Source organism: Camarhynchus parvulus, chromosome 23 (assembly GCF_901933205.1).
Source record: "Camarhynchus parvulus chromosome 23, STF_HiC, whole genome shotgun sequence".
Lineage (NCBI taxonomy): Eukaryota > Metazoa > Chordata > Aves > Passeriformes > Thraupidae > Camarhynchus > Camarhynchus parvulus.
In genome coordinates, this window is record NC_044593.1 from 1,398,683 (window position 1) to 1,675,128 (window position 276,446).

Here is a 276,446-nt window from a genome sequence, read left to right on the forward strand (position 1 = left end):
CCTGTGAAATTACGGAAGGGGTGTTTGGTTCTGAGCTTGTGCAGGTATTGGAAGGAGGGATGAGGCTGCTAAGGTGGAGAGGAAGAGCTGATGTTTGGATTTTGGGGACGTTTGGAAGTGCTTGTGCCATTGGGGATTTTGGGTTTGCCCAGTCCAGCCCCTCACAAGTAATGGTGTTGTTTTTCCTTAAAAAAAACAACTTTTCACTGCCTGGTTTGCTAGGGTGGTTGGGAGTTGTGCATTGTCCTAAAACTCAGACAAGGTGAGATGCAAGAGTGTGATTCCTGACAGACAAAGCAGCCCAGCTTTCCCCTTCCTTGCTCCCTTCTTTTTGTTTAAATCCCACATTTTACAGTCAGCCCTTGCAGGCACCTTCAGCAAGACCTGAGAGGGAGAATCCAGAGTCAGTGCAAGGCCTGGGTGTTCTCCCTGCAGGAGGCACCAAATCCCACAGAGCCAGGAGTGCATCCTGAGCTGGATTTGGTGTGGAATTAATATTAGGGGCACAAACCCACTAATTCTTAATTAATTAATTAATTAATTAAATACCCAGTCAAGCAAAACCTTTCCTTGGGAAGCTGGGCGCTGACAGGGAGCAAATCTTCCTTATTTTGGTGGGCTTTTTATTGGGATTTTTCCCTGACTGTGCCGGGTTCTTTCCTAGTTTATTGATGTAAGGTTCCCCAGGTATCCGAGCTGAGAACCAGGACAGGCCTTTTCCTTTTAAAATCAGAGCAAATAAATAATTTAATTGTGCAAATAACCTGGGGAAGCTGCCTGGGACTGGTCACAGCCCAGCTGGGAGCCCACGGGATGGGCACAGCCTGACCTAAAACTCACATCAGGGCTCATTTTCAAGCAAATAGGTACAATTTTAGCCAATTCTGAGTCTTTTTTTCATTGCAAAAGGCCCTCTGAACAGAGCCCTGTTGTGCTGTGACATTAAAAAACAAAGAGCAAGAGAAACTCCGTGTTTACTTTCCAAACTTTGCGTTTATTTTATAACAGTCCTGTAGCTCAATATGGATATTTTATTTTTTTTCCAACTGGCTGAGTTTGGTGAACTTTGGGTAAACAGGAGGGGGTTAGTCAGCCAGCTGCTTAATTGGCTGATGATATTTTCATTAAGGGAATTAAAAGCACTTGGGTAGAGGTGGGTTAGTGGAGAAATACACAGCTAGAAACAGCTGAGCCCCAGAGCAGCCTGGATGCTGCCTCCCCCCCAAAACTGCCTCCAGCACAGGGAAAACTCATCAGTCACAGACAAAACAAAATCTGCCAAAAATCCTCTCTTTCCTATATATATATATGTTTGTATATAACTGTGTCTCATCAAGCAGGATAAGAAAAAGGAAGTTTTATATTATTTACATCCGCTTCTAGAAAGGGGTGGGAGGGGTTTATTTTTGGCTTTTATTATTAATTATTATTATTGTTATTATTATTAATAATGGGTTTTGCTCTGATGCAGCCCACAAAGCTCCTCTTCCATGCATGCAGCAGAAACCCAGGGTGACATTGCTGTGGTGGGAATGGGAGGGGACACTCAGGAATGGGGAGGGGACACTCAGGGATGGGGATGGGACATCCAGGAGTGGGGATGGGACACTTGGACAGGAATGGGACACTCAGGAATGGGAATGGGACACTCAGGAGTGGGGATGGGACATCCAGGAGTGGGGATGGGACACTTGGACAGGAATGGGATATCCAGGGGTAGGAAAGGGACACTCAGGAGTGGGAATGGGACACTCAGGAGTGGGAATGGGACATCCAGGGACGGGAATGGGACACTCAGGGATGGAGATGAGACACTCAGGAGTGGGAATGGGACACTCAGGGATTGGAAAGGGACACTCGGGGTGGGAATGGGACATCCAGGGCTGGGAATGGGACATCCAGGGGTGGGAATGGGACACTCAGAGGTGGGGATGGGGCATCCAGGAGTGGGGATGGGACACTTGGACAGGAATGGGACACTCAGGAATGGGAATGGGACACTTAGGACTGGGAATGGAACACTCAGGGGTGGGGATGGGACACTCAGGAGTGGGAATGGGACACTCAGGAGTGGGAATGGAACACTCAGGGGTGGGGATGGGACACTCAGGGGTGGGAATGGGACACTCAGGGGTGGGGATGGGACATCGAGGGCTGGGAATGGGATATCCAGGGGTGGGAAAGGGACCTGTCCATCAGTGGCAGCCGCAGGATTTCACCACCATGTTCCGGTGCTTTTTGAGGATGACGTTGTTGTTGCTGTCGTAGTAGAGGACAGAGGTGGCGCTGAGCTTGGTGGGGGCGCAGCACGCCTTGGGCACGGCCTCAGGCTTCATCAGGTGGACCTGGGGGATGGATGGAGCCCGTCAGTGCCAGCAAACGTGGCTCCAGGCAGCAAACCAACCAAAAAGCCCTGGGTGAATGGGGGGATTCTTTCCATCTTTTTGCAAAAATATTTATTCGAAACTCCAGGCAGTCCCTGCCGTGGTTTATATTGGATCAGGGCTCATGGCACTGCGTGGGCCAGGCAGCCCCTTCATTAATTTGGGATTTCAGGGTCCTTTTTCTCACAAAAATAGACAAATGACTAAAAAAACCCCCCATAAATCAGCACAGCACGGGTCAGGCCCTGGTGTGGGCGTGGGGTGCTGGGTGCTGTTCCAACAGAGATTCCCCACCCCAAACTTAAACCCTCAAGTCCACAACAGCTCTGTGACCAGGACTCCACTCTGGGATGGCTTTTCCCTGCTGGGGACAGGCGTTATCCCGGGGTTTTCCTGCTGGGCAGGGCTGGAGGAGGCTGGCAGGACACAGGAGCCCTGGTGGCTGCCCCGACATGTGCGATTCATTTAGAGCAGGGGCAGCCGAGCTCTCCCAGCTCGGAAGTCCGGTGTTTTTGCTGTCCAACCCTGCTATTTGCAGCTCAGGCTGGGGCTGGCACGGCTCCACAGCCGCCTTTGCCCTGGCTCTTCCCAGAAGGGCCGGATCCAGGTGATTCACATCCTGCCCCAACAGCTCCGTTTTGGGAACAGCGCTGGGTTTGGGGGTGATGGGTGGGTGTAGGGGGAAAAAAAGAGCCCCTCCCTGGATGGTTCCCAGCCCCTGGAAGTTTTGTTAATGTCAAAATTAACCCCAGCCAGGCGACACCTTCAAAGGCTGGGCCGAGGGCTCGGCGCTCCCTGTAATTAACCGCGAGCACCGGAGCCGGGGTGGCTCTGCCATTGGGAAACCAAACACTCACAGGGCAGGAAATTCCAGAAATTAAAGCTCTGGCTGGGATGTGGGGTGGGTTTGGGAAAAAAAACAAACCCAAGGCATTAAAGCTTTTCTTGCTGGGAATATGCTGAGCCCAACGTTTGGGTGCTGGGGCTGTGGGTAAACCCTCAGGAACAGCTGGAGAGGAGGATGCAGGGATGGCAATGAGACTTTTTTGGGGGGGCTCTGGTGTGCCCTGGGCTTGTGTCTGCTCCTCAGCTCATTGCCAGGGCAGAGGGATCATTAATCTGCCAGAAATCATCAGTTTTGCCCCAACTGCTGTGAAACTGGAGCAGTCAGGAAATGAAGAGGTGAGGGAGCTCTGGGATGACAAAATCCTGCTTCTGGATGAGGATGAGGGACAGAGCTTTGTGCCCTCGCTCTGGGTCTCTCCATGAATGCCTTGAAATTCCGTATTGGAACCTCCTGTGAGCCTGTGGTGGGGACCAGCCTGTGAGCAGCCATCCAGATGTGTGAGGGCCCACCTGGATGGGCATGAACCCACCCAGATGTGCATGAACCCACCCAGATGGGCGTGCACCCACCCAGATGTGCATGAACCCACCCAGATGGGCATTCACCCACTAATTCCTTATTTCCATCAGGAGCCCACCTGCACCTTCCCACCTGAACACCCCGAACCCAGCCGTGCTCATCCCAAAAATCCCAGCTCTTCCTCAGGACCTGAGTGCTCCCCAGGGCCCTGGGTGTCCCCCCAGGGCTGCCCTGGTGGGCTGCACTGACCAGGGACTGCAGGATGGCGTGGTTGGTGGCGTTCATGCACGAGTCCAGTGGGAATGCACACTCCCCCTCGCAGTAGTAGGCTGAGTATCCCTGTGGAGCAATCACCCAGTCCTGCAAAAATTTAAAAAAAATGGGATTACATCAAGGGTTTCACCCTTCTGTGCCCCCTCATCCATTCCCCGCCTGCATAAACAGCTCAGCAAGGGTTTATTTTGGTTTTTTGGATCGGGCATGAGTTTGTTCGGGGTCACCGCTGGGGTTTGGGGTTGTGGCAGTTCCTGTTTGCCTTCCCAGCTCCTGGGGTGGTTCCATGGGCAGGAGAATCCAGCCTGGGAGGGAGCCCAGGGTGGGGGAATGGAATGATAGGGGTTTTTTGGGTTTTTTTTTTTTTTTGGTCATTTACTTCTCCCAGCAGACAAGTACCAGCCAGCCAAGGTCCTGGAAGCTGACGTAGAGCTCGTGGCGCCGGCAGACCTGCCGCCCATCCGCGGGGTGCACGTCATCTGTGGGAAAAGGGGACCGGGGTTTCAGCCCTGGAGTTCCCCCTCAGAGGTGGGATTCAGCCCCTGGGATTGGGATTGGCCCAGGAGAGCCAAAGGAGAGGAGCCTTTGTCTCTGCACAAAGGGAAAAGCAGCTCCAGACTGGCCTATGAATTGGTATTCCAATATAGGGATGAAGGAATTCAGCCTTGGAAGGGCTAAACCCCAGCTTTGCTCACTTTGGGGGTTTCCCAAACTCAGGCCTTCCTGCTCCCCTCCTGCCTGAGCTTTCTGGAGCTGTGACACCTTCCCAGGGCTCCAAAGCCAAGGGCAATGAGGCAAAAATTCCAATATTCAGTAATCCTGACACGCTCACAAAGCACCATTTCCTTGAGGGCATCCAACCCAAACCCTCTCTGCACCTCCCAAACTGCAAAAACCTCCACCCCTAAAACCTCAGAACTTTTTTTGCTCTGTTTCCCTCGGGCCAAAAAAATTGGGATTTCGAGGTGCTGACAAGCAGAGCCTCGTGCTTTCCATAGGGACATCCCTCCTCCTCCTGCAGGAAACACCTTACCAAAAATTCCTGGGAGCTTGTTTGGGTGGGGGAGGTCGTTGGATTTCTTGTGCTGTCGCCTCCTCTGGGGTTTGGCTGCTCGTGTGACACGGGAGGGGCTGGGGCTGGCCCGGAAAAATGTCACCATGAAGGGCTGCTTGGAGCGGGGTCCCCTGCGCCCCAGGAGCCCGGCTGAGCCCGGATCCACGCTGTGCCCTGCAGGGACAGGACCATCTTTGGGGTCTGGCCTCAAATAGAACTCGTTTGGTTAAAGCAGAGATGAAAAACACAGGAAATTTGCAGCAGGAGATGTGGTTTGGGCACGCCAAGGGGTTGGAGCCTCCTGTTCCGGCGTGAAATGGTCGCAGGGGGTTATTCAGGGATGAAAAGTGATTTTGTCCTTCACCCCAAGGAATGGATGGGGCTGTGGTTCCTCCTCCCATGGAAGAGGAGCTGCTCTCTGTGTGCCTTCCCACCTGGAAAAGGCACTGCTGGAGCAGATTTAATCCCATGGGGAAAAGAGGGTTAATCCTCTGCCCCACACACAGAGGATCCCTCCAGGTAAGGAGTTCATTAACTATTAATGAGGTTAATTACAGTCCACGCCATCAGAACCTGCAAACCCAGACTGCTGGCACCCATCAGAGCTGGAGATTTAAAATTGCACTGAGATCAACCCCCCAGCACATCCACAGGACTCCAATTCCTGGGAGTTTGTCCCCAAACGCTGCAGGGAGGTCGGGCAGGCTCACCATCATCTGTCTCCACGTAGAGCCGCAGCCCCAGGGTGTATTTCTGCTCCACTGACCAGTGGTTGCTGGCAGCTGTGACATCAAACACCAGCCAGCCCTCTGTCCCAGCACGCAGGTCCTGCACATCCAGCAGGAACAGGTCGGATTCCCTGCGGGAACAGGGGGAAAGGAGCAGGTGAGTAACAGCGCCCAAAGGGCCGCAGCAGGAGGGATGATGAATGGGAATGACTCCTGGGAGCTGTGCCTGGGCAGATCCCGGCTCTTGGGCGCTGGACACCACGGGGGTGTCCTGGGAAAAGCTCCCTCCCTGCCCAGGCGCAGATCCAGGGTGTGGCACCGCCCTGGGGAAGGTGTGGGAGCAGCCGGACACGGCGGTGCCGCTGTGGGTGGGGTGGGGAGGGAAAGCCTGGAGCTGGTCCCCATTCCTGCCTCCATCTTCATCCCAGTTCCCATCCCCTTCATTTCCATACCCATCACCCCATTCCCCTCTTCTTCAGCACCATTCCCATTGCCTTCATTTGCATTCCCATTCCCATCTTCATTCCTGTACCCACACCCATTCCCATCATCTTCATCCCCCCCATCCCCATCATCTTCATTTCCATCCCCATCACCCCATTCCCTTCTCCTTGAGTTCCATTCCCATTCCCATCTTCTTCATTCCCTTACCCATTCACATTTTCATTCCCACACCCTTTCCCACCCCCATCACCTTCATCCTCACCCCCATCCCCATCATCTTCATTCCCTTCCCATCTCCTTCATTCCCACCTTCATCCTCATCCCCATTCCCATCATCTTCATTCCTATCCGCCTCTCTTCCTTCTCTTCTCATTCCCAACCCTCACCCTCACCTTCCCCTTCCCTATTCTCACTATATTTTACCCCCCCCCCTTCACTCCCTCCCTCTTTCCTCTCCTCACCCCCATCCCATCACTTCATTCCTACCCCACCCCCCCTCTCCCTTCATTCCCAAACCCTTTTCCACCCCATCACCTTCATCGTCACCCCCATTCCCATATTCTTCATTCCTATACCCGTTCCCTTACCATCTCCTTCATTCCCACCCCCATCACCTTCATCCTCACCCCCATTCCCATCATCTTCATTTCCATCCCCATTCCCTTCCCATCTCCTTCATTCCCACCTTCATCCTCATCCCCATTCCTATCATCTTCATTCCTATACCCGCTCCCTTCCCATCTCCTTCATTCCCAAACCCTTTTCCACCCCATCACCTTCATCGTCACCCCCATTCCCATCATCTTCATTTCCATCCCCATTCCCTTCCCATCTCCTTCATTCCCACCCCCATCACCTTCATCCTCACCCCCATTCCCCTCCCCATCACCCCACACCATTTTCTCCACACCGTCCCCACTCCCCCTGCCTCCATCCCCACTCCCACCCTCCTCATCCTCATTCCCAGCCCTTTTCCTGCCCCCCCCCCGGCCTTTCCCAGCCCCTGACCTGTTGGAATGCTGGGCAGCCACCTCGTAGATGCTGACGTGGAGGCTGCTGTTGCCGTGCCTGGGGACGCCCCGGGATTTGTAGATGCGGAACTCGGCGGCCGTCACGGCCTCTCCCGCCGGCACCTGGGTCAGGTCGAACCTGAACTCCTTCCAGTAGGGCTTGGGGGACAAAAGATCCCTGTCCTGCTCCACTGAGGAGAAAAAAAGGGCTCAGGGATGGCTGAGACAAGCCTAGAACCTCCCCACTGAACCCCACCAAGTGGATGTTGGGGATAAACCCGCTGGTTTTGAGTTGCTCGCCCTTGGTTGGAAGTTCCCATCTCCTGAGGGTTTGGATCTGGATCAGCCTCCCCTATTTCTGCGATTTATTTTGGTGTAAACCCACCAGCTTTCCCTCCCAGCCCTCTTCCTTTATTATTAATTAAAATAAAAATAAAATTAAAAGCGCAAATGCTGGCTATGGGAGGAGCACAGAGAACGTGCTGGGCTTTAGGGGCTGCAGCCTTCTGTGGTTCATCAAAAAGTGAAAAACACACACACAAAAAATGAGGTTTTGGGGCTCAGCAGGACCATCTCGAGCAGGAATTGAGGTTTTCCAAACTTTTCTTGCAGCAGACAAGCCCAGGGCTCATCAGGGCCATCACTGGATATTACAAGTCCACAAGTAAAGATTTGTCCTTAATTAAAAATTTATCCACAAATAAAAATTGTTAACCTGTGTGTTTTTGGGGAGCTGGGGGGGGAATTATCAGGTCACTGCTCTGTAAAAAAATCCCTCCCTTTTTCCTGAAAACCCCTTATTTCTCCATCACGCTGGGACAGGAAAAATCTGATTTTATTTTGTTCATCCATAACGAATAAACCTTCCTTTCTCTATGGTAATGCAGCCCCCACAGTTTTGCTAATGTGCAATTATTTGCTTCAAATTGTTCTTTAAAAATACCCCAATCTTCCTGGTCTGAGTATAATTAAAGTTTATGATTAAATATGATTCAATGTGACTAAAGCTTCTCCTGCTTCGGGCACAAAAGCAACGTAACCTTGCGCTTACTTTTAAAACTAAACCAAATAATTAACTAAATAAAACATAAATATTTAAAACGCATTTTTTAACCAATTCCAGGGGGGAAATATTCCAAATTTAATCCACCATAAGCTTGCCATTCCCATATATATAATTTTATATAAAGTTTATGATTAAATATGATTCAATGTGACTAAAGCTTCTCCTGCTTCAGGCACAAAAACAATGCAACCCAGCGCTTACTTTTAAATCTTAAACAAATAATTAAATAAATTAAAAAATTAGTTTTTTTAACCAGTTCCAGGGAGGAAATATTCCAAATTTAATCCACCATAAGCTTGCCATTCCCATATATATTTTTATATATATATAAAGTTTATGATTGAATCATATTTCATGTGACTAAAGCTTCTCCTGCTTTGGGTGCAAACGTAAACCTGGCACTTACTTTTAAAACTAAAACTAAATCAAAAATAAACATTTAAAATGCATTTTTTAACCAGTTCTAGGGAGGAAATATTCCAAATTTAATCCACCATAAGCTTGCCATTCTCATATATATAAAAAAAAAATATATATTTTTATATAAATATATTAAAAATATATAAATATATAAAGTATATTATAATATATAAAATTAAGATATATTTTAATATAATATTAAGTATAAATATATGAAATTATAGATATAAATATAGAAATAAATTAAAATATATAAATACATATTTATATATGATATAGTATAATATATTTATTTATGTATTTATATATAATTTTATATATCTAAATTAGATTATATAAATATATATTATTTTTATATATTATATGTATATTTTTATTTATATATATATTTATATATATATATTTATATATTTATATATATTATATATATTTTTATATATATATTATATATATATAATATATATATTTTATATATATATATAATATATATATTATATATATATTTTTTATATATATATATTTATATATATATATATACACACATATATTTGGAGAGAGTAATGCATCTCCAAACCTCCAAACCCAACCTCAAGATTTTACTTACATACACACAAGTTTTTTTTTTTTTCTTTTTTTTTTTTTTTTTTTGCCCCCTTTTTTCTTTTTTTTTTAATTTCGTTTTGTTTTTCAAATCCCACATTCCCTGCAGCTCCTGGCCTCACCACAAGCTGTGTTATAAAAAGAGCCCGGGGCCGGGCGGGCAGGGCGGATGCGGAGAGCGCTTCCTGCCCTGGCAGGGTGGTTGCCAGCTGGGCAGGAGGATGAGGAGGATGCTGCGGGCACCTGACCCAACCCCTGCCCCCCTCGGGGGGCACACAGAGCCCCCCAAACCCTCTGCAGTCCCTCGGGCTCTTCTCTCTTTTCCATTTCTTCCACCATCCCATCCTGGGGGGGTTTTATTCTCCTGGATTTTTGGTGCTGCCAAAGCTGCTGTGGCTCATAAAAATCTTTCAATTCCCCCCAAAATACGAGCAGAGTGATCACCTCTGGGTTTTAGCACTGATAATCCCCCTGTGAGTGTCCCACACCAGTCCAGGGGACACTCAGACACAGAGTGGGGTCCCCTTGTGTGTTTTTGGTCACTTTGCTCCAAAATCTTCGGCTGTAGCTGCACCCTCACCCAGGGATGGGCAGAAGGATTTTTTTGTCAGAGCCACAGAGGTCACAGAGACCTCACACCAGATAAAAAAGCCCAAAAGGTGATTTTTGTCCCTAGAGAAGAGTGAAAGCCTCTGCTAATTTTTTTTTTTTAATGAAAACTTCCTTTTGGTATGGAGGTGATGGGGGGGTCCAGGGGTGAAGGCAGAGGAGGGGATTTGGTGGGAGGGGAGCCCAGGGACACCTTGACAGCAGGAGAAATGCAAAAATTAGCTGAGCTGCAATTAGCTGAGCTCCTTGATGAACCAAATAAGCTGGATCTGTTTGGGATGCAATCCTGGGAGGAATCCCTGAATTCTCTGCTGCTCAGGGAGGAAAAAGGGAACCCCTTTGGAGGGGGAGGACTGAGCCTGTGCCACCACTGGTGCACAAACAGCAGCTTGGAGCCCCCCAAACAGGAATTTTGGAGCAGTTTGGAGTTTTTGGAGAGGGCTCAACACCCCCGTGTTCGCTGCTAAAATCCAAATTGCTGTGAAATGAGAGCCCTGCAGTCCCCCCCGAGCACCCAGCAGAGCTGTGGGTGCTCAGATGCTGCTGGGGGTGTGCTGGAGGTGCCCCCCCTGTGGTTTGGGGAGCCCAGGGTGCCTGGGAACCTGCCCCTGCTCCGGCTTGACTCAGCCACACCGCCAACCCTCAATTATCTGTGGGTGGATGATCCGGATTGCAGAGGAGAGGCACTAAAAAGCCCAACCCAAGCGCTTTGCTCTCCTTTCCCCCTCCTTTGGCATCATCCCCAGGAGCTGCTGCACCTTCCCCCCAAAGCTGAGCGCCCCCTCTGTGCTCCCATCACCCCCAAAAAATAATCTAAAAATTATTAAAAAGCGATATAAACAGCCTTGGGGCCGTTCCACTGGCAGGGGATGCCCAGCTCCATCTCAGCTGAGCCTCCTCCCAATCCCTGAGCATTCCCAGATCTCTTCCCAGATCCCACCCTTCCCTTCCTCCTGCTCCCCAGGTTATTCTTAGCTGCACGTTTTTCCTTCTATAAACTTCTACCAACTGTGCATCAGTCGTAATTACCGGGCCTGGCTGCTCCCCGTGGGTCCCCACGATCATTTCAGACACCAAATTAAAAGGAAATGCCAGGATATTCAACCACATCAAGTGCTCTGCATCCTAAAATAGGTTTAAAGGAGATGCAGGAAAGATGCTGTCCTTTGCTAGCAAGCAGGGAAAAAAAAAAAAAAGCTCTGGAGGCTTTCTGAAGTAGGGAGGGATTTAGGAGTTATCCCAACACGTCCTGAGTCCCAGTTTGCTTCCTCCATCCTCCTGGGGTGAGCACTGGGAGCTCAGCCAGGGGCACCCTGTCCCAGGTGGATCCCAGGATTTATTTGGGAAGCTTTTCCCATTCAATCACACACAGAGGGTCCATAGAGAGCACTGACACCTTGGCACAGGCTGCCCCCAGGAGAGGAGGCTCAAGCGGCTGCAAAATGAAGCCAGGGCTGGGAAAATCCTGACAGCAGCAGGATTTCAGTGGTAAATGTGTGGGGTGAGGGCAGTGGGTGATGAAGTTCCAGTCTGGAGTGGAGCAGCACTTCCCAACTCCTAAAATTCAATTAAAGAGGCCGCCCTGAGCTCCCACCCCACACTTGGGGTGCCTGGGGGGCTGTGGCTGGATTTGCCAAGGTGTCCTGGGTTCCTCTGCAGAGCTCCCTGGATTTTCCAGGAAGATGTTTTGGCTGTGGGCACATCTGAAACAGCCACGGGGGAATCACAGGCTGCTTTGGGTTGGGGGGAACCTTAAAGATCATCTAATTCCACCCCCTTGCCATGGGACACCCATAAACCAGGAGCCAACATGGAAAGGGGATGTGTGTGCTGTGGTGCCCTGGGGGGCTCGGGAACGCTGTGAGCCCTCACCCCCTTCCCATTCCACATCTCCCTGCTCCACAATTACACCCTGCCCGTATCCGTGGCTCGCAGCTGAGGAGAAATCCCAAAGCCCATGCTCACCCCGGGCTTACAAACCCAACACCCCGCCGGGTGCTGCGGGCAGGGCGCAGAAACAGCACGGAGCGGGAGGAGCAGCAGGGGTGGGGTGGGATGGGCAGATCCAACATCCCCGAACGCAGCCGGGGCTGCCCCTGTCCCCGAACCGGGCCCTGTTTGTGCTCCAGGGATTTTTGTCACTCGCCCTTCCCAGGAGCAAGGAGCGCCTCGGGACCGGCTCACACAGCTCCAAAGAGGTCCGAGTGCCCAATGGGGCACAGACTTTACCCCATTTGCATGTCCCATCAGGATAATTGTGCAGCTAATTATGTATGCAAATGAGAGCTGGCCTTCTCCCACCAAAAAAAAAAAAAACCAACAAAAAACCAACTCCTTATTTAATTAACATGAAGGGGCTGAGGAAGCCGCAGAAATCAAAGCCATTCAAATGGAAGGCTGGAGCTGGGCTCCACAGCTCTCCTGGCTACTCCAGGAGCACTGGGAAGGGCAGCAGTGCCCCTCCCAAACTGAGCATCCCACCGTGGCTGCCATCAGACCTGACCAGTTTAAAGCCCTTTTTTGGTGCTTGGGTGTTGTCCCAAGTGCTGAGGGGATTTGGTGTTTCAGTTTTTGCCTCCATCACGCTCAGCTTTCCCAGGACGCTGAACTCCACCAGTTCCCTCAGGGCTCTGGGTGCGGGGTGCCTGCGCCTGTGGGCACCCCAAGCGCCTGGGTCCGTGCCAGGGAGACTCCTCACACCCACACGTGGTACAGGGGGTGTAGGAAGGAGTGGGAGACACCTCCACAGCCCCTGCCTCGCCTAAACCTCCTCCCAAGGGTGCAGATCCCCCTCCCTGCCTCCCATCTCCAGGGAGGGATTCTTCCCATCCTCAAAGGTTGTGTGGGGTTTTGTGCTTGGGGCACCCAAACACCCCTTAAAGCAACGAGCAGGGGCAGGGAAAAGCTCCATATCCGAACTCCTGGTCTGCAAATCCCGCTGAGTTCAGCCCTGGGAGAGGATTTATCCCATCCCGAGTGTTTGTGGCTGGGATTAGCTGTGCTGCTTGGAAATACGAGGGATGCTGGAGCCTGGTGAGCAGCCGGACGGGATCCCAGCACTAATTAGCAGCCTGGAGGATTTTATCTGGAGCCGTGATTCAGTGTCCCACCGAGGGTCACCCTGCTGCTGGCACCAGAGCCGATGTCCCGCCTGCCCCCAGCCCCGTTCGTTGCCCACCTTGCGCCCGCTGAAACGGGGACAGCGGGGTGGAGGAGCCTCCCTCGGCTCCTTCTTGCTGCAGGACATTCCCCGTCTCCATTTCCCCTTTTTAAGCGGAGCTGGGATTCATCCCGGCCACTTTCACCCCGCCACCGTGTCCCTCACGGCCACCGTGTCCCTCACCGCCTCTCCCCCGTTACTGAGCTCAACTTTGGGCAAAAAAGTTCCTTATTTGAACAAGGACTGAGAAACCACCCCGAAGGATGCTCGGAGCTGCCGGTACCACGGTCACGGACCAGGAGTTGGGCTTGGGCTCAGCTCAGCCCCGTGCCCGTCCCGCCGGGGCTGTCCCCGGTGTCCCCTCGGTGCTTTCCCGGCTCCGCCGCCGCCTCCTCGCCGGTCCTGCCCGTCCCCTCCTGCCTGCTTTGATCCCCCCGGTCCCTCCGTGAGCCCCGGTCCTCTCCGGTCCCGCCTAAACCACCCGGATCATCCCCGTGCGCTCCGATCCTCCCGGTCCTGTCAAAACCGCGGAGATCTTGCCCGCACATCCCGGTACCCTCGGTGAGCCCCGGTGTGCTCCGATCGCCCCGGTGTCTCCGGTCCTGCCAAAACCTCCGGGATCCTGCCCGCACATCCCGGTACCACCGGTATCCCCCGGTGCGCTCAGGTCCTCCCGGTACCCCCCGCTCCTCCCGGTGCCCCGCACATTTCGGTACCACCGGTGCTCCCCGGTCCTCCCGGTGCCCCGCGCCGGTTCTCACCCATATTCACGAGGCTGACCACGGTGTCTGCGCGGCTCACGACGCTGCCGGGCGGGGGGCTCTGCGTGCTGAGCCCGGTGAGCACCGGCCGCGACACCGCCGCTTCCTCGCCCTCCTCCTCCTCCTCGCCGGCCACGGCGTGGTACAGATCGAGCATGAAGAGCGGCGCGGCGGCGGCGGGGACGCGGGCGGGGGCGCGGGGCCGGGGCCGGCCGGGCAGTCCCAGCACGGCCAGGATCTCCCGCTGCACGTCCCGCCGCTCGCCGCCGCTCAGCCGCCGCTGCGGGACCCCGGCGGCGTGGAGCCGGCGGCGGAGGACGCTGCCGGTGCCCAGCTGGCACAGCACGGCCGCCACCCAGAGCAGCGCCACGGCCCCACGCCGCCCCCCGCCCGCCCCGCGCCCCATGGCACCGCCGGGACCCCCGCCCGCCCCGTGCGGAGCGGCCCCGGGCACCGGCACGGCCCCGGCGCCGGCCCCGGCCCGCCCCGGCGGGGAGAGGGAAAGGGACGGTCCCTGCAGCGGCACCGCCCCGGCCCTCCCCGCCCGGTGGCTGCGGGGCACGGGGAGCATCGCTGGGCATGAGAAGCGGCAGGAAACCAAAGCCGCGGAGACACAAATTCATGGGAACCCATCCCTGGGGATGCTTGTCCTCCTGGGTAGCCAAAGCCGTGGAGACCCAAATTCATGGGAACCCATCCCTGGGGATGGTTATCCTGGTGGGCACCCAAAGCCCTGGGTTCCCACCTCACCCACACCCAAAACCATCCCTAGGGATGCTCCTGCTCGTGGGTGCACAAATGCATGGAGATCCATTCCCAGGGATGCTCACCCCATGGGCACCCACCTCTGAGGAGGCTCCCCCTTGTAGGCAACCAAACCCAGGAGGACCCACCCTCATTGGCACCCAAATCCATAAATACTCACACCTGGGGATACTGACCCTTGTGGGAAACCTAACCCAGGGGTACCCACCCACACTGGCACCCAAATCCATGAATATTCACACCTGGGGACACTCATCCATCTGGGCATCCACTCCCAAGGGCAGCCAAACCCTTGGACACCCCCTTGCATCCCTTCCCCACCCCAGCCTCACCCACCCACCTGGACCGTTTAATTTTGGGGCTGGGTGGTTCCCTGCTCCATCCCACAAGAAAACCTGGGTGCAAACACCCCCTGACTCCCACAGCCACTGCCTTCCCCCCACATGGGATAAGCAGCTCCAGCTCATCCTGACAAAGCTAACACTGGGGAATAAAGCAGGAGGCAAGATTGTTTATTACCGCAAGCAATTTTAATACAAAAATGTGTCTGGTTCTTTTAAACAATTCATTGGTAGAGCTTCGGTTTTGCCTCAATTTGAAACCAATTGAGAGAATCACACAGCAACACGGTCAGAGCCGGAGAGGAACAATATTTAATAAATACAGGAGCTGTGCAGAGCCCTCGTCTCCTGGTCACTTGGTCAGTTGGATTTTATTACAAAGAAAAAGGAGCGTACAAAAGCGAGACAGGACTTGCAGCGAGTGTGCTGGTGAGACTCATTTCAAGGACAAGCAACTGTGCGTGTAAGTCCAGATTTCTCCTAGGAGCAGAGTTCACATCAATCTCAGCCTGGCTGGAAGTGGAATGACCAGTTAAATAATAAATAGGAAAACAAAGAGATGCAGATAAAACAGTGATTGTGTAAGGAACACCTCGGGGCGGGCTGGTTAAGCCATCAATGCAGAAGATTCCTTGATTTTGGAGGGCCCACCACCTCTAAGGGATGCATCCCAGTGATCCAGACCTGCAATCCCACCCCGAATCCTCTGGTGTGAAGCTCCGCCTCAAACCCCTCCCCAAACCCTTCACCCTCGGTTTGTTCTTTAAAAACAAAGTTGTCAGGACAGTATTTTCAAGACAGCAAAATTGTCACGGCCTTTGCTGTAGTGTGTGCAAATTTTATTAAAGTCAAACTCCGCTTTCTTCAGATAAAACCACATAGCTTTAAAAAAAATGGAAACATAAGCCCCAAGTCCCCTCACCTCATGTTTCTCTGGTTGAGGTATCTGTGATTTACAAAAAGAGAGTTCCTTGAACACTGCAGGATTCAGGTCTTTGCTTTTAAATATAATTTACCTTGCTGAGACAGCAAGTTAAGTTTATAAAGATGCATTTAGGAAACAATCCTAAAAGATAAAGCAGGTTCACACCCTGCACCGCGCAGAAATCCTATTTATATTTTAGTTTTTCTTTACACTTTCACATCTTGACCTTTTTTTTTTTTGCTTCCTTTTTTTTTTTTAATCTTTTTCTTGATTTTTTTTTTCTTTCTCTCCCACATTTCAGTTTTCCAGGCCCCTCTCTAAACAGGGGTCACCGAGAGGCAATTTTTTTTTTATCTACATAAATATTCACATGAAAATAGTAACTTACAAAAAGAAAAAAACAAAAAAAACAAAACCATAAACCAAAAAAAAAACCAAAAAGAAATAATCCAAATAAGGCAGCTTCATAACACAACTTTTCTTTTACACTTTTAACAATATAGTTTCTCCCATTTAGAATAAATATACATCCAATGTAGGGTTAAAAACTGGACACAGGTTGGGTGCTTTGTTTGTTTTTTGTTTGTTTGTTTGCTTTTCCCTTCCTCTCCCTCAGGAGGGCGGCGGGTACAGTATTATCTCTTAGGGCCGGGAGTTTTTGGGGTGGCAGTGGGCGTTTTCTTGGACATGGTGGGGATTTTGGAGGGTTTGGCGGCGGTGCCGCCGCGGCGGGAGCCCTGCCCGCCGGCCGCGCTGCTCTCCGAGGTGTCCGAGCAGGCCGACTGCGTCTCCAGCAGGTCGAAGTCGGAGGCGTCGCTGCCCCGCCGGCTGCTGGCCCTGCTCCCCGTGCGGCTCCCGGCGCGGCTCGTGGGACGGCTGGCTGCCTTCTTGGGGTCTGCAGGGAGAGCCCGCACAGCCCTCAGGAGGGAGGCTTGCTCCTCCCGGTGCCCTGAGTTTCGTTCCTCCAATTGCCCTAAGTTCTGCTCCTCCTCATGCCTTTTGTTCCCACAACGCTCTAAGTTTTGTTACTCCCAATGCCCTAAGTTTTGTTCCTCCTGATAGATTAAGTTTTGCTCCTCTCGATGCCCTTTGCTCCTCCTGATGCCTTCAGTTTTGCTCCCCCTGACGCCCTAAGTTTCGTTCCACCTCCTGCCTTTTGTTCCCCCCGATGCCCTAAGTTTTCTTCCCCCTGATGCCTTAAGTTTTGTTCTTCCTGATGCCCTTTGTTCCTTCTGATGTCCTAAGGTTTTTTCCCCCTGATGCCTTAAGGTTCGTTCCTCCTGATGCCCTCCCTGAGTTTTTCTCCTCCTGATGCCCTAAGGTTTGTTTCTCTCAATGCCTCTTGTTCCTAATGATGCCCCTTGTTCCTAATGATGCCCTTTGTTCCTAATGATGCCCTTTGCTCCTAATGATGCCCTAAGGTTTCTTCCTCCTGATGCCCCAAGTTTTGCTCCCCTCGATGCCCTTTGTTCCCTGATGCCTGAAATTTTGTTCCTCCTCATGCCTTTTGTTCCCCAATGCCCTACAGTTTTTTCTCCCTGATGCCTTAAGTTTTGCTCTTCCCAATGCCCTTTGCTCCTCCCGATGGTTTAAGTTTTGATCCTCCTAAAGCCTTAAGTTATGTTCCCTCTGATGCCCTAAGGTTTGTTCCGCTGATGCCCTAAGTTTTGTTCTCCTGATGCCCTTTGTTCATCCCAATACCCTAAGTTTTGTTCTCCTGATGCCCTTTTGTTCCTCCTGGTGCCCTAAGTTTTGTTCTCCTGATGCATTAACTTGCAGAGCTGTGCCAGCCTCTCCTCCCCCACCGCCCATCCCTCAAATATTCTGTATTTTCCCCAGTGTGCCAGGGGGGAATTTTCCCATCTTTTGCCCCCACTCACCTGCCCGAGTGGTTTTGGCACCTGTTGAGACTGGCGAGGAGCTGTTACTGGTGTCCCCAGCCAGGGAGGTCCGGCTGGAGTGGAAGGTGGGGCGCTTCAGCTTGCTGCCTGCCGAGGGGGTCACCTTGGGAGGAAGCACACACAGGACATCCTTCAGCTGCCACCTGCACCCTGACAGGCCCAGGTGACAGCCCAGATCAGATCCTCAGCAAAAATCTGGGCATTTAAGGAACCCCCATCTCAATGGTCAGGGAAGGCACAAGCTGCTGTTTCAGTGGTTTATAAAATAAGGGAAAAGCCCAAATGTTGAAGATTTGGAGGGGAATGGCAGCTTGTGAGCTGCAGGCTGAAAAAGAAAAGTCTGAGCAAAGCTGTTAAGAGGCAGCATCAGCTGGGCTGGAAACCTCCACAAAGGGAATGTGGAATATGGGAAAAATAGGGATTTTAGCATCCAAGCAGCTCAGGAGCATTTTAGAAGGTCAAGTCCAACTCAGGATCTCAAGCAGCACAACCCATTGTGGGCAGAGGTGCAGGGACACCCTGGTGCTGATGTCCACACCACTCCCAGTGCCCAGAGGCAGCCAAATTGGAAAAGTGATGGACAGGGACACAAACCACAGCAGCTCAGCTCTTTTCACGGTGCCTTTTCCCGACCTTTGAGATGTTGGAAGTGCAGCTGGTGTGGGGTGAAGCAGCACAACAGGCAACTCAGCTCCCACTGCTGCTGCAGGAAGCCAAGGGGAAGGTGCCAGCAGGGCGAGGGCACCTGGATCCAGCTGGAAAAGGCAGCTCCAGTTCCAGTTCACCCTCCAAAGCTCTGGGTTTGGGGCAGAGCTGCAGGAAAGCGCCTGCCTGTGGTGTCCCCAGCCCTGGGGTTTTAGGGGTGCTGCATCCCTGGAGAGATACACAGATCCCAGAGGGCATTTCCCACAGCTGGAGGGGTTTTCCTCCATCCCCTGCGATTTTGTGATTTTTGGGAACCTCAGAAATGTTGGAATGTGATGAAACTGGAGCTGCAGGGAGAGAGGGGCAGCTGAGGGAATCAAAATCCATTAATACACGATTTTCGAGGTACCACTGTCATCATCAGAGATTTCGATTCTCATCCTTGATCCTATTTTAAAATAGGCAGCAAGCATCAATTTGGGGCAATTGGGGAAGTGCTCCTGACCTCCTGGTGAACCAAATTAATCCATTTTGCACATGGAAGCACCGCTGAGCAAGACACAGGGAACCACCGGGATCTACCCAGTGCTTCTCATCACCCACTCGCAAGGGCAGGAAAAGTCCACGAGGAGGCTGAAAACTGGAGGGAAACCAAAGCCTCAGCCCAAATTCATCCTCCTGGGAGCATCAAGGCGGTGGCTGGACACACCAGACGTGCTTGAACACAGTGATAAACACAAGCTCTCCATAAAACTGAGGCGGTGTGCTTACGGTGCATGCGCTGTAGCTGATTTTCAAGTCTCAACTCGGCTGCTGGATTTCAATTTTTGGGAAGCCAAACGCGGCCCCTTTCCAATAAAGCTCGGAAAATTAACACATTTTTCAAAGCACGAGAGGATTAACACGGTTTGGAAGCAGGTGAGGGTGAACTGAAAGCGTTGTGCTTCACTTTGAAGCCGATTATTTAAGTTTTAATCCGAGTTGGAGACTCATGAAAAACCAACAGTCGGAGCGTTAGCGGTGCTACAAGCGCTGCTCTACCAGGAGGAAAGCGTTAGGAGCAGGCAGGGCAGTGGGATGGCTCCGTGCCAGGGGCACTCCAGCCTGCCAGCAGCTCCTGGGGGCTGGCAGACCATACTCTACCTCAGCGCTGGGGAGCTGGAAGTCGGAATAATCGATTCCCCTCATGGGGGTGCCCGCTTTACTGTTTATCAACCAGGGTTTGTCATAACATCGGGAGAAGTGGTGTGGAGTCTGTGAAATGGAAAAGCCAAGGAGAGGGGGGGAGAGGTGGGATGAGTGGTAAAAAAAAAAAAAAAAAAAGAGAAATGGGAGAATATCTGGAAAATGGGGGGGAAACGGCACTAAAATGGAGCGAGAACCGAACGGGAATTACATAAATTAAAATAAAGGGAAAAAACCCAAAAGGTGATGAAATAATGACATGGTGGGGAAGGAGAGATGAGGGGTGATGGTTTCCTCCTGACACCACAGCCCTGCCAAGGGCACCAGGAGCCTTCAGCTGCACGGCCAGCGCTGGGGACCCTCCTGTGGAGCCACAGCAGGGCTGGAAACCTGGAAATCTGTCCTGCAGCATCCCACCCCCATCCCACCTGGACACCAAGGAGCACCTTCCAGAGCCCTCCTCAAACCCCCAAGCCCCAACCTTCCTCCTCCCTGCACCTGCAGCTCCCCATCTGGGTTCTGGAGTCCCTAAAGGGAAGGGAAAGCTTCCCCCCTGTCCCCACCTTGGCTCCACTGGCTGGGGTGGCTGGAGAGGAGGGCATGGAGGCGCAGCTGTGGTTGCTCTGGCTGGCACTGGAGCTGGATCTGGTCGGGGAGGCTGCTCGGGAGGAGGGTTTGGATCGGCGGCCCCGCGACCGGAACGGGGTCATCCCCTGCGAGGCTCCCTCGGGCAGGATGAACTTCTCCCGCAGCTCCAGGTTGGTCCTTCCTCGTGCTGCAAGGGAGAGAGGAAGGAGAACTCAGCTTTGGAGGGATTCATCATCCTCATCAGGGCTCAGGAGGCTCCAGGGCTGGGAGCAGCTTCCTTGGGCATCTCCCCACGCCCAGCTCTGAGAGCAGCAAGGTTCTCCTGCTCTGCCCTAAAGCCATGGATCAGCTCTTTGAGAAACTGGCTGATTAAAAGCTGCCCCAGGGCCAGGAGTTCACACGGGATGCTCAGAAGCATCCTGATGGCCTTAAACTCACCATGTCACAACAGCGGCCAGTGTGATCTTTAACGTGGCTTAAAATCAGCAAAAGCAGCTTTGGAGAGTTGAGATTCTTGCGAATCTGAGATTCTGCCCTCTCACAGCTCTCCACTCATTTTTTGGGGAGAGAGGAGAGAAAACCCCCTTCCCAACTTTTCCAACCAGCCATTGAAAACCGACTTTTCAAAAAACTTTCATCCAAACGCCTCAAAGAGCTGGAGGGTCTCCTTTTGACAAGCAAGGGGCAACCAAGCAAGGAGAAGGTCTGTGGGCTTCAGCTGACCTGTGCCAGGGTGCTTCATGCTCAGGGGTGTTCAAACAGAGAGCGAGGGCATGCACCGAGCCTTACGGGACACCAGAGCAATTCCGGGGCCAGAGAGCCAAGAAAGCAACGGCAGGAGGGAAGCACCACGCTGAGATAAGCAAGGGATAGAAACAACCTCGATGTCAGCGCTGCAAAACATCTGCTGCAAAGCGTGAAGGGCGGAGGAGGAGCAGGAAAAGCCTGAGGGCTCTCCCAGGAGCTCAGCTCGCTGTAAATCATGCTGCTTTCAGCAACAGCCGTCGGGCAGCCGGAGCACGGAATGCAGCAGCTTGAACAAGACACAGCCGAAGCAATTAACATCCCAGAGACCCCAGGGAAACACGGAGCACTCTCCAAAACACGCTCCAGTCCTGGCCAGCCCCTGGCTAATCCTGCTCTGCCCCCTGGGCATGGCTCTGGTCCAGCCCAGTGGCTCTGACCACTGCCAAACCTCAAAGTTCTGGGGAGAAGCTGACCCCAGCTCCACTTGCTGAGGCCTTAAAACCAAGGGAAACACAACCCTTCCCTCTTCCCCTGGATAAACACTGCCAGGTTAGCTGCAGCATCACCAAATCTGGTGATTCCAAATTCTCGGTTTGCTTTGGATCTGTTTTCTCCAGCTCCTGCCCATCTGGACAATGACCCATCATGCTGGTCACCCAGCCACAGCATCCAAACTCCCCTCCGTGAGTGGGAAGACTCAGATTGCATCAAGCCTCACCTCTGCACGGGTCATTCTTCACTAGAAACTCGTCCAGGGCCATCCATCCTCCTCCCACACGGACCATGACCGTGCTCCGCAGGATCCGGACCAGCCGCAGCTGCTGGGAATCGCCGAACTGTGGGGCAAGGAAAGGGTCAGGGCAAGGGGAACAACCAGGGGAACACGGCTCCTTCCCTCCCTAGGCTGCACCAAAGGCTCTCAGCCACCCATTCCACAGTTTAAAGGCTTCTCCAGACAGGTTCTTCTGGAATAAGTGAGAGGTAACCCCAGCTGATGGGGAGTTTTCCTGCTTGGTTTGACAATGATGCAACCAACCCAAATGCTTTAATTTTAAAGCTGTTAAAGGAGATATCAGAATTTGGGGTTGGATGGGTTTTCTCAACCAGAATTCTAGTTTTTTTCTCTTTTTTTTCTGTGAAGGAAAGAGAGGCTGGCAATGCCCTGGCCCTCCTGGTGCAGCCCATGTGGGAAGGAGCCGGCTGATTCAGCAGGACAAGCTGAGCCAGACACCTCTGATCACCACCAAGTCTGAAATCCAGGGATTCCCCTGAGCCTCAGACTTGACCCCACAAAGCCCCTGCTGCAGCAATTGCCCAGTGAGGATGTTTGGATGAGTGCAGAGTGATGGGAATCCAGGCAGGAGTCCCCAGCAATGCTGATTAGTGATTGCGATGTTCATTAGTGGTTTGAAATGCCTGTGATATCAAAAAAGTGCACCTCAGATCAAAAGCATGTGTTTGTAAAGCTCCCCTAAACCTCCTGGACACCCAAGCCCAGGCTCCTGGGTGTCTGCCAGACCTGGAGGGACATGGAGAGCCTGGGGATGTGGCAGCTCTGTATCCAGGTGTGCAAGCACCTGCTGGGATGAGAAGACAGGAGAACCAGGTTTTGGAGGCAAGACCCTCTCCAGAATGACTAAAAAAAGGGGAAAAAAACCCCAAACAGGAATATTTTCTGTGGGCGGAGACGCAAAAAATAAGAGATTCAATGAAAACAGGGAATGCAAAGTGTCTGGGATGGGTCAGGGCAGGAGGTGACATCTCTGACCCACAGGGATATGGGAGCTGGACCATTGGTGGATCTTCCTGCTCAAGGGTCCTACCAAGATGTCCTTGTCTCAGTTAAAGAGCTGCCACTGTGCTCACAGGCAGGGAAGGGAGCAGGAAAACTTTTTCCTTCTCTCCAGGCTCTCCATGAGGTGTCCTTCAAGAGCCAAGCCCAGGGACAAATAAATTCTCATTATTTTCAGTTTTTGTTGAAGACATTTCTATAATCACTGCCTAAATGAAAGCCAGAGCTCTCAGGAGTCATCCACTTCCAACATCCAAGTTTGTTTCATTTTGGGCATCTTTTGGGGCATCTTTTTGGGTGGGCACCATCACTGCATGTGAAAAAGCAGCTTTTTTTTTTTTATCTGGGCAGGGGCAGTGGGGACATCAGAGGGACACAGGGTGCTCCAGCCCTGTTCAAAAGGAGGCTGGGCTCATTTCAGGCCACAACACTCTCAGGGTACATGCAGGTCCTGGGAGGGGAGCCTTGCCCCAGTGAGGAGTAGCAGGGATGAGGGTTTAGTTGTCCTACAGGATTACTCAGCGCTCTCATTCCATGGTGACTGCAGTCCAAACCCACCCCGAGCCTGGTGCAGGTTGTACCCCCTGGGCCGGCTGTGCCCCTCAGGAGAACACATCCAGTGACCGTAATTCACCACCATGAACATCCCCAATAAATCCAGGGGAGGATCTCAGAGAGAAAAATCTCTGCACTTTTACCAAATCCTGCTTTTTCCACCTGATTTTTGCTTTTTTCTGCCCAATTTTTTTTTTTTGGGGTGGCACTCCTCTGTACCAGGCTCTGCTGAGCAGAGCTCCCAGATCACATCCTCCCACAGCACCACAGGACAGAGCAGCATCACAACACACAGAGGTTAAAAAAATTCCAGAGGTGAGAGACAGCACCACGAGGTAAACTGTACCTGATTGCCGAGGAAGAACTATGGAGGGAGAGGGCAGGGGGAGAGGGGAGGAAAGTCCAGAGGAAGAGGAGGGGAAAGAAAAACAAGAAAAACATTTATGGGATTAACAGTGCAACAATCATGAAATCTGTTAACTGCAGGAGTGAGAAATCTGGGGGGGTTTTGGGCTATCTGGGGGGAAGGAGAAGCTCTGGGAGCTTGGGGCCGGTGCTGCTGGAGGGGGATCAGCTCCTCCCAGCTGGAACATCAACCCCAAACCCAGCTGGGGCGGGAAGGTGGGAATTCTGCCGCCACTTCACCTCGGTGAAGGGTTTGAAACACAACCAGCAGCTGGTTACAAAGAGATTCTGTCAGGAAATTCTTCTCCCTTCTTCGGGAGCGAGCTAAGAAAAACACAGGCACAAGGCACACTCATCCAGGAGGGAAACTTCAAGGGCGGCTCCAGCCCAGTGAATGCAGCATTTCACGGGGCCCCTGGGCTGCCTGGCCCAGAACAGGGACACTTTTATGTTCTCCCAGTTCAGGGAACGCCCTGGGGCCAAGGATGGAGCTGGGAAAACACATCCCAGCCACCTCTGCCGGTGCCAGGGGACGAGGTCTCCGCCTCACCCTGGGTTCCCTCCCTGTGCCAAGCTGGGCACCCCCTGGGTGATGCCCCCTCCCTCGGTGGGAAGGGGAGGAGGATTTGGGGGGGTTTCCATCCCCCTCTGCCTTACCCGGTATTTGTTCTCGCCGATCTGCTCCACTTGGAATCTCTTGGCACACTTGCACTGGGCCACTTGCCTGGTGACCTGCCACCACCAACACGAGAGGTGAGCAACCAGGATTTTGGGAGTCTCCCCCGTGCAAATCACTGCTCTGATAAAACAGCCCCAAGCAGCCTTTCCTTCTAAAACACGCTCAGTTCCAACCAATTAACTTGGCTCAGCACCACCAAAATCTTCTTTAAATCGAATTTTTCTCTTCCCCACTGCCAACCCGCAGCCTGAACCGCCCCCAACCCTGCTGAGCACCCCCTTTTTTTGGTGCTTCACCTCATCCTCGATCTTGTCAGCATCAGTGGTGGGTCTGTAGGCGTCCTTGTTGGGGTGGAGGGCAGCCACAAACTCGTAGTAGTCAATGTAGCCGTCACCATCACGGTCAAAGATATCGGCCACCGCCGTCATCTCCAGCTTGGTGGTGGGGAATTCTGGAAGGAAACAAGGAAAGGATGAGCTCCTCAATCAGAGACAGGCACGCAGGAGCAGCAAGGCTGGGTCCCAGGGACTCACTGGAAGCCAGGATGCCGTCGATGAATTCCTGCCGCGTGATCTTCCCGTCCTGGTCCTTGTCGATGCGCCGGAAGAAATCCATCACCCGGGACTTCTTGTGGTTCATCCAGCGCATGTACTTCTTCCTCCAGACGTCGAAGTCGAAGTTTGCAAACTCCTTCAACTGGAAGGAAAACCCAGGGAGAGTCACTGGGGGAAATCCCAAAGGAGCAGCACTCACAGACCCACCCCAAAACGCCCTTGGGTGAGCTCCCGGCGCCACCACTCCCTGCCCGCCCTCCTGGGAAGGTTTGTCTGGGTTTTTCCGGACAATTCCCAGCGAGGGCTTTGCCCAAAGTGAATTCCCAGCACAGGACACACAGCGGAGCCAACAGCCAGCAGGTGGATTGTGCATCCCAGGGGCTGGGGATGCAGCGCTGCCCACGCTGCTGTGGGGACACACAGGCAGGGAGGATCAGCTACAGGCACACAGACACACACACACACACAGCCCGTCTGCTCGGCCTTCTGGGGAGGCTTCCTCACCCCAGGGACTTGCCAGGGAGGAATTCCCACTGCCAGCATCAATCTGGGCACAGATCTCCCCTCTCCCTTTCCCTCTGAGCAGCCAAGAAGGGATTTCTTGCTCATCTTCCAACTTTACAAGTCCCAGCCTAACACCCTCCAATTTAAACTCCCCACCCCATAAGGACCCCACCAGCTCAAGCAGCTCACACCAAGGTAAGACAACAATTTAAGGGTTTTTGGTTTTTTTTCCTTTTGTCTCTCTCTAAACATTCTTGGGGTGAGAAGCAACAAAGAAAAAACATGGATACGAAGGAACTGAACTGACCTACAGCAAAAGCAACAGAAAACAAAAAAACCACTCACTTCTGGGCATAGCTGCTTTGTTAAGCATAAATAAAAACAAAAATGGCATTAGATGGTTGGATAAAATAGAGACAGTAATTGTTAAACTAATTATTAGGAGGAAAGCAGGGCCTGGCTGTCATTAACTCTACAGATACCAAATACAGGGGCATAAAGCTGGTTAATGTGCAGGTAATTACTTAATCACCAAAGGGTTTTTTAGCCTTAATATTTCAGGAATATTTGATTTCTGAAAAGGCAGCAGGAACTGTCTGTAAGAGCTGGGGCAGCACAGATTTAAAATGCTTCTTGCACCTCTCTGGGGACGAACTCCCAGCTCCCACCCTGCCCAGAGCAGCCAGGGGCTGTTACCTCCTCCAGCCTGTCCAGGGCATCGTTGAGCTTCCTCTGCCTCTCCAGGGCCAGCAGCCAGACCTGCTGCCAGCGTGCTGAGAGCTGGTTTATCCTGGGATTCTTCGTTTCTGACTGGGACATAATGGGCATGCTGGGGGGAGCAGCCTGCCCCAAGCATTTTCCTGGAAAAAAAAGGGAGAGGAGTTGTTGGAGGTGCTGTTCATGGAGTCTGAAGAGCAGCAGTGAAATGTGTTTTGGTTTTTTGGAAGGGAAAACCTCCCACGGCCTTGCTGGCTGCTGTCCCCAGGTAGGAGGACAGGGTGACAGACAGCTCTACACCCACACCCCCCAGCACTCAGGAACTCACACTGGACTCTGGCTTCAAGAAACCACATTGAAAGACTCCAAAACTTCATCCCAGAGAGAGAGAGAGGGAGAGGGGAGCAGTGCTGGCCCAAGCACCCCAGGAACAGCACCCCCAGCCTGGCTGTTTTGGGAAATGTCACCTGGATTCTCCCCTGCTGACGAGGCTCAGCGCCTTCCTGGTGGCTGTTAGCGCAGGATGCCTCGTTAATTGATAATCAAAGCTAATTATCTTCCTAGGAATTTCATTTCCTGCCATCCTAGGACCCAGAGCAGACTCACTGTTGCCGCGGGATTTGTCGATGAAGGGCCCGTGGGGAGGCTCAGTCGCTTTTCTTTTGTAGGTTTTTGTCACCCGGTCCACGTCCGGCTGCTTCCGTGTCATCTCCTCCATAAAGGACTGTCAAAACACAGAAAGGATAAATAAAAACCCTTCGTAATTTCAGCTTTTTTTGCTTTCCAGCCCTCACTGGGACATGCCAGGCCTGTAGAGGGAGGTGAGCATCAAGCACCAGCGACTGGGGATTGTGGCTGAGCTGCTGCTCAGGGCTGGCTTGGGTTTGCCAGGGCTGGAGATCATCCCTGGGCTGGTTTTGTTCCAGTTGGGAATAGGGAATTCCAGGAGAGGGCAGTGCCTCCTCCACCCAGGGAGCCAGGGGAAGCCTCCCTCCCCTGCCCCTGTCCCGAGCTCAGCTCGGGGCTCACCTGGTGCTCGGAGATGAGCGCTTTGACCTGATCAATATTCTGGGGGATGGGGTCCTGGTCCCGCTGGATCAGGGTGGTCTCAGCCCACTGGATCCAAGCCAGGAGCTCCTCCAGAAGCTCTGCATTGGCCACCAGCTCGGAAAGCGCCGACTCCAGCCTCTGCTGGTGCTGCTTTGCCCACGTGAGAACCTGTTGGAAACACGGGGTGACCACTCAGCGTGAGAAACCTGGAGCAGGACCCAGCACTCCCTGGAACCACCAGCAGCCTGGAACTAGCCCTGCAGGACTCACCTCCTCGAACCTGGCTCGGATGATGGTGATCCAGTGCTTGATGGTGGTGATGCAGTCGGGGTGGCAGGCGCCCAGGATGACCTCGCCCATCCCCACCGCCGCGTTCACGTCCACCCTCTTCTCCTCCACCTTCTTCATGAACTCCTGCAAGCCCCAAAGAATTATTTACTGATATTCCCCTCTCTAAACTTGCCCCAGGTGGTGTTTTGGAGCTGCCCCTTACCTTGTGGGCATCGATGAGGGCCTGCAGGGCCTCGGCGTCGTCGGGCAGCGCGCCCCGGAAGCGCAGGGACTGCTCTGCCTCCGAGAGCCACTCCAGCAGCATGTGCACGGCTGTCCTGAACTCCTCAGCCTGCAGCAACAACAGCACAGGCTTTGGTCAGCCCTCCTCCTCCCCAAACAGGCTGCTGCATTCACTCCTGACAGCTGCAGGGCTGAAAAGGGCTTTAAAAATACTCAAAAAGGGGAAAAAGCCCCGTTTGGGGCTGGGGTTTGGGCTGCCGGGCACTCTGGCACCTCCCTCCCCTCAGCATCAGCTGCTCTGAAGAAGGAAACGCTTTTAAAAGCAGCACAAGTGCTGTATGCTGAGCAATTTGGCACCTGGCTAGTTTATTCTGTAAATTGCCTACTCGACGTAAAAGCTGCTTAAGAGCCTTTGACCTTTTTGGTTGTTTTTTTTTAAAATTTTTTTAGCTCCAATCGAGTCTCTCTGGACACCGGCAAACACCGGCCTGGCCTGTCGGATCACTGCACATCAGCGGGATCTTTCCATCCTCCCTTTTTCAAACCAGCCTTTATCTGCTCCTTTTTTATTAAAAACAACCAGCAACAGCCTGACACCACCCCACTTCTTCACAGGAACCACTGCAGGGCTTCACAGGAACCCCTGTGTCCCACCTGGAGAAGGCAAAACCTCTTCCCCTGGAGCCCGGCCAAGCACCCCAAAAGTTTCCAGGCATGGATTTTCTCCTCACCTGCTTGAGGGCCTGCTCCAGGCGGGTTTGTTTGGACACGGACAGCTTGCACACCGTGTCCCAGCGGTTGCTCAGCTCCTGCAGCTGCACCTTCACCCAGGTGGTGTCGTCCCGGCTGTTGTCGATGAGCTCCCGGCCCGAGCGCTTCAGCACCTGCACCGTCCCCGTGCGCTTCCCCAGCTCCTTCTGGAACACCTGCGTGGACACAGCAGAAGCTGAGCAAGGTCAGGCAGCTCCACTGTTACCACCTTTCCAGTAATGTGAAAGTTCTCCCCGTTTTTTTGCTGTTTTTTCCCCTTTTTATCCACTGCAGGAAAGCAGGACAAGCAGCAAAGCACCAACTCTGTGTCTGCTCTCTGGCTTTTGGTGAGGATGAATCAATTCTCATTATTTTTTAGTTTTTGTTGAAGACATTTCTATAATCACTGCCTAAATGAAAGCCAGAGCTCTCAGGAGTCATCCACTTCCAACATCCATTTTGGGCATCTTTTGGGGCATCTTTTTGCCCCACTCAGGACTTGGAGAAGAGCTGGGGAAAGCTGCTCTCACCTTGTGAGCATCCATCAGGTTCATGACGAGATCCAGGTCCCCGTGGACAGGCTGGTCCTCAGCTAACTGGGGTTCCACCTTGTAGAGCCAGTCCACCAGAGCCTGCAGAGCATCCATGAACTGCCCAGAGAACAGAAGGGCCTCCTCCAGCTTGTGCTGCCTGGAAAACAAACACCCCAGTGAACATCCATGAGCAAACCCACCTCCTTTTGTCACACCCCAGAGACCCCACACCCTCCTGTGGCACTGCTGGTGCAGCCCTGGGGCTGGGCTCACCTTTCCACGGATTTCCCACACACTGTGTCCCACTTATCCCGGACTTCTCCCAGCAAATTGTCCAGCTTTTGAGTGTCATCTGGAAGCAAGGCTTTTTCTTTGAGGGCTCTGCCTGTCCTGATGGTGGTGTCATACACAGGCTGCTTCCCACCCAGGGTCTTCTGGAACTCCTGGGAAATGGAGAGAAAACAAAACTGCTTCAAAAAGCCTGGAAATCCTGTGAGGATTCCCAGATTTCTGTGGCAATGGGAGGCATGGGCAGGCTTTTCTCCTGTCCTGCCAGAGGAGATATTGCCCTGCTCACCCTCCCTTCCACCCCATCCAGCACCAGCGCTCTGGCAGAGCCTCACCTTGTGTTTGGAGAGCTGCAGCTTGATTTTGTCAGGATCATTGGAGATCTCCAGCTCTGAGTCCAGGTGATTCTCTGCATCCTCCAGCCAATCAATCAGCTTCTTCCAGGCTTCGTGGAACTGCAAGGCAACGCAAGCAAGCCTGAAACTTCCCACTGGTGGTGTCCCCAGGCCCTCTGTGGTCCTGCTGGCCCTTCCTTGGGGTCTGCCACTCCCTCCCCACGCCCCTCACCTGCTTGGCTCTCTTCCTGGCATCATCCAGAGCCCGTCCCCGCTCCACCGAGAGCTGCACCACCTTCTCCCAGCGGGACTGGACGCTGACCAGCAGGTTCTTGATCAGCACCACGTCCTGCTTCTGGCTGAGGAACTTCAGCTGGTTCCCAGTCTGGTCCAGCTCGATGATGCGGTCCCGGTGCGCGTTCACCTCGTTGGCGAACACCTGCCAACAGCAAAGGGCGTCCCACGTGTCACAGGGGATGGATGTGACCTCCAGGGGCCACAGCAGAGGTGAGGAGCCCCCCTGGCTCCCTCCATGCCAGAGATGGAGCCCTGGCGGTACCTTGTGCTCGTCGATCTGGGCCAGCACCGCGGCCAGGATGAGGCTGGGGGGCGGTGCAATGTTCAGGCTCTGCTCAGCCAGGGTCAGCCAGTTGATGAAATCCTGGAGGGAGTTCTGGAAGTCCGTGGCCAGGGCCAATGCCTCCTCCAGCTTCGCCTGTGGCAGCGGGGAAGGGAGAGAAAAGAGAGGAAAAAACACAACACGGAGGGGTGAGAGCTCTGATGTGCAGACAGAGGCAGCCTTTGTGTGCCCGCAGCAGGAACCTCAGCACCCCAGCCCAGAAATGCCAGCGCCGTGCCAAGGGGAGGGGGCTGCACTGAAAGGCAAGGCTTTCTCTCCAAACAAGAATGGTCCCTGAAAGAGGAGCCCTTCCTCAGCACACGAGCAGCTGCGTCACCCTCAGCTTCCTGGGGAAGGGATCTCCGTGGGGACAGGGCTGGCTGCATGGGGCATGAGGTTCTGATGGCAGCAGCTGCGGATTTATTCTGGGCCCAGGCCACCACGGCCCTTGTTTTATCTCATCCCCAGCCAAAAGCTGAGGATGGAGTCAGCTCGGAGGAGGGTTTGGCTGGACCAACAAAGCCTGCCTTTGAGAGCTGCAGGAGGCTTCTCCCCACCTCCCTGAATTAACCCAAAACGCCATTTCACCCTCGTTTTCTGTGTGATTGAACTAATTCTGATGACTACAAAAAAAACCCCATGCCGACAGCTTGACACTCAGCACCACCTGAGAAACAGAATCAACCTTTACAACCAAGGGAGATGGATAAAAAATCCCAAATCCCAACTTTGGGTGGGAAAACAGGGAGCAGCTGCTGCCAGACCGTCACAGGCATCTTTTATGGAAAATCCTTTCCTTTGGATTTTTTCCTCCTGAGAAGCTGAGAGGCCTCAGGAACAAAATGTAAACAATGGTTATCTGCTGCTGTGGAATGCAACAGGTGCATCTGTGATTGGTCTCATGTGGTTGTTTCTAATTGATGGCCAATCACAGCCCAGCTGGCTCGGACAGAGAGCCGAGCCACAAACCTTTGTTATCATTCATTCTTTTTCTATCCTTAGCCAGCCTTCTGATGAAATCCTTTCTTCTATTCTTTTAGTATAGTTTTAATATATTATATATATGATAAAATAATACATCAGCCTTCTGAAACATGGAGTCAGATCCTCATCTCTTCCCTCATCCTGAGACCCCAGTGAACACAGTCACAGTCAGACCATGGGGCAAGGCTGGGTGCATTTTTCCCTCAATTTTACCTTTCTCTCCTCCATCTTGGTGCTGACCAGGCACCATTTCTGCTCCAGCAGGGCCACGCTCTGCTCTGTCTTCGAGCTGGAGCCGGAATCATCACGGTTGAGCAGCATCAGCCTCCCCTTGGCCAGCAGCTGGCTGTAGACATCCTCCTTGGCTTTGAGCTGGCTGTACAGCTCCTGCAAAGAGCCACCAGCCAAGGGTTAGGCAGGGAAAAGCTCAGAGAGGGAACAGGTCGTGCTGCAAGGCTGCAGGGGATGGGAACATGAGGCTGGGAAGTGGCAGCAGCGCGACGCTTTGAGCCGAGGGAAGGTGGTTAAAGCATCCTGATGGTTGTTCCAGGCATCAAATGCAAAATGATCTCTAAGAGGAGACCAGAGCAGCCTGTTCTCCCCATCACACACAGAAAGGAGAAGTTTTGGTGCTGATATTTGATAGGAACTTGCTGAATTAAAAGCATTTTAAAGAAAAAAAAATTAAAAAAAAAATCTCTCCTGAGAAATTACCATGTGGGCATTGAGCTGTTCCCGGGCAGTTTCTGGCAGACCTCCTGTGGGTTTTGAGGCCGACAATTGGCTCTCCATCCTCGTTAGCCACAGGAGGAAGTCTTCAATCTCACCATGGAAACCCTGAGCCTGTTGGGGAACAGAGAATCGGCCCCGGATCAGATGACATCAGCCACCATTGATCAAGTGCCAGGGGTAACGCTGTGTTTGCTTTGAAAGCAGATAAAGAGGCAGAGCTGGACGTGCCAGCGTGTTCAGGAGGGTGAGACTGGTGTGTCCACAACCCACAGGTGTGCCTGGTCCCCAGTGCACTGCTGGGCAGGTACTGAACCACAGCAGGTACAGAAAAACTTCCATTAAAAAATCCCAGTGTCGCCCCAACCCTTTCCCCCTTTTATTTCTCCCTAAAACAAAAGGAAAAGTGGCACCCACAGCACAGGGGGGTTTTCCCACTGCCTCCTGCTGACCTGCTGGAGGGTGGACTGCAGCTGCTGCTCCCTCTCCTCTGTTTTCTGCAGCACTGATTCCCAGCAGGAGTTCAGCTTCTCCAGGCGGTTCCGCAGGCTGCTGGCATCGTCCCCTGCACTCGACTCCAGCAGCTCATTCCCTGCTTTGTTCACTGTCTCCACGGTTGCTTGGTGGGCCAGGACGTCGTTCTTCAGCACCTGCACAACGTGGGCAAAGGTTGGGCACCTCTCCTAAACACCCTGCCTGCTCCCAGGGATCAAAACAGCTCAAATCCTTCATGAGAAATTGAGTGCTGCCATGGGAATGGGCTAAAAATGTATCTGGGGTGGGAAAATACTCACGTGGTGCTTTGCAAGCTCCACCTCGATGACTTTTGGGTCCCCATTGATGGGTTTTTGGGCATCCAGCAGCTCCTCGGTGTGGGTGAGCCAGGCCATCAGCTCTGCCAGGGCGTGCTGGAACTGGCCCAGGGCCAGCAGGGCGGCTTCCAGCTTGTGCTGGGCAAGGACAGGGATGGAAAAGGGGAGTTTTAAAGGGCTGGGGAGCACCAGAGCCAGTTTCATCCTGTGACAGCCTCAGGTGCTCACTCTACCTGTCTGTGAGCAATTTTCTCGCCCAAGTTCTCCCAGAGATGTTTGAGCTCTGTCAGTGGCTCCTTGATGATGTCTCTGTCTGTCTCATCCGTAGCCTTTTTTAGCATCAGTTCACCTTGGTGATTAAGCTTTTCCATCTCAATCTGCTGCTGGTAAACCTCCATTTTAAACTCCTGCCAAGACAAGCGGGACAAAAACCAGAGGCAGAGTGAATCACTGGAGCTCTGTGAGGCAAAGCAGCGGCACAGGAACCTCTGCCTCCCCTCCCAGGTACCTTCATCTCGTTCATCTGCTCCTTGACCGTGCTCAGGTCGGTGCCCACAGGGGACATGTTGCACAGTTTGATCACAGCGTTGTCCAGCCAGTCAAACATGGCCTGGAAAGAGCAAGGACAACGTGAGGGAATGGCAAAGTGTCCCCCTGCAGCTGGCCAGGGGATGAAGATGGTCCCTCCACCACCCCACAGCCATGAAACTCCTCTGTCAGGGCAGCTCTGTCCAGCTCCCTCTTCCTTCCCTCATCCTGAATCAAGCTTTGGCAAGAGCAATGCAGTCAAAAATCTGCTCATCCTCAGAGCTGCTGGCTGAGCTCAGGCTCCCTCAGAGCCTGCAGACACTCACCCAGGAGATGCTTCCTGCTTTAAGCAAGTGCAAATCCCAGCACAGCTCCATGGACAGGGCTCACAGCGCTGCTCCCAAGGCCCACCCACTCCACAGCAGCAGCCCTGGCTCTTACTTGGAGCGTGTCCTGGTACTGCACAGCTGACTGCATGGCTTCCTCCAGCTTCTCCAGCCTCTCCTTCCACGTCTTGTTTAGGTTTTCCCACGCGTTGTTCATCTGAGCAGCACAGAACTCGTTAGGCTCCACAACCAGAGCTCCCACCTGCTCCCACCTGATTTTATCTGGAGGGGAAGCTCTCCCTACCTCATCAATGCTCTTTTTCACTTCAGGCTTCTCAGTCTCACCACAGGCAAAGATGAGATCAGTCCCCAGGAGGCGGATGAACTCCAGCTCCTCGTGCAACCCGTCTGTCTCCTCCTTGATAGTCTGCAGAGGCACAGCCACAGAAGGAAAAGCTTTGTGATCAAACCCTCTTCCAAAACTGCTCCATGAGCAGGAGGGTCCTTCCTGCTCCAGTGCCCTGCACCTTGGCCAAGAGCCCAACTCCAAACCCCGAGAGCTGCTGAGATGGTCACACAGAACAATTCTGGAAATAATAAATCCTGAAACTGATGCAGTTTCAGAAGGCTTCTCTCGTCTCTCTTTGTTTCAAGATTCCCACATCTCGATTGTAACAGCATGCTGTCTTTTATACCTTCCCACTTTACTCATTGGTCACAATAGATCAACACAGGGTTCACTGGTACCAAGCAGTCTCCACCACTGTTTTCAGCTAACATCCAACTGCAGGTTTCTTTCATTTATCTTTTTCTCCTCAGTTTCCATGTCAACAACCTTGGTAGAATTCCTTTCAGGGGTAAATGTGAACTTTATCAGCTTCTCGTTCTGCTAACTCTTGCTGGCTCACAGAGCAGCTGTCAGCCCCTTCCACAACAGAGAGCAGGTGGCCACTTTTGTCACCACCACCACCCTGCTCTGCTCCCACCTCTGGGACTAAAATAACAACATCTGTATTTAGCTGTGAGCCTGAACTGTCCTGGCTGAAGATGTTGTTTACAGGAGCGTTCTGTCAACACGGGAGCGAAGGTTTTGAGGTTCAAAAGGTGCAAAGCAGAGTTAGAATGGTTATGAAAAGGGAGCAGCAAGGCTAAACTTAGCAAAGCATAAAGAACCAGCCCTGCTCCTCAAGGCCTGAGTCAACTCAGATCCACCTGAAGTGGATTTTGCCACTTGAAGCAACCAGCAACAGACAAATCCAAGCACTTATCTCTGCTCTGACCAAAATCTAAATATAAACTTCCCAAGCCAGCCAGCCTCTGGCTTGGGCTGGGGGCAGAGCCCTGCAAGCTTCCACATCACTCCAAGCAAGTGGGCACAGAGCTCTGACCACACAGAGCTCCGTGTGCTTCCCAGAACAGCAGCAGATAATGTGATTTAAGGTGAAGGATATGTGAAACCCACTTTTGTTTTTTTCCTTGCAGCTCCAAACTGCAATGGAAATAACTCTTCATAATCTGACTGGCTGCCTACAAAACTGATTTACCTCTGGCCACAGTCATGATCTAAGATCTTCCCAATTTAGCAGATAAGCTGAGGGCAGACTGAGGAACAGCCCCATGGGCCTCACCTCTGCTGCTTCCACCTGCTGCTTGATGATGGAGGGGTCAATGCCTGGGCTCTCCAGGTCGTGCACAATGTCCTGGGTGTCCTTGATGGTTGTCAGGAGCGCTGCCATGTCGTACCAGAACTTCTCTGCAAGCTCCAGGACATCGAGGAACTTCATCTCACGCTCCTCGGTCCGAGCTTTGATGTCTTCCCAGAAGAAAACCATCTGATCCAACTTGTCCTGGATGACTGTGGAAGGAAATTGAAGTGTTCAGCGAAGAAGGAAAACTTCTGAAAATGCAAGAGCATTTTGAAAACACTCAGAAACAGCCAACAGAATATCCAGAGGGGAATAAAGATGGCCAGGGCTATCAGAGCATTAACTCTGAGGGACGTGAGAAATTCCAGCTTGCAGAAAAGCCTTTATTTATGTGCAAGCTCGGGGCAAATTTGCCCACACACTCTCCCTCCAACAAACCTCTGTTCTGGCCACCTCTAGCATGAAGTCCCTGCTCACTCAGTGCATGAGCTGCCTGTTGATCTGCCAAGGAAGGTGCCAATTAGTGCCAATCGTCCTGACGGGCTTTTTGTGCTGGGGGATGTCCCTCCCCTCCATTAGATGCTGAAGGGACATCAACAAATCCTGTCGCAGGGGCCACCAACAAGAGGCCAGCTGGGCTGAGAAGCCACAAATGCTTCTTTTCTCTTCTGATTGATGCCAGCCTGTCTGCTCCAGATGGAAGCAGGCCTGCCCATCCATCCATCCATCCATCCATCCATCCATCCATCCATCCATCCATCCATCCATCCATCCATCCATCCATCCACCCCACTCATCCTTGGTCCTAAAGCCAGGAGAACCACCCAAATCCATCCAGAGGACTCAACCTTGCTCCTAAGCCTAGGAGAACCTCCCAAATCCATCCAGAAGACTCATCCTTCCTCCTAAAGCCAGGAGAACCTCCAGAACACACCCCTGGGACATCAAAGCCTCGCCAGCAGTGATGGAGCCATGGTTCGGGGAGAAACTGGGACGCTTAAATCCACCCAGAGCTACCTTTGGCTGCCAGGTCCTTGTCTGCTCCCTGGGAGCGGGCGATGAGCTCTTCCCCACGGCGTTTGAGGGCCTCAAAGGAGGGCTGCAGCTTCTCCAGCTCCACCGTGGAGTTTTTGTTCTCGCTGATGCACTCGCGGATCTTGTCGACCTCGGCGGGGATCAGGGGCGGCAGCCGCAGGCGGGAGGAGAGGCTCTCCAGGGTCTCCAGCATGGGCTCGATCTTGTCGTGGAACTGGAGAGGAGCAAAGCCATTAGGGCAGGAGGGAGGGGACAAAGTGACACCGCAAAGCCACCAGCACGAGCCACGGCCCCCCGAGGGCCGCGCCGCCTCGGAGAGGGGACGGACAAACGCCTGCGACAGCAGCAACGACACCTCTGCAGCAGCAATGCCACCCCTGCAGCAGCAATGCCACCCCTGCAGCCTCCTGCTCACACCTGCCCGGCTCCAGCAGAGCCCACAGAGCGACACTCACAGAGCACCTGTGACCCAAACACGGCAGCGCCCGAAAAAAATTTGCTTTTTTTGCTGCTGTCTCTATTTTGGTGGCTGGGCACAAAACCTCAGTGGTGGTTGAGGCAATAGCCAGGCAAAAAATGGTGCTGGAAAAGCGCCCGTGTTTGGTGCTGATGGGAATCTCCAGTGGAAACCCATCCCAGTTTTTAGGATCAGCAGGAGCTGCATGCGGGTGGGGAGGAGCTGCGGCCTCAAAAGCAGAACCAGAAAGCCAGGAGTGAGGGAGGGAGGGGGTCTAGCAGGGTTTATTGTTGTTTTTTTCAAGAGAGAAGTCAACTTTGGCCTTAAAGATCCCAAACTGTCTCTGCTGGTGGGAAGGACAGCTCAGCACTGAGGCTGCTCCTGTCCCTCTCCCAGTTCCTGCTGGGAACACACCAGTGCAGGTGCTCACCAAATCCCAGCAGAGAGGGGCTGGGGCTCTTGGTGCAAAGTTGATCAGGACAGGCTGGCTCAGCCAACAAGCAGGAGCAAGCCAGCACATCCAGCTGGAGCAGTGTGAACCCTTCCAGAAGCAAAACCTCTGCCCTGCAGGAAGCATTCCCAGCAGAAGCTGAGACCAGGCAGCAACGCAACCAAAGCCATCCCAAAAAATGTGATTCCAGCCCCATCCCCAGCATTAAATTTGAAGCAAGTTCTGCTGAGCTGTGCATGGACCAGAAATGAAAGTCTGGGTGTCAAATAGAATCAGGCCAGGGAGGGTAAATGAACATCTGTGGAGGGGGGACTCGCTTACCTCCGAAATCTGCAATGGTGGGGCGCAGTCAACACAAGAATGAAATGGGACCATGTGGGGAGGACGGGCACAGGCAGCAACACACACAGACAACACATTCCACAGTGGGAGTGAGAGATGAGAGGGGAGGGGAATGTGGGGGAAAACTCGGAGTTAATACAAGTGCAAACCAAGAGAAGTGACTACACAATACAGGAATTAAGAAAATAAACACCCAGGACGTGACAAAAACCAACTGCGCTACGGTAACACGGGGTGAAATGAAACATAGCTGGGGGGTCAGCAACCCTCAGCAGCAGGAGCACTTCACCCCTTGTCTGGACTTCAGCACCTCCAGTCTCTGCCCTTCCTTTCCTATTTCTCCTCCTGCACTCACCCACCTCCTCAGGAGATGCCCAGACCCCGTTACCTCTCCCATACAAAGCATCCCATGGCTGCTCACTGCACTCACAGCTTATCACAACTGAAAATTATCTCTTCAGGCTCTTTCAAGAGGCCTTTCCAACCTTGGGTGGATGCCAGAGCAGCCCCTTTGAACCAGCATCATTACAGAGGTCGTAAAATTTTACGACCCCATTTACTGTGTGGAGTCTCAAACGCCTTCTCCTCCTCTGCTCCCACAGCCACAGGAAACTACCCTGGAGGTGCCTGACCACGCTATTCCTTATAAAGGGCTTTTACAGGGGGGAATAAAACCACATTCCAGAGCACGTGGCTCTCCCAGGGGGCTGTGAGAGGAAGATTCACCTCCCTGGCGCCCTGGCATACCTGGGTGGACTGTGAGAACGCCTCGTCCAGCGCCAGGGCCCGCAGGCAAACCTCCTCCTTGATTTTGGCATACAAGGCTTCAGCCCTGGAGTATTTTTCCTGCACCATCTCCCCTTCCTCGGGGTTGAGGTCCTTGAGCTGGGGCCCAATTTTCAGCAGCTTGTCGATGTGAGGTTTGTGTTCAGCGATGGACTCTCTCAGTTGCTAGGGAATAGAGGGAGGGGGGAGAAAAAAACACACATTTGTTTAGAAATCTGCTGCAAGCCACTGCCTATTTATTCCAAACAGCACTCCAAGAGCAGGGATGCTAGCTGGGAGGAACTCACACCCCGGATTGCATGCCCCAGCATCTGCCAAGCACATGGCACTCGGCTCTTCCCAACATGGCTATGGCACAGTGCCTGGCACGGGTCCTTCCCCAGCCTCTGACCCTCCCCACAGCTCCACGGGGGACCCCACTGGGAATTTTTTGCTTTGCAGTCTCTACCCTAAAAGCACAAAATGTTTTTTTTTTCCCCTGCCAGGAGCAGGAAGGAGATCCAAAAGCAGCCAGGTTTCCTTGGAAGCAAGCTGAATTTTGGTAAGGAGTGCTCCAACAGAACAAGGGATTTTCATGTGGCACTCTTGCATAACACAAGCAAACCCCCCAAAAAGAACACAAAAGGGGGGAAAATTCAGAAGAAAAAGGAGCTCTTGCCCTGTGTTGATGGACAGGAGGTGCAAACTCTGCATCCTCTTACCCTCATACTCTGCATCCTCTTACCCTCATGTCATCCTGCTGCTGCTTGAGCTGCTCGTGGTCGATGGCTGGGGGTGGCAGCTGGGAGATGAGGGCTTGGGTCTCCTCAATCCATGGGTTCAGCTCCTCGTAGGTCTCCCAGAACTGGTTCACCAGGACCTGGGCACGCTCCAAGCGGGCGTAACGCTCCGAGTTGAGCTGGCTCACAGCCTCATACTGCTGCACCAGGGACTCCGTTTTCTCCTAAAAAAAACCAGGGAGGAGAGTGATGGGGAGGGATGCAAAAGGGCCCAGGAAAAGGGCCAGCTCCATGCTGAGAGCTGGAAGAGAAGGAGGTGCCTTTGGTGGCCTTCCACGTTGTAATTCCAGTTAAAGCAGCCTCGGGAATCTCCCCCTCCCCATCCCCAAACCTTGCAATAAAAACAGGCAATAAAGGAGAGCCATAAATGTAAAGAGATTTCTGCTAACGCTGGTGGGAATTACTGAAGATGGAGTGATTTTAAACTCCTTCAGCCCGTGCAAGGGCTGAGGATTCACCTCTCTGCCCTCTCTGTTGCAGTCAGTAGCAGAGGGGGCTCACCTGGAGAACAGCTTTCTGCTCCTCTCCACAGGTGCCAAAGATCTCGTGGCGCTGGCTGAAGAGCTCGTCCATGGAGTCTTTGTGCCGGATGATGTCGATGGAAAACGCCTGAAAAGAGAAAGGGGAGAGCTCAGAGCTGAGCCCAGCCTCCCCCCAGCCCATCCACAGCACCCTCCTGCCAAAGAGACCCTGCAAAAACTCGGTGCAAGCAGCCCGTGGCAAACTGAAAGTCTGGCTGGGAATGCAGATTCCTGCCTGTTTTCCTCATCAACACCAACCTCTCTCTTTCAAAGACCCAAAACCAGCTCTTAAAATTAGGTATAATCCACACCCAAGGTCCTCAGTGGAGGAAAAGCTCCATCATCCATTTGTTAGTGAATGTTATCCCACAAAATGATGCTCTCCAGAGCTGCATCCACCAATAACTTTGCCATTCCCAAGGTCCATGAGATTAACAGCGGGAAGCTGAGCTCAATTTAACTTAATGCTCGATGGTTCAATCCCCCCTCTCTTATAACACTTATTTTCCTTTTTTTTCTTTAATTTTAAATCCAATAAGCCTGTGTGCTGCTTTGATTGCCCAGGCAGAGGGAAGAAAAGGGTTTATTTAAAGTGCACGTTCTTTCAGGCATGAGCTCATCTCAAAGATACATAGAAAAAAAACCAAAAAACCCAACCCCTCCAGCACCTCTTTGTTCCATGTCTGGCTGCTGGGAGGGAACTGTGGAGTCCCTCACTGCAGGGAACAATGAGCAAAAAGCAAATGGAAACCACCCTCATTAATCAATATATACATTTCTCTGAAGCCTTCCTGCTGCTAGCTCCGGTGAGACGCAGGCAGAGCTTGCTCTGGTGGCCACAAGGAAAGGCTGCCATGGGAGCAGCTCTCCCAAGGGAGACCAAAGCAAAGCACCCATCAAGCCCTAAATGGCTCCTGTGAACAGACAGAAAGCTTTTTCCTTGGGAAGCCAAACACTTGGATGATTTACAGCAATTTTTTCCTTTGTTTTTTCTTTTTTCCTTTCACATCTCAAGGACAAGTGCTGCATCTCTCCTGCTGCTCTGAGCTCGCTACACATCCCAGGGTAAAGCTGCTCCCACAAAATGCATCCCACGACCCAAACTGCACCATCCCTCCTTGGTGCCCACCCCCAGAAGCCATCAGGGAGTGCACACAGACCTTCTGCACCTGCAGCTGAGCCGTTGTCTGGTCCTGCTCCAGGCGGATGGGACCCAGAGCCATCAGCTTCCTCTTGGTCTCAGCCACCCAGGCCAGCTCTGCATCAGCTGCCTGCTCGTACTGGCACAGGGGAGAGGAGGGGCGCTGGTCAGTGCTGGGCAGCAGGGATGGAGCACACGGGGAGCTGGGGGCAGTGGCAATGACAGAGGGACCCAGCAGGGACAAAGCCCTCACCCCAGCGTGGGGAGAAGGGCTGGGGCTCAGGTTTTGGGGCTCCTGCAGTTGGTTTTGGGGCAAGCTGGAGCAGCCACCTCTCCCCACACCCTCCCTGCCTGCAGGGAAAGGGACATCCCTCTAAACAGGAGCACTTCCTTTGCTCCTCCATGGAGAACTGACTCCATGGAGTGAGGTCAGGTATTCCCAGCACTCCACAGCCTCCAGCTCATGCAGGACAAGCCTTTTTGGGGAGGACTGTTGGCCTGGAACAAATCCCTGTGCTCTCCCAGTGGGGGATGAGGTTTTCCCAGCTCTGACAGTCACCCATCACCAGTTTCACACCATCCACATCACCCCTGCAGGCAGAAGCTCACAGGCAGGGTAACACAGCGCTGCTCCAGAGTTATCCCATCCCAAAACCACACACCAGGACAGGTCAGCCATCCCAAAACCACACACCAGGACAGGTCAGCCATCCCAAAACCACACACCAGGACAGGTCAGCCATCCCAAAACCACACACCAGGACGGGTCAGCCATCCCAAAACCACACACCAGGATGGGTCAGGCACCATCCCTGCTGCCACAGCTGCTGCTGGGGTTCATTCCTTGGCATTCCTGATGGGATTTGCCCTTTGCCTGTGCTTGCAATCCCTGCCACTGGTGGTGAGCAGTGCCTGGCTCCTGCTCTCCCCAAGCAAACCCTGCAGGGGTTCTTCACTCACCTGCTGAGACCTCTGAATAGCAGCATCGATCTCCTCCACCCTCTGCCTGATGGTGTCACTGACCAGCTTGTAGCGCTCGTTGGTGTCCGACACCAGCTTGTCCAGCCCCTCCCGGGCTCTCCAGGGAACCAGCTCCAGCAGAGCCCTGCTCACCTCGTTCACCGTGTCCAGGACGAGCCTGTGCTCCATCACCTCCTTCTTCAGCTCCTGTGGAAGCCACCCACGGATTTGTGTCCTTCCCAGCTCCTCCCCAGCCTCCCAAAGCAGAGAACAAACCACCCCAACCCTGGGCGCTGCTCCCCCACCTTTTGCCGCTGCTGGAACTGGGGGATCTGCTCTCCAGCAGGGGATTGCGCCCCGCTGGAGGCCAGCTCCTCCTCCACCTTGCTCATCCACCCAGTGAGCTCCTCGTGGGTGGACTGGAATTTGGTGGCCAGCTGCCGGGCCTGCTCCAGCGTGCGCAGGGCCTTGGAGCTGGCGGCGGTGATGTCGGAGTAGCGCGTCTTGATTCCATCCAGCTTCTCCTGGATCAGCAGCACCTCCTCCCCTGCAGCAGGGGGAAAATGATGCTGGGCTCCGGGGGCTTCAGAGTCACCCCAGGAAGCTTCAGGAGCCACTTTCTCTGTTTGTCCCCCTTTTAATTTCAGCATAACTTTTCTTTGTATTGACGCGACTGCTGCCTGTTTTTAGTAAGAGGTGACATCTTCCACCAGCATAACATCCATGTCACCCCTGGGATGGGATGGGATGGGGTGGGGTGGGATGGAATCTTGTGATAAAACCAGCTGCAAAGCCTGGTTTTGTCACAAGCCACCCCAAACCAAAGCCACCCCAACTCAGTTCTCATCAACGCGTCACAGCTCCAAGAAAAAAGGGTCAGTTCACCCCTCGCTGCTGCTTCCAAGAGGACACAGAGCTGCCTGCCAAATCCTTTGTAATCACTCTTCCTGCTCCACAGCTCCCACAAGGACACAGGGCTGTACATCTGCTCTGAGCAGACCACATCTGAAGGAAACGCAGCGCCCCGACCTCTCTTCCCACTCATAAACATAAACTCACACCCACGTGGCAACAGCCACAACTGCTCAGTCTGGGAAAGCAGTATTAGGAGAGGGCTGGGGGTATTTTTAACCTCTTTTCCATGTGATTTAGCAGCTGGCTGCAGTGAGAAAAGCCTCCCTCAGCACTGAGCATCCCCACAGCAGCAGTGGGAATCACCCGCTCCCCAAGCTGGGAGTTTGGGATTTTGGGACCAAGCAAATCCTAAGCTGGAGTGTTTGTGGCTTAGCATCCATGCCTGGATGCAAACCAGCTACTCAGGGAGTTTCCAAAAGGAAATGAAGACCTGAGGGAGAAAAGCCTCCACCCAACAGAGCATGGACTTCCCAAGGAAAGGCGTGTGGAGGATGGATTCCCAAGCCCCCCACATTTCCCAGATCTCCTCTGTGTTACCTGTGGTTTGCTTCAGGAGAGCTTGTCCATTTCTAATGGCTTGGTCCACGTTCTTCTTCCTGTTCACAATTTCCTCATTCAGAGCCTGAAGGAAAAGGCAAATTTGGGTTACTCAGCTGCAGGCAGGTCCCTGTGTCCTGCCAGCCTGAGATGCTGTGGGGAACATGAACTTCCCTACTGAGCACAGGCAGGCTGGACAACCCATCTGAAAACTGTGGAAGTTTCCAATCATCCTGCTGTGGGAATTATTGGGATTTTTGGGACTCAAAAGGCCAAATCTCAAAGCAAACCCAACCCAACCCATTGGATCTGTGTCACCAAAGGACTCGCCCTTGCATTAGACAGAACCTCACTCTTGAAAAGAGCCTGCACAGCCCCAGGGAGCGGATGCAGAGGCTTCCTCAGTGGCCAGCCCAGCTCCAAAACCCACCAGACTTCTCCAGCTCTCAGTTTTGGAAACAGCATCCAGCTTTCTGAAGGCACAGGGTGGCCAAGCTGGCTCAGACACTGTTCACAAATCAAACAAACCATCTGAAGTTCCCCCTTCTTGAGAAACACTTTTTTTTTGGTGTGGGGGGGCCCAATTGTTGTTTATAACACATGAAATCTCTTTACACTCCTCTCCAAACCTCAGACAGACCCAGCAGCAGAACGAGCTTCGCAAAATTAAAATCAGGCCCCAGAAACATAAACAAAACCAGCTAAAATGCAACAAAACAAACAACACAAACATGGAAGAAGACAAAAAAAAAAAAACCAAAACCAAAAATAAAGGGGAAATACCAGCTGGTCGGCATGCTGCTTCTGCAGGACGTCCCGTTTGAAATCCTTTATGGACACTGAGCCCAGCTTGTCCTCCACCTCAGCCAGCCAGTTGAGCACTTCCACCTCCTCCTCCCCAAAAATCCTGGCGTTGGCCAGAGCCTGGTCCAGCAGTGCTGCCTTGCGGCCGCCCCGCTCGCGGACCTCGCCGTAGCGGCTCTGCAGAGCCTCTAATTTCTCTGCCAGCAGCCTCTGCTCAGCAGCACAGCTCAGGGAGGACAGAGACTGCCCGACCCCCAGCGCCCGAGACACGTCGGTGGAGTGGCTCTCTATCTCCTCCTCGAGAGCCTGAATGGTGGAGGGTAGAATGGACAACAGAAAGGGGGAGGGGGAAAAAAAAAAAAATGAGCGGAGAATGAGGAAAATGAAATAAACGCAACTTAAAAGGGGGAACGCAACAATGAACGTAACTGAGAAATGGAGGAGACGTAAAAGCCACCCCTGAATGGGTAAACTGAGGAGAAATTAAAAAGAAACACATGAATGGGAATGGTTTTTTCTATCCAAATCTGCTGGGAGGTGCAAGGACACCGGTTTAATGTTTACCCACGCTGGTGGGTCAGGGCTTGCAGCCTTCTCTGGATAACTCCTCCAGTCCTTGTTTGTGCCAAAAACCTCTCTGGTTGTGGTGGAAACAACACCACTGGAGCGGGACCTGACTCCAACCACCTCCATCCTGCTCCTGCACAGGTCCTACCTTGTGGCGGCTGATCTGCTGCTGGATTTTGGCAGTCTGGGTGCCAATGGGCTCAGAGTTGGCCAATTTCTTCTCTGTCACTGACAGCCAGTCAGACACAGGCTCTGTGGTTTCGTGGAACTGCTTTGCCAGCACCAAGATATCCTCCAGCTGCTTCTGCCTATAAAAAGTAATCATAAAATTAGAAGGAAATAATTGTTCAAGGCCAGGTTGGAACAACCTGGTCTGGGGGAAGGTGTCCCTGCTCGCAGTGAGGGGTTGGAACAAAATGGTTTTTCAGGTCCCCTCCAACCAAAACCAGTCTGTGATTCTTTGAGTCAGTGAAAACACTAAGGAGCAGCTCCCAGTTGGAGCCAGGCATGGGAAGCAGCTTCAGGTATTTGGAGGAAGCAGCTCTGCTCAGAGCAAGGTGAGACACCATTGTCAGGCAAGCTACAATGGCAAAGATAAAAATCAATGTGGAGGAACTGCAAAATAAGCTTTTCCTGCAGCTGTGCCTGCCCTGTGAAGGCAGCAGAAGGGCTTCCCCATTGTGCAGCTTTTCATGGAACAGTTTGAGACGGAAAGGACCTCGAAGATCATTTATTTCCATTTGTTCCATCCCTATCACTGTCTTGGAGATCCCTCAGCTTGAGGCCAGGCTCTTGGTCTTTCAGAGCTTCTGGTCAAAGACAATCGTGGACGGACAGTCCCAGATGAACAGTCCAGCTTGTTGGCAATGATTCAAAACATGGAGAAAGGTTCAATCTGGCCTCAGAAGTGACTTCATAACCTCAAACATCAGCTTAGGTAGAAATAAGTAACTCATAAACAAGATTCTGGCAGCATAAAGGTGTCAACAGGATGTTGCTAAAACGTTAAAGCTTACAGGAATAAAAATAACATCCCTCCCCTGCAGGGAAATTATTTAATCTCAGCTCTTCCCTGCCATTGTAAACCACTGCTATCAGCACCAGCTCCCTGCCAGCCTTTGATTCCTCGTGTTTTCCAGCTGTTTCCAGGATGTATCTGCACCGAAATCTCCGCCAGCTTCCCCAGCGCTGTCCCCATGCTCCAGGGCATGGTGACCCGTGGGATGAGCTGCTCCCAGTGCCCCTCACCTGGCAGCTGCCCTGCCCAGCAGCCCTTCCCAGCGCCGTGCCAGGCTCTCCAGCTGCCCCACGATCTTGTCCCGGTCCGCGGGCTCGGCCGACTGTGCGATGCGGTCGCCCTCCGCCTGGATCATCTCCACCGTGGCTTTGCGATCGTCCAGGAGGCGCTGGAGCAGCTTGGGGGAGGCAAAGGAAGGGGGAAATTACCAGATTGGGGCAGCAGAACCAAATCCAGCCCTTGGAGGGGTCACATCTCTAATTGTGGCTCAGAACTGCTGCCAGCACTGGGCTGAGACCGGGCCCAGCCCAGGGGCACAGCTCTGCCTTCAAAACCAGCTCAAAAAATTATAGAGTTATATTATATTGTTATATTACATTATAATAATCACATGCTTTGATTTGGGCAGCCCTGAAGTGGTCAGGCAGCTGGACAGGGTGATCATTGTAGGTCCCATCCAACTGAACTTTCATTTCATCTGTTCCATTCTATTCCATTCTATTCCATTCTATTCCATTCTATTCCATTCCATTCCATTCCATTCCATTCCATTCCATTCTCCTTTTCATTCCATTCCATTCCATTCCATTCCATTCCATTCCATTCCATTCCATTCTCCTTTCCATTCACCTTCCCCTTTTATTTCCCCTTCCCTCCCTTACACTACTCAAGACCCAAACCACTTCTGTGCCAGAAGAGTTTTCCGAGTCTTTCCCACCAACCCCCTCCAACTTATCAAGTTTTTAACCTCCACTTGAAGCACATTTCCTCTTCCAACCTCCACACGTCAGACCAAGCCTGGGTGAGAATTCATTTCTAAAATATTTCCCCAGGACCACACTTGACCTCCCCTCCTCCCCCTCCGAGGGCAGGCGCCGACCCTGGGCTGTTATCTCAGCAAACAGCGGCACACCTTGGGGCTGCTCTCACACTTTGTAACGTTCCCTTTGTCCAAACCAGGCCCTGCACCACCACCAGCTCGCTCCTGACACAGCAGAATTATCAGCACAAAGCAAAACTCAGGGCTGGAAAAACACGGCCAACCAGCAAAACCAACTTCAAGAGGCAGCGGGACAACGAAGGGACGCGGTGGTTTAGGTGATGGAGATCATTGAGTGTGGGCAAACTGTTCTTTACACTGGGATGTGAGGAACTGAGATCCAGCAGGAAAGAAGTATGGACATCCCAGTTGGACCCCCAAAATGTTGTCTGGTTGTCCTGAGCTCCCCTCCCAGTGCTCACTCACCTTCTGCTCTTGGATCTGGGCTTTCACCACCTTGTACTCGGCAGAGGGAGGTTTCTGGTTGGAGATGAGCTCCTCAGTGTCTGCCAGCCAGCTCAGCAGTGGCTCCAGGGCATCCTGGAACTTCCCGCAGTGCAACAGGGCCTCCTGCAGCTGGGCCACTCGCTGGGCCACCTGCACCCCAAAAACAACCCCACTGCAGGGTCAGGGACTGGCACCAGAGCCTCAGCTCCCTGCCTGTGGTCCCCTCCTTCCCCCAGACCCCCCAAAAAAACAGGGACAGTCCCTCCCCATGCTCCCACCTTCTTGTTGAGGGTGTTCCAGCGGGTGTTGATTTCTTCCATGTCATGCTCCAGCCCTTGGACATCACAGTTTTTCCCGGCGCTTTGGATGAGTCCCTGACCAACTCCATTGACTTGCTGCAGCTTTAGCTGGAGGGGATCCACTTGCTCCTTCTGGAATTGCTGTGGGGAGGAAAAGGTGGGAGAGAAAAGGTGAATTTATAAGCTGTAAGCTGCTCTTCCAGCCACTCAATCTTTCCATGGATACAACAGGCTTTCCCCTCTAGGGAAGATGCAGTAGCCACTTGCACTGATTTTATTGGAATTGTGCAAGTTTGTCTAAACTCCTCCCTTGCCTTGACCTAGTCACACAGATGTCACAGGAATCTGCTGGTTTGGAGCACAACTCAGGGTCTATCCACACCCACCTCTGGTTTTAAATGGGTAAATCCCATTTTTCCAAGCACTGGAGTGAGGTAAAAAGAGAAAACTGAGGAAGAAATGAGAGCATCGGCTCTGACTCGCCATCAGATTGGGAAATAATGCTCCTGGGGAAAAACCCCAAGCAATTCTCACAGTGAAGCTATTGAGAACAGAGACCTGACATCATATGAGTTTTGTTAACCACGAAATTACAGGCAGCGAGGAGCTCGCTGCATTTCGAAAGACAAAGGCAATAGGCAATTAATGTGCGAGTCGTTTACCACGGATTTGGCACGGTCCGGCCTGGGAATCCTGTGGGGAAAAGCTTTCTAAACCAAAAAAGATTTGATAGGGAAGGGGGAGGAGAGCGAATGAAGCTCCCCATTGTCAGGAGAGGCAGCAGGGAGAATCCTGTTCCTCTGGAGGAGATAAATGCTCTTTATCAGAGCCGGGGATCTGCTGGAACCACGCGCTGCCCGTGCAGTCCTTGCCCACCAGGCCCAAGGGACAAGCCTGCCCTGTTCCCCACAGCAAACACCCCAAAAATAGGGAGCAGACTGCTGGCTGGCTCTGCTCCCCTGGAACAGGAGCCCATGCAGGGCACGGGTCACCCCGCAGCCGGCGCTGGGCAGCAGCGGAGCCCTTGGCCCTGTCACGACGTTTTCCCGTCGGGAAGCAGAGGGGATGGCAAGCAGCCACCTGCTCCCTGTGCCCAAGAATGCAGGGGCACTGCCTGCACCGAAAAATTCCCACTTGGATGCAAGATCTCCCCCAGCAGAGCAGCAGCTCGTGGAGGACACGGCTCTCTGCGCCCGGCAACCGCTTTGCTCCGGAGAAGCACAAAGCAAAACCCCCTAAAAACACCAAAATGCCCCAAAACACACAGGCACAGCTCCCAGCCTGAGCAAGAGGCACTGCTTTGACTTTCCCTGCCTCATTTCCAAAGGAAATAAAAGCTACTTTTTCCCAGCAGAGCTCAGGAACCGGAGGGCAGGGAGGTCCCTCCAGGACATGAGCGAAGGGTGAGCTGGCAGACACTGTCCAGAGCTGTTTGCTCATGGAGAATTCTGCCACGGTTATAAGAAATAAATGGGGACTTGGAATCACCAGTTCCTGGGCTGTTCTCCTGTTACTGTTTATATATGGAGCTGCTGGGTACAAGAGCCAAACCCACAAAAGGATCAGGCTGATAAGCCTGGCATGCCAGGCTGGTCCGAGCTCTCCATGTACTGCAAAACAAACTGCAAAGGAGCCAGGCAGGGAGGGAGCCCTGTGGAAAAGCCTGGATGATCCAACCAGGGGTACCTGCAGCACAGGTATCAGCCAGCCTGAGAGCCCAGAACTCCCTGAGGAGCCCGACAAAAATAATCCCAGCAGCAGCCTGAGGGTGAGCATGTCCAACACACTTGTTTTCCTTTGCTCATAAAGGATTCCAGTGATTTAGCTCATTAACCTCACTGTGACTCAGCTTGGAAACAAATATTTAATGACTCCCCTTTGCTGTGGAGCAAGGTGTCCTGCCTTGGACAGACATTTGGGGAGAGCAGAAGGACATCTGCTCCACCACACCTCCTCCTCCTCCTCCTCCTCCTCACTCCCAGAAAGGCTTCCCAAAGCATCCCCTTGCTTTCTGCTTCCCTCACCTCCCTTAACCCCTCTGCTGCTGGATTGTGGAATTCCAGGAAGCATCTCCAGTGATGCTTAAGGTTTGTGGGGTTAACAATCAGAGGTGCTGAACCTAAAATAAGGATCCCCCTCACTGAATTTCAAAAAACAGAAACAACTATGGCAAGGACCCAGTGGTTTTCACTCACCCAGGTCCCCTCTGGGTGTCCCAGCCCATGCTCACGTGGACCCCCATGTGAAACCACCTCTCCAAGCCCCTCCACGTGCGTATCTCAAAGGGGTGGTGCAGCCCAAAGGATGAGTAATTGCCACCAAATCGGGGTTTTTGGTGCTGACTAACTTCTGATGTCTCCTTAGTGATATTTCTCCTGTTCCAGATGGCAGGAAATCAGCGCTGGGCTGTGGGAACTCCAGCACTGAGGTCTCTCCAGGCAAGAGCCCCGAGAAACACAAATCCCCAAACACCAGAGGGAATCTGAGCCCCTTCCCAAGCACCTTCTGAGCCTCAGCACCTCAATGCTCACAGGAAAAACCTACAGACAGCGATGACTGCACGGGGCAGGAATTGCTTGCACTTAATTCATTTTGCAGGTTTCTCTTCCCTGATATATTTTCTGCTTCAAAGATGGGAACTCCCTGCCAGGAGCCAGCGAGAAGGTTTTTTTTCTAAAGTCCGCGATTTCCATCTGAGTGACCACAATGTACTTTAATAAGCCAAAAAAAGTGCAAGTCAACATTTCAGGTCATCGAGCAGCGAGAATCTTTTGCCTCCCTTACTTACACAATCACACAATTCCCCCCCCACAACCCCCAAAAAAACCCCAACTTTTTTGCCTGCCAAATTCAAGCCGATCTCAGGAGGGAGAAGGCTGTTTGGAAGCCCAGATCGTGCGTTACTGAGTGGGCTCCCACCTCCCACCCATCCCTGGAGTGCAAAATAAAGCGAATTCTGTGCCTGGAGCCCCGGCTGCGGGAGCCTGAGCAACAAATACCTCGTTATCTGGAACGAATCCATCTGGGAGAGCTGGGGGCCCTTCTGCCATGGCAGCAGCACCGAGGGGTCCCTCTGTGCCCGGTGTCCCCTGTCCCTGGCTGGGACAGAGGGAAGGGGCACCCCCATAGCTGCGGGGACGGAGGGGGCCCCTCAACACAGCCCTGGGGAGGGTTTGTGCCCTGGCTGCTGTGGAAAAGGGTGTCCCCAGCACCCTTGTGGGACCTTCTGGGAGGGGTGAGAAGGCACCAGGGGGACCCTCCCAAGCTGCCACCCCTGCTGCAGGTAAGCTCCCAACGGGGTCATCCTCCAAAGCCACCACTTCAGCGGGCAGGTGCTCCAGGATGGGCGGCACAACCGTGATGGCAAAGTCATCTGTATCCCCCAAGGACACCACCAATGGCATGGGGTCACCGCTGAGGGCCCTGGCACCCGAGGAGAGCGGCTCAGCTGCTGGTGGCGGCACAGTGGCAACAGGCACGTCAGCAAAGGGTGGTGGGGCTTCCAGAAGCTCCTCCACCATCAAGGGCATGGCAGTGGTGGTGGCTCCTGGAGGCTCCTCAGCATCCATGGTAGGATCCCTGGTGGCTGGTGGCATCATCCCCTGAGCCTGGGGCTCCAGGACAGCCGCATCTCCTGCTGAAAGTGGGTGGGCTGGAGCAGAAAGCTCCCCAAAATCCCATGGGATGGCAGGCCCTGCAATGACCAGTGTGCCAGGAAGCTCTTCAGGGGCAGCTGGGCTGGTAGGACATGGGACCTCCCAGCTGGGGGCAAACAACAAGTCCACATCTCCTGGCTGCAGGATGGCTGCTGGTGTCCCCCCATGTGTGACCATGCCCTCTGTGTGGGCAGCCCCTTCCAGAGACAGGGCACGGCCCAGGGAAACCATTTCCCATGGGAGGTCCTCAGCAGGCACTGGGAATGTTGTTGGAGCCTTGGAGCCTGGCTCTGATGCAGAGCCAGCGTGGAAAGGCAGCAGAGAACCACAGCAAACATCCCCACTCCCTGTTGGACGAGTCCAGCCCTCAGCTCCACTCCCTGATCCCAAATCTGTGGCTTCATCCTCAGAAACCAGCTCTGGGACATCCCAGTTGGCAACCTCAGTCCTTCCAGGCAGAAGGTGATGGGTCCTGAAGGGATCCATGCCCTCAATGCCAGCCTGGCTGTGCCCTGGGGGGGACCCCAGCTCCTCCATGGCTGGGGCTGGGGGCTGGCAGGGGGACACTGGGCCAGGACAGGTCCCCTCAGGAAGCAAGTCTTGGTTATCTTCACCCCACCCCTCTGGGGCACTGGGGTACCCATCTGGCCCCAGTCCAGCAGCTGGATGTGCCCCTGGGTGGGATGTCACCCCAAACTGCGGGTCCACGAGTGGGTCAGGATCAGCCTCCCCCAGCAGCGCTGGGGAGCACTCCAGGAGGGACCCCAGCCCTGCCATGGCCACGGGGCTGGGGGAGGCCCCTCCGTCCGAGTCCGTCGGGGTGACAGCCAGGGTGTCCCTTTCTGAGAAGGGCTCTGTCAAGGGCTCCAGCGTGCTCAGCACCTGGGAGCTGCAGGTGACATCAAAGTCCTCCAGATCTGACACAACAGCAGAGTCTGAGGCGCTGATATCCAAGGGGGCCCTGTGCTGACCCCCTTCAACCCCCAACCCAGCCAGTTTGGCCGAATCTGGGTCCAGCCCCTCTGAGTCCATTGGGGACATTTGAATCTCCAGGCAGCTGGGGACAGCTCCATCACCCCCGTCCTCATTCAGGCACTGCTCTTCCAGCTCCAGGAACATCTGCACCGAGTCCGTGTCGGACAGCTCGGGGCCCGTGGGGCTGGTGGAGCGCTCCAAAACTGGAGCAAAGTCCTCAACCCCACATTGCACAGCCACGTCCTCCGTGCAGCACGCGGTGCCACCACCCCCAGGGGATGTGCAGGGCTGGGAGGTCCCCAGGCTGGGGGCAGAGCCGTCCTCTGGAGCAGTGGATTGTTCCCTTTCTTCAGAAATATCTGCCAAGCAACAGCTCCTCTTCTCCTCTGCCACCAGAACAGCCTTTCCTCTCTCTGACAGCGTCGCCTCCTCCCACTCCTCCATCATCACCCAGCGCTCGTCCTCCTCAAATCTCAGCTCAGACTCCGTTTTCTCCCTGAGATTGGAGGTGATGAGAATATCCAGCCCCGTATCCAGCAGCTCTTCACTAAGGCACGGAGAGAGGTTGACGTTCTCCACCGTAGAGTCCGACTCGGAGGCCTCCAGGGTCTCCTGGTGCCCATCGTTGAAGTTCCCCCTGATGAAATTCTTCCTGGCTCGTGGCCAGGTGGCACTGGGGAGCCGGCGGGCCCTGGCCAGGTCCCTGGCACGGCTGTCACCGGCGCTCAGCAGGGCCTGGCGCTCCTCCCGGGGACCTCCATAGCCATCCACGCTGAACTGCTTGGCCCCCAGAGCCTCTGCCGTGCCAGATGCCTTGGAGACGTGCTCCAAGGTGAGAGACTCCGACATGGGCTCGCCGTGCTCGGGCTGGCCCGGCTGCTCGGCCAGCATGGCGCTGGAATCCCGCTTATCCCGCAGGGAAGGGTTGGAAGCGCCCGCCTCCGACACCTCGCTCAGAGAAGCCCCCATCCTTTCAGCGAACTCGGTGAAGTTGGGAGGCATGAAGGACTTCCACGAGCGCCGGTTGACGTTCTCCTTCTTCTCGGGGTTCGGCCGCCGCTTTGGCGGAGCCGGCGCCGGCTTGGAGACGTCGCTGCTGAGCTTCAGCTGGTCGAAGATGACTCGCTCATCCAGCTTCTTGGGTTCTGGTGGCCTGGACTCGAAGACGTTGGCAGCTCCCAGAGTCCCGTTGCTGGATATGGTGCTGCCATCCCCTTTGCCCAGGGTGCTCTTGGAGAGCTGGTTGAGCTTCGATCCCTGATCGATCTGCTCGTTAATTCTCATGGTGTCGTATATCGATCTCTGGGGCACGTAGCAATCCTCTATATAACCATCCTCATCCTCGCCCTTCCCCAGGCAAGTGCGGTTCTGCCGTAAACAGTCTGGCCGGCTCAGTGGTTTGCCCATACTCTCGTCCTTAGGGATGACGGAACCACCCCGGCAACCTTTCGCCCGCCACGGCAGGAAGCATCACACGGCCAGCAGGTCCCAAACCCGCCGCCGGGGCAGCCTCTGATCCCAAAGCGACGCTACGGGGATGGGAAGGGGGACCGGCTCAGCAGCCCGAGCGGCAGTCCCGAGCGGTGAAACGACCCATCTCATCCCCCCGGCCCCCCTAAAAAACCCCATCCATCAGCGGCTCATCCAAAATCCAACAGCTCCGGTAAAAATATTCCAAGCGGTTCGCGACAGAAACGGCGGAAGAGTTTGAAGCTCTTAAATTGTCCCGTCCGTCCTTCTTTACTAACAAAGGCACTGCTTGTCCCGGCCGCTCCCGGCTGGCAGGGGCGAGCGGCTCCGCGCGTTTTCTGCCCAGCTCCGAGCGCCGTGCGAGTCCAGCTGGTCCGAATTAGCCTCTCCCCCCGACTCTCGTGTTTTCATTTGAACCGAGCTTGTCAGCGGATATTCGTACAACTTTAAACACAGGAAGTTCTTCATTCGGGGCAAACTCGGAGGTTTCCTGTCTCAAAAACATGATGGCATTGTCGCTGCCGTCACCTCGCCCGGTGCCACCGGCAGTGGCGGAACCCCCAAAATCCAGCGGGTGGGTGCGCGGCGGCGGCGGCACGGCCGCGGACTCCGGAGGTGGAGGAGGGCTGCTGGGTCTTCGCTTTTTTTTTTTTTTTGTTTTTGCTTTCTCCCCAGGGAAAAAAAAATTGGCTATAAAACGCATCCAAAAATGGCAAAGGGACGGAGCGGGATGGAATCCCCTGAGTTGCCTCCGGGAGCCGACGGGGGGGACGGGGAGCAGCCGCGGCTGGAGGCGGCTGTTGCCGCTGCTGCTTCTGCTTCTTCTTCTTCTTCTTCCTCCTCCTGCTGCTGCTGCTTCTGCTGCCGGCCCCGCTCGCACTAACTTTCCCGGCGGCCGGTGTCGGGCTGCGGCGGCTCCGCGCCACCGGGCGGCCCGGCCATGGCGGGGCGGGGGGCGGCGGGGCGGGCGCGGGGCCGGTACCGGCGGCGATGCGGGGCGGACCGGGGCGGGCACACACGCACACACACACACCCCGGGGCCGCCCTCCCGTTCCCCTTCCCCGCCGCTCTCTCCCCTTTTGTGCGCGGCTCAGCGGCCGGGCCGGGGGGCGGGGGGCTCCGCGCCGCCCCGCGGGCAGCCCCCGGCCGGCGCGGCGGGATGCATGGCCGCTGCCTTCCTCCTCCTCCTCCTCCTCCTCCTGTTGCTGCTCGTCCTCCCGCTGCCGGCCGCCGCCTCCCGCTCTCCTTCCCGCCGGCGGAACAAAGGCCGAGCCGCGCAGGCCGCCGCACGCCCCGGCCCCCGCCGCCGCCGCCAGCACCGGCTCCCGCGGAGCTCCAGCCCCGGCGGAGGGCGGGGGACGCGGGGGCGGGCGGGGGGGCGGCGCCGCGGGCGGGGCGGCAGCGCCGGGGCCGCCCCCTCGCCGAGCGCCGCGGTGCCTCCCGCACCCCCCCGCACCGACCCCCCCCCCGGCGGCCCCGGGATGGGGGAACCGGAGCGCGACCCGGCGCCGGGGAGCGGGGGGGATGCTCGGAGGAGGCAGCGCGGGGGTGGTCCCCGCCCGCCCCGCCGGGGATGGCCCCTCCTCCGGGGGGAGGCGGCAGCCCCCGACAAAGAGCAGCAACGCCCTGGCTCGGCGGCGGCTCCGGCTCCGGCTCCCGCCGCCACCGGCCCCGCTCCCCCTCCGGCCCTTTGTCCGCTGTTCCCCGAGCCGGAGCTGGCAGGGGAGATGGCGACCCCGCCGCACACACGTCGGGTGTCCCTGCTCCTCACGCCCGCCCTCGCACAAAGAACCGAGTTTCGAATTCAGCGGAGAAACGCACCCGGAACACCCCCAAAGTAGCAATTTTGCCTCCCCCCATCGCTCTGCCAAAAAGCCACCCGCGACTTGCCACCGTTCCCCTCAAGCACTGCAGGCTCTTTTCGTAAAAATCATGATTTTTATAGCCCCAGCTCTTGGGTAGCATCCTGCTCCTCCCATCCTGAGTCCTGTCACCCTCTTTTCCTCCCCCAAAACCCTTGGGTTTAAGAGATGGGGAACATTGGAAGTGGGGAGGGAGGCAGCCCGGGTGCGTGAATCACCGCTGCGAAGTGATGCTGAGGGAAGTCACAGACTTGGGAGAGAAAACAGGAGGGTTGGGAACAGCCTCCACGCATCTCCAGGCAACAACCCGCCCCACCAGCCACCCGGCCTGCTACTTTGGGATGAATTATGGCATCGGGATAAAAATACAAGGTGTTTAATACAGAAAAACGTGCAGCTTTGCACTCCGCAAGCACCAACATTGCGAGAATCTGATCTTGGTCTGTGCCTTGCTCTGCCACAGCTTCACCAAAAGCCTTCCCACCTGGCCATGGAGAGCCACAGCCAAGGAAGATGAAATCCCGAATATTTTTTGATGCAGTGCCATCCTGAAAACGCCGAGGCTTTGCCAAAGTCATGGTGTGGTGTGGAGGGAGCCCAGCTCGCACATCCCCAAGCTCTCAGCTCCTGCATCCCCACGTCCCGACACCAAGTGCCCATGCAGCAGCTCCAGCACGGCGTTCCCAAAGCTTTGTTTTGCTTTGGAGAGATGGGAACGGATGTTTTGTGGAAGGGGAGGGGTCGGGGGAAATTGCCCATCAAATGGCCCAGGATGCTCCTCAGATGGAGATTTTTGCACAGCGGGAAACCTTTGGAACCCCTTTTTTCCACCATCAAATATAACCAAGGAAAAAAGCGGGAGGCAGGGAGGGAGTGGGGATCTGAGAGGGGATTCCAAACATCCCCCAGCGAGCCCCTGTGCCCATCCAGGCCACGTCCCCTCCACACCCCGGACAGACAGCCGGACATTCATCCCCGCAGCCTCCTCCGTCCATCCCCAGCTGCCAACACTGCCAGAGTGTCCCAACGCCTGGATTTCTCCCCTTGGCGGGGGACACCGCAGCTCCTGGTCGCTGCTATTAATCCAGAGCAGCTGAAACAACAAGAGGACAACGGAGCCGTGCCAGCATCGCCGCCCCGGCTGCTCCTCAACCACCTTGGCCGGGAGCTGCTCCGTTACCGCTCCGGGGCCCCTCCGCCAGGAATCCCAGGCATCCGGGCTGGGGCGAGGAGGCTTTTTTGTTCCACTGCGAAGAAGGAACGATCTCTCCCTCTCTCTCTCTCTCTCGACGTGGAGCTGCCCCGTTTCACAGCCAGAAATTCTTTTCCCATTTCCTCACCGAACCACGTGCCAGGAGAGAGCCGAGTCTTCCTCAGACACATTCCCCCCCTCCCCACCAATAATTTCTGAAAGCATTAGGGGAATATTGGGCAGGGATGAAAGGCAATTGGAAAGCCAAAGATCCCGGCCACAGCTCCTGCAGGTTCCTCAAGTCACGGCTTTAAGGCTCCAAGTGCCACCCCAGCGATGGGGACAGGAGCCAAACAGGGCTGGGAATTGCAAGGTCAGGGCTTTGCTTGAGCTTTGTGTCAGGATAAGGGATGGATGTGGAAGGACATGAAGGTCCTGCCTCATTTTTTGTCCTTTCTGGTGTTTCCAAGTGACCACCAAGGCCCCTGATTTGGCTTTTGCTCAGTCCCCAAACCACTCCTGTCACCCAACCCAGACCTGGACCCACCCCAGGCCACGTCCTGCAGATAAAACACCCTCACCTAAAACCCACCCAGAGGCTTTCCAAGACCTTCCCCAAGCAGGAACATCCCCATTTGTCTCCTGAACCTGCTGGTTCCAAGCTTTCCTCATATGGCCACCAGCCCCAGCGTGTGGGGACGCGTGCTGTCCCTGTCACGGGCTGATGTCACCCTGTTTATGGCTGTGCTGCACCCTGCCACCCCTGCCACCACTGTTTACATGGCACAGCACTCTTTGGAAACCAATGTATTTTTAGCTTTCTTTTAAAGCATCTCAGCACAGGGACCTGTTTTATGTGAGGAGCAAGAGAGATCAGAGGCAGCTCAAGATCTCTGATGGATGGGTCATTTATGAGGCCAGGGTGAAACCAAGGGTCTTCTTCACCTTCAAAGCTTCTTTAAAGTCCACCTTGGTGCCCTTCTGCCCTGGGAGTGCAGGCTGGATGGGGGAGAGCTCCTAGCACTATGAGCTGTGTCCCTACAGGTCTGGCTGACCATGCCATGAAATAAAATAGTTTGTGTTGGAAGCACAGGAAAACTCACCTTGTCCCAGTCCCTGCTCTGGGCGGGGACACTTTCCACTAGACCAGCCTGCTCCAGGCTGGCTTTGAGGGCTGGGGCAGCCACAGCTTCTCTGGGCAACCTGTGCCCTGTGTCTGACATCGTGTGGGTCACTGTGTCCCCAGATGTGACACCAGCAGTGCCACCCCTGGGCTGGGACACTGTGCCACGTGCCAGCAAGGCAGAGTGGATAACCCCCAGTGCCTCCAGCCCAGCAGAAGGACCGAGGGCGCATTCCACCCTCCCTCAGACGCTGCAATAAAAGCACAAAGCCAAATCAAGCACACACAAAATCTCCCTTAGAAACGGCGCTTTAGGTTGAGCTGGGATATTTTAGCAGAGGATTCATGTTTTTTAAAGCCTTTGCTGCGTTTGTCAGAAGGTCAGAGGGACTTCTTTCTCTCCCTCTTGCTCTCCTCCTAATTCATTCCTTTTCCCCAATCTTTGTGATTGCCATTCCAGCTCCTGACCCAGGCAGGAGCACCGGGGCTATTCCCACCCCGCTGTGCTGCTCTGGGTGCTCCCTGATCCCTTTGGCTCACAGCTGACTTCAAACCAACCTCACATCAGGGCTCTGCCACCACTCAATCCCTCTTCAAAGGCTACAGCTGCTCGGGATGCAGGGAGCCAGCACATCTTTAAATCAGCCATTTGGAACCTGTTCATTCAGGACTCTCCTCCACAGGGCTGTGGGAGGAAACCTCGGCAGCCTCTGTGGGGGTCTGCACCTCCACAGGGAAAGTTTTAGGAAGAGGTTAAAATCCGAACTCTCAGAGAAACCTCCTGCGCTTTGGATGCACAGCTGCAGCGAGTGCTATGCAAAAAAAAAAAAAAAATTTAAAAAAATTAAAAAATTAAATTAATTTTGCTCTTCCAAGAGTGCAGGAGCTGCGCTGCAGCGCTCTCCCTGCAAGGCAGCTAATATAGATGTTGGTATAAATAATTCTCCAGAACGAAGCCTGGAGCCCACGTGTTACAGCAGAGCTCAGGCACAGCCCCACAGCACTCAGCGTTCCCATGGAACCCCCAGAGCGCCCCAAAACTCCCTGGCAGCAACCTGAGATGGGACTGTGAGACAAGGGCAGAGCCAGGGCTCTCATGAGCTGCTGAAATTCCCATTTTTGTCTCAGCTGCTGCATTTCCCTGCAAATTGAAGCACTCTGGGCATCTCACTCCCACCCCACTGCCCACAAAATGCAGAAGCTGCTCCCCAGAGCAAAGAGGGGCAACGGGGATGGGGTGAGTAACAAACTGCTCTGAGGCTCTTTAGGAAGTGAGGTAAGTGTGTTATCATCCTGAGAATCCTCTGGATGGGAGACATCTAAACCACTCCTTCAGCAGGAGAACTGGCAATTGTTCTTGAAAGGCTGCAGTGACTAATCCAAGCCTGAGTCCTTCCCTGCTCAGTGGCCACACTCCCTCCCTTCCCAGGCCTGGCTTGGGTGCTGTGGGTGATGGCAATGTCCCCACAGATTCCCCCATCCAGGGCTGCATCCTGCCAGGACCCGGCTCCTCTCCCTCCTCTGCTCAGCCCTTGCAGACAAAAACCTTCCCATCTCCTCCTCCCTCGGCTCCTCAGCTCTCCTGGTCTTATGCAAAGCTGGTATTTTTAGGATCTCCTGGAAACACTGTGAAGTGTCATCACCGCCAGCTAACGAGAGCTCTGGGGAGAGGACATTCCTCTGGCCATCCCCCTCGGCTCAGACCCGCCAGAGCATCTGCAAGTGGGTGGCTTTTGGAGCCCTGACCCAAGGCAGCTCCTGAAAGGCACCATTTGATCACAGTCCTGATTGTTTCACGGGCAAGAAAAGGAGGAGGGGAAAAAAAAAAAAAAAAAAAAGAAAAAAAGCTACGATTTGGTCGATCTCAGCAACTCTTGGCTTAATTCACTCTTGTTCTCAGGATCAGGGAAGCCTCTGCTGACACGTCAAGGTCAAAGCCCACCCGTGGTTTGCTGATGAACCAGCACACAGCAGCTTTCCCTCTAGGAAGGAGGAGCTCCAGGGCTACCTTTGCTCTTCCCTCACTGCTAAAATTTATTCCCAAGGAGAGAAGAGGCTGCCAAGGCCACTGGTGCTCCTGTGCAAGCACAAGAGGGCCAGGTTGGAAATGGGGGCCAGGTTAGAAATGGGGGCCAGGTTAGAAATGAGCCCCACCAGGACTCTGCAGCTCGGGCCAGTCTGCCTTGGTGACAGCCCTGTCACCCAGCACAGCCCGTGCTTATCACCCCCATTTACCATCCCCTTCCCCAACGAGGGGAGATGGTGCCTTTAAGGCAGCTTAACAGCTGTCAGAGAGGAGGCATTTCTGCCTGGGCTGCTGATGCTGAAAATACAAGCCAGAGATACTTTAAGTAGGTCTGGAAAGCGTTCAACGAGGAGACACCGTCACGCAGCCTGTCCCCACTCCCAGCCCAGTCCCACCCAGCTGCTCCCAGCCCCACGACTGTCGGGAGCCACACGCATTCCTCCGGGGGCACACAAGGGTTAAAAATACCCTGGGGCACAGCAAGTGGCAGAGTGTCCCTTCCCTGCCACATCCCACTCGCAGAAACCCACCTCCCCTCGCCCACCTGCCGGGGGCTTGGCTGTTTGATGGGGTGGGGAGGGCCCAAAAAAGCTCCTGGCCAGCCCATCCCTCCATCACCAAGGTTGTTTTCCCCTCCCTGTTGTTCTCCCAGTGGGAAATCTCTGTTTTCCAATAAAACTAGGATGGTTTTATCCATGCTCCATCTAAGAAGCCATCACCCAAATCTAGTGGTTACATGGTTTGGAAGCTCCTAGGTTGGGTGCCTGTGTGACCACTTGTCCTGCCTGAGGACCACTCTTGTCCTGCCTGAGGACCACTCCTGTCCTGCTGCCTCCAGAAATTAAGGTTTTGAGTGTCAGTACCTTGTGCCATCAGCACATGGAGTCACTCCTGCTCTCCAGTCCAGCCCTGCAATCCCAAAATGGGATGCTGCTTTTCCTCTCTGCTCGCCTTAGGAGGGCTGGAATGAGGTGATCTTTAAGGTGCCTTCCAACCCAAACCATCTCTGATCTCAGTCCCAGGGAGAATCACAAAATCACTGAGCTTGGAAAAGACTCTCAAGACCGCCCAACAAAGGAAGGTCACAAAACACCACTGAAGAGCACAAGCATCAAACCTAAATGGGCTAAACCTTCTGAAGGGGGGGAAACCCAAACTCTGATTCTTCTGCAAAATATCCTCAATGAAACACTGCAGGGTGATGGATGCAGGATGCTGGGCAGCCTCCATCCCATCCCATCGTGTTCTACCTCTTCCATTCCCATTTCACCTTGTCCCATATCATCCTGTCCCATCCCCTCCTGTCCCTATCCCATCCCATTCCCATTTCATATTGTCCCATAACACCCTACCCCATTCCATCTTGTCCCATCCCATCCCATCCCATCCCATCCCATCCCATCCCATCCCCCATCCCATCCCATCCCATCCCATCCCCACTCCATCGTGTTCCAATTCTCTTCCATTCCCATTTCATCTTCTCCCATATTGTCCTGTCCTATCCCATCCCATTCCTATTTCTTCTTGTCCCATAACACCCTGTCCCATTCCATCTTGTCCTGTCCTATCCCACTCCCTTCCCATACCATCCCACAACTTTCCCATCCCATCCCATCCCATGGATCCCACCCCTCCCTCTGACATCAATGGCTCATGAGGTCACATCAGTGGCAGCCCCCTCTCCAAAACCTCTCCAAAACCTCAGGCAGTGACACCTGGGACACTTCTGACAGCGCCACTGACTCAGCTCCCCGGTGGGAAGGTTGGGGCAACTACGAGTCATAAATGAAGTGCTGAGAGAAGCTGCCACCCCCAGGCAGGAAGGGGGGCAGGAGGAGGGCACAGGAGCTGTGTGGGCTCCCCAGCCCTGGCTAGCTGCTGCCTTCTCTCACACAGCACCACTGGAAGGGCCAGATGAGTAATTCTGGTCTGGCCTCACTCAGTGCATCACCGCTCCCGGGATTTCTTGCCTGATTATTTTATTTTTTTTTTTATTGAAGCAGACAAAGAGGGTGCTGGAGGCACAACGGCTGTGTGGGCCCTGGCTGACCTGACCTACTCTGAAATAAAGCACTGAGGCTTCAGTTACTGCTGTCTAGGGATTCTCCCTCCCCCTCTTCATCATCCAGCATTAAACCTTTATTGGTGTGACACAGCACCGCCAGAGTTCACCGCATTGAGCAACTCCAGTTTCCAAAAACATCCCCAAAACCACCAGGATCCCCAAAATCCCATCTCCTCCTTCTGCTGCCTTGGTTAAGCACTGAAGGCTGGATGCAGGAGACCCCCTCCTGCACTTCCCTGAGCAACCAGTTTCCAAAAACCTCCCCAAAAACGCCAGGATCCCAAAATCCCATCTCCTCCTTCTTCTGCCTTGGCTTCACGCACTGAAGGCTGGATGTGGAGACCCCCTCCTGCTCCTCCCTCCTCTCCGGGGTGGGGTTTAATTAACTCTGGGAGGCAGATCTGGGATAAACAGGCGGGCTGTGCCAGCTGCAGCAGGTCCTGGCTCGCCACATTCCTGTGCCCTGCCCCAGCGCCACCCAGCTCAGCTGTGGTGACAGCAGGAGCCACCAGCCAAGCACAGACACCTCACCAGGTGTCCCCCCGCTCTCAGCCAACTGCACCTGCAGCCACCCCAAAGTGATGGCGACCTTTGGTTGGGTCAGGTTTGACGGTTTTTTTTTTTCCCTTGGGTTTCATTTTGGGGGAAGCGTTCCGGATTCTTGCGGGAATCCCTCGTGGCTGTTGGGCACAGCTGGGAAGGAATGCAGGGTTGGATCCTGCTCTCATCTTCCTCACAGGGACAAAGCGTCCCCTGGCATGATACAGCTGAGATTCTTCCCGGAGGAAATGCCCACAGAAGCTGCCTCATCCCTGGAAGAGTTCAAGGACAAGCTGGGAGGGTGGAAGGTGTCCCTGCCCCTTCTCACCCAAACCATTCCATGATTCCATGACTGGGGAGGCACCAGGATCCTTCACTCCTGAGCTGTGAGGCACAGAGCCCAAAAATCCCTTCCAGCTGACCCAGGGCCGAGCTCCAATGCTGTGAATTTCGTAGGTGAAATGTGACAACGTGAAGGGCTTGTCCAAAAACAACACCGCGAATCAAAGAGGGTCCCAGCTCAGAGCTGCCAACGCCAAGCACAAGCCACGCTTTGAAACCCAAGTTCAAAATCCACTGTGTAAAAGATAAACAAAAGCCAGGCTTAAGCTTGCTTAGCCAGGAGGCCAAGCTACCCCAGCACAGATGTCTCCCCCGCAAAACACCCAAGAATTTGATTCCATCAGCTCCGTGGCCCAGGCTGATGGGTTCTCCTTGGCCAGACAGGACAAGCCCATGCCTGGAGCTTTCTGGCACCTCTGCTCCCAACCAGCAAACCTCACCTCTGCTTCTTCAGCGTGCAAAGGAGGATGAGCCACTTGCACTGAGCAGCACAAGCTTCATCCCATTAGTTTCACCATTTTTGGGGTGAAGAGTTCTCACTCAGGGTCTCCCAGCTGATCAGGGGCTGCTGCTGATGGAGACAAAGCAACGCAGAAACCCCCTCTGCCTCCACGTGAGTGACCCCCCTGTCTCATCTGTACCTGGGGAATCATTTCCCCGGGGAATTCTGCTGTTTGCCAAACTGAATCCACAGAGCTGTTATGTTTAGAGACATCTCGACTGTAGCTCATTTGATTCCAGTCATTAAAATTTAATATTAGCGTAAGCTTTGAGAAACCTGAGCTGACAGCAGAGACAGTGGAGGGGGAAGAAGTGCCCCAGCCTGGAAACTCCTACGAGCAGCTCTCGCTGCTGCCTGGCACTTGTCCCTCGTGCTGAAGAGCCCAGCTTGGCTGTGTGAAGCTCAGCACAAAGCTTCTCCTGACTTTCAGCACCTTTTTACACAACACAGAGGCTCCTCAGAGAGGCAGCAATGGAACCAGAGCCACTTGGGGTTAAACTCCTGCTGGAGATCAGGAGTTAGAGATGAGGCTCCTTTGCTCTGACAGCTCCCCATGAGCTAAACCCACGTTATTTCTTCTGTGGCACAGCTGGATCCGAAGCGATCCATGGGGATGTCCATATAAGCACAGGCTCCAAACCACAGAAATGCCTTTCAGCTGCACTTGATCTCAGCAGAAAACTCAGGGCTCAACCTGATGACCCCTTAAAGTCTCCTCCAGATGGGCTTTCTTAACTATCCTGCTACAACCAACCACTCCCTGCCTGGTTTTCCCACACTCCCAGAACTCCAGCTCCACCCTGGATCCTTGTCCTGGCTCCTGATGGCCGTGGGAGCTGGTGAGGATCTGTCCCCAAAATCACATTTTGCTGAAGCAAAAAAAACCCCTCCTGCAAACAAAGCTTCCCCCTGAGCATGATCTGACAGCTGCTTCCCAGCCTCCTGCCTCGGAGGAACCCAGCCAGGAGGAAAACTTACAGCAGGAGAGGGCTCATCCATCCCAAAGCCAGGATTAGTCCCTCTGTGACCTGGGAAAGGGGCTGGGGGGTGGATAGAGAGGAAATGCACAAATGGCAGTTTTCCAAAAGTTAAGGAGGTTGTGGCCTTTTGGGGAAAGAAAAGGGAAAAGAAAAATACATGGGAAGCTTCAAATGTGAGCTGCTTCCAAAGTCATCCGTTCCCAGCCTCCACCAGAGCCTTCAATGTTTCTTCTTTATTAAAATCTGGACACAATGAGTCCAGAAGTGCCCACCTTTGTCAGGGCTCTATTGGCAACTTGCCTGGAGCCCCCGGGGCCATGCCTAATTTGCATCTCATTTACACAGATGTTCATTAAAATTAATGCCTTAAGACATAATATCTGCCTGCATTTGAGCCTTCTGGACAGACAGAGCGCGACCGAGCCCCCGTCACCCCATCCCTCACCCCATCCCTCCCCCCAGAGCGCTGCCAGCACGAGCAGCTCCTCTGCTCCACCAGGACACTCTGTGCACGCCCCTGGTTTGCAGTCCAAGGAGGGCAAGAGTTGTGATATTGTCTTAGAGGGAGAATTTGTTGGGAAATAAAAGCACGAGGAGCCCCCCGAGCTCGCCACAGAGCACGAGCCAGGCTTTTGCACAGCTCTCCCTCCAGTCCCTGCTGATGCCCTTCCACGTGCAGAGCAGGATCTGGGACTGAATCCCCCTTAGGTAGGAGCAGGAGGTGAAGCTTTGCCAAGATCAGCTCTGCAACCTTTAGGATTTGTGCAGAAATCCCCGGGGATGAGCCGTGCACGGGAGGAAAGGAGGAATGAAGGAATGAAGGAATGCTGCTGTAACCACGATTGCTCCATCCTCCCCTCCATCCTCCACTCCCTGCTTCTGCCCCATTTTCATTCCCAGCCATTACACAGCAAAACCTCCCCACCACTGCTGCCACCTTCACTTTCCCACCCACAAAGGCCCCAAATGCTCCATGTGGAGCAGCGAATGACTCTTGGTAAGGACACCTCAGACCCCCAAACCCCCTTGGCTCAGGTCACCCATGCCTTAAAGGGTCATCCCCAAGGTCACTGAGCTGTGGACCACGTGCAAACCCCACGGTGGGTTAAACTGCTCCTGCCCACTCTGGGTTTTGTCATCGTTCCTAATGAGAGCTGCTCAGCTGGGAATAATCCCATGTTCTGCAGGAAAGGTTTGCTGATTTTGAGGACTAAAACCTCCTTTTTGGATGTATTTGTACCAAGTGACTCTGTGGTGTTTAATGGTGAATTTAAATCCTTCCCATTGATATCAGCTCAAAGCAAACTGCCCAACACAAGCAACGCCATCAGGTGAGGTTGAATTTGCCCCATAAATACACTTCAGCTCTTTTTTTTGGATAGGCAAACCCCAAACCAGAAACACCTTGTCCTGGTGAAGGTTCCACAGAGCTGCTCAAGTGGTGGAACGGGATCAATTAGCCATGAGATGAAAAGTAAATGGGTGTAAAACTGCCTCTCCCTCCCACCCCCCATTAACACCGGGAAACAAGCAGCCAGATGTAAATCAGCCCAATCATCAACTCCTGAGCACATCAGGAATAGAAGTTTCACAGCAAGAGAATTTCTAAGCCGTGTTAATATAATTAATGGAGTGTAACAGCATGACCCAACATCATAATACTGTATAGAAATATATCCAACACACTCCAACTCTTCTCTCTCTCAGTGCTTCATGCAAGCCTTGATGGCCTCCATCAGCTCCTTGCTGGAAATGTGAACAGCCACATAAAACTTCACCTTGGTTTTATTTCCTTGTCTCACAGTTTATCTGTGGCTCTTTTTGCACCCAAGGATCCCAAAATGAATGTAATGTGTGACCCAGGTGGAATGAACAACAAACAGAACAGTGGGCCAGGCAGAGCCAGACCTGCAGGATGATCTGATGTGGGCTAGACTCTCAAATGATGCAAATTCACAGCTCAAGTGGACTCAAACCCCTCCCTTCCTCCCCCAAAATCCAAATGCCACCCACCTCTACCAGCCCACGAGCTGCTGGCACGCCAACATCACACATCACCAGGAGAACAGGGATTTTCCTGCCAATCCCGGAATCTCTCCACACCTTTTCACCACAGACTATCAAGTCCACCAGCAGGATTTCACACCCTCCAGAGCAAGGACGCTTCAGCGCAAACCCACTCAGAAACCACAGCAACAAAAACCACAGGGACGCCACGGCTTGAAGCCCACCAGAAAAAAACCCACAACGCCAAAAACCACTTAAAAAAAAAAACCAAAATGCAATCAAACCATCATGGAATCAAGCTTACCTTGAAGTCTGCCAGCTGCTGGTTGATGGTTTCCACCTCTGTCCCCACCACCCACTGCAGGGCCTCGTTCTCCTCGGCCGCCGTGGTCATGTGGCTCAGCTCCTTCAGGCGGCTGTAGAAGTCCTCCACGCGGGACAGCGTGGTCTCCACCTGCTCCTGCCGGTTCCTGCCCCTCTCTGTCAGCTTGCTGCACTGCTTGCTCAGCGTCTCCAGCTCCCTCTTCAGCCCCAGCAGGTCGGGGCTGCCCTCGTCCTCCAGCATTTTCTTGCACTCGCTCTCGGAGGATTCGATGTCGCATTTCAGCCGGTGGAGCTTGCCCAGGAAGGCGCGGACATCCTCGGCCTGGGACTGGAGGCTGTCAGAGTCTCTCCCGATGGGGCCCATGCTGTCCAGCTCATCATCCAGATCTGCCAGCTGGGAGAACATCTCCCTGACCCTGCTGTTGAACTGGCCGATCCCTTCCAGCTTGTTTTCCATGAGCGCGCAGCAATCGTTGACTTTCTGCTTCACGGCCTTGAAGTCCTGCTGAGCCACCTCAGCTTGGCTGAGGAGCTGGGAGCAGTCAGATCCATCTGGAGCATCTTCTACCAGGCCTTGGGTGAGGTTTTTCAGGTAATCCACCTGTGGCTCCAGGGCCTGCAGCACCTCCTGCTGTGCCCTGAGCTTCTCCAAATTCTTGTTGCTGCAGGCTTGTGGCCCCAGGGCATCGTAGATCTCCAGCTGGTGCTTTGCCCCTTCCAGCTTCTTCTCGATGTTCTTGAAGCTCTCCTGGAACTCCTTGAGCCTCTGGGACATTTCTTCAATGGAGCCTGTCTTGGTTTGCAGCTCTTCTGTGATGGCATCCATCTTCTGGTTGATGGCAGCCTTCTCATCCCGGATGTCATCCTCGTCCGTCTGGGAAGCGTCAGTCAGGATGTCAGCAGCACTGTTGAGCATCTCCAGCAGGGACCGGCGCTTCTCCACGTCACTCAGCATGGCCTTGGACCTCAGAAGAGTGGCCTCCAGCTGCACTGGATCCAGGGTTACCTCCAGCTCTGCCACCCTCGCCTTGCAGTCCTCCACCCAGGGCAGGAGGTCGTGGGCGTGCCGCTGGTACTTCTGAGCTTTCTGCAAGCAGTCCTTGAGCTTGGAGTGCCTGTCAGCAGCCTGCTTGCTGAGCTCCTCCCAGTGTGTTTTCAGGCTCACCAGCTGGTTCTGCAGAGTGGTCTTCTCCTCCCCAGGCTGGACAGACAGCAGCAAAGATTCTCCCTCGGCCACAATCATCTCGTAGGAGCCGCTGTGTTGGTTGAGGCTCTTCTGGAACTCTTCTTGCTCCTGGATTTGGCTTTGCAGCCTCTCCAGCTTAGCAGAGATGGGTTGGCTCTGGCCTTGCTGGCACCTTTTGTCGTCCAGCCAGGTCCTGAGTTCATCAAACATGTGCTGGAACTGCTGGGAGCTGGCGAGCGCAGTCTGCAGCCGGTTCATCCGGTCGGCTGCAACGGCAACGAGATTAGAAGGCGACAATTAAGCTCAAATCAAATAAGCGAAGTGCAATTATTTAAAATCATCTCAGATGCACCAACTGTGTTTTGATTAACAGGAAGGAGCTTTCCATTGCATCACCAGCCTTTTTTTTTCCTAACTGATTCATAAATTTCTTAAGTAGTAAGAGGCAGCGGTAATGCAGAAGTCTCAGCTCTCCTGACCAGTCTCTAAATGTAAACTCTGAGAAATCAGGATCAGAGGGTGGCCACTGGGGTTTCTTCATGCCCCAATCTGAATTTAGGAACCTGTTTTTTCCAAGCACGTGCCACCCTGCTTGGCGAACTCATGTCAGTGGGGCTAAACACCTCTGTTCCCTCTCCAGGCTCAGGTATTGCTGGAGTTGAAACTCTCCCCATGCTTGGTATCACAGAAAACACCCAAGAAAAACCCTAAAAAGTGATAAATGGTGCTTTCCCTATTATTTTCATAAACCCAGTGGTGGGAGAGCCCTTTGGCAGAGAGCAGGGCTGGAGCTTGACATCCTAACATCTCAAGCAGCTCCTCCTCTATCTCACCTGCCAGATCTTCCAGCCCTTTGAGGGGAAGTGCCACCGTCTCCAGACGTTTCCTCAACTCATCCTTGAGGTACTGCTCCCCAATCAGGACGGAGAGGTCATCACAGAGGGTCTGAGCCTCTGAGATCTCCTCTTCCAGCTGCTCCAGGTCCGAGCGGATCTCGCTGGTCTCCTCCAGCTGCTGCTTGACAGCATCAGGCTGGGTGCTGATGGCAGACTGGCTGCTCAGGCGCTGCCCAACAGCCTTCACCTTCTCTGAGAGGCCCTGGAGAAGCTCCTGGTACTGGGTGCTCTTTACTATGGCTTGGTCAATCTGGCTGGAGCGGGAGTTGAGGCGCTCGGTGAGCTCGGACCATTTCTGGTTGACCCCTTGGAGCTCATCCTGCACCTGGCTGGTGGATGGGGAAACATCTCCAGGGCCGGTCAGGATGCTCTGAGCTGCCTGGTTGAGCTGCTCCTGCTGCTGTCGGCGAGCTTCGAATTCCTTCAGCATAAACTGCAACAGAAATAACATAAAAATGTTTGCATAAAACTGACAGCTCCGAGTACACACAGTCAAAACAAACCAGACCTCCAGGGGCTTTATCCAGCCCATGGAATCAGCAGGAACAGGCCCTGGGGTGGGACAGCAGTTGGGCTGGGTAGCCCAGGATTTACTGTGACCTTGGGAGTTAAAAAGCTGGGAGGGGTCTGCGACTCCAGGACTTTGCTCTCTCTCTTATTTGCCTTATAATGTAGCACAAACCACTTAGATGAGATGAAAATCTAATTATCTCCACTGGGGCTTTTTTTGCTCCATGATGTGGCTGCTTACAGCCATGTTAGGATTTGGAAGCAGGAGGAATGGAAGGGCCAGGCTGGCAGGCAGAGGGGCAGCATTAGCAAGTCCTGCAGAGCGTCAGCACAGGCCTTGTTTAAAGCAATTTCACTCTCCAAGAGGGGCCAAGTGATTCACTGCTGAGTCAATCCAGTGCAGGAAGGGAGCTGAGCACTGCACCCTTTTCAAGTTACTCACAGCAGTTTGGGCTCAGCGGGGTTTGGAGGACTTGGAAGAGGAGCCACGAGGTCTCTGAGCACTCAGAGTGCTCACAAGACCAGCACAACCTCCCACCTCCCTCCTGGACCAGACATTCTCCTCCATCCTGTGCCCGCCGCGAAGGCACAAACCCCTCTCACCTGCACCTGCTGCTTCTGAGCGTTCAGCATGTTGGGGTCGATGGAGAGGGGGCCCAGCACGCTCATCATCAGCTCCTTCTCCATCAGCCAGGGCCTCAGCTGGGCCTCAGTGGCCTGGAACGTGGCCAGCTGGGTTGCTGACTCCTCCAGCTTCTGCTGCCGCGCAGCCGTGGCCTGGCTGGCCCTCTCCCACCTGCAATCTGAAGCAGCACCTCTGTTGGCCATGGTCAAGCTCCTGGCCAGCCCATCCCTCCATCACCAAGGTTGTTTTCCCCTCCCTGTGGTTCTCCCCATGGGAAATCTCTGTTTTCCAATAAAACAAGAGTGGCTCTATCTGCTCTCCATCTAAGAAGCCATCACCCAAATCTAGTCTGGTCTGGAAGCTCCTAGGAGAAAACCTTGCAAGCAGGATTTCTGTGCTCTAGGCACTGCTGCCATGACCTTGGGTGAGCCATCTGACATCCCTGATAAATGAGGATGCTCTCATGAGTACCTGTCCTCACAGAGCACACTCAGAACTCCTGGATGGAGTCAACACATTCCTGCAACTTCAAAGGAGAGAATCTCTGGGCTTCTTTTTGAACACACAGCCTTGTTTAGTCAACACTTAATTACCTAGGGTAGCCTCACTAATGACTAGAATTTTATATCAAGCAGTGAAGCTTTTAATCAAAACAATCAACCTGTGCTGCTAACACATTCCCCCCCCCTCCACTTTACCTTTTTTTTTTTTTAAAGAAGCAATTTAAGGAGGCAATCCTTTAAAATCCACATCCATCACAGAGATTCCATTAATCACGACAGTGCTCATCTCAGGAACACCTTCCACACCAGACAGCTCAGAGATAGGTTTGCTGTTTACTGAATTTTAATTAGAAGTGACTCTGCTCTAGCGTGACTTTGGGGTTGCCCCTCACTCCTGAACCACCTCTAACGTGATGTTTGGAGACAGAAGCCTCATTAATGCTTCAGGCACTTACTCAGGTCTTCCTGCATCTTCTTCCAGTTCGTTGCTTCTGGGGAATCTGGATATTTCTCCAGCAAGCCAGAAAGTGCTTCCTTTACCTTCTGGATCTTCCCAGAATTCTGTTCCAATTCAGCCAGAAATGCCTGGAAAAGAATGATTTGAACTTCCTCAGGTACAGGGCAGAAGAATCAATGAGCAGGAACAAAGCAGCACCTACAAGCTGGAGCTGGATGATTTCTGTTCTTTGCTCTTCAGTTAAATCAATTTTTTAGCACTACTGTGACCTAACTTGGCTGCAAGGGCAGGGAAAGGCTGGGAATTGCTTTCCAGGAGAAGTTGGAGTGACTCAGCAGCAAGGGCTCCGAATAATCTCTTTTTGCCTCAGCCTGACATCAACAGGTCTAAAATCAAAGGGGAACTTCGAGCTGCTGCTCCATGAATCTGCCTGGAATTCACAGAATTCACAGCATCACCAGGTTGGAAGAGACCTTCAAGATCATTGAGTCCAACCCAGCCCCAACACCTCAACTAAACCTTGGCACCAAGTGGGACATCCAGTATTTTTTAAACACATCCATGCATGGTGACTCTACCACCTCCCTGGGCAGAACATTCCAGAACTTTATCACTATTTCTGTAAAAAAAACGTTTTCCTGATATCCAACCTAAATTTCCCTTGGTGCAGCTTAAAACTCTGTCTGGGAATGCCCTTCTTTAACTCAGGGGAAACCCTTGTGGCTAATTCTGTGCAATCAAGCCCATCTCTGGGATCCTTTGGGGGATGCATGGCAGAGGGATGGAACTGGATGATCTTTAAGGTCCATTTTGTGATTCTATAACCCCAGAAAGTCGGGAAGAGCAATCACCTTGTTGTGCTCAGCCTGGGCTCTCATCGTTTCCGTCTTGGTGGGCGAGGAGGAGGCGTCCAGCTCGGACAGCATCCTTTCCTTGGACTCCAGCCACTTGAGCATGGAGCTGGCCTCCTCCTGCACCTCCTGCATGCTGTCCAGCATGGCTGAGAGCTGCTGCAGGCGCTCCTGCAGGGCTGCACCCAGCGCCTGGTACCGCCGGCTCACGTCCGACACGTCGCACTGGATCTCCGTCAGATCTGCACCCAAAAAACCAGCCCAGGGTCAGCACCACTGCCCCCGTCCTCCACCTCAGACTATCAGGTTCTAACCCAGCCCCAGGCAGCCACAGAGAGCTGAGATGAGGAGTAAAGAGGCCACGCTCTGCCTGCAGAGCGACGTCGCATCGTCCTCACCTCTCCTGCCACGGGGGATTTTCCACTTGTCCCCCCTGTGCCCTTTGACAGTTTACAAACAAAGCTCTCTGTTGGTGAGCTTGATGCAAACTGAGCCCCCTTTTCATAAAGCCACTGCTAATACAAGGTTAAATAATTTGGCGGCAAGATATGAAGCCATTTTTATGCACCTATTATCTCGTTGAACCGGAGAACTAACAGCAGATAACGGGCAATAATTAAAATTACTCTTCAAACTGGAGGGTTGGATGCTGTTATAATCCCACAGAACCAATAAATTTAATTGCAGGCCTTAAAATGATCTCCCATTTATCAGCTCCTAACACCACCTGACGAGGTGTCGGGGTGCTGTCACTCCCCAGGGCTGCTCCTCTCCGTCCTTCAGCCCGACCTCCACCCTCCACTGCAGCAGCTGAGAATTCCCAACCCCTTGCCAAGCTCATTTCCCTTCTGCTGGGATGCTGGCAGCGTCACACTGAGGTTTGCATTCCCAGGGAATGGAAATGCAAGGATGAAGAAGGGACGGGGGGATGGCTCAGTGGTGCTGAGCTCACCTTTGCAGGTGTGGTATCCGTTCACGCTGCCTCCTGAGGCTCCTGGAGTGGGCAGAGTGGCACCTGGGCAGAGGGGACAGGGACAAGAGGGACAGGAGGGACAGGACAGAAGTGTTAGGGGTGCAGACAGCGAGTGAGGAATGGCTGCTGCATGACAGGGACCACCAAGCACTGACGTGCTGCCTCCACCGCCCACCTGCCCAGCACGGGGCATTCATTTGGTTTGGTGTCCCTTTATCTCTGCTCCTGCTCCCCTCATTTTCCTGGAGCTGTTCCTGCCTTTCTGGAGCTTCTGGAGCTGGGCAGCTCTCCCAGCATCCCAACATCACCCAGAGAGCAGGGATAATGTGGTTTCTGCATGGGCTGGGGGACCACAGGCGTCTTGCCATGCCTGGGAAGCTGCTGCCCTGAGCATGATTTTGTGACTTATACCCAATAAAACTGCTGAATGCCTTCCCTGAAGGGATTAATTCCCCCATATCTGCTTTTTTTATGGGATGAAACTATTCAAAGCAGCCCTGTGTTCACGCTGTCTTTGCCCAGAGATGCAGGATGCACCAGTGTCCCTTCTTTGGACACCAGATGTCACAGCCAAAGGCAGATTCACATTTTCAGGCAGGTCTCTTTTTTCTAAGCACACATTTTAAAGCTTTCATGGACATAAGGGGCTGCACCTTTGGTCACCCTCAAGCCTCTCCTCACTTCTCCTGATGGTTTCCCTGAGAACTGCTCATGAACTTAATCCTAACAAACAAATCCAGACCATAAATTCCCATCAGTGATGAGAGTCCAGGGACTTGTTCTCACAAGCTGGAAGACATCTTTGAGCTGGTTTCCAAATGAACCAGACATAATCTCATTGCTTCACAGACTTGAAGCCAAAAGGGAGACCAGTAAATCACATCTGACTATCACAGCCCCAAATGTCATCCAGATATGAAACCTCCCAAATGCTGGAGGTTGATTAAAACACTGCAGCCCTCAGGAGGCTGAAGAACATCACCAGGAGAGAGCAGGAGCCACCTCCATGAGCTCCCCAGCTCCACCAGAGAGTGATGTGTGTCCCCACAGCAAACACAGGGCAATTCAGAGCTCGTTAGGCTACAGTTAATTAAGCCAAGCTAGGATGATGCATTGAAGCAATGAGTGACAGTGACTCAACCACTGGGCTGAGCCTCAGATCACCACAGGCCCTCTGAATTTGGTTAAAAGGAGGAAATAACCCCATTTTTTTGCTGAAGGCAGGCTCAGAGAAGATGCTCAGAGTTGTCCTCAGGAGTGCTGGCCACAACTCACCTGCCTTGGGAGGGGTGTTGGGGGCTGTAATCTCCACGATCAGGTTCTCCAGGAGGGTCCCTCTGCGGCCAATCTCCTCCACCTGGGGCCCCTTCCTCTTCCATTCCTCCAGCAGATCCTGCTCAAAAGCCAAGTTTGGGGTTGGAGGCCACACTTGTTGGCCACAGCCCTTCCTTCCTCGCCTGTCCCCTCTGTGGTGACACCAGGACACAGCAGCCAGGGAACCAGCACTGGGGGGAAGTGGCTGTGACACATCTATTTTTTGCCAGGGGGGGAAACAAACAGCAAAAAAAGCTTTTCCCAACTAATGGGTCTGCTGAAGGAAACCTTCTCCCTCCCACCATTCTGGGGACATCCCTCCTCCCCCTCCCTGCAGAGCCCAGCCCTGGGTGCTGTGGGGTGGGAGGGCTGTGGGTGACTCAGCAGAGCTGAGTCAAAGCCCAGCACATCCCGATTGATCACATCCCTCTGCTGGAGCACAGCGGGGGCTCGGGTGACAGGAGGCCACCTTGCACATCCACCACAGGAAACACTCAGAAAAATCAGTGTGTTCGGGTCTCCCACTCCTAAATCCTGCTCAGAGCAGGCACAGGGAGTGACAGGAAACCAGGCAGTGCCCAAGGAATGTCTCACACTGCTCCCTGCTCTGCACTGGATGCACGCTGAGACCATCAGCAAGCCTCTGCTTCCTGGGATTTGTTTCACATTCCAGCATTTCAAGGCTTTCCCAGTCTGATTCCAGCTCCCACCTGGATCTGCTGCCTGTGCTGCTGCAGCTCCTGGGTGCCCAGCGAGGTCTCAGCAGGTGGAATTTTGCCTTCAGTCTCCCTCAGCCACTTCCTGACGGCGCCAACCAGATTCCGAAACTCATCCAGCTGCTCCTGGCAGGAGGATGCATCCTTTTCTCTGGGAGTGAAAAGGTTTTGGAGAGTCAGAGCTCATGCTCTGCCTTGTGATTACCCCCTCCTGAATGCGGCACGGTTGTGTCCCTAGGAGCCCTTTCTTAATTATTATTATTATTATTATCAGATGTTGCCAGGGAACAGCACAAAATGGGGTGCACCCAGTGCCAGCCCCTCGCTGCTGCTGACCCTGGTGACACTTTTGGGCACTCCAGTGGTGGCCAACAGCCATGAGACTACCCCTGCCAGCCTGCCCAGGCTCTTTGTCCTGGGAAAAGTGACACTTTTGGGAAGACAGGGCTCATTCATGCCGTGTCCCCCCCAGGCACCTGCATCCCTGGGGAGCCCAGGCTGTGCTGCCCCTCCTCCCTGGCCACAGCTCCATCCATGCAGCCCATCCTGGGGGAACAAGGCAGCCACAGGCCCCTCTGGCTGGCCACAGCTGTGAGCAGCCTGCACAGCCCTGAATTACTGGGGATTATTGGGAGTTTCATCTCCTTTTCCCCACCACCCTCCCTGCATCCCACAGCTCCATCCATGCAGCCCATCCTGGGGGAACAAGGCAGCCCCTGGATGGGGGTCACAAGCCCCTCTGGCTCATCCTTGCTGGCCACAGCTGTGAGCAGCCTGCACAGCCCTGAATTACTGGATTATTGGGAGTTTCATCTCCTTTTCCCCAGCACCTTCCCTGCATCCTGCAGGGATTTTGGAGGTACAGAGAGGTGTGGCTCCACGGGGTGCTGCTGCTGCTGCTCTGACCCTGCTCAAGCTCCCTTTTATCCCCATTTCAGGGCACTCCAGGCTGCTCCCCATCCTCCCAGCAGCCAGCAGGATGCTCTGGGCTGGAGCTGGGAAATGCAGAGCTCCTGCTGCAGCACCAGGAATTTTTCACAACGCCCCCAGCCAAGGCTTTTTTTAAAGCGTCAGCTGGAGCAGAGCTGCCTCAGGATCCTGGCGTGGGAGGAGGGTGGCAGGAAGAGCTGGCTCATGCCCCCCCCCCTCCCTGGAAAGGAGATCTCCACAGGGAAGGGCCTTGCTTGGACCATGAAGCCACCCCCAAACTCCCCTCCTTGGGACTCACCTGTCTTTTGCCACCTTTTGTAGCTGCAGGAAATCTCTCTTCAGGCTCTGCAGCTTCTCCTGCTGCTGGAAGGAGCTGGGGGTGAAGCCACAGGAGCTCAGCTCCTCAGCCAGGTGCTCCAGGGTGGCCAGGTCCTCCTGGTGCTGCCTCATCTCCGAGTTCAGCTCCTGCCAAGAGCAAAGGGGTGATGCTGGCCACGTTCCCCAGCAGCAGAGGGGATGAACTGGGCAATCCCACACCCTGCTGAGCTCTGTGGGCAGTGCCACGTGTGCCACCAGTGCCAAATGTTGGGCACAGCTCACTGCCACCTGCTCCTCCAGCTCAGCAAATACTTGGAGCAGCTGCAGGGGCAAATCCCACTTTCCCCAGTGCTGGTGACTGGCATGGGGGGCCCTAGACCAAGCCAAATCAAGCCCTGCCACAGCACAGGTGTCTGGTTTTGTGTCATCTTCCAGCATTTCTGAGTGGATGAAGCACTCCCTGTGCCAGGACACTTGTGGGAAGCCAGAGGGAGGAATCCTGCACAGCTCCACAGCACCCCTGAAAGTGTCCAAGGCAACCCTGAGCAACCTGGTCTAGAGGAAATTGTTCCTGTCCCTGAGAGGGGGCATGGAACGAGATGATCTTTAAGGTCTTTTTCAAGCCAAACCATTCCAGGATTAAAACATTTCAGCCCTCAGGAGGCTGGAGAACATCACCAGGAGAGAGCAGGAGCCACTTCCATGAGCTCCCAAGCTCTACCAGAGAGTGATGGCTCTGAAACCTCCAGGGTCTGTGGCTCTGAAACCTCCAAGGTCTCCGGCTCTGAGACCTCCAAGGTCTCTGGCTCTAAAACCTCCAAGGTCTCTGGCTCTAAAACCGCCAGGGTCTGTGGCTCTGAAACCTCCAAGGTCTCTGGCTCTGAAACCTCCAGGGTCTCTGGCTCTGAAACCTCCAGGGTCTCTGGCTCTGAAACCTCCAGGGTCTCTGGCTCTGAGACCTCCAGGGTCTCTGTCACTCCTGCACTGCCCTCACAGGGATATTTTGGAGTCTTTAATTGATAAAATCCTGCTGCGTTTGGACTGGATCCTAAAAGACCCCATCTGAAAACCAGCCTGGCTCCTGGGAAACACCACCCCCCTTTTCCCACAGCTGGGAACAGCTGGATCCTGCCCGCCTGGACCTTCCTCAGACCCCTGGTGCAGGTGGAACTCCTCCCCAGGGCCTCACCTGGATGTGCTGGGAGAAGTGAGCGATGTCGCGGTCCGGCTGATTCCCGGACGCCAAGAGCCGCGTCCTGCTCTCCGTGAACTGCTGCAGCTTCTCCCACAGCTGCTCATACTGCTCCACCTTGGGCAGGAGGCCCTTGAGGGCGTCCTCCCGCTGCTGCTGCTGCCGGCACAGCCTCCCAAAGTGCTCTGTCACCTGGGCCAGCTTGTCCTGCAGGGTGGAGGCCGCGGGGCTGTCGGCGGCCTCGGTGAAGCGTGTCACCATCTCCCTGGTGGCCTCCAGGCAGCTCCTCTGCCTGGCAATGTCCTGCTTCAGCTTCTGTGGGGAGCACAGCAGGAGAGGGAGGCATTTTTAAGGAAGGCTCTTCAGCAGAACTAACTGGGCTGCCCTCGGGAGCAGCAGCAGGCGCTTTGACACAAGCAGAGTTGGGAAAAAATAGTTTTGTATCCCAGTTTTCCTTTCCTTTCTGACATGCCCAACATGCTCTGCTTTTCCCTGAAATCTTGTTAGCAAAGAAAAAAAGGAGATTTTCAACAAGTCTGTGACCTTGCACAGTTTGCCCAGAGATGCTGGAGCTGCCCCATCCTTGGAAAAGTCCAAGGCCAGATTGTACAGGCCCATGAGCAAGCTGGTCCAGTGGAAGGTGTCCCTGCCCATGGCAGGGCGTTGGAATTAGATGGTGCTTAAGGTTCCTTCCCACCCAAACCATTCAGTGATTCTATACAAATAAAATAAAATAAAATAAAATAAAATAAAATAAAATAAAATAAAATAAAATAAAATAAAATAAAATAAAATAAAAATTAAAAATAAAATTAAATAAATAAAATAAAATAAATATAAATAAAAAATAAAATAAAATAAAGATAAAAATAAAATAAAAGTAAAGATAAAAATTCAAATAAAAATTCAAGTGAAATAAAATAAAATAAAAACTTAAATAAAATAAAATAAAATAAAATAAAAATTAGTAAAGACAAAAATTCAAATAAAAAATAAAGTAAAATAAAATAAAATAAAATAAAAACTTAAAATAAAATAAAATTAAAATAAAATAAAAGTAAAGATAAAAATTCAAATAAAATTAAAGTAAAATAAAATAAAATAAAAACTTAAAATAAAATAAAAATAAAATAAAGGTAAAGATTAAAATTCAAATAAAATTAAAGTAAAATAAAATAAAATAAAAACTTAAAATAAAATAAAAATAAAATAAAAGTAAAAATAAAAAGTCAAATAAAAATTAAAGTAAAATAAAATAAAATAAAAATTAAAATAAAATAAAATACAATAAAATAAAATGGTTCTGCTCATATTCCTTTTTAAGGTTTTTTTTTTGTGCTTTCAGCACTCAGCAGTTACCCCTGCATGGTGCAGCTGCTGCTCTGGGGTGTTTGGGGTGAGGGAGCCGGGCCCAGCCTTACCACACTCGTGGCAAGCGAGTCCTGGATGGAGGCAGAGGTGAGCACAGCTGGCTGATCCTTCTCCAGGCTCTTCTCAATCTCAGCCACGGACTGGAGGAGGCTCTCCAGGCTCTCCTGCACGCTCTGGGACTGGGCAATGGATTTCTGCAGCAGGTCCGAGCGCTCGGACATCTGCTGGGAGAGGCTCTGGAAGCGGCTCACGATGGCATCTGCAGGGTTCAGCACAGAGGACACCCAGTGGCACAGAGCTCCAAGTGCCCAGAGAGCAGCCAGGGTCACCTTTGGCTCCCCAAAACTCTCAGTGATGACAAATCTCTGTCCCCAAACTCAGCAGTGAGATGGGGGATGCAACACAAGTGGCCACATCCCTCCCCACGTGCAAACCCTGAGGACACACTGCCATGAGATTACCTTCAAATTCCTCCAAAAAAGTGATTTATTTTTGGCTTGTCCCCACCCTCCCCAGCCCTCCCTGGCGGCACTGACAGCTGCTTTGCTCTGTACCTGTTGTTTCCTGGATGTGGCCGTGGTCTGGGGCTGGCTCCCCTTGGATGTCCAGCAGGGTCCGAGCTGCTTTCTGGAGCTTCTCCACTGGCACCTGGTGCTCAGCCAGGTCCCCCTGCAGTTGCTGTTTGCACACAAGGCGAGCCAAAATCAGAGATGGGTCCCAGGTGGGATTGCCACACTCATGGAGCTCAGGGCTCCTTTTTCACCCTCTGAGGGATCCTCTGCAATTCATCACTGAATTGTTAAGAAATTATGGGAAAAATCTACCTCCACACAGAGCTGGATCAGAGGGTTTGGGCTGTCCCAGTGCTCTGGCACCCTCATGGGGGAGGAATGTCCCTCTTTATGTCCCTCTGGGGTGACTGCAGCCCCTAAGCACCTCTCCCAGAAGTTTGACCCACCTGAACTGCAGCACAGAACCTGCTACATCTGCAGGTGCATCTTTGCCCTCAACCAGCAAAAAACCCACAAATGGGTCAAGTCTCCCTGCTGCTGACTGCTCAGAGCAGCCAAATTCCCATCCAGGCTCCAGCACTCCCTAGGAAATCCCCCAAGTGTACCTTGGTGCTGGCGAGCTGCTCCTGCAGCACGGCCAGATCTGAGGAAACCGTTTCTGAGAGCAGCTTCCCCAGGGCAGCTTCACTCTCCTGCAGCCACGTCCTGAGAGACTCTGCCACCTCCTGGAACTGCTGGTAGTGATCCAGCAAGGTGTTCAGGTGGGAGCCCAGCTTGGAGCACTGCAAAGGAGCAACGAGAGGTGACAGGGATGCACACAAATGCTGAGCAGCCCGTGGGAAAAGGAACAGGAATCAGCAAGAAAGAAAAAGCAATTAAAAAAAATCAATCTTGCCAGAGGCTAAATGAATTACTAAGGGTGACATGCAGACCGACAGCAAGACAAGGGTGTTGCCCAAACCCTGAAGAAGACAGTCCTTGTCCTACAATCTATAAATGTCCTGGCAGCTGGGACAAATATCCCTCCCTGCCTAGGAGGGAAAGAGCCCCCAGCTGCCAGCCCTTCCCATACCTTGGAGTGCAGCGCGGTGTATCTCTGCGTGGCATCCTCCAGCTTGCTCTTGACCACGCTCCTGGACATCACCAGCTGGGATTCAGCATCCCCAGCATCCCCATCCAGAAACTTCTCCCCCGACATGGTGACAAAGCGCAGGTCACCCTTGTGGGAGATCACATCCTCCGCGAAGCTGCCCTGGCGCCGCAGCAGCTGCCTGAGGGAGGCAGGGTCACTGTCCCCCTTGTACATCCCCTGCAGCTCCTGCTCTGCCTGCTCCAGCCAGGCCTGGAACTCCCCGTGGTCCTGCAGGAACTTCTGGAGCTCCTCCCTCAGGAGCTGTGCCCGTTTCAGCTGCGCCTCAGCGCGCGCCAGCGAGGCCGGGTACCGCTCCCGCAGCTGTGCCAGCTGTGCCCGCAGCCTCTCCTGCTCCTCCCCAGCCAGGCTGGGCCCCTGCTTGTCCAGGAAAGCCTGTGCTGCCTGCGTGGCCAGGATGATGTCCTGCTGCTGCGACAGCAGCTCCTGGTGCTGCGCCTGAAAGATGCAGGGGTCAACGTGAGCTCGGCGCTGAGGGGCTCTGCTCCCCTCTGCAGCTGTGGCTGGGCCAGCACTGGAAGGGTTAAAGGGCACAGTGGAGCAGCCTGGTCTAGTGGAAGGTGGGAGAGGAACAGGATGATCTTTAAGGTCCTTTCCATGCCAATTATTTTCATGATTCTGTGACAAAGCATCAGCAGGGTGGGGAAAACTGGGAACGTCCCAGGTTGGGCTACAGGAGTACAGAGTGACCCCTTCTGTGGCCATCATGGGCACCTGCTGGACCCTGATTACACCTTGTGGGTGGGCACACGCCCACCACACATCCTGCATCTCCTGCAGGGCCTTTCTGAGCTTGCCCCATGGAGAATCCCATGTTTCAGACCCAGCTAACAGCAGGGACAGGGCATGGGGCAGGAGGCTTTGGGGGGGACAAGGTGTCAGTGCTGACCTTCAGCCTCTCGTAGTGCTCATCCAGGCTCTCAGCAGCACTGTCTGCTCCCACAGTGCGGCCATCAGGGACATCCCCAGGGCTTTTTCCTGTGCCTGGGCTGACAGGGTGTGGTCTGTACTCTGGGAGCTCTCCCTTCTGCTCCAGCGATGCCACCCAGCTCAAAAGGGAATCGATCTTACTGCTGTTCTCCTCCAGCTCTTTGGCAGCTTTCACCTGAAAGCACAAGGGCTCCAGATAAGAATGACCCAGTTCTTGCATGTTCAGCAGACTGCTGCACGGGGGAGGGAGACAAAAATCAGCAGAAGGAGAAAAAAAGAAACCAAACTGAGGAGTTTCCCAGCCTCAGCAAATGCCTGAGACACCTCCAGACCCTTTGTGGCTCTCTGGAAGGTGCAGAAAAGCTGTGAAAAATCTCAGCCTCGCTGCTGCATTGAATTCCTCATCCTCATACAACCCAAAAGGGCTGGGATGTGACTGACAATCCTCATCCATTAGGGGTCACCCCAAAGGCAGAGTAAGGGACCTTTTCCTCCCCCACTCCCTCCACAATCAGCTCACCCCTGGCTGCAACTCCCAAAGCATTTAATGACAGAAATATCTGGGGGGAACCTCACCCAGAGAACACCCAGGAAGGAACCACAAATTGCTCTGTGCTGCATCCCCCAGATGGGCTCCCAGGACCTCAGGGTCCCCCTCAAGCAAAGCCTGGAGGCTCTGCAGCCCCTGGCACGTTACCTTCTCAGTCTCCTGCTGCACTGCAGCACTCACAGCACTCTCCAGCTCCTTCTGGGCCACCTCTGTCCTCTCCTGCAGGGACTGGTACTGCTCCTTGGCACGCTGCAGGTCCTGCTGCAGTGCTGCCAGCTCCCCAGGCTCCAGCTTGGCCTTGTTCTCCTCCAAAAACTGCTCTGTGCTCTTCAGGACGCCAGCAAAGGAGGCGGCTCTGCTGTGCATGCTCCTCTGCAGCTCCTGGGTGGGTGAATTCATGAGGCTCTGGGCACTCCCGAGGTGAAACCTCTCCACCCCTGCCCCCCAAAATTTAAATATCACTGACCTTAACGTCGCTTTGCCTCTGCTGGAGGGCAGGCAGGTCCCCTTCTGCTCTCTGCTGCTCTGCCAGGGTGTCCTCAGCCTGGCCCAGCCAGCGGCTCAGCTCGGCCAGGCTCTGTGCCCGGGCTGCCTGCTGCTCCTGCAGCGTCTGTGGGCACAGCAAAGGGGACAGGGGGACAGGGCACAGTCAGGGCCAGCCCTGCACCTCCTCTCACGCTGCTGAAAGGCAAGGTGAGGTTACAGCTGGAGCAGTTCCTGGAGGGGAGGATGCAGCACAGAAAACTTTGTGGCTCTCCGGGTGCTCCCTGTCCAGCAAAAGGTGACACTGAGGTCACTGCTGAGCTGGTGGCACTTTTGTCACCATTGGAGGTTTCTCTCTGAGCTGCAAGATGGAGCTGCACTGCTCTGCCAGGAAAACTCAGCCACGAGTTTCTGTGCCTTTTCCATTCTACTTTACAAACATTAAAACTGCAGCAGAAACTCATTGAATGAGAGGCAACAACGGCCTGGGACAGGCAGCACCACTGTGGAGCCCCAGACAACCCCAAATGAGGGATTTTAACAATTGTTTGGGGTTGGAAAGGGAGCCCTGGAGAGGGAAAGTGTTTCTGTAGCTGATCCAGCTCCTCTTTTTGCTGCCAGAGCACAACACAGAAGCGCCTGTTTGAGCAATTGAGCATGATGTGACCCGAGAGTCCCTGTGACACCCCTGTCCCCCTCTGCCAGGGGGGATATAAAAGGTTTCTGAGTTTTTTTCAGCAAGGTGATGTACAAACTTGTGCAAAACACTGTGCCTGTTTCTCCCAGTCATAAGAGAAAACAACAGAAGCAAATTGAAAGAGCCTTCTTAAGAGCTCTTCAGCTGCAAAGCGAGTTCTTCCTGGGTTAGGATGGGCTCAATCTGAAAAGGCAAAGCAAACTGGTTAATACACACACACACTCCAGAGAGGACAGGCAAGAGTTACAGAGAGCAATTGTTAATAAAAAAACCACATTAATCCTGTCTTGGATGAGAGGATCCATGCAGTGCTGGGTGCTGCTCAGAGATCTGAGGACTTGTTTTTGTCCTTGCCAGCTGTTTCCCTGGGACAGCAATGCCTGATGTGGGCAGTGGAAACAGGACATTGGGTGGCTGTGGTGGCCCTTGTGCACAGGGATTTTGGGGGTGATTGCAGGGTTTATTCCACCCAGCCCCAAACAATTCCATATCTAGCAGAGAGCTGCTGCCCAGATCTCAGCAGGGCTCCACATTTTGGGAGCAAAGCAACTTTCTGCCTGGTAGGAAGAAGAAAGACTTTTAGAGGAAGCTCGTGATGTGCAGTGAGAACTGCTGAACTGGGAGTGGCATGCAGGGGAAATCCCAAACTGGAGGTGCTGTTTCTGTGGCTGGGAAGAGCTTCAGCAAGCAAAGGAGATCGAGATGTCTCACAACCTTCACCTGCTCCGTCTGCTCCGCTTGCTGGAGACAGAGCTGCAGCACCTCCAGCCGTGCTGTCACACGCTCTGACAGGTCCCTGAAGGCTTTCTGCAGCTCATTGAGCAGCCTCAGCAGCTGCCTGCTCTGCTGGGGGGTTAAATCCTGCGCGTGCTCCGAGATGAGGAGCTGGATGTCGAAGGCAGTGGCGTCCAGCTCGGCCTTGGTGTCAGCAAGGGGCTCCTTCAGCTCCTGAGTGGGAGAGAAAAAAACAGCTAAAATGACCCTAAAATGATCAGGGTTGTGCTGCTTCCCATGCCACATGAAATATATTCCAGAAACACCAAACTCTCCCAAAACTGCACTCAGCATGGAGATGTCACAGACATCTTTTATGAAAAATCCTTTCCTTAGGATTTTTCCTCCTGAGGAGCTGAGAGGCCTCAGGAACAAAATGTAAACAATGGTTATCTGCTGCTGTGGAATGCAACAGGTGCATCTGTGACTGGTCTCATGTGGTTGTTTCTAATTAATGGCCAATCACAGTCCAGCTGGCTCGGACTCTCTGTCTGAGACACAAGCCTTTGTTATCATTCTTTCTTTTTCTATTCTTAGCTAGCCTTCTGATGAAATCCTTTCTTCTATTCTTTTAGTATAGTTTTAATATAATATATATCATAAAATAATAAATCAAGCCTTCTGAAACATGGAGTCAGATCCTCGTCTCTTCCCTCAACCTGAGACGGTCACAGGTGAGAGCGTCAGGGATTTTCCAACTTCCCTCTGCACCAGGTGCTGGAGGCACCTCACCAAGAGGTTTCTTGGATGTGTAGGGCTGCCCTTGGGTCTGAAGATGACTCAGACCAGGCCACAGTGACTCCATGTGCCACCACCAGCTCTCTAAGCCTTCAATCCCCTGATTTCCATGCCAAGATGCCACCACCAAGCTTGAAAACAATCTTTATGGCTAGAAGATGGATAAGGAGACTGGGCTGCTCGTACAGGTGATGGAGACCAGGGCAGGTGTGATGCAGCAGCTTCCCAGAGGATGTAACCTGACAGGAATCTCCCCAGGTCACTCAGCCACCACCACGCCCCTGCACAGGAGCATTTCAAACAACCACACCAGGCTGTGTATTATGGAAATAAATGACTTTAGAGAACACCCAGCACAGCAGCTCCTGCTGCAGCACAAGCTAAGGGCAAACCCCGGGAGAGAAGCAGGATTAAAAAGCTTCTCCTCCGTGCAGAGGGCAGCAAGTTCATCAGGCTGCAGGATTAGGGGCATTGCCATGGTTACCTTGTAGTGCTGCAGGCAGTGACTCAAGCTGCTGCCATCGGTGGCCTGCTGGAGATCTCTGTCATCCAGCAACTCCGTGGTGCCAGAGACCCAGCTCAGCAGCTCCTGCAGCCTGCCCTCAAGAGCCTCGTGCTGGGCCAGGATTTTCGCCTGAAAAGCAGAAATTCATGGTTTAAAGGAGGAATTTTAGGAAGCTTTTGGGGCAGCAGGGGGCAGTTGCCAGCTCTACCTTTTCAGCTTCTGCAGCCCCACGAAGGTTTTGCAGCCGGGACTGCAGGACCTCACTTGCAGAGCTCAGAGACTTCTGGAGGTTCTTGGTATCCTTCTCCAAAGCCTTCAGTAACTGCTCTGGGACTTCTTCGGGGGGGTTGGCCACAATCCTCTGCACAGCATCCAGCTCCTGATTCACTGGGAAGCTCAGCTCCTGCAGCTCAGAGCCCAGAGCCTGAGACAAAGACAGCACGACAGGGTGACTTCACCTCCCTGCTGCCAAAACCCAGCAGGGCTTTTGGAGAGGCAGCTCCAAACACTCAGTCTAGAAAAATCCATCCCACTCTCCAGCCCTGCTCGGCTGCCAGCACTCTCCTGCCTTTCTCCAGGCTGTAAAATTCCTGTCAGCCGAGCTCAGGCTGTTGCAGGAGGGATGAGGTTGATATAAAAGCCTGTTAAACCTGAGACAAAACTCCCAAAAGCAGGGAGGGGTGCAAAGGCTGTCCAGGAAGTGGGGAGAGGGAGGAAAGCTCTGTCTAACACCAGCCAAGCCTCACTCACCTCTGCTTGCTGCCTCAGGTCGTGCAGGGCTGCCAAATTCTGCTCTGCTGGCTGCACACGTTTGATTCTCATCTCGATGTCTCGGAGCATGGAGAGATAAGATATCAGCCTCTGGTCGTGCTCCAGACACATCTTCTTGCTGAACTTGATCTGCAGAATCAGACAGGAAATCAAAGCTTCAAACTTAGGCAGAAAAGAAGACAAAGTGTTCTATAAAATTCTTTTTTTTTTTTTTCTTCCCCAAAAGAGAAATTTGTTAATAACGTTCCCGCTCATGGACTCGCCACTTGCCAGCCTTATCTACAAGATTTACTACAGGAGAAATAAAACACATGGTTCTTTTTCCAACATAAGCTTATAAATGGCAAGAGATCTCTTGGTGTTGCAGCAAAAGAGCCAAAAAAAAAAAAAAAGAGTTTTACTTGTTAGTCATTTAGCAGTAATGCTCCAGCAAAAGGAGCCACAGCTCAGCCCTGAGTGTTTCCAGTTGCTCATCACCAGCTCCTTTGCCAATTCCACTGCAGCTGATACTGCAACATCCACTCCTCATGCTTCAGCTGCCCTCTGTGCTGAAGACCTCAGACAGATTTAGCACCAAACATCCACAAATAGCTCAGAAAAACTGCCTAAATAGCAAAAATATTCACTGACCTGGGCCGGCCTCGTGGACTCCCTCGAGGTTTCCAGCAGCTCGCCCTCCACGATCACAGGTAAGAGCAAACCCCGCTCGCCTGGGCCTGGCTGCTTGCTCCTCTCCTGGGAGGGTTCCTCTTGGGGTTTTGGGGGAGCAGGGGCTCCCCCTTGGTCTGCTCTGAGCTCAGCTCTTTGCTCGTGCTGTTTCTCCTCTCCAAGCTCCAGGACTGCGGAGGTTTCCCGAATTTCTGTGGGTTCCTCTCTGATAATTAAGTCGTGGGGCAGTTCCTGTGCCACGGTGGCTGTGCTGGGCACATCCTGGGTGGTTTCCACCCTGGTGTCTTCCTGTGCCATCCTTTCCTCCAGATTCAGGGCCACCAAGGAATCTTGACCATCCTTGGTCCCACCTTTCACCACCTCTCGAGTTTCCCCGTGCTCAGGGAGCACCTGATCCTCTCTGGGGGTTTCTCCATCTTTCCCAGGAATTGTTTTCTTCCCTTTTCCACCCTTGTGCTTGGCTGTGTCTCGTGCCAACCCAGCAGCAGTCTCAGTGCTGGATTCCTGTTCTGGCTCTGGCACCCTGGAGACAAAGTGCTCCTCCTCACCCTTTTTCCTTGGAATTTCTTGGGAAACCAGAGAAGGAAGGAGCTGCTTCTCTGCGGGTTTCTCTGGCTGGGCGCTGTCTCCTGGAATGCTGCCCTGCTTCGCTTTCTTTTTCTTGCTTTTCTTTTTCTGGGTAGGTTTTAGCTCAGTTTCACTTGTTCTTTCCTGATCAATGGCACCTTCTGTGCCAGAGGTTTCTCTTCCTGTGTGTTTGGCAGCTGTTTTCCCTGCAAGCTCATCTCCCACAGGAACACCAAGCTCGGGGGGTTCTCCAGACTCTGCAGGACCCATCCCTCCCTTCCCTGTGCCCTCACTGACAGATTCCCTCGGGGCTGCTGGTGTCTCCTGGACCACACTGGTCACTCTCTCTCCTTGCCCAGGAGTCACCACTGCACCTTCCTCACCTGCTGCAACTCCCTCTGCACTTACAAACTCTCTCCTCTTCCTCCTCTCCTCATCATCCTCCTCCTTGTGAAGCACCTCTGTGCCCAACTGCTCCTTCTCCAAGCCCAGTCTCTCTACTTTCTCTGTCCTTCCATCCATTTCTTCCCTCAGCTCCTTGCCCTTGGCTGCTCTCACTTGGGAGATGCCTTTTGGGATCTGTTTTTCCACAGCCCCTGCCACCACTGCCTCTCCAGGGAGAGACACTGTCCCCAGCACTGAGGGGTGCTCTGGAGTCACCTCAGCCTTTGTCTGGGGGTGATGAAGATGATGATGTTCATCTTGGGGATGGACACCACCCTCTGAAGCTTCCTGGGGTTTTAATTTCCTTTCTGTCCGTGCTTTGGGGGATTTCTCAGTGGCTGCAGCTGCACTCTGAGCTGTGTCATAGCTCACAGCTTTAGGCTGAGCTTTGGGCTCAGCACCATCAGACCTGGCAGGGAGGATGTCACCCTCCTCTTTTGGAGATAGTTTTTCTATTTTTTCCTGCATAAGTTGCATTTTTTCTACTTTGAAGACCTCAGAACCGACTTTCTCCTCGGATACTTGCACGTCCCGAAGACCAGCAGCTAATTTTTGGCTGATCAGTCCTTTTCCAACAGCTTCCCTCACAGTCAACCTTTTCCCACCGGGGGCATCAACAATGCCCCCAGCCCTGAGCTGGTTGGTGGCAATGACTTTGGCCATGGCCTCATCCAGCATCCCCTGCTCCACAGCTGCCCTCAGGGACAGCCTCTGGCTGACAGAGCCCTCCACCACCCCTCCACTGTCTGCCTGTGCCTGCAGCAGCCTCAGCGTGGGCACGGGGTCCACCTTGCCCAGCCTCACTGCCTCAGCACACGGCAGCTTGGTCCCTGTCACCTCATCCCTGATGGCCTGGAAGGGATGGACCTCCAGGTACCTCTGGCCGGATTCGACGTCGATTTTACACTTCTTGAGGAACTCTGAGTAGGGAAGGATCTTGCAGGTCTCGGGGTCCACAATTCCTTCCCTCATTTCTGGGGATGACAGGGCTTTCTCCACCACCTGCTGGGGCACCAAGCCCTCCTGCACCGCCTGACTCAGCGCCAGTCGCTGGCCAGAAGCTGGATCAAGGATGCTTCCACTCTCAGCCTGGATTTCCTGCACTTTCCTCTGGAATTCCGGGCTGAGGAGCCCCAGTGACACTGCCTGGGGCAAGGGCAGCTTCTCCTTTGTAGCTGGATGCACAAAGCCCTGCAGGACCACACTTTCAGCTTTCCTGAGCTCCTTGCACAGATCTGGATCGATCAAACCGTGTTTCATGGCGTCGTCCACCGAAAGCCTCATCCCAGACACGTGGTGGATGATCCCTCCATCAGCCACCTGCTTGGTCAAGAGCTGAAAAGCTTTTTCCTTCTCCAGGAGCCCTTTTTCAACAGACTCTGCCACAGTCAAAGGCTGTTTGCTTGCAGGATCCACAATCCCACTGGTCTCAGCCTGCAAATTAAAGAGCTTCTGCCTGGTCACCTCATCAGTGCCTTTCCCCTTGGAAGCCTTCTCCAGCTTGACCAGCTCTGCCCGACTCGTTGGCTCTATGAGGCCCAGATTTGAAGCCAAAGTCACTGACACTTTCTTGCCACGTTTCAAGTCAACAATCCCCCCAGTAACCACCTGCCCTTCCAAGATCCTCATGGCTGTCTCCTTGTCCAGGAGGCCAACGGCAGCAGCATCCTTGATGGAGTAGACAAAGTTGTTGCCCGGGTCAAGGACACCACTTATGGCTTTGTCAGACGTGAGGACCTTCTGGAGCAGCTCCTCATCCATCAGACCTTCTTCAATCACGTCCTCAGTGGTCAAGGATTCACAGGCCTGAGGGTCAAAGAAGCCACTGAACATCTTCATCCTCTCCATGAGTTTCACGGCTGTGTGGCCAGACACCACTCCACAGGCCACGGCCTCATCCAGCAGCAGGGTCCTGCCTGTCTGCTCATGGGTGATGCCACCACTTTGGAGCTGCACCAGGAGCTTTTCCAAAGTGTCCTCCGCTTCCTGCTCCTCAGGGGCTGGCAGGGATGGTTCCTCAACGCCCTCATCACCCAACACTTCTTCCTGCTCTCCTGTGTCCTCTGCTTCCTGCTCCTCAGGGGCTGGCAGGGATGGTTCCTCAACGCCCTCATCACCCAACACTTCTTCCCGCTTTCCTTCTTCCACTTTCAGCACAGTTCCCATGTCCTTGCTTTGCCTCTCTGCTGGTGCTGCCTCCCCACGTGCAGGGAGCACAACCTCCTCTCCTCCCAGCACACCATTTTCAACTGTTCCCTCCTTCAGCAAATAAACCTCTCTCACATCTTCTGCCTCTCGTTCAGGCTCCCTCGCACCCTGAGACCTCTCTGCCACCATTTTCAGTCTGTCTCTACTTTCTGGAACGCCCATTGTTATGCAGATTTCACTTTTCACAACCACTGCCCCACTTTCCAACGCCCTCTTCTGATATTCAGGACCTTCCACTCCATCTGCTGCAGGAGGCTTGGACTCTTCTTCTGCCCCAATCATTATTTCCTCCGTTTCTCTGATTAATCCACTGTCAAGGTCACTGGGAGGTTCTGGCATCAGTAATTTTGCCTGATGTTTATCCCTGGTTGTAAAAGTCACCTGTTCTTTTCCAAATTCAGCATCAGTTTCTCTCCTGATGGTCTCCTGTTCGGTGGAAATCTGCTCCTGCTCTTCCACATGCAGGAAATCCTCTGCATCCTCCAAGAGGAGACTTTCAGGTCCCACCACCACCTCCCCATTCTCCAAAGCAGGTCTGGGTGGTAGGATCTTCTCACTTTCACCTTTTGAGGGAGCAAATTGAAACTCAAGCTGCTGCAAAGCCAAACCATTGCAGGGTTTGCTTTCAAGAGCTGCACGTTCCTCTGTCTCCTCAAAGCCTTCCCACACCTGTGCACAGGATCCATTTCCTTGGCTTTGGATGAGAGCTTTAGTGAGATTGTTCAACTCTGCATCCACCAAGAGCACCTTCTGGCCATCGTGGATGTTGATGTAGCTGTGGGTCATCAAGTGGAACATCAGCCTTTCATCAGCACTCCTCAGCAGAGGCTCCTCCTGACCTGTGGGGCTCCTTCCAGGGGAGCTCTGGCCCTGCCTGCTCCAGCTTGGAGCTCCAGAGAGCTGCACGCTGGCCAGGACATCAGGGACAGCTGTTGACTTCAGCTCCTTGACCACGTCTCTCTCCAGGATGCCCTGCTCCACTGCCTTCTGCCAGGACACCACCTCTGTGGTTTCTGGGATGAAAACAGCCTGGAGGAGCTGCCTCTTGCTCAGAGCCTCCTCAATCAGCTCCGTGGAGAGCATCCCCTGCTCCAAAGCATCTGCAACAGGGATGATCTCCCCTGTCTCTGGCCACAGCAGCCCCATGAAGGACCACAGGGATTCCAGGAGCAGCAGTGCAGTCCTTGGAGCTACCAAACCCCTCCTCAGGGCTTCATCCACGGTCAGCCTCTCTCCCGTGGTGGTGTCCACGACGCCACCAGTCTGCAGCTGCCGGATCAGGAGCGTGCAGGCCAAATCCTGCTCAATCAAATGATGCCTGACAGCCTCATCCACGGTCAGCCTGTGTCCTGTCCTGGGGTCTACAATGCCACCAGCAAAGAGGTGGGCTTCCAGCAGCCTGATGGTCACCTGCCTGTCTATCAGCCCCTCCTGGACTGCACGGAAGATGCTGACTTCCCTGCCTGACCTCAAGCTCACCATCCCGCCCGCCAGCTGCTTGACTGGGAGCAGCCTCAGCCCAGTCTCTTGGTGGATGATGCACCTGTCCAGGAGCTCAGGCAGACTGATCTTCTCAGCAGTGTTGGGGTCAATCAAATCCCTGCCAGCTTCCAGGTGAGCCAGGAGCCTGGAGTGGAGCTGGGGGGGAAGGAGCCTTCCTTGCACTGCTGTCTCCATGCTGATTCTGCCCTGCTGGAATTTAAAGCCCCCAGTGAGGAGCTCAGCCTCAAGAATCTTCAGCCCAACGCTCTCACTGATCCTCCCCTCTTCTATGGCAGCAACGACGGGGAGGAGCTGCCTCCCTTCACATCGGATTTCTTCCACCCGCTGGAGAGCATCCTTCAGTTCCTGCAGCACCCGGAATGCCCTGAGATCAATGATGTTTCTTGCCAGAGCTTCCTCCAAGGAGAGTTTCTCACTGGTCTCTGGGACAACTAAGTCAGAGGAGATCACCTGGGCCTCCAGGAGGACCAGGCCTGTGTCCTGATCTATAAGACCTCTCTGCATGGCACCAAAGACAGGGAAGATTTCTACCGTGCCAAGATCGATCACTCCTGCCACGGCTTCATTGCCCTGGAACAGAAAGAGAAGGAAAAGAATTAAATCAAAATCCAGCATTTCCAGCACTCATTGCATGAGTTTCAGGGAGGCCTCAGTTTAAAAAAAAAACAAAGCAAAACCAAAAAAAAACCCTTAAAATTCCCAAACAGGCTAGAAAGTCCTAAAGTATTTGCAATCTAGTCCATCACCAGGGCAGCACCAAGATGCTTCCAATATCCACCAGCAGTAATGCAGCAAAGCAGCAAGCACCAAAACTCAGACTCATTCCTAATGCTCCCCAGAAAAGAGGGCAGGAAACCAACAAGCACAACAAAGCCCTTCAACAACTCCAGCTTCAAAAAGCAAAGACAACACAAATCCCACTCATGGGGAAGAAAACCCCCCACAACCACCCACTGTGGGGTAAAGAGGAACCTTTCCCAGCACAGCCTCCATGCTGATTCCTGCCATGCTGAGAATCCTGCACTTCCCAAGCAAATCCCAAGTGCCAGGATGGGTGGGGAACACCACAGAGCCCCGTGCCATGGAGCAGCCCCCAGCCATGCACCAGGGCAGGAGCAGGAGAGCTCCCCAGGCAGGACCATGGCCCCACTCCAGCACCTCCAAGCTGCTCCTCAGACAGGGCCAGGGGAGAAATGGAACAAGTTGGAGGTTCCAGCATGGGAACAGTGACAAACTGGGACCACATCAACTACTGTGGTGGTTTTTGGAGGGGCTTTTCTGGCTGCTACCCCCACAGGGAGGGTGATAATTTGGGTGATAAAGTGTCTTTGTACAAAGGCTCTTTGGTTGTTTGGGTTTCTCCCACTGCCACTGGTTGGGTATAAGGCTGGCCCAAGCACTCCAAGATTTTTGTGGGGATAACAAGGAGGGAATCAGGACTATGGAATGAACTCCTTTTGCATCCCAACACCCTGCTGTGGGGACAGGAGGAACCTTCTGGGACAACCTCAGCTCTCCACCACCATGGCCAGACCCTGACGTGCATACTCAGAGACGTGGAAAGACAGAGAAAGAGGGAAAGGGGGGAAAACAAAAGAGAAAGCTCAAAAAAGGAGATAGATGGATGGGAGGGAGGGGAGTAAAAGGCTTTTACTTACCGACTTGCAGGGTGTGCCTTGAGCAGTTAAAGACAGAGCCTTATGGAGCAGTTCAGCCGTATCACACACAGTGTAAAGCTTGGGGTTAGCGTCCAGCATGCGACTGTTTTGTTTTGCAAAAAGAACCCCACACACAGGTCCGTCCTCTTTCCCTTCTGTGTGTTTTGTTTGTTTGTTTAAATCCCAGGGGGGTTAGTTAAACTTGTAAGCAAGGATGTCAGTTAATCTTAAAAACAGTTGACATGAAACACAAACCATACAGGGACACATCATGCTCAATTTAGCGCGCTCTGCTTTGCATTTTTTTGGGTCTTTTGTAACTTCTTTCTGACAGTTGGATGTTTCCAGCAAGCAAATGTTAAAGAGTTCTTCATGCTCCCTCTACAGTGAAGCAACAGCTCCGCAGCAGAGCTGCAGGGATGGTTTTGCAGACGGGGATTTAAGGTGAAGCCCCACTGCCATCTCTTGTTTTGCCGCCTGGGCTTCATAGAGTCTGTGAGTGAAAACTGTTCTAGCCCCAAAGCAGCCTCGTGCTCTACCAAAACAGCTTGACAAGCTTTTGCTCTAAAATAATTTTCCTGACCAAAAGGGAGGAAAAGGGAAAGAAAAAAAAAAGTGTACATTCCACGGGGAGGCTGCACCAAATCTGTGATGGCTTAACAAAGTGATTTGTTCACCTTTCTGCTGACAGCAAAAGGGCTAAAGGGCTTGCAATAAAATAAATCATTTCCTGCTCTGAAACGCCTGGAATGTGCTGTAAAGTCCAGTTTGGAGCAAAACGCTACATATTTAGGTGAAAACTGGACAGGCAGACCTCAAAAAAAGCAGCTCTGCCACCTTCTCCCCATGAGTGGCTTGAACAGGGCTTCACTCACAGACCTGAGAGCCAAAACCTGCATCTCACAGCCAGATGTGAGCGGGCTGTTGCTTCAGGGTACAGGGAGCCAGCAAGCAAACACACAAAAATATCCATTGACACATGAATATACACTTAGAGAACAGGCACACGTAAATCTGTGAATGACAGCTGGAACAGAGGCAATAAGGATGCGCTCCCAGCCCTCCCTGCAAGGATGGGGCTGGTGGATGTGAACAGGGAACAGTTTCTGAAGGTCTCCCAGCTCAGCTGAGGGGCTGGATAATGCAATTGCCTTCCACATGGAAGAGCTGCTGAGAAAAACCCTTGGCCAGACCCTGAGTGAGTCCCACCTTCCTGCACGCCCTGCCCGCAGTGGGACCGAGCCCTCTGAGCTCACAGGCCTCAGAGGACACAGATTTCCTCAAGGGGACGTTTCCAGGGCAGAATTCCATCTGCCACCCTGCTCACCAGGCACGAGTGAGCCTCGTGCAGAGGGCAGAGCCCTGATGGCAAGCAAAGGACAACTCTCACAACAGCTCCTGCTTGGCCTCCAGGCACCACCAGATGCTTTGGGTGACCATGAACAGGAGAGAACCACGTGCAAGAGGCTGTGAGTGGCCAGTGGCCAGAGACACAGGACAAAATGAAACCTTTTCCACAGGGCTGAGCAGGGAGCAGTACCTTGTGCTCTGTCTCCTGAGCCAGCTGGCTCTGGAGCTGCTGGAGCTGCTCCGTGGAGTTGCTGCAGAGAGCTTGGTAGGTTTCCTTCAGAGCACCAATCTGAGCAGAAATCTGGTCCTTTTCTGGTTGGGAAAGCCTGCAAGGGGAAGGGGAAATATCTCAGGGTACTGCCCAAACCAGCTCCATAGAATTACCACATCCTTCCAAGCACAGGAAAAGGCCAAATCCACAACGAGTCCCTTCCTCTCCCTGCCCTGCTCAGCTAAAACCTGCCAGGATAACCGACCTGCATTGTCACAATCAAATCCTCAAATATACGTGTCTGCATCTCAGCTAAAGAGGATTAATATTGTCCCACAGCACAAATGGGCTGCACATTTCACAGATCTCATTGCAGACAATAAAGAAGACAACTGTGGTGTGCAGCTCATTGTTTTTAACTGGAGTCAGGCACTGGATCCCATGGATCCACAGTTCTAAGGAATCTCCTCTCCAGCCCCTGTTCTCTCCCTGGTCACACTCACTTGTGGCTGTGTTTTGCCAGGAAGATTTGGGAAGTTTTGATGGCCTCAGAGACCTGCTCCTTCTTCGCAGTCAGCTCCTCATTCAGGGCCTGGAAAAAAAACATAAAAAAGAAAGAAAGCAGCTTAATGCAGCTGTGAAAAAAAGAGCAGAAGTTAAACCTCAGGGTCTGGTGTCAGCCCTGCTTTACCTGCTGCTCTGAGATGGATTTCTCGATGTCTCCCAGCTCTCTGCTGCCAGCAGCAGCTGTCCTGCCCTGCACACTCTGCTTCAAGCCCAGGGCCCAGCCCAGGAGCTCCTTCACCTTGTCCACGTGCTCCTGCTTCTCCTCCTCCACCACTTTCTGCAAACAGAGCAGGAAGGAGGAAGACAACCACGTCAAAAGGGAGCTCCAAAGGGGGAGGAAGGGGAGATGCTGCTCCCTCAGCACGGAGCAGCATCCTTGGGCATGTGGGGCATGTGGGGGATGTGGGGACAGGTCCAGGGGTGCCCCAGGCCCTCACCTCCTCCTCCTCCAGGCGCCGCAGAGCGTCGCTGATGTACTTCACGTGCTGGGTGGTCAGAGTCACCAGGGCTGTGTAACGAGTCCTCAAATCCATGAACTGCCAAGGGGCAAAACAGAGGGGAAAGGGGCTGCATCAGTCCTGCTGGCAGATGCAGAGTGCCGCCCTTCACAGTACATGACATGGATGAGGCACCTCTGGCTCGGGAGCCCCCCAGGGCACCTGGCAGAGCCGCGATGGCACCGATGGAATGCAGCCAGTCTGCTGGGGAGGGTGGTGGTGGCCACACAAGGCATGCTGCACGACACTGGAGCGAGGGGACACTCCTGCCACGGACACTGGGGCGGGTGCTCGACTCTCACAGAGGGCTACTGGGATCTCTGATATATCCACACAGAGCAGACAGGAGCTCGGGTCCCTACAAGGTTCTCATCCCAAAGATGCACACACAGCAACACTGCATGGTGCTCTGGTTATTTACCTCAAGCAAGGCTGGAGGGCTGAGCCGACCCTGCTGGATTTGACCCAGGGGTTCCCAGGAGTCAAGGTATGGCATACCTGGTGCTTAGGGCACTAAGCCATCCTCTCTGGCTATTGGAAAAAACAGCGAGGGTGGAAACTTTATTTATACAAGAGAGTTCAGCAGGAAGGAGCTCATTTTCACAGAGGCTGCTGGGTGGTTTTGCTGGGCGTGGAAGAACCCCCCAAAATGTCCCCCTGCTGAGCTGAGGTGGGTTCCTACCTCCTGGGTGATGGCATCTGAGGAGGAGAGCATCCGCCGGCGCTTCATGGGCGACTTCTGCTGCGACTCCACGAAGGCCCTGTAGGTCATCAGCTGCAGCTCATAGTCCTGAAAAGGAGGGGAGATGTGGAGCTTGTGAGATCTGCAAACCCTGCCAGGGCTGCCCCTGCCCAGCCCAGCCCAGCCCAGCCAGGAGCTGTACCTTGACGGCAGCTGAGTATTGCTGGGAGAATTTCTGACACTGGTCCAGCTTGGCTTGGTTTTTCTCAATTTCTGCAGCCAGAGCCTTCAAGGGAATTCAAAGCAAAAATGGTTGTCAGAATAGATTGGCTGAGTTGTTGCCCAGAGAAGCTGTGGATGCCCCAACCCTGGAAGTGTTCAGGGTCAGGTTGGATAGGGCTTGGAGCAATCTGGGATAGTGGATGATGTCCTGCCCGTGGCAGGAGGATGGAAACAAGATGATCTTGGAGATCCTTTCCAACCCAACCTTTCTGAGATTCTATGACAGCAGCCATGGGGATGTGAGCAGAATTCTGGTTCACATCCCTGCCCTTTTGGGTAAAATCTTTACATTCTCCAATTTTTCACGCAAGACCCGATCTGCACCTCGAGCCAAGCAGAGCTCCTCCACTTCCCAGACAGCCAGCCCAGGCCTGCAGCCTCTTCCCTGCTGCTTTCCACATTTCCAAGCTCAGAGATGAAAAGAAGTGACACGGTCAGGGCAGCAAGGAGACATCACGAGGTCCTGCCTCACCGTTTGCTGGCTGAGCTGCTCCGACAGCACCCGGCTGTCCTCAGCCTGGCCAGGCTTCATCAGCTCCTGCTGGGCTGTGATCTCCTCAATCCACTGGATCAGGGCGCTGTGGCACTGCCGGTAATCGCTCAGCACCTCCTGGATGCTCTCCAGCTCCGTGTGGCTGAGAGAAAACCACCACAGGTAAGAGGAGATGGGGGGGTGAAATGCCACCAGCGGGAATTTCCCCTCCACCAAGCCTGAGCCAAGGTGTCAGCTGAAGGGTGAGAGTGAAGGCGGCAGGGGAGGGAGGAGGTCGCTCACCGGGTCTCGATCTGGGCGCAGACTCGCTGCCAGCGGTCCCACAGCTGGCTGCCCTTCTCCTGGAAGCGCTCCAGGTCGATGCTGCGCTCCTGCCTCAGCCTGAACAGCTGCTCCCCCACCTCCTTGGCCTTCGCCATCTCCTCCTCCAGCCTGGAGAACACCGAGCCCTTGTCCTTCACCTCGCCGAGCCATTGCTGCAAAAGGAGACAGCACCGGGTCAGCGTCACTGGAAGCAGAAGGGACCAAGCCAGAGATGTCCTCCCAGCCAGAGGTGACACAGCTGGGAAGGGGTTAATGGGTTTATTTTCCCCCCTCTCCTTAAGCTGCAAAGAACTGGGAGGTGTAGAATGAAGGGGAACACGCTCCCAGGTCAGATTGGTGCAGGTCATATCCTACAGCAGCAGACAAAGCACAAGCCACAGCCCCTCCTCTACACTCACAAAGCAATCAGGGCTCTCACATCAGCAGCACAAAATCCTCTAAAATTGTTCCAAGGCAAGAAAAATGTCCCACAGTTGAAATTCAGCAGAAAAGAGGGGAGGACGCCGCTTGGCAAGCAAACAGCACCAACCTGCAGGGCTGTCCTGTGGGAATGAATGGCTGCCAGGTCAGCAGGAACAGCCTCCTCCTGGCTCAGCTTCACCTCATAGCCCTTGACCAGGGATTCTGCTCCTTGGGTGCTGCGGATAATGATGTCAACCGTCTTCAACCTGGCAAATCAAACAGAGCACAGTGACATCCCAGGCGTGGCACAGATCTGGAGGCTGCAGGGGGATGGATTCAGTTACATCCACCACGAGGTGTGTTGGAGGGACAGAATAAGGCCTTTAGTGAACTGGGAACTCTCAAAAGGGTGTTTGGGAACAGAGGCACTCACTTTTCCAGGTAGATGGAAGACAGCCCATGTGTCTGCTCCATCTTGTTCACCACCAAGTCCAGCTCTGAACGCAGGTGGGGGGTGCTGGGCCCTGCAGGAGCTTTGTCCAAGAAGCTGTAACACCTCTCAGACACAACCCGGAGCTCTGAGTGCAGCTGCTGCAGATCCTCCTGCGTGCGCTGCAGGGGGAGAGACAGCGTGAAAGGAGAGCCCAAACAGGCAGGGGAAAGGCAGGGGGAGAAAAGGCATGGGAAAAAAAGGCAGGGTCAAAAAAAAGGCAGGGGGAAAAAATGCAGGGGAAAAAAGGCAGGGGAAAAAAGGCAGGGAAACAGGTAGGGGAAAAAAAAGGCAGGGGAAAAAAAAGGCAGAGAAATAGAAAAAAGCAGGGAAAAAGGCAGGGGAAACAGGCAGGGGGAAACAGGCAGGGAAATGGAAAAAGGCAGGGAAACAAACAGGCAGGGAAATGGAAAAAGGCAGGGGAAATAGGCAGGGGAAACAGGCAGGGAAAAAAAAGGCAGGGGAAAGGCAGGATTGCCCTTGGCAAAGCAGCTGGCAGGAAATGAAGCATGCAGCCCACCTGCTGAGCTTCCCTGCTGCCTTCTGCACAGCGAGATTCCCTCGAACCCCGAGATTCCCTCGAACCCCGAGATTCCCTCAAATCCCGAGATTCCCTCACCCACGCAGAGGAGCCACAGCTATTTTTGGGTGTGTGTCCCCCTCAGCCCTGCCCTGCCCAGCTGCCAGCAGCAGGCCTGACTGACCTCCTGCTCTGCAATGCGCAGGGTGTTCTCCTGGATGGTGTCACCGTCTGCCCGGGCGCTGCTCGGGGCCTGGATGCGGCTCAGGAGCCGCTGCTCGCACTCCTCCAGCTGCAGGCGGATGTTCTTCAGCTCACACAGGTATGTCCTGGCAACGGTCTCATCCTTGTCCTCTGCAAGCCAGAGACACAAGGAACAGCAGCTCAAGCACCACTGGTCAGTAGCTGTCCCAAATGAGACCTGCTGGAATCCCCAGAGCCGAGCGCAGCCTCTGAGCATCTCTGCTCAGATGGAAAACACCTTAATGAAATCAATAAATCATCTCCTTCTGGAAATGAGTCCAGCCACAGGACCAGAGTCCTTGCTCCTGGTGGGACTCACGGTGTCACAAGTGCCACCACACCACGTGTATTTTCTCAAAGACTAACTGCAGGAAGAGCTCCTTGCTTGGAATGCATCCCCTCTGCCAACACTACAAGGGGAGGAGGACTCAGCAGCTCAGCTGAAGCTGCAAAGCCAAGGCCTCTCTGCAGGAGCAGTGCTGGACAAAGGCCGAACACTTGGATGGATAGATGGAGGAATAATGGGAGCAGCTGCTCACACCATCAACCAGCTAGCTCAGGAAACGAAGAACACGAAGCCATCCCATAAATCCTTTGTTTATGAGCTCCCACAGCTCCTGGTTAAAGCAGCAGGCCCTTTGAAGCTCACCGTTCTCCATGGACTCCAGCAGCTGCCGGATGTGTTCCTTGGAAGACTCCACTTCCTCCTCCAGGCGCAGCCGGTCCGACACGGAGAAGAGCTCTGAGTCCCGGCTGTCCTGCAGGAAATCCTCGTAGTGGCCCTGCAGGCTCTTCAGGGCTTGCTGACACTCCCCTTGAGCCAAGGATCTCAGCTGTGAGTGCAAAAAGAGGCACGTCCAAACATCAGGAACAACGTCCTGCACACCAACTGAACTGCTGTCGTCTGCCCAAGGAGTATTTTCAGAGGGGGAGAGGGAAGTCCTCCATGCCTCCCCCAAGCTGTGCTCACTCCCTAATGAAATGCTCAATCCACAATCTCTCAGCAGCAGCACACTCCTGATGCTCTTTGTATTGGGAAAAGCTGCAATCCTTTTGCACAGCACCCCCAAACTCAGGTTTTCAAGGTGTGAATTGTTCCTCTTTTCCCCATAGCTGCAAACTGTGACCCTTTTCAAGGTGTGCACTATTCCAGGTGTAAAGACCCTTGATTTCCCCACTCCCTGGTTTTCCCCTCTCTTTGGCCACACAGAGAAGCCTGGAGAGCAGCACGACCCCAGATCCAGGCAGGGAAGTTCCTCTGCACCTTTTCCATGCTGAAGCTCTGCACCAGGGCTATGTCCTTCCTCAGGTAGTTCCAGGAGATGAGGCTCTTTGTGTTCATGTGCAGCTGGTGCCAGAGAGCCATCACTTTCTGGTACAGCTGCTCCACCCTGCAAGGGGAAAGGAGCAGCTCCATCAGCCCTGGATCTTGCCAGCAAACCCAGCCCTGACCCTGTTAATCCTCCAGCCATCACTGGCAGACAGCAGCCCATCAGCCCAGTGATCCCAGTCTGGCACCACACGGGGAGTGATGCTCCTGCTGTTCAGTGCCAGAGATCCCTGGGGGGATCCCTCCTCCCAAATTGTCATTTTTTCATTCTGCAAGCTACAGCAGCAGTCTCTGCAATGGAGTTTGCAGCTGTAGAACCATGAGGGATTCCTTCCCTCACCACAAACCACTCTCACACCTCCATCCCCACCCCAAATCCATCCCCTCCCATGCCACCATCCCATCTCTCTGTGACTGTCACCAAGTTACCTGCTGGCCATCTCGATGGCCTCTTTGTTGGGTGGGGGGATCAGGAAGCAGACAGAAGGCACCATGGCCTCATTCCCTGTGGGGCTGATCACCTTCCACTTGGTCCTCTGGGAATTGTCCTCCAGGACACACTCGTCGTTCCTGCAGATGGTGATCTGCAACAGCCCCAGCACCAGGAGCCCATCAGAAACCAGCAGCAGGGCTGTGCACGCCTGTCCCCGCTGCCAGCCCCTCTGCTGGGGGTGAGCCAGCTCCCAGAAACGCACAGATGGATGTGTTTGAATGGAGCAGCAGCCTGGAGCGGTGCCAGGCAGTGCGGCACGCTCGTGCCGGGACAGGAAGGGACAGGGAAGTCACAGGGAGGAGCTGGCTGCCACCCACGGGCTGGTTTGGCTCAGCCTGATGAAGCCCATCCTCCTTGGAAGGGGAGAGGACTCCAGCTCCTGCCCAGAATAAATCTGAGACGTGGAAATCTGCTCCAGGAAAAACATCCCTGCTGTTTCCTTCCCCCTGTCTTCCCACTCCTGCTTTCCATTGACAGATCCTACGGCGCTCATCCTAAACCACCCCGGGTGTCACTCCCTTGTCCCTGCCTTCCCTTCCCCAGTGCCACCAGCACCCTGGCAGCCCTCACCTCGATCTGCCTGTAGTCACAGACAGCCTTGATGGGGATGGTGCTCTTCACAGCGTGCTCTGGGTTCCTGGGCCGGAGCTGCACGATGCTTTTGGAGCGTCCCACCAGGCTGGCAACGGAGCTCTTGGACTGGATCAGCTGCTCCTTCTCATCCTGGCAGGGACAAGGAGGATGGGCTGCTCAAGGATGGTGAGGGGAGGTCTGTGCCAGGCAGCTCAGCTCGCCCCCCACCCCAGTGCTGGCCTGCAAACGCCTCAGGAGGATCCTGCTGCCCTGGCAGGGTGGGGAGAGGGCTCAGGAGATGGGATGGGACATCACCGCTACTCCCACTGCCCTGCAAAGCCACATGCACGCCTCTGCCTCTCTGGCTGGTAGGACAAAAAAATGTTTTCTTTCAAAAGGGGAAAAAAAATGACAACACAACATCCACCAAAACAAAGTCCCAGGAGCTGTGAGGGGCTGAGAGCAGGACAATGCCCAGCCCAAAGCTGGGGATGTTTGGCTGCCTGCAGGAGAGCCCAGGGAAGCATGCTCCTTCTCTAAAGCAAAGGATGAAGGGGTGTTTAAACCAATGGCTGGAATGGGAGATGATGAATTATGGGGATCAGACATCTCAGGAGAAGGGGCTCGGGGTGCAGCGATCGCACAGGCCTCTGCCTTTGGGGAGAATCTGCCAGCTGCAGGAAACTTTATTCCTACAAATCCCTGCTGGGCGTGGTGATGGCACCAACCCAGGGGGAAAGGTGGCAAAGCTCCCCTGGAACAGCCTCTGGAGACATGTGCAGATCACAACACCGGCAGCTCGTGTGAGTAGTGACAGCTCAGCCCCTGCTGGCTGTGGCAAAGGTTTCAGAAAAAAGGATCCCAGAAAAGGTTCTCCCTCATGCTTGGTACTCTGGGGTTGGTTAGTGTGCTAAGACAGTGGAGGAGACTTGAATGGTTAAAAAAAATAAAGTTAAATAAAATTAAAATAAAAGAATAAATGATTAAATAAACTACCTGTGCCTGTCCCAGGGAGCATGATTGGAAGAAATACAACTTTAACTTATTAGGTAAGAAAGAGTAATATAGCTGAGCTCAGGGCAGCTGCCCCAGTCCTGGGTTTGGGGCCACTCTCTGGCTGCCCAGAACAGCCTCTCCCACCCCAGGTGGCACCTGCCAGACTCCTGATGTGCCAGGGCTCCCAAACACAGAGCCTGGGAGCCAGCCTGGCTGCCCCAGGTCCTGGCAGCACCAGAGACAGGCCAGGAGAACCCTGAGAGAGGGTGGGGGAGCCCCCAGGCCTCCAGGAGAGAAGCCAGTGCTGATGCACCCATCACCCCCAGTAAGGGCAGCCCAGTGGCACTGGGGACACCCTGCTGTGCCCTTCTTGGTGACCACCTGCCTCCACACAGGTGTGTGGCACTCTCCTCGTCGCCTCTTGACCCTGCCACCACAGCTCAGCACTTCAGCCACAGCCCAAACCCTCCCCTGACCCTGCTGTCCAACACCAGCTGATGCTTTGCTCCTTGGGGGTTGTTTTTAGGTTGGTTTTTTTCAGGCCAAATCAGGCAAAAGGGTGACAGTGCCACGGCCTGGGCTCTGCCCTGCTCAGCTAAGCCAGGCCACGTGTTCAGAGATCAGCCCCTGGCACAGCCAGGCTGCCCCATCCAGCAGCATGGATTAACACAGGATTTGGGCTGGATAAAGAGCAGGCATTCCTCCACCAGCTCCAAAGCAGAACCAGGAGCATCCTAGAGGCCCTGCCTTTGTCAGCAGGGCTCGAGCAGGGTGGGCATGGCTGGGGCAGGAGCAGCTCACACGTCAGGCTGGGACCTTGCACAGCCAGCACAGGCTGCCTGCTCCTCACCCTGAGGACACAAATGACAGTGACCAACTCCAGCTGCACCACACAGCTGGGGCCAGCACAACCTGCAGCTCCTTCACCAGCTCCAAAGGGAAACAAATCACTGCCTGAGGTGGAACACAAACCGCATCCCACCAAACTGTGGGGACAAAGAGCTCAGTTCTCCCTGGGGAGCAAAGAGGTGTCCCAGGTGGAGCAGAGCAGGGTGCTGGGGCGTCAGAGAACCCACCATGGAGTCCTGCAGGAGGTCCTCCAGCCGTGTCAGGCTCGTGTTGTGGTCGCAGGAGTATTTCCTTTTGATGGAGTCCTGCAGGTTCCGCAGGTACGTCTCCGACTCCCGGGCGTCGCTGAAGAACTGCCAAGGCAAAAAGGGTCACAGGGACCTGGGCAGGACCCCTGAGCAGCCTGGAGACAGCCAAGCAGCACCCCAAAGGCTCAGCCAGCAGCTCCTGACACTGCTCTGGCTTTAGGGCTGCAAGGGCAGGATCATCCCAGGTGGATGAGCAGAACTACAGGGAATTGTCGATCCCTTTTTCCCCTGGAAATGCCCAAGGGAGCAGCTAACAGATATTCCAGAGAAAAAAAATCCCTTCTTCCCTCTCCACCAAGGATAACAGCAGTGTGAGGAGCTCATGGAGTGGGATTCAGCAGATGGGACTGAGGGAATTTGGCCCCAAATACCTGGAAATAGGCAGCGTTCTCCTTGACGTGCTGCTCCACACACAGGCAGAGCTGCTTGATCCACTGCCACTGGGTGTGCACAGCAGCGCTGTAGGCCTGTGGAAAACACAGAAAAAAGCACTGGAGAAGGGCATGCACAGCCAGGAGGGGCACAGGAGCCTGAGGGAGGGACAGAAATGACCAAAATCTGGCTGCAGCCAGGAGGGTTTGGACACAGGAGATGGCAGACCCTGTCTGTGTCCCCATGTCACCCACGATGCCAGAGGCAGGAACAGTTTTGCTTTTACCCCATGGAAAAGGTTCCCACAGCCCTTTGCTTCACCACCACGGTGTCCCTGGAAGTCAAGGCCATTCCCTGCATCACCTCTCTGTGGGAAAGGCTCATTCTCTGTGTGCTGGTGTCCTAATTTGAGGTGGCGATTATTTGGGAATGGCCACTTCCCAAAATTAAAAATCTCCACCAATGCACTGAGGTCCTGCCACCACAAAACACTTCATCAGGCACTGTGGGGTGAGGCAGTGAGTGTTTTAATTCCAGCTGAGGTGATTTGAGCCTTGGGAACCCCACAGCTCTGCCAGGCTCATTCTCTGTGTGTTTGCGTCCTAATTTGAGGTGGCGATTATTTGGGAATGGCCACTTCCCAAAATTAAAAAGCTCCACCACTTCACTGATGTCCTGCCACCACAAAACACTTCATCAGGCACTGTGGGGTGAGGCAAGTGAGTCTTTTAATTCCAGCTGAGGTGATTTGACCCTTGGGAACCCCACAGCTCCTGCTCACCTCCACGGTTTGCTTGGCCGGGTGGTTCTCCAGGGAGAGCAGCTCAGCCGTGTCCTGGAGGGAACGGAAGATGTCCTGCTTCTCTTCCAGCTCTGCTGTCAGCTCCTGCAGGAGGGAAAGCCCAAATCTCAGCTCTGGCACCTCGCTCAGACCATGTGTCCAACTAACACAGCGTGGAAGTTCTAAAGGAGGTACCAGTGGATGCCAGGGAATCCAGCACGGCACCACAGCCCCATTCCCAACAGGAATCTGCCTCCTGTGTGCCAAACAGGCACTGGAAACCTGCCCAGGGACCTCTTCAGCTTCACACAGTGATTGTGGAAAGTGGGAATTTGTTTATACTGCTGTAAAGAGGAATCAATTTTCCTCTTTGGCTCAGACTTACCCCCCTCGCCCCCACTAGTTCAAGACGCCTTGAGCTCCAAAATAATGCTAAAAATACATCTTTTGATGCCTTTTTGATTGCAATTCAATTGAACACACACATTCATTTCACTTTCTGCTCTGGGGGGAGCTTCCATCAGCTCTGTTCAGGCACAACAAGCACAGGGAGCTGGGAGGGAGCACCCAGCCTCAGGATTTCAGGTCTGTCGGGAGCTGAGGGCTCCACTGAGGACCAAAAGCAGCACCTGCCCTCCCAGCACTCACCGAGAAGTAATTCTTCTTGGCTGCAATGTTGGGGTTGTTGTCACTCCAGTCATAGGCCAGTTCCTCCTCCTCCTTCTCATTGAGCCAGATCAGCTCAGCAGTGGCCCGGGACACGAATCCGTGCAGGCTCTGCAGGTGCCTCAGCCTGAAGCTCGAGGTTTCCTGGACACAAAGAACGGTTTATTATTCCTCCTCCCTGCTCTGTTCTGATGTTTTTTCCCCTCTCCCCAGCCTTGGAGCAGGGAGGGCCCCCAGGCTCACCATCAGTTTGCAGTACTGAGTCTCCAGCTTGCCCAGTGTCTCTGTGTAGCTGGCGCGGAAATTCGGAGACATTTTGCCCTGAAGGATGAGAAATGTTCTTGTTACCCTTCACAGGACAGCATCACTCAAAATCCCATCCCCAAACCTTTCTCCACAACTCTGCCTGAGGAAGGGGAGGGTGGAGAGGATGGCTCAGGGCAGCACTACATCAACTCAGAAGCTCCATCCTTAAAATCCTCTCTGCCCCAGGAACGTGAGCCACAAGAGCTGATCCCAACGCCCTCATTTCCCACGCCTGGTGTCCCCCACCATACCTCATACATCCTGGCCTCCTTCACGCTGGAGCCCAGGTCCTCCACGCTGGCATGGATGTGCCTCTGGGTCTCCAGCTGGGATTCCACGCTGGGCAGGTCAGTGCCCCACTCTGCCCGCTCCAGTCTCATCTGAAACCAAGAGGCTCAGGTCAGCACTGCTCACTCTGCTCTCAAAGGGACACCAGCAATCCTCCCAGGTCACCCCAGAGGGAACAAACACCTCCCAGTCTTGCTGGAAGATCCTAAGCCAGTGCTCCAACTCTGAACATTTCTGGGACAGCCCACACAAGCTTCCCACCCACGTAAGACCAAGTGACTGCATCAGCACAGATCTGCTTCCAGCTTTGAAAGGCTCCTGAGATCCCCACCGGCCAGCAGGACCCCCAGAGAGAAAACCCAGCTCCAGACAGAAGCCTCAGATCTCCAAAAAGTACAAACCACCAAAGCAACTATTCACAGAAAAAGGCAGGAAAAGGCCTGGGGGCAGCTTCCCACATCAGCCTGAGCACAGGCAGGAGGTTTGGCCCAGCATCTCCTCACCTGCATCTCCTCCACCCAGGCCAGCAGCTCGTAGAGACGAAGCGAAGGCTGCCTTCATCTTCAGAGGAGGAGATGGCCACCAGCTCTGTCCTGGTCATGGGCTTCCTGAACCAGGAGGCCGAGGAGGTGTGGAGCCCCTTGGTCAGGGACTCGCCCTTCAGGTGTGTGGTGCTCAGTGTGGACGTGGGCACCAGCTCCAGGGTGGAGAAATGGCCCTTCCTGTACAGGTTGGTGCACTCCAACCTCAGCGTCACCAGCTCGTCCTGCAGCCTCACGATCCTGGGGGAGCAAGCAAGGAGAGGGTAAGGATGGGAACGCGTCAGAGTGACAAAACTATCCTTGGTCTCCTTAAAAAGGAAATAAGCCCAGAAGTTTCTCTCCTTGATGAGGTAAAGACACCTCATAGGACCTGGGGGATTTCACCTCAAACTTAAGGATGGCCAAATGGACAGGAGCCAAAAAGTCCAGCTGTGTCGGACTCTCTGGTCAATCAGGAGTTTTTATTATCATTCTTGTCTAACCTTCTGATGTCTCCTTTCTCTTTCTTTAGTATCGTTTTAATATATCATTTTCATATAATATAGTATAGTAGAATATAATATAATAGTATAACATAATATAATATAGTATGATATAATATGATATAGTATAGTATGATATAGTATGATAAAATATAGTATGATAAGATATAGTATGATATGATATAGTATGATATAGATATAATATAATATAATGTAATATAATGTAATATAATGTAATATAATGTAATATAATGTAATGTATTATAATGTATTATATTATATTATAATATAATATAATATATTATATAATATAATATATTATATTATAATATAATATAATATAATATAATATATTACATTATATTACATTATAATATAATTATAATATAATATAATGTAATATAATATAATATAATGTAATATAATGTAATGTAATGTAATGTAATGTAATGTAATGTAATATAATATAGTATAATATAATACAATATAATATAATATAATATCTGCCTTCTGACAACTTCGGGGTCAATTCTCATCTCTCACCTCATCCTGGGAACCCTCAAAACACCACAACAACCAGTGACCACACACGTGCCCCACACAGACGGGCTGTGCAGCCCCTGAGGAAGCTTCTCAAGGTCACCTGAACACCAGCTCCTCCAGCTGGTAGTAGTTCTCGTCCCGGAGGATCTGCACGTCCACCTGGAGCTGGCGGATGAGCCCCTCGCTCTCCTGCAGGAACGCCACCACGTCCGCCTCGTGCTGCACCGGCTGGCCTGCCTCCAGGTGAGCAGCATCCTGAGGGGACAGGGGACACTCAGGGACGAGTCCCCTCAGCCCTGAGAGGGGCTGAGAGTCACAGGGTGCTGGGTCACAGCACCTCCTGCCACCACCCCATGTCACATCCTTCTCCCCATCCTTCGCTTTTCCCCCACCATGGAGCTGCTCCATGGCTGGAGGTCAGAGAGCTCCTCTCCAAGTGTTTTCCTGCTTCTTCAGTTGGTGTTTTTTACAACAGCTCCAGGTGGAGCTGCCCTGCCACACCTGCAGCCCCAACACGAGACATTGGTGGTGGTCTCTTACAGACATATTTTATGAAAAAGCTTTTTGTTGGGATTTTTTCTCTTGAGAAGCTGAGAGGCCTTAGAAACAAAATGTAAACAATGGTTATCTGCTGCTGTATAATGCAACAGGGGGATCTGTGATTGGTCTCATGTGCTTGTTTTTAATTAATGGCCAATCACAGTCTGTCTCAGACTCTCTAATCAATCACAAAATTTTATTATCATTCCATTCCTTCCCTTTCAAGCCTTCTGATGAAATCCTTTCTTCTATTCTTTAGTGTAGTTTTAATAAATCATTTTCTTTTAATATAATAGATATCATAAAATAATAAATCAGCCCTCTGAAACATGGAGTCAAGATTCTCTTCTCTTCCCTCCTCCTGAGACCCCTGTGAACACCACCACAGTGGTGCCTTCTCCTTGCCCACCCTGGGTGCTGCTGGCTGGCAGTGACCATTCCAGGAGCCCCAGGTGTCTGAGGGTGCTGGGGCTCCTGGCATCTCTTTTCTCCTATAACAAAAAAATCTCTCCAGAAACCTGCTCCCTACCCAGGGTCTGCCACTGAGTCCTTTCCACCGGGCAAATAAAACAGATTTTGGGGGTTTTAAGCCTCATTATACGACAAAAAATATTCAACAAGCTTTTCTAGAAGTGCTGTTCTGCTCCACACCAGCACCTCTGCAGATGTCCAGCCCCACTTGCTGTATTCCCAGAGACAAGACCATTCTCCATCCCTCTGTCCTCAAGGTGATCTGTGGATCACCAAAATATCTGCCACCACCCCTACAGCACCTCTGGGACAGGCTCAAGGGCAGAAAAGAAAGGAAAACGTTCCAGGGGGAACCCACCACCCCAGGCAGAAGAGAGGAGAGGAGATGGGTACAAAACAAGAGTAGGAAAACAAACAAATCAACAAAACCAGGAGGGGCAAACCCCACTCCCCACTCACAGCCTGTAGCGTGTTCTTCGCCAGGGTGAGCTTTTCCTCACAGCTCAGAGCACCATTCTGGATTTTGTTAGCGATTTGTAGCAGCAACTCCAGCCTGGAATGACAGAGGGAGGTGAGAGAGGGGTTTTGGAAGAGGAAGGAGCAGGGGATGGCCCTGCCAGGGGCACAGCACCCACCTCTCCACCGCCGGCCGCAGGAGCTTCTCGCGCTCCAGCATCTCAATGATGAGCTTGCCCCACTCCTCCTCCACATCGTTGGGGTGGTAGCCCTGGGGCAGCTTGATGCGTCCAAATTCAATCCAAACCTGGGGGAAACATCAGCAGAATGGCATTTCCCACCTCTGCCTTGAGCTGCCTGGGGATTCCAGGGAGGGAAGAGGGGCTCTGCCTCCGCTCCTGCAGTGTGCTGCTCGCTGCCTGGTTTATCCTGAGGGGTGTTCCCACCTCTCCACTCCAAAATAAACCTGAACTGAGCACAGTTCAGTCTTGCTGAAAAAGCACAGCATTCCCACCTACCAGCCTCTGGGCAGCCAGGATGATCCTTACCTCTAGCAGTTTGTAGAGCTCCTCTATCTGTCCTTTTTCCTGCTCTTTCGCTGGGATTTCAGTTTCTTTGAAGTGTATGTACTGGTTATAAAGTGCCTGGGATGAGAAAGGCTCATCAGGAACCACCCTGGGGATTGCCACCACCCATCCCTCAGCACTGGACACGGGACACACTGAGGAGAGACCTTGTCCAGGACCTACCTTTAGCTCTACAGGGTTCTGGGGGAAGGATTTGTCTGACATGAGTATCGTGTGCTGCTTGATCCACGAGATGAGGGACTCCACACGGGTCTGGTACTCCAGCCACCTCGAATCCACCTCCTGTGGGGCGAGAGTGTCTTTGCAAGCACTGCTGGCGGGCAAATCACAGAGAACTGAGGTGCTACAGGGCGGATCAAGTGCCAGGGCTTCCCTGCTGTGATGCCATCCCAGGTACAGGGAGCAGGAGGAGGAGGATCCTCCTTGCCAGCTGCTCTCTCTAAGCTCAGCTTTTTTCCTGCTGTGTCCTTACAGACACCCCAGCAGGTCACAGGGCAGGCACCAGAATGGGGTCCTCCTCCCTCTCCTCACCCCTTTTCCACAGGGAACAGCCCCTTTCCCAAACCCTGCCCAGAACCCCCAGAAGGCTGTCCCAGCCTCGCAGCCCTCAGCAGTGCTTACGATGGCGCTGATCCCTTCTCCTCCCTCGGGGACTTTGGGAAAGGCATCGTAGATTGAAGACACGTAAGTTATCACCGATTTCTCATCCGGAGAGGGAACGTCCACGTCTGGCAGGAGGGGAAGCAGAAAGGCAGTGAGGAAAGGGAGTGGGAAGAGAGGCTGGCATGTCCCTGCACTGGTCTCACGCCCTGGGCACCCACCTTCAGCATCCAGCAGCCGTGTGACCCCCAGGCGCTCGGCGATCTCGAAGGCCTGCTCCAGGTTCTCCCGGTTGCTCTGGATCTGCACCCTCTCCATGTCCACCAGATCTGGCCTGCAAGACACAGCCCAGAGTCACAGCCAGCACCAGGTGGCCGGGGCAGAGCATCCTGGGTGGGCATCGCTGCCATGCGTGGCTCCCAGGGCTGGTCTGAGCTCCTGCCCCACACTGGAGCTCTCCAAGGGGATCTGGGCTGCAGGACTTCCCCGGCTCATCCCCCTTGGGAAAGGGGCTCAGGCTGCAAAGAAAAACCTCTCGGTGCCAGCTGGGGAAGAAGGAATCAAGAGAGGATTAACTGCTGCTTGGGAGACCTCCAAGAGCCTTGGATAAAAGCATGGATGGAAGTGCTGCTGTTCATGGAGAGCAAAAGGGCAGCACTGCAGCACTCAAGAGTTTTAAACCTTTTCATTTCTGCCTCTCTACCCAACCTTATTAAGATTTTTTTTTCCTGCAACCTGATGTATCTTTTGCTCTTTCCAAGCATCCCTCTCTCCACAGCTACCTGGCAGAAGAGAGAATTCCAGGTAAAAAAGACATTGCTCCCTCCCACATCCCCAGCCCATCACTGACCACAGTGGTGGGCAGAGACCCCTGGGAGATCCTCATCCCTCCTCCCACCCTCATGACGCTCCCAGTGCTGCTTCCTGCCCACCTGTATCTGTGGATGAGGGCGTTGAACATCTTGCCATCGCTCCAGCAGGAGGAGAAGTTGGTGCACTTCAGCCCGATGTAACCTGCTGTCACCTTCTGCGTCCACAGCAGGAGCTTCTCCTTGGCTGACATATCCCCCAGCTCCCCACTGATGTAGATGTCAGAGATCTGTAAGGAAGCAGCACAGCCATGGGAGGATGCAGGAGCAGGGAAACCTCCACCAGGCACATCCAGTTCCTCTGAACTTGCCCCAGACCTGGCTACCAGAAAGGGCAGGAGGCAACTCGTGGTCACCATGGGGAGAGGGGACCCTGCGCCCAAGGAATTTGGGAAGGGACCACAGGATCTGTTTGGGCAGGCTGGAGATCCAAGCAGGCAGAGCCAGGCATTTTCCAACCCCCATTTCACAGGAACACCAGGTGCTGCTCGGCCACACAGCCCAGCCCAGCTGGGACTCGAGCTGACACCACCAAACCCCAGCTGCCAACAACCACCAGAGCCGCTCCCTCTGCACCATCCCTGTCCCCACAGACAGGGACACACCTCGCTGGGAACACAACGTCCTGGAGAGAGGAGGCTCCAGGCAGGTCCCTTCCTGCCTCTCCCTGCCCCAAACACGCCGTGCATCCTCCTGTACCCTCACTGCTCCTGCCCTGCACCCTCAGACACCTGAGGCTCCTGGAATGGTCACTGCCAGCCAGCAGCACCCAGGGTGGGCAAGGAGAAGGGACCACCACCAATATCTCTTGCTGGGGCTGCAGGTGTGGCAGGGGAGCTCCACCTGGAGCTGTTGTAAAAAATTTACCAATTTAAGAAGCAGGAAAACACTTGGAGAGGAGCTCTCTGACCTCCAGCCATGGAGCAGCTCCACATTGAGGGAAAAGGGAAGGAAAGGGAGAAGGATGTGACATCCCCCCTCTGCCTGGCTGGTGCCAGGGGGTGCTGGTGCCAGGGGGTGCTGTGACCCAGTTCCCAACAAAAGGCAGCGACAGTCACGGACCCCTCAGACAGCACGGGCTGCGAATGCCAGACTGGCACGTGACGCCACGCACGTGTCCCCGCATGCCAGCAAATTCCTGACTGGCACGGCTTCCTCCTCACCCTCCCCTCTCCAGCTCCCCACTTAGTACAATTACCTCCCCTTAATTAAGGGGAGGACAAAGGGGACGGTGGGAGCCACTCGGATTTCCCAGGGTGCCCACGGAATGGCAACCAACGCAGGCTGTTTGCTTCCCGGATTCCTCCTGCCAGCACTGCAGGGAGCAGGTGTGCCAGCACCCAGCCCTGAAAACACCCAAATCCCTCCCCAAAACACGCTCAGCTGGGTGCTGGCAGCGCTCAGGGCTGTCAGACATCCCTGAGCAGGCAGGAGACAGGGACCTGCAGGATTAGCGTCTGTCCCGCCCCGCCGGTGTCATTGGTATGCTGCAGCTCACCTCCCTCTCCAGCCTGACACGCTCATCACACATAAAACTGCTCTTTGTCAGCTGCTGCCACGCTGCCGGAGCTGCCTTTAACTCCTCCAGCCCCGGGGCTGCCTTTCCCCTTTCCCCCGGGATGCTGGGAGCAGGCACCTGGCAGAGCTGGGATGGATGGGATGATGTGCTGGGTGAGCAGCAGGATGGGACCCTCCACGCCTTCAGGGAGGACCTACAAAGCTCCCTCTGCTCAGCACCCCTTTATTAATTACCTGATGGCTCTTAATTAAGAGCAGAATGAGCCCTTCTGTGAACCCACCCACCAGCTGTGCCCCACCGGGGCTCTCCAGCAGCGCTGCCCATCCAGGAGCACTCACAGCACCCAGACCTGATAAATCCTTTCTTTTTAATCCCTGCCACAGCACTGGGGTTCTCCAAGCACTGGGCCTGTTCCCTGACAGCATCCTTGAAGGAAACTCTCCTAGAGATGTGCTTGTGGAGGTGCAGGGTGTGGCACCAGCTCCACCCTTCTTTCTTCACATGTCTGTGACAGGACAAAGATTTAGGGAGGCACCAGCGAGAAAAGAGACTGGAAACTCGCAGGACTTGGGGCCAAACCCTTCCAGCATCAGCTCTGTGCATCAAGCAACTGGTGGCAGGATGCTGAAGGCCACATGGTGGCTGTGACAGTGGTCCCAACCTGGCAAAGGCATCAGGGCCACAGCCCCTTGAACCACACGCCTGTCCTGGGACATTCACAGCTTGACCAGACCCAAGGGCACCCCCAAAAGAATGACCAGCAAACAGTAACAGGCTCTGAAACACAGCACCATCCCCTCCTGTTCCTCCTGGAGACCCCTCAGAGCAGGCAGAGCCCCCACATCTCCATGTTCATCCTGCTGCCATCCATCCTGCCCGGGCAGCAGGAAGGGGACACCCCAAATTCACACCCTGAGGGCACGAGTGGCAGTGGTGACAGCAACCACCAGCTGCACCCATTGGATTCAGGGACTGTCACTCCCAACCTGCCTGCGCCAGGAGCAGGGACAGGACAGCTCAGTCCCCAGGGGATACTTTTCCTAGAGGAGATGCTGTGGGGGAAAAACCTCAGGAGCTTTCTGCCCCTGCCATCCTGCCACAGCACGAGGTTGCCCCATTGCCGAAACGACCATGCCCAGGAGCCCCAGGATTTGGGGTCCACTGAGCCGAAATCACCATGCCCAGGAGCCACCAAGATTTGGGGTCCCCCGAGCCAGGTCCTCCCACCCCACTCTGGAAAGGGGGCACACTCACACACTGACCATTGCTCCAGCTGTCCCCGAGCTCCCCCTGCAAGCCCGGCCCTCCAGAGCGAGCCTGAGGCCACCATCAGAGGGTGCCACCGTGGTCCCACCAGCTCCTGTGCCCTTGGCCGGCCGCTCGCTGCCGCCGTACCCCGAGGAGCTCCGGGCCGCGCTGCCGCTGAAGGAGGAGGGGCTGCGGGAAGCCGCCAGCCCGGCACCATCTCCCTCCGACGGCAACCCCGAGCTTCTTCTCCCCACGCTGGGGTTTTCCAGCTGATCCACCATGGGGGACGGCGTGGACAGCTCGGACACGGTGCCCGGCTCTGCTGCGGAGGAGCAGGTCCAGGCGGCGCTGGAGCTGGGATCATCGCCGCCTCCTTTCCCCCAGGCATCCCCGGCCGCTGGTTCGTGGCCGGGCACGGCGCTGGCCGGGGACAGGAGTGTCCCAGCACGGCCATCGGTCCCTGCGCGCAGCGGCAGCAGCACAGCCCGGCAGCTGCCGCTCCTCTGCAGCTCGACCAGGCGGCTCACCGCCTTCTCGCAGTCCTTCTCGGCCGGGTTCTCCAGCAGGCGGGCGATGACGGTGGTGCCTTCCTCCCGGGCAGCTCCCGCCACACCCGGCCGCTGCGGCTCCAGCACCAGGCGCGCTTTCTGCAGCTCGCCCTGGAAGCGCTCCTTCACCTGCACGATGATGCCGGGGTGCAGCGAACCCGGATCGGGGTCCCCGCCGCTGGGCCGGCTGCCGGAGGGCTCCTCCTCTCCTCCCTCCTGCCCTGGGGATGCCTTCGACTTGGGCGCCTCATCCTCATCCTCGGCCACCTCCAGCGCCGGCGGCTCCTCCTGCGGGGCTGCCTCGGGCATCGCTCTCCTCTTCCCTCTCCGCCTCCGTTTGAAGCGCACCCTTTTTTTGGGAGACAGCGGTGCCTTCTTCCCCGCAGCTTTTTCCTTCTGCTCTTTAACGCAGCCCAGCGAATTCCCCATCTCCTCCTGCTCGGTGCCGGCAGGGAGGCAGCTGAGCGAGTCGCCGGCTCCCGAATAAATCCCACCCCGGCCTTCATCGGATCAAACGCAGCGTTCCACCGAGTGCCCCTTGTCGCCGTCCCCTCCCGCCAGCCCTGCCGCCACCGCCGCCGCTCCAGACAGCCATCTTACAGCCTGGGCGCTGCGAGAAGACAAATTCAAAGCATCTCACTGCAGTTCAGAAATCACTTGACCTAAAAGCAGGGGGAGCGGGGATTGGCTGCGGCGTCCTTCTCTCCAAATATGAGGTAATTGGAGCACGGCCCTTGCCAACACAAACAGGGGAGCAGGAATCAGGCGGCGGAGAGAGGAGGGGAGAGGGAGAGGGTGGGGAAGACGGGGATAAAACACAAAACCTAAGGAAGGTTGGCAAAGGTAGAATAAAGGAAGGGGTGGGAGAGAAATGGGAAGGGAAAAAAAAAAAAAAAAGCAGGGAGGAGTCAGAGTGACTCTGCATGCTCGCCAGCCGGCTCCGCAGGGCTGCTTCTCTCCAGTTCGGAAGGTTTGCTCCTTAATTCTTCATTCTTCATTCCGGGAGCCCCAAAAGCCCAACTCATGCGCTCACGCTGCTGCCAGGCTCACCCAGTTTGGGGCACAGAGGTGCCCTGGGCACCCAGCACCGCTCCAGGGAGCTGCAGCCAGAGGGTCCCAGCAGGAACGGGAGGGTGATGCTGCCCAGCCCAGTTCTGCCTCTCTCCTGTGGCTCCTGCCCCAAACGCCTCCCAGGGCAAGGATTTGAGGGGCATGGAGCACCCCAACTCTGCCTGCCAGCTCAGAGGGACCCAGAGTAGGGTAACACGCACCTAAAGTGGGGGTGAGGCAAAAATTGGGGGCATAAAGATGGGGGGACTGAGCTCAGCCCCAGGAAGCAGGGAAACATTCAATGAGGAAATGCTCAGCGAGGAAACGCTCAACAGGGAGCAATCCACAGGATGACTAAGGGAAACCAGTGACCACAAGAGCTCTCAGGACATGAGGAAAAGCCCCCAGGGTACCGGGGCACCCTCCTCATCTTCACCACGACAGAGCTGGCAGAGCCTGAGCTCCACAGCAGCACCATCGCATCCTCAAACCTCTCTGGGGCTCTCCCAGCCGCCTGCCCCCAGGCAGCAGCCCTGGGACACTAAGGGAGATTAAGAGGTTCACAATGGAGCTACAACCCCAGAAAAAATCCCGTTAGTGCAGCGGGAGCAGGACACACAGGCTCGCCAGCACCCGCCCTGCTCCCGTGTCACCCACCAGGGTGGCAGTGTCCCCTCCCAGCCAGGCATGGAGGGCACCCAGCACCTCCTGATGTCCCTCTCCTGCCACAGAGGATGCACCAGGGCTGGATGACCACAAGGACAGCGGGGACAAGATGTCACAGCCAGGGCCCCACGGAGATGACAGTGACTCATCAGCATCCAGAGCCTGACCCCGGCTGCTCCCCAGGGCCAAAGCCTGCGAAGAGCCTCGTCAGCAGCCCCACAGCCAGCTCAGCCCCAGGCTGCCACCAAAAGCCTCTCCCTGAGGCACTGCCCAGCCTCCAAAATATACAGTCTTCCAGTGCAATCTTCCTTAAGTCTCACAGCCAGCACTAGTCCTGCCTGGAAGAGGCCAGCAGGGATAAAGCAAGGAGCTGGGATACAGCAGATCCCACAGAGCTGGTGCCACATGGCCAACGAGCTGCTGACACCACCAAACCCCAAATGCCGACTCACTGATGGCCACACATCACCCCCCTGATGCCACCAAACCCCAAATGCCAACTCACTGATGGCCACACATCACCCCCCTGATGCCACCAAACCCCAAATGCCAACTCACTGATGGCCACACATCACCCCCCTGAAGCCATCAGAGCTACAATTGGATCATTTCAAGTCATAAAAGACCCAAAACTCGCTTTTCCAACAGCATCTCTAGCACACAATTGCTGGAGACAGTCCCAGGTCAGGGTGCCTCTGCCATCCCTGTGCTGTCACCCAGCTGACACGTTCCATGCCAGTGAAAAGTTCTGTGGCGGCACTGACCACCCAAAGGGTCAGGAGTGCCTTGGGATAAAACCCCTGGCCCCTTCCAAATTTGCTCTTCTCCTCCAGAGACTCCAGCTGAGCAAACAGGCACGGCCAACAACCCCGGGAGGCCGCGGCACACAACCCATCATTAACGATTTCATTATGCAAATGACACGGGGAGGCTGCTGCTGCTCTCCCAGCGTGGTCTCCATGACACTGCCATGAACCTCCAGACCCATCCACGGGCTGAGATCTCCATGGAAAATGCAGAAAAACAAGGATTCCACAGCTCCCGACGCCCGCCCCGCGTCCTCCGACAAGAAAATCCCCACGTCCTACCTGGAAGTGGAGGATGATGGTCCAGATGAGCCCCAGGGTGAGCTTGGGGTTGCCATCTGTGATGTCATCATTGCGGATATTCACCAGTTTCACCTGGGAAAAAAAGGCAAACGGGGTTAAAGCTTCCTGTCAGCCTCACGCGGAGAGCAGGGGGACACGTCCCCACCACGCTGTCCCCAGGGCCACTCCAGTGAGGAGCAGGCACACGGGAAGATCCCAGGGCTTCCCAAAGAGGCAGAGATGCCACCTCATCTCCTGGCTCGGGGAGGATTTTTCCATGTTTCCAGCACTCTCCATCCAGAAGTGCTCTCCCAGCACTTAATGGCTTTACTGCAGCGTCCCCAAAGCCCGGAGCTCTGGTGCATAATTGAACAGCTACAGAGCACAGAGAGTGGGCAAAAAGGGGATGGCCAAGCTTTAACTCCAGCCTGGGCTCAAAACCCAGCTCTAATGAAGGCAGGAACACCCTCACTCCTCCCCTGGGGAAGTCTCCTCTCCCCAGCACTCCACGGGACCCCACGGATCATTCCCTGGCAGGAGTTCTGGGCTAAGATCCCAGCAAGGCCACCACACTTCAAAGGAGAAAGCTGTTTCATGCAAGTGGAGAAACAAGTTCCCCAGAGCCCTTGGCAAAATGTCTCCATCAAGGAGCTGAGGAGGAGGAGGAGGAGGAGCAGGGGGGCTGGAAGCAGCTCGCCCTCCCTGGAGTAGGGAATGTGCTCAAATTTATTCCATGCCCTCAGGCCGGCAGCGAGGGAGAAAAGTCTCTGCTTCAGCATGAACTGGTACCATTTATCATCATCATCATCATCATCACCTTGGCGTATCTGGGAGCATCACGGTGGGGAGGACCTGACCCAACAGGCAGAACAGGACACCCAGCCCCTGGGGCTGTGGGGGTTCCACCTGCAGAGCCAACAAGTCTCGGGATGCATCCCACTGCTCCAGGCAGGATCTGCCCAGGGCTGTGCAGCTCCCAAAGCCCTGCTGGAGAGAGCCTGTCCTCCAAAAACAGGGGGAGAATAAGTCCATGCTGATATCCAGAGGAGTGCCAGCCCCGAGGTCAAGGCTGTGTGGGCTGGGCAGAGCCAGATGCCACATGTCCCCAGAAATTGGTGGGAAGGCACAGACGTGCCACAGCCGCCCATCCCCACAGCAAGGACCTGCCAGGGAGCCCCAGGGGAGCCTTTTTGGGGTGCAGAAGCGACATTTGCCAACCCCTTCTCAGGGCTGGGCTCAGGTCCCCTTTTCACAGTGGTTTTTGTGTGCAGGGCTGGTTTCCAGAGGCACAACAGCCACGGGGAAAATCCCCCTGCAATCCATCCTCCATCAGCGCCACAGAGACGGGCACACCCCAGCACAGGCTGCTCCTCCACTCCTTCCAAAGCCTCAGACAAGACAAAGAATACACAAAACCACCCAGCTCTGCTGGATGAGCTTTTATCAGCCCTCACCTGTCGCTGCTTCAGGAAATCCAGGGCAATCTGCACGTTCTGCAGGCGGTGGAAGCGCATCCGCCCCTTCTCACGTGGCTGCAAGACACAAGGCAGCACTTTTAGGTCAGGCTGCTGGTGGGGCTGGGCTGGCAGCACCCCACATGCACAGTGACCCCCCGTGGGAGCTGTCAGCGTGCTGCTGTGACCCCCCTGTGCCCCCCACACGTCCTGCTCTGCCTTGTTCTGCAGGAAATAAGGTCATTGCTATGCACAGTCCTGCTGGAAGAAGGTTAAAATGCCCTGCTGGGAGATGGAGGTGGGAAGATGCTGAGATGCAGACCTCTGCTGAGGTCCTGAAGGTCTGTGTCCAGGCCTGGTTCAGCCTCTGAGGTGCCAGGGCAGGATCTTGCCCAGCTCATGGACAGCCAGACAAGCTGGGAAGAGGATTCAGCAAAGAGGTGAACTCAAACAGGTGCAGAGTTCCATTTGTCCAGGTGGAAGCAGAGGCAGGACAGGGGACTCAGGACAGGGGACTCAGGACAGGGGGACTCAGGACAGGGGGACTCAGCACTGCAGGTCCCCACTGATGGCAGAGGAACCCCGACCTCAGCACCAGCCCCTGCAGCTCTTCCCACACGTGGCAGGGGCTGCTGCCCCAGGTTCCTCTGAACCCCTTGGGAAGGGGCACAAGAGACACCCTGGGCCTTGCCCATCTCTGCTGCAGTTGAGGGATTTCCAGAGGATTCCATCAGCTGAGCCACGGCCAGGGAAAGGGGACGGGAGGCTTTGAATCAGCAGGAGGAGCGACACCCAAAACCAAATCCCAGCCTCAAGATGAGGAATCACCAGGATGCTCATGGAGTCACAGGAGCTTTGGGCTGGAAAGGAACCTTAAAGACCATCTGATTCCAACCATGGTGGGGGGGACACAGCCCACAGCCATGTTCTGAGCTGCTGGGACACCCCGAGTGCTCTGAGTCACCTTACTGGTCCAGCCTGAAGGGAAGAGCTGTCCCAGCATGGAAGAGTTGTCTTTGCAAGGGGAGAATCTGCCCCTGAAAAGGGAAAATCTGCCCCTGTGAGGGGAAAATCTGCCTCTGCCAAGGGGTAAAGCTGTCCCTGCCAAGGGGAAAACTGCCCTTGCAAGGGGAAAACTGTCCTTGCAAGGGGGAAACTGTCCTTGCAAGGCATAAAATTGTCCCTGCAAAGGGAAAATCTGTCCCTGCAAGGGGAAAATCTGTCCCTGCAAGGGGAAAAGCTGTCCCTGCCAAGGGAAAGAGCTGTCCCTGCCAAGGGAACACCTCCAGGGCTGCAGGGGACCATCAGGAAGGTGCTACAGCCCGCTCCAGGGAGGTGACACTGCACAAGGGCATTGTCACCCCGAGCACAGGGGCTGATAAACCCACCTGGGCACATTCTGGGCTCTGACCCTCAGCTGGGGCTGTGCTGTGCTCGCTGCCACCCCAGTCCCATGCAGGACCCCAGAAGGTGCCCGTGCCCAGAGGCTGTCCATGCAGTGCCAGGTGTGCAGCCCTCACACGGCCCCCAGCAGCGTGCAGGACCTGTCCCTGTCCCCTCCCGCCCCGTGGAGGGGACACACATGCTGTCACAGCGGGCGGGTGGCGTGTCCTGCCCGCAGGCCGGCCCCGCAGTGCGCACACAGACAATGCAGAGCCCAGGAACACATCCCTGCTCCAGCAGAGCACCCAGGGCTGGGTTTTATCCCAAACCCCGCTGGGATGATCTGGTGGCACTGCCAGGGAGCTGCTGCTGTGACCAGGGGCAGGCTCGACCTACTTCTTCATCATCATCATCTTCCTCCTCCTCGCTGCTCGCACGGCACCAGGCCGGTGCTGTCACCAGGCGAAGGCTCCACTGAGCTGGTGGCTCTACAGGCTAAGGAGGATGGGAGGGTGGCACACAGGGCAGGGACACAGAATGGAAACCAAAATGTGACACCCAGGCACGAGGAAAAACAAACAAAAAAAAAATAAAATAAAAGACAACAACAGGAGAAACACCCAGAAAGAAAAAATAAAAGCAACAGCACGGGGTGAAGGTGGCTGAGTGTCCAGCACGCCCTGGGTTCCAACAGTGGAATTCCCTCCTGGTTTTGGAAGCTGAGGAGCAGGAAGCTGTCTGGATCACAAGTGGAGTGATCCAAGTTTGCAGCCCCCGCGAAATCGGATTTGGCGTCTCCGGAGGGTGCGCAGGGATGTAGGAGATCTTTGCCCAGATCCTATTTTTGGGGGAAACTAAAATAATTCCTGCTGTGCTACGGCAATGGGGATCTTCCCAGAGCTGAGGGAATGTGCCAGTCACAGAGGGAAGAGGAGGAGGAGGAGGAGGAGGAAGGAGGGGGAACTCTACGATGCTCCAGGCACCAGTGACTGCTACAAACCCAGGAGCTGAGCACGAGGCAGGAGTGTCACATCTGAGACAAACTGCTGGGCACGCTGCCACAGAAGCAGTTTTTGCTCAAATTCTGCTGTTTTCCATGGTTTCAAATATGGAGCCACATCTGGAAGGTGAAGGTGTGTAAAACTTGGCGAGAAGAGGGTTTTAGTCAAGGCACCATAATCAGGTGAGAGACCAGCCAGGGGAGCAGGGGTTTGAGTACAAATAAATAAATAAAAAAATACAGTGATAAATATAATAGTAAATAATAAAATGATAATAAAAGAAACAATGACAGACATTTGAAATGGAACCATGGGGTGAGATAAGACAGCTGAAGGGTGAAGGGGAGCAGGGAGAGGATGGAGAGGGTTTAGGGGCACTCCAGGATCCCTGCCCAGCCCTGGGGACTCACCAGCTTCACTCCTGACAGCACTTCCAGGAGGGAGATGAGGTTGTGACCATCTCTCAGGTCTTCATAGAGGTCATTGATGTGCTTGCGCACCTGGGGAGGGGAAAAGCCATCAGTGATGCCAAAATCATCGCCAGGAAAAGCAAAATCATCACCAGGGAAAGCAAAATCATCACCAGGAAAAGCAAAATCATCGCCAGGGAAAGCAGCCTCCCCCTTCCCAAAGGGCCTGGCAGAAGCTGCTGCCAATTCCACGCACAAAATCCAACTGTGACACCATCTGCACCCCAGGTAACCCCATGATTCAGTTAATCCCCTGAATTTAACTTCTCCCATTCCTCCCAAAACACAGCTCCCACCTGGCAGCAGAGCAGCTTCCCATGGGCACCAGGTGCTGCCTCTCTTCCCCCAACACCCAGAGCTTGTCCTGGGCTTTTACCCACTTGGGAATCCCTGGATGTTCTCCCCCAGCAGCCTCAAGATTTTTTCTCTGTTTTCCCCTCCTCTGCAAGGTTTAGGAAGCAGCCAAAAGCTTGGCACAGAGCTTTGCAAAGCTGGCAGGAAAACACAGCTGGGACACCTAGTGCTCAAACCATTTTTTTTTTTTTTTTTTTTTTTTTGGCAAATGGAGAATTAATTAAAACCCCCCCAGCATTAACCAAGAAAGCAGGAGGCACCTCGTGGTGCAATGTTAATCCTGCTTAACAAACTCTGCATCTTGTCTCCATCCTGGAGCATCCCTCAAAGGACAAAAATGGTCCTTTTTCCTGGCAAGGGGATGAGAGGGGGGATTCAGGATGCCCTCCTTTCCCCCAGGATGCACAAACCTCATGTCAAGCAAGGATCAGGTGCCCAGGAGGGAAAGGCAATAAAAGGGATCTGTGGTGATGCTACAGTGCCCTCCAAAGGCTCCAGCACATTTCCAGCACATCCTGCTCTGCTCTGACTCACATGAACGCTCAAAACAAACAGTGCTGGCATTACAAAAAAAACTTTAAAACCCTTAAAAAGGCATTTATCTGCCAGTCCTGAGCTGCAACAGGCAGAGGGATGGTCATTTCAGTGGCTTTATAACAAAATCCGTGACTCTTACCTTCATCAAGTGTTTATTGACCCATTTAGTGAAGGTTTTCTTTTGGACTCTGTCCCGTTCATCTGTCAAAGGGAGACAAAGGCAGCTCTTGGTCAGTGGTTCTCATGCAGAAACTCAAACGACTTTGAAATGAGGGGAAGAGACAGAGGGATGGCCGGCGGTGCCAGCACGGGGCACAGGGAACAGAGGCAGCTGATTCAGGGAATGCTGCGGGATGGGGCCGCTCCCGAGGCTCCAGCACAGCCCCAGGGCAGGGAAATGCCCGGCAGAACCAAACACACCTTTCATTTTCCCCGCTGAGAATAAGGATACTTTAAGGAAAGCAGCGCGGATGACTGGGATAGGTACAACCAGAATTCATCCCCTCTGTGCCTCCCCACCTCCCCAGAGGCAGCACAGGGGGGTTTGCCCGATTTTAGGAGGGTGTCCCCCCTGCCCTGCCCACTCCTGGAAGGCTTTAGGGTGTTACATAAACCCCCAGATGTCCCGGAACGGGTCCTGCAATTAGCAGCTTATTCTGTCCCTGTATTTTTGGTTCATTGGATTGCCAGGATTTAATGTTTATTTCTGTCCCACAGCTCAGCCCTGGCCGGACACTGGGAGCTCTGAGTGCTGCCAGGACAGGGTGACAACGTGGGTGCCATCCCCGGGGGTGCCAGGGGGGCGGGATGGGAGATTTGTGGTGACACCAAGCAGCGATGGGGGAGCTCCAGGCAGGCTTTTTGCTCCATGAAAAAATAATACCAGAGGAAAAACACAGGCAAACAGGCGAAAGGAGATGGTCTCACAGGGCAGGGGGGTCTCACTCAGCTCCCCAGGCACTGAGGGGGGCTCAGGGCAGCCCTGTGTCCAGCTGGATTTAACAACATCACCTTGGAGCACAGGGAGATCCCCAGCACCAACCCATGGCACACAACCCTGAGCACTGCATCTCCAGCCCAGAGGATCCTATGGATATTTTGGGAAAGGCCCTGCTCACCCAAAACACATCTCTGACATCAGGGTCTACCAGGCAGCAGCACCCCTTGCTTTGGTTTTAAGTCAAAAATCGAGAAAAAGGAAAAAAACAGCATTTCCGAGGGCAAGCTCCCCAGGACAGCCCCAGAACCCCCTCCTGGGGTGGGGGGATCGCTGGGGGTCCCTGCACAGCCCCAGGGACCATCAGGAAAACCTCCCCATGTCTCCATCCACGCAGACTGGAAAGCACCACCCAACGGTTCTTCCTCTTCCTCACCCACCCTGCAGCTTCCCCCGAACACGTGGCACGGGGTGACACAAGCGTCCCCTCCCTGTGTCCCCCTCTGTCCCCAGGGCACAGCACAGGAACCAGGAGCCAAAAACCACCCGTGGGCTGAGCCACATCCACCCTCACTTCCCATCCGAGCCTTGGCACGGCTGCAGGAGCCTCGGGGCTGCTGGTGCCAGTTGTAGGACGCTGTGTCACCCCACTTTTGTTTTTAGGCATTTTCCTGCACCAGACCCCTCCAGATCCATGGTATCGTGTCCCTTCCCCACTCCAGTACCCACTGGGGATGGATGGAGCCCATATCCCCGGGCAGGAGAAGCTGTGTCACCCCACTTTTGTTTTTAGGGATTTTCCTGCACCAGACCCCTCCAGAGCAGCAGTATCACATCCTTTCCCAACCCTGGTACCCACTGGGGATGGATGAAGCCCATATCCCCGGGCAGGAGAAGCTGTGTTTTGTTTTTAGGGATTTTCCTGCACCAAACCCCTCCAGATCCGCGGTGTCGCGTCCCTTCCCCACTCCGGCGCCCACCGGGGATGGATGGAGCCCGTGGGGATGGATGGAGCCCGTGTCCCCGGGCAGGCAGGGGGTACTGACCGATGCAGCACATCCGGCACACCAGGCAGGCGCTGAGCCGCCTCTTCTCCCCGGCCAGGAGCCGCCTGTCCATGGTCCCGGCCCGGGATGGCGGGCGCTGCTCCGGGCAAAGCCGCAGCACCCGGGCCAGGATCTTCAGCCGGCAGTCCCCGCTCGCCGAGCCCGACCCCGGCGGGTGAGGACGGATGAGTTCAGGGCCGCAGCTCCTCCCACCGAGCCACTTCCTACCCCCGGTGCCCTCGGCAGAGCGGGCAGCGCCCGTTCCTCCTCCGCGCCATCGCCGCCGACCTCGCAGCGCTCCCGGCCGCTCCCGGCTCTGCAGAACCCAGAACTCCGGCAGAGCAGCTCGGAGCGCTCCCAGCAGTGAAAGGGCAGAGCTGCTGCTCCCTCCGGTTCGTGGGGATGAGGCGATGCCGAGCGCGGAGCGGCTCCCGCAGCCCAAAGCGCGGCGGGACCGGGATGCGGGACCGGGATGCGGGACGGGGATGCGGGACCGGGCTGGTCCCGCAGAGCCGGGCACTGCCCGCTGGTCCCGCTCTTGGCTTGTTTTTCCTCCTCTTGTTTTCCAGTTAATTGCACCAGGGACGGGCGGGACAATGCCGGGCTGTTCTCGCCTGCCAGCCCGAGGCTTCTGCCCAAATCACGTCCCGGGCCCGGCGCTGGAGCTCGGCACGCGGGGAGATAACGGGGGCCGCCTTATCACCGCCTCTCTTCCTCTTCTTCTAAATATAATCCCCCTGCAGCGCTTGTGCCGGCTGCTGCCCCGGCCTGGAGGGCGAGAGGAGCCGCGCTGCTGCCCCCGAGCATGGCACGGGGACAGAGGAGGGATGTCACCATGGATGTCACCATGGATGTCACCGGGTCCCGCACGGACAGTCGGCACTCCAGCGCTGCATCCCAGAAGTGCCCACAGCCCAAAGGCTGCTCCACGAGATCCCTGTTCCCATGTCCTGCAGAAATGGGGGGTTTTCCTCTGGTTTTTTGCCCTGATTCACCTCCTCCGGGTGGTTCCCGGCTCTAACCAGATTAAACCTCCCCAGTCCCGGGGCCCGTGCTATCAGCTGAGCTAATAATAATGCTGGTTACTGCTTACTAACAATATTAAGGCATTGCAAGCTTATCTCTCCGCCCAGCTAATCTTTTCCAGAGTCACCCTGACAAATAACTTGTTGCAATCCCCCCCATGCTCGTCCTCTCCCCGGTCTAGCAGAAGTTTGCTGGTCCCAGCCACCAAAAACCCATCCTGTCACCATCCAGGGACAGTCAGCAGGCAGGTGGGGCAGGGACAGAGGGAAGATTACAGGGAAAAGGAAAATCTGTCCCACTCCAAAGACAAGCTAGCGGCAGGAAAAGGGAGTGCAGAGCCTCAGGTGCTGGTGGCAGTGACACAGGGGGCATCAGCAGCCAACAGAGACCATGAACAGGATCACACGTGGTTTAATTCCCTCCCCATCTCCTCTCCCAACACTGCCCATCAGAGCTCAGCTCACTGCATCCCCAAAAACGGGGATCCCAAAGGAACAGGGGCACTGTGGCACAAATCCCCCCCAGAGGCTCAGGGGGGCACTGGTGGCTGCTCAAGGGGAAGGTGAGGCCTGGGGGTTTTCCTTTCACCAAGTGAAAGGAAACAGGGAAAACCATCCTGCCCCACAGCTGCTGAGGCATCAGCTGAGGAGAGACAGGAAAACTCCCACTCCCCATCCCGCTGGACCTCAGCATCCCCAGGCACTTTCCATCGTCACAGGGATGGCTCCCGCAGGTGCTGGGTGCCAGAGAACCCCCCAGCACCACCACAAGGCCCTGCACAGACAATTCCCATCCCATGTGCCTGCAGCAACCTCTGTCCTGGCAGCCTGCCTGTCCCCAGCAGCTCCCAACACGTCCGGCCAGGAGCTGCTGCTCCTCCCCAGCTCTCTCCTTCATCATCATCATCACCACCCCGTGTCACTGTCACACTCCATCCCTGTGTGCCTCCTCCTGCCTCAGGCTGCTGCCAGAGTGCAGCCCCAGCTCCGGGAAGCAGCAGGATCAAAGGTGCCTGGCCAGGCACCATCCCTAATCCCAACCCTGCCCTGGCATCCTCCATCCCACCAACACATGGTGCTCCCTGGCACGGCCTTTTGCCATCCTTGGGAGGGAACCAGGGGGTTTTGTGCTACCCACCAGCTCCTGGGATAAAGATGGGAAGTGGTTCCCAAACTTTCTCCTGTTGTTCAATCCAAAGGAACACAGGAGACATCAGACAGGGCATTGATCTCACAGAGATCTCAAGGATATCTCCAAGCCCACGCCCAGTGTGAAAGAGGGATTAAACAAGAGCCAACTATGGGGTAAAGGAGGGGTTGGTTACTTTACAAAGCCAAACTTTTCCAAATTTTTAAGCATTTAAACCCACAGTTTTCCCTTCAAAACAAACAAAGAATGACAATGTGCAGGGGGCTTTTTGAACTTGGCACTTCTGAGAGAGGGGGACATGCAAAAAAATCAGGCTGGCTGAGGAGCACAAGGTATTTAAAACATGCTGGCTGCCAACTTGAGAGCTGACATAATCCATCATGACAACAGAGCCAACAGGGCAGGATTTACAGAGCCTTTCACCCAGGGAGAGGAAACGGAGCCTGATTCAGCCTGGAAGAATGCACAAGAGATACCTGTGGTGGAAAAGGATCCAACACCCAGATATTTAATGAGGGAGACACCTGAGATGTGGTGATGCAAAGGAGAGCAGGGCAGATGCTCAGCAGAGCTGGCTGAGCATCACAGAGCAAAAAACCTGCTGCAAAATGATTCTGGTCTTGCAGGATTGGGCTTTACCTTCACTGTTTTGGGAAAAAGCAGTGAAAAAAAAAACAGGTTTTGAATATACTTGCTGCTTGCAACACTGACTCCAGGATTTTTTCAAAAAGGGGTGGATTTGGGGATGGGGGAGATTATCCCTCCAAGTAGGATGGAGCAGCAGGTCAGCATGGGGAAGAGATAGTCCAGTTGGGAAGAATTTAAGAGGTCTCCAAATGGAGCCAAGAACATCCCTGGACAACACTGGAGATGATTTAAGTGGGCAGGTCAGCAGAAGGAATTGCAGCAAGGCTGGGTTTAGTGGGTGACAGGGTGCATTCTGCGTGACTTTTGTGCAATTCCCTCTCCACCTCCCTCTCTCCCAGTAGCTCAGAGGGAGGAAGGAAGAAGCGGATCCCAAAGCAGCATCCAGGGAAAATCCCTGGCGCAGTCCCGCCCCTTTGCACGGCAAAAAAAAAAGGGAAAGAAAAGAGGGAATCGGTCACGGACGCGGGGAAAGGGCCCCATGCGGAGGCACTGGCGAGAACAAGCACGGCTGGAAAGAAAGAGCGAGGAATCAAAACAAACAAATCCCAGGGGGAAGAAGAGGTCGGGACGGAGAAGGCGTTGCCGAGTCCCCGTCTGGGGCCTGGAGCTATCCCACACCCCTGTAACGAATCCTTGCCCTCCTTGAGCAGTCATGTGCGGGCCCTATTTTGGGAAACTGAGGCAGGGTCAGCCCCAGCTGCTCGGAGAGGCCGTGCCAGCCCCGGGAGAAGCTCCCAGGGCTATGTCTTGCCGGTGCCGGGAGCTGACGGAGTCACGGACAGGGCTGGGAGCCACCGGGGCACAAGGGAAGGCAGAACCCCAGGCACGCGTGGTGGGATTGTGCCAGACAAAAAGCAGCCTCATCTCCCCCTCATCCTGGTCACCCCCAGCCCCACACAGACCGGGAATGGGTGGTGAGGCCAAATTTAGGCTCTCAAACTCTGTCCCCCCTTCCCCATTTGGGTTCAGAGCCCCATTTGGGTTCAGAGCCCACTGAGCGTTCCCCGTTGCCGTGTCCTCCTCCCTCCTCCCCACAGCCACGCCTGTCCCTGTCCCTGTCACTGCCACGGCTCCTGGGGAGGGACAACAACCCGTGCCAGGTCGTGCCGGCCATTTTAGCACTCTGTACCCCCCCGGACACCCCCCCTTTGCCTGCCCTACCTTCCCTGCTCCGGCTCCTCCAGTACAGGACGCCGGCGATGCCCAGGACGTGGCTGAGGACAAAGGCAGCGGGTGGCAGATAGGAGCTCTCCGAGAGAGGCATCGCTTCCTATTCCCGGCCCCTTAACCCGACTTTCCTTCTCCTGCTGGAGCCCGGCATCGCCGGCAGGGTGAGGGGATGGATGGGTGGGTGGGGGCTGAGCAGAAACTTCCAAAACTTCCTGCGTGCTCCTCTGCCCGCAGCTGGCCGCGTCCTGTCCCCGGAGCTGGCAGGGCTTGGGACAGCCAGCGCCGCTGGGACTGGGAGATTTGGGAGCTCCAAGAGGGGGCGGGTAAAGGGAGAAAAGCGAGCGTCAGGCCGGCTCAAACATCTTTCCTCGGAGTTCTCGCGGCCAAACTTCGTCGTCTGCCCCCCCTCCCTCCCTCCTTCCCTTCCCCGCTTGAACGTCATCTCCTCAATATCCATTCCCAGCCCCGCTGGGAAGGAACCACAGCCGAGGGGATATCGGCGGCGGCAGCTGCCGTGGGGGCATCGCCACGACGCCCCTGAATTCACCGGGAGGGGTTTGGGACAGGCAGAAATCCTCAGTGACCACCCCCGATGGGTGACAGTCAGCAGCGTCCCCTGCCAGCAGCAGCCGGAGGTGCCAAGCACAGCCGGGACATGGAGGCAGCACTTCCAGGGGCTCCCGGGCTGGATCCAGCCGTGTCTGCCCGCAGGAAACTCTGCCCAGCAAGGGTGACAAAATTTGGCCTTCTGGGGGTTGAGGAGCACAAGTATACCCCCATCACCCTCCCTGGATGCTCTGAATAACATCAGAACACCCCACTGTGAGGAAACACCCCAAAAGATGCTCCGACAGCAGAGGTTTGTGCACTCCCCCACCCTTCCCGTGGTGGGTGGGAGAGTGACAAAATTTGGCCTTCTGGGGGTTGAGGAGCACGAGCATATCGCCATCACCCTCCCTGGATGCTCTGAATAACATCAGAACACCCCACTGTGAGGAAACACCCCAAAAGATGCTCTAACACCAAAGGTTTGTGCACTCCCCCAACCCTTCCCCTGGCTGGGTGTTCTGCTTGCCCTCAGCATGGCAGACTGTGCAGCCCAGCCCCGTTTACTAACGGTTTGCACCGTGGTGTTGGGCGTTACTCGGGGTTTCGGTTCTGTTCGGAAACGCTTCCGCTGCCGGCGGTGCCAGGAACGGCGCGGGGAAACCGAGAGCAGCCGGTGCCTGCCCGGCCCCTCCGCCCTCGTAACCACAAGCAAACGGGCTGGGGAGGCTCCCACAAAGCCTGGATTGATCTCACGGCCCCTCACACGCAGCACTGCCAGCTCCACAGGGAGAAAGTGGCTCTTGGATGGAGGCTGTGCGGAATTAAAGGCGCGTTTTGCGCTGTTTCTGTCCGCCCAGGGCTCAGACAAGAGGGGGTTGTTCTGCTGGGGCTCAGGGAGTTGTTCAGGTGAGGGTGGCACAGAGCAGAGCTGCAGAGCGTCAGCCTGGCTCAGGATTTACTGGTGGGACAGCCAGGAAAGCCAGCTCAGGATTTACTGACCAGGAGATGCAGCATCAGATGCTGTCCCACAACTCCTGCTCCACATTGGGGAAAACCCATGAGGTCCAGGGTTTCACCCAAGTGCAAACAGAAATTTATATGATAATTACAACCCCGAGTTGTAAATTACAGTTCCCCAAACAGCCACCAACTAGTCAGGCACACAAAGAAAATCGTATCAAGCAAAACCTGATAGACACAAACACTGCCTGAAACATTCCAAAACCCGGCACAGTTTGCCAGAGCAGCTGTGGCTGCCCCTGGATCCCTGGAAGTGTCCAAGGCCAGGTTGGACAGGGCTTGGAGCACCCTGGGATGGTGGAAGGTGTCCCTGCCCATGGCAGGGGGATGGAATGAGATGAGCTTTAAGGTCACTTCAACCCAACCATCCCATGATCCTAGGATTGCATCTTTCCCTGGGGTTCCTGCAGCCCCCACATCTCTTGGGACAACGAGATGGGTGATACAAAAATACAGAATTACCCCGGGGCTCGGCGCTGTTGCAATATATTCTCCAGAGCTCCATCCCTGCCTGGATGAAAAATATCCTGGCATAGTTTTCCCCCAAAGAGGTCTGCTTTCTGTTAAAGCTGCAGGAGGAATGACCCACCACGAGGCAGGCACGAGGCCACCATAAATGGGCCCGTGGTCCAACCTGAGAGGGGCAAAGAGCCTCCTGCAAGGCAGATGAGAGCTGGTGACGTGATGGAGCTGGGATGTGCCAGAGGAAAAGGGTCCAGGAAGCTGGAGCTGGTTTCCCCCATCCCCTCACCCAGCTGCAGCCATGGGGCTCAGCTGCTCTTGGGCTTCCCGGGTGTTTCCTGCACAGAGGGGATGATAAAATGCACTGAGTGCTGCCAGCTGCTCCAGCTGGAGAAGGCTTTGGGTGAAATAAATTCTCAAAATATATATAATTGTACGTAAATATATGTTTTTATTTCTTTTTGTGCACATAAATAGAATTTGACGGAATCGCAGAATGCCCTGACTCGGAAAAGACCCACAAGGATCACCAAGCCCAACTTTTGAATATATTTATATAAATGTATTTTTATATCAATACATCCCTCTGCTGCATCAGGACACCCTGGGGGTTCCTGTGATCCCAAATTCCCCCAGCTCAGTTTAACAGCATCACCCCACTTTCCTTCCCCCACTGCAGGAAGCTGATAGGGCAGGAAGGAGGCGCCTGACCCGGGGTGTCAGGAACCAATGTCGGGTTTTGGGATGACTCTGCCAGGCTCTGGGGACCACCCAGCCCCGGATGCAGCCACCAGCTCCCACACCCCCCCTCCCTGCCATGGAAACCACCCCGAGCACCCAAAACACAAACAGCTCATTTTTAGTTCCTTGCAAGGCGGCTTTACCCGGAAAGGAAAGGGGTGGGGAGAGGACACATCTCCTGCCCACGCAGGAATGTGGGGAGGGGAGAGGCCCTGCCCTCCTACAGGGGGGTGTGCACCTTGCAGGGCACCCCCCTTGCTTCACAGGGTGCCATTTTTCACCACCCACAATGGTGGGACCCCGGCGCTGGGTTTAGGGTACTGCCCCCCACCTGGGTTTAGGGTACCCCATAGGGTCCCCCATGGGGCAGCTGTGGGGACTCAGATGCTGCCTCCCCTTGCTCCCCTTGCCTGGAGCTGAGTCATGCCAAGCTCTGGGTGTCCTGGGCTGTTCCTCCCCCCTCCATGTGCCTCCCCAGTGAGTAATGCTCAGGCGACAGAGATCAGCTCCCGGCTCCGGCATCTCCTTATATGACCGGGGAAGCTGCCGGGCAGCGTCACACAGGAGCCGGGCACAGCCCCGTGCCCTGGCACCGCTCAGGGCATGGAGGCACCCTGGCATCGCTGTGGGCAAAGCCTCTGGGCTGCTCCTTCACCCCCTGGCCGCTGTGGCCTCGCAGAAGGCAGCAAAAGCTCCGTGAGCTCCATGTCCCAGCCCGGGGAGGTGGCAGCCAGGTGGCACTGTGGAAACGCTGCAGTGGGCATGGCTGTGACAGAGCCAGAGCTGGCACCCGGCAGCACTGAGCTGGGGTGAAGCGTCGCTCCGGGGCCCTACCTGTGCCCAGGTGGGTGGGGGTGCTGCCAGTGCCCCCCAGCCCAACCCAGCAAAGCCCCCACCATTGCCTGCAGCAGGAAAAAACTGGACATGGGAGCAGCTGGGAGCGCCCTGCAGGGCTTCTCTGCCCCAAAGGGTCACCAGGGTCACCCCACCCTGCCCAGCAGGCACCCCAGTTCCCACAGCAGGTAAAGGGCCTGTCCAGCAGCAGTGCTGAGCACGCACAAACTCGTGACCGCAGGACAGGAGCCAGGTTTCCTGCCGTGCTTCCTCAGCAAAGCTTTTCCCCTTTCTGCTGGTTTTTTCCTCCTTTCTGGGAGCTTTAGGAGCAAATCTCAGTCAGTTATACCAGTGGCTGAAAATCGACCAGCAGGAGGGGAAGGAGAGTGCAGGTTTTGGATCAGAGGTGCCCTGGTAAATCATAGCCAGCATCACCCAGGGGCAGGTGGGTTGAGATAGCATCACCCAGGGGCAGGTGGGTCAAGGAGTCTGTCTGGGCTTCCAGGAGGGCTGTCTGGGGGCACAGGGCTGGAACAAACACAGCTCCTAACCCTTAACCAGGGGATGGAGCACAACCAGGGGATGGAGCACATCCCCTCCTCCAGAGCTCAGCTGAGATCATTCTTCCCCCCCCCTCCACAGCATCACGCCCTCCTGGCAAACCACAGCAAAGGCAGCTGCGGACAGACAGACAGACAGACAGCCGGCTCAGCAAGGCACATCCCCGGCTGCCGCACGTGCCCGCGGTGCCGGCAAGCACGGGCAGGGCCCCGGCGGGGTGCGGAGCCCCGCTCCACCCTGCCCGCGGCGCCAGCAGCCTTGGGAAAGGAAAGCCAGAACAAAGGTGACGTTTCTTCTGATCCGGGCTATTAAAAACAAGGTGGAACGAGGCAGGTCACAGCTCCCGACGCTGCCCAGCTCCTGGGCTCCTGCCGGTGAATCACCGGGAGCGTGTGCGGGCACAGCCGGGGAGCCCTCGCCAGCCGGCTCCTGGCACAGCGGGCACATTCCCCACCTTCAACGTTTCCTTCTGGCTTTCATCATCCCCCCCGCGGCCACATTCCTGCTGGGAGGGACAGGGAAAAGCCCGCGGGGTCCTGTGCTGGCCCCCGGGCATCACAACCAAACTCCAGCGCGGCAAAAATCAGGACTATGGAGAAACAGCAAAGTTCTTGTAGCCCTGGAAAACCAACGTCCCGAACACAGGGGTTTGTGCAAATAGGGATTTTGGCTCTGAGGATCCCTCCACTGCTCCCAGTTTGCACAGGAATAGTGGGAACTCGAGGTGGGATTCATCTGGATCATCGCCACCCAACTCCAGTGCGGTAAAAAACGGGACTATGGAAAGACAGACAGCAAAGCTCTTGTGGCCCTGGAAAACCAACGTCCCAAACACAAGGGGTGTGTGCAAATAGAGATTTTGGCTCTGAGGATCCCTCCACTGCTCCCAATTTACACAGGAATAGTGGGAACTTGAGGTGGGATTCATCTGGATTCAGCAGAGCAGCTCCATCCCACCCAGGGCTGGGGGCTGTGCTGCACCACTCCCCCCAGTCTGCACCATGAGGGCAGCACAAATCAATATTTGCCTGCAAATGTCTCACAGAGGAGCTTCCAAAGGTCAGCAAAACAAGGGGAGACAGGAGGGGCTGGGAGGAAACCCTGGAACCCCCCCAGGCACCATCAGTGGTAAAATGGGAACTGAGCGAAAGGAAGCTCCGGTGATAAGAATGGAGATGTTCCCTTTTCCAGCAGACGTCTGGGCACCAAAATTAGAATAATATCTTTTAAAAAAGACAAGACTTCCCTTCCCACAGCAGGGCAGGCAGTGCTGCTTGCGGGGGACGTGGGAAAGCACCCCAGGACCCCCTTGCTGTGGGATACAGAGGGGGAGGGCAGGATAAGGTTAGAGGCAAGGCTGGAAGCAAACATCATTCCTGCGGCTTTCATCCTGCAAAGGCAAACAGCTGAGCTGGACGGCCACCTGCTCATGACTTAATCATTCCCCAGCAGCATGAACTCCTGCTGCCAGGCTGGAGGGCAAATCCCCCAGCACACAGCAGTTATGGGGTCCACAGGAATGTCACATCCCAACGGGGGCCATCCAAAGGGACCAACTCCACTGAGATGGACAGAGCCAACAGGAGAACCCAGGGCCTCAAGAACCTCAAGAATAACTCAGGAAGAGACCATTCCCCACCCAGCAGGATCAGGAAGAGGCTCCCACATTTCCTGCAGGAAGAACAGTTGGCATTTCCAAGGCATCCCCTTCCTTTCCTCAGTGGGGCTCACTTTCTGGTGCCCCAGACTGAGCACCTTTCCTGGGGCATCCAGAGCCAGCAGCACTTCCAGCAGGGTGCCCAGCTCTCCATGCATCCCCCAGAGTGACACAACTCCCTGTGCCCCTGACACAGACACCAGCAGACCCTTGCCCAAGAGCCACGTGCACACAAATCCAGCCTGGACACATCTCATTCCCAACTCTCCCCAGCACTGCCAGGCCTTTGGAGCTCTCCCTGTGCCCCTAACACAGATCCCAGCAGATCTCTAACACAGATCCCTTGCCCAAGAGCCACGTGCACACAAATCCAGCCCGGACACATCTCAGTCTGCCTCTCCCCAGCACTGCCTGGCCTTTGGAACTCTCCCTGCCGTCAGGAGCCAGCGTCATGCTGGAGGGGGGTGATCTCACCGCTGCTTTCCCAGCATGACAAACCTCCCTCCATCCGCCCTCCCCAAGGCTGCTGGGATCCTGCTGACGCAGCAGCTCAGGCATTATTTCATCGCTTTCCCGCTTCTCGGAAGCCTCCCCTGGCTTGTCACCCCTCCGAGGACGCTGGCAGCTCCTGCTCGTTGAGTGATGCCATGAAATTCACCCTGGAAAGCACCGAACCCCGCGGAGCTGGCACGGACTCGGTGGCATTGTCCTGCACGGGGAGGGCAGGAGGGAACAGGGACAGGCTTTGACAGATCAATGCTGCACGTGGAGCCATCCTGGATGCACTTGGAAATGCTGGGTGAGAGGGAAGAGGTGAGGATGGGGATGCACAAGGAAAGAACAGCAAAGGTTGTTCCAGCAGCAAACAGCACGGGCTCTTTGGGAAGGAGCAGCACCAGCCCTGGGCAGAGGAAGGCTTGCTCGCACACCCACGTGCAAGAGGACACACACGTCTGCACGCCTTCCCAGGGGCCTGTGCTGACACGAGAGGTGGCTTCTTTCCCAGGCCGGGGGAGGAGGAGGAAGGCGATGCCATCTCCGGGTCCCTCCCTGCCCCTCCGGCCACGGGGACACCTCCACAGAGCCGCCGTCTCCTCTCCACGGCTGGGTAAACACCAGCTCAGGAATTCCCAGCACACCCCGGCAGTGGGGGGAGAAAGCCACGAAAAAACAAATCACCAAACCCCCACCCCACCAGGAGATTTGACAGAAACCCCAGCAGAGGGGAGAAGCACAGGAGAGCAACCCAAATCCCAAACCCTGCACCCGCTGCCACTGCCTGCGCAGGAGCCGAGCAGTAGGAACACCCTGAATGCTGGAAAAATCCCCAAAAAAAAATCCCCAAAATGCTGGAAAAATCCCCCAAATGAAGTCTCAGACCCCAGCCCCTCTTGGAGGAGGCAGACCCCGCTGTGCTGTGGCTGCTCAGGGTGCAGAGCTGCTCGGGGGAGCAGTGTGGAGCCAGATGGGAGCAACAGCACTGGGATCATCCCTCAAGTCCAAGCTTTGCACTTCCCACAGCAGGAACGTCCTGAATGCTGGAAAAATCCCCCAAATGCTGGAAAATCCCCCAAATGAAGTCTCAGACCCCAGCCCCTCTTGGAGGAGGCAGACCCCGCTGTGCTGTGGCTGCTCAGGGTGCAGAGCTGCTCGCCAAGGCCCGGGAGAGCCACGGGGAGCTGGATCAGAGTGGAAGCACTGGGATCATCGCCGGCAGCTCAAGTCCAAGCTTTGCACTTCCCACAGCAGCGGCTTAGGGAGCAGGAAAGCCGGGGGGCGGAGGGATGGCCGGCATCAAAACTCCTTTTCTGCCAGCTAACAAAAGAGCCGGTGTCTGCAGAGAGGCTCGTTATTCCAACGCCAAGCAGAGGCTGCCTGGCAGCGGGGGAAACAGGCAAATGTTGGGCTAGTGGGAACTGGCTGGGCTTTGTTTGGGGGCTGCTGTGTTTGCACAGGCCCCACACAATGGGGGTGTTGGGGCCAGGGCGGTCAGGGCTGGGCTGTCCCCTGGGTATGGCCACCAGCTCTCATGGTGGCCTCGTCCTGCTCCCCACAAATAAAGCACAGAGGTGCTGTTAGGAAGTTGTGGGTCCCCCCTTTTTTCTGCCTGCAGTTCCCCAAGTGTGCCCCAAAAAGCAGCTCAGGGTCTCCCCAGCTCAGGGTCTCCCCAGCCTCGCCACGCTGCGAACACAAGGGCGTCAGTGATGGAGCCAGAGATGTGCAAAGCCTGCTCTGAGAAATGGAGGTCAAAGAGAAGGAAGCAGCCGATTCCCTCCTCTTCCTCTGCAGATGGAGGGCAGGCAGCAACCTTGAGCCCTGATCTCATTAGATGTCCCAAACTAAGCAGTGTGAAACCTGATTAGCGCCGGGCGGGAGGCGGGAGAAGGAGCGGCGGCTTGTTCTGCCAGCCTGCCCCAGCACCCTGCTCTGGAGAGGGGGTTCTGAGGGGCACAGCACCCACAGCTGCCTCCCCACAGCACCCAGGGCCTGGTCCTGCTCCTTCCAAGCTCGATCACACCCCAGCTCATGGCTGTGCTGTGCCCTGACGTGATGCTTCATCCCAGCTGCTCCCGCCAGCTCCCGGCCAGTTGGCCTTGGCGTGCAGCAGCACAGAGAAATGTAGGATTAAAAAAAAAGGGGGAGGCAGGAGCTCAAAACTTCTGTTCCCTAGAGACCTGCTCTCCTGCAGAGAAACTTAATCCCTGTTAAAAAGCAAATGAAATAATCCACTTGCTAACACTGCTCTGGCCGCTCCGTTCAAGCCCCAGATCGGCCGGACCCCTCCAGCCTGGCCCAAGCCCAGCAGATTCCCTCAGCAGGGCTGAGCCAGACCTCTCTGGGGCTAAAACCATCCCTGGCACCACACAGCAGTGGTGGGAAAGCTGTAAATCAGCAGAGCTCCTCAGTTAGGGCACAGCCTGCGAGTGTCCCTGCCTGGCAGGGCTGCCCTGGGGACACCTCACTGGGTGGCCGGGCTGGAGAAGTGTCCCTGACCCTTTCCCAGGAGACACCAGCCCCATCCTCCTCATACACAGGGCTGGCAGAGCCAAAACTCACCGGGGCCTCCACCCAGGGCAGCCAGGGAAGATGTTGGCCCTGGATCTCTTATCACAGCCGGCCACCTTGGGCGGCCCCGTCTGCTCCTCGGGGAAGCCGCCACACGATGGGACGAAAGCAAACAGTGACAAGGGGACAAGCTGCGGCACCACTGTGGCACACAGCAGGGCAGGATGCTGCTCCTGCCTCCTGCTCTGACCCCACACATCCTTCAGGCAGCACCTAACACCCAAATCCCTCCTTTTTAACAGCAGAAACTCAGCGGAGCTGCAAAACTCCTCACTGCGGGTGCATGCGGCATGGTGAGGTGACAGGAACAAGCGTGGACCCACTCCTTGGTCACAGGGGGAAAATCTGAGCCTGGTTCCCCTGGGGAAAGCACGTGGCAGCTCCAAGGTCAGATGGAGCCAGATTAGCTGGCACTGCACGGACAGGGCCCAGGAGATGCCAGGTTTGAGCCGGCCACCAAGTAAACAACAAAACTCCTCAGAAAGCGAAACCAGCCGGCCTCATGCTCGCTGGTAAAATTAACCCAGCAATAAATTTGTAATCTAATGGCTTTCCTCAGCCAAGCCCAAAGGATCTGGTCATCTCAGGGCCGTGACCAACGCTGCCCTGGGAAACTCAAGATGGAAACTGTGTGGAAAGTCTGGGTGACCCCACACCCACCGGGGCAGGGTCCTTTGTCCCCAGCACGGAGACAGGGATCTGGCAGGGCCCCCCTGCCCCATCCCAGCTGGGCGGGCTGGGGGCACTGGGATGCTCTCCAAGCCCCTTGGAGGGCTGACAGGGATGGATGCTGGCACGGAGCCGGGGGTCAGGGGCCTGGACTTACACACACGAGCATTTACATATGAAACACTCCCAGCTCCAATATCCGCTGCTGCCTCCACCTCCCCGGGGAGATGAATAGAGATGAGGGGGGAGAAGGGAAAAGAAACCTCTCCAGCAATAAAACCTTGTTTTCCTGCAGCTCTGGCCAGCCCTGTAGCTCAAGGGCAGGCTGGGCTGGCTGTTCTCAGTGCTGGGAGCACACTTAGATCCATGGCAATGCCAAACAGTGACAGCAGGATGCACGGCACAGCATCCCCTGGCCAGTGAGCACCACAGAGCCAAACATTCCCTCTGGGCACCCCTTTTGTGCTTGGATGCACTGGGAAGCCCCCCAGAAGCGTGAAAGGGCTCAAACTGTGCTGGTTCAAGCAGCATTTGGCCTCCTCCAAGCACAGAATCCCAGACTGGTTTGGTTGGAAGGGACCTTAAAGGCCATTTCAGCCCCACGGGCAGGAACACCTTCCACCAGACCCGGCTGGACACTTCCAGCCTCCACCCCACTGAATTAAAACCACAAAGGGCTGCGGTAAACACAGCTGGTGACAGACAAAGTCGTCATCACTGGGTCTAGAGGCAGCAAAACAGACCAAAACCCACAGACTGGGCTTCTCAGGGACGTGCCACCCATGTTTCCATGTCCTTGTTCCGGGCTGGAGGGAACGGAAAGTGCCACGAGCTCTGGGATGTGGAGCCAGCGCAGGAGCCAAGGCTCCCAGCAGGGCTCTGGGCAGCACCTGGAGAGGGGAAGGCTGCCAGCTCAGCTCCTGCAAGCAGTCACCTTGTAAACACAATTAATAATGTCAGCTTGGCTCCCTGCACCTCGCTCTGGCGGGCACGACGGGAACTCACCGAGCTGCAGCTGGAAATGGGGCTGGGGAGAGCTTCAGCAGCAGCCCCCAAAACACACAGTGGGGCTGAATGGCACCCAAACCCCACAGCCAAAGCCAGCAGCCATCCCTGCTCTGGCTGCCAAGGGGCTGGGGATGGAGGGGACAGAGCTGGCCACCACCCCGGCACACCCAGCCAGCTCATGGCCACTCAGGGCTCCTCTTACATTGATTCCCAGTGCCAGCTGCAGCGAGGCTCAGGAAAAACGCATGATGGACACCAGGGCAGCATAAGAAAGTGAATTATATTCCTCCCAGACTCGATAACTCAGGGCAGCTGTCAGCACAGAGCTGTGGGATTAACCCTTCGCAGCAGCGGCGGCACGGGAGGGTGGGGACACTGCCAGCCCGCTGCTGACAACTCCCTTGGCTCCCTGCTAAATTAAACATGGAATTGATTCACCTTTGTTATACAATGGCATCAGCTGGTAAAGCCCAGCCGAGGCCTTGCTGTAAAAAGGGGCAAGTCAATGACAGCATTGTTGGGTGACAGGCGATGGCATTCCAGGTGCCTTCTGCTCTGCTCTCCCTCTAGCAGAACTCCTGCAGCAGGATGAGGCTGGCTGGGAATTCCAGAGGGGGAAAAAAAGCTCCTCTGACAGCAGGGAGGATAAAAAAATAGAGAAAGAAAGGGGAGAAAAAGCATTCTCAGAGCTCCAGGTAAGCTGAGCTGCTCTCCCACAGCCCGGGCTCGCTGCTTGTGGCCGTGGGACAAGGGCTGCGTGCCTCCAGCCACCTGCCAGGGGCCAGCCCTGCACGATCGGGTGTCCCAGCTGCCTCTCCAGGGACAGCCTGAGAGGCAGGAGAGGCCAGAGCACTGGGAAAGAGCTTTAGAAAGAAGAGAAGTGGGAAATCAGCAATCTGCACCCGGGTGCCACCATCTACCCGCAGCCACGCGGTGAAAACACCCTCGGCAGAGCAGGACCAGCCCCCAGCCCGTGGCAACAGCAGCCTGCTCTCCCCTGGAGCAGCAATTTCAGCTCAGAATTTCCCAGTTATTTGCCAAGCAGCTTCCCCAGGCTCCCCCAGAGCTCCTTTGTGCCCAGCTCCAAAGGCAAAAGAGACAAAGGAGGGAAATGCAGGAGCCCTGGGAGCAGCTCCCCTCCCTCCCCAGCAGCCTCTCCTGGCCCTGCCTCGATCGGGGATCGATGGCAGATGGTGGCACCCATCTGCTCGGCCTCCCCCTGCCGTGGGTCACGAATACCTCTGAGGGTGCCCAGTCCATCCAGGAACTTCTTGTACTTCTCCAAGTTCATCTTCTGCTGCTCAGCTGGGTGGCATCGGGGCACCCAGCAGCTCCAGGCACTGTCCCCAGCTCAGCATTCCTGCTGGACTCCTCTCCCTCGCCCTTTGACCACTGGCAGTGTTTCCTTATTTGTTGAAATCCTCCCAGGGCTGAGGCCACCCCCCCTTTGTGCAAATGAGCCAAACAAGTGCCCTGCACCGCCAGGGCCCCCCGGCATCCCCTTCCCACCCCTCCACAGCAGAGCTCGCAGAGATTGGGTGTCCTGGGGATATTTCCAGCAGGGACAGTGTTCGAGGGAATTGGGAGGGGAAGGGAAAAAAAAAAACCAATGGGATTTAAGGCAGGGGCAGATGGGTTCCCATCCTTGTGGGAAAAGCCACCCTGGTGACTGACAGCAGGCCGACAGCCGTCAGAAAAGTGCCATAAAATGTTGGGAAAATGGGCCAGGTGAGAGCCAGGATCCCTCCAGTCCCTGCTCCCCGACACTCGCCACATGTTCACCTCCCCTGGCTGCAAGGGGCTTACAAAGCTGAAAAGGAGATTTACTGGTTTTAAAGGAATTTTTGGCAGCAGGAACCAGGCCAGAGCGATCCAAGGGGGATGGATCCAAGTGCCTGACCTGCTCATTGCTGCCCTTCAGCAGGACTGGTGTCCACCAGGCACGGACCAGGACTTCTGTTAAATCAAATTAAATAGGGACAATAATGACAATGATAATTACAGTAATATAATCACCAGCAGTAGTGTTGAAACGTGCTGTCATGGAGGTAGATCCTGCTCTCCCCATTCCCTCTCTGGAAAGATCCCAGCAGATTGAGCAAGACCCACCACACGGTGCAGGATCATCCTGCCTGGGCTCCCACACAGCATTTCAGCTCTGCCAGAGGAAGGGGAGAGAAATGGAGCAAGGATGTGCTGCAGGAGCCAAATCTCCCCCCAAAAACCAGGGGGGAAGCTCCCTGAAGCTCAGGGTAGCAAGAAGATTCCCCTCATCCACAGGCACATGAGTCCCTGGCTCTTTCACCATGTGTTGAGATGCATCCCTCAAGCAGCCCACATCCCACGGTAAGTTATCCATAAAAATACAAATAAAACCAAAAAACTCATGGAAGCAACCCTGTGTCCACCTCCTCCACAGCTCCAGGACAGACAGCCACCTCTCCAGGGACAGACACACGCCGGGGGTATCACTTTGCATGGTGAGCAGAGCAAACCCAGCAGGCCAGTTGCTGCTTGTGCCCCTGACAGCTGGGGAGCAGGGAGCCAGAAATCCCCCTGGGAGCTCCCAGCTGGGAAGGGGGCAGTGCTGAGGTGCCTCCTCCACACTGTGGTTAGCCCAGCACGCTGGGGATGGAGGTGACATCCATTCATCCCAGCAAGGAGCTGATCCAGGAGCTCATCCAGCCCTCATGAAGAGCCTGGATTTAGGAGCTGGAGGTTCCTGGTGCATCCCAGGGCCATTCCCAGCCCTCCTGGTGCCCTCTGCATCCCTGGGGGTGGAGGTGACATCCTCAGCTCCCACCAAGGAGCTGACCCAGGAGCTCATTCAGCCCTCAAATAGAGCCTGGATTTAGGAGCTGGAGGTTCCTGATGCATCCCTGGCACCACAGGGCCATTCCCAGCCATCCCCCCCTCACCCCAGCAGCAGCAGAATAAAAGTTGTTGGGAGAAGCCAAGTTGTCGCCACTAAAAATAGCACAATGGAATTTTCCTCTGAAGGAAGAAACAAAAAAAAAAAGGGGAAAAAAAACCCAAAATCCTGATCCTTGCTGACAAAGGGGCTGTGAGAAGGAAGGGTGGGAACAGCCCCATGGAGGAGACAGGAGGGGACATCAGGTCCTTCCTATCCAACACCCCCAAACAGGCATGGAGAGCTGAGCCCATCATGGGGGAACAGTGAGATCCCACTTTATTTATCTCCATCCTTCCCTTCCTGGCAAAGGGGACAGACCAGACCCCTCCAGGATGGGCACTGGACATGGCAAGCAGGCAGCTGCTCCAGCAGCAGGAGGGAGATGGGGAGAACTCACCCCAGAACCCACTGAGCTCCCCAAAACCCTGCCCTGATGGGGAGAAGGACGCTCCCCTCCTCCAGCCCCGAGGGGGTTAATGGGAAGCGGCTCTGACGCCACCAGATCCCATCCCCAGCATCCCAGCTCCCCTCCCCTCCCCGGGAACGCCAGGACCAGCTGGCTCCGGGGTGGGGAGAGTCAGGGAGCCCCCACAGCTCCCGAAACATCCAGGAATCCCAGATCTCCCAGCACAGCAACTGCCCTCCCGGCAGGAACGAGAGGCATCCCAAAAAACAGCCGGCCAGGATGGAATATCCCAAATATCCCCCGGGCAGCAGGATGGAATATCCCAAATAAACCCCGGGCAGCAGCGTCTGCAGGCGCCTGCACTGAAACCTGCACTGAAACCTGCACTGAAACCTCCTGTGCCACCCCTGGATGTCCCCAGCACTGTCACCCCCAAGCTGGGGGGACGCGGGGACACCCCAAAAAACAGCCGGCCAGGATGGAATATCCCCAATAAACCCCGGGCAGCAGGATGGAATATCCCCAATAAACCCTGGGCAGCAGGATGGAATATCCCCAATAAACCCTGGGCAGCAGCGTCTGGAGGCGCCTGCTCTGAAACCTGCTCTGAAACCTGCACTGAAACCTGCACGCTGTGCCACCCCTGGATGTCCCCAGCGCTGTCACCCTGGAGCTGGGGGGACGCTGGGACACCCCACCAGCCCCAGAAGAGGGGATGGGGCTGTTCAAGCCATGCCAAGGGTGTTGCCAGAGCCAAGGAATGGATCCTGGACACGTCTGGGGTGGATTTATTTAGGGACAGCCCTGGCGAGCCCCCAGTGAGGTCACAGGGCCACCCCAGCTGTCCCCAGCGTCACTGTGGACACTGAGCACGCCTAAAGCACAGAGGGGGCACTAATTAACACTCATTAGCAGGGAGCACCAGGCTGGGAAGACCTCCCGAGCCCACCCCGCATGGAAAGGAGTCGCTCCCACAGGATTTACCAGGAGCAAAACTGCCCAAGGTCAGCTGGAATCTGCCAGCCCTTGTATACAGTTTCCTGCAGGGAAAAATAAGCTGCTGGCAAAAGCATTTCTGTAGGACCTGAATAAGGATTAATAAAAACCAAGATGAGTTTGGTGTGGCCTGATAGGACACAAAAATCCCATTGGGATCAAGGCACAGCTGCAGGGCTGGGCAGGAGTGGGGAGCAAGGGCAGAGCAAGAGATTTGGAGAAGGAGCTGGTTTCAATCCCAGCCATGCCAGGATTACACCCCCGACCTGGGCAGGGGTCCCAGCAGAGCCTGAGGAAGGTGAAAAGGCTCCCAGCAGAACTCAAGGTGGGCAAACCAGAAGCTGGGAGAGAACACAGCCCACGCAGGTGCTGCAGATGTGCAAAGCACAGCACTCATCACCTGTGGGAGGCTGGAAAAGCTTCTCCAGCATCATTAAAAAAAAATGTTCATCTGAGCAGAGGAGGGCAGGCAGGGCACGCTGGGACTCAGCGGAGGGAAACAGGGCTCGACAGGAAATGAAAAATGGAAATGCAGCCTTGTCACGCACAGGAAAACAACAAAATAAACACAATCGTGGCCTCCCAGCGCCCGGAGCTCGCTGGCTCAGAGCACTGATAAACAGTGGGTGACAAAGGGACACTCCAGGGACCAGCACAGGCCCTGCAGCCAGACCTGTCCCACCTCTGCTGGCAGCCACAGAGCCAGGCTGAGCTCTGAGAGCCACAGGGAGCTGCAGCCCGTCCTGCTGGGATCAGCATCCTGCTTCTCACCCCGAATCTCCCAAACCATCTCACCCAACACCCCCCTCCCACTTCCCCCCGTTCCAGGAATCCCTGAGCTTATCTGACCCAGGAGCAGGACACACAGATCACATCCCAGCACTCACTTTATCCTGTCCAGGGCCAAACAAACACCAAATCTGATCACTCAGCCTCCTGCCTCACCACACATCCCCAGGGGAAGCTGAGGCTGGAGGATCCCCCTCCCCAGCCGGGTGAGATCCATCCAGACACACAAAACCCCACGTCAAGGGCTTGGAAGTGAAATTTCCCAGCTCATTAACACCAGCAGGGAATTTCCTTGGCAGTTTCCCTCTCCAAGCTGGAAGATGTTTAAACCCCCCCAGACCCCGCAGCCAGGGCAGTGCTGAGAGATTAAATTTCCTGGGAGAAAGAGCGTCTGGAAGGAAAGGCAGCTCTCCAGGACAGCATCCAGCAGGGATCAGGGGTGTGCTGGGCAGATCGGCTCCCTGCCTGCACCTCCCAGCACCGGCTCTGCTGGTTCCCACCCCACGGGACGGGATGGGATGGGAAAGGTGTGAGCAATCAGCCCTGCGGTTTGCTGCTCCTGCCCCGAGAGGGCTCACCCACTGCCGGGGGGCACAGCAGGGCTGACCAGCCCCAGCAATCAGCGTTCCTGCTGTGTCCCTGCTCCCGGCCCCATGCCAGGTGTGCCGGCACCGCTGCACCGCCTCTCCCCAGGGCAGCCATTGCCTCACCTGCCTGCAACACTCACCTGGTGTGTTGCTAAGATCCGGCCACAGCGCTGCAGAGCCACGGAGAGGATTGGGAAGGGCTGGATTGCTGGAGCTCAGGGAGTGGGGGCCCTTCCAGGGCTTCTCTGTGCTGCTTCCCAGCTGCTCCGAGCATCCCCCTGCTGCAGCCGGCAGAGAAACACTGCCCCGTGCAGGAACCAGGCACACGCTCCAGGCAGGGCTCACAGCCCCTCTGTGCCAGAGGATGGAGCTGGATGCAAAAATCGAGCATGGACCAGCTCCTTTTTGCCCATCCCGAGCTCCAGCACAGCCTCTCCCTGCAGGAAGACAGGAGGAACTGGAAGCTACAACACCCTGCTGCTCCCACAGCCTGGATTTATCCATTTCATAAAAGGCACTTATCAGCCGGGTATTCAAACAATGGTGCTGAGACACTTGAAATTTAAATAGAACCTCTTGTTTTACTTCCCCCTGGGATGGAGCTGGATACAGAGATCCCAGCATGGACCAGCTCCTTTTGCCCACCCCGAGCTCCAGCACAGCCTCTCCCTGCAGGAAGACAGGAGGAACTGGAACCTACAGCATCCTCAGCCTGGATTTATCCATGTCAGACCCATAAAAAAGGCACTTATCAGCCGGGTATTCAAACAATGGTGTTAAGACACTTGAAATTTAAATAAAACCTCTTGTTTTACTTCCCTCTGGGAGGTTCCTTGCTGCTGGCATCAGCCACGGTATGTCCAGAGCAGTCTAAACTTAGCTGACACAGGCGAGAGCAGCCTGGAGAGGAGGTTGGCTCAGACCCAGCAGACGGAGGTCAGAGACTCCAGTCTCGCCCCTGGAGCATGAGCCGGGAAGGAAAAGGCTCCACGGGAATGCAGAGCTGAGCAGAGCAGGCAGGGAACAGCCCCAGCCCCTTCCAAAGGCTGCTGAGAGGAGATCAAAGCCTTCCTGCACAGCCCTGCTGCCATCCCTGTGCCATCCCGGGTGAGGCCAGCGAGGTTCAGCCACCCCCTGCCCTCCCAGGGGATCTTCTCACGCACGTGGGAAGGAGGAGAAGCAGCCAAGAGCTGCAGGAGCTGTGAGAGCAGGGCTCAGCCACCGTTCTGGGTCATCAGCAGGGCACCAGGACAACGCCAGCCGTGGCTTCGCTGACCCTGGCGACGCTGGCGGGATGGGGGAGGCACACACGGCCTCTGTGCCAGGCAATGCCAGCCTGGGGGGCACCTCTGGGCCTTGGCATGGGGATGGCTCTGTGCAGAGAGCCAGCCAGGCCGGGTGGAGCCTGTCACCTGCAACAGGGGTGGATCCTGTCACCTGCAACACCACCAGCCCCGTTTCCCCGCTGGCCAAAACAAAACAGCTCCTGCACCCAGTGCTGGGGCTCCACCTCACACACCCAGGGCTGCCCCACCTTCCTGACCCCCCTTTTGCCTCTGGTCCCCTTCCCCCATGCCAGAAAAGCCAATGACTCCCACACAAACCCCCTCCAAAATCAGGGTTATTCACTCAAAGATGGAAAACCCCGGCCCAGCTTCCCCCACACTTGTCCAGCCAGGGACTCTCCAGTCCAAAAGTGGAACTTGGCCAGCCCTGCTCCCGAGGGATGAAGAGGAAGAAGGGCTTCCTCTCCCCCAGTGAGGAGTCACCACCACGCCACCAGCCCCAGCAGTGATCTCAGAGGCCACAGAGGCCCCGTGCAGCCCACTCAGCACCAGCCAGCAGTGATGTTTATCCTCGTGGGATGGGTCTCCCAGCAATCTCCTGCATCAGGAGGTGTCTGCACGCTGGGAGAGCTGCTTGGCTCAAGGAACAAGGCACCTCCGAGTCCTCAGACACCTCCAGGTGCATTTGTTGTGGCACAATAGCAGCCACAAGTGGGAAAAAAGGAGGTTCTTCAGAGATGGGCATGGCCAGGAATGCCACCCACCACCAGCAAGGCTCCAGTCCCAACTGGAATCAATCCTGGTTGATTTATACAAGGATTCCCCACCTCTCCTATCACCCCAGGGTCTCCTCCAGCCCTTGGCAGGTTGTTCCCTCCCTAACTGAAGGCAGTGTACTCAACCAAGGTGACAAACCACCCTGTGCTGTCGCAGTCCAAACAAGCCAGGCCACGTGCTGGGCACCACGGAGCAGGGCAGAGACAGCGCTGGGAGCAGGAAAAAGCTTCTGAGGGGTCACAGCTCCACGTTTTCTACCCCCAATCCCAAAAAAACCCCAGTTAATTACGAGAAAGAAAGGATTTCGGCAGGATTGATTAGTTAATGTTTACAGCAGGGGAAGCATGACCTGTGTTCTGAGCTTGGCAGAGCTGCCAGCACCCTTGAGCTGCCGGGGGCTGTGATTCCCACATCTGGCTCCTGATTTTCCAAGCGAGGAAAACACTCCCAAAACACGACAGGAGGCTGCCATGGGAATGGAGAAGAGCCCTCAGCTGCTGGGCTTTGCTCAGGGTGATAGAGTCAGCTCAGACCCCAAAAGAGAGGTGTCCAAAGCTCCACCACCAGCGTCACCCCCTGTGCTGATTCCATCATTCCCACCGGGATCTGCAGCACCATGCCACGGCACCATGATCCAGGGATGAGGCAAGAGGGGCTGGAATCCCTGCAGGGAACAGGTCTGCTGGCTTCCAGCTGTGCCACACAGGGGAAGGTGGTGGCCCTGGGGACCTCCCAGCTGCAGGTGTGGGGTTTTCTCCAGACGGGACAACCCCGAGGACGCTGAAGGAAGCGACAGCAACGAAACGCTGAGACATCACCGGAGCCACCACCCCCAAAACGGCCACTTTTAGCCCCATCCTCTGGTTGCAGCCACCCCCTCAGGAGCAGGGCACAGCGGGTGGGTGTCCCTGCAGTGCTGATGGCAATGTCCTCCCCCGGGGGATCGGGAGCAGAGCCCCGGCGCCGCAGCGCTGCGGCAGCTCCCGCACCCCGCTGCCGAGGGTGGGTGTTCTTAGAAAGAAAGGAATCACGGGGATCTGCCAGATCTGCCAGCTGCTTCACTCCTGCTCACCAGGGAAATTCAGGACTCACGGCCTGCTCTGGGATCCTCCCGGTGCTGCTGCTCTGCTTCCCTCCAGACCTGTCCCGGCTCGCTCAACAGCGAGGCCTCGCTGCTCAAATTGGGGTTTTTTAGGGTATTTAGTGGTGCTGGCTAAGAGAAATGCATTTACAATCCTGGCTGTGGCAGTGCCAAGTGTTCTCCTTGCCCTCCTTGCCACCAGTGCCATGTCCTGGATGTGGCAGGTCTGGGGTGGCCACCACAAGAACACCACAGAGTCTCCATGCTCAGCAGGCACATTTCAGTGAAAACTCCTTTTTTGCAGGATTAAGAGGGGGAGGGGATGAACCAGTGGAAAACTTGTTCTGGACAGGAAAAACCAAACAGGAGCTGCAGTGGGGAATAACAGGGAAGAGACAACATATCCACCAATTGAAACCCAAACAACCCAAACTGGGGCTCCCACTCGGCCCTTGCAGCGCTGGTGGGATGGCCCAGGAGGGGTGGGGAGCTGGGAAGGGGTCAAAAGCAAAGAAAAGCTTTTATGGAGTATAAACACACATTTCCCCTACACCACAAACAAGCTCTGACAACACCCAGCAGGGTATTTCCAAGTTATCCAGCTTTCCACCATATCCCAGTGCAGAAACCAGGAATTCCCTAGAAAAACTCCTTCCCAGAAGAACCCAACTGCTCATGGAAGGCACCAAGAGCCAGAGCAGGGAGCAGGCAAGGGGAGCCCAGGTGCCAGGGGTGCCCCAGCTGGACCAAGTGCATTACAGGCCCTGGAATTTCCATTTTTTTTCTGGAACAAAGCAAACCCGATGCAAACAGCAGCTCCTTCCACGCCAGCGTCTCCACGCTGAACCCAACTACATCAAAGCATCTTTTGATTAATAAAAAAGTTTGTCAAGCTCTTGGACGAGCCCAAGTCACGTTCCCAGCGCCTTTCCAAGGCACCCGAGGAGGTTCCATTCCCTGCTCCCTGCGGAGGCTGCTCGTCTCTCCCACCTCTGGGATGCTGGAGTGGCACCCCCCGAATCAGGGAGCCAGGGAATCCATTATTCCCCTTTTTCCGCAGGAAAAGAAAAAGGAAAAGGAAACAGGCACCGGCTCCTCTCCGCATTTTAAAGAGACTTGGCTGCTGAACTCATAAACCGGAGCACTGGGAGCCCTGTGGGGCTGGAATCTGGGCTCCAGGACAAGCCGAGCGCTGCAGCGGGGAGGAGGAGGAGGAGGAGGAGGAAACAAATAATAATAACAAGCAGGAGAATGGGAACGCACACACAGCTGCCGGGGACGAGCCGCTGCCATCAAAACTGCACACTCACTGCCGGTACCGGCACCGGCAGCACCTGGGCCCCGCATCCCCGGGGACCCCTCGGTGTCCCCACATCGCTGGGTGAGGGCACAGGGATGAAGGATGCCGTGCTGCTCGGGGTGCCCGGCTGGGATGCTGCGAGGGACACGGGGACCCCAAAACTCAGCGAAAGGCACCCAGGGGAGGTGGGGGATCACGGAGCGCCCCCGGACACCCCACGCTGGCGACAGCAGCGTCGCTCATCCCTCGGGCATCCCACGCAGGGATGCTGAGCCCGCGGGCAGCCCACGCAGGAGCGGCGGCACCCGGGAGCCCCACGCGGGGATGGAGCTCCCGCACAGAGCCCACGGGGGAACGAGGGACACCCCACGCGGGGATGGAGCTCCCGCACAGAGCCCACGGGGGAACGCGGGACACCCCACGCGGGGATGGAGCTCCCGCACAGAGCCCACGGCAACGAGGGACACCCCACGCTGGGGACACCTGGGGTGCTCAGACGCTGTCCCCAACCTGGGGACACCCGGAGCGGGGCACCGCAAGCGCAACCCGAGGATGCTGCCCCCGAGCATCCAGCCCGGAAAACCGAGAAAACAGCGGGAAAACACCAGGAAAACACCGGGAAGGCTCCGGGTAGGCTCCGGGTCGGCGCCGGTTGAGCCCCGCGGGGCGGCCCCGGCGCGCTCCAGGCCCGGCCGCGGGCCCGGCGGGCTCGGTACCTTTGTATCGCTCCAGCACGTCCTCGTAGGCCTGCACGAACTCCTTCTCCTGGCTGCGGTTGGCCGGGAGCAGCCCCGGCACGTAGCCGGCCATGGCGGCCTTTGTGCCCGCGCTGGGCGCAGCAGCCGGCGGCGCGGCCAGGGCCCGTCTGTGCCGGGGCCGCTTCCGCCGCGCCGCGCCCGGCACCGGCCCCGCCCCGGGCCCCGCCCCTCGCCACCGGGCCCCGCCCGGGCCCCCCTCCAGCCCGAAGACCCCACACACTCACGCCCCTCAACACATCACCCCTCCGACCTCCGCCCACCCCCGGACACCCCGACCCCTCGCCACCGGGACCCGCCCACTGGGGGTTCACGCCCTTGGTTTGTGCCCACCGACACGGACACGCCCCCAGACCCGCTCATGGCTCCCGGGACCCCTCCACACCAGCCCGGTAACCGGGATGGGTGGATGGGGACACTGCCGTGGGTGGGGACACTGCCGTGGGTGGGAACACACCTCCGGATACGCCCCGAAATTATCATAGTCACGCCCATGGCCACGCCCGTCTAAAGTCTCCGCCCATCTGGCCGTGTTTGCTCCGCCCCTGCTGAGGCCACACCCCTGGATAGGCCCCGCCCCTTGGCGCCCGCCCCGGGCCCGTCCTGACCCCTGGCGGGCACTCGGGGCAGCACCGGGAGGGGACAACGGGGGTGACACAGGGGTGACATCAGGGTGACACCGGGGATTACATGGGGGTGACATCGTGGTGACATCGGGGGTGACATCGGGGTGACATCGGGGATTATACCGGGGGGTGACACAGGGGTGACATCGGGGGTGACAATGGCCGTGATACCAGGGGCCTGGTGACACTGTGTGTGACACCGGGGGGTGACACTGGGAGCGATACTGGAGGTGATACTGAGAACGACACCAGGGAGTGACCCTGGGGACAACACAGGAGGGTGGCTGGCACAGACAGTGGCACCAGAGGGTGACACAGAGCGGTGGCAGCGGGGCTGACACCAGGGGTGACACCTTGCACTGCCTGGAGGGGCCGGGGGGGAGTGGGGACCCCTCAGCATCACCCGGCGAGGGATGGGCAGGACAAAGGGGGCCCTGAGAATCAGCTGGGGGACTCTGGAGGGGATGGAAAGGCCCCATCAAGGGCAGCAGTGGGGCAGAGCCAAACCCCACCGGGTTTGGGAAATGGGGGCTCAGGGCCAAACCTGCCTGGTGCTCCCATACCCACAGAAACCCCACTCAGCCCCCTCAAATCCCAGCTGAGCTGGCAGAGCAAAACCTCCCGTGGAAACAGGAGGGCACGAGGGTGGCTGTCCCCAGGCCAGGGGACACCCCAGTGTCCCCAACCCCGCTGAGCCCACAGGACACTCCCTCACCATGACCCCCAGCCCCCTCCAGTGGGGCAAATCCCGGCCCTTTTTGGCCATCTCAAGATGTTGCTTTTTCACCCCGATGCACCGTTCCCATGGCAACTGGAGGGCCCGGCTGGGTAACCATGGCAACGAGAAAAGCCCCATCCCGCTCAGACAGACATCCTGTGTGTCCCCACCGTCACCCAGGGACCCCCGAGCCCCCTCAGGGTGGGGGGGCCGCGCCCCTCATCCCTCCAGGGAATGAAGAAGGACAGGGGGCAGCACCTCCATCTTCCTCCTCCTCCTCCTCCTCCCGCAACCCCCGGCCTGGGGTGGGGTCACAAATATCACCCCCCTTATCCTGATTTTGGAGGCATCTCCCTTTCAGCTTGGCGCCTTAATTAGGAAAAGTAATTAACGCGGTGCCCGGCTGCACCCCCGGCAGCGCCTCCGTGGGGAGGAAGGAGGGTTTCGATGGCGGCGACCTCGTGGCAGCGCCTTTGTGCCCGGCGGCGCCAGGCACGCATCCTCAGCGGAGCATCCCCCCGGGAACGGCCGGAGAATCCCCCGGGAACGGCCCCGGGGCCGCCGCTCCCCCGGCCCTGCCCGCGGAGCCGCCCCCGGCACGGAGCCCTGCAGAGGTGCCACATCCCTCTGACCCAAAAACGCGTTCCCAGGGACAGAGAAATCTGTGCCGGCCAGCTGGCACTCAGCGATTCCTCCTCGGGCAGCGGGAGCCCTGCTCGGAACCGGCCCCCGGCTCCCAAGGCAGCGAGAACAAGGGGGTTTGTTGCCGTGTCCCCGGGGATGGAGCGCAGCTCCCTCCCGCAGCCAGCGCTGGCTCTGCCAGCGGCGCGGGTGACGCGCCCGGGTGACAAAGGACTCCCAGGAACCTTTTCAAAGAGCCCTTGGAAAGCCCCAGCGACGCCTCGTCCATCAGCCCTGCCCGCTCAGCCCTGGCATCCCGGAGTGCCCCGGCCCCTCCTGGCCCAGCAGCGCCCCAGCACAGCCCTGGCAGCACCATATTTGGGATAAAAGAGCCCTTTTTTTCCCCCAAAAGCAGCCACCCCCGCCCTCCCTCAGCCTCTGCCAAGTGCCTGGAGGGAGACAGAGCAAGGCAGGGCCAGGGGTCACCCTCTGACCTGCCACGTCCTGCTCCCCCTCCCCTCCCACCGCTGCCTTCCCAGGAGATGCCAGAGGAGCAGGGAACGGCTCCAGAGCTGCCTAGAGACCTGGGCCAGCCCTCCCTGGGCTGTGCCCTCCTTTCCTTGGCTCTGATGGCCAGAAGGGATGCAGAGACTGCTGGACCCCACGGATAGTGAGGAGGAAGAGCCCCTCAGATCTCTGTGTCCCCCCAAAACCAAGATCCCTGTGTCCTCCAAACCCACAAAGGTGCCACTCCTTCTGTGTCATCTGCACAAGGTCCATGGTGGCACAAGGATGGGGCTCCCCAGCCCCAAATGATGCCCAGGCTCCATCCCCAGGCCCTGGTGCCCCTTTGTGGGGTTCCCAAAAAGCCAAGCCCCCGTCACCCTCCCCTGAATGTGCCAGGTGCCCCAGGGCACATTCCTCAGGCCACCATCCCTGATTCCAGTGGGATCAGAAGAGACACTGGGGCAGCCAGCGCCCCGCAGACATTCCCACTGAATAATGCAAAGATCTGAATCAATATTTCAGCTCATTTTCAAACTTGGTGACACAAAACTGTCTCCAAACTCTTCTTTTTTTTCCCCAGCTCAGCACTGTCTCGCTGCACCTCCCGAGTTATTTTTAATGGGCAATCTGCATGAGACCGAATTTTGTGACATCCCTCTGCCTTTCATCACGGGCTGGATCCAGCTGGGTGATGACAAACACTCGGCATCCCGGGCAGAAATGGAGCTGGGGAATGGCTGGGCCTGGGCAGAATCCATCCCTGGGCTGTGGGAGGATGGGGATTTTGGGTCCATGAGAAGCAGTGAACACGGCCGGATCCTGGTACCCCTCCATCTCCCAGCCCCAGGGATTTGGGATTTGGGATTTGGGGCAGGCCCAGCCACACCCAGCACATTTGCCTGTCCCGGCCCCAGACAGTGAATTCTCAAGAGCCATCATTTGAATCAACTGGTTCTTCCAGCCCCAGGATTCCTGGGCTGGCACGGTGGCACAGCCGGATCCCCACGCACCCCCTGCCATGGGGCAGGCAGGGAAAGAGAGAGGGAGGGAGCAGCACCCCACAGCCAGCCCTGAGCTGGTGGCACCTGTCCCTGTGCCAGGTGTGTCCCTGCTCCCCAGTGCTCCCAGTCTGTGTCCCCACAGGCTGCTTTGGTCACTGACTGGGGGCTGCCTGGGCAGAGCGGGCACCTCAGGGCTTTGGCACCCCTGTGCCCACTCCCACCAGAGAGATTCCAACCCAACCCCGGGTTTCTCCTGGAGCAACAGCCAGGGACAGCCTGGCCAGGGCTCAGCAGGGGTCCCTCAGCACGGCCCTGATTCCCAAATCCCCGTTTGCTCCGGCAGGGGCGGATCAAAGGCGCGCCGGGAGATGCGGACAGAGCCCGGCAGACACAGATCAAAGCCCTCGATGGCCGTTTGGCCCCAGTGAAGCATCAAACCCCAGCTCTGGTGCCTGGAGCCACCATCCCGAGCAGATTCCCCCATCCTCCCGCCCCAGCCATCCTGGAGCGGGGTCCCCACCGCCCCCAGGAGCCATCGGCCAAGGTGGGTCCGGCCCTGCCTTTGTTTCTGCCTCCCAGCCCCGCTCCTTCCCCGGAGCTGTGACCGGCTCAGCAGCACAGCAGGCAAAGGGACACACGGGGCACTGTCCCCTCCGCACGGGGACACCAGCGTATCCCAGTGACCACCGCGATGGAGCTGCTGATGGGCACCACAAAGGAGCAGCCCCGGCTCCATCAGCCGGGCGGGAATCCCAAACCTCCCCAGGCAAATTCCTCCCCGGAGTTCAGCCGAGGGCATTGTTCCACCAAGGAGCCGTCCGGTCCTTAATCAAGCATTTAAATGTCACCCAAGCCGCAGTCGGAGGTGTCCAGTCATCCCTTAACCCCAGTGCTGATGGGATGAACGGCCCGGGGCCGGCCTGGAGAGGACAAAGCCACGGCAGAGACAAACCACCACCCTGCTCCTCGGCCACCAGAGCCACATCCATCCCTCCCCTCCTCTCCCCATCCATCCCCAAGCTCCCCGAGGAGCAGCGGGGCACAGAGGTGACCCCAAGATCATCTCAGTCACTGCGGGGGGAGCCCCGGGAACCCTCGGGGGGAACCACCAAGGCGCTGCCTTACCTGCGACCCTGACGACAGCCCTCTCGGCCGGGTCCAGCACCGAATCCTGACTCTTCCTCTTCCTCTGCTCGTGGAGGGGTAAATTCCAGGGCAGGGTGTCGCCGGGGGGGCAGGGCGAGAGGCTGCCCGAGCGCTCGCTGCGGTAGGAGCGCTCGCTCCGGCACGATCGCTCGCTCCGGCAGGAGCGCTCGCTGAGGGTCTCCTCGTCGGAGGACGACATGGCCCAGGGCACGGCCAGGAGGGCGGGCAGCGCGTCCCCGCGGGCAGCAGCACCCTGGAGAAGGAGCAAACAGCGCGTGACACCGGGCCACCGGTGCTGGGGGTGGTGGAGAAGAGATCGTCCACCATGGGTGTCTCAGGCCTCCTGGAGGTTCTGGTGCTGCCTCAGTTTCCCCCTTTGCTGGGGTTCTCGGGGATGGGGATGCTGGCAAGGCTGCCCCTCTCCCAGCAAAGCTCACACTGGCATCCCTGAGCTCACTGCCACAAAGCCAAGTCCAACCTTTTGGGCTCGATTTCTTTGTGCTCAGCGTAAGAAGGAGCATCAGCTCGGCTCTGCCCTTTGTACCTGCAGGTTTTTCCCCTCTGAGAATGGAGATGGATTTAAAAATCTTATTAATCATGGCAGAGGAAGATGGTAGGGCTTTCTGGAGCACACCGGGAGTGAGCTGTGCCGCGTACACACGCTGGGCAAATAAGCACCTTGCATGAGACATATTTAAAATAAATCTCATTGTGTCCTCTAGCACGGCCAGGAAAAATGCCTGAGACTCCTACAACCGATGTGCCGCGGCGCAGGAGCCGCCTCCATCACGCCGAGCCTTTCCTTATTCCCATCATTTAATCAGCAAAACAGGAACAAAGAGACCCAAAAAAACATTGAAAGAAACGGAGAAAGGATTCCATGAGTCATTCACCCCCCATTGAAAAGCTGCGAAAAAATGAATCGCGGCCCAAAACCGCGGCTCCCCCGGTAGCCCCGGGGGGTTCAGCCCGCGCCCCGTTTTTGGGGGACCCGCGGGTGTGGGGCCGGGCGGGGTTCGGTGCCCAGGGAGGGGCAGGGCCGGGGGCTGCGGGGGCTGGAGCCGGGTTTGCGGCACGGGCGGGGGGGCAGCAGGTGCAGGAGGCAGCGGGGTGCGGGCACGGCTCTGCGGGGGCACACGGGGCCGGTGTGGCCCCCCCGGCTCCTGCTCCCACCTGGTCCTACCCCTCCTCCCGGGCACCCTCCGGTGCCCGCAGCTCCAGCCCAGCCCCGCGGCTGCTGCCCCGTTTTCCCGGTCCTTCCCCATCCCCACCCGCCGCCCTTCCGCGCTCCATCCCCGCTGCATCCCCGCGTCCTGCCCTTCCCGCTTCATCCCCCGCTCATCTCCCGCTCTGACCCTGCGCTTCCCGGCTCCATCCCCGGCCCATCCCCGCTCCATCCGCCGCCCTTCCCCGCTCCCTCCCCGGTGCGCAGCCCCCCGGCCCCGCTCACCCCCCGCCGGCGCTCCGGTACCGACTCGGCGCGGGCAGGACGCGGCGCTCCGGTGCCGGCCCGGCCCCGCCGTGCGCTCCCGGTCCGGCCGCTCCCGGCCCCGCCGTGCGCTCCGCCGCCGCGGCGCCTCCCCCGGCCCGGCCCGGCCCTGCCCACCGGGCGGCGGGGAGCGGCGGGGGTCCCGGCCGCCTCCCGCCCCGCGCAGCCCCGGCACCGGCCCCGCCGCCCGCCCCTGCGCCGGCACAACCGGCACCTCCACCCCGGGCAGCCCCGGGCAACCCCCTCGGGGCTCCCAGGCTGCGCCCTGCAACCTGCCCGTGCTCCTCAGGGCCCCCCAATGCCTGCTGCCTCCTCACCCTGCACCCCCATTGCACAGGGGGTACCCCCAAACCCCCCCAGCAGCTCCCCGCACCCCGCAGAGCCCCCCCGGCATCCTCCCAGCATCCCCGATCCATCCTCATCCTCCGGATCCCCCCAGGCCCAGGGTAATTAGAGCAGCCATCGATCGGGGATCGGGGCCAGCAGGCGCAGCGCATCGCGGGGGACACGAGCAGGGTGCGGGGACACGAGCAGGGTGACACGAGCAGGGTGACACGAGCAGGATGCGGGGACACGAGCAGGGTGCGGGGACACGAGCAGGGTGACACGAGCAGGGTGACACGAGCAGGATGCGGGGACACGAGCAGGGTGCGGGGCCAGGCTCGGGAAGGTCCGGAGGGCCGCGCTGGGAGAGCCGTGAGCTGCCCAGGGCCTCACCTGCGGGGCAGCCGGGCATCCCAGGCGCAGCCGAACGTGTCCCAGCGCCAGGCGCGGCGCGGGCAGGGACACCAGGAGCAGCCCGAAGGGGTGGCGGAGCTGCAGGACAGCCCCAGCAGCCTGGCAGGAGTGAAGCAGGCTAAACCGCTCCGGCTGACGGCAGATCCAGCCGCCCCGCACCGACGGCGGCATCCAACGAGCAGCAGCAGCGGCGGCGGCGGCGGCAGCTCCGTGCCACGCGCCCGGGCCAGCGCGGCTGCTCCGCGGCGCCGCGCAGCCGCCCGGCCAAGCCCGGCGCCCCAGTCCCCCCGGGGTCTCGGCGCACCCGAGCGCCCCGTGGGCATCTCTCCCCCGCCGGTTTTCAGATCTCATCCCAACGCTTCTGCTTGCCCCGGTGTGTGTTTTGCTGAGTGCTTCCAGCAACGGGGTGGGACGAGGTGCAGGACACAGGGCGAGGGGTGTGGTGACACCTGGACGCGGCTTGGGACGTGGCTGGAGAGCAGCACGTGTTGCCCTGCGGCCCTGCCCGCTGGGATGCAGCGATGGGGAGGAAACACTCGGCCAAAACCCGCCCGAGTGACCCCACAGATGCAGGAGCAAGGCCTCGATGACATGAACTCCAGCTGGGAACGAGTTCTGGGATCTGGGAACCCTCACGGGCTGCAGCCAGGCCAGACTGGTGCTGGGGAACTCGGGGCAGAGTAAAGGGTGTACTGGAAAAGGGTGTGCTTGTGGGCTGGCACCAGTCCCACCGCCCCAATGATGGGGACAGTGACAGGGCCAGCACCCTGGTGCCACCCTGACACTGCTTTCTGCGCAGTGTGGTCAGGTCCGTGCTGGACATCGATGGATAAACACACTCAAGGAGGGGCTGTGGCTCCCATCGTTATGGGGGAGAGAGGAGCAGGGGAGGCTCATCCCGGCAGCCCCAGAGGCGCTGGGAGGAGGGAAGCGCCTGGAGATGCAGACGCTGCCGCAGCGCCGTTCCCAAAGCTCCCGGACGGGTTGGGCGGCTCCGCCGCGTGTCTGCAGCGCTGCCGGCCCCGAGAGCGCGGCCACGGCCGGCCCGGCCCGGGCACACGCCGGGGGGATGCCGTGACACCCTCGGTCACCCCTGCTGCCCGCCTTGGTGACCGGGCACCGCTCGCCCTGCGGACAGCACGCAGGGTTCACAGCCCGGCCGGCTGCGGGAGGGCCGGGGCTGGCTGCGGGGTGACACCTGCCTTTGTCACCCCGTGTGTCACCCCGTGTGTCACCGGCCTCCTCCCTCGCGGTGCTCTGGGAGCAAACGCAGCCAATTCCAGCCGTGCTGAATCCCCGCGGAGCGCAGGTGGCTGGGAGACGGCGGCGCCTGTTGCAGCCCGCGTGGATCTCACACCCGGAACGCGCTTCCCGAAATCCCTCGCAGCGCCGGGAGCTGCCGGATTATTTGTGCTGCTGCGAATCTGGGTTAGGATCGCGCCTTGTTTTGCCGACGTGGAGACAGGGAATCGTTATTTCGGGAGGAAGGGGGAGGCAGGTCCTCCCTAAATCATTGCATTTCCCTGCTCCTGTGCTGCTCAGCAGGATTGAGGGGACCCCTGGGACCCCGAGTGCCTTGGACATCCACAGGGATGCAGGGAGATCTCTCCTGATGCAAATCAGCCAGAACCCAGCTCTGCCCCAAGAACGGTCCCCTCTCCCTCATTAAAACCTTCTGCCCAAGCCCAGGGCTGAAATCTGTCTTTTCCCTTGACTTTCGATAAATTATTCATCTCCTGAGAGTTGTTTGTTCCCCCTCTCCGAGGCAGAGAGGAGCTGCAGATGATGCACAGCGCATCCAGGGCTGTGGGAGCTGCAGGAGGAGGGGACTCATCCCCAATTCCCAATCCTGGGGGCTAAGGGTTGTAGGAAAATGGGAATGAGGGGCTGGGGGGAGGGATGTGCTCTGCCCTCAGCAGCTCCTGCCCAGCCAAGGCAGAAGCAGCTCCCCATGGAGATCTCCCACCCCATCCCAGGCCCGGTGCCTCCCACCCAGCTGGGACGTGGCATCACCCCGTGCCAAAAAAGCGACAAAAAAGGCAAAGAGTAAAATAGAAATTTGGAACTACTACAGGCTGGATATGGATCCTGTTCAGGCTTGGTGGTGAACCACACTGTGGAGCTGAGGATGCTCCAAATCCCTTTGCCCAGGGGAACTCGGTCAGGAGCATCGGATCCATTTTCGATCCCTGCTGCTCAGCCAGAGCCTCGGCCTCAGTCTCCTCCCAGCAGAGCCAGGAGGTGTTTTTATTTTAATCTCTCCATAAATTTGATTGTTTTCATCAAGTCTTTGATTATTCCCTTCATGGGTGAAATTCCTGACAGAGCTTTTAACTCAGGCAAATGGATCCTCCTGGCTGTGGCTGCGATCATCAGAGCAATTTGATTTTGAAGGGATCTAAAGAGCCCCTGGGGAGCCAGGAGTGTTCAGATCCATCCCAATATCTCCTCTGACATCTGCATGGGATGAGTCACTCTCCACACTGCCAGGCTTTTTGCTGAGCCTGGTTTTTCTCCTTCCTCTCCCTAGAAAAGCAACATTTCTAATCAAAACAGGGTTTTTTCCCCCAAAATTCCTGGGAGCATCGGCCTGTGTTGCTGCACGGCTCTGGGTGCCACCAGCCCTCACATCCAGCTTGGGAGGAAGTTGTGATGCCACTGGCAAATTCTCCACCTCAAAGTCTTCTCTGCACTCCTCCACCAGTGCACATCTCTTTGGGAAAGATAATTGATAATAATAATTAATCACCATCCATAATGAGCGACTGCAAGTGTGGAGGTTCATGAAGGTTTGACCTCCTGGCTGGTTCCATTTCCCAAATTTCCATCCATGGCTGAAACTCAGGGATTGCCCTGGGGAGTTTGCAGGGTGGTTTGGAGAGAAATCAGCTCCTGGAATAGCTCAGAGCTTCTGGGTGTTCCATGTGGGTCCCCAAATCCCCCGGCCACAGTCCCATCCTCTCCCTCATTCCCCTTCCCCAGATCCCCCTGGGACAGTTCACTGAGGATACATAACTCCAGTGGACAATTTATGAGGATAAAGAACTCCAATGGACAATCCATGAGGATAAATAACTCCAATGGCTCCGTGGCACTGCTCAATTTCCATCCCCAGTACCATTTTCCCTCTTTACCCATCCCTTATTTGTTCTGGCAGCTCTGGAGCCTCCCCAGACTTTTCCACCTGAAGCCATTCCCTTTTCCTCACGTGGTTCCCATGTTTTTTTCCATATTTCCACCTGAAGCCATTCCCTTTTCCATATTTTCCCTGGGTTTCCCTCCTCAGAGCTCCTCCTGGCTCATTTTCACGGCTGAAATCCATGGAGCACTGATATCCTGATGTTGGTTTTCCTCTGCTCAAACTCATCACCACCAGAGTTTTCATATTTAAAGCAGCAATCAGAATCCCTGAGGATTATCATTCTCCATCAGTTACTGCAAGGACAGCCAGGAATTAGCCAGGATCCAGCCAGGATGGGGTCTTGGGTCATTTATTCCTGCTTTGGGCAGGAAACAGGAGAAAAAGATAAACATTCATGAAAAAAAATATTTTAAAAGGACATTATTTCCAGAGAAATTATGTACATTAGAGGGAACACAAATGGCAGAGTGTGATCAGCAGTGCCAAACAAAGAGGAGCCAGTCCTGGGACAGGGATGTGACGATTTGAGCCCAGAGTGGGAATCTGGAGCTCTCCAGTCCAGGGAGAATGGTGGCTGTGACTCAGGCAGAGCACAGGAATCCATCTGGGCCTGGGGGAAGGGACAAACCTCGGGCAGGGCTGCTGTGGGGGGAGCAGAAATCCCAGGGAGAGCTCAAACCCTGCTGGGATGGCCCCTGTGAAATGCAGGGAAGGGCTTTTTGCAGTGCACTTTGTTCCAGGGGGAAATAACAGAGCTCTCCTGGCTCAGATCCCTGCCCTGGACACCCTGGGGTGGCTCAGAGCCCCCCAGAGCAGCACCCAGGTGTCACCCAAGGGCTCAGCAATCCCAGGAGTCAGGGATCCGTGGGACTCCTGTCGTGCCCAGCATGAAGCAGGGGTCTGGAATGTCCCCCCTGAAATGTCCCTTGTGTCACTTCCCTGCCCCCAGAGGTCACGCTGGGCTCAGCCTTTGCCATCCCAGCAGAGGGATTTGGGATCAGGGATCTCCCAGCAAAGATCCAGCAGTCTTAAAAACGTGGATTAAAGCACAGAGCTGGGCACTCTCCACTTCCAGGGACTTTTCTCCTTTAGTGCTGCTCCAAAACTGAGGGAATGGAAGGAAAAACTCTCCTTGGGAGGAACAAACCCCCTGGGCTGTGCCAGGGCCTCCATGGATCCTGCTGGAATATGGGATTTCACAGCCCCAGTGAGGAAATCTGCCTCCCACACATTGAGAAGCCACGAGATCCCCAATCCATCCACTTCCTCTCTGAATCTGTGTGGAAATGAGGTGTTTTACCCACAAAAAACAGACAAGACAGAGGCAAGGAGACATTCCAAAGGGATATTTACTGCCCCAGCAATGCCCAGCCTCAGGCTGCTCCCCTCCAGCCACAGCAGGGCCCCTGCCCCGTGCTCTGGGGCTTTTCTTCCAAGAGGAATTTTTCTTCCAAGAGGAATTTTTCTTCCAAGAGGAATTTTTTTCTTCCCAGAGGAACTCCAGAGGCAATCAGGGCCTGGGCTCCTCCTTGCCCATGTGATGCTCGGGGGGTGTGTATTTCCCCTGCTTGATCATCCGGTCCCGCTGCTCCAGGATGGTCCGGAGCCGCTGAGCCTGCCAGGGACACAGGGGGGGTCTCAGGGGGTCCCCAGGGCAGCCCCCCAGATGTGCAGCCCACACTAACCCCGCCCTGGGGCTCCTCACTCCGGTTTGAGGCTCTTCTCAAAGATTTTGGGGCTTTCAGGACATTCTGTACTGATAGATTTGGGTTTCCAGCCGTGTTTTCTGACCAGGATTTTGTCCTGGGTGCGGATGCTGCTGGAGGAGCGCTGGGGCCAGGGACAAAGGTCGGCTCCACACTGCCCCAAAGCACGGAATGGTTTGGTTGGGAGGGAACTAAAATCCCACCCCGTGGGCAGGGACAACTTCCACTAAGCTCCAAGCTGGCCTGGAACTCTTCCAGGAGTGGGGCAGCCGCAGCTTCCCGGGGCTCCTGCAGCCCCCACAGCCCGGGGGAAGGGGCTACTGCAAGGCCACAGCCCCCTCACATTGGGAATGACCAGGCAGAGCTGCCACCGTGGGCTGGAGCCCCCAAACCTTCCCCAGAGCATTTCCAGGACCCCCTGCACCCCTCCCCATCACCCCGAGTCCCCCCACCCCGCACCTGCTGCTCCCTTTGTCGGGACCCCCAGGCCCCCCGTGTCCCCCCAAGGCCCCGCGGGGTCTCCCCGCTCACCCACCAGCTTGGTGCGCTTCATGCACTCCATGAAATCCTCGTACTCGAGCTGACACTCGCGCCGGGCGCGGGTCTGGCCCAGCCCGTGCCCGCACTCCACCCACTCGCGCTCGAAGGCGTGGCAGACCGCGGCCTGGCCGTGCGGCTGCGGCATGCTCTGCCGCAGCAGGAAGCTGTCCACATCGATGCCCAGCTGCTTCTGCAGGCCCCAGAACGGCATGGCTGCGCTCCTGTCGCGACACGGCCGCTGTCGCGCCGCCGACACCGCCGCCCCCCCTCACGGGCCCGCCGCCGTCCTTCACGGGCCTTTCGCGACGCCCCCGCCGTCAAGCGCGACCGACGGCGCGGCACCGCGGCGCGCTCTACGGCTGGGCGGGGTCAGAGAGAAGAGCGGCGCCAGCGCGTCCCCTCCCCGCGCTGCAGCGCCCCCTGGCGGATGGAAGGACACGCTGCACGCCGCGCCTCAGCGCCCTCTGGCGGCCACGGTGCGCAAGGCGCTCCCAGTGCTCCCAGTGCCCTCTCAGTGTCCTCCCAACGCCCTCCCAGTGTCCTCTCAGTGCTCCCAGTGCCCCCAGTGCCCTCCCAGTGTCCTCTCAGTGCTCCCAGTGCCCTCCCAGTGCTCCCAGTGCCCTCCCAGTGCCCTCCCAATGCCCTCCCAGGGTCCTCTCAGTGTCCTCCCAGTGCTCCCAGTGCCCTCCCAGTTATCTCCCAGTGTCCTCTCAGTGTTCCCAGTGCTCCCAATGCCCCCAGTGCCCTCCCAGCGCTCCCAGTGCCCTCTCAGTGCTCCCAGTGTCCTCTGAGTAACCTCTCAGTGCCCACCCAGTGCCCTCCCAGTGCTTCCAGTGCTCCCAGTGCCCTCTCAGTGTCCTCTCAGTGCCCTCCCAGTGCCCTCCCAGTGCCCTCCCACCTTTCACAAGCAAATCCTGAAGCAAACCCTCCCAAGTCACCCTATCGACCAGGGGACCCCTCAGCACTCAGCGACGGCAAAACCTCAAACTTTTACTCACACAGGGACAGGGCTGTGCACTCGGCTGTAACCCAGATTCACTTTTTCCAACAGTAGCCTTGAACTTCCCCTGTTCTCCCTGCAGGCCTTTTTGCAAGCACACCAATTAACAGACTACACAAGTTTCACCAGCAGACTTCAGCTAAATCCAAAACTGGTTTCTACCCCAAGTAAAATTTCCAACCCCCTGTCTCACCTGCGATGTTTGGAGTTTTAGGAGGTGGCAGCCCACTCGAGATCAAAGGTCCTGGGCAGGGTGCAGGCCCACAGACACAAATTCCATCCCTTTTCCATGGGAAACAAAACTCACCACCCCAGTTTCCTTACATAGTTTGCTGAAGATGTTTGGCACTCCCAGGTCACTCAGAGTTCTCGTTGGCTGCAGACTCGGTCTGGGAGTTATGGGGTTATGCTTCCTCCTAACCCTTACCTCCTCACCTCAGCCCCTACTGCTGCATCCCCTTCCCCGCTTCACAACCGATATCTGATGTGCCTCCGCGTTTTCACCTTCCGCACTCCTAGCCCCGAGTGGGATTACTTTGTGTCACGGTTCTCCCTCACAGCCGCATCCACGCACACAAACCGTGAGACCAGGAGGGGGAGGCTGGAATATGACAGCTGCTTTAATAAATACAGGACAGACAGAGAATTATTTCGCCCCTGCAAATGCCTACCCTTTGATCCCAACACAAAAGAATTTCCAAAAAGAACTGCTCCCAAACAGCTCCAGAGTCCCCCCAGTGTTTGGGACAGATTTCTCGACCCAAAATGAAACACTAAACTCTGAAAATTCGCCAGCATTAATCCCAAATTAGAAAACTCACAAAAATCTTTTGATAATTTTCAACTAAGTGACTGGGATGAAGTCAGAGGGCAGATTTGCAAAGAAGAAAGTCTAAATCCTTTAGCCATGCCTGTGCTATTCAGCCAGCAAGCCGGTGGTCCTAGAACATGGGTGGCTATCCCGCCTCATGAGATAAAAGAATTGTGAAAAGCAATAAGGGACAGTGGGATCTGCTCCCCATATTTTATGGGGATACAAACCAAAACGACTTCAGAATATTACAAAGTATAAAAACGCACTACAACACTTGAGAGCACCGTGGACAATGCCAGAGGGTGTAAAATATCCCACTTTTCCCACTGTAGGATTTTTATCCCTCCGGCACCACTGTGGGACCTTTTCCCCTGGTGCTGCCATGGGATTTTTCCCACCCCAACACCATTATGGGACATTTCCCACCCCAATATCATTATAGGACATTTCCCACCCCAATACCATTATGGGATTTTTCCCCACCCCAATATCATTATGGGATTTTTCCCATCCCAATGCCGTTATGGGATTTTTTCCCACCCCAATATCATTATGGGATTTTTCCCATCCCAATGCCGTTATGGGATTTTTCCCCACCCCAATATCATTATGGGATTTTTCCCATCCCAATGCCGTTATGGGATTTTTCCCCACCCCAATATCATTATGGGATTTTTCCCATCCCAACACCATGATGGGACATTTCCCCTGGTGCTGCCATGGGATTTTCCCCACCCCAACACCATTATGGGACATTTCCCACCCCAACACCATTATGGGATTTTTCCCACCCCAATATCATTATAGGACATTTCCCCTGGTGCTGCCATGGGATTTATCCCCACCCCAACACCATTATGGGATTTTCCCCACCCCAACACCATTCTGAGACATTTCTCCTGCCAGTACCACCACGGGGCCTTTCCCAGCGTGGCTCCTGCCCCAGAGCTGCTCAGATGATGCCCGCTGGAGCGAAGACAGGGGGCACACAAAGCGTCTCTGCCATCTCCCAGCCGCAGGACAGGGGCGTGCAGAGGCTCTCGCGCTCATCCTCTGTCTGGGGAGCCTTGCCCTGGAACAGCTGCATGGTTTTCCTGCAAGGGGAGACACCCAGGGGGGAGCAGCTCCTTGAGAATGGGATGGGGACACTCCAGGGCTCTCCTGTCCCCCAGAACGACAGCCAGAGGGGAGCTGGCTCTCTTTCCTCCACTAAAAAACCGCCTCAAGTATGATAATATTAAAAAAAGCGGGATTTTTTCCTCTGAGGCCATGATTTCACCCTGAATTTCCAGTTTTGAGACTCAGATTTCCCCCTCTCCCTTGGGCCCAGGTGGAAGAGAAGGCTCAAGTTTGAAATAACAAGAACAATAACAATAATAACAATAATAACAATAATAACAACAACTATTATTATTATTATTTAATATAATAATAATAATATTTTAAAAATAGGATATTTTTCCTCTGAGGCCATGATTTTACCCTGAATTTCCAGTTTTGAGACTCAGATTTCCCCCTCTCCCTTGTGCCCAGGTGGAAGAGAAGGCTCAAGTTTAAAGTAATAATAATAATAGCAATAACAATAATTTAATTTAAAATTTAATAAAATAATAATATTTTTAAAAATAGGATTTTTTCCTCTGAGGCCATGATTTCACCGTGAACTTCCAGTTTTTGAGACTCAGATTTCCCCCTCTCCCTTGGGCCCAGGTGGAAGAGAAGGCTCAAGTTTAAAATAATAATAATTAAAATAATAATAATAATTTAATTTAATTTAATTTAAAATTTAATATAATAATAATATTTTAAAAGATAGATTTTTTCCTCTGAGGCCATGATTTCACCCTGAATTTCCAGGTTGTGAGACTCAGATTTCCCCCTCTCCCTCGTGCCCAGGTGGCAGAGGAGCCACCCCTGCCCATCCCTTACCAGGCCACACGGGACATGGCGTAGGTGACCCGCGCCTGGGCACAGCCGGCCGTGAGCAGGGCTGACGTTGGCATGCTGTAGGCCCCCATGTCCCCAAAGATCAGCCAGTCCCCGACGTGCAGCTGGGGCAGCCGCAGCCCCTCGGCGATGCTGGGATCCTCACCAGGCCCCCGCAGGCTGCAGCTGTGCCAGGGCTGCTCTGGGCACGGCCTCTGCAGGAGAAACGGGGGGTGAGGATGTGCCAGGGGCACGCTGAGCCCCAAATTCGGCCCCACGGTCTGGGTGCAGCTTCCCCTGGGGCAGGAAGGTGGCTGAGGGACATCCTGAGCTGTCCCCAAGGGTCTCTGTGGGGTGAGGATGTCCCAAGGCCACACTGAGCCCCTCACCATGTCCCAGTGCCACACTGAACCCCAAATTCGGCCCCACGGTCTGGGTGCAGCTTCCCCTGTGGCATGGCATTGGTTGACCCAATGTGAGGGACATCCCAGGCTGTCCCCAAGCGTCTCTGTGGGATAAGGATGTCTCAATGACCCCCAGATTCGGCCCCACAGACTGGACGCAGCTTCCCCCAGTGGCAGAGGGGTGGCTGACCGCACATGAGGGACATCCTGAGCTGTCCCCAGGCCCGGTGAGCCCCTCACCATGTCCCAGTGCCACACTGAACCCCAAATTCAGCCCCACAGACTGGGTGCAGCCTCCCCTGTGCCAGGGGGGTGTCTGACCTCACATGAGGGACCTGCTGAGCTGTCCCCAGGCCCGGTGAGCCCCTGACCTTGTGCAGCCGGGGCCTGGGGCAGGGGCTGTCGAACAGCAGGCAGCTGAAGGCGCCGTAGATGCCATCGCTGAGGTGATAGACCAGGCTCTTCTTGCTGCCACACTCTTCCTCTGGAAAGGAGCGGGGAGAGGGCTCAGGGGGGCTCAGGGACACAGGGGACACATTCGGGGAGCAGGGAGAGGGCTCAGAGGGGCTCAGGGATGCAGGAGACACATCAGGGGGTGGGGAGAGGGCTCAGGGGACAAATTGGGGAGTGGGGAGAGGGCTCAGGGACACAGGGGACACATTGGGGAGAGGGGAGAGGTCTCAGAGGGGCTCAGGGACACAGGGGACACCTCAGGGAACAGGGAGAGGGCTCGGGGACACAGGGGACACATTGGGGAGAGGGAAGGGTTCAGGGAGGCTCAAGGACACAGGGGACACACTGGGGAGAGGGAAAGGGTTCAAGGGGTCTCAGGGACACAGGGACACACCCTGCTGTCACACCTACCATCAGAGCCAGGCTGCTCCACGGGGATCTCCTCCAAGGCAGTGATGCTGACAGCCAGGGTGAAGGCAGAGGTGACGTAGTAACGGCCAGGCCTGGCAATAATTTCCACCCCACTGCCCTCAGGGAAGTACAAATCCAAGGCAGAGTTTATCCCAGCAGCGATCTGTGAGGGAAGGAAAAGAACCTCGCTCTTGGTTAGCTGGGAATGCTGCAGGGAGCCAAACGCAGGGAGAGCTCCAAGCTCATTCTCTGCCTGCTGAGGGCAGGTTTTGGAGGTTTGTACCTCTTCCAGCGGGGCTCTGGTGTCCTCAGTGGCAGGGAAGCCTCCCCCGATGTCCAGGAGGTGCATGTGGTGTCCCAGCTCTGTCCCCATGTCAAACACCAGCTGTGCTGTGGCCACAGCCTGGGCCCAGGCCTGGGGCTCCAGCCCACGGCTCCCCAGGTGGAAGCTGAGGGCACAAACCCCATCTCAGCAGGGTTTGGTCACCCCCACAGCAGAGGGGACACGGCCCTGGGGTTGGCACTCACACAGCTTCCCACACACCATGCCAAGCCAGAGCCACAGAGCCTTTCCTGGGGTCAAACCTGCCCCAAATTAGCCCCAACAAGATCAAATCCCTGCCTCAACCTCAGTCCCAAGAGCAGCTGGAGCACTGACCCAAGCCAGACCCACAGAGCCTTTCCTGGGGTCAAACCTGCCCCAAATTAGTCCCAACAAAATCAAATCCCTGCCTTCGCCTTTCTCCCAAGCAGAGCAGCTGCAGCACTGCTGTTCCAGCAGGGCAGAGCTCCCCAGATCCCCATCCAGAGGGGCTGAGCACCCCCAGGGAAGGAGGCCCAGGGCTGTACCTGATGCCAACAACCTCCAGAGCCTGGTCCTTGGCTGTGTGCAGCAGGTGCCCGCAGGATTCCAGCGTGCTCCCAAAGCTCAGGCTGGGGTGGGCAGCAGGGATGGGGTCAGCAGTGATGCCCAACAACATCCTGCACAGCAAAGCCACCAAAGATGTGTTCAAGTGTCTTGGAATAGCAGGATCATGAAAGGAAAAGCTCTGAGGGCTGGAAAAGCCCTCAATAATCACTGAGCCCAAATATTAACCCTGAATATTAAGCCCGGCACTAAACCACGTCCCTGAGAACCACGTCTACAAGCTCTTTTAATGTTTCCCCTGGTGCTGCCATGGGATTTTTTCCCACTCCAGTACCATTATGGGATTTTTCCCATCCCAACACCATTATGGGACATTTCCCCTGGTGCTGCCATGGGATTTTTTCCCACCCCAATACCATTATGGGACATTTCCCACCCCAATATCATTATGGGATTTATCCCACCCCAATACCATTATAGGACATTTCCCACCCCAATATCATTATGGGATTTATCCCACCCCAATACCATTATAGGACATTTCCCACCCCAATACCATTATGGGACATTTCCCCTGGTGCTGCCATGGTGATTCCACCCCTTCCCTGGGCAGCCTGTTCCACTGCCTGGTCACACATTCAGTGACCCAATTCTTCCCCATATCCAACCTAAACTTCCCCTGGCCCAGCTTGAGGCCGTTCCTCTTGTCCTATCACTTGGGAGAAGAGACTCACACCCACCTTGTCCAACCTCCTGCTGCCCCCCAGAGCCCCCTGCCCATTCCCCGCTCCTGTGGCACTGCCAGACACCCACCTGGCACGGGGGTGGCTCCTGGCCACCTTGCTGAGCTCCACCTCGTTGTCAAAGGCCATCAGCCTGACCCCGTGGCTGGCTGCATACCTGAGGTGGGCGACCTGCTTGCAGGGGCTGCTGTAGAAGATCCTGTCTGGTGGCACCCCAATGCCCTGGACCCGGGTGATCTCTGCCTGCAGGGAGAAGGGGACATGTGCAGCTGGTCCCCAAGAGGTGGTGGGGACCAGCCAGCAGTGCTGAGCAGTGTCACAGCCTGGCCTTTTCCAGGGAAAAGCTACCAGAGCTCAAAGGGATCACTTTGTCCTGGCATGGAGAGGTTTAAAAACACCAGAGAATGGGAGAGGAGACAAGTGGGGTTAGCAGGTCTGGGGCTGTGACAACTCTTGCCCTTTCTCCTCTTGCCCTTTCTCGTCCTATTTAATTACATAAAAGTAAATGAATTAATTTTGCCTCCTCCTTGGAAGTCTGGCTGTTAAAAATGACAAGCAGGAGGGAGCAAAAAGCTTTAGGCTCAGCCCTGAGGACATCAAGAGTTGGACAGCTATGACAGCCCAGGGATGTGCTGTGCCACCAGCCAGGACAGCAGGGACAGCGACAGGAACGGGGACAAGATTTCCTCTCATGCTATTTAATTACATAAAAGTGATTTAATTTTGCCTCCTCCCTGGAAGTCTGGCTGTTAAAAATGACAAGCAGGAGGGAGCAAAAAGCTTTAGGCTCAGCCCTGAGGATACCAAGAGTTGGACAGCTGTGGCAGTGACACCCCAGGGATGTGCTGTGCCACCAGCCAGGATAGCAGGGACAGGAATGGGGACAACACAGATGGGACAGGGATTTCTGGGCTGTGACAGCACAGGGACACTCCTGCCCCTGCAAATGTCACCTAGAGCACAGACTTAGGAAAGGAGGGTGAGCTCTGCCTGTCCCCCACAAACATTTCCCCTGGAGCTGCCCTCCCACAGCCCTACCTTGTTGGCACAGGCAAAGCCTGCCCCCAGCTCTGCCAGCAGCCTGATCACCCCTTCACTGCCGTTGCACTTCACAGGGAAATAGGGCTTCACCCGGGGCAGGGCCTTCAGGAAACACAGGTGCTTCTTCACAATGTCCCCCAGGTCTGCCACGAAGAAGGCTTGCTGCTGGCTCTAGGGGACAGCCGGGGTGAGCAGCAGCTCCAGCAGTGCCCTTTGCAAAGGCAGCAGCAGAGCTTCAGCCCTCACCTCCTGGCACAGCTCCCCCAGCAGGTTCTCCAGGAGGTCTCTGGTGGTGAAGCCCTCCTCCACCATCAGGAAATTGGATTCGTTCAAGAACCCGTTCATGGTGGGATGTTCTGGGTGTGGGGATGCTCCTTTAAAGCCTCCTGGAGCAGGGGATGGATTCTAAGGATGAGACGCGCTGTAAAAAGGAAAGGAATACGTGGCAGTGTTCACAGGGGTCTGAGGATGAGGGAAGAGATGAGGATCTGACTCCATGTTTCAGAAGGCTTGATTTATTATTTTATGATATGTATTACATTAAAACTATACTAAAAGAATAGAAGAAAGGATTTCATCAGAAGGCTGGCTAAGAATAGAATAGGAAAGAATGATAAAGGTTTGTGGCTCGGACTCTCTGTCTGAGCCAGCTGGGCTGTGATTGGCCATTAATTAGAAATAACCAACATGGGCCAATCACAGATGCACCTGTTGCATTCCACAGCAGCAGATAACCATTGTTTACATTTTGTTCCTGAGGCCTCTCAGCTTCTCAGGAGGAAAAATCCTAAGGAAAGGATTTTCCATAAAAGATGTCCACGACAGGAATATTTAGAGCAAGGGTCCAGAAGCTCCATCAGCATGGGCCACCCATCCCACAGCCAGGGTAGAGCTCTGTGCTGCTCTGCTCCAAAGCAGCAGCAGCTCGGCAGAGCCCTGCTGTGGGTTACAGCATCTTCCCTGGGGGAGGAGACACATTTCTCTGCAGTTCAGAGCTCTGTTTTGGCACACAGCAGCCTTGTCTCCATCAGCAGGCACCAGCACAAAGCCAAGTGCACCACAAAGAGCAGAGATGCCTCTCTAGGCCAGGACAGGCCCCTTCATGCCCTGGAATCTGCTGAGTGCTCAGTGGGGTGAACATCCCAGGTGGATCCCAAAGAGCTGAGGGCTCCTGGACCCACCTTGCCAGGGGGAAGCCCCAGCACAGGGCACTCACTGGCACCATCCAGCCCCAGGACAGCCTGGATCCCTGCTGTGGATGCAGTTCCACGGCTGTCCCGTGACACAGGGTGTGGGACAAGGGGACAATCAAACAGCATGGAGTTTTCTGGCTCATCCTAGCAGAGCTTTAGCTTTGAGCTCACACGCTGAGCTTTAACAATCTCCTGCCCTGGATCCAGCCTGGCCCATGACCCAGGGAGCTGGTGAGCTAGCAGGGAACATTTCCACCCCAATAATCCAGGTCTAGCTCCAGGGCTCTTCCAGGAGCACGGTCTCTCTGATTTGAAGGGAGCAGGAGGCAGAGGTTTCATTTCTCAGAGCTGCACACCCCCTCCTCCCCACAGACACCCCCTGACAGCATTCCAGGGTGCACTGGGAGAGAGACCACGCTGACCCTGGAGCAGCAGGGTGTTGTAACGCATTGAGCAAGCACCACCAGCCAATTCCAGAGCCAGGAATGGGATGAAAAAAAACATGTTTTGAACTCTAAGAAGGAAAGGAGAGCAACTCCTCCAGCTTTACCCTTCAGTCCCCATCACCAAACAGCACCAGCCCACCCTGGTTGGGCACAGAAGGGATGAAATGGGTCACTCGTGCCCCAGCCTGGGACATCCCCTCCTTACCACGGTGCAGATGTCCCTCCCAGGTGTCCTGGTGTGCTGTCAGGGGGGCTCCCCAAGGAACACCGAGCTCCTGCAGCAGCCTGAGGTGTAGCTGTGCCTGGGGGTCCGGGGTCTCTGGGGAGAAGCAGTGCAGGGGCTTAGAGAGGGAGAGGGGCACTGACAGCACAATGTCCTTCAGCCCCATCCCTAAATCAGCAACCACAGGCACTCCACAGCTCCCTTCTCACTGTGCCAGGCAAAGCAGCTCCCCACAGCTCCCCCAAAATCCCCCTTACCTCGGAAAGCATTTAAACGGATTCTGCCATGGGTATCCCAGGAGAATGAACCAGCCCCAGGGCCGGCTGTTTGTCCTGCCCCAGCTCCCTGCCTGTCCCGAGCCCCTGCAGAGGATGGGGGGGCTCTGCACCCCTTCTCTCCCAGCACTGCCTCCCTGCTCTGCCTCCCAACCGTAGCCATGACAACCAAATCCAGCCACCCCATTGGCTGAGCCGCTTCCGAGCATCCTTCATCCCTTTTGGAGGAGGCTCCCCCTCCTCGCCCACCCTCTCCCGAGGCTGGGGCTGCCCCCTGCAGCCACGCCGGGCTCTCACCGCGTCCCCGCAGCTCATCCCCAGCCCGGCAGCCCTGCCGTGCCTCCCGCGGGGACCCTGCGGGGGGAAGAGAGCCCGAAACACCTCGGAAATGCCGCTGCCAGGGAAAGCAGGCTTGCTGCAGATGAAAGGCTGAGCGGTGTTTGGCTGGGAATCCGCAGAGGGGGAGGGAGTTGGGAAGATGTCAGGGACTGATCCTGCCCTTGCTGAGCTGCTGCTGGTTCTGGTGGGTGCCCCAGGGGCAGATGCAGCTCTGCCACCAGTGCAGATGCTCCGTGTGATCCGTGAGACCTGGATCTTGGACACGGTGCCACTGCTCCATCCCGCAGTTTTTTTAAACTCTCCTTGTTACACGTGCAGGTCCCTCTCTGGGGCTGCTGAGGAGGCAATGTCCTGTCTGTGGTGGGGTGGCTGTCCCCACTGAGGGGGGAGTGAGAAGGACCAGCTTATCCTGGGTTTCTCTATTCAACACTGTGGTCTTGGCTTTGCCACAGACTCTCCTGGCAACCAGGGCCAAGGAAGCTCTTGCCTGCTGTGAGATCCTGGCTGGTTTTGCCTGTGCTCTGGCCCGTCCCCAGTGCTGGACTGTGCTCTGTGGGATGTGGGGACCATGCAGAGAGGCTGGGAGAGCAGAGAGATGCAGAGCCCTGCAGTGCCAGCCCCTCCTGGATGTGCTGGGCAGTGTTGTGATGCACAGCCCATGCAGAGCAGGGCACTGAGCCCATCCCACACAACGCCAGGGCAAGCACAGCCCAGAATCACAGGATCAATTAGGTTGGAAAAGATCTCTGAGATCACAAAGTCCAATTCTGACCAGACACCACCGTGTTAACTGGCCCACAGCCCCAAGTGCCACATTCAGTCTTTCCTTAAATACTTCCAAGGGTGGTGACTCCCATTTCCCAGGGAAAACTCGTTCCAATGTCTAATCTTTCTGTGAAGAAATTCTTCCTAATATCCAACCTTGTCACCTTGTGTAGCTCAAGACAGTGTCCTCTTGCCCTGTCTGTCACCAGCTGCCCGGGAGGCAAGCCCTACTGCTACCTGGCTCCAAACTCCTTTCAGAGAGATAAGGTCGCCCCTGAACCTCCTTTTCTCCTGGCTCAGCTCCCTCAACCACTCCTCATCAGCTTTGTACTCCAGCCCCGTTGCCGTTCTCTGGACACATTCCACAGCCCAATGTCCTCCTTGAGCCGAGTGACGCAGAGCTGGACGCAGTTCCCAGGGCTTGGGGACAGCTCGGGGCAAACGCGGGGACACCGAGCGACCCACGCGGCGCGCAAAGCCCCGCCCACCTCCCTATAACCCCGCCCACTTCGCTCATAACCCCGCCCACTCCATGTAAAACGCTTTGTTATTTGCATATTATATGCTCATTTGCATAGCCCCGCCCAGCGGCGCTGTCCCCGCCCACGAGGCGCGGGCCGGGCGCGCAGTCGGCGGCGGCCATGGCTCCGAGCGCTCAGGCGGGCCCGGGCCGCGGGCAGGCCCCGGCCGCGGGGATCCGCCACGGCATCCGCGCCGTGCTGCTGGGCCCGCCCGGCGCCGGCAAGGGCACGCAGGTGAGGGCGATGCGGGCGGCAGCGGCCGGCGGGACCCTCCCCACCGCCGGCGCTCAGCGTGTGACCCCCGCGTGGAGGGACGCGGGTGCCCGGCCTTGGCTTGCCCGCTGAGGGATCGCGGTGTGCGGTGTGTCCGTGTGGGCCCGGCTCTCCCTTCCGGAGGGGCTCGCTTCTATCCCGCCTCCGGGGGCCCGCTCGCCGCGGCTCTTTGTCCCCGATCCCTTTGTCCCGGGCTCGGACCGGGTGTCGCTGAGCTCCGGGGCTCCGTGCGGGCCCTGCCACGTGCGGGCCGGTCAGCGACTGTCCCGCTGCCGCCACAGGGACCTCCGAGGGCCGCTCTCACCTCTGTCCTCTCCCGCAGGCCCCGAAGCTGGCCGAGACCTACTGCGTGTGTCACCTGGCTACCGGCGACATGCTGCGGGCCATGGTGGCCTCGGGCTCCGAGCTGGGCAAGCGGCTCAAGGAGACGATGGATTCGGGGAAGCTGGTGGGTCGCGGGGAATGTGCTGGGAGGGGACACGGGCTGGCGGCATCTGGAATGAGAGCAGACAAAATCCATCTCCTAATTAGGATTCTTTAATTAGTGTAGGAATGCAGATTGCAGGGTAAAGGAAGATTGCAGGGTGAAGGTAGGGATGGGGTGGGAGCTTTCCTTCTATCGCCCTGCAGGAGAAGCATCCTATACAAACATCCTTGCTCTTCAAAATTACTATTTGCTTACCAGCAGCTTGTGGCCCTGGGTTGTTTTTATCTTTTAGGGGGTGCAGTCTGGCTGGTAATTCTCTGGCTCCTGAACACTGAGGTCACAGTGTATCCCTGGAGCTGCAGGATGTTACAGCCATGCTTTGAGGCTGCTGTGTCTCTTCACTTGATACCTGAGCTCCAGGTATCATTTCAATGGGTTCATCTGCATCCCAGCTCTTGCATAAACTCAATTGACCTGTAAATGTGAGGTGAAAATGGACCTAAAGGTGTTGCTGTGGTAGGATGGGCTTTATGCTGTGTGAGACACTTTGGATTCTCAAGGGACACAAGTTAGAATCTCTGACATTCATTTTCTGAGGGTCTCATTATCTCATCCTAACGACTGAAATATCTCAGGGAAACTCGAGGGACCACAAATTGCAGTGACTTGCCTCAGTGTGGGGCAGATCTTGAGCATCCCTGCGGCTACCACAGGCTCCTAACACCCCAGGGAGAATCTGCAGGCCCCACATGGGGAGAGCAGCCTTATCTGACTTCTGCTCAGAGCTCATTGCAACACCGAGCCTGCAATGCCCAGCTGGTTATGAAAGATAGGGCCGTTATCTGGCCGGGCTGGTGGTATCTGCCATGTGTGTTTGTGTGTGGCAGGCAGCTCCAGGCTGCTCCACGGGCACATCCTGCAGCTCTGATAACTCAGCTGGGAGCACCCCAGCGTTTCAGGATGGGCTTTATGCTCAGGATCTTATTTTCTCCAAAGGGTGTAATCAGGAAGGCACAGAAATGACTTGTTGCTTACTTCCCCTGCCTGCAGGGCTGTTTGTTTGTGTGTTGTGACAGCCTGGTCCCCAATCCTGCTGGGTCCCAGCTGTGTGTGCTGGAGAAAAGAGAGCTGCTCCCAAATAAACAGCTATTGTTGGGGCTGCAGCATCTGTGAGTGCTGCAGTGTGGAAAAGGCACTAATCCCAGTGGTATGCTGAGATTGTTAGATGGGGAAAAAACTATCCAGTGAAGCCAGAGCTTGTCAGCAACTCTTGGGCTTTCACCTTCGTATGAGGTTTATGGGAGTCAATGAGCAACTTGCTTGCTCTGCCCTTCCTGCCCGGGCCTGCCTCCCGAAGTGGATGTGTAGGTGAAGGTACAAAGTAACAGGAAATCAAGGTTATGTTGATACTTTGTATTGTGAATTGGTTAAAAAAAATAATAATCTAAGGAGTTTGAGCTGACAGCGTTCCTTGCAATAGAGCAACCTTTGTAACAGTGAGGTTACAGTGCTGGTCCAAGTCCCTGCGTAGGCTGGAGTGTCCCTGGAGTGAAATGTGGCATTGCCTGTGTCCTGGTGTTGCAGGGAGTGCTGCCCTGATGTGGGCAGGCCTGAACAGGCAGCCTGGGCGTTGACATGAATTATGGCATCACAGAATATCCTGACACACAAGAATTGGAAGGGACACACAAGAATTATTGAGCCCAACCCTTGGCCCTGCACTGGACAACTCCAAAAATCCCCCCCTATCCACACGGATATGGCTGTGTGTAAATTCAGGGTGCCTTTCCTGACAACATACCTGTCTCATGTCTGCAGGTGAGTGATGAGATGGTGGTGGAGCTGATTGAGAACAACCTGGACTCCCCTCCCTGCAAGAACGGGTTCCTCCTGGACGGCTTCCCACGCACAGTGAAACAGGCAGAGATGGTATGGGAGCCCCTGCTCGGGGGCTGCTCCAGCACCCTCTTCCCTCAAACCCAGGGGTCCCTGCTCCCTCAGCCCCTCTGAAGTGGTTGTTTGCTGTTGCAGCTGGATGAGCTCCTGGAGAAAAGGAGAGAGAAGCTCGACTCCGTCATTGAGTTCAGCATCCCCGACTCGTTGCTGATCCGGAGGATCACGGGACGGTAAATCCTCCTGTCCCAGTGCTCAGGGCTTGGGATTTCCTAGTCTATGGAAGAGCATCCTCATTTCAAATCCCAGGTTGTCCCCAAGTTGTCCTTCCCTTCCAGCTTAAGGCTGGTTGTGCCTCCCTGGTCTCTATTTCTGCCCTATGCCTGGGCCAGCCTTGAGCAGAGCCCGTTCCTTGCCCTATAAATCAGGGATTTCTATAGAAAATCTCAGCTCACTCTGTAAGTTCCTCCTTCTCCAAAGCTACTATTGGTCCCTCACACAGGACCCTGAATACATTTGGGCACCAGTAAACTTCCTCCAGGGTCAGGAGTGTGTTCTCTTGCACTGTTTTCCAGACCCCTTTCCCAGCAGAGCAGGATGCAAACCTCCCCTTCTCCATCTCCCAGCACAGCTGCTTTTCCAAACTGAAGAGGCCCTTGGTACAGAAATAACTGGAGAGATTTTTCTTACAAGTGAAAGGCTAATGGTGCTGTGGCAGATGTTTCTGTGCTGATGAGTGGCAGGTTCAGGAGATCTTGTCCTGACCAGCTGCTTTGCTGACACTTCTTTTCTGTCTCAGGCTGATTCACCCAGCGAGTGGCCGCTCGTATCACGAGGAGTTCAGACCCCCGAAAGAGCACATGAAGGATGATGTATGTGAGCTCCCAAGGCTGCAGCTTACCTTGCTTTGGGTTTAGCTGATGCTTTGCAGTCTCTCCCTGGAAAAACTCTATTTCTTTCCTTCTCTTGTACCTTCCTGTCCTGGCTTTCTGGGGAGCGTGGGGAGCTGCTTGGGCAGCCTGAGCCGACGGCACTGCGGGGAGCGAGGCCTGGAGGGATGGATGGATGGATTGGATGAAGGGCATGGCCAGTCTGCAGAGCTGGCCCAGCCTCTGAACTTGTTGGACTCTGTCCACAGCTCAAATTGTGACTGGTTTCCACCCTGGGGAGTCGCTGTAGCTGGTGCCTTGCCTTTTAGCAAGCAGAGTGGTGTGTGGGGAAAAAGACCACGGTGCTGAGCCCTTCTGTCTTCAGTGACTGCTCTGGGACTTGTTCTGGCTGCCCTGGGTTCGCTCCATCTCCTCTGCAGCACCACCCTGGAGGAGGAGGGGAGCAGGGAGAGAAGGGGGGAGCATGCCAGGCTGCAGCTGGCTGGAGAATGTCCCCTTGCTTCTCCCAGGTCACTGGAGAGCCCCTGATCCGCCGCTCGGACGATAACGAAACGGCCCTGAAAACCCGGCTGAAGTCCTATCACACCCAGACCTCCCCCCTGGTGTCCTACTACAGCAAGAGAGGGATCCATACGGCCGTGGATGCCTCCCAGTCCCCCGACGTGGTGTTTGCCAGCATCCTGGCAGCCTTCACCAAAGCAACATGTAAAGACCTGGTTATGTTCATTTAAAGCTCCATCCCAGGATGGGGTTCTTCTTTTTTCCTCTCTCTTTCTCTGTCTCTGTCTCTCTGGGGCCAAGGAGGGTGAAGAGCTGAGCAGAGTAGAAGGGGAAGGGATGAGGTGATGCAGCCCAAGGCAGGGCTGTGCTAATTCTCTAACTTAATTAAACGAGCTGTTAACGGTCTCGATGTGGCTATATGTGAACGTCAGTCTGTGTGTAGATGTTGGGATTTTTGGCCTCTAGAGGCCGCAGCGAGCCCAGGCTCCAGCTGCCTGAAATGGGCTCTGCACTCCTTTGGGTCAAAAAGCCTTTGTTTCATCCTAGAAATGCTCCTCTCTGAAAGGAACTGTACTTCCAGCTCCCCCCAGCTACCCCACAGGGGCCTTGGAGAAGGTTGGGGATGTGGGGGAAGGATTTCCCAGGAGATGTGAAGCTGCAGGATTGAAACCTGGGGTTGCTCTGTGTGTGTTGCTGTGGGAGCAGCCTGAGGGACAGCCTGGCTGCTGCTCGGGGCTGGATGATGATGGGTTCTCCTTGTGTGTGTTTTATTCCCTGTGGGGTAGCAGGTTCCTGTTCTGATGGCACTTGGTGGGGCAGAAAGAGGGTGGGGGGCTTCAACATTTATTTTTTTGTAGGATTTATAGCAAATTAGTGAGATGCTTCTTTTTAATGTGAAATCTGTGGTAAGAGTCTGACAGTTACTGTGTGGCAGGTTGGGATGTCCTGAGGATGAGAAAAGGACTTGGGTTTTAACTCTTCACCCTTGCCTTGGTTTTGACCGAGGAGAGGAAGATGTGTTGAGCTTCTCCTGATCCCAAAGTCTAAATATAATAAAGCCTTATTGCAAAACAAATGATCTCTCAAGGCTCGAGAGACAGCGTTATTAAGCACTGGCTCCGTGTGCCCTTGAGCTAACGACCTTGGTTGTGAGCTCATGGAAATGTTCCTGTTTCTTGAGCAAATCCAGCAGCTCCATCAGGCTGTGTTTGAGGACACTGTGTGTGCTCAGAGCCTTTCCAGGGCATTGTGCTGCTGTGTGGTGACACTGCAGGGCTGGCACTGACCTTTGGCCATGAGAGATTCCAGCCCTTCCTAGAGGACCCTGCTGTAAATATGGATTGGCCCAGATGAAACTTTGTCCTTTGGCATTCCATGTGTGTTTACTGATTGAATGCTACTGAGTATCCTCCTCTCTCTCTCTGGGGATGGCCCACTCCATCCTGTGCACTGAGCTGCTGTGAGCTCTGTGGCCAGAGCAGATGTTTAATCCTCAGGAATCCCTTGCTCTTTTCCTTTATAACTTCTCTTTTGCCTGACAGTCCCCTCTCTGTCCTCACACATCCTTTCCAGGGACAGAACCTCTTCCCTTCCAGCAAACTGGGAACCAAAAGCAGTGGACTTGTTACTCTAGAGAGCACGTGACTGAGGAGAAAGGCTCTGACAGTAAACAGGGCTGGTTTTGCCAGCAGCCTGTTGTCCCCTGGGATTCCCAGACAGCCCCTGCTCTGTCTCTGGGTTTCCTGTGGAAGGGTGACCTGGAGTTGGTGTGCTGGGAGGTTGGGACAGCATTTAGGATAAGACTGGTGTGCCCCAGGGAGTGGGAAAGTGTGTGGGTTACAGCTGCCCTGGCATCTTGGTGACTAAAGAAGTCGTGTGGAAGCAGCTTTTATTTTGAGAGCCAAAGGGAGAAATGCAGCTCCCTACACTCTGGGAAGGGTTCCCAGCCAGTTGGCATTCCTGGATTTGGTCAAGGTTTTACTCTACAGCAAGAGCAAGATGTTCCCCCACTCTTCATGCCTTTCCTCACTTGTGCTCTTCACATCCAGCTCACCAGCCTTTGTTTGGTTTTTTTTTACCATAAACCATGCTTAATTTTGTTTGTTTGTTTTTCCCTAAATATTTTTTTTCTCTCTGTTCCCATTTATTCCAGCTGAGTGACTCCATCAAGCAGATGAGACACCACCAAACGCTGCACACTCTGCTACATCACCCATTGCAGCCCTTCCCTGGGTGCAGGGAGGGCAGCTGGGAGGGGGGTATGATTGATGGGGGGGGGGAGGAGGTGGTAAACAAGGGGTTGGGGGGCTGATTTGGTTGGGTTTTGGTTGGATTTCTTATTTGGCAGAATCATTGTGAAGAGGAGGCGGCCTTCTCCTTAGAAATCATGTTTGTGGAGGCAAAACAATTGTGGAGAGGGAAACATCTCTCAGTGATCAGCTGCAGGTCCTTGACCTGTTGGAGGGCAGGGCTAGATGTTACTCCAGGCTTCTCCAGGACTTTCAGGGCTTGTCTCATGGGCTCTTGGTACTCTGAGGCCACTGAAAGGTTTGCTGTGGTTTTTTTCTAAAGTTGCTTCCTATCAGCGAGGACCAAAAGGAACAAATGATTCATCATCGTGTGTGAAATGGAAAGGAAAAAGAGATGCCGTGGTCTTTTCCTGGAAGTTCTGTTTTTCTTGTTCTGCTGCATTCCTAAACCCTGGCATAAAGACTTCTCAAGGATTCTCTGCTGCTGAACAGAGGGGCTGTGGCTCTAGTCCAAACCTGCCTTACTTGGGAGTGGGGTGGCTTTTCTGTGATCATGACCAAGCTGGAATTCACACAATGCTGAAGAAATGCAAAAGAGACTTTTCTTAATTGCCTGCAAAAATAACACTTAATTGGGTTTTTTTTTTTGCATTTCTTTTTAGATCAAATGGTGCCTTGTCTAACCTCTGAATCAATAATAAAATAACCCCTTTACATTTGTATCTGGTGCTGTGTCCTCTTTGACCTGCAGACAGCGTGGAGGATGAGGAGGCAGATGACAGCAACAACTAACAATTGAGCTGGGTGGATCCTGGGGCCTGATCCTATCTCAAGGATGTTCTGTGCAGCTGGAAATGTGGCTTGTAATTCCTTCTATCTCTTCTCCTTGCTGAGTGTGTCCAATGCTTTAGATCACCATAGCAATGGTGGTTTTTTTGCTGGTTCTCTCTCCTGTTTCTTCCTGTGTGAGGCTGAAAGCATCGAGCCCCTGTGTATCCTCTCTGTCCAGAGATCCTTGCAGCATTTGAACTGATGTAATCCCTTTTTTTCCTCCTCCCTTTGGATCTCCAGTGTGTGGAGGAGCTGATGTTATTTCCTTCTCTCCTCCTGCAGCAACTGGAAGCCACATTATTGTGTCTTCTGTTTCTGCCTTTTATACTTTGCTGCATCCTTTCCTCTCTAAATTCACAGGGAAAATTCTGTCCTAATGCAGGGAATGAGAGCATTTCCTGGCCTCCCTTTCTCCTGCCTCCACAGGGACTCTGACCCTCTGTGGTTTCCCAGAGGAGGCTGTTCCTGATGGACTGATGGAGGTTTGTTGTTTATCCATGATTCTTGCAGCCCTGCATGTGTTCAGGCACCAGAAAGGGTTGGGCTGCATGTACCCATTTCCTGCAGAAATTATTGGTTTTCCAGCATAATTGGGCTCTCCTGCTCCTCCGCCAGTCTGTCTGTGCTCAGGTGTTTTCATTACCTCTCTGTACCTTCCATTACCATTCTTGTGCCTCTCTGGCCTTTGTGGTGTTCTTCCCTTGTTCCTTTGGATGGTGGATGTTAAACTGTGCTCTTCCTCCTTGTCTGGGATTGTGTCCTCTGCTCCTTGCCTGCTGTTGTTTAAAAAACCTGTTCTGCCTGCTCCTCCTGGCTTTCTGCTCTGTGGGATGGAGGAGTCCTGGCTCCTCTGAGCTGGGCTGCCTCTGTTTGATCCTTACCTGAGTGTGGAGCATGAAATGGATTGTTGGGGAGCTGTGGGGAAGCTGCAGTGGGGAGTCTGTGAGCTCAAGCCTGGCTCCTCTGGAGCTGGATCTGTGCTGTGACCTGTCTCTCTCAGGCTGACCTTGAATGTTTTCCACAGCACACGATGCTCTGCAGGTGCTGTAAATTCCTTCTGCTCAACCATTTCGTTCCAGCAAGCTGCTTATCAGGCACTCTTTTGAAAACTGTGTTCATATTTCATACACACAATTATTCAGCAACTATAAAAGGGGAAAATTCCTATTTATAGCACAAGGACCAGCATCAAATAGGACACTGAATTCTCACTGATAGAGGAAGTGACCTGTTCTCTAATGCAGCAATATTTCTGCTGAAAGAAACAGCATCTTGAATGGGGGGAGGGATGAAAGCCCTGGGCCATCTCTTTCCATTAAAAATGTGCTGCAGTCCTAAAAATGTATCTGCCCTTCTCCCTTCCCAATGAAACCGTTGGCGACAGGGATTGCAGGAAAACCTTTCACTGTGGGTTTGTGGTTGCTGGTAATGAGCCCACCGACTCCTGATGGTCTGTTTTTGAGCTGGGCTTAAGTTTCTGATCAATAACCTGATCTCTGACCTTGATGTGGGGTGAGGAGAAGCCGCTGCAGAGATGTCTGTGGGGACTTGGTGCCATCACGGTGCTGATGTGCACAGCCCTGAAGAAGCTGAGGAACACGTGGGGCTGAGGAACAAAGAACTGATGGAGGGAGTGGGAAGGTGGGCAGAGCTCAGGGGACAGGGGTGGAACTGCTGCAGGTAAGGTGAGAGCCCGTTTGCTCTGAGCCTGCTTCCTCTGGCTCCCTCTGCCCTCTCTCCCTTCCCTTCCAGGTTTGCTGAGCCCCAAGGCCATCACTGGCCGCTCCCTGCTGCTGTCACCCTGTCCTTCCCGCTGTCTCTTTGGGAAGAGCTGCAGTGGGTGATATCAAGCGAGGCCCTGGGAGGTGGAGGAGCAGAGGATGGGATTCCCCTGCTGTCGCTGTGGCAACGCTGGGCAGGGAAGCAGCAGCAGCAGCAGCAGCGGGATGCGATGGGCGGCTGCGTGGCGTGGAGGGTGCGCTGGGGAGGCTGCGGGGGCCGGGCTGCGCTGACATCACGCGGGGAGGTGGCGCAGAGGGAAGGGGAGTGGGAAACGGAGAGCGGGGAGACTGCGGAGGGGAGAGCGCGGCACCGGAGTGGGCTCCGGGGACAGGTAAGGGATGCCCGGGGGCAGGGGGGGCTCTGTGGGATCAGCGCCTGCCTCGGCATCTCTCGGGGTGATGTGGTGCTGGGGGGTGGCTCCTGGGCAGCGGGAATATTATACAATGCCTGAACAGCCCGGCACAGCAGGGCTTGGCTGTGGGACAGTGAGAGCAGGTCAGAGCTCAGCTGGCTGGTGCAGGAACTGGTACAGAGGCTTCCCCCCAGGAGAGCAGCGTGTGTGGCACTGGTGCTGTACTGGGAAGAGCCAGGAGTACCTGCACTTCCAGAACAGGATAAAGGAACTGGAGAGCAGCCCTGGTCCCTGGCTGGAGAAGGGGAGCAGAGTTCTCCCTAGGGATTAAAGTACGGACCATTGATGAAATTAATCAGAAGTTTGAGACTCCATCCCCTGAGCTGCACCTATCTTAGAGCAGAGCTGGTGCACTGGGACTGAGCCCAGCAGCGCGTTTGTGGTGGGAATCCTAAACTGCACATCCCCAGCAGCCTCAGCACTTCCCCTGCCTGTGCAATAGCTCTGGGGAAGGCAGCCAGGTGCATGGGTACTGCCAGCAGCTCTCTGCATGTGGATCCTGGGGATTGCAGACCTGGAAGGCAAAACAACCAAGTCCTTGAAGCCTCTCTGGGTGTCATGTTGCCTTTTAGCACAAGGGTTGCATAACGGGATCTGTTTTGTTAGCAGAGGGAGTGAGGGTGGCAGTCACCTCTGCCCAGCAGTACCTGGGTGCTGTGCTGGCCCGTGGTCCTGTGGGGAATTTCATCTTTTTCTTAATCCAAGAGTTGGGCTGGTTCCTTGCTGCTTGTGGGATCCCACAGCAGTGGGGTGTAGCAACTCTACACCTACACTTAGGTTACACAGCCTTAGCAAACTAGAAAATGAGTTTGTGAGCACCCCACTGATCTGTGCTGACCTGATTCTGGCCTGTCAGGATTCTCAGTGTGTACCTGACTGAGAAAAACATGGCTGGGGTCAAAAGCCCAGTGTTGGTGACCCCTGTGGGTGTCAGAAACCAGTATGGGGGTGGAGATGGAAGAGGCACAAAGTAGAAACCTTGCTTGAAACCCAAGAACAGGGATAGGCCAGTGCTCCTGTCATGACCATTTTGTTGAACCAACACATTTCCCGAGGTATTTAAAGGGCTGGGGGCTGTGACCACAGAGAAATGCAGCCAGGAGTGCTTGAGAGTGTAATTGCAACAAGAAGCATAAATATGCTTTAATTAGGGAAGCAATTGCTGTGTGAGGCACAATCCCTCCCCACCAAGGCACACATGCTGGGTCTACTGGGACCACCTGGGAGTGGCCCAGGTGGCCACACTGCTGCTTATGGGATGGAAAGTGCCAACAGCAACAGCTTGTGCTGCCCTGTGGGGCTTCTCTGGGAGCAAGGGGTGGGAGCCCCACGCTGCGAGGGTGACAGGCAGTGCTGTCACCCAGGTGGCTGCAGGGCCAGCTGCATTCCAAGCCTCTGGCATGGGCAGGCAGGGAGGGGAGGGCCCGTCAGCTGCTCTGTGCCAGCCCTCAGCTCTGCCCAGGGCAGCTGTGCTGGGAAGGAGCCAGCTCTGGATGGGCCCCTGTGCCCCAAGTGGGACCTCACTGGGCACAGCCTGAGCTGGGCTCCCAGGGCCAGCTTGGGAAGGGTGCAGGGAGGAGTTAACACTGCTGTTCTTCTGCAGTTTCATTCCCCAGGTTGTGGTTCTGCATGACCAGCAGCAGGACTGCTTCAAAGTCATGTTCCAACTTGATTTTTTTTCAAGGTTATTCAAAATTCAGTGCAGGAATGGCACCAGGACCTCTCACAAACAGAAAGGCCAAGTCACCCCCTCCTAGTCCTTGACCTTCTCCGTGGTTCTGCTGGCTCTCTTTGCTTTCCCCCATACTTGCCTACACTGCAAAAGGGATGATCATGTGAATATTACAAAGCCTGGCATCTGCACATCAGCTGCAGCAGCTGAGGCTCTGACACGCTCCCAGTGCCTTGGTGTGACCCCACAGCCGTGCTCTGTCACCTGCGTGCTCAGCCCCCACCACAGGCTGTCACTGCCAGGCACACGATAATACAGAAATACATTAACTGGGAACTCGTGCTCCCTCCTGGGAAAAGTGCTATGGATCTGTGAGCCTCTGCAGAGACCTGGAGCATCAGGAGGAGCTGCCTTTGTGCCAGTGTCCAGAGAAGGCCCTGGGAGCTGAGCCAGGTCCTGTGAGACATTTTAATCCTGCCTATTTCACAGGCTATCTTGGCCACAACTCCACCGCAGTGAACATTTTCCCCTTCCTTTGTTAGGGACACTCACAGGCACCTACCTGGTGTTTGTTTTCACTCCTTATCTGGTGCCACTGGGAGCAGGCAGGGCAGCAGTGCAGCAAGGAGAGTCAAGGAGAGTGGGAATACACATTCCCACTGTTGCCTGGCCACCCTGGAGACCCCTCCATCCTCTCCCTAAAGCCAGGCTGAAATTTCCTTCTGCTGAGGTAGCTGTTTGTTAAATAGTTGAGGTTACTTGAGTAATCAATAGTTCTCTGGTTCCCAACAGAAATATTATCCCTCTGGCCAAATCAGCTTTTCTATCTTTGCCAAAAACCTGCTCCTGACTCTCAGCTGTTGAAGGATGGAGGTGCATTCCTGATTTACCTGTACAGAACCCCTCTCCTCTTCTTTCCTCCTGCCAGCAGCACTTTTTCTCTCTGAGGTTGAGCTGTAAGGGTTGGAAGCACACGGGGAAATCACTGGAGTCATTCAGCCCTTCTCTTGGCCCTGCCCCAAGAGCTCCTTCTCTGTGCTTGCTTCTCCAAGGAGAGAGGTGAGAGTCAATGGGATCCTCATGGCCAAGGGCACTGCTGACACAACTCCCAGTCCATGGACTCCAAAACAACTTGGCTCAGCTGCTGCCAGCTGAAGAAAAATTGTTCCCATCCCACAGCAGGAGCTGTATCCCAGAGAAGCAGGGCTGGAAGACAAGGCACATAGTGAGGTTCCATGGCTGCACATAAATTTTCCTTGCAAACAGGCAAAGGCACCAACTCCCAGGAGCTGGATTCCTGGTTCCACCCCGGCAGCCAAAGGCTCGGCTGTGGCTCTGGGCTCCAATTTCTTGTGACTGAAGGAGGCCACGAGGTTTGTTCTGCTGCTGGGGCAGTGGAAACAGCCTTGCTGTGCATTGTGAGCATCTCTGCACATCTCTGTTCTTTCCAAACCAGAAAAGGTCACAGAGACCCAAGAGAAACCCACTTCCCTCCTTCACTGAACTCCTTCTGCCTCGCACATGCTTTTGTTGCCATCCCTTGCTTGCCAAAGGCAGGAACAAACACTGGGGTTTGGCAGGGCTCAGAGCCTTGGCCTGTTGGATGGGAAAGAGGCATTCTTGGTCCTCAGCCCGGGGACAGGGCTCTGCTCCACGTCCTCTGCCAGATCTTCCAGCTGTGATTTCGCTGCTCATCCCATGCTGAGGGCACTGTCCCAGGGATGGGGAGCACCCCTGGGTGCTGGGCTGTGGATCCTGCAGGAGATCCGTGGAAGGGGGAGGGAATAGCTGGAGCAGCACCCAGAGCTGTGTGAACCCCTGCATGCTGCTGAGCTGAGCTTCACATCCAGGGAGAAGCACAGGAGCTGGTGCTGCTCTGAGAGGCTTTTCCCAAAAAATGCCCAATACCAGGGGAGCAGGGAAAGGCAGAGGGAGGCCATGTAAAGCCAGGCTGTCTCTGTTTTGGTTAAATAGGGCTGTTTCTGCTGACAGCTCCTCCTGAGAGCCTGCAGAGAGGGATTCTGTAAAGCAGGGGCAGCTGAGAGGCTCTTGGCAGCTACTGCTGTTTCAGTGTCAGGCACTGGACTCTTCCTGGTGCTCAGGGGAAAAGGGATGGCAGCCTGGATCAGAGATGGCAGGGCTGGGCAGATGTGAGGCTGCTGCCTCCCTGTTAGAAGGATGCTCTGGAGCAACAGCAGGGCCTGATTTCAGAGAATCATTTGAGGTCTCAGTGCACACTGATCGCCCCAGAAATCTCCTACTCAATTTTCTGCTGTGCACAGTCCAGCCTGAGGCAGCACAGGGGGCAGTTTGCTCCAGCACTGGTTAAGACAGCCCACAGATGACAAGCCCCAGCGAGGGATGGGTGTTTCTCATGGTGGTGAAGGGCTGAGGGAGAAGAGGAATTTCCTGGTTGTGGTAAAGGTGGGTTGTGCTTGAAGTTAGAGAGAATGGGCTTGTGGTCACTGCATCAGGTTGGGGGAAGGAAGGCATGGGTCAGCAGCAAAACCCAGCAGAACAAACCCCATTTGCCTTTCCATGCCAGCCCAGGAATGAAGGACAAGCTACAGCTCCCCTCTCCCTTTGCCCACCTTGTTGTGCTGCAGAGAACAGAGCACAGGGGCAACAGCCCTGGACTGAGCTGGGAGCAGGGGCCTGGCAGCCAAGGGTCAGACTGGGGAAAGATCTCAGCTGCAACAAGGGAACCCTGAGCAAGCACATGTTCAGAGTGAGAGGCTCACACATTCCCCACCTGGTTAATGCTGGCTCAGCCCTCTGGAAAATGACAAACGTTTTCCTTGCTGTGGGGCCAGAGCGCTGTGCTGGGAGCTCTCTCTGCTCCCCCAGCCTGGCTGCAGGCAAGAGGTGCTGCTGGCAGGGTCCAGAATCGCTGTTCTTTCCCTTTTTCACAGCTGTTGCTGGTTATGAAAATGGGACTGTTCCCCAGGCAGTTCTCAGCAGGAACTGCCCTTTCCAGGGCTGACCGCATGGGCTCTTTCTTCCCCTTCCCACCTCCTGACAGCAGTCACAGTTTTGGGTCCGTTCTAGTCTTGGCAAAGCACTGCCCTTCCCTGCTCCTCTTCCTCACATGACACACAGGAGAGGGAGGCTGTGGCCTGTGGAAAGGGAATGTTTGTTCCTGGACTGAGATCAATACAATCCTTGAGCCAATCCTCCTCCCAAAGCTGAGAGAGAGACAGAAGAAAAGTTGGGATCAGTCTCACGCTCTGGGGATTTACACCCCAAACTGTCAGTCTGTGCCTAGCACAGAGATCCTGACACCAGCTCTCCTTTTCCCAGTGCAGGATGGGGGGCACAGCTTGTAGGAACAGCAGGGCACGTTGTGGAACATTGTTTCATACCTGATGCAGTGTCCACAGCACAAAGGAACACTGGGCAAAGCTTAGGGAAGGCAGGAAGGAGGCAGCAGGGCTTGCTGCTGCTGGAAGCTGAGGGACAAACACCTCTGCAGGCAGTGAGATTGTGCAGGAGTTACCACAGATTTCAGGGTGGGAAACCCCAGGGTTCAGAGCTTAAGCCAGTTTCTAAGAGAAAAGAGCTGGACTAGCAGGAAAGGGGAATGATCCAGGCCATCTTTCTGGCAGTGCTGGAAACTCAGAGGACACTGATGGCACAGAAGGGGGTGGGTTTGGGCACATCCTAGCCAGGAGCTTGGGAGCCCTTTGGAAAACCCAAATAATGCAGCTGAGCTAAGTCAGAGAAGAGTGGTCTGGCTAAGGCCAGTCTGAATAATTCCTTCCACTCTCTCTTCTGCTTTTGTGCAGTGAGGCAGGAAACTGAAAATTCTCTGGCTGATTTTGGGAGTCCAGAGGTCAGTGACCACTGATCATGCTGGCTCTGAGGAACAGATGAGTGTGCTAGCACCCAGCCCTGCTCTCAGCTCCCTCCTGACTCCTTAGCACACATCCACAGAATTTCCTGGCTTTTTGTTTCAGAACTCAGGCAAAATTCCTGCCACCAGTGCTGAGTTAAATTGAAAGTTGGTAAATTCAGGAGGCTTCGTTCGACAAGGAAATTTCAACCTTTTCAACCTTTGGAATTGCCTCAAGAGCTGGTAAAGTCAAATAATAACTGGCTTGGAAAATCCTGATGGTTTTATGACCTTTCACAATGTCTGTACTTCTGTACCCAGACAAGGGTCACCACACTGCTCCAAGACATGACCAGAGGGATAAAGGAAGAGTTCTTTTCCTGTCTTTCCCTAATCCTGGTGTGATTTTCATTGCTCAGCTCTGTAAAGCACAGGAATTACCCCAGGCCGGAGCAGCGTGGCTGGAGTGCTGAGCCTGTTCCCATAAACTCCACTTTGGGATAAGAATTCAGGTCTCTCCTGACAAATGAGGGAATGTGGATGTGGCCACTGCTGAAGGGGCTTCAGAAGACCCTGCTGAGGGCAGTTTGTGCTCTTGTCCTTGGAAGTTCTGCTAAGATCTTTCCCTTCCCAGGTCCTTTGTGGGATTGAAGCCCAAACCTCCTTGGAGGCCAGGCAGCCATGGGGACAGGCTTCATCCACCATCTGCCCATGGCAGCAGGTCCCAGTGGTGCTCAGTTCACTGGAGCTTTCTCTCACCAGCAGGTCCCAGTGGTGCCCAGCTCACTGGAGCTTTCTCCCAGCAGCAGGTCCCTGTGAGCAGTGGATTATGCCCTGGCAACAGGGATGCTGCAACATGCAAGCCCCAAAACTGCAGTGCCTGCTCCACTACACAGCAAAATAGGTCGTGCATCAGCAAATGAAAAAGGACAGATGGTGTCTGCTAATACAGCTTAGTTTATGGCCTGCAGGATTAACTCACTAGTTGTCATGTCTGCAGAAAATAGGAAATGGGTGGGTCAGCTGGAGGAAACGTGTGGTGTGCCCAGCCCTACCTGTGCTGTGGGATGCACCAGCTGGAGAGGATGTCAGAGATCCTGTGAGGTTTTGAGATGTTGCTGAAGGGCTGCCAGTGTATTTGGGGGGCCCTGGGCTCTGGAGATGGTGCCTTGTACCAAGCTTTCCTGCCCACCTTGGATTCCACAGTCCCACTGCAAAGGTCCATGCTGCAGGGATTGATGTGAGCTGAGCAGGGATCTCCAGCAGCCACGGGGACACCCTCTGTGGTCTGTGCTCCAGCAGCTCTGCAGGAGGAGCCCACAGCTTCCTGTCCTGTGCCAGCTGCAGGACAGCCTCCAGTTCAGCCTTTTGAACTCCCGAGCACCCACGTGTCTGCAGGAGTAAGATGGAAAGCTGAGGCAGAAGCCTGAGGTCTTTTCAATGCCTCCTCTGTGACACACTGTTCTCCTTTCCTGGAAACCAGGCCAGTGCCTCACTCTGTTCTCCTTGCAGAAATCCAAGCCCGTGCCAGAGCTCTGCCTTGTGCATCTGCTCTCTGAAGGGCAGGACAAACTCTTCCTTAGCTCTCCATGGGTGCTTCTCCTGAAGATTTTTCACTTTGATCTTGCTGCTTCTGCTGTGGCCAGGTTTGCTCATGTCCTGCAAGATGCTGAGCATCCCAAAAACCAGCTGGCATCAGGGAGAAACTCCAGAGCCAGGAGCACGCCATGCCATGCCATCTCCATGCCTCTTGGCCTTCTGCTGTCACAGGTGTTTGTCACCACCACGTTCTAACCACAGCCAGCCATCACAGGCACTGAGATTTTCTCCAGTGACTAATTTGCCTGTGTTTACGCCAACACCAAACATTTAATTGTCTATTTAATGACTCAGGTGAGGAGGGAGTCTGGCTCCTTCCTCCTGCCATAGGGATCTGGCCAGCCCTATCCTGATGGCAGCACCCTACAGTGCTAAACCTTCTCAGCTATAAATCCCCCATCATTAAGGGTAGCAGGTCAGTGGTGATAGTGACTTGAGAGCGGGGATCATTGTCACTTCTATCCCCAAAGCTGTTCAGTGAGCGTGGAGGTGAATAAAGAACACAGAACAGCCTGTGCTTTTATTACAAAAGGAAATGCTGCTTTTTGTAGTGGGGAAAAGCATGTCAGATTACTATTATAAGTAATTGCTTAATGGTCCCTACCTCTGCGTCATTACTGAAGCACATCCGAGTCCCTTTTTGGGGTCTCTCCTCACTGCACGTGTGTCACCAACAGGGCCAAGCCTGTGGCCATCCCAGCTGTGGGAGCCCTGCAGGAGACAGGACGGGGAGCTACGTGGGCACCAGAGCCTCCACATTCTTCCCCCTCGAAATCTCCCCACCTCCCACCTCTTTTATCAGCTGCTGACAAGACTTGCCGTGTGTGTAGGCGGCTCCCAAGCTTCCAAGATGATTCCCCGCTCCCCCCAGCTCCCACCTGCGAGAGGAGCGCCCAGGATTTCGGGGAGGGGGAGCTCAGTGTTCCTCCGGCTGCCGGCCTGTTCTGCAGGGCCTGTTGTGATGCTTTCAGAGAGCTCCATGTGGCAACTCTCTCTCTCTCACTCTCTCCCAGGATTTCACATGACAGCCTCTTCCCCAGAAAGTCACAGCAGGGAGTGGAAGATTGCCGTGCGTGTGGGTGTTAGGAGGGAGCAGAGTGGGATGGGGAGATGGAGGGGAGAGGAGGTGTAACCACAGACTAAACCAGAACAAATCCTCTTGGAAGAGCCTTGCATTTCTGATCCCAAGGCTCTCATCTCCTGCCTCTTCCTCTTCACTTTAAAAGAATGTCAATCCTTGTTAAGTCCAGCAGAGAAAAGAGGAGTCGAGCACAATCATCTCCTTCCTTCCCTGAACACATCTCAGGGGACCAGGAGAGGCAAACAGAACACGAACTAAGTGGATAGAGGCAGAGATGTGCACACTGGGGAGAGCCCTCCCCAGCCTCGGGTGCCTTCCCTGGAGAGACATGAGCGGCCGTTAATGACATCTCCATTTGACAAACGATCACAGTGCATGTCATTAGGAGCCAGTGCTTCCCCGGGGCCCCGGCAGAAAATGACCCCAATGAGCTTCAGTTCTTGCAGTCACAGCTGCTCCCCGTGAACCTTCAGTGTTCCCAGTGCAGAGCTCCGGGCTCAAGCCTCGCCGAATGCCTCAGGCAAGCCGAGATTGACATCCCTGCCCTGGAGCTGGGACCTCTAAAAGAGGAGTAGGGAAGCCCATGTGCCCCTGGCACAACTCTCCAGGGCAGGGAGCTGGGGGACACCTCTCAGGGCATTTCTGAGAGGTTTAAAATGATCTCTGTGCTACTTAAATCTGTCTGTCCTTCTCATCTTCCTCCAGATGCTGTGAGTGCAGCACATCTCAGGTGGGGCCCATGGTGGGTCCTCAGCACAGAGACCCCTGAAACTGCCATCTGCATTTTGCCATCCTGATGCACCTGGATCATTTTAACAGCCCTGGCTGTCCCACCTTAATAGGGCCAAAGGTCTCAGCCTGCCCAGTAAAACCAGAGCTGAGTCATTCTCGAGCCTCCCTGTGCAAAAACGAGGAAGAATTCCTGGTGTAAAGCTGCTCCCCTCCTTCCTGTATTTCATCAGCAAGCAGCAACACGAGCTGGGTTTTCTCTAAACTCTGCAATACAGCCTGTCCGCCTTGAACAACCCACCCATCCCTGCCTGGGAAAAGTGGAAGAAACCCTGAGGAGACCCACGGACTTCCAGAGAAAAGAGGCAGTGCTAGGGAGGGGTTCACATCTCAGCGCCTGCATTCCAGAGGTTTAAGGCAGATTGGATCTTTGTGTGTCCTGAAATAGCTGTTTCAACAGCCCCTGTGTCCTACAGGCCAGGGGGGAGAGCACCAGGCAGGTATTTCCCATACCTGTGATATTTGGGTCACCAGGAGGGGGGGAAAGGTGGGCAAAAGGGATGTGGTAGGAGCTGGAATTTCAATTTTATCGGCTGCAAACACAAACGGACGTGCCTGCTGCCACAGCGATATTCCCGGCCAGGCACACCCCGGTTCCTCCATGCAGTCTGACTTTCACAATCCCTTCCCAGAAGCTCAGCCTCTGCTTTCACTCTCTGAATTACCAAGGGGAATTTTCATTACATCACCAGAGGCGCTTCCTCCTCGACAGTGACACAGCTGTCACTCTGCTTTGCAGGGGGTTTTTGGGGTGTGGGTGACGAGGATATTTCTCTGGAAAGAGAAATACCTCCCAAAAGCAGGTCCAGCCCAGCTCAGCCTCCCCCAGCGGCTCCATCCAGGCTGGGAACGGCACTGGGCAGTGTGGGGTGGCTCCAACCGGTGTCTGGACAAAGCCTTCTCCCTGGAAGCCTTCCTGGGGGATACAGCGCTTTCAGGCAGCTTTAAAAGCCGCCTGTGCCAAATCCAGCGGGGTCGGAAGTCAGCAATCTTCCAGCTTTCTGCCAGCGTAAGCAAAAGCAAATTTGCCTATTGGAGCTGGGATTTGCAGAACGATTCGCTGCAGCGTTTGAATCTCCCCCCCCGCTACGCCCCCGCCTTCTGTATCTTTTTTGTTTGTTTGGTTTGGGTTTATCTTTTCAAATATCCCCCAGTTTAACGGTCAGGCTGGTGGCAGCTTCCCCGCAGCTCCGGGGAGGGGCTGATCTGATCTCACTCCCAATCCGGTGACTTCCCAATCAGCCTCTTTCCTCCCTGGCAGCTTGCTTTCCTGCCCTCTGCTTCCAGTTCCTGGCTGTTTGTCTTGGGGTGGTTTTGTTGGTTTGGTTTGGTTTTTTTTTGAATCAAAACAAACTACCGGGTTCAAACTGCTCGTCAGGAACACGCTGAGCAGGAGCCTTTGCTCCTGGCAAGGGATGGGGAAACTCGCCATGGAGAAACACCTCTGCCATGGAGAACTTGTTTTTAAGTAGCTGGGACCACAGTGGGGTCTGGACAGTAGGAAATCTGTATCTCAGAGCTCCATAAAAGCACTGAGTTCCCTCAAATATATAACCACTGGCAAGAGCTCTGCACAGCTTGGGAGGAGGGAAGATGGCTCTGAAGTCACTCGGATTTACCCTGGCCTCCCCCAGCCTCGCTGGTATCGTGATTCCTCATATAAGGCAGTGAAGAGTCATTTCTGCCCCATCAGCCCATCCTTTCCCAGGAGCTCCAGATGGTTTTGCTCTCTGTCTCTCTTATGTCTGCACTACTGGTAATTCAGGCCTGTCTCACATTAGTTTTTGAGCTGAAACCTTCCCACAATTAGTTAGAGTCTGCTTCTGCGCTGCAGAGACGTAGGGCTGAGCTGGCACAGAGCTGTCTGGGAGATCCGTCCCACACAAGTCCTGTTCAGGTTTCTCTATTTCAGTCAAGAGTGTGATTTTTCTAGTGAAATCATCAAAGCAAGGCAGTCTCTGCTACAGATGGGCAGCGACAGCCATTTGAAAATGCCTCATACCTGGCTTGTCTCAAGACAGGAGTAGTTAATTTCAATATAATCTCGTTTTACACCAGTATAACATCTTTCCCTTCTTCATCTACCACTCCTTTCCCAAGGAAAAGGGTCCTTTTCCTCTGGGAGCTCCACACCACAAAGTATCAGGGAAATCTTCATGCCTGCCCAAGGACCACAGCTCAGCAACTCACTGCTCAGGGAAAATGTGCTCCACAGACACCCTGGAAGCATCCCTGCTTCTCTTGGAGCAGAGCTGTTTGGCCCTTGCCAAATTAACTTGCTAATTAACAGGGTTTTTTGATCCCAGGCAGGAATTTACCACTCTGAGGCCAAACCTAAGTGTGGTCCAAAACTTGCAGCTGGTCCAAAGCCCTGTGTGCTGTGGCAGGAATGTGAAGAGCTGACAAATGTCTGGGGAATGCAATCTCTGGGGAAGGACTTGGGTGTAGCAGACATCTTGGGATAAGCAGTGAGGGAGGGTGTATGGCAGGCACAGAATTAATGGAGAAGGAGCACAGGGAAAAGCAGGATTGCTGCAGGGCGTTTAGGAGAGGAGGAAGCTTCATTCGTGCAGGTGATTTACTCCTTCTGTGCCTTCATTCACCCATCAGACAGGGAAGTGTCATCATTATCCTCGCTGTGCCGACAGATCTGGGGTCTTTGCCTGCAGCAATCCAGCAGCACCAGCACCGAAATCCTGGTTCCTTGTTCCCATCCCAGCTCTTGGAAGGATCCTGGTAATAATAATAATCATGCAAACAGGCTTTGCTGAGGGAGATGATTTCAGGAATGGTGATAGCTGGGAGACAGTGATGGAGCCACACTTGTCACATGAATAATCACAGTCTGTCCAGTCAGAGCTGACAGTCTAAGGCAAGGCAGCTCCTTCTGTGCTGATTTAAGAGGCTCTTCATAGACACAGCAGATCTTTCTGCTTCACCTCCCCTGCATAATAAGAAGCAGCATCCTTCCTGTTAGTTTATCTGCCTTTGGATGGGATGTGAGGCTGGCAGACCCCTCTGGGCACAGGGGAACCCTGGGAGGAAACGAAAGCTTTTAACTTTCTGCATGAGTGCAGTGAGAATGTGGGTTGTAGTTTCAGTGCCTCTAAACCTGGCACTCGGGGAGGAGTTCCCAGTTCTGAGTAAATCTTTACGTGATCTTCAGAAACGCTATCAAGGAGGGACACACAGAGGGGGAGAAGGTGCTCCACTGGGATGGATAGATTTAGAGGGGGCTCCTGAGGTTACAGACACCCCTCAACAACGAGAGATGCTAAAAAGCAAACTGCCCCAGGGTTTTTTTTAATAGAAACCTTTTTTTTTTCCCTGCACAATCCAGCCAGATTCCCCCTATTCCAGGCCCTAGGTGAGGCAGCCATGCTGAGTGAAGGATGTTGAGGAGAAGATGTAAATCTGAGGGGAGAATCATAGAATCAAATGAGACAGAAAAGACCCATCAGGAACACTGAGTCCAACTCCTGGCCTTATGCAGGACACCCCATGAATGCCACCATGTGCGAGAGTTTTACCCAAACTTTGAGGGAACCAGGGTGCTGAGGGGAAAACGGGAGCGCTGAGGGGACCCAGGGGCTGAGGGGAACCGGGTATTGAGAAGAGCCAAGGGTGCTGAGGGGAAATGGAAGGAAGACAGGGGTGTTTAGGGGACATGGGGGCACTGAGGGGAGCAGGGGGTGCTGATGGAACCGGGAAGCTGAGGAGAGTCGGGCGCTGAGGGCAGCAATGGCGCTGAGGGGAGATGGAGGCGCTGAGGGGAGCAGGGACTGAGGGGAGCAATGGCGCTGAGGGGAGCCAGGGGTGACGGGAGCAATGGCGCTGAGGGGAGCCAGGGGTGAAGGGAGCAATGGCGCTGAGGGGAGCCAGGGGTGACGGGAGCAATGGCGCTGAGGGGCGGGGGGCACTGAGGGGAGCCCAGAAGCAGAGCGGACGCTCAGCTCTACCTCACTGAGACGCTTCAGAGCCACTTACAGGCACCGCAGGCTCCGGGACTGCCCGGGGGCGGTGCCCACAACCGAAATGGCGGCGGCGGCGGCCGCGCCCGGGGCGGGGCGGGGCGAGGCGGGGCCGCGCTCACCCGGCCCCGGCGCCGCTCTCGTTACAGCGCGGCCGAGGCAGCGCCCGGCGGGACGCGACGCCCGGAGCCCCCGCACTGATCCGCTGCCTCCACCTCGGACCCCGCCGCCGGTGACACCGCCGGGCTAACCTCGCCGCCATGGGCTCCGAGCGGGACTCCGAGTCGCCGCGCTCCTCATCCATCCACTCGGCCGCCGCCAAGTGCCCCAAGCCCGGCCGCCGCCGCCGCCTCTCCTTCCAGAGCGTCTTCTCCGCCGCCGCCGCCTCCGCCGCGGGCGGCCGCCGCCGCGCCAAGGCCGAGCCGCCCCCGGCCGCCCCGCCGCCGCCCCCGCCGCCCCGCCGGCCCCTCCGCCGCCGCCGCCGCCGCCGCCGCCCCCCGAGGAGGCTCCGGTGGTCCCGGAGGGCGAGGAGGAGCTGGAGTGCCCGCTGTGCCTGGTGCGGCAGCCGGCGGAGAACGCGCCGCGGCTGCTGTCGTGCCCGCACCGGTCGTGCGGGGCCTGCCTGCGGCAGTACCTGCGCATCGAGATCACCGAGTCCCGCGTCAACATCTGCTGCCCCGAGTGCAGCGAGCGCCTCAACCCCGCCGACATCCGCCGCCTGCTCCGCGACTCCCCGCACCTCGTCGCCAAGTACGAGGAGTTCATGCTGCGCCGCTGCCTCGCCGCCGACCCCGACTGCCGCTGGTGTCCGGCCCCCGACTGCGGGTGAGTGATGCGGGGGACGAGCGGTGGGCGCTGGGGTGATGCCGCTCCGTGCTGGGACAGCCCGGGCAAAGGGGAACCTGCTCGGCTCTCCGTCCTGGGACACCCTGGGGAGTGGGGAATCGCTGTCCCCATAGGGTGCTGTCCTCTCTATCCTGAGACAGCGTGTCCCTTCCATCGTGGGATAGCTTGGCAGGGAAACCTGCTGTCTTCTTAGGGTGCTGTCCCGTCTGTCTGTCCCGGGGTGTGTTGGGAAGGTAGACCTGCCTTGGAGGGATGCTGCCTGTCCCCCAACACGTGCTGGGATAGCTGGGTGAAGTGGAACCCGCTCTGTTTCCTGCGGATGGCATCCCAGCTGGCATGGCACTGGGATCACTGTCCTGCCTGTGCCCGCGTGTGTCCCAGGATGGCACAAGGAGGGGTGGCTCACCCTCAGTAGGGTGCTGCTGATGATACACTTCTGGTCCTGCTGTGTCCCATGAAGAGCCCTCGCTGCAGGGGTTCTTTGCTTATCTGCAGTCTGTTCAGGACAGCTGAGAGGCCTTGGGTACCAAAATTCCATCCATCCCCATTATCTCTGAAAAGCTCCAGGATCTGACCTTGGGGATTGTGAAAACACAGATTGGGTAGGAGTGATATGACTTGAAGGGGGTTTTAGCAGAGCCATCGCTTCCCTAATAGAACAGAAACCTTTTTTCCTGCACAAATGGTAAGTGTGGACTTTCCCAGCTGTGCATTTCTCTGCCTGTCCTGGGGACAGTGCCTGGGGACAACGCTGCAGCCTCCAGTGGTGGGATAGAAGGAACAGTAACCAGTCACTTTTTCCCAGTGAGGACATGAATACACAGCAGAGAGGAGTGATGTTGACTCACTGTCCATTGCCCAAGTGAGGAAACGTCTGTCTGTCCAGAAGTCAGCCCAGCCAAGCCTGATGACTGTGTAGTTATGAACGTGTTGCTTTCATTTTCTCTTCCCTTTTCTTTTAAACGAACTCTATTAGGTTTCTGTTTTGGGCGTGAGGCAAAGCTGCCTGGAAAAGGGCTTGGTCGGGGAACTTAAGAGAAGTGCTGTGAAGTTGAGCTACGACTCAGCTTGGATGGCAATTTTGGGTAGCAAGAACATGAAAGGAAAGTCTGACCTAGTAGTCGGAATGGAAAAGTTGGTGGGAGGATTGTGAAGATTTAATCAGAGCCTTGTAATAGGCATCCTATGCAAATCAGTGAACCTGGCTCGGGTTACCCATTTCACGGCCTCTCGAGCATCCTGTATGAGGGCTTTTTCCTTCAGACGGTGAAGTTAACAGCAAACAACACCTTTGCTCCTTTCTGAAGCCAAATCAAGTGCAAGATCTCGATATTTCAGCAGCGCTGGGGATAAGATCAGGGAGACAGAGCAGCCACGGAGGGAATGCCTCTGCTGGTGACCGGCTAGAGAAAATCCGGTTCCTGCTCACCGAATCTCAGCTCCTTGACTGTTGTGATGTTATCTGTGCCCGGGATAAGGTGTACAAACAGCGGCGTCACCCGGGCTGGCTGCTTGGAAGGAGCCAGCTCCAGCACGGCCCGGAGGGCGTTGCCTCTGTGACAGCAACGCAGCCTGATCCCTTCCTCTGGGGGGGTTTGGGCAGGCTGGTGCCACACGCGGCTCTTTCTCTGAGCTAAAGCCTCCTCCCTGGTTCCTCGGGGAGCAGGGTGAGCCGGGTGACATGCTGGCATCCTCCTCCCAGCTGCCCAGAAGAGCGAGAAGCGACCCCGGAGCTGTTGGAGATGTTGGAGACAGCTCTAGTGGACCCGCGCTGCTGGTGTGGCTGTGGCGCTCGAACAAAGGCTGTTGGAATCAGCCCTCCGGCAGGGAGAGGAATTAATCACCCTATTCATTCTTCCCAGCAGAGCTTGTGTGGCTGTGCTTATGTAAAATCAGTGTATGAATTATTTACAGCGGGCTTTCCCCGCTGTAGTAGTGCCGGAGTAGTAGGGCTGGGGGCACGGCAGGGTGATGTTTGGCACTGGATGTCACCCACCACTGTCACCCGAACTGAAACTCGCCAGCAACATCATTTCAGTGTCAGAGAATCAAGGCATTCCTTTATTCTGGCCGGGATGTGCAGCAGAAATCATTTCATCCACACATGCCTGGCTTGTGCAGTGAAAATCCTTCCATCCCACCTGGTTCTTTACCAGACCTTTCGCGTATTTATACATTAAAAACCCCAAAGAAATTCACATTGTTGGTCTTAAATTCCACAATTATTCCACTCTTATTGGTTATTGATCCCTTCGATGCTAATTCAGCCCTCATTCTTTGGTTCTCCTATCGATCTTTCCCCAGACCAGGTGTCTCCAGCCTCATCAGGGGGTGATGTTTGTTGATCTCCCTTGATTTCCTCTGTTTCTCCTGGCTCCTCCCAATCTGTTGATGTTCAGCTCATGAGGCCTCACCCGGCCTTTTGAAGAGAAACTTCAATTCCCCTCCCCCTGGGCAAAGGCCAACAAAACCCCTGAGTGAAGTGACAACAAAAATACTAAAAGTTGTATCATTTCCAGTGCCACCGAGGCACCCCACAAGGGCCGGGGTGGCATTCTCTGGTCACCCCCCCGAGGTGGCAGCATCAAGGGGCTGCAGGGCTGTGACAGGACCCTAAAAACATCCTGTGCCTTCCTCCTGCATCCCGCAGCATTTCCTAAATGAAAGAGCCCGGCTGTGCTGCCCGGGAGGAGGAGGAGGAGGACAACACAACACCGGTGCGTGTTGCCATGGAAACCCTGGTCAATTGATGCGCCATCAATCGCAAAACAAATCATTTTCTGTGTTTGCAGCTCCGGGTTTTTTTTTGTGTGTTTTTTTTTTTCCCCTTGCTACAATCAGGTGGTATCGCTGTCTAGTGTTTGTCACACTGCAGCCTTCCCCAAAAGCTTGGGAGAAAAACAGAACCTTTAAAGAAAACGGAGGTGCGTGGGCTGAGATCCGTGAATGGGCAGGAGGAGGGACGGAGGAAACTCGTGGCCATCCAAGGAGGGGGCTGGAAATGGAGCTGTGCCATTCCTGGGGTCTCAGGAATACACCCACATTGCTTTGTGGGGAAAACTCAGGGAGGAGAGCTCAGTTTCTCTTCTTACCTAAAGGAATTGAGCCTGAAAATGGCCATTTAAGCCAGTGGAAGAGGAGAGCCACTGTCCATCCAGGTCCTGCCATGACTATTCCTCATAATTTCATTTCAAAACTCACTTTCTAGTTGACCTTGACATAGAAATGTGTTATTTCTATCCCCTCTAGACACTCCTGGAGCTTCTTTCCCCACAGCTGTGGACTTGTGCATGATATTTGTCATTTGAGCTCCAGCAATAAAATATAAATGCTGATGATTTGAATTTCTTGAGTGTTTAAAAAAACCCAACATTTTGAGCGAGGAGTTAATTTAGAGTGTTCTTAATATATTACACTGAGCTCTCCTAGGCTGCTGTTATGGTTTGAAATAGCAGTGTCACAACACAGCTGGGCAAATGAAGCTTTTCCTTTCTGTTTTGCCAAGGGCAGGCCAGGGGGGTAGTGGCAAGGTGAGGAAATTTAGCGGGATATTCCTTCGACAAGATGCACAGGAATCAAATCCATCCCTCCCAACCCCCTGGATCATTTCCATCTCAGAATTATCATATAGGAACAGAGTGGTTTGGGTTGGAAGGGACTTTCAAATTCATCAGTCATGGGACACTTCCAGGGATGGAGTTTTCCCATCTCTGCTCCTGCTGGGCTCAGGGGCAGGTGTGTGGATGCACAGGTAGAGCTGCAGTCGTGCCTGGCAGCCCTCAGATGTTGTTTCTGTGGCGATGCTGTCGTAGCCTGGCAGGATGAAGTTGCTCAAACTCCCACGGGATATGAATCACTGTGGTATGACACATTCAGTGGTTCTCACGCTGCTGCCTCGGAGAAGAAGAGGCAAAATACAACTCGAGCCACACAAGCTCTAAATATGAAACCTTAAATAGGAGCTTTTCTCCTCTGACCACTAACAAAAATACCCTTTTTGCCATATGGGTGTTGCAGGGCTGGGAAGGCACTTCTGGAATTGCTCATGTCAGCCCCTGCCAATGGAAACACTCTCATCCTCAGTGCCTGTCAGTCAGATTTCTGCAGCACTGCTTGGTGATGCTGCTTAGGCTTCTGTGTACACAGGACACTTTCTTCTGGGCGTGTCACAGTGAGTTGGTTGAGCTTGGCCTCTCTCTCTTGCACAGTTGGTTATTTCACTCCAGTTTTGGCTTGTTCCAAAGGCAGGGCATTGTTCTTCACCACTCTTTAGAAAAGGAAGCTCTGAGGAGCTCGCTTGTTGACTTAGCTACGTATGGAGCTGTTATTCTGGAACTGTTATTCCACTTTTTTAGGATCGCTCAGTTGATAGAAGTGCCCAGGAAAAGCTCAGCTTTCCTAGACTCCTCTGGACCATCCATAGATCTCTCCTAAGGAAATGAGGGATGCCTGGAAAGAGCAGCTGGGAGGAAACAGCAAGGAGTTAGCTGGGCACACTGGGCCAGACAGATCTGCCCTGTGTGAGTTGCCAGTGAGAACTGCCAGCAGTTACTGAGGAGAGAACTCAGCATCTCAAGCTGCCTGCATGAAAGGTCCCTGCCCTGAGTAACCCAATTAGCACTGCTTAATTCCAGGCCCTGCAGAGCGCAGGAATGTGTCTGGTGTGGAGGTTGATGACCAGGAATGAGATGGGGGAGGTCGGCTGGTGGCTCTGGGTGTGTGAATGAAGGAACTCTCACTTGGGAACTTTATAAAAGCAACTCTCACTTGGGAACTTTATAAAAGCAGCTCTCCCTTGGTAACTTTGTGTTTCGATTCCTGCCCGCAGGTATGCAGTGATCGCCTACGGCTGTGCCAGCTGCCCCAAGCTGACCTGTGAGAGGGAGGGCTGCCAGACAGAGTTCTGCTACCACTGCAAGCAGATCTGGCACCCCAACCAAACGTGTGACATGGCCCGGCAGCAGCGGGCACAGACCCTGCGCGTCCGCACCAAGCACACCTCGGGCCTCAGCTACGGCCAGGAGTCTGGGCCAGGTATGGATTCACCCTTTTTCCATAAAATACCCTCTTGGGAAGGATGAAACTTCGACCAGAAAGTCTCACAGATGTGTATGCTTAGCAGAAAGATTTTTGAATGTGGAATCTGGAGAAGGAATAGAAATAAAAGCAAGTTTTGCTCTAGAAGAAAAGAATTGCTGAGCCAGTCTTACTGAATAACCAAGGAGGCAAAGGGTGTGTTAGTTATTATGAGGGGTTTTTATGACTTAGAGCAAAGGATAAACCCACCTCAAAACAAAAATATATTTTTACTAAGCAGAAAGATAGCACAGGCAGACAAGCCTGTCCATGTTGCAAGTAGAAAAAAGGTCTCAGAATTTTCCACTGCAAGAAAACTGAACAAAAACTTCCAGCTTAAACTGTAATGTACTGACTTTTAGTGATTGGAGAACAGTAACATGAATATGGTAATTATAGTAGTTATGATAGGCTATAGATAATAGTTAAGGTATAGATTGGTTCTGCTGTGTTAAGATGCTCAGCAAAGAAAAGTATAGAATGCATTGTAACCAAGAGAAAAGTGTAGAATGCATTGTGACCAAAACAAAAGTATAGAATGCATTTGTAACTTAAACTAAGGGTCTCTGGGCCTGCCTGCAGCTGGAGCTGACAGCTGTAACCTCTTGGATACAATAAACTGCATTTTGAACAACCCACATCCCTCATTTTGGCTCCTACAATATCCCAAGTTCAGAGAGACCCACTAGGCTCCAGCTCCTTGCCCTGCAAGAGTCACACCCCGATTTTTTGGCTGCTGGGCTCTGTGTGTGTGTGATGGGGAAGCAGCACCACCGTGCAAACCTCCTCCCCTCAAAGTTCTCCAGCAGCTGTGAAACTCAAGAGTCATTTCCCCTCCTCCTGTGTGTTAGAACACATCTGATCTCTTCCAGCAGCAGCAAATAGATCAGTAGGTGATGATGTGCTTTGGGTCCTTTTGTGTCACGGCAACTCCCCTCATCCGCCCCAGCTCTGCTTGTGGCTCTTTTGATCTTGGATGCTCTTGCTTTTTTTGCTGATCTAAACCCTGAACAAGCAGTCACTTTTTTACTGTTGCAGCTTCAAAGTTGCCCGGTGGTGAAGAGCAGCATTCACGGCCAGCTGAGTGTGGGGAGCTCTGCTCTGTGCACTCTTAGGTCTTGGTAATGGCAGGTACCAAAAAAATGCCAACCCACAGAACTCCTCCGCTGCCTGGTAGGAGCTGCTGTGTCTGCTGAGTTTGTGTTCCTTAAAAATAACTGTATTGACTCTGGAAGTGGGCAGTGAGGCCGTTTGTTAAAGCCCTGCCCTACCCCCAAACAAAATACCCTGGTTTTCCTTCTGTGTGAGGAGTTTAAATATTAATTCACTCAGTGTGGAGCTGCCGTGGGTGGTTCTGAGGTGGCTTAGTGGTGGGCTGAGGTCCAACATGCCCCAATTTAGAGAACCTTAAGAATGGACAGCATAGACACTGCCCCAGCCAGCAGAAAAACCCAGTTTTTCTATGCTGTTTAAGAAATCCCTGCCAGGAAGGGCACTTAGCCATGGGAAGGGAGGTTTTTGAGACAGTGGTTTCTCCCCACCCCACCGTGCTGGATCCAGCCTGGTGATTAATAAGGTGTGAGCTGGGCTCACAGCTGGATTTCATCTTGCTGAGCTTTGCAGGGGCCAGCAGAGCCCTGAAGCACGGCACAGCCATTGCATAACCACGATCAGATGATGCCTGAGTGAAGGAAGGGATGAAAACCCCTTCTCCTGCTCTGCCAGCAGCAGGCTGGGGCCTGGGCAGCCTCTGCAGCTGTGTGTGGCTGCAGCCCCTGGTCCCCTAAAGGCCAGGTTTGGGGTTTCTGCAGTGCCAGGTTTGGGGTTTCTCCAGTGCCTGTTCTCCCAGTTGTTGTGTTGTTCTTGGCCCATGAATCACCTCCGTGGAGCAATTCAATAATGGCTCCTTGTGCTGGGCAGGTATGACTTGTTCCCTGTGTTTAAGCATGAATTCTGGAATACATCCCATTCAGGATTCGAACAAAGCTTTTAAAAGTGGCTGTTGTTCCCCAGTCCCTGCTGTTGGTGGGGTCTGTCACACCAAAATTAGATAAATTAAAGACGCAGCGAGCAGCGATGGTGTTCTGCTGCAGAGCAAATAAAGATTTCAATCCTTAACGAGAACCCCCTGGCTGATTGTTGACTCTGAGAGCAGAGATGCCATCTGAATTCCCTGTGTCCTCCCCTCAGCTGATGACATCAAGCCGTGCCCACGCTGCAGTGCTTACATCATCAAGATGAACGATGGCAGCTGCAACCACATGACGTGTGCCGTGTGTGGCTGCGAGTTCTGCTGGCTCTGCATGAAGGAGATCTCAGATCTGCATTACCTCAGGTGAGCAGGGCACCAGCACGTGCCTCTCTCGGGCTCTGTGGAGGAGTTCACTGCCCCTGTTGGACTTTCACCTTCCTGCTTCAGCGAAATTTTATTGTTTCTGACTCAAAGAGGTGAACTCTGATCCCACTTTACAGCATTCAGATGCTCTTCCCACACCAAACAAAGCTCCTGATACAATTACCTTTGAGACCTCTTGGTGTACTGACTATTAAACATAAACCCAACAGTGTGATATTCACCTTTTGGGGGAAAAAAAGACAGAAAACTTCTTTGTGTTGTCTGCCTCCTTCCTAAGTTTTGGGGGTAAAAAAACCAGAAAACTTATTTGTGTTGTCTACCTGCTCCCTAAATTCTGGTTTTTACTCATGTGCAAGTTGAACTTGGGGTTCTCAGGAGCTTATAGGAATTGCTGGAGTGCTAATGTCATTTTTTTTTTCCCTTCCATGAAGCCCCTCTGGCTGTACATTCTGGGGCAAAAAGCCATGGAGTCGTAAAAAGAAGATTCTCTGGCAGCTGGGCACGTTGATTGGAGCTCCTGTGGGCATTTCCCTCATTGCTGGCATTGCCATTCCTGCCATGGTCATTGGCATCCCTGTGTACGTTGGGAGGAAGGTGAGTGTGGGGGGCAGAAGGGTTTTGGGGTGTTCTCTGTGCTGACGAGAAATTTAGAGCTGATAGGAAAGGTGGATCTTCTCATAGGCCCCAAATTCAGTTTTCTCTTCTAAAGCTCCTCTTATCTCCTGGGCTTTGTGTGGGCAGGGGGAAGGTGGTGGTTGATAGTCCTGGTGCATTTTGCATTTCTTTTGTGCCTCTGCCTTGACCCAGGAGCACCCAGGGGGTCCCTTTTGAGCCCATCAGCCCTGTGCTTCTGTTTTCTTCTTTTTCTTCCCCACAGACCCTCCTGCTAGGTCTGCTCTGTGAGGAGATCTGTGCTCAAAATGAGGCTCTTCAAGAGCTCGTGCAGCTGGCAAAGCTGTAAAATCACTTCTTAGTGTCCCCTGGGACTCTGCTGTTCTCACCTGGTGCTTTTTCTTCCATCAGATCCACAGCAGGTATGAGGGGAAGAAAACCTCCAAGCACAAGAGGAACTTGGCCATCACTGGTGGGGTCACCCTGTCTGTCATTGCCTCCCCAGTCATTGCTGCTGTCAGTGTGGGTAAGTGGGCTCAGCCCTGCCCTTTCTGCTGGCCCAGGAGCCACTGAGACAAGTGGGTGGCCCAGCCCTGTGCCATGGGGGTGGCCAAAGGACAATTTGCAGAGTGCAGCTGTCTGTGGCTTTGGGCACAATGCTGTCTCACATCCTGGTGTGCTCAGGCTGGCCCACAGCCAGCACAGGGCTTGTCTGCAGCACCACAGCCCATCCTGGAGTCCCCTGTCACACAGAGCTGTCTCCTGTCATGCTTTGGTGGCTGATGCCTTGTGGGTTCAATGCTCTTGGGGATCCCCCACTCAGCCCACAGTGCTCCTCCACTGTCTGTCTGCATAATTGTGAATTGGAACCTTTAAAAGCAACAAAAACACGACTGAGAGAGTCCCTAAAAAATCTTTTCTGTCTGCCCAACACATCTTGAAGCTCCTCTTAACGCAGCTCATCCTCCTCTGCAGGAATTGGGGTCCCCATCATGCTGGCCTACGTCTATGGGGTCGTGCCCATCTCGCTGTGCCGGGGTGGTGGCTGCGGGGTCAGCACAGCCAATGGAAAGGGGGTGAAAATCGAGTTTGATGAAGATGATGGACCCATCACAGGTAATAACTGGTGATGGGAAGGGGGTGAGGCAAAATGCTCTTGTAATGAAATGCTTTGAGGCCCTGATGTCTCCCAAATCTGGGACATCACAGCCGAGCGCTCCCACTGCCAATTCCAACCCCTGTGCTCTCCTTCCCCGCAGTGGCCGATGCCTGGAGAGCCCTGAAGAACCCCAGCATTGGAGAGAGCAGCATTGAGGGGCTGACCAGTGTGCTGAGCACCAGTGGCAGCCCCACAGACGGGCTCAGCGTCATCCAGGGCAACTACAGCGAGACCGCCAGCTTCGCTGCCCTGTCCGGGGGCACCCTGAGCGGGGGGGTCCTCTCGGGCAGCAAGGGGAAGTACAGCAGGTAATGGGCTCTGGGAACAGCACAGGGCTTCCCAAGGCTCCCTCAGCTCTGTAGGCTCACTGGAGCGATGCTATGGAAGGAGGTAGCTTAAAAATCACGGATAAATTCTTCATTGGATATGAAAAGTTGTTTTTTTTTTTTTTTCCCTCTTTTTAAATTTATTTTCATTACGTGGGAGGGTTAGACACATTTCTTTCCCCCAGCAGAGTTCCTGGAGGTTTGAAAGCAGCCATGTCCATAAGGGCAGGCCTCAGTGTGGCCTTCCAGTGCTTAAAGAGTCTTAGTGAAAAGTTGGAGAACAACTAATTGCAAAGGAAGATAGTTATAGGAAACGGGGGAATGGCTTTAAACTGAAAGAGAAAAAATTTAGATCATATATGGGGAAGAAATTCCCCCCTGTGAGGGTGGCAAGGCCCTGGCACAGGGCACCCAGAGAAGCTGAGGCTGCCCCTGGATCCCTGGACAGGTTGGATGGGGCTTGGAGCAGCCTGGGATAGTGGAAAGTGTGTTTGATAGTGGATAGTGGGTTTGTTTTGGGGAGCTTTCCAGGAGTGTGAGTGAAGGTGCTTTGATCTAGGGGTTGTGTCGTGGTGTTTTTGTGCCTTGGTCTGTTGTAGAGTAACCAGGTCTAGGAGATCACTTAGCATGATCTGGAACCCAGAGCCACCCACGGTGGGGAGACACTGGCACAGATTGCCCAGAGAGGTTGTGGGGTCCCCATCCTTGGAGATGTTCCAAGACCAGCTTGGATGGGGCTCTCAGCAGCCTGGTCTAGGAGAAAGTGTCTCTGCATGTGGGGGTTGGAACTGGATGATCTTTAAAGTCCTTTCCAAACCCAAACCATTCCATGATTCTGTTTCTGGAGTCAGTGCCAGTCTAGTTCTTGCAAGGAGGACAGATCCCTCCTGAGCTCCTTGAGACCACAGAGCCGATGCTTCAGCTGAATTTGGAGCAGCACAGAGCTCCTGCCTGCCCTGCTTAAAGCTATTCCAGCCCTGTTATCCCAGCCTGGAGGCTTTGATGCTTCCTGCAGGCAGGGTCACGGCTCTCCAAGTCAGGAGGTTACACCACAGTTTTCCTCCTAACTTGCCTGTGAGTCAGTTTGCTGGGTAATGAGAGCCACGTGTTGATGTGGCAGCCAGGGTGTAATCACTGCGCGAGATCCATGGAAATCAGCTCTTCGCAGGAACCGTGTGAGTCATGGATGTAAACACGGCTTTACCTTCGTCATGGAAAACAGAATGGATCTGCCTAAATGCAGCCAGAAATGAGACTCAATGAGAGCAGCCACTGGGGTTAAACTCCTGTCACACTGAGCTGGGCCAGCCCACGGGGATTCTTGCTTTCCCATGAGGAGCAGCGATGGGTTGGTGCCCCTAAAGCGTTTCTGAGGAACCCTCTTCTTTCCTGCAGGCTGGAAGTCCAGGCAGATGTCCAGAAGGAGATTTTCCCCAAAGACTCGGTCAGTTTGGGGGCCATCAGCGACAACGCCAGCACCAGAGCCATGGCTGGTTCCATCATCAGCTCCTACAACCCCCAGGACAGGTGGGAGGACGTGGAGTGCTGAGGAGAGCATTGGTGGAGGCTGTCCTGCAAAAATGCAGGCTCTGTGGGTGGTGGGATGGCTGTGTTTGCACAGGGAGCCATCCTTCTAGCACAGGAGGAGGGCTGGGGACACTTTGGGAGCAGGCTCCGTGTGTGGGGAGGGGATCTGCAGAGCCCAGCACCCTCAGGGGCTGTTCTGGCAGTTTGAGGGCATTCTGGAGCTTTCCTTGGCTCAGCTCTGGGATGATCTTGGCTCTGTTGGGAGGATTCAAGGAGAGCAGTGGGGTGGTGAGCAGCATCTTGCTCGTGTTTGGGGGGTGTCATCCTCCCAGTAGAGCCCAGTAACATGAGGGTGGTTGTTCCTGCAGGGAGTGCAATAACATGGAGATCCAGGTGGACATTGAGGCCAAACCCAGTCACTACCAGCTGACCAGCGGCAGCAGCACGGAGGACTCCCTGCACGTCCACACCCAAATGGCAGAGAACGACGAAGAGGAGGAGGAAGAGGAGGAAGAGGAGGAGGACGACAAGCAGGAGCAGACGTGCAGACACCAAAGCTGTGAGCAAAAGGACTGCATTGGCAGCCAGACGTGGGACATCACCCTGGCCCAGCCCGAGAGCATCCGCAGCGACCTGGAGAGCTCGGACAGCCAGTCTGACGACGTGCCCGACCTCACCTCGGACGAGTGCGAGTCCCCCCAGTGCCAGACTGCAGCAGGCTGCCCCCAAACCCCCCGAGCAAGAGCTGCCCAGAGCCCAAGTGCCCACCTGAGCCACTGTGCCCAAGCCGAGGGCTGCCGGCTGGATGAGATGGTCCAGCTGGAATGCATCGAGGCCAGAGTGTGAGCTGAGCACGCTCCCACTGGCACACTGCAGCTTCTGGGCCAGGGTTGTGTCCCTGTTGGCTTCTGTTTGCCATCCTCCAGCTGGCTCCCCCAGCCTCGCCTTGGGGAGTTGTTTCTTACGGAAAAAAAAAAACCCAACAGAAACAAAAAGGAAAAAAAAAAAAAAGAAATCCCCCTCGCCCTCTTTTTGTTTTAATTTATTGGTTCAAACTCTGTGAGGTGTGTAAGAGTGTAAATATGTACGTGTGTCTGTATGTCTGCAACCATCCTAAGGGGCTCTTGGAATAAAGACTCTGGTTGTCATTCGACCTGAATCCAGCTCGTCCTTTCCGAAGCTGCAGGGAAATCTTCCAGCTGCCTTTGCCCATGTGAATGCTGTTCCCAAAGGCTTGGGACGAGGAGAGGTCTCTCTTCTCCCTCTCCCTGTGCAGCAGGGCTGGGTACAGGTGAAAGGAGGGGAAGAACAGGAGAAAAAGGCAAATTTCCAGCACCTGTGGAGCTGAGGATGCTGAGCGCAGTGGCTCAGGTGGGACGTTGGGGTCAGTGCCTTTCCCCAGAGCTGTCCCTGGAATTAAATTGTGGGACCCCACAGCCCCCCGGTGTGAGCTGAGCTGGGGAGGACCCTCCCACCGCCACCCCAGCAAGGCCCTGTCCCCATCCCAGTGCCTGGAATTTCCCTGGAAGCTCCGTGAGGGCAATGGCCACCAAAGCAGCTCCTCTGAGTCCCCTTTGGCCAAGTCACCGCCCACCCTGACCCCTCTGCTTTGCCCTGGCACTGCTGCCCTGTGGCCTGGCAGTGTCCCACCCCCAGGGCTGCCCCTTCCCAGACCCTCAGCTGTGGCCTGGGACCTGCCTGGCTGGATCCACGGCTTTGGGGGCTGCTGGGGGCATGGGGATGGATGGGGAGGGGGATGAGGAAGCGTGGAATGGTGAAATGGCACGGCACGGCATGTCACGGCACGGCTGCTGGCTCGGCAGCAAGGGGAGGGCAGGGGTGGGACACGCAGGAAAAGGTGGAGTTATCCCTTTGTCCCGGGGAGCTGGTCTGACAGGAATTGGAGCAGCAGGAGGGTGGCTCGGGGTGGCCCCGGTGTCCCGGTCCTGCCCCGTGCCAGACCCGATGGATCCGGGCGCTGAGGGCACGGCAGGGGCACCGAGGGGCTCTGAGGGGCTGATCCTGGCCCGGTGAGGATGTGCCGAGTGGGTGAGTCCGGCTCCGGGTGGGGATCACAACAGGAGGGCTCCGTCTCTGCCCTCTGCAGGGGAAACTGAGGCACGGAGGGAGGGAGGGAGAGGAGCTGAGGGGCTCGGGTCGGTCAGGGGAGGAGCTGGGCTGAGCCCCGGTGGTGATGGCTGTGTGAGGGTGGGCTCCAGAGGGGGAACAGCCCCACGGTCACTCCTCCAAGTGCTGGCTGCCAGACCCAGCCCCGGAGCTGCCATTTGGGGCCAGCTGCTGTCCCAGAGCTTCCTCATCACCCTGAGCGGCCCCAGCTCTTCCCAGCCCCGCAGGGACCCTGTCCCCATGGCCACTGGCCCCACACCTTTGCTCCAGTCCCAGGAGAGCTGGCTGGACCAGTGGTCTGCATACCTGGGCTTCCACATCGCCTCATCCCCCTGCCAGCACGGCCACGTCCTCTGGGGCTGTCCCCAAATTCCTGGGACAGCTCGGTGCTGCCACCCCACACCCTCCTCTCCCCTTGTCTCAGGCCACCTCGATCCCGGCAGCCACAGAACGGTGCTGATGAAAACGGGGCTCATCCTCCTCATCGTCGGGCACCTCATCTTCATCAGCGGGGCGCTGGTGCACGGCACCGTGCTGCGCTTCGTGCTGGCCGCCCGCGACGCCACCTCCCTGCACTACGGTGTCACCAACAGCGCCGCTGTCATCGCCGCGCTGCTGGTACCGCTGGGGACACGGGGGGACGTGGGGAGGGGTCGGGATGGGGGAGGGATGCAGGGTGGGGAGGTGGGATGCAGGATGGACGCTGCTCTGTCTCCCCTTCCCCACCCGAAACGAGCCGTTCCTGGGGGATTCAGCATTCATTTAATGGGGAATCCAGCGCTTCTTTCCTGGGGAATTCAACCCTCCTTTCCCGGGGAATTCAACATTCATTTCATGGGGAATCCAACCCTCCTTTCCTGGGGGGTTCAACACTCAACATTCCTTTCCTGGGGAGTTCAACATTCATTTCATGGGGGATCCAACCCTCCTTTCTTGCAGAGCCCAACGCTCCTTTCCTGGGCAATTCAATGCTCCTTTCCTGGGGAGTTCAACATTCATTTCATGGGGAATCCAACAAACCTTTCCTGGGGAATCCAACCCTCCTTTCCTGGGGAGTTCAACCCTCCGGGGCTCATTGCTGGATGAGGCTGTGGAGGTGAAGCTCTGCTCCCCTGGATGAGCTCCCGGGGATGTTCCCAGCAGGGAAAGGATCCCGCTGTGCCTGGGGCAGGGGCTGCTCCTGGCTGACCCCCCTGTTTTGCCCCACAGACCATCTCCTGTGGAGTCTGTGCCCTGCTGCTCTCCCGCTACCTCGGCCCTGCTGCCCTCGTAAGCACCCCCAGCCCCTCTCCCATCACCCAGGGAGGCTGCACAGCCCCCACAGCCCCTCTGGGCTCCATCCCGAGCAGGGGACATCCCCCTGTCCCTGCACTGCCTCTCTCTCCTCTCCCCCTGCAGAAATGGGCTCTGCTGGCGCTGAGCTCCTGCAGCAGCCTGTGCTGCCTGTGCTGCCTGCTGGGGCTGCTCGTGGCCATCGGGCTGACCCTGGGCACCCAGGGCCGGCTGCTGCTCGGCCCCTGCTCCACCGGCAGCTCCACGCTGGCCCCGGTGTCCCGCGAGTGCCCCTTCGACCCCACCCGCGTCTACGTGAGTGCCCCGGGGCTGGGGGTGTGCCGGGGGTGGGGAGGATGTGCAGGGGGCTGATGCTCCTCCTGTCTCCCAGAGCTCCACGCTGTCCCTCTGGGTCATCTCCCTCCTGCTGGAGGCCACGGGGATCTTCTTCAGCACCCGCTGCCTCCTGCTCACCCTGGAGCTCCTCCGCCTGGGCTGCTGCTGCCGCGGGATGCTCCGGATGAAGGTGATTTCTGATTCATGGGCTCAGCCCCAACCCCTCCCCTGCAGGGCTGGAGGTGATTTCTGGGTCCTGGGCTCAGCCCCATTCCCTCCCCTGCAGGGCTGGGGCAGACCTGGCTGTGCCCAGGGGTGACCTGTGGGTCCGAGGTTTCCACTCCTCTGCTCCCACTCTCATCCTCCTCTCTGGCTTTCAGGTCTCTCTGCAGGAAGCCCCAGTGGACAGCCCCGGCCCCGGGCAGTGCCTGGCCTTGCTGAGACTGGACAGTGGAGAAATTGCCCGGCTCTGAGGGATAAATGACCCTGTGGATGTGTCCTGGCCCTTCCTGCCCCGTTCCAGCTCCAGCACAGCCCCGGACAGGACTCAGCTGCCCCCCAGGATGTGCGGACACATCCCCTGGAACAGGAGCCCATCCCACGGCCTGGGGCTGCAGCGAGGGATGGAACCGGGCTGGAACCAGACCCTGCAGGGAGGAACTGCCCCCAGGGGCTCCGTGTCCCCTTTCCCAGCACGGACTGCACTCACACAAACTTTATTCTGCAGGTATTAAAGCCCAGAAGCACAGCCCCACGCTGTGGGGAAGGGGCTGACCCAGACCTGCCCATGGGGCTGCCTCCATGTGGGGCTGGGTGCTGGGGACCCCCCAACCACGGGGGCTTTGTCCCCCTGGGCTGTCCCACCAGGCTGGGCTGTCCCTGCTCCAAGCCCCGCTGCTGGGGGCTCTGTCCTCACTCCTGCCTTCACCTCCCACCAGTAAAACCAGCGCAGGACCCCCAGAGATGGAGACTGTCCCCCAGGCCCCCCTCACCCCGGTATCATCCAGGCTCCATCTCTCATCCCACAGGGGCTGTGGGGGCACAGCGGGGACGGCAGGGGCTGGGCGAGGGACAGTGACCATCGGCAGGGTGGGGGGTGGCAGGGGGGGCTCTGGGGGGCTCAGAACTGCATGGCCCCGCTGGGGTCACACTGCAGCAGGCGCACGATGGACGGGTCACTCTTGGCCCCTCTGATGAACTCCTCCAGCGAGAGCTTCCCTGCGGGGAAGGGGACACAGCTCAGCCACCTCCCAGCCACCACCAGAGACCACCCCGAGCAGCCCACGGACCCCTCCCCAGCCGGGGGGAGCACCCAGCACCCTGAGCCCCTCGGACATGAGCCATTTAATCAGCTCCTCCTGATAGCCCTGGATTTAGCCATGAGACCTCTCTCTCCCTAATCCCCTGCAGCTCCTCTCATTTACCATCGTTATTAGTGTCCATCTGTCGGAAGATTTTGTCCGTCCTTTTCTCCGGGGTGGATTCGTCTTCAGGCATGTTCATGACAGAGGAGACCATTTTGTAGATGGCCTGGGGGAAGGACAGGGGGTCAGGGTCAGGGTGGGCTCCTGGCATTGCCCACCTGGGACAGGGACAGAGCTCTGGGCTTTGTTTTCCTGGGAATGGGGCTGGTGTTTATCACCCTTCCCATGGGATCAGGGCTCCAGCTCCCAGGAGCTGCTCCTGCAGGGAGGATTTGGCCACTGGCATGCCACAGAGAGTCACCAGGTTGGGATTTGGGCAAGGAGAGCATCTCCTGCCCATTTTGCCAACACCACCAGGCGTGCAGGGGGACAACAGCCTGCCCTGGGAGCACGGGAGAGCCCCGGGACGAGGTGACAAAGGGGGACAACAGCCCGCCCTGGGAGCACGGGAGAGCCCCGGGTTGAGGTGACAAAGGGGGACAACAGCCCGCCCTGGGAGCACGGGAGAGCCCCAGGATGAAGTGACAAAGGGACATCCCCAGGCAGGGAAGGACTCGGGATGCTCCAGGATAAAACGACCCCTGCAGCCACAGCTGCGAGGCAGCGAAGCTTCATCCCTGCTACTGCAAAACCTTGTCCGGGGGGTTCCAGGGGTGAAATCCCCACCCCAGCCGCCCCCGGGAGGCGACACCCGGGGCGGGACAGCCCGGTCGGTACCTGCACGATCTCCAGCATCTCCTCCCGGCTGATGTAGCCGTTGCCGTCCAGGTCGTACATGCTGAAGGCCCACATGAGCTTCTGCTCGAGCTTGCCGCGGGAGGTGACGCTCAGGGCGATGATGAACTCCCTGAAGTCGATGGTGCCGTCGCCGTTGGTGTCGAAGGTGCGGAAAACGTGCTCGGCGAACTTGGAGGCGTCGCCGTAGGGGAAGAAGTTGGCGTAGATCTTCTTGAACTCCTCCACGTCCAGCATGCCCGAGGGACAGTCCTTCAGGAACCCCTTGTACCAGCCCTGCAGCTCCAGGTCGGAGAATTCCGTGTTTTCCCGCAGGTCCTGGAGCATCTCCGGGCGGAGTTTGCTGTTCTGCTTCCCCATCGCACTGGGACAGGGGACAGGGGCCTGGCCGGGCTCGGGGGTCCCTGTGCGCTACAGGAGGGGACAGGAACGGGGCAGAGCTCGCTGGCAGCCCCCGGACAGCCGGCCGGACGCCGATGCTGCTCCCTCCATCCCCGCCGGCCGCTCTGAGCGCTCGGGGCCGGCCCCGCGGAGCTGCCGGCAGCGCCAGCCCCCTCCTGTTTGCGTAATTATCCCTTAGAGCTCATTTGCATAATAGATAGGTGATATATAGGTGGGATCAGGCGGCCCCGAGGAGGGGACAGAGCCGTGCCTGCGGTTCTGGGTCCAGCCCAGCTTTGGGATGGCCGCATCTGGGTCAGGTCCCCCGGAGCTGGGTTATTTTCAGCTCCTCCGCTCTCTCCGTTAATATTTGATGCCTCCGGCGGGCTCTGGAGCCCCAGGAAGGGCTGGGGGTGGCAGGGACCTGCTGGGGGCTCTGTCCCTGCCCGGGATGTCCCCAGCCCGGGGGGACCCAGCCCAGCAGGAGCAGCTCAGGGGGAGGGAGCGCAGAGCCCAGCCCGGGGACCTGCGCTGACCTTGACCCGCTGCCACCGTCCTGGGGTGCCCGGGGTGCACTGGGGGCTTCAGTGCCCGGAGCTGCCTTATCCAGAGCGGGGAGAGGCCCCAGCATCCCCAAACCCCCCAAAATTCCTTCGGATCTCAGGGCAAACGGGACCCCCCAGTTCCGGGGGGCTGGGACCCCTCAGGGTCTCTCCATCCCCCCCTCCCCACGGCCCCAGCCCCGCTCCAGCAGCCCGAGGAAGGGTCTGCGTGTCCCCACCCCACTCAGGGGTCCCTGGTTTTGTCCCCCCGGGGCTGCCACGACCCCCACCCCCAATGCCCGGGCTCTGTGACCCCTCCCCAGAGCCCGGCAGGGAACCCGTGGGGGGCTCAGCACCCCGAGAGGGCTCTGCAAGGACCCCCCCCCCCAAAGCGGACACCCCCGGGGGGGCTGCGGGGCACCCCCAGGGATCCCCTCCGGGGCTGGGGGGCTCCGGGGGATTCCCCCCAAAGCGAACACCCCCGGATTGCCGGGACAGACCCGCGGGGAGGCATCAGCGGGCACTCCCAAAGAAGCGTCGGGGACACCCCGAGCACCCCCGGGAGAGGCGGCGGGGTGGGGGCCGGCTCGGGGCCGGTGCTCGGGGCTGGCTCGGTGCCGGTGCCCGGGGCTGGCTCGGTGCCGGTCCGTGCCGGTGCCCGGGGCTGGCTCGGTGCCGGTGCCCGGGGCTCTGCGGTTCCTCGGTGCCCCCCGCCCGGGTGTGTGCGTGTCCCCGCTCCCCCCGGGTCCCTCATCCCCGCCACCTCCTCCTACCTGCCCGGACACGGCCGCTGTCGCCGCCGCCGCCGCCACCGCAGCCCGGGAGCGCCCGCCGCAGCGCCGGGGGGCGGGGGGGCACCACCGGAACCGGGGGGCACCGGGGGGTACCGGAATCGGAGGCACCACCGGCAGCATCCCCGGGACCCCCCTCATCCCCCGGGATGTTGCACCACGGAGGAGAGCTCGGGGTGCAGCCGCTGTACCCCCGGAGGAGGGGCTGGGGGGCTCTGGGAACACTGGGAATACTGGGAATACTGGGAGGTTTTTGGGCACTGGGAACGCTGGGAGAACTGGAAGGTTTTGAGGAATGGGAAGGCTCAGAGCACTGGGAGCACTGAGAGCACTGGGAAGGAGCACTGGGAGCACTGGAAGGTCTTTGAGCACTGGGAACGCTGAGAAATCTTGGAGGACTGAGAGCACTGGGAACACTGGAGAGCACTGGGAGCACTGGGACACGCTGCCTCCACCCAGAAGGTGTCGGGCCAGGCTTTTTTGGGACTAGAAAGGGACATTTTGGGACTAGAATGGGACATCTTGTGCTGGCTGTCCCCAGGCCTCGGGTGAGGGCAGCAAAGCATCCCCAGTGAGTCCAGCGAGGAGCAAAGTGGCTTTGGGAGCCAGGGAAAGGGCTGCAGCGGGGACAGATGCTGCCCACGAGGAGCTGTCGTTCCCAGCTGGGCTCCAGGAGCTGCTCCCTCCTGTGCAGAGCCCTGGGCAGCAGATGGCAGGGGCAGATGGGAGCGGGAGCCACTCTCCTTGGAATTGCACAAACAAAAATGCATCAAGGGATTAAAGCCCGGGCCCCATGGGGGAGCAGGGACGTGCTGGGGTGGCTGCTCCACCGTGGGGAGCTGGGGGAAGGAGCCAGGATGGGGTTAATTCACCCCAAAATCTCCTGGGCATTCAAAAAGCGTGGCTGCCCCTCCCTGGAGTGCCCGAGGCCGGGTTGGACGGGGTTTGGAGCAGCCTGGGACAGCAGAAGGTGGCCCTGCCATGGCAGGGGTGGCACTGGGTGAGTTTCCAAGCCAAACCAGGCCGTGGTCAGGGAGGCTGAAGAGCTTTGGGCACCTCCAGGCTCAAAGCCAGGGCAGGAGGCAGGGAGCAGTCGTGGCACAGCACCCAAACCCCTGAGGTGTGCTTTGGGACACCAGTGAGCAGCTCAGGAGCAAACAGAGGTGGAGAACTGGAGCAGCCCAGGCCCTGAGGAGCACAGGGACCTGACACACCACAGGCATGAGAAATTCCCACTCATAAACCTGGGAACTCTTCCTGAGCTCCAGGCAGGGGGTTTGGGCACTGGGAACTCCCCCTGAGCTCCAGGTTTGGGCACTGGGAACCCCCCTGAGCTCCAGGTTTGGGCACTGGGAACCCTCCCTGAGCTCCAGGTTTGGGATTTGGGCACTGGGATCCCTCTCTGAGCTCCAGGTTTGGGATTTGGGCACTGGGAACCCTCCCTGAGCTCCAGGTTTGGGATTTGGGCACTGGGAACCCTCCCTGAGCTCCAGGTTTGGGATTTGGGCACTGAGAACCCTCCCTGAGCTCCAGGTTTGGGATTTGGGCACTGGGATCCAGCCCTGAGCTCCAGGTTTGGGATTTGGGCACTGGGATCCAGCCCAGTGCAGCATTTTGGGAATGGGGTTGGGCTGGGAACACAGGAGCTGGGGAGGGGAGGTGCTGCAGTGGTGGTTTCTGCTCTCCTGTCGCAGAAAGAGATTTGGGGAGGGGGAGGGATGGGGCGTGAGCAGGAAGGCGAGGGAAAGGGAGATGTTTGTGCCTTTGGGGTGACATCCTGGGGGGCTGGCTGGGGGGACAGTGAGGGCCCCAAGGTGGGGGTGCCAGCCCCCCTCTGATAATCTCCATATCTATTTTAATCCCCCTGGGCACGAGTGGCAGAGGCACAAGTGACGCAGGCTGATTCGAAAGCATCCCATTGCCGACCCTAAACCCAAATAATCCCCGAGCTGGAAGGGATTGCAGGAGGGACAGGGAGGATAATGCCCAGGAGGGGGGCACGGGCAGGGACATCAAACCCCAGTGATTTATGGGGTCCCTGGCACGGGGGGGCAGCTCATCCTGCCCGGCTCCCAACCCCTCCACCCCAAAATTGTGTGGGGTTGTGGCTGCAGCCCCCTCAGCACCCCCTGCACGTTTCAGGCCCCAGGAGAGCCTGAAACAGCCACAGGTGCCACTGTGGCATCGTCCCAAAGCTGCTGGGGACACACCGCGGTGCTGCCCGTGCCTGCCTGGGGTTTTCCTCCTGCTTTTCCTCCTCCCTGCAGGGATTTCGGTGGGAATTTCCTGCGTTGCCATGGCAGCCGTGAAGCCCCCGAGGCTTCGCTGCGGCAGAGCTGGGTGGGGCTGCAGGGAGGGGACACCTCGGGAAGGGGGGACACCTCGGGAAGGGGACATTGTGGTGTCCCTGTGCCCCAGGATGGGGGTTCAGGGCTTGCACACCTCTCTGTGTGCCCAGGGCAGTGTGTGGTGGTGGCCTCGGCTGTTGTCCCCAAGCTGATGGGGCTCGGGGATGCTCAGGGTGCTCAGAGCTCGGGGATTTGGGGTTCAGCATCACCGCCCTCATCACCCCCCGGTGCCCACGGGAGCGCCCTCGTGGGTGCCAACACAGCCAGGGTGGCACCGGGATGGCCGTGGGTGCGTCCGGGGGGGTTTGGTGCTCAGCACACAACAGACACCGTCCCCAAAACCTTCTGGGATACTGGGACAAACTGGGACGGGGCAAAGCAGGAGGGGCTCAGCCCCTCGGTGTATCAGTGAGCACAACCAGGGGGTCCCAAATACCCCACAGACCCCTCCCCGTGGGCCCTCTCTGTCCCCAGAGCGTGTTGTCCCTGTCCCTGTGACACGGCCAAGGTAAGCGGGGCAGGGTGGGGCAGGGGCTGCGGGAAGAGCCGAGGATTAAAAGCAAATACCGAGATAATGAGGATCTTTGGGAAAAAAGCCCATTTGTATAATTTAAACCTCTAATGGGCTTCCTGGAATACAAAGCCCTTTGTGATGCCCCCATCTCATCGGGATCAGGAGCCACTCTCTCGTTAAACCTTCACTTACAGCGGGGCATGCGGGGACGTTTCATAACATTTCATAACGGAGTGGCTCCATCCCGTGTCCCCGTGTCACCGTGTCCCCCATATCCCCATGTCCCTGTGTCCCCATGTCCCTGTATCCCTGTGTCCCTATATCCCCATATCCCTATGTCCCTATGTCCCCATGTCCCCTATGTCCCTGTATCCTCCATGCCCCCATGCCCCTGTGTCCCCATGTCCCCATGTCCCCATGTCCCCGTATCCCTGTGTCCCTGTATCCCCATGTCCCCCTGTCCCCATGTCCCCATTCCCTATATCCCCATATCCTCCTATCCCCATATCCCCATGTCCCCGTGTCCCCCTGTCCCTGTATTCCCATGTCCCCATGTCCCCTGTGTCACCCTGTCCCCGTGTCCCCGTGTCCCCGTGCAGTGCCCGCGGTGCCACCCTGCAGCGCGTCCCGCTCACCTCTCCCTGCCAGCCAGTGTCGGTGCTCCTGGGGACACCGTGTGGCACCTGGCCGCGTGCCCTCGGTGTCACTCCTGTGCCCGGGGCTTCGGGGCGCTTTGGGCACAGCCCTGTCCCTGAGCTCTGCCCCAGCTCCCCCAGTTTGGGCCCTGCTGGGGGGGTCAGGCCATGCCCGGGGCTGCCTGGGCGCTGCAGCTCGTCCCTCTTTGTCCCACCCTGGGCTGCGGAGGTGGCACTGCCACCCCGGGAAGGGCAGGAAGGGGTGACACTGGGGGGGGGTCTGCACCCACACTTGTCCCTTGTCCTCCCGCCAAAAGGAATGCAGGGGTTAAACGCCACCACCAGGGTCACCAGCTCCACCAGTGCCACCACCAGTGCCACCAGTGCCACCGCTGTCCCCAGTGCAGCGGCCACGCGCGGGCCCCGGGCTCCCTCTCGTGGCTTCTCGCCCCTTCCCATGGGGTGACCGAGGGACCCCCGGGACGCGGCGGGGCAGCGGCAGCCGGGATGGCGGGGCCGGGGGGGCTCGGCCGGGGGTCCCTGAGCCGGGGGGCTCCGAGCGGGGACACCCCGGTCCCCTCCTGTCCCCTCCCGGCCAGCCCGGCTGTCCCCAGCCCCTGCGGCAGAACCCGCGGGGCCGGAGGGGGTGCGGGTCCTGTCCCGGGGGATGCTGGGGGGTCCCGGGGGATGTTGGGGGGTCCCGGCTCTTCCCCCCCCATCCTCTCCCCGCGCTCCGCGGGGCCGCAGCCGGCGCGGTGTCGGCAGATGGCAGCAGCGGCTTTGGGCAGCGCGGGGATGCGGGGGCTGCCCGCACATCCTGAACCCCCTGAGCCTCCTGAATCCCCTGAATCCCCTGAACCCCCTGAATCCTGCACCTCCTGAACCCCCTGCACCTCCTGTACCCTCTGAACCCCCTGAATCCCCTGAACCCCCTGAACCCCCTGAACCCTCTCTACCCTCTGTACATCCTGAACCCTCCGTATCCCGCACTTTCTGAACCCCCAGAACCCCCTGTACCCCTCACTCCCTGCACTCCTGAACCCCCTGTCCCCCCCAGTACACCCCTTCCGTGCCACCACATCCCCCCAGAGCTGGGACTGTCCCTTTTGGGGGGACATCCATCCCCATTTCCCCCGTGGGCTGCACAGAAATCTCCTCCCAAGGCCCCCACACCACATCACCCATTTAGGGACAGTTTTTTGGTGTCGCTGCGGGCTCGGCGCTCGGAGCAGAGCCCGGCGCGGTGAGGAGGGGCGGCTGTGAGGGGTGGCACGGCTGGCGGCTCCCAGGTGTCCGTCTGGAGCGGCTGCGGAGCCTGAGTGCGTAATTAGAGCTGCGGCTTAATTGGCAGACGGGGGGACGCGTGACGGGCGCGGTGTGACTTGAATAGTGATGGGCTGGGGAGGTGCGGGAGGCTCAGAGGGAACCCAGAGGGACCGGGACACCCCAAAAAGCTTTGGCAGGTGGTGGGAAAGGAGAGGGGACAGGGAAGGGACAAGCACAGCGTGGGCTGTGCCGTGGAACCCGGGGCCTGAGCCCCCAGAGGGGACATCAGCGGGTGGTGACATCCCAGGGCACCTGCTGGGCGTGGCAGATGTCGTGGGGCTGGAAAAGAGCAATGTTCCTCCTTTCTTTGGGAAAGGGGGAAGGAAAAAAGCAATGTTCCTCCTTTCTTTGGGAAGGGGGGAAGGAAAAGAGCAATGTTCCTCCTTTCTTTGGGAAGGGGGAAGGAAAAAAGCAATGTTCCTCCTTTCTTTGGGAAGGGGGAAGGAAAAACAATGTCTCCTTTTTTGGGAAGGGGGAAGGGAAAAGACAATGTTCCTCCTTTCTTTGGGAAGGGGAAGGAAAAAAGCAATGTTCCTCCTTTCTTTGGGAAGGGGGGAAGGAAAAAAGCAATGTTCCTCCTTTCTTTGGGAAGGGGGAAGGAAAAGAGCAATGTTCCTCCTTTCTTTGGGAAAGGGGAAAGGAAAAAGCCAAGGGATTGTGGTGGTGGCTGTGTTCACGCTCTGGAAAAATACCAGGACTCATCCAAAACCCTCCTGTGGGAGTCTGGGAGGCAGTGGGATGACAGGGACCTGCCAGGAGCCACTGGGGCAAAACACTGCCTGTCCCATGTGCTGGGGCTCAGCCTTGGCCCAGGATGGGGTCCAGGCTGGCAGGGAATCCTCGGGTTTGTGCGCCAATCCCTGCACCCCACTGCTGGGGGACTTGGAATTCCCTCTGCAGAATGGGAAAGCTGCTGCTGCTGCTGCTGGCACAGAGGCACATCCTGCTGGGACCTCAGCTTTGCCTTCCTGGGGCTGTTCTGGCATCACTGGCGCCAGAACTCAGGTTTGTGGTGCTGCTCCAGGTGTGCAGGCCACGGAGGAGACACCACAGGAGCCTGAGCCCGGCAGTGTCTCCTGCCCAGCCTCGTGTTCTAGGGACGGAAGGCCCAGGGGAAGCAGCAGCCTGGCCTGGAGCCACCTCCCTGCATGGCAGTGCCCAAATCCTGCCCCTTCCAGGGCAGTTATTCCTGCAGGGGAGTGCCCAAATCCTGCTCCTTCCAACTCAGCTATCCCTGCAGGGCAGTGCCCAAATCCTGCTTCTTCCAGCCCAGTTATTCCTGCAGGGCAGTGCCCAAATCCTGCTCCTTCCAGCCCATCCATCCCTGCATTGTGCCCAAATCCTGCCCCTTCCAGGGCTGTGCCCAAATCCTATTCCTGCAGGGCAGTGCCCAAATCCTGCTCCTTCCAGGGCAGTGCCCAAATCCTGCTTCTTCCAGCCCATCCATCCCTGCATTGTGCCCAAATCCTGCTCCTCCCATCCCAGGCTGGATTTGGGGTCCCCCAATCTCAGTTCAGGCAGTTCCAGCAAGTGGCTGAACCCCCCCTGTCCATCCCTGGGCTCCTGCTCCTCCCCTGCACCTTCTCCAGCGCTGAATTGATGAAATTTTAATCTGCTGCCAGGCAGGAGATGAAAGGGAGGCACCACAGGCATTTCCCTGGATGCAGCAGGGACTGTGGCACAGACACCGTGCTGGAATTGTCATCACCCAGGCTGGGCAAAGCGAGCTGGAGTGGCACAGGTTTGGCAGGACAGGGCTGTCCCGGCTGTCCCCTGGCTCTGGCAGAGGATTTTGGCTCTCCCTTGGGTGTCTGTCACTTGTCCAGGAAGGATTTTTGGGGACTCTTCAGCACGGCTGGGTGCCCCAGTCAGGGCTGTCCCTGGGTGCTGGAAGGTGCCACCCGTGCCCGGTGTCACCCACCCCATGTGCAGCCCCTCCCAGGGCCAGGACACCCCATTGCTGTTGGGGGGTCACAGCAGGGTCCCCCTCCAGTGTCGCAGCATTTGGCTGAGCTGGGACTTGAATTCTGTCCCCATCGCCAGCCAGCATCAATCAGAGGGCGCCGCTTAATTACCCTGGAGGCACAGCTAATTGCAGAGGCTCCTCGGATCCTCTTCCCTCGGAATTCAGCCCTGCTGCCCCGCAGGGCTGTGTGACACCCCGGGGTGACACGTCCCCGCAGGGCTGTGTGACACCCGGGGGTGACACGTCCCCACAGGGCTGTGTACACCCGGGGGTGACACGTCCCCGCAGGGCTGTGTGACACCCGGGGTGACATGTCCCCTCCGCTGTGCCCCAGGGCTGCTCCCGGCCGGGATGGCACCCCCGGTGTCCGAGCATCGCCGGAACCCCGGAGCGGGCGGTCCGGGGAAACTGAGGCAGGGAGCGGGGCCGCGCTGGGCGGGGGGCCCGAGGCGCCCCCGTCCCGCCGCCCCCGGGGCCGGGGGAGGGACGGAGCGGGGCTCCCCGGCGCTGCAGCGGGCGGAGCCGGGGCTCGGCGGGGCCGCCTCCCGGTCGAGCCCAGCCGTGCCGTGCCGTGCCGTGCCGAACCGAGCCAAGCCGAGGCGAGCCGGGCGGAGCGGAGCCGCGTCGCACCGGGAGGCACCGGGCGGCACCGGGCGGCATCGGCGGTACCGGCGGCCCCGGCGCTCTCCGCGGTGCTGAACGGCTCCGCCGCGCCCGCAGGACGCGCCGCCGGCGGGGCCCGGCCCGGCCCGGAGCGGCTCGGCCCGGCCCCGAGCGGCCGCGGGGGATGGAGCCCTTCCTCGGCTGCACCGGCGCCGCGCTCCTGCTCTGCTTCAGCTACGCCGGTCTGCGCCCGGTGGAGGCAGGTACGGGCGGCCGGGCCCGGGAGCGGCTCCGGGGCTCTGGGGAGCGGCTTCGGGGCCAGGAGAGACCCCCGGGGGGAGCGGCGGGAGCGGGCAGGGCTGCACACAGGGGCCGGAGTTTGGGGGGACTTTGCCGGGAATTGGGTGCGGGAGAGGCGGCGATTTGGGACAAGCAGCCCCCGGCACCGGGCTCGGGCAGAGCCGGGCGCTCGCAGCATCCCCGGGGAGGGAGGTGTGGAAACGGGGAGAGGGAGAGGAGCCCCTCGCCCTGCGCCGGGCAGGGGCAGGGGGAGGTTTGGGGCACCTGAGCAGCGGCCCCGGTTCGTGTCACGGGGCTGAACCGCAGTGGAGGGGGCAAAACCGGGTCTGCTCTGCCAATGTCCCTTCCCGGCTGTCCAGGGCCCAGGTGGGCTCTGCTGGGAGCTCTGTGAACGCTGGGGAAGCACCGTGGCCCCAGAGGAACCCCGGTGGCCCCAGAGGAACCCTGGTGGTCCCAGAGGAACCGCCTCTCCAGGGGCACTGCACATCCCAGCCACAAAAGCCAGGCCCCTCCGAGCTGAGCAGCTCACCTGGAGTGGGGATCTTTGCTGAAGGCAGTGGTCCCTTGAGCTGGAGCTAATTCTGGAGCTACCAGGATGGACCCAAGTGCACTCCTGCCTTCACTGGCCCCAGCAGCTCCTGTGTGGGTGTAAAGTGGGCAGCGCTGGGGGAGCTCCCCAGCCCAAAGCAGCTGAGGGCTGGCTGCTTTGCTGGCTGCAAGATGTTGGTGGAACAGCTGCTTTGATTTGCAGCCTGCTGATTGCCAGGATATCTTGCATGCCAGGAGGCTGGGGGTGATTATTAGGGATGCAGAGCTCCAGGGAGTGGAAATTCCTTCTCTCCAGCCATCCCTGGAAGTTGCTGGAGTTCCATTTGGGGTTACACACAGGGCTGCAGCAAGCCCTGGATGCCTTCAGCTCTGCCGCCCGTCCTTGGCCAGGCATTGACTCCTGAAGTTGCTGTTTCACAACTGCCAGACCCGGGGAGATTAATGAAACATCCCCAAAGGGAGGGAGGGATGAGGAAAACACCACGGAAAACACAGTGGAGGCATCTGCAGTTGTGACAGAACTCGGGGTTTCTGTAAACGAGGCCATTCCCTGCTCTTCCTCACCCTTGGATCACCTCACTTGGCACCCCAGAGTAACCAGGGAGTTGTGTCCCTGCCCAAAACCACCTCGTTCTCCTGTTAGTGCCACGTCCCCAGGAGCTCACAGTGAGCTGTGTCACTTTGGGGTGCTGCCATGCACCCCCACTGCCTCCTCCTCCTCCTGCTGTGTCACCCCTGCCAAGGGTCCTGACGGGCTCTCCCTGCACCCAGGTGAGGCAGAGGGTTTGTGCTGTCCCTGTTTTCCAGAGCAGGAGCAGAGGGATGAGGGCACTGAGTGATTTTCCCAAGGTCACACAGAGGTAGTGGCAGCGTCACCACCATGACAGCTCCGTGTCCCCAGCCCCCACAAGGCCACCAAGGCACACGAGCCCAGAGTCATTGGAAAAGCCCATGGGGAGGAAATCGTTCCCAGGCAGGGATGGAGGCTCCAGGGTCTGTCCCCCTTGGACCCAGAGCTTGTGTGAGCGGGTTTAAAATAATTCCTGTCACGAGAGATTAAAGCTGCCATTCCCAGGAGGGACTGGTGCAAATCCCCCCCCTGGCAATGCCAGGGCAAGGGCTGGTGAGTGGCACCAAGCACAGGCCCTGCTCTGAATTCAGAGATTTTGGCCAGGCAGAACCATTTTTTGCCAAGGTGATGCCAAGGTGAGTGAGGAGGGGAAGCAGGAGCAGGAGGATGAGGTGGCTGAGAAATGATCTTCACACCAATGCTCCTGGGCAGCCCCAAATCCCACCTGGGTGGGTGATGCCCTCCCAGCACTCCCACTGCTCCAGAAGGTCCCTGAGGAAACTCTCAGGATGGTTGGCAAGTCAGGAATAGGATTTAATTTTGTCCTCTCCTCATTAGACTGAGCTAATGAAGAGAGGGGAGCTGGGCTGGGCTCGGGGCACTGCTGAGGGCTCAAAGAGCAGTGGGGTGGTGATGGAAAACCCCAAAATAGGCCACAGCCCCTGTGACTTGCAAACAGCCTCACTGTGAGGTGCCAGCCCATAGAGCAGCTCAGGTCAGGTTTATTTTTGTCAGATGGAGAGCAGAGGTGACACAGCTCAGGTAAAACCTCCCCTGCCAGCACAGCTCTGGGCCAGCCCTCGGGACAAGCCCCAGTTTGAGGAGCCCCTTCACAGCTCCCCCACCTCACCCAAACCCCCCTGCCTGGATTCTGAAGCGTGTCCTCACCCCCTGAGCCACTTCAAACCAGCCTCACCCCCTCCCTGGGCAGCCCCCCAGCCGTGTGGGGGGAAGGAGAGCAAAGCAAAGGCACCAATCTGACTCCAGGTGCTGTCCGAGCTGGATGTGCTCCCTGGGCAGCTGGGATCACCCGTGGATCAGGGCGAGCAACAAGCTCAGCAGGCTCAGGAGAGCAGCAAAAGGTCTCCCAGCAGTTTGGAAACAACAAACCAGCCCATTGCAGCCCTCTCCCTCCATTCCAGAGGCCGGGGAGATTCCTGCCTGGCTGGGGATGGCGTAAGAGCTTTATTGATTCCTGCTCGGCGTGGGAGGGATTTAATTGGGATGGGGAGGTTTCTCACCCCGGTGTCAGGCTCTCAGCAGGGATGGTGCTGGGAGAGGCAGCCAAGGTTGAGCCATCCTCTTCCAAATGCTGTTTCCTGCTGGGAATCTTGTGGGAAAGGGAGATTCCTCCCAGAGATGTGTTGCAGTTATCAGCCACGCACTCCGTGGCAGTGCCACGCACGTGCTGCTCCTGGATCCGTCCTCACCCTTTGGATGTTCATTGCTAAACAAACTCTTGCTGGTTTTATGAAGTGCCCAAAGGCTGAATTAGGGCCTGGATCGAGTATAACTCAGTTAAAAGCAGGAAGGTGTTGAGCAATGAAGCTGCAAACCTTTATGTGTGCAGTAAAAAAAGTGGGATACAGGAGCAGAGCTGGGCCGGGAGCAGGCAGCAAAATCCTGGGAGAGGTCTGGTGTCAGCATCCAGCACTGTCCAGGAAATTCCCAGCCTTCCTCACCCCCTCTGACTGCTCAGATATTACAGGGATGTGGGATAAGAGGAGCTAGAAAAGCCTGTGGTAGCCAGTTCTCGGTGGATATTTAGATCCTGGATAAAAATGCCATCATGGGAATGACTCTGCTCTGAGCTGGCAGCATTTAAACCCAAATTGTGGCACTGGGGAGACCTGAGAGAATCCTGCCTGTCTCTGGGACTCTCCAGGGTAGAAATATTCCTTCCTTCAGCCCTAAGGAATTCCCAGTGGCTGGCTGGCCACAGTTTCTGTGCTCCCTGAAAAGGCTCCACATTCCTGGCAGCATTTCCAGCACGTTTGGGCAGCTGCTCCCTGGGGAATCAGCCACAGAGCCAAGGGGTGGGCAGGAGGGGGCTGGGGGCCTATTAATATCCCATTTTTATAGGGAACTGAATGGTCAGCAGGGAATAATTGCCTCTTTCCCAGCTCAAGAACCACCAGTTGGCCTCTCTGCTCTTTGAAATCTCTGGATCTTAGCAAACAGCTCTGCTTCCCGTGGGGCTGGGAGCAGGAATGATCCCTGCTCCCACACATTCCCCTGGGGCTCCCTTCATTAAAACCCTTGGGAATGCTGAGCAGTGTGCCAAGCCCTTCCTACACACCCCATAAAACCCACAAGCAATTACAGCCACGGATGGGATCCATGCTGGGAGAGCACCGAGAAAGCAGCAAAAGCAGCTCTGTGTGAATCCACACTTGGGGAAAGGGCAGAAAACATCACATGGATTGTAGGGATGCTCCTTTCAGGTCATGTCCTTTCATCTCCTGCACCTCCAGGGAAGGTTGTGGTGCAGAAATCAAGAGATGCTGGGAATTGAGGCTGGGATTCACTGCTTGCTGCAGGAAGGGGCAGCTGGAAAGCAGGGAATGAGCAGCTCCAGAGCCTCAGCTCACCAGACCATGGCCCTGGGGCTCTGAGGCAGCTCAAGCCCTTCCCAGCAGGGAAGGAGCTGCTTGGGAGAGGAGCTGAGTGAAGTGGAAAATGCTGGGAATACAGCACAGCCTCGGGAAGGATGCAATTCCAAGCACCTCCACGGGAGAGGCGAATTCAGGGGGGTTTGGGGACCCCTTGGGTGAAGAGATAAATCCAGAAATACACTTTAATTCCAGACCTGTGGAATTCTGGACTCGGCTGGCCTGAGGTGACCCCAAGGGTGTGACATTCCCACAGGTTCCTCCTTTGCTGCTGTGGCCTGGGTACCTCCCTGATCCTACCAGACACCCCAAGGTTTGGACACCCCAAAATTCAGCATCCTCCCCATTCCCAGGTGACAGCAGCAGTGGGATGGAACAAAACTTTTCCCTGCTCTTTTTCCCACCCCTCCCATCCATGCCAGAGCTCCCACGGGGAATCCAACTCACAGGGAAGCAGGAGGGCTCCTCTTCCTCGTGCCACTTGTGCCCACAAGGAGCTGTAAAGCGTGTGTGGGGTTCCTCTCTCTCCAATTAAAGTCCAACAATAACGAGGAAAACATTTAATGGAAGGCTGGGAGGGGTTCTGAGCACGGGGAAGGGATGAAGGATCATCTCCAGGGCTCAGGATTTCTTGGTGCACAGCGGAGGCTCCGACCTGCTCCTGCCAAAGGGGCCCCAGGTGCGGCAGAATCGGGAAGGGCTGGGACACACGGGCCTGGGGCATGGGAGATTCCTGACTCTGTGGGAAGGAAACCAGATGGGATTTTAGAAATCCTCTGTTTTGAAGCTGCTATTCACGTTTAAAAGTCCAGATTTCAGCTGAAGTCATCAGGGTTTCCCTTAATGAGGGGTGGGGCGATTTTCTGCTGACATGAAAATGAGAGTATTTTTTTCCATCTAAATTTGGGTAAATATCCTCTGCCAGTTTGGAGGGTGGGATTTGCTCCAGCATCCTGCACTGGAATGAAGTTAAAGTGCTAAACCAGGAATCTTGCACCATTCCCTAATGGAGCAGACAAGGAATGTGCTGCCCTCAGCAGCTCTGGAATAAACAGGCACAAAAATAAAAACCTTGATCCACAACCCATTCCCTGCTATCCCTGCAGCATTCCCACCCTCTGTGCCCACTCCCAGAACACCAGCAGCTTTCCTGGCTGCCACAAGCACAGAAGCAAAGTTTCCAGGAGTTGCACATGGCTCTAGAAGGAAACAAAAATTTGGATTTGGCACCTCGAGGCCCTGCTCAAGCTGCTGACCCCCTGCAGCCAGCTGGGAAATTACAGGAATTACACCTTGTCCACCTGATCTCAGCCAGGCTGGCACTGACAAAGAGCTGCAACAGGGCCAGGGAGCCAAAAGTCCTGTGGAATATCTTGGAACAGTGTTTTAGGTCTTAGGAAGTCGTGATCTCATCGTTTCATCTCTTGGGAACAGGGAGAAAAGCAACCTCACGGATGAAAATTTTGGTTCCAAATTATCCCCGCAGCTCTGGGAGCAGGAAATTCATTTCCCTGGGTTTGTATTTCTGTCAAGCACAGTTTAATTCTCTTTTTAGCGTTTTTATGCTGGTTTGACACCACTGATTTGGGTGTAGCAGTGCAAGGGAAGGCACATTGGGATCTGCTGTCCTGGATTCCTGGATTTTAGAGCTGCTGACTTCACTACCCCATCCCTCGCTCAGGTATTCCTACAAAGAAAGGTTCTAGAATGTTCCTGACCACCCACTCCAGGGGATTTCTCCCTCACCTCCATCCAGATTCCAGTTTTGGAAGCTTCAAGCTCTGGTTTTCAGCTTTGCCGAGCGCTCCCCTCCTGCCTCACAGCTCTCCACCCTCTCCCACCACTTCCCAGGAGAGTTTTTTGCTCTCCTCCAGCTCTTCAAGGTCCTCCCAACTCCCCCACATCTTATGCCATCAGGAAACTCGGACACTTTTTATGCTGTGCCTCCCTCAAGGTCACAAATTTCAAAGGGGGCCTGAACACTCCGAGTGCTGTTCCCTTTTCCTGGCTTTTTTCCCCGTGATCTCTGCTCTCTGTTCCTGTGGGGTTAATTCATCTCTTTTCAAAGCCCTCCTCCAACTGAAGCTGGCTAAATCAGTGGTAGCTCCTAAAAAAAAAAAATCAAAATTTAGCTCCTAAAAATACTCAGAGAAGACAACCAGGGCGGGATTGAGCTCTGCAGCCGGGGAAGGGCCGAGTGCTTGGCTGCAGCTGGAGAATGTTTTGTCTCCCATCCCTCAACTCCGTCATGTCCTCCGTATGTTCCAGCAAATTCATCAGGCATGACTCACAGACCTTCCCCGTGCACATTCCTGTCTGCTGACCGCCCCTTCCTAAAATTAGACTCGACTTTTGTTGCTTCAGTCACGGGGGAAGGTGAAGAGCTGCAGACCCACGTCCCTTCCTCGTGTCACAGCCGGCTTTGGAAGGGACTTTTATTCCAGGATGGGGAGGATGATTTGTCTCCTTCCTCAGTCATTGGCACTGCTGCTGCAGGGAGGGTGAGGATGGTGAGGGATCCCATCCTCCAAGAGGATGGCTGGGGAATTCTGCTTCATTCCACGAGGGCAAAGATGAGAATGCTTTGGGTCAACACCGACTCCATCGTTAGTCCAGAAAGGAATGACATCCCTCTGTGGAATCACAGACTTGCTGCTCCTCCTAAAATCCCAAATTTGTTTGAATTCAGCCATTCAGTGACTTTTTTCTTACTGAGAATCAGTCCTAAATTTGTGTGAATTCAGCCATCCAGTGACTTTCTTTCTTACTGAGAATCAGTCCTAAATTTGTGTGAATTCAGCCATTCGGTGACTTTTTTTACCGAGAATCAGTCCTAAATTTGTGTGAATTCAGCCATTCAGTGACTTTTTTCCTTACTGAGAATCAGTCCTAAATTTGTGTGAATTCAGCCATTCAGTGACTCTTTTTCTCCCCCCCTTCACTCTCTGGAACACATCTGAAAGGTGCAAAACTTATTATTCAGCACAAACAGAATGAGACAATTTGGGATAAAAGCATCATATAGTCAAGCCAGGACATTTACCAAGAATCAGTCCTAAATTTGTGTGAATTCAGCCATTCAGTGCCTTCTTTTCTTACTCGGAATCAGCCCTAAATTTGTGTGAATTCAGCCATTCGGTGACTTTCTTTCTTACTGAGAATCAGTCCTAAATTTGTGTGAATTCAGCCATTCAGTGACTTTTTTCTTACCCAGAATCAGTCCTAAATTTGTGTGAATTCAGCCATTCGGTGACTTTTTTTCTTACCCAGAATCAGTCCTAAATTTGTGTGAATTCAGCCATTCAGTGCCTTCTTTTCTTACTCGGAATCAGCCCTAAATTTGTGTGAATTCAGCCATTCAGTGACTTTTTTCTTACCCAGAATCAGTCCTAAATTTGTGTGAATTCAGCCATTCAATGACTTTTTTTCTTACTGAGAATCAGTCCTAAATTTGTGTGAATTCAGCCATTCCGTGCCTTTTTTCCTTACTCAGAATCAGTCTGGCTCGAATGGCTTCTCCAGACATTTTATTCCTAAGGCTCTACCTTGCTGGCTGTGAAAGGAACGAGGGATCGCTGTGCCAAGTGACCTTCAGCTGGGGAATTCTGTGCTCCTCTGTTCCCAAGGGGAACATTCACCAGGAGCGATGTCAGACACTGACACTACAGCTTGAATATTTTCAGCTCCACCCAGGCGGCTGGGAATGGCCATAAATCCAACAAGTGTCACTGGAGATGGGCACAAGTGCACCCCTCTTGTACTGGTGACCTGTGCCAGCCACAAAGGGGTGGTTGTAATGAAATAAAAGCATTAATTTCTCATAAAAGTTGGAATAAAACGATTCTTCCTCACCCTACTGACCTCCTGGGGCTACTCAGAGCGTTCACTGCTTTGGGTTGAGAGCAAAGCTGAAGATTGTGAATTAAATTTCACCAGAGGAGCAGGAACAGAGTTCAGCTGGAAAAGCTGTGCCAAGCCTAGGAGGCAAAACCTTCCCTTGAGGTGCCAGGAAGGGCTTTGGACTGGGCAGCTCCACTGGGAAGAGGCTCCTGGGGAGGTTGTGCAGAGCCCAGCTCTCCTTGGCAAGGCTGGGAGGATCCTGCTGGAAATTCAGCTGTGCTCTGGAACTGGGAATAAACACAGAGCCTCAGGCTCGTGCTCTCCTGGCCTGCCCTTTCCACATTACAATATCCACCAGGTCCTGGCAGCTCCAAGTGGATGCTCGCTGGATGTGCTCTGACATCACCCACAAAACATTGTAAGGAACATTTTCTGCCAGGGAAAAACAAAAGAAACTCGCACAGTTATTCCACTCCCGTTTTTCAAACCTCCAGAACGCTCTCAAAGCATTCAGAGTGCACACGTCCATGGCAGAGCTGGAATTTCCTCCCAGCTGTCACTGTCAGGCTGTGACAGGGAAAAATGTGGCTGGGGAGGATGGCGTGAATGAGCTGCTCAGGGCTTGGCTGTGGTGGTGAGGAAATTCTTCCCAAGGGTCGGGTATTTCACACATGGAGTCATGGAATGGTTTGGGTTGGAAGGGACAGAGGATCAGCCAGTCCCACCCCTGCCATGGGTGCTGCCCCAGGTTGCTCCAACCTGGCCTTGGACACTTCCAGGGATCCAGGGACAGCCACAGCTTCTCTGGGTAACCTCCACCACCCTCTCAGGGAAGGATTTCTTCCCTACATTTAACTTAAATTTCCCCTCTATCAGTTGGAACCCGTGTTGAATGTAACTCTTATTCCCAGCTGACATCTCCCAGCTCCACCCTGGCAATTGAGACCTGGAGTGCTTGCAATTTCCAGGTCACAAATCCAAAACAGATCCTGAGGAAGGTCCTTTCCCACTCCTTTCCTTGCCCTTGCTGTGTGTCCTGTCCCTGTAAAGGCTCTGCTCTCCCTCCTTGCAGACAGCCCTTCGGCTCCAGTAAATGTCACAGTCAAACATCTGAAAGCCAACTCGGCCGTGGTCACTTGGGATGTCCTGGAAGACGAAGTTGTCATTGGATTTGCAATTTCCCAACAGGTACCGTGCCTAGAATTACCCACTTCAGCCTTGTCCATCTCCCCCCAGGTGCCCTTGGTTCCTAAATCCTCTTGCTGGAGTTTAAGCCCATTCCTTGTGCTCCTGTCCCTTGTGGTCCTGGAGGGGATTTGGCTCCCCCATCCCCTGCAGAGAGGGGAAGGATCCTGATGGTTCCTCCACATCCACGTGGCGGGCAGGGCAGGAATCAGTGGCCTTAGGTGACAACAAATGCACGTGGAGGAGCCTCTCCACCACTCTGTGCTCTCCTCTCTCGGCTTCCAGAAGAAGGACGTGCGGATGCTGCGCTTCATCCAGGAGGTGAACACCACCACCCGCTCCTGTGCCCTCTGGGACCTAGAGGAGGACACTGAGTACATTGTGCATGTCCAGGCCATCAGCATCCAAGGCCAGAGCCCTGCCAGTGAGCCAGTCCTCTTCAAGACCCCCAGGGAAGCTGAGAAACTAGCCTCTAAAAATAAAGGCAAGTGTGGGTGAGTTCCTACGTGGCCCCTGGGACGCAGGGCTCTGCAGAAAGGAACCAGGATCCTGTGTGCTGAGAGGAGCTGGGAGAATAAATAGGTGATAAAGAGATAAACTCTGTGAGATAAACACTCGGGGGGCTGAGTGTCCTCTCAGGATGTGCTGAGGGGGCACAAGGAGCCAGGGAGGTGCTGCTGGAGGTGGCTGCTCCTTCTCCCATCTCAGATGAGATTTAACAAAGTGAGGAGGAGGAGGAGGTTTGCAGCTCTGTGTCCTGCTCCCTACAAGTGGAGAATGCCAGGGGGAATTCCTGGCCAGCCTGTGAACTCCTGTGGAATCCCACTATGCTCACAGGGCACTTGTGGGTTCACAGCACCTCCTGGGCTTGGTTTTCAGGGAAAAAAATAAAAATACCCAGAGGCTCCCACTTTTCTTAAATTTTCACTATTTCTGCCAAATCACAGAGGGCTGAGCTTGGAAGGGACCTCACCCAGGCAGGGTCAAGCAGAGCAGGTTGTCCAGGGTCACATCCAGCTGGGTTTTCAATATCTCCAGGGAGAAAATCAGGCATTTCCTCACTGGCAACTCCTTCACTTGTTCCTCTTTAGCCAAACCAGGCTGTTGAGGGTTTTCTGTCAGCAAGAATCCTGCTCCAAGGAGGGCCTGGCAGTGCAGGGCTGTGGGGACACCCAGGTCCCCCCTGCCTGCTGAGGGCCCAGCCTGTTCCAGGGCTTTTGGCCGTGCTTCTGAGGATGTGAGTCCTTGACTCTCTTCATTAAACTGATTTGGAGGCTGTAAATTCCTGAACTGCTGTTTATCTGGAAGCACTAAGAGGAGCACTGCTCCTTTCCTGGGGGCCTGAACTGTAATCTCCTTAATGCTTTGAAGCCAAGGAGGCGAATTACGCCCTGCAAAAAGGCTCTGCTCCTTTCTGAATCCCAGAGCTCTGCTGGAAAATATCCTGCCAGGCTCTCCACACTCCTGAGCTGGAGCTGCTGGAGCATGCCAGGCTTTGTGACAGGTGCAGATGGCACTAACAGGCACAGGGACAGCAGAGAGAGCAGCCATGGGGACAGAAAACACTGCCCTGTCCCACTGCTCCTTCCTGGCCCTGTCCCCTCAGGGTGCCACAGGACAAATCCTGGAATCCCAGCCTGGTTTGGGTTGGAAGGGACATAAAACTCATCCTGTGCCACGCCCTGCCATGGGCAGGGACATTTCCACTATCCCAAGGTGCTCCAAGCTGGCCTTGGACACTTCCAGGGATGGAGCAGCCACAGCTTCTCTGGGAAATCCATTCCAGCCCCTCTCACAGGGGAGAATTCCTTCCTAAATCCCAATGCAAGGAGTGTCAGGACTGCCTGGGGTCAGGAGCTCTCCTAAGCCAGGCTCTGAGCCGGGCTTTGTGTCTCACAGTGTCTCTTTGCCCTCGTGCAGATGAGGTGACGATGAAGGAGATGGCGAAGAAAAACCAACAGCTGCGAGCCGGGGAAGTTCTCATCATTGTTGTGGTGTTGTTCATGTGGGCAGGTCAGTCCCAGCTCCCTGTCAAATTCAATATCCACAGGATATCCTCAGGAATGTCTGGCTGCACCTGGAACCATGGAAGAAACCCTTCCTCCCACAAAAATCAGAGTTCTCAGCTGTAAGGGCACATCAAGTTGGGTTTTGCAGCTCGAGTTGGGTCCACCAGGAAGCAGAAAATGGATTTGATGGAAGCAATTCCCTATGGATAATCCTGTAATCTCATTTTTTTCCAGACTGCCTTGATTATGATGCCCTCAGCCACAGAATCATGGAATGGTTTGGGTTGGAAGGGACATAAAGATGATTTTGTTCCACCCAACCTTCCACCAGAGCAGGTTGCTCCAAGTTCTGTCCTGGAACATTTCCAGGGATCCAAATTCCAACAGAATATGCCTTGAGTCCTTCAGATATTACAGGTTCCAGTAATTTTCTGGATATTATAAGACTCCAATGCTCAGGCAAAATAGAGATTTAAATTCTTACTCTCCACACTCACTATTTATATTTATATTTATATTTATATTTATATTTATATTTATATTTATATTTATATTTATATTTATATTTATATTTATATTTATATTTATATTTATATTTATATTTATATTTATATTTATATTTATATTTATTTGTGTTTATGCTTTTGTATTTATATTTCTATTTGGTTAGCTTATATTTATATCTAAATTTTCCACAGAAATTTCCCCATCACAGAAAGGGATGCAGGAGTCCAGGTGACACTGAATCAGACCCATGTATAATAATTTTGTTCCCCCTCAATTTGCATCACTAGAAACTGGACAGCAATTATTCCTAAAGCAAACAATCACAAGAAAATGGAAACTAATTTAGAAGAATTCCAGAACCTCTAGGCCATTGTGTTTTCATAATTTATGCCATGTTTTAGTTGTGCACATCCCAATTTCAATGCCCTGCCAGGGAAAATAATCATGAATAATTACATGGGGTGACTGAACAACTGATTCATCTCCCGCTGTAGAATAATCTGAGACTCGGATCAGCTGGGAACAAAGAATTTGCTAATCCCACAATTTCCCTTCCAGACAAATTACTTACATTTCAAAAGCAAAAGGGGTGTGGGGACAATCTCTCTACATCAAATGGGTTCTTTAAAAAGTCTCAATACACAAAAACCTCCTTCCAGCTTTTCACCTGTCCAGTATGGCAATATTTGGGAAAATCCAAATGGAACCAGTCCGTGCCCAGGGCTTTGGACTGAGCCAAGCCCCAGCTCTCGTGTTTCTGGAATTTTTCATGGCATTTTCCTTCTTTGTGTGTCAGTTTTACCCAGGGAAATCACACAAGGAGTGGCTGTGGCAGATGTTAACGCCTTTTCTCCTGGAATCAGCCACTTACCCACGTTCCCAAAGAATGAATTTGGGCCACTGTGTTTATCAGTAAAGCCTGGGGGCAACTGCCACACTGGTTTTATAGAGCAGGATGCTGGAAGATTTAAATATATTTGGCTATTAAGGAAGATGTTTTTCAAGGAGGGAAAAGCAGCATCTGCCTGGATCCACTTCACCTACGTGTCTGGAATGTGCAGGCAGAGAGGTTATTTGGTGGAAACATCACATAAAAGCTTCTCAGACAGACATTTGCAGTCATCTTCCGTGCCGCGGCTGCCCCTGCTTCCCTCTCCACGTGCCTGGGGCTGTGGGGGAAGGAAATTTCCACTCGCAGCTTGTGCTGGTGCCCATTTGCAGGTGCTGGAAGGTTCAGAACCTCTCCTCTGCCAGCTCCAGCTCCGGAGGACAGGGAGCAGAGGATGGAGCAGAGGACAAGGAGGAGAGGACAAGGAATAGAGGACAGGGAGGAGAGGACAGGGAGGAGAGGACAGGGAGGAGAGGATGGAGCAGAGGACAAGGAGGAGAGGACAAGGAGAAGAGGACAAGGAACAGAGGACAGGGAGGAGAGGACAGGAAACAGGACAGAGAACAGAGGACAGGGAGCAGAGGACAAGGAATAGAGGACAGGGAGCAGAGGACGGGAAACAGGACAAGGAATAAAGGACAGGGAGCAGACGACAAGGAGCAGAGGACAAGGAATAGAGGACACATTTTCACCAGGCAGAAATTCCAGGAGCTCAAGTGCTCGCTGAACCACAGGGTTGGTGTTGGTCGAGGTCCAAATGCAGAGCTTAAAACACTTCATAACAGAGAGGCTGGAATCTAATTAATCTTCTGTCGTCCTGTCTAACTAGTTTAGCGTGGAATTAAGGGAAGGGAAAAGCCAGAGGGCAGCCTGGCCGTGGTCTGGGAGGAACCGGGAATGCTGCCGAGGCTGGCCAGAGGGATCTGTGATCTCTGCGGGCTGCTGAGCTGCTGGGTGTGATGGTGATGCTCTCTCCCGGCAGGGGTGATCGCCCTGTTCTGCAGACAGTACGATATCATCAAAGACAACGAGCCCAACAACAGCAAGGAGAAAGCCAAGAGCGCCTCGGAGAACAGCACACCCGAGCACCAGGGCGGGGGCCTCCTGCGGAGCAAGGTGAGTGCTCGATTTGTGCTAAATCAGCCCAAAAAAAGCTCTGCTCAAAATCCTCCCCCCGAAGGGAACACCCTCCACACCCACGGCTCTGCTGATTGGGATGGCAGCGCTTCGCTCCCACCTCCAGCATCCTGCGTGGCCGCCAGAAATCAGATTTCAAGCCACGTTTCTGGATGATCTGAGCATCTCTGGAGATAAAAAATGAGTTCCTCGGGTCCTCCCACAGCAGCACGTGGCAAAGAGGACACTGCTTCTGTAATTAACTGGAGAGTTAATCAGCAGGAGCAAGGATGGTAACGCACGCGATGTCGAAGTGTAAATAGGTCAAGCCTTTAATTTATCCCAACTTATTTCAATTAATGTAACTTCCTCGTGTTTCTGTTCACATACCCACCACATTTATTCCATATTTTAAATAGTTCACTGATTTATGATGGTTCAGAAGCAGTGACAAGCCTAAAACCTCAACTCTGACCCTTTTTCATCACCATGAAGGTGTGGGAAGGAGAATTTTCACAAAACACAACCTGCAGACTGCACTGAGCTCTGATGTGATTTCTCCCTTCTACACATCCGTTTTTTCCTTTGTTTCCTCTCCTAGTTTCCAAAAAACAAGCCCTCAGTGAATATCATTGAAGCATGACAGCCTGACACCTGAGAGATGGACTCCATGCCTCACTCTCACTCTGCCTCTGAGCCGTGATGACTGGGGAGGTGAAACATTGTCGGAGCGATTTGCAAAACAAGACCTCGTGATTGTCACTCGCTGGCATCCACCTCCTCATCCGTGTTTCTGCAAAACATCTGGCCAGGAAGGGAAATCCTGCAAAAAAAAACCAAAAAAACAAAACCAAACCCTGACATCCAAACAAAAAAGATGGAGAAGAATCAGTGATGCTGGAGTGATCTGTGAATCAGATTGGAGCAACATCTCCCACGCTCATACTCCATCTTCTGGGACAGTCTTCCTGGTTTTTGGGAATGCACAAGGTTCTGTTGTGTCTTTCTCACTGTCACTCCATCCCTGGCAGTACTCCCAGGCATCAGGCACATCCCTCTCTGAGCAGGAATGGAGGGAAGCTCATGGCAAACACCACCGAGAAGCCAAATTTTGGCTGCAGCGCGCCCGGGCCTCGCTTCGTTCATCGATGTGTGTCGTGTACCACGTCCTGCAGGTGGGTTTTTCAAACAAAAAAGGCATCCCCCAGTTTCCATTTCCACCAGGAGAACTTCCCTGGCTGTTCTCCAGCTGGGCTGCAGCACATTCTCCACCGCTGCTGTCTCTCCTCTCTCACACTGGTGCTCTTCACCTCAGAAAAATCGGGGAACGCTGAGGCACAGACCAACATGAGGGGACACCAGAAGCTGTTCTTTAGCTTCCAGGATAATTTCAACCATTTTCTTCGTGGTATTTTCAGCTGGGCCTGAGTCCACCACCAATGGGATAAAAGGTCCATAAAAATGTAGCCAGTCAGCAAAAAAAAAAAAAAAAGAAAATACAGAAAAAGACAAAATACCTGATGATACCGGTTGCTATGCAAGGTCTCCAGGGGCAGGAGCTGTTTATTGTGGAAGGCTCTGGCCTGAGGGGCCTTTTTTTGAGGGCTTAAGTTCTTAAAATACTTCTTTTAGTAAAGTTTGTGTGTGGGAAGGGCTGGTTCTCCTTACACATCCTACCTGTGCTGTTCTCCTGAGGTTGGAATGGCAGGAGCCTGCTGGAGACAGCCCTTCCCAAAAAGGGATGAGGATGGAGGGGAAAGGGCTGAGCTTCTCCTCTCTCTTAGCCAGTGCTGGATGTTTGTAAGCTGACAGGATCCCTGGGGATTGCTGGTGCTCTGGAAAGCTGGGAGATGCAGGACCATGACATGAAAAAGATTTATTCTTTGTAGTGTGCCATGGGGTATCTGTGTTTATTTAACTCCTCCACAAGACCACTCCACACGCACTTAGGGGATGAGGTAGGATCCGAATTGTTCCATCAAATGCCAACAGAGGTTGGCCTGAGGAAGCTTTGGAGGAGCCTGGGTTGGGAGTTCCTGAGCAGGAAGAGCCTGGCAGTGAGGAGCTGCCATCTCTCCTCTTCCCCTGTCACCAGCTTTTCCCAAAGAGCTGGGTTGGGGAAAAGGCACTGGGAAGTTCTCCTGAAGATGTTCCTGCTTCCAGGCAGGCCAACCCCAAAGGTGGCTCCAGGATCCTTTGCCTGAACATACTCTTCCATCACCAAGAAGGAGAGGTCACCACCTCTGATACAGACAGAGCAATAAACATTTTATAATGTACAATAAAAGATTAAAGGCATCTCTTGTGTCCTTGTAATGCCTGAATTTCATTATTTTATATTCACTTGTTTTGAGCAGCACGCACACCCTGAAACTTTGTATTTCCCAGACCTAAAACTTTAACAGATCTACAAAATTAAATATTTTCTCAGTGTCTGGGTGGAGAAAACCAGGGAGGGTTCTGGCTGCAGGACTAAAAAAAACTTGCACCATAAATAGCACCCCAGCCCTACCTAACAAAATTCTTCAGCCACGTCTGTTATCTCCCAAGGAAGAAATAGCATTTGGAATGCACAGCCCTACAAAGGGAGATTTAGGACAGATGGTACAGCATGTGCAAAATGATAAGGGAGATGCTCTCTCCTAATCCTGGGGCAGAGAGCTGCTCCAGAGGAAATCCAGCCTGGTAATTTGGCAGCTTTGGGGGTTGTGTGGCTGTTTTAAAGCCACTTGTCCCTGGGAATTCAGACCATATCCCTTTTTTTTTCCACAGTTGTTGTTCCCTAGGGACAGGTTTAAGTTATTTCTTTCCTGACAGAGATGTGATCACTCATTTGGTAGAGCAGAATTAAATTTAAAGTGTCAGTGAGGGGCAGAGTTCAATATTCACATGTGGCAGGAGGTGCCAGGGTTATTTTGATAACCTGCACTTGATAACCCATAAGTTCAGGCTTGGAGAGTAAGGAAATGTTATTTGTGAGGAGAAACAAATGTGGCCTGGCAGAATTCAGCCCAGACAGAGACTCCAAACCACTCAGTCCAAGTGATTCCCTTCAAGGAAATTTTCCAGCCCCTCTGAAGTGAAGAGTAAATCCACACTTTAGGAAAAGGTTATAGGAGAATAAAGTTACTTAAAACGCTGCTGTTCTGAGGATCATAAACATCAGAGCTTTAAGTGCTGTCTGGGTACTAAATTCCACTGTAACCCATGAGAGTCAGCCACTGTGTGAGCTCAACCCTAAACCCATCTTTAGAACAGAGACCTCACTCCCATCAGCAGCTGCCAAAAGATCCTCCTGAGGTGTTTTACACTCAATAAAGGCAAGAGAAGAAGCAAAAATAAACCCAAGGCGCACTGAGGGAAGTCATGCTGGGCCACAGCACAGCCCACCCTGCAGACCACCCACTGCCCCCACGTGTTTTTGCCCCGAGTGCTGATTTTGACTCATTGTTGGAAGCGGGAGCTGCAAAAAGGGAGGTTTCAAGAAACACTAAAAAGCAGCAAGTGGGAGTGGGCTGCTGTGCCAGGGATCCCAGAGAGGCCGGTTCCCTGCCGAGGTCTGAAAGCAAAGCTCTCCCAGCTGGCTCGGGATGAGTCCCGTGGATTTCCAAGAACCAACAGAGCAGAGATTTGGGGCACAATAGGAGCAGGGAGCTGCAAACAAACCCCTTTGGCAGCAGAGCCAGGGCGTGTTTGGAGTTAAGCGCCGCTCTCCTCCCTCCTTCCCAGCACTGTAATATTATGCCTACAAAGTACAATTTAACCAATAGATTCCTCCCCCACGAGTTTAGCAAAAAGAGGAGCCGCGGGAGGAAGTGTGGAGCAAACAATCCTGCACAGCGTGTCCTTCCAACTCACAACACAGCCCCAGCCACTTGTCACCCCCTCCCCCGGGCCACCAGGCACCGGCACAGCTCCTGCTCCCAGGAAAAACAGCAACACGAGGCACTTCTGAGTCGCTGCCACTTCAATAAAAAGCGAGGAGGAAACACCTACACGGAGGAAAGTGTTAGCACAATCTCAGCTGGTGATGGAGATGCCAAGGGAGAGGAACAGGCTGCTGGTGGCAGCGCTTGCCAAAGATGGGAGAGGTGACATCACTGCAAAGCCAATGTCACAGCTGCACATCCATTTTGCCCAGCAAAACACGGCACCTCGGCGAGGCCTGAGCTTCCCGAGGAGAGAGCTGAAGATGACACCATATGTTCCACCAAATGTAATTTCCCCCAGATTTGCAGCAAAAAAAGCTTCCTAACGACGTGTAATGAGCTATTACAGCCTCGTCTGGAAGCAGAGCTGACCAAATTCAATCAGCTTTTCCAGCTTTTGTTCAAAAGCTGCCCCATCAAGGCGCTTGTTATGCTAAAATATTTTCTGTTTGCTCCACAAATCTGGTGTCTGTTGAATTGTCTGGTGACCTCAGGCATTGAAATGATGCTGTTCCCCCTTGGTGGGGCTGCAGCCCACACGTCTGGAGGAAAAAGGAGCTGGTTTCTCCTTCAGCCTCAATTTTGGCTAAGTAAGTTCCAAATGAAGAATCTTCATTATTAGTGACAGAGCCGGGGAAAGCACAGCTTGAATTGCAGATTCCCAGATGGAGGCAGCAAAGCTGGCAGCCAGAAAAAAACTTCATTTTCCTTGGAATTTGGACACGCTGGATGCAGAGCCATTGAGTGGCAATAATGACAGAGCCCCACGATGCCATTTGACACTTTGCAGCATCTTTGTCCTTTTGAACTCACAAAACCCTCACCTTTAATGCCACCAACTGCTAAATAAAACCTATTTATACCATCCAGACTTGCTCTGCACCGAAATATCCTCCCAAACCAAAGGGAGAATTTTATCAGTTCCACTATTTCCCGTTTGAGGATGGAATTTCTTCCTCCTTACAGGATAGATCTGGTCAGTTTTTGAGAGGAAGGCACAAAAAAACCCCCACACAGTGGTTTCATTTCAGTCTCATTGTTTTCCAGCTGCAATGCATTGATGAACGCTGTTCAATTTTTAATTGTGATGCATTTTGTCAGAGCTCACGCAGGGCTCGCACAAAGCCAGTTTTATTCCAGTTTTTATTGATATCACTGGGTTCTACTGGAGCGAAAATCATCAGCAGGGCCCTTGGCTACTCTCTAACAGCAAACAGACAGCAAAACACTCTGTCTGTCCTTCCATGGAGGTTTAACCCACAGTCCCTCCCTCCTCTCTCCACCATTCAGATTTGGATCACTTGCAGTGTCAAAGAAGGAAATTTGCAGCCCTAAATCCTTCCCAAAGGGCAGAGCTGCTTCATGGCAAAAAAACCACAAACCCAAGGGGATGGAGACACCATCAGCATCTCCCTGGCATCGTCAGGAGCTGCTTGCTGAGAATTTCCATCCCTGGAAGTGTCCAAAGCTGGGTTGGACAGGGATTGGAGCAAACTGGGAGAGTGGGATGTGTCCCTGCCCTGACTGAGATGATCTGAATGATCTTTGTGTCCCTCTGAACCCAAACTATGCTGGTATTTCATGGATATCAGGTAAAATTGTCCCCAGACCACAGGTAAAGGATTCCTTTGCCAAAGAACCTAATTTGTAGGGTTCACTGGTTTAAAATCCATGGGCCACCACATGCTGACAACTCCCATGTGCTTCCAAGGGATTTCTCCTTCTCCCTCAATGCAAAGCTGTCTGTAAATAAAATTTACAGAGGTAAAAGTCACCTGAGAGGCTCTGGTGGCACCAAGGACCTGACCTATCACAAAGCCCTGGCAGTGGCCATGCCCCAGCCCCAACAGTGCTGCCCATGGGTTCCTTCCTGCCTGGATTCTGGGATTTCTGGGATTTTGTGCAGCCAAGCTTCACTGCTGATCCTTTGGACAAATGAGTTCCATTCTCCCTGTCTCAGTCACTGCACATTCAGGGCAGGGAGAAACTCTGCCTGTTTTCCAAAGTTCTGTCCCACTCTGGGTGCCACAAAATAAAATCTATGAACCACAATGTTAAAAAACTTCAGTACCGAGCTGAAATTTTGATTGCTTTAAGATCACATGGGCCAAAAGCATCTCCAAAAATAGTCAGATTGTGATGATAAAAATATGAGATGATTTGCTGCCTGAATAAACTTAATTTGCTCTCCAAAATTCCACTTATAAATACCTAAAGGAGTCACAAGGCCCTGCTGGCACCCCTGAGAAGAACATTGGGAAGATCAACCCATCCACCTCCAACTCATTTGGAGTTGCTCAGTAGCACAGGAAAGAAGAAAATGACATCTAAAAGCTGCAAAATATTTATAAACTCAAGTGCAAATCTCATGAAATGCTTTTGCAGAAGGAGTTACAAATGAAACTTCGAACCACTGAAACCCAGACCAATTAACACCTCTAAATGCAGAACAAGAACCAGCACAGCCCCTCAGCAGCAAAATCCAATGGGGTTGCACTGGAAGTGTTCAGGAATTCTCTGGAAATTGTGGTTTGGCCAAGTTCTTGCTCACCCACTGGGATGGGTTGGAATTTGGGGAATTTCTGTAAAAAAAAGTCAGTGAAAAAGTTAAAACAAACACAAGAGGAGCACCGAAAACAAATCTCCATTTCCTTGGTGCTGGCAGCTGGTACCTGATTTTCTTGGTAGGAGCTTTTCAAAGTGAAACCACATCCTCAGAAGGCACCTTGAGAAGTGAGAACATCAAAGTTCCTTTCAGGAATTCTGTCTGGTGCTTCATCCCCTTCTTTGCAAAGCTCCTTCTCTCTGGCCCACCACAAAGGCTGAAGGTTCAACTTCAAACAAAAAAGGAAATTTTCCTCACAAAGTGCTGCACCCACCTTCAATCCTCTCATTTGCACTTCCTGAAATAGCAAGACAAAACCCCACCAACTTGAGGCAGCCTCAGAAAAACAAGATTAAAACCCAAACTACTTCAAGGGATTTGGTTATCTGCAGGCCTCAGAGTGCTACAAAGCTTTGCCCCATCTGTGTTTGGAAAAAAACCCAACTTTGCTGCCTTATTTTGATGCTGTTTACACACAGGGATGAGCCTAACTCAGGAAATCACATTTCTGAACTGCAAATCCATCTGGTTTTCAAAGCAAAATCCAACCATGGGGGTCATTCCTGCAAAACCACTGTCCAGACACCTGGTTTGGAGCAGGACCAGCTGCCTGGCACTGGGTTGTCACCTCTGTCAATTTTATATTTTTTATATTTTCACTGCTCAGCAAGTGACCAGAAGGGCTCCAATCAAAGCAGATTGGCCTGGATTCCATCAGAGCTCAGGGAAAGGCCAATTCCCTGGAATTCTGCCCTTCCCGGAGTCCAAACCCCAAGATTTTCCACCCTGCAGCCATGGGAGGGATGTGAATCACAGCTCCTCTCCCCAGCAATCCCAGCCTCCTCCATGAACTGCAGGATCAGCTCCTGCTTTCCCAAAGGAACAACTTCTTGCCAAAACCTGATACTTCTAGCAAGGATTTTTAGAAGTTTTTCTTGAGAAATCCACGGGTTGTGTGGGAGGAAGGGAGGTTCTCCAAGGCAAACTCTCACTGTACACAGCAGTTCCCATTGTCTGCAGGAAGTGTAGAAGAAATCACAACTTTATTTTACAGATTTTGAGCCTTCCTACAGCTCAGTTCCCTCCCTTGGCCTTCTGAGTCAGAGGTGAAACGGGTCATAAAAACAGAGGGAACATTTCCTGCTGCCAGGGGTGCACTTTTCACCCCTGAGGAGAGACAAGGACTTGGACAAACTCTCACCCTGAGTCACTCCAGGAAAAGATTTGAGCTCCTCTCCAACAGGGGAAGTCCCAGGGGCAGATTAATCCCACCAAATATTTGGAGGAACTTATCCCAGTGCCTCAGCATCCACCCCAGGGCTCAGAGGAAAGGGGGCTGGAGAAACTCAGCTGCCATGGGACAGTGCTTAAAACCCTGAAAAAAAAAGACTTCTTTCTCCTCAAGCATATCGTCATTCTTTCCACATCAGTCAAGACCAAACTACAGCTTTGGGGTGAGGTTTTCAGGCAAGCTGCACTCATTTAGGAACCAGGAGTTCTGATTATTTCAGCTTTGCCACTAGAAAAGTCCCTGGACCAGGAATTTGCCACTCTGAAAGCAGGGAACTTCTTATTCCCCTCACCATAAACTTAGAAATCCACTTTATCAATTCTTACTCCATCCCACATCTCTTGAAATTTAGGGTTTGGAGGTGGATTTCATTTGCTTTGAAGTGAAATCTCCCTCCTGAGCTCAGCCACTAAATGGAATTCTTCCTTTATGTCAGCACAGCCCCAGCCCTGCACCTTCCCTGCCCACTCTCCATCCAAGCAAAATTAATTTGGGCAGGTAAAAACTGCTTCAAGATTAAGGTTTTTTCCTTCTCCTCAGCCAGCTCAGCATCAATCAAGAGACCAGAGTCTTTCAAGGCAGAGTCTGCTAGCAAAGAGTTCATTTGTGTTTCACAGATTTGTTTCTCCATCTGTTCCCTGACACTGCTCTCCCTTTTCATCACCTCAAACACACTGTCTGGTTTTTTTAAGATATTGATCTTTGTTCTTACAGTAAAACCAGATGGTTTGTGCCTCTTTATAAGGTATTTCCTCCTCTACTCCCTTTGATTCCAAGGAGATCCAAGGAAATAATTTATCAGGTTTCTGCCAGGTTGTGAGAAAGTCTGATAAAATTTCTAAAAGCATCAAAAACCTCTAGCAAGCACACCAAGCCTCAAGGAGAGCTCCTGATGGAGTCCTGGTTGGGAAAAAAAAATGGATGGAGGTCAGACAGGAGCCAGCTCAGCTTCCCAGAGGTGCCTGGAGCAGTGGAAAGTTCCCTGCTCATGGCAGGGGGTGGAACAGGATCATTCTAAGGTCCCTTCCAACCCAAGCCATTCTGTGATTCTGCTGCAAATAACAGAGTTTTAGGAGCCTCATTATTTGTGTAGCTGATCCAGCCCCAGAATTGCCAAGGAGGATCTCATCAGGAAGGAAATAATTCCATTTACTGCTGGATAAAGGGCAACAACCAAGTGCAAACACTGACAAATGGTCAGCTGGCAGAAATCTTGTGTGGTCAATTATCAGCCCCCCATTGCCAAGCAGATGCTCAAATCACAGCTCATTTTTACATCTGCTCCAGCACAGCCTCAGCAGCATTTAAATTCTTAGGGGAAGCTGCAAATAAATGAATATATTAGGATTTAACAGCATCTAGAAAGCAGAATGAGAGGAAGCACAAGTCAAGCCACGGGGCTCTCTCCCAACACACTGGAGATGGCTCAATGTGAGAAGTTTATTGTGAATATAAAAGGATCTTTTTCCAACTAGTCAGTGTGACTTTTAGCACTCAATCACCCAATATAAGAATATGTATGAGATATATGCAGATATAAAAGAGATATAGATGAGAAATGGATTTGATACATATGGAAGTTGTATTTATGTATATGAAAATTCTATTTCCTGCAAGTGCAAGGCAGCGTGCAGATAAGGGAAAAGACAAAATCTCTCCTGTAGCCAGCTTGGAATTCCCTCAGACAGCACAGCAGCAAGAGCCAGGATCCAAGGAAGAACAGACAGATTACGTAAAAGATGGGATAGCAAAGCAAACATTACCCTGAGACAAATGCCAGGAGATTTGCAACTCAAGACAGAGCTGAAGATTTGTAGCAGCAATATATTAGTTACAGCTTCCCAGAAGGAATTTCCTGGCTGGCTTTAAACCTGCTGATTTTTCTTTCCTTCATGAATTCCTTGGGATCACTCAGCATTTCCCATGCAGATGGCACAGACAGGACATTGCAGGGCACACCACACAGGGCACTGCCAGCCCACCCAGGAGCTTTTTTCACCTGGGACAACCTGGCAGGAGCTTTTTTCACCTGGGACAAACTGGCACAGCCCACGCTGCCTGTCGGGCTGAGTTCCAAGCCTCCAGCTATTTGCAATAAGAAAGGTTTGCACTAATAAGAAAATCAAATTGTGTGCATCACAGACAATGTTCTTCCCCAGCAAAAGAGAGCTCAGTTTCACTTGTCAGCCTGGCTCGTTTAGAGCTCCTTGCCTGATTTTTTGTGACTCACAACATACGTCTTGCATTTTTAATTTGAAAGCAAGAGAAAACAGGCCATTTTAGCTTTCCCTGCCTGTCCCCTCTGCATTACTTATGCTGGATTCATCCTCTGGAAGCAGCCCTGTGGCGATGCAGCTGCTCCTGCTGCCTGCCTAAGTGCAGGCTCCACACACACAACTGTCAGCTCCTTGTGCCTCACAAGAAATGGCAATTATTGCACCCATGAACACTCTAAATAACCACAGGGAGCCGTGGCTGGAAGCTACCAGAATATTTTGGCTCTCAGAACATCCCCAGTCTGATGCATCAGTTTTTAGCATTTGCATTTTTCAGATTTGCTGCTTTAGTGTGTAGTTCTGAGATTTATATTAGGGGATGGTGAGCTCTGTGCACAGAGCAGGGAGACAAAACAATTCCTGCTCCAGCTGGGGACCAAGGACAAATGATCCAAATTTCAGACCTAAGAGCATAAACAACATGGACTGAAGAGAGAAAAACAAGAATGGGACTGCATAAGCTAAAGCTGTAACTGGATAATTAACTCCAATATGCAAATGGCGCAGAAATTATAAAAGTGAGAGAACCCATGACCAGTTGTGCATTTTGTGACCATTTTGGTGCATCTTAGGTGCAGCCCTGGCTGGACTCTTGTGCTGCCCAAAGTGCCACTGGGGCCTTTAATAAACCCCTAATTTATTCTTTAACTCAGCCTGGCCTCTGTTCTGAGTCAACCTTCACAAGGCATCAAGAGGGACAGAAAACACCTGGAAACCCCTCTGGAGCAGAGCCAGAGGAACACCCAGCTCCTGCAGTCCGGAAGGTGTCAGAGCCCAGGAACTCTCAGAGCTGCCAGAGACACGGGAGTGGATGAAGGGATATTCTATTTAGCACCTAAGTTAGGTGTGAGGGGTGTTTTGTACTCCAAATCCAGGCGGGGTGCAGCGCTCTCCATCTCCCCTGCTGGCAGGAAGGGAAACGCTCTCTGAGAACCATTGGTTGAGACACCAGCAGGGGCGGTGCAAGGGTTAACTCCTGATGCTGCGACTTTGAAGGGTCAGGGATTGAAATTTCGTCTCTTCTTCCTCTCCCTCTCTCCCCATTTTTAAAAATTTCTACTCATAACATAAAATCTGGGGTGTACATTCTCCTGTGAGTGTTGTAGTAATAATATCCCTAGAATTGTCTCCTGGGATTAGTACTGAGAAACTGGGGAGAGTTTACCAGGGAGGAGTCATTGCTTTTAAAATCCAAACTTATTAGACTCTCAGAAAAGATCTGGCACCACCCCCAGCCCCCAGGAGCTGAAATCCAAACCTCTTTGAAATCCAAACACCTTCCTTTCCTCACCCCCACAGTCAGTGGCTCTTGGATGACACCACTGAGACAAACACAGAGAAAGTGTCAAAAATAAACCCAAATCTCAGTACTTGAGCTCAATTCCCCCAGTCTGAATCCAAATCTCAGCATTTAAGCTCAAGATTCCCCTAGTCTGAATCCAAATCTCAGCACTTGAGCTCAAGATTCCCCAGTCTGAGTCCAAATCTCAACACCTGAGCTCAAGATTGCCCCAGGGAGGTGGTGCAGTCCTGGAGGTGGCACTCAGTGCTCTGGGCTGGTGATAAGTTGGGAACTCCACGTTCTTGGAGGTGTTTTCCAATGTTGATGATTCTGGGATAGTTGTGAACTGACCAGACCAAGTTAATCCCCAAGAGAACAAGAGCTCAGCTCTGCTTTTCCCAGGGAATACAAACCTGCTTTGGTATTTTCCTGATTTTCTGATTTTCCACACCAAACCCCCTTCACAACATTTCCCAGATATCTGTAAAACTCCTCTGAGCCAGCCCTGGAGCCAGGCTCATTCCTGTGCAGGAATTTTGTGCGTGGCAATGCACAAATTGTCACAGGCACTTTTTATTCCCCTCTGAAAACAAACACACTCCAAATAAAGAACTCAAGTCCAGCCAGGAGCTGAATTTTCCCCTCCCCACCAGCCTCATCCCTCCCACCTGGGGGTTACCTGAGGTAATAGCCACACTTTTCCTCACTTGGATTGGCACAGCCTGGAGAGAAACGTCTCTTTTGCTCAGGCTGTGCTTCTGAAATGCAGCTCCGTTGTTTTGGCCTTGAAAATAATAAATTGTGTTAATTTTTTTTTTTTAGAGTATTTGTTAAATTAGGTTACAGTTCACAGAGAAGGCAAAGAGCCCTGCAGAACTATGGCAGATGTGACATTCTTGTAGCACTGTTTTGGGATGGAAAAAAATGAAAGTATTTATTTGAGTAAAGCTGCCAAAGATCAACCACGCCGAGAGCAAAGCAGCTGAGCCACCCAGCCGGTCACTGCCCTGCTGACCACAACGGGAACCCGCGGGGAGCCCTCAAAAGCAGGAAAAGCTCTTTTTCACACAACAGCAACGCCCAGAATGAGGGGGGAAAGCCCCGATGTGCCGCCTCCAGGAGCGGGGAAGAGCAGGAGCAGCATCCCGAGCCGCTCTGCTGCTGCCACCTGCAGGGAACGGCTCCGGGAGGAGCAGCCAGGGAAGCACAAACATCCCCTCTCCTGCCTGCAAACCACGGCCCAAAATTGCCTCACCCACCTCCTTCCCCACTTCCCCATGTTCTTTCCCCTCTTCCAGTTTCTTACAGGGTGGAATATTTCTTGTTTTCCCATTATTTCAGTGCGACTTAATTTAAAAATAGAAATAAACCCAGTGGTGGAGGAAACAGCTGGGATGGTTTTTAAAGTGCAGATTTCCTAAGAAATTACCTTTCTTCCTCCTCCTGTGGGACAGGAATTACTTTGCCACTTTTCTTCCCACTGGGTGGCTCTTCCTGCCCACTCTGGCCTACAGCTGTGTCCCTTAACTGGAAAGGGAAGGAAAAAGGGGATTAACATGTAATAAAACTTTTCCATGTAAGTTTTGCCTATAGAGTTATACAAAAATCCACTTGGAAAACCTCCCCTGTATCAACACAGCACTTGTGTGCACATGGCCAAATCCAAAGGGACGGGATTAAAAACATTCAAGTTCCAAGAATGAAGATGTGAGTTTACTTTAGTGCTGCCTGGTGGCTGCTCAGCTCCTCTGGATTCCCCTTCAGCATCCTCTGGAGAGCCTGATTTCCTTGACAAACAGCTCGGTGTTGCTTTGGGAAGTTCTTTTTTGGGTGGCAACACAGATGCTGGACTCTCATCCCCTGTGCTCTGGCCACAGGGAAGGCTGGATGAGGGCAGGGATTTCCCCAGGCAATCCTGAGCCAGGCTTTCCTGGCTTTTAGGAATGACCCTTTCTGAGGATTTTTCAGGAATGCAGCTCCCAGCAGCTGTGGAATATCCCAAGCAATCATCTATCATGGCATCCAAAGTTTCTCTTTCCAGGTTGTTTTCCTCCAGAGCCTCATCAGCACAGGCAGCAGCGAACGGGCTCAGGCTCAGCAGCTCCTGCAGGTCAAGGTCCAGCTCCTGCTGCAGCCTCTGGGCCCCATCCAGGGCAGCAGAGCCACTCAAAAATCCAGGATCACACCCAGAGCTGCCTGAGGGATGCTCCTGGGGCTCCTCTGCTTCCTGGGTGACCTCACTGAGCGATGTCCCCTGGTCGCTCTTCCCACTCTCACTTTGGCTCGTGTGGCTTTCACCAGGGAGCTGCTGCTGCTGCTCAGCTTCCATGGAATCATCTGCCAAGATTTCCTGGATCTCTTCCTCGGTGTAATCAAAGGGAGAATTGCCTTTCTCACTGCCTGACAGCTCCAGCAGGGAATCATCCAGCTCGCTGTCGTCGAAGCACCGGCTGATGTCCAGGGAAATGGCCACGTCGTCGTACTTGGCCACGGGAAAACCGGCCCCAAGCTCATCCTGCCGGCTCTCATCCAGGAAAAGGGAGCAGCCAGAGCCTGGGGAAGGGAGCAGAGCATTCCCTGCTGGCTTTGGGGTGCTGCAGTCACGGCTCAGCACACAGGCTTTCTTGGCTGACTGCAGGGCCTGCACCTGCACTGTGGAATCCGAGAGCCTCTTGGCCCTGGGGACTGGATCCTGCCTGAGTGCCTGATGGAGCCCAGGGGAGGGAGGGCAGCTCTCTGCCATGGCTCTGTGCCTTCCTGCAGCTCTGCTTCCAGCTCTAGAGGCTCATCTGCTGCTGCTGCTGCTGGCCTTTGATCAGCCCTTCCAGAGGAGGGATCAGCAGGAGTCAGCTCCAACCTGCCAGCAAAAGCAATGTCCTCAGTGAAAGGAGCTCAGCTGTATCCCTAAAATGCTGTGATTTAACAGGGAAGGCAAAACCACCACAATTTGATCTCTGTTCTTGACTGTTTTAGGTCCCAACCAATCCTTCATCCCTGAGTGAAGCAGTGGAAACCCCCTCAGGCTCTCCTCCCAAACTGCTGCCAGTCCCTCAGAGCAGACCCCAGGAATCCCAAATCACAGCTTTAAACTGCAGAACACGCCTGAGGCATTCAGTAAAACCTCCAAGTGTCTCAACCCCCACCTCCGCCCTTCAGAGATACAAATAAACACATTATTTTTAAAAAGTCTTTTTTTGGCTTGGGAAAAACTGAGCAAAGGAAGAGGAACCCTGTCAGGGGATTAGTCATTGAGATGCTCACACAAAATCCTTCATTCGGGTGTAGCCCTGGCTGGGCTCTTGTGCTGCCCAAGGTGGATCCATTGAGGCCTTTTAATAAATCCCTGCTTTATTCTTTAATTCTGTCTAGCCTCTGTTTTAGGCCTTCACAAGGCATCATCTGTGCCAGGACCTCACCACCCTCACAGAGAGGAATTTTCCCCAATATCCCCTCTCCCCTGGCAGTGGGAGCCATTCCCTGTGTCCTGTCCCCTCAGGCCCTTGTCCCACATCCACCTTGGAGCCCCTTCAGAAACCAAAACCCACACCTGGCTCACCATGGAGCCTTTCCTGTGCAGATTAAAACCTCAGGAGGCGGTACCGCCCCGCTCTCCCTCACCGAGGGTTCGAAGCCAACACCGCCCCCGCCTCTGTCCGTCAGGGACCCGCCCGTCCCTCAGCGGGCACCGCCCAACCGGCGCCTCAACGGCACCGCCCCAAGGCGGGGCCCAGCCCGCCCCGCCCCCGGCTCCCCCGCCCACCCCAACACAGAGAGCTCCCCGAGCCCCGGGAAAAAAGGGGTAAAACCGCCCAAATTAAACGAGGGAGAATTAAATTGCGCTGAGGCAAAACAGTGGCCGCGGCCCGGCCGGGCCTGGCGGGAAAGGCGCTCACCCGCCGCCATCTTAACGGCGCCAAGGCCACGCCCACACGAGCGTGAGGCGCCCTCTGATTGGCGGAGCACGGGCTCCTCGCCGCGCGAGACGCTCTCTGATTGGAGGAGCGCGCCCTCCTCCCCGCCCCCTCGTTGGATCGGCAGCTCGGCGCTCGGCAGGCCTCAGGTGCGGCAGTCGAGCGTCGAGCAGGGCTGATGCAACCCGGGGCAGGTCGGTGGGACCGGGCGGGGAACCGGGGAGGGGAACGGGGGAGAACCGGGGGGGGAACCGGGGCTCCGATAACCGCGTGTCCTGCCCTGCAGCCGCCGCCATGGAGCCCGCACCCGGCCCGCAGGAGAAATATCAGCTCATCACGCGGAACCTGCAGGTACCGGGAGGCGGATGGGGCCGGGGCGGCGGCATCGGGGCTGGATCTGAGGGACGAGCGGGGCTGGGCCGGGGTCGGGCGGAGGAATCGGGGCTGGGCGGGTTGATTGAGGCTGGAGCGGGGGCGATTGGGGCAGGATGGGGGGAATACGGCAGGATTGGGGTCCGAGAGGGGGAACGAGGCAGGATTGGGGCGTGAGGAGGCCGGGATGGGGGCGATCTGAGGCAGGGCAAGCCCCGGCACCCGGCGTGCGGGATTTGTCCCAGCGGGATGTGTCCCAGCGGGATTTGTCCCAGCGGGATTTGTCCCGGGATGTGTCCCAGTGGGATTTGTCCCAGTGGGATTTGTCCCAGTGGGATGTTTGTCCCCTGGGATGTGTTCCCAGCGGGATGTTCCCAGTGGGATTTGTCCCAGTGGGATTTGTCCCAGTGGGATTTGTCCCAGTGGGATGTGTCCCCTGGGATGTGTCCCTGTGGGATTTGTCCCCTGGGATTTGTCCCAGTGGGATGTGTCCCAGCGGGATGTGTCCCCTGGGATGTGTCCCTGTGGGATTTGTCCCTGCAGCTCCCTGTGCTCTGTCCCCTGGCAGGAGGTGCTGGGCGAGGAGAAGCTCATGTCCATCCTGAAGGAGCGGGAGCTGAAGATCTACTGGGGCACGGCCACCACGGGCAAGCCACACGTGGCCTATTTCGTGCCCATGTCCAAGATCGCCGATTTCCTGAAGGCTGGCTGCGAGGTGGGGCACTGCCACCCTGCTGGGTGGCACCTGCAGCTGGCAGGGACGGCTCCCCTGACCCCGCTGTCCCCTGTGCTAGGTGACAATCCTCTTTGCTGACCTCCACGCTTACCTGGACAACATGAAGGCTCCGTGGGAGCTGCTGGAGCTGCGGACCCGGTACTACGAGCACGTCATCAAAGCCATGCTGGAGAGCATCGGGGTGCCCCTGGAGAAGCTCAGATTTGTCCGGGGCACCGATTACCAGCTCAGCAAGTGAGTCCTGGGCAGCCAGGGGGGCCCTGGGAGGCTGAGCTAGGACAGGGGCTGGATGGAGTTAAAGAAAAAAGTAGGGATTTATTAGGAGTATCTGATATTATAAATATTTATTTATTTATGTAATATTATTATATATAATACAATATTATCCCTAAAAGCAGGGATTTATTAGAAGTATCTAATATTGTATGTGTGTATATATATATACATAATTATTATATTTTATTTATTATTATTAATCATTAATTAATTCTATATTGTATATATGTATCGAATACTATTATATATAATCCAGTATTTTCCCTAAAAGTAGGCATTTATTAGAAATATCTAATATTGTGTGTGTGTATATATATACATATATAAAATCATTATATATTATTATTATTAATTAATTATATATTTTATATATGTGCATATGTATCTAATACTATTATATATAATCCAGTATTATCCCTAAAAGTAGCCATTTATTAGAAGTATCTAATGTTGTGTCTGTGTATATAGATACATATATATACATTTATATTTCTTCTTATTATTAATTAATTATGTATTTTCTATATGTATCTAATACTGTTGTAACTAATACAGTATTATCCCTAAAAGTAGGCATTTATTAGAAGTATCTAATATTTTACATGTATAAATATAGATATAGATATGAGTAAAATATATATATGTATATATGTTATATATAGAGAGAGAGAGATAGATAGATAGATATAGATACATGTAATATATAAATATAGAAATATCTTATACTATTATATATATAATACAGTATTATCCCTAAAAATAGGCATTTATTAAAAAGCCTCAATGGATCCACCTTGGGCAGCACAAGAGCCCAGCCAGGGCTACACCCAAGATGAACCAAAATGGTCACAAAATGGACATGAGGTCTCTGACTTTTATAAGTTTTGGTCCATTTGCATATTGCAGTTAATTGTCCAATTACAGCTCCAGGCCATGAAGTCCAATCCTTCTTCATCCCACGTTGTTTCTGCTCTTGGGCCTGAGATTTGGATCATTTGTCCTTGGTCCTCAGCTGGAGAAGGAATTGTTTTGTCTCCCTGCTCTGTGCCTGTGGTGACAATGGTGTGGCCAGGAGCAGCTCTCAGGGCTGTGCCATGCCCAGTGTGGCCAGGAGCAGCTCTCAGGGCTGTCCCCATGCCCCTGGTGACAGTGCTGTCCCCCACAGGGAGTACACCCTGGACGTGTACCGCCTCTCCTCTGTGGTGACGCAGCACGACGCCAAGAAGGCAGGGGCAGAGGTGGTCAAGCAGGTGGAGCATCCCTTGCTGAGTGGTTTGCTCTACCCAGGCCTGCAGGTGAGGCAGGGGTGGTGGCCAGGGAGGTGCTGGCACAGCCAGGGCCACGGGGGTGTTGGGGGCCGAGTGCCAAGGTCATTGTTGGCCACCCCAATGTCACAGCTGGCGGTGGCACAAAGGCTGGCCTGAGCACAGAGCAAACAGTCTGGAATGTTCCTGACTTTCCCTGGCTGGGAGTGGCCCAGGAGGGGCTGAGGGACAGGCCAGGAGTGTTCTGGGTCCAGCCTCGAGGCTCTGTGTGTCTCTCCACAGGCTGGATGAGGAATATCTCAAGGTGGACGCGCAGTTTGGAGGGGTGGATCAGAGGAAGATCTTCACCTTCGCAGAGAAGGTCAGGAGTGGGGGGATTTCTGCCAGACTGGGGCCTGAGGGAGGGTTTGGCTACTCCCAAATCCATTGGGAGAAGTGTGTGGGATTTTGGTTAATGTCACAGCTCTCTGTGCTGCTGCTGTGCTCTGGGCAGCCACACATCCCTGGCTGTGACTCTGCCCTTCCTGGTTTGTTACTGCAGATCCCAAAGTTACCTGGAGCCAGGAGCAAACAGGAATTGGGAATTAAAGCTGAATCAGGCTCGTGTCTGACTTGCCTCCTTGTGTTTTCCTAGTACCTCCCTTCCCTGGGCTATGCCAAGCGTGTCCATTTGATGAACCCCATGGTTCCTGGGCTGACAGGCAGCAAGATGAGCTCGTCAGAAGAGGTTGGTCCTGGGTCTGGCTGTGCTCAGGGGGCTCTGGGGGGACCATCCCAGGGGAGATGAGCTCTCCCTCCCCAGTCAGGGTTCTAAGAAGGTGCAGCAACTCCAGCATGAATTTCCTGGGTAAAAGCTTGGGTGAAGGGCTGAGGAAATCTCTTGCTGCAGGACTCCAAGATTGATCTTCTGGACCGCAAGGAAGACGTGAAGAAGAAGCTGAAGAAGGCTTTCTGTGAGCCAGGGAACGTGGAGAACAATGGTGTCCTCTCCTTCATCAAGCATGTCCTCTTCCCCCTCAAATCAGGTGAGGAGGGGTCAGATAAGAGGAGGGGACAGGAGTGTGTCCCCTGAGACAAAGCTGTCCCTGAGTGCCACTTGCCCAGCCCCTGCTCTTGGGCAGAGTGGGCTGAGTAGTTTGTCTGAACCTTCAGTTTATCTGAGCTTTAAAACCGGTTTATCCCAGAGTTTGTGGTCCTGCGAGAGGAAAAATGGGGAGGAAACAAAACCTACACGGCCTACGAGGCCCTGGAGAAGGACTTTGCTGAGCAGGTGAGTGCTGGGAGGGGCTGAACCTTCTGCCTGAGGTTCCTGGGAGCAATCTGGGAGATTGAAATCTGCTCTGGGAGGAGGTGTGCAGTGTGGCCTGGTAGTGTGGGATGCTCCCAGGCAGGAGAGCCTGGGGGAGAGGGTGAGTGAAGGGTGTGAGGTCAGGACAGCACCACATCAGCCACATCCTGCAGCACAGCAGCACTTTAACCCTTCCCAGCTGTTCCCAACAGAGGCTGGAGGCAGAAGTGTCCAGAAACTTCTGATGTCTAAGGGGAATCAGGGTTTGGGATTCATCTTCCCACCCTGTTTGGTCTCCAGTTCCCACCCTTGGCCTCAGACAGGAACATCTTTGTCCTGACACAGGTTGTGCACCCTGGAGACCTGAAGAACTCTGTGGAAGTGGCCCTGAACAAGCTGCTTGACCCCATCAGAGAGAAATTCAACTGCCCAGAGCTGAAGAAGCTGAGCAGTGCTGCATATCCCACCCCATCCAAAGCCAGTAAGGAGGGGCTGGGAGCCTGGGGAAGTGGGGCCCTGGGAGCTCAGGGAAATGAGCAGGGCTGAGTGGGACAGCTCCCTCCAGGAGCTGAGGTCAGAGAAAAGTTTTGAAGCTCCAGACTCAAAAGCAGCCATGGAGAACATTGGGAAAGGTGAGGAAAGCCAGCACAGGAGGGACTCTGCTCTCTGGTGTAGGGACAAGCATGGAACTCCCTGCAGGGAATTGCCCCCAGGGCCTGCATTTGGGGCTGACCACTTTCCTGGGTTTGTGCTGAGCATTGTGACCATTCCCTTCACCCTGCAGAGCCTGCAGAGAAGGGAACCACCAAGAACTCAGAGCCTGAGGACGTGATCCCATCCCGGCTGGACATCCGTGTGGGCAAAGTGATCAGCGTGGAAAAGGTACGGGGAGAGGGGAAGAACCCTGCCCTGTGGTGACATTTGGGGTGTTCCTGGTGGGACTGGCACCTTTTCTGCCACCCCATTCCCACCCCTGCTCCCCCTGGCAGCACCCAGATGCCGACAGCCTGTACGTGGAGAAGATCGACGTGGGCGAGGCCGAGCCCCGCACCGTGGTCAGCGGCCTGGTGCACTTTGTCCCCAAGGAGCAGCTGCAGGACAGGCTCGTGGTGCTGCTCTGCAACCTCAAACCCCAGAAGATGAGGGGGGTGGAGTCGCAGGGCATGGTGCTGTGTGCCTCCAGGTGAGGGACACGGGGGACACCGGGGCTGGACCACCCCTCCTGCCTCAGGGGCAGCACCCTGGGCTGACTCTGGTGTCTCCACACCTCTCCTTAGTGTGGGGGAGCCCCGTCAAGTGGAGCCCCTGGACCCCCCAGCCGGGTGCTGTGCTGGGGAGCGTGTCTACGTGGAGGGCTACGAGGGTGGGGAGCCCGACGAGGAGCTCAAACCCAAGAAAAAGGTCTTTGAGAAGCTGCAGGTGAGGCCTGGGAGTGGCTGTAGCTCCACACTGTCCCCACCTCTGGGTGACCCCAGATGTTACTGTGGAGGAGATGAACCCTCCCAGGGCTGACCCTGCTCCCTGTTGTGCTCCCCAGGCCGATTTCCGCGTCTCTGAGGATTGTGTCGCGCAGTGGAAGCAGAGAAACTTCCTGACCAAGCTGGGCACTGTCTCCTGTAAAAGCCTGAGGGGTGGCAGCATCAGCTAACAAGTGCCAGGGCTGCTCTGGTGCCTCCTGCAGCCCAGCCAGGCTCCTCCCAGTCATCTCCCCACCAGTGCTCAGCCCTGGGGGCTCTGGGACTGAACTTGCAGCCTCTCACCCAGAGCTGCCTCCATCGTCCATCCCCCTGGGCCTCTGGGGACTGACTGGAGGTGCCACCACACCCAAGGGACTCATGAGACTCATCCCCATGGCCTTGGGGCCACCCAGCTGTGCCACAGACTGGACTCCCTGCCCGCTGGGGTGGCATGTGTGGCTGCTGTGGTGAGGGCAGAAGGGAAAAGCTGCTTCTCCAACCTTGTGTTGCTGCTACCAGAGCTGGGGACAGCCCGGCAGGCCCCGTCCCCTGCTCCACCCCCAGCCCAGGCAGCACCCGTGGGGCTGTCCTGAGCCTGTGGAGGGTGTGGGCCTTAAACACTGACTTGGGAACCATCTGTCTGTCATAAAACCCAATAAAATGTCGAGCTGACTGCACGTGGCTGTGCCCATCTGTCCAGGGGAGCTGGCAGCCAGCCCTGCTCTAAGGTTTTATTGGGCAGTGGTGCTGAGAGCCAGCCCAAGGGTGTCCCTGGAGCTCAGTAGCACCAGAAGGAACCTGCAACCATAAACCAGGAAGAACAGGAGGCAGCAAGCTTCGGTCATCATTTTTACCAGCCAGGTACAGAGCTCTGAGCAGCTACTCGGCGGCAGAGGGTCAGTTGCTTTTGGTTTGGTTTGGTTTGGTTTGGTTGGGTTTGTTTTGTTTGGTTTTTTTTTTTTTTTTTTTTTACAATCAAAGAAATCAAAATGTGACCCGAGTTTACAGAAACAGAATCAAGGCTCTACCCCAGAGCCCAGGGCCAGCTCGAGGGGCAGCCAGGCCCTTCCTCCTGCTGGGCAGTGGTGAGTGGCCAGAGCCTGTGCTGGCCATGAGCCCCTCTGGCCTTTCCATCAAGAGCCAAAGCCCTGATCCCTCCCAGCCAGCACCTCCATCCCCCTCCTGTTCCTGTTTTCATCTCCTCAGGTGCTGTTGTGGCCAAAGCCTTCCCATTCTTTGTCCAAAGTGCTTCCATTCCTCGTGGGCCTGCAGGGCCAGCAGCGGTGGCTCCAGCTCCGGCGTCTTTGGCCCCAGCTCCGGTGTCTTTGGCCCCCAAACTCCTCTGGGTGTGGCTGCTCAGCTCCACACACCCACACCGAGCATCAGCTTGGCAGGGAGGAGGTGCTGGCTCTGGGCACGGGCCTCGAGTTCAGTAAAAAAAAAAGCAAAATAAAGCTGTAGTACTTAGGAAAGTGAAACCAACACCATTTTTGCATAAATATCATCAAGGCCGTGGAGGCTAAGGCTGTTTGCTTCCTGTATTAAGTTAGTTGCCAGTTCCACACTCATCCGTTGACCTGCCCAGGTCCCTGAGAGATTTGGATTCCTGTCCATGGGGGCTCCAGTCCTGCAGTGTCATCCTTCAGGCCGTCTCTCCCCGTCTGTCTGCAAAGCAGGAGGAAAGAGCCCATCAGCCACCCCAAATCCCAGCTTCCCACAGCCCTACCAGGTTCTGTCCCTGCTGTCCCAGTGCCTCTCAGCTGCAACACAACCCAGGAGCCGTGCTGGGAATTCATCCCTTGGGAATGCATAGCTCAGGACGCTGAGCAGCGAGGCTGAACCTCCAGCTGCATCATCCCGTGGCTCCCACCCCACGTACCTTGTGCAGGGAGGCTCTGAGCCGGTGGCTCCGCTCCGTTCCTGCCCTCCGTCCCCGCCAGCTCGCTCTTAGTCCTGCTCTCCTCCACCTTGGCATCCCCGTCCAGCACCGGGGAGCCCAACGCCTCTGTCCCCGGTGCCTTTGGGGAAGGAGCCGGCCCCGAGCCCAGCGAAGGCTTCTTGGCTACTGGAGGGGGGATCTTGCCGGGTTTCCTCTGGCTTTGCGCCTTCCCCGGGCCCTGCGGGGCGGCAGCGGCCGGGGCTGCCGAGCGCTGCCCCGAGAAATTCATCAGCTCGGCCACCAAGTTCCTCTTCAGGTCGGCCTGTGCCTCGGGGGACGAGGCCGTCTCGATCACCAGCTTCCTGGAGCTCTTGGCGAAGATGAAGCTGGCGGTGGAGGCCGGCGATTTGCTCCTGGGGGACAGCTGCCCATCCCCGGCGGGCCCCTCAGGGCCGGGCTGGGCCGCTCGGCCGCCCGGCGGCTTCTCCGCGGCCTCTGCCGAGGCCAAGGCGGCGGCCTTGAGGTGAACGGCGTGGTGGAGCTGCTTGGAAGGCACCGCATCTTGGGCAGGAGGCGGCTGCCGGTTGGACAGGGAGCGCCGGACCGGCTTCTGAGGGGCCGGACGCTCCTCAGCCCCGGCCCCAGCCCCGGCTCCGGCCCCGGCCGCGGGCTCCACGCTGACGGAGCGCAGCCGCACCATCTGCAGCAGCGAGGGGGTGACGATGGGCAGGCTGGCGTCCTCCTTGGCCGCCGGGCCGCTCTTGCTCCGCGACACCGGCTCCTTCTTGGCCTCCGCCCGGGGGCCGTTGGCCGCCTTCTTAAGGCTGATTTGGGGCGGCAGGGCCAGAGCCGAGGGCGGCGGGAGAGGCGGCGGTGGTGGCGGCGGCACGGGGGCTGTGGGAAGGGGCTCGGCGGGGTGTGGAGGCTGTGGAGCCCCGGTGGGTGGCTCTTGCTGCTGAGATGGTGAAGATGCAGCCGCCGGGCTCGGTGTTGCCGTCTGCCCGTCCGCCGGGGCCGAGGTGGCATCGGGCAGGCTGCAGAGATAGGATTCATCCGGAGGGGGGAAGTCTGCCATGGACAGGTCGTGTTCCTCGGGGGTTGGCGGCGGTGGCGGGGGCCAGGCGGGGTCGGCGGGGGGCTCGCTGCTGGTCTGGGGGCGCCCCTCCACCTTCTTGGCCGGCGGGGGAGGCGGGTGGTAGGCAGGCGGCGGTGATGGCGGTGGGGATTTGCCGCTGGGCTTGGCCGAGGGCTCCTGGCCGGCAGTGCTGGGCGCTGGGGGGGTTTGTGAGGGCTGCAGGGGGCCGGCGGGGGCCGGGGGCTGCTGGGGCTTGGTGGGTGGAGGGGAAAAGGGAGCAGGAACCTTGGGGTGCGGTGGGATGATGAACCGGTCTGAGCGAGTGGTCAGCACCTCAGGGGGGGTCGGGTCCGAGGCCGAGGAGGAGATGGAGGTGAGGGAGGAGGACACGGAGAGCGCAGGCGACTGCAGGGAGCAGACCCGGTCTGGCTTCTGGGGCTGAGACTTGCCCGGGGACACGGCTGGGGGTCCCAAGCCCTTGGTGGGCAGTGTGGGCGTCCCACTCTGGCTGGAGTAGCCGCTGGAGGGGGACATGGTGCGGTCAGAGCCATCGGGGCAGCTCCACTTGGCCTGAGCTTGGGGCTCCCTGAGCACCACCGTCACCCCGGGGCGGCCCCGAGGGGCCTCGGGGGAGCTGGCGCCGGCCAGGCTCTCGGAGCGGAGGCTGCTGGTCTCGCTCAGCGCTGGGGAGAACACCTCATCCTCGCCCGTGGGGCTGAAGGGCTCGGGGCGCGGGGACCAGGGCGCGCTGCTCTCCCGCTGCGGCCGCCGCTCGGGCCTGGGGGGCAGCCCCAGCACCTTGGGCTCCCCGTCAGCCTTCTGGTGCAGCGAGTAGGTCCTGCGGGGAGGGGCCGGGGGCTTCTTCATCTTCCTGAGGGACACGCTGCGGGCGGAGGAGCGCTCGCTGGCCAGGCTGGCCGTGTCCGAGCCCTCCGCCTGGCTGCTCGTGCTGTAGGCAGGGGATGCACGGCCGCTGCCCACGCCCAGGAGCCCGGGGGCTGTAGGAGCAAGGCCGGCAGCGGGCTTGGAGCAGGAGCTGGCGAAGCTGGTGGAGCTGTAGATGCTGATTTGGTCAGTGTCGGAGCGAGCTGCCGTGTCCACCTCACCGTGCGGCCCCGCCTCGGGCTGCCGGTGGTCACAGCCACCCTGGGAGGAGATGGTGGAGCTGTTGGACACGATGGTCTCCGTGGACTGCGAGTGGCTCCAGTTGTCGCTGGAGGAGGAGGGCTCGCGGCTGCGGGGGCCGCGCTCCGAGAAGCGGGACAGGGAGCGCACCGAGGCCGGGCTGGACGACACGAGGCTGCAGCGGCTCAGCGTCCGCACACTGCTGCTCGTCAGGGCCACCACGTCCACCATGGGCGGCAGGATGGCGTTGGGGATGATCTTGGACATGTAGGTGCCCTGGGGCGAGATGGACATGACGGGGCCCACCAGCATCTCCGGGGGGTTGGCGTAGGTGGTCATGCCCGGCACGGCCAGTGACTTCGGCCTCACCATGGGTGACAGCTTGGCCGCTGTCTTCCTCCCCAGCAAGCTGTCGTCGTAGTAAACCTTGTTGATGTGCTTCTGCAGGGCTGCATCGGCCTCCTCCAGCACTCCCAGGCAGACGCGGGCGCCTCCGGCTGCGGGCAGGGGCTGCAGCTTCCCGTCGATGGTGGGGATGCGGATGGCATCACCCGACACCTGCCCCCCGTTCAGCAGGGGCTGCACTGCCTGGCTGTCCCCACGGCCTGCCGGCCCTCTCCCGTCCACCTCGGGATGTCCCTTGGCTCCATGGCTGTTCCTGAGACCTGGGAGCAGGGAGAGATGACCTCAGCGTCATCCCAAGGGAAGGCAAACAGATCCCAAAAATCCCCCCTTTCTCCCCCAAAGCTTACCCAGCTCCTTGTGGACGTGCTGGGGGATGCCCAGCACTGTCGTCCTTCTCTCCTTCCTCTTCTTGCCAGCCCTCTCTGAAGATTTGGGAAAGGAGTCGTGTGGTCGGAAGGTGGAACCTGCAAGAGGTGTGGGAGGGTCCAGCTGGTGTGTGGGGGCCTTGGCCTGGGTGTCCCCAGTATCCCCAGTATCCCCAGCACTTCCCACTGCCAGAGGTGCTCCGGGATAAGCCAGGCTCAGGCACTGGAAGAGGCACCGACTGAACAGTCTGAGCAGGGAGGAGACACTGTCTGTCTGTCTGTCCATCCCCCTCGCCCAGCCCCAACGCTCTGACTCAGCCAGAGCTGCTCTCATCTCTCCCAAGGGCCCCCAAATCCCTGTGCTGGCTCTTGGGCAGAGCCCAGCTGCCTGCCATGCTCCCCAGCCCCCCGGCAGCCCCATCCCACAGCCCAGCCCGGTACCTTTGCGCTGGATCATCTCGGAGCGGATGGAGAGCGCATCCTCAGAGGCGCTGTCCGTGGCACAGGAGGCTGCCCGGCTCCGGAAGGACAGGCTGTCATCCTCCGAGGATGCACAGGACTGTGGGGACACAGAGGGGGCTCAGCAGAGCCCGGGCTGCGGGGACGGAGCTGCCCCAGCCCCAGCCAGGCCCCTTCCCCGCCGCGAACTGACTCTGCAGCCGAGACAAAAGCTCTTCCGAGGGCCAAAGGCTGAGTCAGCCACGCCGGCATCCAGAGTCCTCCCACCAGGAGCAGGGCTGGGAGCAGCCCCTGGGACCCTGCATGGCTCTGCAGCCCCCCCGAGGGCAGGAGAGAGGGGGCTAAGGTGTGCAAGGAGCACCTGAAGGAGCTGCCCCCGTGCCAAGCCCAAAATGATTCCCTGGGTTCTCCCAGCCCTGCTGAGCCCCAGAGCCCAGGGCTGGAGGGCTGCCCAGGGCTGGGAGAGGGTGTGGGACAGGGACAGGGACAGGCAGGATCCCCAGCACTCCCTGCACACAGCCCCATGCTGTGTCCCCATCCCTTCAAAGCACCCCTGGCACGGGCAGAGCTTGGGATGAGACACTTCAGAGTCAACCTGACCTCACTGCCCCCATGGCTCTGCCCATCCTGGGGTTCCCAGTCCCCACTTCCAAGGGATTAAAGGGGCTGAGAGCCAACCAGAGGCAGCGGCTTGAGCAAACACAAACAGGGTGAGGCACTGGCAGCGGGGTCAGAGCCCAGGGATTGCCAAAGCGCGGCCAAAGGAGGGGGAGTTTCCCCTCGTCAGCAGCCAGGGAGGGGCACAGGCACCGGGCTGGATATGGCCAACAGTCCCCATATGCCACCAGGTCACCCCTCCTCAGTCAGGGCTCCCAGGGGACACCAGTGGGGAGGGGACAGGGGGATGCAGGCACAGAGGGAGCCCTGGCAGAGCCCCACAGGGCAGAGAAGGACAGGCCAAGGCTGAGGATGGGCAGAACAGCTCATCATGGGGCAAAGGGAACAACACCAAGGGACACACGGCAAGTTCCAGCCCCACAACCCCCCTGGACATGGTCCTGCCATCTTGGCTGGTTATCTGTCTGCCCCCAAACACCACCCAGAGAGGACAGGAGAGCCCCCCAGTGTCCCCTCACCCCCAGGAGCACCACTTGGCAGGGCTCACCTGGAGGCTGCTGGTGTCCCCGTGGTCCCAGGCACTTTTGGTCTGTTTCTGCTTCTCTGTGGAGGGAAAACAGAAGGTAAAACCCTCCAGGGGATCCGAAGGAAGCAGCTACTGAGCTGGCAGTGCCCCCTGCACAGCCCAGCCACCAGCACTGGACTCTGCTCAGCCCCATGCACCGCCCACACAGCCCGACCAGCCAGGATCTGGGGACAGCCCTTCCACCGTGTCCCCATGGCCACCCTGGAGCTGGGGACAGCCCTTCCACCGTGTCCCCAAGGCCACCCTGGAGCTGGGGACACCTACCCTGGTGCTGCAGGGATTTCAGCCCCTGCTGGGCCTGGTTGTGCAGCTCCTCCAGGTGCGGGGGCCGCGTGCTGGGGAAGAAGACGTTGTCGGGACATTCCTGGCCCGCCGTGTACTGCACGCTCAGCCGCTTCTCACCCTCGCCCTTGGCAGCGCCTGCGGGGACAGCGGGGTCAGCTGGGCTGGGGGGACACGGCCACGCTGCCACCCCACCCACAGGGGACAGCACCGGGTGGTGACAGCCACCCCGGGGTGATGTTATCCCGCTCAGCTCCAAACAGGGTGCTGGAACACCGAGAGAAATTCCATCCTGCGCCCGGTCGATATTCCGGAGTCAGGATGTCTCTGCTGCTTTTCTCCCTGAGATGTGGGACCACCCTCCTTCCCCAGCGGCTTCCTGAGGAGCTAACGAGGTAACAGGACCTCGTTATTCACCCCTGAATTGTGTGGGGCTGAGGGAAGCTGAGCAGGGAAGGGGCAGCACAGGAGGGGATTAAATGTGGAGGGAACGAGGATGAGGATGATGAATTTCCCTTCGGAGCATTGCGTCATTCCCAGGCCTCGCTCATCACCCCAAGAGCAGGGACTCCCCCCATGCCCTGGCAGGCTGGGAACTGCACAGAAGAGGGAAACTGAGGCACGTCCAGCGGCAGAGATCCCAGAGGACCCAAATCCCTGCTGCAAACCCCGCTGGATGCTGAACACCCGATCAGTCACGCCTGGGGCAGCACGGAGCCTCCACTCCCAGCCTGGCAGCCCCTTCCCCACAGCCACCACGGGCTACCCTGGCATCGCCCAGCCCTGGCATCACCCAGCCCTGGCACTGCAGCACCGTGGCACAGCCCTGCCAGCTCCACGCCTGAGCGAAGCCTCAAACTCTTCCTGCCCAGAAAAAAACAAAAACAATCTTGAGGAAGGGAAGGGCGAGCGCAGGAAGCCGTCGGGGCTGGCACCCCAGGGCCAGGGGCACCTGCTGCTCACATCACCAACAACACCCAGCACCCCGCATCCCCTGTGCCCCCCGTGTCCCTGCACCCCCAAGGGCCAGCCCAGGCAGGCAGCGAGGCAGCCGTGCTGTGTCTCCAGCACACAAAGGAGCAGGCCTGGAACAATGGAGCCTCCCGCCCTGCCGCCATGCCGGCCTCTGCCTCCGCCAGCACCGGCGCTGCCAGCGGGCACGGCACCGGGGCACGGCCCGCCCGGCACGGCGGGTGCTGCCACACAGATCCCCCGTGCCGGTGTAAAATCCCTGCAGGCCACACAAGACACCCACAGCCCCCCCAGCATCACGTCCCTAATCCGCTTTTCTCCCCCAATTTCGGCAGCCTGACACCCCGCAGATGTGCTGGGGAGAGGAGCGCAGTGATTTATCCCGGTAACTCCGCGGCGGGAGAGGCCAGGGCGGGGGTGACCTTCCCTGCCCTCCCCCGGGGATGGCACAGCCCCCCTGCCCGGGCCGGGGGGGTCCCGGGGGCAGGGGTGGTGTAAGGACAAGGCTCTGCTCCCTGCCTCCCTCCCTGCCCGCTGCTCACTCACCCTTCTTCTTGAAGAAAGCCAGCAGCGAGGAGAGGTTCCTGCCCATGAAAACCACCATGGTGGCCGGGGAGAGGGTCTGGTCCCCAGGGAAGCGGGGGCTCCGCAGCCCCCCGAGGATGCTCAGCCCGTTGTGCCGGGGCTGCTCTCACCCGGCGTGTACCGGCGGGGCGGATGCCGGCGGCCCCCGGCTCCCTCCCTCCGTCCTCATCCGCACGGGCGGGAGGATGCTCGGCCAGGCGAAGCCGCTCCGGCGCAGCTGCTCGCGAGCAGGGAGCAGCCTGAGCCGGGGACGGCTGCGCGGTGGCAGGAGGGGACAGTCCCCGGCAGGAGGGGACAGTCCCAGCTGCGCCCACCGCGCTCCTCGGCCGCGGGAGAAGGGAAGAGGGGGCCCCTCCTCTGGCCCCCGGCCCTCCCGCCTCCTCCCACGCACGGCACAGACCACAGGGATCTGTTCTTCCAGGCTCGGGGCCAGCATTTCCCCTACTCCTCCCTCTTGGACCCCCGGGACTCCCCAGGACCCTGCTGGGCACAGCAGCGCTGCAAACCAGTCGCTCCCTTCCACAACAGTGCGGCCAACTGGGAGGAACTGGGAGGAACTGGGAGGTTTTGCACCTTGGCTATGACACAGCACAGGCAGCAGGGTGACATTCCCCATGCCAGCCCGTCCCCAGTGCCCCCCAGGACCCTGCCAGGAGAGCCCCATTCCCGGCAGGGAACACAGGACGGGCCAAGGCTGTTTGTCCTTAGGGACAGGGCCACGTCACGGTCACAAGGGCTGGCAGCACCGGGGGAAAACCAGCTCTGCGACCAGTCTAACCAGTAGCTCCAGCTGCTGCTGCGGAGGCAGGTGAAAGCTGGGGCAGAAATGCCAGGCGGTCACACAGTGCCACTGCCCTGGCACTGCCAGTCACTGTCCCCACCATGGAGGGCAGTGGGTGCCCAGCGCCTCTGGGAGCTCCATCCCCCCCATTTACAGGGGTTTTACCCCAAGAATGAACAGCACCCAGTGTTTACCCAGCAGGCAGCCGTGTCCTTGTGCCAAACCCTCTGTCCCTGCCCTGCAGCTCCCCACGGGCTGTGCCCAGGGTCTGTTCCAGCACAGTGCAGGGTGGGCTCACCCAGTGCAGGGTCCCAGCAGTGCCTGTGCAGCCCGAGGGACAGTTTGACCTTGTGAAGGACATCTCTGTGTCCCCAGCCAGGCAGCTCCGGGCTCAGTGAGGATTTCTTCCCTGGAATTCCAACATGGCCATGGCCCCAAACAGCAGCAGCTCCCTGGCTGTGCCTGAGCCAGCACCTGCTCCAGCACGGGCAGGATGGGCCCTGCTGCCCACACGCCCCCCAGAAGGTGCTGGTGGGGGTGGGCAGAGGTTCCCCAGCCCTTTTCACAGCACAAGTGCAAAAGGGACATAATTAAAGGGCTGAGGATGCACAAAGCAGGCAGCCACGTGCCGAGCTGAGCCCTGCCCGCTGCTCTGGGCAGCCTGAGCCCAGAAAGGGCCACGGGTGGTGGCAGCTGGCAGGGACACTGCTCCTGGCTCCACAGGTCAGGGTCCAGCCTTCCAGCTCTGCCCACAGGGATGGGACTGCAACAGACCCCCGTCCATGGCACCAGGGACTGCACAGACCCCCGTCCATGGCACCAGGGACTGCACAGGCCCCCCTCCATGGCACCAGGAACTGCACAGACCCCTCTCCATGGCACCAGGGACTGCACAGAGCCCCCTCCATGGCACCAGGAACTGCACAGACCCCTCTCCATGGCACCAGGGACTGCACAGAGCCCCCTCCATGGCACCAGGAACTGCACAGACCCCTCTCCATGGCACCAGGGACTGCACAGACCCCTCTCCATGGCACCAGGGACTGCACAGAGCCCCCTCCATGGCACCAGGAGTACCCCCAGTAAAGGGACACAGCCCCTCCTGAGCTGCTGGTGCAGGGCCCAGGCACAGCCGAGTTCAGCCCCATGGATCTGCTGATGGCAGCACAGGTGGAAGCTGCTTCCAGGGCTGTGAGGACATTCCAGGTGCTGGCAGCCAGCCTGGCCCTGCTCCACCTCCCTGCCTGTGGCCCATTGCCCACGCAGGACCTGGAGAACATCCCTCACTGATGGAGACGTGTCCCTCTCCAGTGTGACACCGCTGAGGAGGAGCTGCGACCTCCCAAAAGAAAATCCAGGGCTGAGCCGGGGCACAGAGGAGCCTCGTGGCAGCTCCACTTCTCCCACTCCCTGTGACTTTCGCTACCTCATCATCCTCACCCGGCTGGCCTCACCCCGGCTCTGCCAACACACGGTGAAACTGCTGGAAACGGGGGGAACCCAGGAGGGAGAGAGGTCCCGGTGGGCTGGGGAAGCCGCTGCAGCTGCAGCCGCTGCCGGTAGCAACACGCCCGCTTTGGAGCCGGTGTCCGGCCCCTGTGCATTCCTTGCGGTGCATCCCGGCTCTCCCCGTGCCCTCCGGGCTCGGCTGACACACGTGCCTTGGCCACACGTGGCAGCCGGGGAGGCACTCCTCAAGGATGGGCTCCCCAGCTCTGAGCTGGTACCGGCTGCTGAGGGAGCAGAGCATCCCCGGAGGAAGGCACAGGAGTTGGGGTTCCAGAGTGAGAATGGGCTCCACAAGGGCTGAGACCCCGCAGGAGCTCAGCCAGGGCTGCCCAGCCCGATGCTGCAAACAGATCTCGGGGCTGGCCCAGCTCTCACCCTGCTGCTCTTCACCTGGAGAGAGCCAGGAGAGAAAATCCCATCTCCTGTCCCCCTCCTCGGCAGGCCTGTGCCTCCTGCGAGCAGCAGGTTGGGCCGGGCTGGGCTGCAAACATCCATCCCTGCCTGCTCGGCACTGCCCCGACTTGCCTGCTCCGCGGGTCCTGCGGCGGCAGCAGCGGCTCCCGCCCGCCCCTCCACCGCCACTGACTCACCGCCCAAAAATGGGGAGGAGGGGGAGCTGCCAGCCGGGCGGGAAGGGGCTGCGAGGTCCCCAAGGGAACCTGTGTGCTGCTCTCAGCAGCCAGAGCAGCCAGAAGCCCCCCTGCCCCACGGGGCTGCTGCTCTCCCCCGCTCTGGGGGTCCCTCCCAGCACCATCCAGGCCTGGGGACTGCTCTGCTTGATCACACCAGTGGGGTGCACCGTGAACCCCGTTCCTGAGAGCCCCATGGAGCTGTCAGGACGCGGATGGACCCTGATAGAGCTGTGCTCCAGTATCACAGAATATTCTGATTTGGAAGGGACCCTATCCAGCCCTTCTGCTCCAGCATCCTGTCCCTCTGCTCCCTTTGCAACCTTGAACCCTTTAGGGTGTCTGGGAGCCCCTAAAGGCAACCAATGTGCTTCTCAAATCCTTGTCTCAGCACAGCATCCACGCCCTGCAACACCCCGGGGGACCCGGAGCACTGCAGGCAGGGTAAGAGCAAAAATAATATTGACAGTGGCTCTGGCCACACAGCCCCTGCTGCCAGCCTGCCCTGGGCCACACCTGGGGGGCTGCTCCAGCCAGGAAAACATCTCCACCAAGCAAATAAACACCACCCCATCCATGCTGCTGGCTCGGCTCTCAAACACGATCCCACGCAGAGCCTGAACTAAAATTAATTTCAACTGGGAAAACAAACTTGGATTGTTTTTTTTTTCTTTCTTCCTCTAAATCACAGCGCAGAAAGCTGCCTGGTCTCACCTCGGTGAGCCAGCAGGCCCTGGAGAAGGAGCTGGTGCGGGGTGAAATCCCACTTGGAGCAGAGCCGTGGCTCCAGTCGCCTCCAGCCATGGCTCCTGTCATGACAGGAGCACTGAGGGTTGTGCAACGGGCCCTGACCTCGCTGCTGTCCCAGTGGCCCAGAGCCAGCCCTGAGGTGACACAGAGTGTCCCCTGCTCCCTGAGTTATCCCAGCCCCGGGTAGCAGAGCAGAGGGGGTCCCGGGGCAGGACCACCCCAGTGCCCGGCAGTGCCTCATCCCTGCAGAGCCTCCATCCCACCGCGTCCCCACCCCGGAGAAGCCACCGAACAGGTTTGAAGGTAAATAACACCTTCCCCCGGCAGGAGCCGGATCCGGGCGGGAACATCCCAGCTGGGGAGCGCAGGGCGGGAGAGGGGAAGAGACACACAGGGTGACACCGGTGGCACTGTGACCAGGGGTGGGCCACCAACACCTCCTCCTTCCATTCCCCGGAGCTTTGCCGCTCCCTGATGGCCTCCCCTCGGTGTCTCCAGCCCCTCCGGTGCTCCGGGCTGGCTGTCCCCCCGCTGTTTGCAGGGCACCGGGTGCTCTTGCCACGGCAGAGGCGTTGCCTGTCGCAGCAGGCACCTGGCTCCCCGCAGGAGCCAGCCCGGCAGACGGATTAAGGACAAGACGTTGCAGGTTTTTTCCGTGCACGGATCCCCCGTCCTTGCAAGCAGCTCCCAACGCCGCGGGGCTTTTCCAGGGAAACGCTGCGGAGGTGCCGATCCTCCCATGGGGACGGACACGGAGAGGAGCTGCCACCAAGACGGGGTGGGGGATAACCCAGAGGCACAGGGCAGGTCCCATCCCTGCCTCTCGCTGCCGGGAGCGTGCCAAGGCAGCACGGCACGGCACGGCACGGCACGGCGTGTCAGAGCCGAGCTGCCTGCCCGGGACAGCCGCGGATCGCTCCTGCCCTGCTGCAGGAGCAGGAGGGGGCACCGGGAAGGGCTCGGTGTCCCGGGCACCACCGGGAAGGGCTCGGTGTCCCGGACACAGCAGGATGCTGGCTGGAGGAAGCGCCTGTGTAAATCTCGGGTTTGTGTCCCCCGCCGGGACCGGCCCTGCTCTCATCCGCCCCCCGCGTGTTTGCGGAGCCGGCCCAGCGTGGGGCTGGCACGGACAGAGCTCAGAGCTGCCCAGCCCGCCCTGGAGCTGCCCCGCAGGAGCTGGCACGGCCGAGGGGCTCCACGGCTGCTGCTGCTGCTGCTGCTGGGGGCGTTCACAGCCACGGGCACCCCTGGAGCATTCGGATACCCCATCCCTGGAAGTGTTGGGGCAGCCTGGGATAGTGGAAGATGTCCCTGCCCGTGCAGTGGAACGCGATGAGCCTCAAGGTCCCTTCCAAATCAAACCATTCCATGGTTTTTTTCCCCAGCGGCCCCCGAGGGGAGGCGGCTGCGGGGTGACCCCGCACCCAGAGCTCCATCGCCGCTGACTCCGCGGGGCGCAGCCTGGCCAGCAGCCACGTTCCTGCGCCCTGACTCAGCAGGGCCCGGCGGGGAGTCCCGATAAGGAGGCGATAAGAGGCTCCGGTCTCCCTGGGGCTCAAGGACCTTCCCCCGGCATGGGCGAGAGGCTGGGGATGCCCCCGGAGCGAGCCAGGCCCCGCTGTGGCATGGGGAGGTGGGCACGGGGTCCGTGGGTTTGGCACCGGTGGGCACAGTTTGGGTGGGCTCGGGGTGGCTCTGCCCACCCCTCGGCTGTGCCCACCCTGCCCCTGGGGACCCCTGCACTGTCCCCTCAGCACCCAAAGGCTTGGGTGGCACCTTCAGCACCCACAGCTCTGCGCACATGGCACAAACACAAAACCTCCGGCCAGTGCCTGCCCGGGGCTGGTGTGCCAACACCAGGCACGGCAGGGCCAAATTAATCCCCAGTCACCAAAGAGACGGGAACTGGGGACACTGCTCCAGCCGCCCGCCATATGCAATTGTTCCCCAGCCCAAAATCCGGAGGCACCCAGGGTCGTGCAGGGGGAGAGGGCAGCGGCGGCGGGCCCGGCACACCCAGCCCCCAGCCGGTGATCCCTCCGAAACGCTGAAGCGACACAATGCAAATTCTTTGGCTTTGTGGCCGCCGCGCCGTTGCCATGGAGCCGTGGCAGAGAACAAACACAACTCGCCCCATGTTTTCTCAGCACCTTCCACCCCACGGCCTTCAGCCCCAGAGGCAGCCCTCGGCTCCCGGGGTCTGCCCCGGCTGTGCCGGTCCCACATCCCGCCCGTTCCGGGGCATCCCACATGCAGCAGGGCTTTCCTGGGGAAGGGAGGCACGGTCCTGGTTCGGGATGGACAAGGGACAGCCAAGGCTGGCAGGGGATGGACAGGAGATGGAGGTCTGGGCAGGAATGGGACAAGGAAAGGGTGAGGATGTGCCGGGGATTGCAGCTCCAGCCCTGCCTGGCCAATGGTACCGAGCCCTTCCTGCATGGACAGCACGACCAGAGGAGCCTGCAGCCACCCGGGGGAGGATGAGGAGAGCCTGCAGTGAAGGAGATGCTGTCCCAGCACGGCCACGGGTGATGTGTGACCTCCTGCCTCAGTTTCCCCACACACTGAGTGGATGTTCTCAGCCAGGACATTCCTGCTCCCTCTCCCTGTGCACCTGCGGGGTCTCCCCATGCCAGGTCCCACCTCTGGGATGGTTTTGCTCCGATGGTTTTGTCCCCTGGCCTGTGCAGAGCTGACTCCAGGCCCTGTTTGCCCTGGCCTCTCACACCTGGCTGGCTGCTGCCTGTGAAGGGAAGCAGGGCAGGAGGGACAGCAGGGCCAAGGATCCCACAGGGCTGGTGGGGGAAAACCCCCCAGTTACCCCTGGGTGCTGCTAACTCGCTCCTGTGCTCCTGCCCACGCACCTCCCAAGGCTCCTCCTTGCCTCGGGCTGGGCTGGGGACACGGGGACAGTTTAATGACACCACTGGGAGAGTCAGCAACCCCGGGATGGGGACGATGTTACTGCCAGAGACCTTCCCTGCTGGCATCCCCCTGCCCTGATGGGGGAACCATGGAGGGAGCTCTCCAGGCACCCCACGGGGTTCACTGATCCACGCGTGGGTCCAGCCAGGTGTGGAATCCTTTCCCTGCTCCTGGTCCCTGCAGGACAGACCTCGGTCCCTGCTTCCTGCTGGGCTTTCCAGCATCCATAGAGACGGAGCGTAAAGCAGCGGGGCAATCGGTGTGCGGACAGACGGACGGACAGACAGACGCGCAGAGCGAGGGGGGAGCAGCCCCTGCAAACACTCCCAGATCCCCGCGGCACAGAGAGAGAAACTGAGGCACGGGGTGGGAGCGGGGGGCCGGGGAGGAAGGCGACGCTGGGATCCCACTTGGAAAACAAATCAGTCACTAATTGGGATCCCACTTGGAAAACAAATCAGTCACTAATCCAGCTGATCCCGTCCCGATAGCGCGGCCAGCCCACGGCTGCTCCCCGGCACAGCCCTGCCCGCAGCCGGGGGGGCTCCCCCATCCCCACAGCGGCCTCGGGGGCCGATCCTGCCCCCCAGCACCGGGAGTGCGCAGCGAAACCTCCCCTCACCCCCGACTCCTGCCCATCCCAGCCGGACGGGAAAACTTTCCCACTTTCCAGCGCCATCCCTTCCAGCTCCCGGAGCGGGGACCCCCATCCCCATGTGTCCCCATGTATCCCCAGGTGTCCCCAGGTGTCCCCAGGGCTCCTACCTGCCCTGGGCTTCCCGGCGCGGCCGAAGGGCCAGGAGGAGCCGGCCTTGGTGCCCGCCGGGCTCCTCTTGCGGTGCGCGTTGCCCATGAGGCCGCTGCCGCCTCCACCGCGGCCGGGTGGAGGGCACCGCGGTGCTACATGGCCGAGCCGAGCCGAGCCGTGCAGGGACAGCCGAGGCCGGCCGTGGCTCAGCCGCCGGCTCCCATCGCCCCGGCCCCGGCGGAGCCGAGCGCTCGCTCGCAGGCGGCCGAGCCGGAGCCAATGGTGCGGGCAGAGAGGAGGGGCCTGCCGGGATCAGCCGGCGGATCGCAGCACCCTCCCAGCCCCATCCCTCCGCCGGGGATGCCTGGGTGATACCGAGAGGCTGAGCGGGCTCAGGGAGACGCCCCGGCGGCCAAACAGCCCCGAGCAGGGCGAGAGCAGCGCGGGGGTTTCGCCTGGAGTTCTCCGCGCTGCCACCGCTGCTGGCTGTCCCCAGCTCCAGCTGCTCCAACCCTGCCCCCTCGGTGGGTTTTGGGGATGGGGAGACCTCCCCCAGCCCGGACAGGGTTAGGACAGGACTGCCAAGGCTGCAGCAAAGCGCCCGAGGCCACGGGCTGGGTCCTGCCGCTGCCCAAAGCCGGGGCGAGCACCCACACGCCGGCCTGGCGTGGGTGGCAGCACCCGGCGCCCTCCCCACGGCCTCTCCTGGCTCTGGGGAGAGTCACGAGCACCTTGCTCACACTGCCGGCACCTTCCTACCCTGTCCCGTACAGCTCAGCCTCTCCCTGCTCCAGGGCTCGCAGAAAAGCCCCGGGAACTGCTGCTCCAAAATCTGCCCACGCCACCCGGCCAAGCCCCTCCACGGCCCCTTCCCCAGGGCCACTTTTCCCTCCTGGTTTTTAATTAGAACATTAAATGCTGCGAGGGCAGGGAGGGGTCAGCTAGGCAGGCAGTGGTGGGCAATTCCTGCTGGCAATGTTTGTGTTCCTTAGGTGATTCATCAAAGGCTGGGATAAATAGGAAGGAGGGTTTTGTGGGAAAGGCACAGAACCGGGGAGGTGGCGCAAGAAAGAAAGGAAAAAATTAAAGATCAACCAGCAGCTTTGTCCTGACCTCCCCAGGTGATCGGCACCGATTTACTCTTTGGACTTCAGCCTTCTCCTCAGCAATGGAAATATTGATGGTTCAGCTCCTCAGCAGCTTGGTTGGGTGCCCAGGGCACGCTCAGCTGGGCAGGGACCGTCCCCATGGGTTTGCTGCCCCATCTGCTGTGGGAGATGAGGGGATCCAGTGGGGAAATATTCCCTGTTTTCCACTCCTGTTCACAGGGCAGCCCTTCCACCTTGGGGCAGCGGGGATGAAACAAGGCCATGGTCACACGAGCAGCAGATCAGAGTGACTGATCTGTGCCCAGAGACTGTGGGACATCATTCCTCCTCTGGTCAGCCAGGCTGGGACGAGGCTGTCTCCCACTGCCCAGCACCTCTCAGCATCCCTGGGATGTCCATCCCAAACCATGGACCCACCCAGTGCCCCAGGGGCTCCTCTGCAGCCACCAGAACAAATCTCCCGGTGCAGCTCTTGCGTTTCTGTCCCTGGGAGGAGCAGGGGCTGGAGCCTGCCCCAGATCCAGGGAGACACTTCCCCCTGCACTCCCAAAACAGACTCCCTCCCTCCCTCTCTCTGTGCCAGCACCGAACGCGGCCACCGAGGCGCCACCGCCCCCGGGCTGTGCCTGCAGAGCTCCGGGAGGAGCCAGCCCCGGGCACCCCGTGAGAGCCAAAAATACCCAGTGGCTTCTCTGTGATGGGGCAACACAGCCACGAGGAGCTGCAGCTGAGCCTCGTCGTTCAGTCCCTGCCCGATTTGGGGGGCTGGGAGCAGCACTGGGGGGGTTCAGCGTCCCCACGGACCCCACTGAGCTGCCCCATTGCTGCTTCAGGGCACAACCCACCCTGAAAGCTGAGGGCAGGACCCCTGTGATCCTGCATGCCAGAGCTGGTGTTGCTGTGAGCAGAACTCTGGCTCAGCGAGCCTGGGCACAGCTGAGCACCCCAATTCCCTGCTCTGTGTTAGAACCTCAGTGCGGCCCAAAGGGGAGGGGAGGGGAAGCACCCTCAGCCTCCCTTGGGGAGCTGGGGACCAGAGATTGCAGGCAGAATCCCTTCTCCAGGCCAGAAACCCCTGGTCTGATTCACTGAGAGAGCTCTGATAAGAGCTTGGAGCAGCAGAGAAGCTGTTCATGAGATACAGATCTGGTCAGCACAGCGTGACTGCCCCAAGCACATCTGATCTTCACAAAGCCACACATTCCCTCGGTCAGAGAGGCCAGCCCAGGCATGAGGACCCTTCTGTGCTGTCACAGGGGGCAGATCTGTCCCTCCTGGTGCTCTGTCCATCTCTCCTGCTGTTTCACCCCCTCCTTCTGGAGTTTTCTGAACCTGACCCCATCTCCCAGCAAACACAGAGCAGGAGCTGAGCTGCCTGAATGAGAAAGGAATTCAGCCCTTGTTCCCTTCACGGGGAAGTAAAGCTCAGCGAGGCAAAGGTAACACAAAAACCCCACTTGAGATCCCCAATCATTAACAGAAATACATAACCAGAAGGGTTTCAAATGATTTCCTGCTCCAGCCGGAGTCCAGACCGGCTCTGCTGATGACAGGTCCAGCTCCAGCCCCCAGAGGTGCAGGGAGAGCAGCTCCCTGCTCAGGGTCAGGTGGATTTTACCCATGCACAGCACTCCCAGCCCAAGGCTCTGGCTCCTGCTTGGCAGGGAAATGGTTTTTCACTTCATCCTTGCCCAGCTCTTCACCTTGCAGCGGGTTCTGTTCCCATCGCTGCCGGAGCTGGAGTCAATGATGATATTGTCTTATGAAACCAGAGCTCCCTTCCACGGGGGAAACATGACCCCGCTGAAATCGCTTTATCGGATCTTATGGAACGTTATTCTCAGGAGAAATCCTCCCGCTTGTCTCCAGGTGGAATAGCTGTGGTTGCAGACACACCTCTCTTTGTTCGCCGGTGCCAGGCCAGGCCAGCCAGGGGATTCCTGCTGCTCACATTTGCTGAAGTGTCACTCTGTGCCTCTGGCAGATTAACAAACTCCTTCCCACACACACACGGAGCAATCCCCACGCCTCTCCCCTCTCCTCCTGAGCTCAACTGTTTACACCAAACCCTGCGTGGCAGCAGAGGATGGAGGAAATCATTGTCCAGGGAGATTCCACAGCTCGGCCCCACATTTTCCTGAGGGCTCACGTGCACCCCGTGGCCTCAAATGGCACCAGCGCAGAATCACGGAATTGTTAAGGTTGGAAAAACCCTCCAAGATCATCAAAGCCAACCTGTGATCAAACCCCACCTTGTCAGGCAGCCCAGAGCGCTGAGTGCCACGTCCAGCTGTTTCTTGAAAGCCTCCCAGTGCTTAAAAACGCTTTCCATGAAGGAGCTGAGCACGATCCCCAGCACAGCCCAGCCCCTCCACCCTCTGCTCACCCTGCACATGGCAAATCCCCGGTCCCAGCAAGCACTTGCTGCTGCTACAAAGCAGCTGTGAGCATTGAAAGCTTTATTTTTAACATCACTATCCCCCAGCCCAGTTCAGGAAATCATTGCTGCTGGACTGAGCTGGCATCAAAAAGGAAAAGAAAAAAAAAAAAAGGAAAAAAAAAAAGAAAAAAAAAAAGAAAAAAAAAGGCCAACCCTAATTTAATATTTCTGGAACATCGATTCCTTTACTTCATCAAGGAATTAAGAGGAATGTTGTGAAAGCTGGATAAAGCAGCAGCCAAACAAACCAGACTGAAAGCACTGGATCCCAGCAGCAGCTCATCCTTCATCCCAGAGCTGTGCTCACACCTCTGCACCCAGAAATCCAGCCCAGGGAGGGGCAACAGCCGGGCACCCCAAATCCCTGCTGTGTGTTTGACCCTTGGCACGGCCCAGCTGCTCAGCTCCCAGCCCGGGACTCAATCACTGCTCTGCCTCCGAAGGTTATTGTGGAAATAAACACGGCTGGGACAGCACCTGCACCCAAACAGGGCACAGCATCCAGAGGATGCAATTCCAGCTGGGATGGAGCCATCCCCCCACCCCAGAGCCGCTGGTGTCCCCCAGAGGCAGCTGATGG

At 55.7% G+C, this 276,446-nt stretch overlaps 11 protein-coding genes across 16 annotated transcripts; 5 read left to right on the forward strand and 6 right to left on the reverse strand.

Moving 5' to 3' along the window:
• Positions 1-2,110: 2,110 nt before the first annotated feature.
• Positions 2,111-14,281, reverse strand: LOC115912851 (bone morphogenetic protein 8B-like). The gene is made up of 7 exons (XM_030964623.1): positions 13,876-14,281; positions 7,258-7,450; positions 5,788-5,936; positions 5,057-5,251; positions 4,423-4,502; positions 4,000-4,110; positions 2,111-2,345 (listed from the first exon to the last, which is right to left on the reverse strand). The coding sequence occupies exons 1-7, from the start codon at positions 14,279-14,281 to the stop codon at positions 2,196-2,198; spliced, it is 1,284 nt and encodes a 427-aa protein (XP_030820483.1). The 3' UTR covers positions 2,111-2,195.
• A 1,884-nt stretch (positions 14,282-16,165) lies between these two features.
• On the reverse strand, positions 16,166-155,471 carry MACF1 (microtubule actin crosslinking factor 1). Its single transcript, XM_030964653.1, is given in 95 exon segments — positions 16,166-16,801; positions 17,787-17,910; positions 20,201-20,412; positions 21,691-21,808; positions 24,382-24,456; positions 24,700-24,854; positions 24,937-25,099; positions 26,158-26,321; positions 26,785-26,902; positions 27,208-27,396; positions 27,499-27,642; positions 27,722-27,850; positions 28,473-28,667; positions 29,022-29,181; positions 29,298-29,467; positions 29,648-29,767; positions 29,880-30,086; positions 30,207-30,362; positions 31,464-31,637; positions 31,965-32,093; positions 32,432-32,629; positions 32,774-32,929; positions 33,025-33,198; positions 33,300-33,401; positions 33,761-33,862; positions 33,950-34,072; positions 35,274-35,500; positions 36,309-36,540; positions 37,556-37,564; positions 38,324-38,527; positions 39,087-39,305; positions 39,643-39,750; positions 40,823-40,942; positions 41,764-41,970; positions 42,069-42,310; positions 43,216-43,300; positions 43,999-44,325; positions 44,735-44,894; positions 45,835-46,001; positions 47,070-47,240; positions 47,369-47,530; positions 66,434-67,905; positions 68,473-68,968; positions 69,649-69,848; positions 70,629-70,758; positions 71,482-71,723; positions 72,434-72,496; positions 73,730-73,847; positions 74,479-74,635; positions 75,713-75,879; positions 76,922-77,239; positions 78,346-78,554; positions 78,850-78,973; positions 79,413-79,589; positions 79,880-80,395; positions 80,847-81,062; positions 81,585-81,818; positions 81,904-82,047; positions 93,995-94,130; positions 94,519-94,607; positions 94,707-94,859; positions 95,020-95,118; positions 95,762-95,869; positions 95,964-96,047; positions 96,516-96,678; positions 96,819-97,012; positions 97,390-97,528; positions 97,696-97,874; positions 98,457-98,626; positions 99,165-99,348; positions 99,780-99,906; positions 100,275-100,429; positions 100,909-101,061; positions 102,984-103,109; positions 103,436-103,531; positions 104,218-104,322; positions 104,866-105,027; positions 105,127-105,204; positions 105,441-105,569; positions 105,981-106,013; positions 106,016-106,259; positions 107,145-107,299; positions 108,515-108,608; positions 108,691-108,818; positions 109,060-109,155; positions 109,261-109,380; positions 109,720-109,826; positions 109,920-110,032; positions 110,631-110,797; positions 116,687-116,779; positions 118,141-118,218; positions 120,935-121,024; positions 122,025-122,086; positions 153,918-154,191; positions 155,389-155,471. Coding segments are annotated over 94 exon segments (16,269 nt in total). The 5' UTR covers positions 154,138-154,191; positions 155,389-155,471; the 3' UTR covers positions 16,166-16,541.
• Positions 155,472-159,606: 4,135 nt separating this feature from the next.
• Positions 159,607-161,875, reverse strand: NDUFS5 (NADH:ubiquinone oxidoreductase subunit S5). Its single transcript, XM_030964654.1, has 2 exons — positions 161,549-161,875; positions 159,607-160,922 (listed from the first exon to the last, which is right to left on the reverse strand). The coding sequence occupies exons 1-2, from the start codon at positions 161,762-161,764 to the stop codon at positions 160,818-160,820; spliced, it is 321 nt and encodes a 106-aa protein (XP_030820514.1). The 5' UTR covers positions 161,765-161,875; the 3' UTR covers positions 159,607-160,817.
• A 2,396-nt stretch (positions 161,876-164,271) lies between these two features.
• Positions 164,272-171,471, reverse strand: AZIN2 (antizyme inhibitor 2). 2 transcript variants are annotated; one of them, XM_030964598.1, is made up of 11 exons: positions 171,333-171,471; positions 171,058-171,171; positions 169,460-169,634; positions 169,211-169,384; positions 168,243-168,415; positions 167,411-167,542; positions 166,845-167,010; positions 166,562-166,724; positions 166,069-166,181; positions 165,297-165,508; positions 164,272-164,461 (listed from the first exon to the last, which is right to left on the reverse strand). In XM_030964598.1, exons 3-11 carry the CDS (start codon positions 169,556-169,558, stop codon positions 164,320-164,322), a joined length of 1,374 nt encoding a protein of 457 aa, XP_030820458.1. In that variant the 5' UTR covers positions 169,559-169,634; positions 171,058-171,171; positions 171,333-171,471; the 3' UTR covers positions 164,272-164,319. The 2 variants fall into 2 exon arrangements, with proteins under 2 accessions (XP_030820458.1, XP_030820459.1); XM_030964599.1 differs by having other exon boundaries at positions 171,058-171,193.
• Positions 171,472-173,073: 1,602 nt separating this feature from the next.
• Positions 173,074-179,935, forward strand: AK2 (adenylate kinase 2). 2 transcript variants are annotated; one of them, XM_030964698.1, is made up of 7 exons: positions 173,074-173,209; positions 173,571-173,696; positions 175,494-175,604; positions 175,707-175,801; positions 176,368-176,440; positions 176,968-177,163; positions 179,112-179,935. In XM_030964698.1, exons 1-7 carry the CDS (start codon positions 173,096-173,098, stop codon positions 179,117-179,119), a joined length of 723 nt encoding a protein of 240 aa, XP_030820558.1. In that variant the 5' UTR covers positions 173,074-173,095; the 3' UTR covers positions 179,120-179,935. The 2 variants fall into 2 exon arrangements, with proteins under 2 accessions (XP_030820558.1, XP_030820557.1); XM_030964697.1 differs by lacking the exon at positions 179,112-179,935 and having other exon boundaries at positions 176,968-178,037.
• A 2,146-nt stretch (positions 179,936-182,081) lies between these two features.
• RNF19B (ring finger protein 19B) lies at positions 182,082-208,232 on the forward strand. The gene is given in 11 exon segments (XM_030964572.1): positions 182,082-182,152; positions 195,327-195,608; positions 195,611-196,002; positions 200,852-201,057; positions 203,290-203,434; positions 203,887-204,049; positions 204,479-204,593; positions 205,043-205,183; positions 205,327-205,534; positions 206,948-207,079; positions 207,448-208,232. Coding segments are annotated over 10 exon segments (2,151 nt in total). The 5' UTR covers positions 182,082-182,152; positions 195,327-195,437; the 3' UTR covers positions 207,926-208,232.
• Positions 208,233-208,946: 714 nt separating this feature from the next.
• TMEM54 (transmembrane protein 54) lies at positions 208,947-211,837 on the forward strand. 2 transcript variants are annotated; one of them, XM_030964557.1, is made up of 6 exons: positions 208,947-209,128; positions 209,631-209,824; positions 210,416-210,475; positions 210,605-210,793; positions 210,870-211,004; positions 211,195-211,837. In XM_030964557.1, exons 1-6 carry the CDS (start codon positions 209,116-209,118, stop codon positions 211,285-211,287), a joined length of 684 nt encoding a protein of 227 aa, XP_030820417.1. In that variant the 5' UTR covers positions 208,947-209,115; the 3' UTR covers positions 211,288-211,837. The 2 variants fall into 2 exon arrangements, with proteins under 2 accessions (XP_030820417.1, XP_030820416.1); XM_030964556.1 differs by lacking the exon at positions 208,947-209,128 and having other exon boundaries at positions 209,296-209,824.
• Positions 211,838-211,843: 6 nt separating this feature from the next.
• HPCA (hippocalcin) lies at positions 211,844-213,333 on the reverse strand. 2 transcript variants are annotated; one of them, XM_030964559.1, is made up of 3 exons: positions 213,174-213,333; positions 212,239-212,346; positions 211,844-212,032 (listed from the first exon to the last, which is right to left on the reverse strand). In XM_030964559.1, exons 1-3 carry the CDS (start codon positions 213,331-213,333, stop codon positions 211,935-211,937), a joined length of 366 nt encoding a protein of 121 aa, XP_030820419.1. In that variant the 3' UTR covers positions 211,844-211,934. The 2 variants fall into 2 exon arrangements, with proteins under 2 accessions (XP_030820419.1, XP_030820418.1); XM_030964558.1 differs by having other exon boundaries at positions 212,239-212,344; positions 212,956-213,333.
• An 8,673-nt stretch (positions 213,334-222,006) lies between these two features.
• Positions 222,007-238,234, forward strand: FNDC5 (fibronectin type III domain containing 5). The gene is made up of 6 exons (XM_030964627.1): positions 222,007-222,342; positions 231,303-231,418; positions 231,701-231,899; positions 233,336-233,428; positions 235,803-235,936; positions 236,538-238,234. Exons 1-6 carry the CDS (start codon positions 222,264-222,266, stop codon positions 236,577-236,579), a joined length of 663 nt encoding a protein of 220 aa, XP_030820487.1. The 5' UTR covers positions 222,007-222,263; the 3' UTR covers positions 236,580-238,234.
• Positions 238,235-251,357: 13,123 nt separating this feature from the next.
• Positions 251,358-257,301, forward strand: YARS1 (tyrosyl-tRNA synthetase 1). The gene is made up of 14 exons (XM_030964566.1): positions 251,358-251,424; positions 251,517-251,581; positions 252,171-252,317; positions 252,397-252,572; positions 253,780-253,910; positions 254,161-254,240; positions 254,514-254,606; positions 254,769-254,904; positions 255,064-255,149; positions 255,513-255,648; positions 255,952-256,049; positions 256,157-256,350; positions 256,445-256,586; positions 256,705-257,301. Exons 1-14 carry the CDS (start codon positions 251,409-251,411, stop codon positions 256,813-256,815), a joined length of 1,611 nt encoding a protein of 536 aa, XP_030820426.1. The 5' UTR covers positions 251,358-251,408; the 3' UTR covers positions 256,816-257,301.
• A 159-nt stretch (positions 257,302-257,460) lies between these two features.
• KIAA1522 (KIAA1522 ortholog) lies at positions 257,461-272,575 on the reverse strand. 2 transcript variants are annotated; one of them, XM_030964692.1, is made up of 7 exons: positions 272,335-272,575; positions 263,401-263,556; positions 263,098-263,153; positions 261,915-262,032; positions 261,456-261,572; positions 258,504-261,368; positions 257,461-258,289 (listed from the first exon to the last, which is right to left on the reverse strand). In XM_030964692.1, exons 1-7 carry the CDS (start codon positions 272,420-272,422, stop codon positions 258,267-258,269), a joined length of 3,423 nt encoding a protein of 1,140 aa, XP_030820552.1. In that variant the 5' UTR covers positions 272,423-272,575; the 3' UTR covers positions 257,461-258,266. The 2 variants fall into 2 exon arrangements, with proteins under 2 accessions (XP_030820552.1, XP_030820553.1); XM_030964693.1 differs by lacking the exon at positions 272,335-272,575 and adding an exon at positions 264,937-265,325.
• Between the last annotated feature and the right edge of the window lie 3,871 nt (positions 272,576-276,446).

Coding starts and splice junctions, on each gene's coding strand:
- LOC115912851 (XM_030964623.1), bottom strand. CDS start 14,281: ATGGGGCGCGGGGCGGGCGGGGGGCGGCGTGGGGCCGTGGCGCTGCTC. Junction 4,503..5,056: donor CAAGCTCCCAGGAATTTTTG/GTAAGGTGTTTC, acceptor CTTTTCCCACAG/ATGACGTGCACCCCGCGGAT. Junction 2,346..3,999: donor ACGCCATCCTGCAGTCCCTG/GTCAGTGCAGCC, acceptor TCCATCCCCCAG/GTCCACCTGATGAAGCCTGA.
- NDUFS5 (XM_030964654.1), bottom strand. CDS start 161,764: ATGCCGTTCTGGGGCCTGCAGAAGCAGCTGGGCATCGATGTGGACAGC. Junction 160,923..161,548: donor GCATGAAGCGCACCAAGCTG/GTGGGTGAGCGG, acceptor TGTCCCTGGCAG/GCTCAGCGGCTCCGGACCAT.
- AZIN2 (XM_030964598.1), bottom strand. CDS start 169,558: ATGAACGGGTTCTTGAACGAATCCAATTTCCTGATGGTGGAGGAGGGC. Junction 169,385..169,459: donor TGGGGGAGCTGTGCCAGGAG/GTGAGGGCTGAA, acceptor GCTGTCCCCTAG/AGCCAGCAGCAAGCCTTCTT. Junction 164,462..165,296: donor GCCATGTCCCGTGTGGCCTG/GTAAGGGATGGG, acceptor CTCCCCTTGCAG/GAAAACCATGCAGCTGTTCC.
- AK2 (XM_030964697.1), top strand. CDS start 173,096: ATGGCTCCGAGCGCTCAGGCGGGCCCGGGCCGCGGGCAGGCCCCGGCC. Junction 173,697..175,493: donor CGATGGATTCGGGGAAGCTG/GTGGGTCGCGGG, acceptor TCATGTCTGCAG/GTGAGTGATGAGATGGTGGT. Junction 175,605..175,706: donor CAGTGAAACAGGCAGAGATG/GTATGGGAGCCC, acceptor TTGCTGTTGCAG/CTGGATGAGCTCCTGGAGAA.
- TMEM54 (XM_030964556.1), top strand. CDS start 209,447: ATGGCCACTGGCCCCACACCTTTGCTCCAGTCCCAGGAGAGCTGGCTG. Junction 209,825..210,415: donor CTGTCATCGCCGCGCTGCTG/GTACCGCTGGGG, acceptor TTTGCCCCACAG/ACCATCTCCTGTGGAGTCTG. Junction 210,794..210,869: donor TCGACCCCACCCGCGTCTAC/GTGAGTGCCCCG, acceptor CCTGTCTCCCAG/AGCTCCACGCTGTCCCTCTG.
- HPCA (XM_030964558.1), bottom strand. CDS start 213,333: ATGGGGAAGCAGAACAGCAAACTCCGCCCGGAGATGCTCCAGGACCTG. Junction 212,345..212,955: donor AGATGCTGGAGATCGTGCAG/GTACCGACCGGG, acceptor TCCTTCCCCCAG/GCCATCTACAAAATGGTCTC. Junction 212,033..212,238: donor GATGGACACTAATAACGATG/GTAAATGAGAGG, acceptor CCTTCCCCGCAG/GGAAGCTCTCGCTGGAGGAG.
- FNDC5 (XM_030964627.1), top strand. CDS start 222,264: ATGGAGCCCTTCCTCGGCTGCACCGGCGCCGCGCTCCTGCTCTGCTTC. Junction 231,419..231,700: donor GATTTGCAATTTCCCAACAG/GTACCGTGCCTA, acceptor CTCGGCTTCCAG/AAGAAGGACGTGCGGATGCT. Junction 231,900..233,335: donor ACTAGCCTCTAAAAATAAAG/GCAAGTGTGGGT, acceptor GCCCTCGTGCAG/ATGAGGTGACGATGAAGGAG.
- YARS1 (XM_030964566.1), top strand. Junction 253,911..254,160: donor GCTCTACCCAGGCCTGCAGG/TGAGGCAGGGGT, acceptor TGTCTCTCCACA/GGCTGGATGAGGAATATCTC. Junction 255,150..255,512: donor AGAAGGACTTTGCTGAGCAG/GTGAGTGCTGGG, acceptor GTCCTGACACAG/GTTGTGCACCCTGGAGACCT.
- KIAA1522 (XM_030964692.1), bottom strand. CDS start 272,422: ATGGGCAACGCGCACCGCAAGAGGAGCCCGGCGGGCACCAAGGCCGGC. Junction 261,369..261,455: donor GCACGTCCACAAGGAGCTGG/GTAAGCTTTGGG, acceptor CCCTGCTCCCAG/GTCTCAGGAACAGCCATGGA. Junction 258,290..258,503: donor TCAGAGCCTCCCTGCACAAG/GTACGTGGGGTG, acceptor CCTGCTTTGCAG/ACAGACGGGGAGAGACGGCC.